The following is a 288,358-nucleotide window of genomic DNA, read 5'->3' on the forward strand; positions in this document are numbered from 1 at the left end:
TGACATCCTGGTTTTTATTCTCTCTCATGGGCTAGTGGCAAGCCATTACCTCTTACCTTGACTGCCAGTTGTAATATGGGGATAATAATAATACCAGCCCACCTTACATGGTTGTTGTAATGTCTAGTCAGGTGCAGTGAGGGGAGGAGAATGATGATGATGACAATGATGATGATCCCTCCATAAATGTTTTCTTACCCAGCATTGGTTTGTCAACTGTAAAATATCATTTGCTTTGATCAGTATCCATCTGAATTTTGTGATTTAGTTTAAATTAAGTTTGATCCCTGAGACTTTTCACAGTACTCACAAACTCATGTATTGCCCAGCTAACCAAGCACATTAAATAAGCTGTTTGATGTCACATATTCTTAAGGCGAAAACTTTTATGGTTTATAAAATATCCATACCCCAAATTATAAATGTTTTATATTATTAGCACACATATTCCCACACAGATATAAAAACTAATGGTTCTGAAAACACTCAAAGGCCAACGTAACTCACTATAAATACATCATGCCATTTAATATTTAGTGGGTGGTTACAGTAAAAGAAAATATCTTTAAGACATTTGCAGTGTAATTATTCTCTATCTGCTTCAGCTATGGAATAGAAAATAAATGAATAGCAAATAATAAAAAGGTTAATTTCATCAATACCAACTTAAGTGAAATTGGAAGAATAGCAGGTCAAGATTGCTTTTCTATGAGTAACTCCTGCAATGGCATTTCACAAATTAAAATTAAAGGTATTAGGACTCCAAACGTTTCTAAGACTTCCCTAGTGTAAAATAATTCAAACTGGTTGAGCTATATATATAAAACTACAGTATTTCTCAATGATACATTGGAAAGCTGTTCACTGTGATTACACTAAAAAGTCTGGAACCTTGGAATTGATTTTTTTCTTGAACTACAGTACGTTGTAAGGAAAAGCCCAGTTATTTAAGAAACTGCCTGTTCAACTATAAAAATAATCCCATAGGATGTCATGACATCGGCAAAAATCACCCACACCCACACCCTCAAAGCCAATTCAGACATTTAGTGCAGCATGTGCTATATAGACTTGGTGGAACTGATGAGGGAAAAGTGTCACTTCTTTGAAAGCATCTCCACAACAAATTCTCCTTTCAATGGCAAAGTTAATGCATTTTATTGTAGTTTATTATATTGCACTAATGCATCTTTTTTGTATTTTTTTGTTACGTGTGTTTAAACTGCTTTGGTATTGAAGGTCAGTCGACATCAGATAAATAAACAGAAGCCTTCTCTTGACTATGATGACTGTTCATATGCACAGAAAGTTTCCCAGGGAGAACTCTTAGGGTTCTAATCCTCAAAGTTACTATATACATTTTCCTGAAGGTTCCCTGATGCCTACCTAACTGAACCTGGATGGATCTCTCAATCTCAGCCTTGCTGGCATGGTTGTTTTTTGAGGTCAAGTTTATTTCATCCCATTTTCACATAAGCTTGCATTAAAAACTAATCTCTATGAACAGTCTTACACGTTTTTTTATGGAATGCACACAATTTTAAATATACCCATTTTGGACACTTGCAGCCATTGACTAAAGCATATTGGTGCACATTTTAAAAATGTTTCCATTTTTGTTCCATATTTTTAAAACATACACTTACTGTTCAATGCATTTCATTTCGTTTCATAGAAGACTTTGCAAGCTGAGAAATGCACAAAATTCTGATGGAAAACTTCATTCGGGTCAGCATTCAGTTCCAGAGGTACCAGAGTTTCCCCACTCCCACCACCCCACCCCTGATGGGGTGGTTCCCAGCTCCTTGCAAGTAACCGTGAGGAGCTGAAACAAACCACGACGCCCACCCAAACGTTCCGCAGTCTTGGGATCATCCTGAGACTGCAGAAAAAGTGGGCTGAAAGGATAGGGCCATATCATCCTTCCCTGCTCCCAGGATCTCCTGTGCGTCATGTAGATGCACAGGGACGATCCCAGATATTGCCCTGTCTAGCTATGGGCTCAGATTCACAATTTTTAATTTCAGAATTCACTCTATTTCCCTTCTTAGTAGCTGTTTGTCATTCTGTGTATTAAGTCTATCCAGTGCCCAGAATTTAAAATCTTCATAGGAATGCTGGTATTCTGCAAAATAGTTTACTAATGGAGCACTTGGCCTATCTATCTATCTATCTATCTATCTATCTATCTATCTATCTATCTATCTATTTCTCCTATGCGTCTTTTTAGGGGTCTGTTTTCCCTGTATAAATCTTAGGGCATTTACACAGGATAGCATAAATGACAGAAGCACTGCTGCAGGTGGTGAAATGTCTCAAAAGATGTACCTGCTGGTCAGAGGGATTTGTTACTTCTGTGAATTTGCAGATGTATTTGCAATAGCAGCAGTGGCCACGTGGGTGGTGACCCTTACAAAAAAAGGCCAAGCTGCAATTTTAATGCAAAATTGCATTTCAGTGAGGGAGAAGCAGGTCCCCGTGCTCATCCAACTCAGCATGCGTGTGTGTGCATGCGCGCGCACACACACACACACGCACACTGACATTTTATGCTCTTATACAAAAATGTATCATTCATATGACTTATTTTCCTCTTGGATTCTCTTGTTTCATTTTAAAGTATATAGCTCATTGTATAAAACTTTTCTGTGTGCAGCAACATTTTTCTGGGCATTTTGCAACGCCTTTTTAAAAACTACAACCAGAGACTGAAGTTCAAATAAGAATGTAAGTCATCTTCTACTTCACTGGAGTGATAAAAAGCCATTTCTGATTATTTTGGTTATGCTTCGGTTACAGACATTTCACCCAATATTTTTCTTTCTATCATCAACCATGCATTCCATCCTGTTGAACATATAAGAGCTAACTATAGAAATCAACGTATTTCTTTCTGTTGACTAAAATACTGATAAAATTGATAGTGCAAATGGAGTCATCCATCACCATTTCAAGACCAATCACCAGTGTTAATGGGGGTGGTTCTTGCTTCTCTGTATAACTGAGAGAAAGATTATCCTAAAAGTAGTCTACATGTGCATTTGCTTTTTATATTTTGTAATATCTATTTCCTTGATATTTCTAATTTTAGACATATACCATCTGGTTGTGTTTTAACCCTACTGATTTCTTAATAAAGAGTGTTGAGTAAAATGTCTTATGTAAATTGACATCTACATTGATTTCAACAGCTTTGTGTACTTTGCTCTTTGTGAGGCACTTTGCCAAATTTGTAAGAGTATGGTGAGGTGTTTTTCTTTTAAAGAGGAAAAATAGAGTCAAACACAAGAATCATGTGACTTTATAATGGAACTTCCATACCCAACAAATCTTTCTACAGTTAGATATTTCAACACGTATGTAGCTACGCTGTTCAGCAACTATAAGTGTCATCACACAGGGGGAATTCACATTTCCTTACTGTTGCTTCTCTGCCCTTGCTTTTTCCCCTCATTACTTCATCATTCCTCTGTGAGGGGAAAAAAGAAGTAAACAAAGACCATGTGGCCCATTCAGGGGCCATTTTTATAGTTCCACTTTTTCCTGCACACAGCACATTCCTTTTTTTAAAAAAGTCAGATTAAAAGGGGTCGGTTTTGTGACAGAAAAATGAGTGGAAGGAGTGGGAGGTATGCAGGAGGCAGACTTCATCGTCTAAAGGATGTGCACACATCCGTAAGTGGGAAGTAGCAAGCATGTGATAAAACACTCATCCGATGAACCTCTATGATAAAGAGACAAGGACGGGAAGTTCAGGAAAATTGGCTCCTCCCACTGAATCACTCCCAAGTAGGGATGGCAGATTCTGCCAACTCAGTTTAACTCAGAGTCTCTCTCTCTCTCCCCCCCCTCTCTCCCTCCTCCCCAGTGTCCCAAATTCACATCGGCTTGCAATATTTTGTTAACCTGCATGAAAACGTGTACATATTTCCCTGCATTATTTTTTTTAAAAAACCTGCATATTTTTCTGTGTGCTTTTCAAATCTTTGCCTTTTAAAAAAGTGCTTTTGTTGCCCATTTTTGGAAATATACACTTTTTTTTCGATGCACTGTTTCAAATGTTTGTAGTTTTTGGTACACAATGGATTGGATCCAGATTTAGGCTGGATCAAATGTGATGGTGGAAGTGGGCTTCCCTGCCTGCTCCTTCCCAGGGCAACCCTCCCACCACCTTGAAAAAGCTACTTAAAGACTCAAGAGATCCTGTTGAGTGGGGTGATCTGTGGTGTCTGGGGGCGGGGAGGGCCCCCAAAATTGGATGGAAAGATCTTCCATATGTGGAGCCCTTCCTCTCATGGAAGGTAGATCCTAGATCCAATTTGATGGGGTTTTTTTGTTTTTGTTTTTGGGGGGAGAGGGTGCAGAAAAAAACTGCATTGCAAAAATCCACCATTGTGTGGATATTGACATCTGTGTTCCACTTCATGTTTAGGATCAGAAAGTACAAATTTGGTAAATTCATTTTGAAATGGGAATTGAACGAATCCTCTCCTCTCCTTACTTCCAAGCAATCAGAGCAAAGCTCTCATGATCCCTTCCTCACTACAAGAACAGAAATAAAATCTTTGGAAGAATCCTTTCTTTGGTCATATCACTTTGCTCTTAAACTTCACTTTGCTCTTTTGCACATGCGACTGATCAGTAAAGATGCATAAGGGCAGAACCTTGCTTTTCACATTGGAAGAGAAGAGGTTGCATTTGGGAGAAAGTTGCTCACATGAATGATACTGTGTTTGTGGGTGGAAATATAGTTAGGATCCAGGGGTGTGGTGAAGGCTGACTAGGAAACTTGGGAAGTCCTGATTTAGCCCTTGATCATGTTCCTAAGAGTTCCTTAGAATTAAGCAACCACCATAGCTGAACAGCAGCCAGGAGGGAACAGACCTATGTCCGTAGTGGTAGGCATCACATGACGGCCGTGCAGGCAGGGCTGCCTGGCTCAATTACATTGTTGGTGATTGGTCAGCAACAACCAGTGCAGGTACAGGCCAGTGACATAATCAGCCTCCTGCTGACCATTGTCTTCTGCTGTCTAGCATACAACAGTTCCTGGTAAACGTCACTGCCTCCTCCTCCTTGTTCACCACTTAGCAACATTGACCATGAACTACCCCCAGCCCCACCTCAGTTTTGGATTCAAGCTTGAAGATCAGCGCCTTGTGAAGAGCATTTGCTCTGACTCCTTCCCTAAACCTTCTCTATAGCCTGATATAAATCACTCTGATGTCAACATCTCCTTTTTGTGCCTCTACCCTACCACCCATTATCAAGTGCATGATGAAACACTATTGTTTGGGGAAATAATCAAAGAGTTTTTTGTGCACCACACAGTAATAATAGGAAACATTTGTTTTATTGAAAATAATCTGCCCAGCATTTTCAGGCAGGTCTATTTATCTGTGTCTCGCTACACTTTTGCAGTAAAGATTTATTCAGTTGAAGGAGGTATGAATTGATTTTAGGCTTTCGAGTGCAAAATGGCCAAAATATATTGTTACTGTTGTGTGTTCTGTACTTTTCAGTGTCTGTATTTTTATTTAGCATACTTAATTAATATTCTAAATGACCCACCCACCGCCACCACTATTTGGAGAAATCTCTTTAAAAGAAGAAACTGTTTGCGGAATGTACAACTTTGCAGAGTTATTCCCCTAACTACAGCCACAAGAAAGCATGATTTGAACCAGAGACACAGAGGTCTAATTCCCTGATGGATTCTTGACTTTGAAGCTCAGGGTCAAATTATATGTTACGTTTAGTACGTAGCATGAAGCTCTGTATGGGGCTTTTCTTTACATAAAAGCAAGCTAGTTCCAGTTCTTTGATTGCAGCCGACAGACCAGATAAAAGCAATCAGAAATATGTTTGCAACACAAAATCTTACAGCATAAACAACATTAACTCAAACACAGAACTCTACAAAAGCAGATACCCTAAGGTAGCCCCCCAGAAACAATCTTCCAACATCAGATAGTTAGTTGCTTCCTTGTTCTTATTGCTACTGATAAGAATTTGGCCACAGTAAAATTACAATTAATTTAACCTATAATTGTCATTTCATATACAGTTGGGCTGATGCACCTGGATAAGTGGCCAATAATGGGATTAATATAAAGAGTGAAGCCCTCTCAGCCATGCACTCCCCAAGACACCTTTCTGATGAGCAACCCGCCGCTCCCTGCTTCTCCCTGCAAGTTGTCATTTTCTGTAAAAGCTGGGCTCCCGAAAATGCACAGTTCTGATCTTGCAGTAAACAACCATTTCCACAAGATTAGAGGTGTAAAAAAGGCCCTTTATGCCCCAAAGCTCAGTGAGCCTTGTCTGGGGATCCGGACAGGGGACGGACTGCCAGATTCCTGGGCCCAACCAGATGCCCACCACATCCCTACTTGAAGGTTCCTGACTAGGCTCCTGGATAAGATATAGATTGTACTAATTGTTACCATGGGAATTTCCTACAAGAAGAAGAGATTTCTGGCTTGCAGGAACATCTGAGTAAGTGTCACTGGCCCCAGCCTATGGCGAGCAAGGAAAAGGAGGAGGAGGAGGAGGAGGAGGAGGAGGAGGAGGAGGAGGAGGAGGAGGAGGAGGAGAAGGAGAAGGAGAAGAAGAAGAAGAAGAAGAAGAAGAAGAAGAAGAAGAAGAAGAAGAAGAAGAAGAAGAAGAGGCCCAGCATTGGGCAAAAGTCAGGATACAAATAATAATAATAATAATAATAATAATAATAATAACAACAACAACAACAACAACAACAACAACAGTAATGTTTCACATTTCACTTCTGTATCTGATGTTCTTTTGCATTGACTTTTCTTTATAAACCATATCTTAAGACTTCTTGTGTGGCATGTTTTCATGGGTTTAATAAGTTTAAAGGGGTATTCACTGTTTTCCTGCTTATGTTATAAAATCTATTTTCAACAGGCCTAGTAACTACAAGGGTAACAGAGTTGGAGGGAAATCCTCAATCTCTTTGCGATCAGAGGCACTGAGTAAGGGAACCCTGGAGATAATTTAGACTGAGCCCAACCATATAACACTATTCCCCCTTCTGAAGAGGTCTGGACCACAGACTACCAAAGACAAGCAAAGTAACAGACCATAATAACAGTTCTCATGTGGCCATTTGCTTTATGAGGTAGGTGCTCCTGTGGGCTACCAAACAGGGGGACTAACAGGCCATAAAGTTGCCCAGCTGGGTCTGCCAGAAATCCAGCCTCAACACTCCTAGAAGGTCCATTTTCTACAGCACCAGCTTTCAGATAAACTTTTTTTCTCCTGACAGCCCAATTGCTGGCTGATAAATCATTTAGCCCACCTGCTGGGCAAACATTAAGAGTAGGAAGGCAAGCTCAGGCTAATTATAGAACTGACAATGCCACGGCTATAGTTGGACCGTGAGGTAGGGATGTATGAGAAATTTGTTTCAGTTCATTTTTGACTAGAATGTACCCAATTCATACCTCCTTGACCCCAAATTCAGATGTAAATGCAATATGCATTCTAAATCTATATGCAGTCTAACTCCAATGTGATTCATAGACCCCCAAAAATGTGTTCGACAACATGCATGCATTTGAAAAATGTTCGCAAGCGTGCTTTTATTTATTTGTTTATTACATTTTTATACTGCCCATCAGCCAAAGCTCTCTGGGCAGTGCACAATTAAAAACCATAAAACAAGTATAGGTAAATTTTAAAACATTATTAAAACATTAAAACAGCTAAGTTAAAAACCAACGAAAGCCTGTGTGAAAAGGTATGTTTACAGGAGGCATTTAAAAGATGTTATGTTTTCCGCCTCCTGAACCGCACGAGGGAGGGTTTTCCAGAGGGTGGGTGCTGCTACAGAGGAGGCCCGCCACTGAGGTTCTTCATGGAGGCATTCCATTCATTTCAGAATGGCCAGCAGGGCCTTTTCTGAGGATCGTATTTGTCATCCGGGTATATATAAGGGAAGGTGGTCTGCTAGGTATGCTGGTCCCAAGCTGTTTAGGACTTTGTAGGATAACAACATAATCTTGTATGTGGCTCGGTAGCTAACACACAGTCAGTGCAGTTGTCATATCAATCAAAGTTGATAATGGGCTCCCATTTAATCAATGGGAAAAGAATGCATGCTTCAGAAATGTGCATAAGTGATGCATACATCAGAAAAATAAAGAGATATGCATACATTTTCATTCCAAAAGAAAAACAAAGTTCTCAGTCTTATTCGGCCATGCATTAGTATGAACTTCAAGATAGAACTTCGAGAATCTCAGTGGACTCCAGGTTTGCTAATTTGCACATCCCTACCTTGAGTTGACATATACCAAATCTCTTAAGGGATCCCACAGTGGGAAGTGGGGAATATCCAGGTATGTATCCTGAGAAGTGCCTCTAAATCCAGCTCAAACAGCTGTGAGAATGATAAAGAACAAGGAAACAGAAATCATTTTTTAAAAAATTGCTATGGAGAAGGCACCCCAACCCCTCCAGTTCACTAGGCCAATTGTGAATGTGAGAAAACTTATTTCACAGCTCCATCAAACATCACGTAGCGAGGAAACGTAATAAAGTGACTGACAAATACTTCCAGGAGTGACAGAGCTGCAATGAGCCGGCCATTTTGACCTTCAGTCCTATAAAAGGCCTCAGTGAGAACAATGCCGCATCATGACATAGTCTAATGCCCCCTTGGCCTGCCGAACTGCCATTTTGTTTTTCCTACAACACTTCTGGGAACAGTGGTTTGTCCTGACACAGTGTCGTTCCCATTGGGGCACTTCATATGGCTGAAAAATGGGACGGGTCACTAATTGCAGCTCTAATGTCACTTCAGGACTCTAATACTTTGTCCATAAAAAGAGGGGGCTGGAGAGGGAGGCAGTTTCAACCTCTGGCAACTTGTTTTAATGGTAAGCCTCTTGTCCCTACTGAAAATGGCTTGAATTTGGTGCTCTTCTTCCAAATACCTAATCATTTCTGGGTGGTGTTCACAGTCTTCTTATTCTCGCCATGTGCCTTCTTCTAGTTTTATATCTTCTGTCTTGTTCATGTGACAAGGGGAAGGCAATCAATTACGTTTGTCTCAGCAGTGGGTCTTCCAGACTGTATTTAAGCCTTTCCCAGCCCATTCAGGAGTTGACAGGTGACATGTCATTACATGTTCTTTAACTGATCATAGGGAGCTCAATCTATTTGACGTGAAGCATCTTTTTTCTCTTCCTGATAGGTGTCTTTGATAAGAATGCTTGTTGAAAGAGGCACAGCAAGACTTAACCATGCAGAATACTCATCGTTAATCGTTTTAAGAAGACAATAAAGTGACACGTTTTCAAAGAACTAGATATTGTCAAGATCAGATCCACATGGTGATGTGCCGAAATTATCGGCATGATACTAATTCACAGCTTTATTTCATTATATGAGTGACGATTCATATAATGGTAATGATAAAGCAGAATAATTTGGCCATTTTCTTTCTATGGAAAAATCAGAGACTCGTTTATGTTGCATTCCTTTCTAAAACATGAAAGATGTCATCTTATTAGTTCTGCTAACAAGGGCAATCACTTTATATTAGAGGCATAGGATGTGGCTCAAAGGAATGCACTGACGTCTTTACTTTCAGAACATTTCTTTTCTTAACAGAGAACTACACTGCACATTTTCCCCATGATATACCTGCTCTGTATGAATGGATGATTATGTCACACAAGAAGGATTGACTATTATAGTTGATAGCAAAGCCTAAGGGCCAATTCACACACTTGTTTGAGACATGGTAAAAGTCAACCTTCATGACTGTGCCACATGGTGATTTGGTTGTGCAGCTGCTTTAGGGCAGTTCCAAATTTAGTCAACATGACCTCAATGAAAGCTATTACTGGTGGAAACCACATGGAGGAAGGATCAACTAACTTCACCATGAGCCTGCCCTAAACTTCAGTTTATACTAAATGAAATAAGATTATATCAGCACTATAGAATTATCAAATTGCATGTATGGGTGGCAAGGAAGCTCTGTCTTATGTTGGAACTTGGGCCAGATCTACACCAAGCAGGATATAACAATTTGAAAACAGTACATGGAATGTGTCCTGGGCCTCAATAGTTGTTAATAACATAAACTGTTATAAAGCAGTAGTGTAGAGCCTGTCTTAGGGTCTTGTAGATGATGGGTTAGCCCGGTGTGAGTCCCGGGCTCATCCCTGTGCGTCCAGATGATACGCAGGGGATCCCAGGCTCAGGCAGGGGTCAAACCTCCTTGGTCCTGGGGTAACTGGCACCGCTTGTGGCCCGGTATTTCCCACAGTCTCGGGCTGAGCCCCAGACCACAGGTGTGTAGCCCATTCTGCTGTTTTTCCCGGCTACCGCATTTACTCGTGAGTAGCCAGGAAAAGTGGTGGATGGAGCGCTGCGGCCATCAGGGCAGGGTGGGGAGATGGGGGGAATTAGAGCCAGGGGGGATGGGGGGAAATGGAGCCAGGGGGGATGGGGGGAAACAGAGCCAGGGGGGATGAGGGGGAAATGGAGCTGGGGGGGATGGGGGGAATTTGGGATTGCGGTTGGGGGGTGGAATCAGAGATCGCGGGGGGGGGGGGAATTGTGGCCAGGGTGGGGAAGTCGGGGGCAGGGGGAGCAGGGAACCCTTAAAAAAAAACATGCCTGCCTTAGTCGCTGGTGCGCTCCTGTGCACCCGGCCCCTTTAAGATATTATACAAAATGGCTGACATGACAGGGCTTTCCTTTACCCCATCGTATTGGAAGTGTGGATAGGAGCGACAGCCCACACTACTTCTAGTGCGGGCTGGCCCCTCCATATGCCCGGATTTTCAGGTAGGTATAGCAAGGCCCTCAGTCTTCTTTTTTCTCACAACCCATCATGAAATTTAGTTTCTTTCATTTGACTTTATCCCCCTTAATGTCCATTCAAGTATTGGATAGTGATATGACTGCTGCTATGCAGAAATAGAATCATTTATTTCCTGGCACTGACCTGCTGTAGCAGGGTCAGTCGCAGTGTTAGGGCAAATTAAGTGACAAATCCAATGGCAAGTCAATTAGGTGGGGAAGTCAATTAGTCAAGCATAGAGGTATCCATGAATTATGGAACTAGTTTAAAGCAGGGGTAGTCAGGATACAGGCAGTGGTCAAAGCACAGTATTATCATGGAAGTAGGTGTCAAGTGCCCAAATTGGATCTCTTTTGTGATCAATCAGAGAAGTCGAAGTGCAAAACAATTGCTTTTATTATGCAAACTATAGTTAGACCAGCAGTATTTCAGGTTACAATCAGAATCCATGAACTGCTGTGAAATACAGTTTTGCATAATACAGGACCACAGTGCATTAACCAAAGAGAGTTGCTTGTAGCCTATGTTAAATAGTTGCAACAAAAACTGGTGCCAGACATCTCTTCGACAACCTGAGTGGATGGTTAAGCCCCTTCCTTAGTGTGGGTCTTTCCAGAGGGACCTTTCCTGCATGGTTAGTCTTTTGGAACACCTTGTGAGTTGACCTTGTTCCTCTCACCTAGCCTGACATCTCATCCTGGGATCTTGTATTCCTAACTCCTCCTCCTCCTCCTCCTCTGGCATTCCAGAGTGAAGAGGGCCATGGCTGGTTGCTTTCTAACTGATTAGCATGCACTTGGACAATCTCCACACTGGGACTGCCAAACCCCTTTGCCTCCTCCCCCATGGACTCTGAATAACCTATATCTATTGGGGTTGCCTCTGTAGAGGCGCTGGGCCCAATCCCTACAGTAAGTGGATACAAGGAGAGAGATCTGAGGAGTAGTATGGTCCAAACATGAAAGACCAGTCAAACAAACATAATCCAAAAAAGCAGAGTGAAGCAGGAGTCCAGAGGTCAGTAGCATGGGCATTCAATCAGAAGGCAAGGACAGGAAAACAGGATGCACACTAGGAGCTGAGGTAAGGCATTTTTCCTACAGCTTGTTGGTATCTATGGAGAGCTTGGCTGGAGCTTCCAGAGCCCTACCTAGGACTCAGCTGTATCGTGCCAGAGGGAGGTCCTACTCATGAAGAGCCCTTTTCAACAAGCAGGCACTCCTTCACCTGGCCTCTGTGCTAGCCTGAAACGTAAGGCATAGGCATTCTCAAGGCTACATGGTGGTTCAGCACCGGCCTCTGCCTCAGAAGCTGAGCTCTCTCTGAAGGCATCACTCTTGAGGGACCAGAACCATCCTGGATAATGCCAGGGTCCTCTAAGGCAAACTGTTCCCTGGAGACATCTGGCTCCAAAGGTTCAAGCCTTTCCTTTGATGAGGGAGTCATGACAGCCATGCACAAGTTGGTGCCACCAGCTCTACCTAATCCCCCAGTGTGTGTGTGTGTGTGCGGTGTCAAATGAAAGACTGATAGATTTGGAAATGGCTGAAACCCACCATATGCACATGGAAGCCCCTGAAATCCACTCTGTCCTTTCCAGTATCTTTTCCAGTAATTGCGCTGTTATTATACTGTATCTACAGGTGTTATAGAGATGCAGATGAAGTGGTGGAGCTATGCATAAAGGCTTCATGGAATGAAGTAAATGTGCTGCAATCAGGGATGTGGTTGAGATGGGGGGGGGACCTAATTGGGTTCATCAGGGCGACTGGCACAAAGCACAGAAATACACACATGGGACCTCTGAAATATAAAGTTCTTCTCTCCATATTCATCCCACCCATCTTAATGACAAACATTATACTAGTCTCAAGCCAATAAATAAAAGTCAATTTCTGGCTTCCAATTTCTGGCTTCCAACCAGAATCTAGAATGGAGCTACACAGATGGAACAGGTTCACTTTTAATCAACTCCCATTGAGTTCTATGGAACAAAGTTGCCAGAATAATAATAATAATAATAATAATAATAATAATAATAATAATAATAATTTATTCCTTACCCACCTTTCCCTCTGGATCGAGGCGGGAACAACATCAAATATAAAACTATAACATATATAAAACTGATTTAATAATGTAATTAATACATTATTAAAATAACAGCCAGACATTTTAAAATTTGACTGGCTAGGCCTGTCAGAAGAGATCAGTCTTCACAGCTTTTTAGAAAAAAATTCAGAAAGACTGTTAAGTTGGTAAATCTCTCCTGGCAGGCCATTCCACAGTCTGGAAGCAGCAGAAGAGAAGGTCCTCTGGGTAATGGTTGTCAGCCTACTTTTGGCTGACTGAAGTAAATTCTTCCCAGAGGACCTGAGTGTGCAGGGCGCATGGTATGGGAAAAGGCGATCCCACAGGTAACCTGGACCCAAACCATGTAGCGCTTTAAAGGTATAATAACCAACACTTTATACTTCACCTAGAAACTAATTGGCAGCCAGGGTAGTGATTTTAGAGTTGGTGTAATATGGTCACCTCTATGAGTACCAGTGACCAACCTGGCTGCCATATTTTGAACTAGTTGAAGTTTCTGGACTTGGCACAAAGGTAGCCCTATGTAGAGCGCATTGCAGAAGTCACGCCTCAAAGTTACAACATCAAACAGTTGATGAGGCCAAAAAACAAACGAAAGCACAACACTCCACACTGACATACTGTTCTCAGGCATCCCACTAATATAAACGGTCATCCTTCAGTCTCTGTCTTGCCCATCTTTTTGTTAGTTGGGGGGCGGGGAGGGAATTATTTATTTATTTCAATATGTATATAGATTTCAGAGTGGCGAACAACAAATAGAATAAAAGAATAAAAACGCCATATTAAAAATTACATTTTTAAAAGTGAGCTTTCCTTGTAGTTTAGAAATAGCGTAATAAAGATTTCACAAAACCGTTCCAGACATTGTACAAATTAGTTATTATGCTGCTTTCAAGCAATGCATTAAAAACACACACTATAAAAACATAAATGCTAAGGCATAGAAAAATTGTTTCTGTCTTGAAGCACCTGACTAAACTTATATTTAAAGTTATGAGAACTTTAAAGTTATGAGAACTTTAACTGTTGTAAACCGCCCAGAGAGCTTCGGCTGTGGGGCGGTATATAAATGTAATAAAATAAATAAATAAATAAATAAATAAATAAATAAATAAATAAATGAGAAGTCATCAAAAGGTTAAAAAGTCATGCAACCCAAGAATCAATCAAATACTGTAAAACTGAAGCTGTGTGTGTGTGTGTGTGTGTGTGTGTGTGTGTGTGTGTGTGTGTTACAATGACATGCAATGGCCATTCCTCCCAGCAACACCCCTGCTCTGCCCTGTCCCCAAAGCCCAGCATGTTAAAACCATCTGCATGAATATTCCATTGTTTTGAGTCCTTAGCATAGCTGCAAAATTTTCTGGTACTTCATTGAATATGATGCAACTAGTTATCCTTAAGGCACAATGACACCAATATCATGAGATGATTAAGCATTATTAAAGCTTTCTATCAGGTGGAACACATGATTACAGTATTCAGCATGCAATAATTCTGTTTTTTATTGCCTCGTACTAGCTGTCATTTAATCACCTTGCAGACACGTCAATATCATTATGGCAGATGTGTCTGCCAACATCTCTTCTGATAAGCTGGTATTAGATGATTAATATTACAGCCCTTGCATTGCTATAGTGAACTCATGGTACAAAGTCACAAGGACACAACGGCTGTTCATATTCTCTTGTGAACATGTCCGAAATCTCTTTCAAGCCAGCATAATGTTTTCTTACAGAGACTTTTAAAAACCTAGTCATGTGTTTGAAGCTGCCCTGTGTGACCGTTAAGGAGAGGATGACGGTTTCCAACAGTGAAATCTCCAGATAATTTGGAGGTAGTAAAAAGTTTTCCGTTTGCGTCTCTTCAATGGGAACTGAGTTGAAATGCAAAGCCAGAGGACACACTGATCCACATTCCACAGATCCTTAAAATGCATGTGCATTGAATAGGAAACAATTTCCAAGGACAGCTAAGTTGCTAGAGAACTTCATTTTTAACCCCCCGAAAGAGAAGACTTTTCTCTCTGTGTAGCAAGTTTTCAGTGGTTACAAATCATATCTACAGAGGAAGACTACCAAAATGGCAAGTTTCAAGATACACATCTTTAGAATATGCAGTTTGCAAAGATTACTTTGTTATTACAATCATAGAATCATAGAATCATGGAATAGTAGAGTTGGAAGGCGCCTATAAAGACATTGAGTCTAACCCCCTGCTCAAGAACATTGTGCCAGATTTTATTTTATTTATAAATAGCATTTTTAGTAGACAGACAGATAGGGTAATAAGAGCTGCAACTACGGACACCCATGAACGTTTGGGTGAGAATTTGACTTGGCAGAAAACCGCCCCATGCCCAACTGCAAGTTTGGGTGGGAAGCCAGCCGTTGCATTTGGGGAGGAGCGAAATGCAATGCTCCCCCATTGGCGATAGGGTCACGTGGGGGCTTGGGAGGGGCTGCTTGTAGATAAGCAGCCCGCTCCTCCATTTTGGCCTCTTTCGGGTCGCTGACCCCGCCCTCCCTCCCTCTTCTAGTGTGGGAATAGACAGTTGCTCTCTTTGGGGAGAGGGCTAAGTAGGAATTTTTCCCCACTGGGGTTTTTGCCTACTTCATACTGGAAGTATTAGGAGGAAGGGTGTTTAATAGGTGAATTGGTGGCAGGGATTGTTGGATCCTGGAATGGATCCTGGTTATGTTTTCCATTGCTTTGTTAATTGCTGAGGATCTGGAAGAACAGAAGACTCAGCAGAAACTTAAAGGTCAAGTCTACACCTGGACATTGAGTGTCATAATTGAATAATTGTCTAACTGATTGTCTTCAATTAAGGGTTGCAAGGAGTTGCATCATTGTACAGGTTGTCTATAAAAGTAAATGTGTTTTCATGTTCACTTTAACTTCCATGTCCCTTACCCAACTTGACGTGAGCTGTATTGACTGACCGTTTGTAAGTATTTGTATCTGTACTGCCATAACTAAATTAAATATTTATTTGCCAGTAAAAAGGTTTATTTGAACCTACTAAAATCTCTGTCTTAATTCACGTCTTTGCTGACTTGGCTGAGAACTGCTGCAATCTCTGCTAGTCTCTGGAAGGCCCATAACAAAAGGTTATGTGCCAGAAACCCAGTCTGTGCCATAACTAATCAGCTATTAAAGCCATAACTCAACAGGGATGTGCGGGAATTGGATAGTTTAGTTAAGGATGGTAAGCACACTAGCACCTGTTTTTGGGTGATTGGCATAGCCAGACGGCCTGTGCCGCGGGGGCTCTGCGGCTCAAGTGTCAGGATATGGTATTCCTTTGGAGGCCCTCCTGCTTCATCTACTTGCTGTCGTTAGGGCAGTAAGTGGGAGTGAAGTAGGGCGGTCTCCCCACACTTACAAAGTGACAGATAAGCAAGGAGCCGGGTTACCCAGCTTCTGGCTTGGAGCGTGACTTGCCCATGACAGGCAAAATTGCCTGAGTCAGGATATTCCCACACTGTCACATGAAGATCCAGGGAGGGATGTAGCTATCCAACGTTATAAATAAAGAGGCCCAAGTTTAACCCAAGCTCTGTGTCTGTGTTTTATTTACCGCTCCATTCTCTAACATGCAACTTGGTTTTACATCTAAAACTGCTTCAAAAGGAACTTCAAAGATGCCTTATATATTCAACACACACCCCTGCCCATAAATGCCTCTGCTACTTGCTCTTTATTGCCACTGCTGCTCATTTCCACTATCCTCTGTATATGCTGATAAAATGAAAATGGCAGCAACAGTCAGTAACCCTACTGTGACAGCAGAAGGGCTAGTTCTGGGATCTCCAACATTGTGGACAACTCTCTTGGTGCCCATGATGCTCCTTACTCACCCTGATTTTTATTTTATTTCTTAAGATTTTTTTAAAAGAAACAAATAAAAGGTGTTTTCTAACTGGTTGGCTGGCATGATGCAAAGTGAGGTGCTGCCCTGCAGCACCATTTTTATTTGCTTTCATTCAAGTGTGTTTTGTGCTTTGTTGCTCAGGCCCCACCTGTACCTTGTACTTAGATTCTTGGGCAAGTTACTTTTCTTTTAGTCTCACCAGTTTGCCTTCTGGGAAATGAATGTTTTGTCACCGGTCATGCCCACCATGGTGGCTATTTTATGAATGGGGGGGGGGGGAAATCACACACCCGTGGCAGCCATTTTGAGAGAGCACTTACAAAATGACACATTTTCAAAATTCCACAGTTGCCCACCAACCCAAAATGATTGGGAACCCCCTAGACTAGATCTATCAAGCAGTAAACACACCCCAAGAACCCAGACACAAGCCTGAGTTACCTGTTCCTGGGTAAACCCATAGATACACCATAATCACAATGCATTAAAAAAACAAAAACTCAGAAAGTATAAAATACCCTCTAAGTCATACTGATGTTAAATTGCCAGTGCTTCACATATGGTAATGTATAAGTGAGAATATCATTTTACAGCATTGCATACCTTTGGGGATGTATTATCTAAGAAATGAGCCTTGTTAAACCGATGGGGGAAATGCCATTTCTTCCTCCTAGAGGATTAAAGAATGGCACAAACAGAGATTTTAAAATGCCAATTAGGAATATATTTTACATTTACTAGAAAGAGAGGTTTGGTAAATCAAATGCTGGTCATGAGTCTTACATCTAAATTGCATAATGTTGCTCAGGCAATTATATTAACATTTCTTCTGCTATTAGCAGAACTGAATTGAAATTCTCAAGGGTCTAGTCAGACCGTGGTTTTTAAGTTTCATGGGTAAATGCCCCTTTCATTTGGGAGAACCTTATCCCGCCCCCATTAGCTAGACTTTGCTGGATAGAAATCAATGCAAGTTGGGAACATTTAAAATCTGTTTCAGAAAGAGAGAAGGAGCATGGATTGATATATTAGCCTAGAAACAGGGAATTTGGTTCCTTTTCTCCCTTCTGCTTGTTGTATTGGACTATGTCCTTTCAAGTGGTTTATTTAACATTTTATTGCTTTCTACCCTTCTTCTGCAGTGGAACTCATTGAAATAACCCCAATCTTCATGACACAAATGTCCAGCAGTCAGACGAGAGGAACATTGATTTACAGCAGTTTGAACTCTTGACATCTCCTGTTCAAATTGCTGGCTTCTTATATGTAAGAAAGATAATGGAGGAAGAACTGAAGCTTTCCTTCAACAACTCTTGTGTGTTAATTTTCTGGGATGGATGTAATGAGTTATGTCACTTTTGGTACAATGTGAAAACACATTGCTTATCCCTGTCTCTGTGCTTTTTAATGAGGCATCATAGGGCACACAGCTTCTCAGCAGTTGTAGCAGCTGCATGGTCCCAAAGCAGTACAGGGAGCCATAGGGTGGCCACTTATGAATTGCCCTCCTCCCAAAAGAAAGAAATGCATCACCAAAGAGGATGAAGGGGGACCACTTCTGCATAAATTTAGAAAAAATATATAATTTAAAAACAAATACAGTGCATTTCACCTTAGAGTTGTAGCCAATGTTAGTCTTACTTAGAGTAGACTCATTGAATAGAATAAGACTTAAATTAGTCATTATTCACAATGTTAGTAGAATTAACATTGGATACAACCCATAGTATGGAAGACTGTTATCTGCTGACCTGTGTGCCTTTGCTCAATCAGCTGTCCAGGTTCTGTTCAACCCCAGCTCTTCCTTTTGATGGTTCTTTATCTTTAACTGAGACTTGGACTGGACAGTCATTCAAATACAGGATGCCAAGGCCACCTTAGATTCACCCTTTGGGCATAGAAAAAACAACAACCCTGCTGCCATTGGTTCACTTAATGAGTGGATGAAGGTCTATAGAGCTCCTGCTGGGTCTCCATCCATGACTGGTGAGCTGCCTTCACCCTGAGGAATTGCAAGTTCAAGAAAGCCAAACTAATTCTGCTCAAGAACAAAGGATCATGGAATATATTACCACCCCATAGCTTCTTTATATGTGTATATTCACAACCATACACATTGGATAGTCTTAGAAAGTAGGGGTGTGCACGGTTATCTGGTAACCATCAACATCTGTGGAGCATACGATCTTCCAGAGCAGAGATTGGCCGCTTCCAAACCCATTGATTAATATCAGAGTAGAGATGCGCTCAATCAGTGCTTCTAAAGTTTCATAATTATTCAAGTGTGTGTGTGTGTGTGTGTGTGTTTGTGTGTCTGTCTGTCTGTTTGTTTGTCTGTCTGTCTGTCTGTCTGTCTGTCTGAACTGAATATTTCCATATTTGGAATACGCTGAGTGGGGTGAGGGATAACTTTGATATTGACATCTCTGGTTAACCATCTAGGAATTGACACAGCACTATCCATGACTGTGTTCTGTTCTCCAGTCGCAGTGTTACAGGGGAGGGAATTTTCTCATGATCCTTGATTGCACATGGTCATTGCTGTTCTTGGCCCTCTGGCATTTGTTAGGGTCACACACACACACACACACACACACACACACACACACACAGAGAGAGAGAGAGAGAGAGAGAGAGAGAGAGAGAGAGAGAGAGAGAGATTCTTTTATCTTTTCCCACACAATGCAGAGTAACATGGGGTCATTTGTTTGCAAGCTGAGATCTAGAGGAGAGAGAGAGAGAGAGAGAGAGAGAGAGAGAGAGAGAGAGAGAGAGAGAGAGAGAGAGAGAGGCCTTAGATAGACCTAAGGTTTATCCCGGGATTGTCCTGGGGTCATCCCTGTTCATGTAAATGACACACAGGATATCCCAGGAGCAGGCAGGGATGACCCCGGGACGATCCCGGGATAAACCTTAGGTCTAGCTAAGGCCACAGAGAGAGATCTATGAGATCTCAAGATGACTCTGTTTCCCTGAACAGTGGGTTAAATATCTATGAAATAAAATTTAGAAATTAGTATAGTGGGTCAGACCAGACATTTGAATGAACATTGGAGCTGGCCCTCTGCCTGTGTAGCCAGATGACAAGGTATTTTGAAATAGCAACTGTAACATATGCCTATGATATATATGGTGCTTCTATTGTTAAATATGTCCCAGGTAAATTAGGGTTATCAGAAAATTAGAGAGTGAGTGAAAGGTGGGAGGGGCTTGTGTGTCTGAGGATTCTATGCAAGGCTGTTCACTGCCTCAGATCGAACCCCCAAATCTGGGGTGAGGTGGACCAATTCAGCCTGCCTCAGCCTGAATATGAGGTGATATGGGGTCAGATGGAGCCACCCTAAGGTGGTACTGGGTTGGCTCAAGGCACCCCGAGGTGAAGCAGATTGGGTCTGAAGATCCTCAGGGTGCCTTGTGCTGATTCAGCAAGGTGGTGGGCAGGGCCGGTGCTACCATTAGGCCAACTAGGCAGACCTCAGAGGGGCACAGTACTGACCTTTAAGGGTCACAGTTTTATACAAATTAGCTGGTTTAAGAAAAAACATAATAAAAGGAAAATATAATATAATAGATCAGAAACTCTTCCTGAACAGCTGAATTGAAGTTGGCAAAAAAAAAATTGGGGGTGGGTGGGTTTGCAAGTAGCTTGCCTTGCGTAGGGTACAAAATAGTCTGGCCACTCCCCCCACCTGCCCATGCAGGAGAGCCGGGCACAAGGCCGATCACGAGTCCATTGGAAAGGGCCATTTCCATAGTTTGCAACCATAGACCATGTAGAGTACAAGGAGAGGGGCCTGCACACATCCCTAATTCTATGGTTTTAAAAGGAGTGAACTGACAGTTAGAACTCAGATAGAGATTATGAATTGAAGAAAATACATCTAGTGAGTGGAGTTTTAGGAAGGAGTAGAGTAGGTAGGTAGGATAGGACCAACTATAGTTTAACTAATAATAGAATGTAACTCTTCTTGTATTAATTTTTATTTGTTTATTTATTAATACAAAATCCCACACGTTGTTTTGTCTTTTTTATGCCACCACATAAAAATATATTTCCTTGTTACTTCTCCTGTACTGGGTAGAGGACACCAATTAAGCATATTGAGGGTCTCCTTTGATGCAGAGTAAAAGGGGTTGAATGTCTTGTGTGTCAGTGAGAACTGACCAAAGTGGACACAGCCTTCCAGAGGGGTACCTCAGTTTTTAACAGGTGTGTGTATAACACAGGGCAGGAACTTTCCAGCAATGTTATCTTCTCCATGCCTTTCTTTAAATGCTTCCTATTTTCCTCGTCTCTCTCAATCCCAGCAGAGCCCAAATAGCTCCCTTTCTATCTATCCCAGTGAGGACATGTAATTAGTGATGTCTCCTAATCCCACGACCTTGTAGTAGATGACTATTGTTGTCTTCCCTGTGCCTGCAGCTGAATGTACTACTTAAGCACTCTGACATTCAAGCAATTATCTACTGTCTCGCAATAGGTAAACATACACATTTATCTCCTTCTAGGCTTTTAACACACATTACGCAAGGGCACCATCAGAGTTTTCTTTGACAAGCAATATTTAGAGTGTCCAGTGGTGTTGATGCTCAAGATCTCTTTAGACTCTACTTCGGAAATGCTTTCTGTTCATAATAATGTTTCTCTTGGGATTCTATTCTTTGAGATTTCAGTTCTTGGTGACCTTTAATTTCTGTGTGCAGAAGTGCATGAGCAATGATAGTTCCAATCACCCTTTCACTCCTGGATAACTGTTATATTTTAGAGCTATCATATCTCCCAGTGCTAAGTTGGCACACATTAAATGTATGCAATTATTTAAAATGCTAGTTGCTTAGCACTGGGGCTGGCTGGAAGGGTGGGGGGAAATAAAGATCTTAACACAGTTGTTATATACCAGACATTTTTACAATGGTCAGTTGAAAGGCACATATCCTTTCATGATATATCTACATTTCTATGCTACACAATAATGGTGTAAGTGAAGCTGATGATGTCATGGACTCATGTAGCCAATCAGATCTGAGTACATGGTGATGTCACTGGGGGTGAATGGAGCTGCATTCTTTTTTGAGACCTTCTGCAGTGCCCTCATGCATGTAAACAACAGGTTTTGTTTTTTTAGCGATTTGCTGCTGCAGATAAATGCCTGCTGTTGTTTTGTTTTGTTTTTATATCTAGAAAAGCTCCCACAAACATTTTGGGCTTATGCTTTAAATGGAGGTGCATTTCAAGGAACGTGACACTGTTCATGAAACTCAAGCCCAATATGTCTTTCTAAGTGGTAGGAATACAACAGTCTTGGCAGGGCTGTGATGCATTTATTTGTGATGCATTTACTTATTTGCATTTTATATTTATTGTATATTTATTTTATAAAGTTATTTATTAGTCACCTTTCAGCTCAAAAGGAGGCCCCCAAGGGCAGCATACAAATTAAATCATATAAAACAATATCCTATAACAAATAGCATGCAGAAACCACTTAAACAGGTGAAAACCCCATCTTTAAAAACAGAATGCAGAATTTCATTTGAAATCATTCAAATGCCAGTTGGGACATAAATGGTTTAATAGCCTGCCTAAATCTAAACAGGGAAGGAGCCAATCTACCCTCCTTAGGAAGGGAGTTCCACAGTTGGGGTGCTGCCACAAAGAAGGCTCTTTCCATTTCCATTCCCACCAACCTAACACTCTTGGTGGTGGAACATATAACTATTGATGTTGTTGAATTCCATAATTAGTCCGCTCTGCAGTTGAATGTCATTCATTTTTAAGGCTCATCATTTTAATAAGTCTGGTGAGGCAGCTTACAAATTTGACATAAAGTTCAGACTTTATCGTGAGCTTCTGAGCATCCACAGTACGTACCAAAACAATGCCATTTCTGGGCATGCACTCAAAGAATTGTTTTCGTCTAACACTATAAAAAAACCGTAGCCTTCAGTACAGCACAGTCATCAGTGTTTATAGCAAGACAATCTGTTGTAAATAATGTCTACAGACATTGTCACGAGTGAGTATGTAATATTTCATCTGTTTTGTATTAATTGGATATAATGTTCAATTAATATAAAACAGATAAAATATTACATACTCGCAGGCTTACTTGCAATGTGCCATATGAACCTTTCAGGTGTAATATTGAAATTGTGTTATTGTTCACATGTTTGCACAGGACATGCTTGCAACGTCCTTTTCTAATTGAAAATTATTTTATTTCGGTGTTGTCTCAGTCATGTTTATATATGTATTGTTACAGCCCCTTTGTGGCACATAGGTCGATAAATAAGAAGCGAGACATGTACAGTTTGGATTTAAACAGGGCCACATTTATTTAAGATCTGCAAAGGACATCCTACAGGGCATCCGGTAAGGCCTGAAACAGGCCCATCTAAGTTGGGCGAGCCATTCATGGCCCTTGGGTTGGTGCTGCCACATTTGCCCTCCCCATGGGCCTACCTCTTGTGGGGTAGGGAGACCTTCTGGTGTCACCCCTGACACAGGCCGCAGGGCTCTGAGTGGGTGAGAAGAGTTAGCCTCAAAGGTAAACATCTCCCAGCTAGGACGTGGGGCTCACAGCTGAGAGCCTCAGAACTTACCAATCACCATAACAGTGCCTGAATGCTCACCAAACCTAATTTCCTCTCTGGAATGCCCTTACCCAGCCGCCTATAACAAATGTGATCAAATTGAGAATCAACTAATCAACCTATTTAATACTCCCTAGCTGTCTTACAGTGTGGAGTAGGTGAAATAGTAGTTCTGAGCAATTCAGAACATGAGTAAAAATTTCCTACTCAGCACCCTAATGTCAACCAACAAGCTCACACTGCCAACAGGGAGGGAGGGAGGGAGGGAGCTGTGCAACCAAGAGGAGGCTGGGAGGAGTAAGCCAGCTTTTTATATACAAATAGACCCCTCCCACCCTGGTGGCAACTTGCAGTGCTCCACCAATGGCTAGCGGGCATGTCTCCTCTCTTGCCCCCACCCGCAAAGCTTCCCCACGCCCAGGCTGTGCCAGGCAAGGCAGAATGCACTTCTGGCTTAACTACCATGGTTAAAGCCATGGTTTAAAGTGTCTCTGAACGGGCCTACACACACACACACACACACGGAGCCTGTTTTCAAACAGGATACTGGCTGATCCTGGAGTGCTCTGTAATATACCTTTGATGTAATGGGCACTTTTTCCTGTCTCTTCAGTTATTTCTGCCCTTCTGTGTTTTGTTTTTTCGAAGTTAAGGTGATGTCTGAGGAATCCCTCAGAGAAAGAGAGGGTAATATGGCATGTTATTTATTGTCTCTGGCAGTTGTGTGGTACATAGTGTATAACCCAAGTAGTATTGGCACAGCTTTATCTAAAGAAACCTGAAGAGGTATGGCAGGAGGTTGTGCAATACACATAACAATATTAGGGCTGCAAACTTTAATCAACGAAAGCTTTGCTTGATTAATTTGTGAGAGTCAATTTTAATCAGTGGGGCTGAGTGAAGGGCACACTCATTTATTTCTTGGGTCTATTTTGATTCTTTAACAGGATTTTTTTTTTTAAGATGGTCTTTTCTTATAATGGAGAGTGGTTTTTTAGTGTGTGTTTTTAATTGTAAGTAATCTGACCACGACACATCCAAGGTTACTTTTGGTGCCCTCGGAGGATTAAAAACATGCCCTTTCCTTGTAAATTATGGTATTTTAAAAAACAATTTTATTGTTTTCTACAAAGGAATAGAAAAAAAGACAAGCAAAGAAAGAAAACAGAACAGAACATCACACACTTAACTAACAATACAACACATCTAATAAAAACACATATGCAAAACATATAAGGCCATATTCCATTTGAGACAATCTTCATGCCGGACATATAGGCTATCAGTTACTTCACTTTAGCCAACCCAGAGTTATATATTAAGACCACAGATTATATGTAAAAACCACAAACAAATACATCATTCTTTTTCAACTCTTGTATATACTCTATCAGAGGTTTACAGTCCAATGCAAACAAGGTTGTTGATTTTTCTCTTACTAGGCCGAAAGTTTGAACAGTATAACAAAAGTTCAGTTGACCACAATTAACTTAGGCCTTAGCTTGACCTAAGGCTTATCCCAGGATAGTCCCGGGGTCATCCCTGCCTGCTCCCAGGATATCCTGTGTGTCATTTACATGAACAGGGATGACCCCGAGATGATCCCTGGATAAACCTTAGGTCTAGCTAAGGCCTCAGTGAGGCTTATCGCTGAGTAGACTTGTAGAAAGTTGCACTATACAATGTCTTTAATTGGTTTGAATTCCTAAGCATTTACTACTGTGTGATATTCAGTTTTGGAAGCCTTAGAAGTACATGCAAACCCAATGCAGCATATTATGCTTGATTGAAGGCAAGGATGGGGAACCTCTAGTCTCTGTGTGAGATGCAGCCCTCAGGCTTCCCTATCTATAAGCTTCTTTTGCTATTAGCTCTGATCAGTCATCAGAGATAAGAGGGTATTTAAAAGCAATTAACCTTTAAATACCCTGCATGAAATTGACGTGTGCATTTTGTAGGCTCGAGAGCTATTACACTGATAGTAGTTTCTGAAAATACACTTAGAACTGAGCTGGGTATGCTTGTTGGGGGAAAATGCCCAAATTGATAAGAATTAGATTTGGTTCTGCCAACTTTTCTGCCCTTGCCCTTGCCCCATACCCCTTAGCCTATAGGGTGACCATATGGAAAGGAGGACAGGACTCCTGTATCTTACAGTTGCATAGAAAAGGGAATTTATGGAAAACCTGGTGAAATTCCCTCTTCATCACAACAGTTAATGCTGCAGGAGCTATACTAGAGAGATCAGATACAGAAGAGGGCAGGGCACCTTTAGCTTTAACTGTTGTGATGAAGAGGAAATTTCACCAGGTTTTCCATATGTTCAAATGTCACCTGCTGAAATTCCTTTTTCTATGCAACTGTTAAAGATACAGGAGCCCTGTCCTCCTTTTCATATGGTCACCCTACCTTAGCTCCATCCACTGAGTCCCTTCTCAAACTGGAATTTAGTCTCTGGGCATCACAATAGTGAAAGCTGCAGGAGCCCTGCATAGCATGACCAGATACAAAAGAGGGCAGGGCTCCTGCAGCTTTAACTGTTGTGATGAAGAAGGAATTTCACCAGGCGCTGCATGCATACAAATGACACCTGCTGAAAATCCCTCTTCAATACAACTGTTAAAGATACAGGGACCCGTTCTCCTTTCCATATGGTCACCCTATGTAAACATTAATAGGATTACACCTTTAGTTTATTATCATTGTATTTTAACTGCCCAGGAAGAGCAGAGGCCCTTGAGGGATTTTCTACCTGATGTGTCAAAATAACTTGACTGGCCTTAAATATTAGACACATTGACTTGGGGTGGGGGTGTCCTTTGCTTCTCTGCCTCTGGCACAAAACATGCCTTGGCCTGGCTCAGAAGGGCCAGCTTGCTTGTATTATGAAGTGGGGTGGCATAAAACACTCTTGAATTTCTTAGAGAAATCAGTGCACGGAAATGTGGCAGAGGCCACTTTAAGAATTAAGATTTGCTTCTCTCAGCAGGCCAACATGAGGCTCACTCTTCTGTGTCACTGCTGGAATGATTATGCATTTGCTTCCACATATTTCATTCTGCGCTCCTTGATCAAGGAAACCCAGAGAGGGCAATTATGATTGCTCATTAAGAACTCCATTGCTCCAGCCCTTCTTAATTTAAAATAGGCAAATGTTAGTCTGAGGTGGGTGAGGCAAGCAATTGAGCTGCTGTTCAAGACAAAAGAGAAAGCCAGACCTTTTTTTAATGGTCAGTTGATGACCCTGGAGCATGAGGCAAATCAAGACGGAAGTTTAAAATGTTTTAACTTTCTAAAGGCATTCTCTTAAGCCTAGCAATAGAGTTCATATATGAAATTCCCAAAATGGCTTGGTGCCAGAGAAGGATAAAATTACCACAGCCCTGCCTAGGAAACGCTAACTGAAACGGAGAGCTTTGGCTATTGGGTGGTATAAAAATGTAATAAATAAATAAATAAATAAATAAATAAATAAATAAATAAATAAATAAGTTGCTTCTTAAAACAGATAGGCACTGATTGGCCCAGATCTCACTTGTCGAGTATTCTGAAGATAGGGACATTGTGGTTCTCTCCTGGATGATCCACAGAGGATACATATGTTCTGAGCTATAATAGCTTCCATAAGTAACTCTGGGGAACAGTAGTTCCCATGCAGTTCTCCACTCACAAAGGAGAAGTGCATGGGTTTCCCACACTATGGCTAGGAGCATTTCAATGCACCTGACACTATGCACATCTTCCACCTGTTCAGCTCCCACATACTCTCTTCTGCTCATGTGGCATGGGATGGATTGTGTCATTTTGCAGCATTCCCTATAACAGTACAATGCTTGTAGGTATCTAGTGGTGAATGCAGGGGTTGTGTTGAAGGTGCAGCGATAGGAGACTGTCATACTGATCCCAAGGACAGACCACCTTCTCCCAGTCTTGCATACACACACTTCGCTCAATTGTTCAGCTTCTCAGTAAGCAAACACTGTAGGGAGGCTTCTGAGATTCTCCCCATCTGAATTTCTTTATGAATTTCAGAGTTATGAATTTCTCAGTCATGTTTCAGAAGAAGAACAGAGGAAATTATTCAAGGCAGAGTAGACCAATAAAGGAATGGACAATAAAGGAATGGAATGACAGACCCCTCTCATCCTAGCCACCACCAGACAGGAGAACCCTGTGTCCTTCAATCAGTTAGTTCTCTACAAAAAAATGTTTAGGTAAAGGGAAGGGTAGTATATAATGGGGTAGGCAATGAATGACATAGGGGTGTAATTAGTTAGGGGTTCACTCATATGAAGGTTACATTAAAGAAGAAGAATATGGTTTATTGCCGAACAGAACTGTGTAGGAGCAAATTTGGAGGCTGTCTGCCCCTGACTCCACCCTTTTTCTCCAGGAATCACCTCTAAATTCCCCTTCCCTGTGTTCCCTATAAGAACGTGTCTCTAAATTAATGCAATCACTACAAGGCAGGTTGTCCTAGTCTTCCTGTTTGAGTCCTCAGGCTCAGTTGAAGCAGCCGCGGGTCCGCAGATGGATGCAGATAAGTTCCCCCTCCCCCTTGCCCCCTTACCTGGCTCTGCCGCCATCTTCTCCCTTACCTGTGTCCGTCCGTGGACCCATGGCTGCTTCAACTGAGCCTGAGGACTCAAACAGGAAGACTAGGCCACCTAGTCTTCCTGTTTGAGTCCTCTGGCTCAGTTGAAGCAGCCGCGGGACCATGAACGGATGCAGGTAAGACCTCCCCTCCCCCTTACCTGGCTCTGCCGCTGTCGCCGCATGGGTGACAGCGACAGCGGCAGGGCCAAGTAAACCCCCCTTACCTTTTTTGCGGAGCTCCAGATCGAGGTGAAGGATCCGCCTTCACCTCGATCCGCTCCACAACGCTCTGCTGCTCCCTCAATCCTCTTCGCCTCTGCCTTAAGGGGAGGTGAAGCCCCCCGATCTGCTTCTGCTTCTCTGGTCAGAGGAGAAGCGGAGCACATCCCTAGTAAACAGAGGTTCTGTATTCCCTTCACTCCTTTCTTTCCCTGCTTCTTGCCAGTTCTTCATTATAAAGCCACTTTTCATCTCTGGCTATGCTGTATCTTCAGATAAAAATAGAGGATCATCATGTCTGATTTTTCCTCAGTGGCTGAGCACTCCGATCTCTAATTGAGGTCAGTGAAAATTGCAGGCTCTAGTACCTCTGAATAACCGGCATTCAGTGTTTAGCACCACCTATTTAGCACCCTTTCAATTGTGCATCATTCACTTGGGAAATGCATCTGATATAGAGGTCAAGTGCGAGGCACTTTCTCTCTGACTGTGTGTGTCAAGGGCTCCATGATTGAACTCTATGCAGCATTTTCTTGCTGGTGGCTACAGCAATGAAGCGACCTTCATTGCTTACACTTCTGGTGTTTTTGAGCACACCGGCGCGGTTACTGTAATCATTAATTGCATCCTCTGGAGTGCACTTCACATGAAGGATATCTAAGTGAATGAAGACAGGCTGCTTTTCGGTAATGACTTTGAAGATGCATCACAAAAATAGACGTGCAAGGAGGAAAACAACTCGGCGTCTCTCTGCAGTTCGCGTTGCACAACTCCAACTCTGCTTTGTGCTCTCAGCCCTCGTTGCTTCAGAAAGACGCTGAATAGTGATGGACTTATTCAAATGGTTGATGGTGGGAAAAAACACCAAAGAGGCTGGAGAGGGGGAAGGAGCTCAATTTTATGATATCAAGTACGCGAAGAAAGTAATAGAGAGCCGATTCCTGTCTATCTTAAAGCGTCTGAGCGGTGTCATTTAAATGAATGGTAAGGAAAACGTTGAGAACTGGAATGAATCCTTGGAATGATGCCATTTTGTGGCTCTCTGCTTCTTTTGAGTGGTGGAAGTTCCAGGGCCAGCCATTACACTGCCATTTTCCTTTTGAGGAGAGAATACTGGCATTTTATGGTGTTTTTGTAATATTGGTTGAGCATATCACCAGAAGAGGCCTTGGCCTTCACTTCCAGCTTCAACTGGGGCCTCAATTGAAGCCTGCGACACCAGGTAGGCCAACCCCCCCAACCCCTTACCTGCGTCCATCGCAGGCTTCAATTGAGGCCCCGGCTTGAAGCTGGAAGAGGCCACAGCCTTCACTTTCGGCTTAACTGGGGCCTCAACTGAAGCCCGCAACGGACACAGGTAAGCCTCCCTCCTCCCTGCCCCCTTACCTGACTCCATCGCTGTTGCTGCAGGGACTGCGGCGGCGATGCCAGATGAGTTCCCCTCCCCCCACTTACCTGCATCCGGAGCTCCGGATTGAGGTGATCCTCTTTGCCTCGATCCGCAGGCCCCCCCCAACTCTCTTCACCTCTGCCTTTTCCGGAGGCAAATCAGGCCACCTCGCTCCTGCTTCTCTGAACCGAAGAGAAGCGGAGCACAGCCCTAATACAAATTATTGGTTTACCAAATCGTGACATGCACATCATGGACAGGGCATGATTAGTTCTCTGATATGCACACACTTACCCTAAAGTGGTTTGACTTGCATGCCCTTTAAATGAAGTGGATTATCTGTGAGAAGCCACTGCATGGTTTGAAGGTGTTTAAAGAACCCAGCCATGTGGGTGAAGACCAGACTGTATGACTTTTTCCTACAGTTCCACAACTTTTTCAGTTCCATGGGGGGAAGGGACCGACGTGACTGGACTCTACTCATGTGGTTGGGTCCTTTAAATCAGGGGTATGGAGCCCGGAGACTTTCAAATGTTTTGATTACAGCTCCTATAAGCCCCAGCCGATATGGCCAATTGTCAGGGATTATGGGATGTATAATCCAAAACATCTGCAGGGTACAAGGTTACCTGTCCCTGCTTTAAATATTCTGCCATCTGGACAATGCAGCTTGGATAATGTATAAAGGGCATCTCCCTTAGAAATGTGCTTCCACCGTGTCCTGGCACTGGCTGCAAGGAGGTAGTTGAAGGCGGGGGGGGGGGGGAGAGACATGCTCCCTCCCCATTGGGGGATATTTGGTGCCACTGAGCCAGGGGCTTGGTGACTGCACTTATATAAGGCAGCAGCACCAAGCTCATCATGCTCTTTGAAGCACGGCTCCCTCCCTCCCTGTGTGCAGTCTGAGTTTTACCTGGTTGCCCTTTTGGAGGCCGAGTAAGAGTTTTGGCACATAGTCTGATTGGTCCGGGCTATGTGTCTTTTTGCCTACTTCACACTGTAAGAGGGGAGAGCGTGTCTCAGGAATTATAAAATTCTGATTCTGGTTAATTTGGCCACATTTGGCTCAGGCTGGTAGGGTGGGCACACTTATTTATTTGTTTATTTATTACATTTTTATACTGCCCAATAGTCGAAGCTCTCTGGGCGGTTCACAAAAGAAAAGGATGATGATCATTCCGTGGCACTGTTGTTTGGTGACAAATGATACCGCTAAGAGTCGTGAGGCCCCAGTGGGGGAAAAGGCCACCTGTGCAGCCGACTTTCGTCACTCCATCCGGTGTCGTGCTACCCAGGGGGGTGAGTGGCTTGGGTCAGTCTATCCTCGCCAAAAGGGGTATGGCCTGGGTGTGGCGATCATCTAATGCCACTCTCCAGACATAGAATGCTTCACCCGATATAACGCCTAGCTAGTGGCTGGCATAGATTAGAGCCCATACAGTTTCCCTTTGCAGATCTTCAATAAATGTGGCCCGAATTTGATGCCATATACAGTTGTCTCGTCTCGTTATTTCTGCCTTTCACCTGCAATGTATCCCAAGTTTATTTTGTTCTTAACTCAGTCTAAAGCCACTAACTATTTCAATGTTAAAAGCTTTCAAAGCAAATCAAGTCCATTTTAATGCTAATATTAAACTGGGTTGCTTAAGAAACATTAATGCAAATGCCCGGCTCACTTATCTTTTATGAGCCTTCCTGCTGCACATGCTGAATGAGGTTGCTCTTAACACTTCAACAATAACCTGTTAAAAATTTTTTTTTGAGGGGGGGGACACTCCTCTCTTTAATTCAAAGGGTTTTTAAAAAGGAAAGATTTCTATCCTTATTTTATTTTAATTACTGAGCTCTCCCATATTTGAAAGTTATTTTTTAGGTAACTCACAAGGAATGCTTTTATTGAATTCTTTATTAGAATAGCCACAAATGGAAATTGTTCATAAGTGTGTGGCAAAACCTAGATTTGTTACTCTAACATATTCATTGTAATCATTAATATCTCTAATGACTGAGAAACTGGGTCAGGATTTGAATAGGCCAGGAAAAATCTATCATTGGATTGTGAAGATTTCAAGTGTGAAACTCAGCACTAGGCACGGGTTTGATCCCACATGCCAGGGGAATCACTGGTTTCATTTAATCCTTGGCTATTTACTCCGAAATAGTAATCTGAAGAACTCCTCATAATAAATAATGCTAGCTCGTTGAAACTATATTGGCTTCCTTTAAAATTCCTCAAAAATTCTTTCCAAGGAATGTTGTTGTGAGGATAAAATAGAATGAGGATTATGTATGCTGCCTCAGGTTTCTTGGAGGAAAAAAGGCAGGATATAAATGCAAATAATAAATAATAAATAATAAATGAATAAAGCTTATGAGCCTTAGCTCATAATTTCCCTGCTTTTTGTGCTTGGTTCAAAACTATATAGCATTACCTGTTTTCTTTCTTTCTTTCTTTCTTTCTTTCTTTCTTTCTTTCCTGTTAATAATAATAATAATAATAATAATAATAATAATAATAATAATAATTTTACTTTGACTGTTAGTAGCTCTCCAAGGTTTTAGGGATATGTTTCTATGAACCTGACCTATGGAGGTCAGATTTCTATGAACCTGACCTATGGAGTCTGCAGTCAGCTAGCTTTTCCTGAGTCACATGGATTCCTTGGACTTGTGGGCCTTTTTTTTTCTTTCTTTCCAGAATTTTACACAAATTTAGTAATAGAAAATACACACACAAACACACACACATTTTTTTTAAAAAAAACTGGCCAAAAATGTGCATTTCCCATAGGCTAAAACATTAAAATGCACATTTGGGGGAGAATTCACACATTTCTGCAAGTTCAAATTTGCACACATGTGAATTTGCACAAATTCAGGAAATTGGAAAAAAAAATCTGATTCTGCCAATGCGTAGATGGTGGAACAAAAGGTGCCTGTAAATCCATGAAAAGCAGATAGAAGAGAATTTTACAGAATCTGTACATGTCTACTTGCTACCTGGTCTTTCGTTTGTTCGCTCACTCTTTTTACTGGAGTTGCCAGGGATTGAATTTGGGAAATTCTGCATGCATGAGCTATGGTTCCTCCCTCAAAATTGTGCAGTTCTCTTGTCCAAAAATGCAGTGGGATTTCCTAATCAGTTGGTACTTCTCAAAATACTAGCATCACCATTACAGTCAGTGCCACCAGATTAAGGCTTCTTCGCATGGACTGACATTTAATTGACGGCCTTATTTAGAGCCAGACTTTCCCCAGTAACTTTGCACCCTCTTATTTTGTGCATGGATTTCTATTTCCATAACTAGGAGAAAATGGCTAGAGAGATACTGCTTGCATCATTTTGGTGTCTAGACTTGCAAGAATTAAATTGTGAGCAGTTAATTCAACCCCAGCCGCCCCCTCCCCTTTGCCCTATTCCTGCCGAGTGGTGGTGGTGGTAGTGATGATGGTTATTCCACTATGTTGGGTTACCCCACTACTGTGGCACCATGGTTCCAGTTCTCTGCGGACTCAAGGGCAGGTGGACTAGAAGAGTGAAAGGCCGACATCACTCTTGGATACTGACAATCATATCTTCCCTGTTCTCTTTAAAGCTATGCAATCCTACCCACCCACTCCTGCAACAACAAAAATCTGTGGGAAGGCTTGTTCCATGTGGTCCTAAGCAAAAGAAAATATGGGAGTGGAAAAGGAGAGTAACTGGTGCTTCATTCAGTCATTTAGGCACCAACAATTGCTGAATGCCATCAAATGGGTGTTGGAGAATTCTGCATGGGCAATGAATCAGACTGCTCTCCATCTCTGATAGTCTTCATAGGCAGCAAAGGCTATGAAGGGAAAGAGAAATCCTTTGTCTATAAACTAGTCCTTTGCTTGCACAGAAACAGGAAGTCAGGATGCAAATCTAGAGGATTATGAGGTTTGATTTTTGCCGGGCCCCCAAGAACACTAAGGGGTCCATGACCCCACGAGGAATATAATTCTCACTTTCCATTGCTCACCCAGGAAGTTTAGAAGCAGCATGATATATTATGGTTTCTGTGCATGGCTCCTTAAGGCTAAGGGTGCCACAAAAGTTGATATGCCTGAAATTTCTTCCCCAAATTATTCAAACTCACACTGTATAGCATTGTCCTACAGCAGAACCCATAGCCAGCCCTGGATTTCAAGGAGGGGCATAGGCAAAATACCTTCCACCAGGCCCTTCTACAACAGTAGGCCTCCTGGGATTTACTTAGAAGGAACAGCACTAAAAGAATGTCTAGGAGCTATCGTTTAAATTTCCCACAATGCCAAAGATTGCCTGATATAATACTACTCCTGGTATTGTGGGAAATTTAAAATGGCAGCTCATAGACCCAACTGGCAGGCATGGTGAGTAGGTGTCATTACTAGTGAGGCTTGCTTGGTAGCAGGGATGCCCAGTAATGATGCAGGGGCTGCTAGAACCTAGTGTTATCCCAATCTCCCTACCAGCAACCCAGTAATGTGTGTGTGTGTGTGTGTGTGTGTGTGTGTGTGTGTGTGTGTGTGAGAGAGAGAGAGAGAGAGAGAGAGAGAGAGAGAGAGAGAGAGAGAGAGAGAACGAACATTGGGACTATATAGTAGTGTGGTGGGTGAGAGAAGTTTGCTGACCTCAAACTAGCATGTAGTGCCTCCAGCCCACCAGAATCCTCTTGCCTGAAAGAGGGTGGAGTCGGGGGATCAATGAGAACTAGGGTTTATTTAAGAAGGAAGGTGAGAGGGGAGAAAGAAGTGAACCAAAAAGTCAAATGAATAAATAATTTGAAGTAAATCTCTAAACAATAAAATGGAGGGAAGGAAGTCCAATGGTTATACAGTTTACAATAGTAGCTTATTTCTTTTAATCTGTCTCTAGCTGTGCTGTCCAGGACATAGGAGTAACTGTAGGCTTCAGTTACTAACAGTTAGTTGTCAAGCATCTATTTACTGGTAATTGAGGGGAGGGCAGAATGCTGCTGCTCTCTTTCCTGGTCTTTCCTCAGCCTCTTCAGGACCTCTCTTTCCCATCTCTGTCTTCCCACTTCACAATCTCTGTCTCCTCACAGTCTCCTCAGAACTTGTCTCAGAACCAACCCTTCTACTGTAGCCCCACGAAAGGGCTGAGCTGCACAGGGCTGCACTCGTAGCCATTAGATCTACACAGCTGTAACACAAGAGTTCCATGAGGGTACACGGTGCCACCTTTCTCGGCCATTATCACTGAAGAATCCCCACCCACTTCCACCTTATTCAATTCTTTATCCTCAAAGGAACTCTTTGGGTTGTGGTGAATGAGGTAAAACTAATATGAGGAAATGGCTAAGAGCATACCAAAAGCAAAACCTGAATGGCTTGGTTTCTAAAAATAAGGACTTCATTTCCTGTTTGCTAGATTTATTCTATAGATGAATAAGGGAACTATAAATGTCAAGTGTGATCAGTTTCCAGTCCTTTCCCTCAGACGTGTGTTGACATGCTTTATATTTTCAGATTATCATACAATTATTAGCTCCTTCAACTGTTTCTATTATTAGCGGAGTTACATCTTCACTTCTCCGGGCTAAAAAATTGTCTTTCTGCTCTCTATGAGTATCCTCCCCGCCAAACAACTGCAGTACTGAGTATTTATCAGCTGCAGCTTTTTGCAAATCTTTAGTATGAAATATGACTTATAAACACCATGATCTATATGAACCATTTACCAAACACTTTTAACCAATATAGGATTATGATAAAAAGTTGTATCATAGAAGAAACATAAGGGGGAAATCTGTGCATTAAGCTATCTATCTACAACAAAAAGTGCAGATTCATTTTGTAGCATTGAGATAAGAGTTTATCTTGATATTACCAATTTCTAATTTGTGAATTGTGATGGCTTTCTTGCAGTTGATACCGTAAGTTTAATTAGTAATGTTTACCTATTTAGTGAGGAAAATGTTATATCTGCTTGAGCTGAGTTGAATTATTCATGGTGATATTGATATCACAGTGGTCAAAACAGGTTAATTTACACACACACACACACACACACACACACACACACACACACACACACACATATAGGGTGACCATATGAAAAGGAGGATAGGGCTCCCATATCTTTAACAGTTGCATAGAAAAGGGAATTTCAGCAGGTGTCATTTGTATATATGGAGAACCTGGTGGAATTCCCTCTTCATCCCAACAGTTAAAGCTGCAGGAGCTATTATAGAGGGACCAGATTTAAAAAAGGGCAGGGCACCTGCAGCTTTAACTGGTGTGATGAAGAGGGAATTTTACCAGGTTCCCCATATATACAAATGACATCTGCTGAAATCCCCTTTTCTATGCAACTGTTAAAGATATGGGAGCCTTGTCCTCCTTTTCATATGGTCACTATATATTTAAGGGCATGATTCATTTCAGAGCAAAGGTATGTGCATGCACAGAGCTGAGTGAGTGGTGGAGTACCCAAAGGAGTCTAATGAGCTCTTTCGTCACAGCCTAATCACCTGCCCCTCGAAATGTTTCCATTCTAAACTTTCATGAGCACATTGACAAATCAGATCTAAGTGGGTGCACAATTAATGACTCTAAGAATAGTTCTACAATTTCATAATTAGAAAAAAAACTATTTTGGAGGAATAATCTGAAATTATATATTCTAAAAGCAGTAGTATATAGTCTAGAAAAGCACTAAGGCCTTAGCTAGACATACCTTTTATCCCATGGCAGAGGAGGGAAGATCCCACGATGTGTTTATCATGAGATCCTTTCTGTGTCTACACGTGACATGTGATGACCTCAGCAGGAGAGGCGTCGTGTCCACCATTTTTTATTTTTTTATGAAGAAGGAGCACACGAATGCTCGTACGCTAAAGGTAAGGGTTTTTTTAAAAATAATTTAAATTCCCACTCCCCCCTACCCCTGATGGGTGCAGCGCTCCTGGCTCCGCATGAATCACGCGGAGCTGGGTCAACCCTTGGCAATGGGCCACATGTTCCCCGGTCTCGAGCTCAGCCCGGGACCCCAGAAAAACCGGGGCCAAAGTGTAGGGTGAGATCCTGGGGCAAGGGAGGGATGATCCCTCCCTGATCCTGGGATCCCCTATGCGTCATGTGGATGCACCGGGATGATCCCAGGGTTCGCCCCGTGATAAAGCCGGGTCTAGCTAAGCCCAAAGACAATTGGAAAAAATTCTGGGTGACTTCACCTTCAATGAAGGTAGCATTCCACCATATTCATAGTGAGGGCTCAATTTGGAGTCTGTGGAGTATTTCCAAGCACTCTTAGAGAACTTTGGGGTGGAGGACTGAGCTTTTCCCAAGAGTTTCCTTCTAGCTCATAAAGTCGATGCATGGACACTGATGGTCCCATGCACATGTGCCTTGTTGTACTGCCCCTGGGAACTCTAGTATTCAACCACCACCAACTAGAAAAATCAACACACCTGGGAACAAGTTTCACCAAGGGTCTCATTTAAAGTAAGGTCTAAGTTAATGAAATGACCTTTGTGCATGTGTAATGTTTCAGGTTTCTATGACTAGGATGAGGAGGGGGAGATGGCAATCACTCCAGAGACCAACCCAAATAAATATTTAACAGAATTTACTTTGATTAAGAAGGTTTAGAGAATAATAACATGAAGAAAACAATTAGCACAACTATGAATCAACTGTTTTTAACCTGCAGTTCTCCGTGAAGCACAGTGTTAGGTTCACTGGTCCAACAACATTTGTTTATCCCAGTTCTTTGGTTCCCTGGTTGCTTGTCTCTCCATGTGGAGCTGCACTCTTCACTAAACGCAGACTGTCTCCTTCTCCTCACAATGCTGCTGATTTCTCTTCCTTTCCCCCCTTTTATCCTTCAACTCACGCCTTCTGCCTCCTCTCTTTTCAAGTTCCTCTTTCCCTTCATTGTTGTTTAAAACTAGGCCTAATCTACACCAAGCAAGGTATTGCAGTATGAAAACGGTATGTAAAAGGCAGGAGCCACACCAAGCAGGATATAGCACTATGAAAGTGGTATGAAAGCGGTATATGGTATCTGTCAATGGGCCCAACAGTTGTTAGTGCACTTCAATACCTCTATAAAGCAGTAGTGTGGCTCCTGCCTTTCATATACCACTTTCATAGTAGAATATCCTGCTTGGTGTAGATTAGGCTTGTTGTAGATTATAAATGCTATAACATGTAAGTTATATTTTGGCCTTGATGGAGACAGCATCCCAGGAGGCAGGGACTTATCTCGGGGCCTCACCTCATAAAAGTGTTCTAGCTGGGTAGAATCAGACAGGCCATTGCTACACCAGGGTTTAGCCCAGTGTGAACCCCGGGCTCGCCCCTGTGCATCCAGATGACACACAGGGTAGGGTGACCATATGAAAAGGAGGACAGGGCTCCTGTATCTTTAAGTTGCAAAAAAAAGGGAATTTCAGCAGTTGTCATTTGTATATATGGAGAAACTAGTGAAATTCCCTCTTCATCACAGCAGTTAAAGCTGCAGGCGCTATACTAGAGTGTCCAGATACAAAAGAGGGCAGGGCACCTGCAGCTTTAACTGTGGTGCTGAAGAGGGAATTTCACCAGGTTCTCCATATATACAAATGACACCTGCAGAAATTCCCTTTTCAATACAACTGTTAAAGATACAAGAGCCCTGTCCTCCTTTTCATAAGGTCGCTGTAACACAGGGGATCCCAAGGTCAGGCAGGGGTAACCCTCCCTTGCCCCAGGGTACTTGGCTACAGTTGTAGCCCGGTATTTCCCGCGGTCTCGGGCTGAGCCCAAGACCGCGAGCGTGTAGACCGGTCTGCCGCTTTTCCCAGCTACTACAATTACTTACGACTAGCCTGGAAAAGTGGTGTTCCACAGGAACGCTGTGGCCATCAGGGCAGGGCAGGGAGATCGGAGCCAGGGGGGCAGGGAGATCAGAGCTCGGGGGGAGGTCAGGGCAGGGTGGAGTGGGGAAGAACCATTTAAAAAAAAAAAAAAAAAAAAGACTTACCTTTGCCGCTGGTGTGCTCCTGCGCACCCTGCCCTTTAACACGACAAACAAAATGCTGGACACGAGAGGGCTTTCCTGCAGCCCATTGCATCTGACATGTGGATTGGAGTGACAGCCCGCGCTACTTGGCCCACCTCACCACCGGATTATCAGGTAGGTCTAGCAATGGCCACAGTCAGATGAGTCCGCAAAGTGCATTATTTGAAATCTGCATTAGAAATATCAGCCTTACCCGGTCCCTCAGAGAGACCTCCCCCGCCAAAAAAACCTGTAGGCCCCAATAAAGACACCAACAGGATGTGGGTGGAGAAGAGGAATTTCTCTCTCAAACACAAGTCTGGCGTGTTACCTTTCAATATTCGTTTGTATTGTTTTATGCTCCCATTGCAAGTCTCTGCATTACAGCCTAATTAATGATTTATGAAGGACTTGGAAGAGCTTTAAAGGACTTTGCTTCAATAGAAGGATGTCTAAATATTACTAAAGATCCCAGTACTTATGCCTGAGACAGTATAGAAGCCACGGTATCAAACTGTTTTTACATCTCCTCGGGGTGGGTGGGTGGATAATAAAAGGATATACTGCACCAGAAGGGCTTTTAAAAAGGAAATGTGCCAAAGGGGAACATGTAAATAATATAGATATAGATATAGATATAGATATAGATATAGATATAGATATAGATATAGATATAGATATAGATACACCTATAGATACACACAAACACACACAAGACAAGGGCAGTTGAATCAAATTGGAAGACCATTCAGCAGCAGCCTTTGGGGCTAAGTGACATATATATGTGCTGGATTTTTATTTTTGCCACAGGAGTATGAGTCAATGCAGAAAGAACAGAAAAAAATAAAAGATGATCTAATATACAGAATGGAGAACCAACTTGAAATGGCGCAGGGCTCCCTACTTATTCATGATTTGTAGTAGTCTTCTGAGAACATTAGTAACAACCTTTCAGAACTACTGATTACAAAGTGAGATGCTCTGCATATTAACGGCCCGGTTTTGCCCAAGAGGCTCTGCAACCACTTTGACAGTAACAGAAAGAAAAGGAAGGGAATGAATAAGACATTGGCAAGAGGAGTAAATCAGCTGGATGAATTGAATGATAAAAATGCAATTGAAATAAAGTGAGTCGAGCAGGTGACACTGGAAAGAGAGATAAACAAGAAGGGAGCCAATTATAGCAGCTCGTGTCCTCTCCATGCCTTGCTGATGCCTTCAGGGTGGATCCCGTCTCCAGGCAGTCAACAATTGGGGGAAGGAAAAGTTCCGCACTGCAGGAGTTTTTGCCACTGTACTGTCCCTCATCATTTATGATGACACAGGAACAATGTGGGATCAAGGTTCATGGGCGAGGAGCAGGACATGCAACTTTTCTTCCATGAACTTCCTTAAGTTAATTTAGCTCAGGACATGAGCCTGATTTCTGGCACTCTCCCTTTTCCCCAACACCCACCTGCACACAGGCACACATGTTTGGGAGAGTCCCCTAGCTCCCCAGAGAGGATTTTGGAGGGGGCACAGTTGTATACAGTGAACTGGACAAGAAACTGTGGCCCTTTCTACACCTTAGGATTATCCCAGGCAAATGGAGGGATCGTCCCTGCCTGCTCCCAGGATCCCCTGTGTGTCATTTGGATGCACGGGGATGCTCCCGGGATGCTCCCAGGGGAAAAGCCTGGTGTAGATACGGCCTGTCTTTCCAAGCATTTCCTTCAGTTGACTTTTCTTAGGATCCAAACTGTTGTCTATTGCAGGGGTGGGCAGAAGGCAGACCAAGGTCTACAATAGATGAGGTGATTTGTAGTACATCAGCAAGGATTGCCCACTCCAGATGATTTAACAATACCAAAAAGAAAAGGTCCTTCCCCCCTCCTAAAGTTGGTGGCTAAAATCAAGAATAGGGGGTAGTGAGCAGGGAGCGCTTGCCCTGTGAGTGCTCCTGCTGCCCGCTGCCTTGGCCCGCCCCGCACGAGCCAGGCCCTGTGAGCTCCTGCCAAGCCCTTGGGAGGTTTGTGAGCACTTGGCAGCTCCCAGCCTGGCTTGGCCCTTCCTCCCCTCCACTGATGGAGCCCCTAAAAGGCCCTGTTAACACTTGCATTACTAGGGCTTTCAAGGCCCCCATTCGGGAGGGGGGGAAACACGTGATTTTCCCAAGGCTGGGGAATTGTGTGTTTCCCCCTTCCATGCTAGTGATGGCCGCAGATTTGCGGGTTTTTTTCTGCACAGCTATTATTGTGTATAGTCCTACGAAATATCAGTACCCTCCTAATATTTAAACATGAACTTATAAGAGAGGACCCCACACTTCTTCCTTCCATCTCTCAAACTTTTCATGAAAAGAGAGCAACAGAGTGGAGACTGAGGCCTGATCCACATGAAGCAGGATATAGCATTATAACAGTGGTATGAAAGCAGTTTATAAAAGGCAGGAGCCACACTAGTCAAGATATTGCACTATGAAAGCAGTATGAAAGCAATATATAGTATATGCAAATGACACCTGCTGAAATTCCCTTTTCAATACAACCGTTAAAGATACAGGAGCCCTGTCTTCCTTTTCATATGGTCACCCTAGTAGTACCCACCACCTTATCCAAGCCTTCCCTGAATGATTATGCTGCCCGTTTAGTTAGTTTGCTTGAGAAATATTGGCTTTTAGCTTTGGTTTCAAACTTTGAAACTTATGAGTTTTTTTGTATTTATTATGATGTATTTTAATCTCTGATTTTGTAAACAGATATCTTTATATATGTTAAGTGATTATAAGGGTTCCTTCGATGACCTGGAGTCCCTGAGCAGCTCTTTAACTCTGCCTCCATAAGAGTCCCACTTTCCCTTTCTTTTTACTTTCCCTTTCCTGGTTACATGGGGTTTATGTTGTAGAAATGGGGTGAGTAACACTCCAGGTACTTGTGGCTTAACACAGCAGTTTACTAGAAAAGTAAAACAAGCAAGTTACAGCTAAAGATACTCAACTAAAGAGCTGAGTAATATAAAGGCATTAAAAGATACTAACATCTGCAAAAATACAAGTTCTTTTACTCTGATCTTCTTCTTTCTGCTCCTTCTTTAAGGTCTTATCTTTCTCAAGCTGTGGTCTTCCTCTGGCCCTGGCCTGCCTCAATCTTTTATAGGATCTTTCCCCAAAACACAAAGTAAAGTTCCCACATGGAGGAAATGAACCTTACCTGGGCCAGATCTACAACAAGCAGGATACAACACTTTGAAAACATTTTGGAAACTATATATGTTGTGTGTCCTGGGCCCCAACCCTGTAGAAATGAAACTACTCCTCTGATGGCTACGTCCTCCCAACAGAAAACTCCAGGTCTCTAAGGCCTTAGCTAGACCTACCTTTTATCATGTGATGGAGGAGGGAAGATCTCACGTTTACATGCGATGCACGACGACCTCAGGAGGAGAGGTGTTGTGCCCGCCATTTTTTAATTTTCTTAAAGCGACGGGAGTGCATGAACACTCGTGCGCAAAAGGTAATTGTTTCTTAAAATTAAATTAATTTCCCTGCGTGCCCCACCCTACCCCTGATGGACGCAGTGCTCCTGAGGAGTGCAAGGTATCACGCAGAGAAGGGTCAACCCACGGCAATGGGCCACATGTTCCGCGGTCTCAGGCTCAGCCCAAGACCGTGGAAAAACTTGGCTCAAAGTGTAGGGCTCTATCCCGGGGCAAGGGAGGGATGATCCCTCCCTGATCCTGGGATCCCCTGTGCATCATGTGGATACACAGGGATGATCCTGGGGTTCGCCCTGGGATAAAGTCCCATCTAGCTAAGGCCTAAGGCCATGTCTACACCAGCCCTATAGTCCGGGCTGGTCACGGTCAAGTCCCTGTGCATCCAAATGACACACGGGGACTCCCAGGGGCAAGAGGGTGGACACGGGTTTTCCCAGTGATAAAGAAACCCTGGCAAAACCTGATTCTTTCAGTGGTCTTGGGACCATCCCAAGAGGTGTGGGCACCCATCCCGCCTGGTGTCATGCTTACTCGTGAGTAAGTGCAGTACTAGAAATGGGCATGGAGCCATGTGGCATTGGTTTGTGCCCATCAGGGGAGGGGGTGGCAGCAATTTTGCCACCCCTGGGATGGCAGGGAGAGGGTTTGGGGGCGGTTTTGGATGTTGTTGTTGTTTTAAAATACCCACTTTTTCGCTGGAGTGGGGCCTTGCTCTTTTGCTACTGGCCCCGTTCATGGGGGTGGGGGGCGGGGAATGGCAGCTGTGACATGCCCCTTTCCTCCTGGAATGTCACGCACCATATGTGCACCCTGGAGGAGGATCTTGTGATCAGGATATTGCGAGATCCTTCCCTCTTGGAAGGCTGGGAGGTGTAGAAAGGGCCAAAGACTGAGTTTATTACCTTGCATCTGTAAGCCTCAAACCTTCTCAGTGGTATATACATTTAGATAGATAGATAGATAGATAGATAGATAGATAGATAGATAGACGATAGATAGATAGATAGTTAGTAATTCCAGGTAAGCAGTGTATACCAAGAAGTTTAATGAGCCCCAGGTGGGCCACCATACCTCCCTCCCTCCCTCCCTCTCTCTTAATCCTGACTACTTTATTCAGTTGGGTTGACATTACTGTGCTGCACTGGGAGAAAATTGCAATACAAATAATTCTTTGTTAGGACCCACAAATGTTCAGTGTTTCCCACGGAACACAGGCTTCTGTCTCCATTGTGCATAAGGCCACCTTACACTCAGTCAGAGTTGACTTAAGTCATTAGCAACATTTGGGAAGAGGGGACAGGTGGTGACCAGGGCAGCTGCAGAAATGTTTGAATAATGGGTTCCAAGTTGTATTAATTATTCTGAAGAGCATTTAACACTGCTTAATAAGACAACCCTTTGTCCATAAATGCCATTTCCCTTTGTTCCTGTTATTCAGGAAGCCTTGCAGTTGAGTCTGCATCGTGGAGGTGTATTATTAGCTTGCATTGGCACATTTTACTCAATTGTCATTAAGGCCATAAAATGCGTCTCCGTTTTCATTTGGAATCCCAGATAGAGAACAAGATCAGTGACAGGCTTATCAGACAATTACACTGGGCTGTATTTTGTCACCCATGAATCGATGGATTTTTCATCTCAGGCTGGTTCCTGCTCTGCATATGTCAATGCCACAAAACTATCTCATTTACCAAATTGGCTGGTCCTGTTAATGAGTAAAAAAAATGCCTGCTGTTAAATTGTCACAGGGATGTGCATGTGAGCTCTGCTTCATCTTTGATGTTTGTGCGTGTAGGTTTGTAAGCACAAACTAAGTAGAGGGGGGGTGGATGCTGGAGGCTGCTGGATAAAACCTTCTGTAGAGATCCAAGGTCCTGTGCAGCTCATAACTGCTTCAGTACTTTGGGGATGTAAAACTCTTTCCAAATATGTATCCCATTCAGCACCACATCCTTGAGATGCTGGATCACTATCCCCAGATCTAGAACTGAAACAAAGAGCATGTCTACACCAGCCCTATATCCCGGGATCGTCCCGGGATTGTTCCTGTGCATCCAAATGCCACACAGGGGATCCCGGGAGCAGGCAGGGATGATCCCTCCATTTCCCTGGGATAACCCTTAGGTGTAGAAAGGGCCTAAAATGTGGACGATGTTCTGGGTTTTTTGAACCCAGGTCCTACATGTGTAGCATGAAGTTGGTGTTCACTGGACTATGCTAACTGGGGCCTTAGCTAGACCTAAGGTTTATCCTGGGATCATCCCGGGGTCATCCCTGCCTGCTCCCAGGATCCCCTGTGTGTCATTTAATCCCTGGATAAACCTTAGGTCTAGCTAAGGCCTGTATTACAGGGAACATGGCCGTGTTCCCTGTGTTATAGGCGATCAGTAAAAAGAGCATTCCACCATGTTACCCTGTAAATTGGGGGGTGGGTCATTCTAGCATTCATAAAATGGAAAATGTTTCACCAATCTTTCTGAAAATACGACCTGCCAGAAAGGAATGCTGGTTTTACATACCCTGGCAATTTCAAGAAGATTGGTGAAATATTGAGGGGGGGGGGGTAGTTGAAAGGACGAAAGTAAAAAAATCCTCTCTGACTCAAAAGTGAAACTGAAAACTAGGGTTGGCAACCTTTTTTTGCGCAGGAAAAGCTCTGAATTGGGACCCTTACCCTCCAATCTGTTGGTGGGATCATGTTCCCCAGTCTTTCTCGTTGATGGAATGGCCTTTTTTTTTAAAAAAAAATTAGCTTCCGTTGAGTTTTAATAATAAAAAAATTGCCCCATTAAAGTCAGTGGCCCTAAGTTGTTCGTCATCAGTTTTCCACAACCCCACAGTCTCCTCTGCATATCCTATTCTCCATCCTGTCCTCATGGTTTATATCTGCTTTGGGAGAATGAGAATTTCACTGGTACTTTCTGCCTCCTTAGGGAGGATGTGGCGTTATAGGCCTGTGAGCCTTAACTCTCAATTTCCCTGCTTTTTGGAGTTTGTTTGATAACTGTAGAGCCTTTAACGTTGTTTTGTAAACCGTAGGTTTTTTGTTTATTGAATGATACTTATGTATATACTAGTTTTGAAAACTGATGACTATTCTCCCTTTCTCCCATTATTAGGATATCTACATTTTCTACAGATGCCAATACAATCATCTTTGCAGACTGTCACAACCGCTCCCTTTGCGTCTCCTTTTTATTTTTCTCTATTACAGGATCCCAGCCATGGACCCAGTCAGCATACTGCTGTGTTTCACTGACGCTTCTTGGCCCCACAGCAACCAGCCCAGCACTCTGAACTCCACTCTATATGCCCTCTTACTTCACCACTGCCACTATATAGTTCAGTACCTTACCTCAGGTACTTTAAGAATCCGATCCAGTGTATGAAACAATATATATATATATATATATATATATATATATATATATATATATAATTTTACTATAAGTACGTTCATGCAGTTTATCAATCTTGTGGTTTCATTTTTTGCAATACTTGTTTGTTACAATACAGTATATCATGTATCCTTGCCTACTCTACCCACTAGTCAAATCTATGTCCTCCTGTTCCCTCTTTCCCCAAAATAATAAACGTTGATCCTACTCTGTTCTAAAACCTTCAGCAGACAAACTCAGATTCTCTCACTCTGTCAACTGTCCACACACAACTCACAACTCAACTGCTTCTAACTGCTAACTTTCACATGCTTGAATGTCACAATCAGCATCCACTTCAACCCCCTTCCAACAGAATTAATCACTTACCATCAGAAGTCAAACAGTGCTTACGTCATAGATAAATAGCAATAAACAATTGCTATTGTTTATTGCCAATGTGGTGTAGTGGCTAAGGTGTCGGACTGGTAGTTGGGAGATCCGGTTTCTAGTCCCCACTGGGCCATGGAAGCCCATGGGTGACTTTGGGCCAACCTACCTCACAGGGTTATTGTTGTGAGGATAAACTGGAGAGGAGGAGGAGGATTATGTATTTTCCTTGGAGGAAAAAAAAGTGGGATATAAATGAAATAAATAAATAAACAAAATAAACAAAACATCACATAGAGCACTGGCTAAAAGTGGAAGCCCTGACCTTTCACACCATCCCCCCGCCTCTGTGCAGGACTTTTGTGTGAAATGCATGCATACAATCCCTTGTGTCAGCATTTATGTATGAGTATGCCCTATTTATATAATCCAACTGCTGTGAAAAGGGAGGAGGAGGAGGGAAGTTGGGTGGATTGCATGGCTAGACAGACTCATGTATGTGTCAGGTATAGGGTTCAGCAAGGCCAGGGAGGCCTTGCAGATAGTAGTTAGATTTAATTAGAACTAGTTTGGAATGTCAGAATCTGTGCATACTTATCACTGTGAGAGTTCTCAGGGAAAGATATTCACCCTGCTCGCTCGGCCTTTAGACTAGGGGTGTGCATGGACCCCCCGCTCCGCTTCACTTCCAGATCTGCGATTTTTGGATTGGGCCGCTTCGCCCCGCCCCCGCTCCGCCCATTTCCGCTCCACTCCGCTCAGAGCTCCGGATCCGGATCGGAGCTCCGTTTCCCCCCCATAGGGTTGCATTGAAAGCTAAAAAAGTAAACAACTTTTTTTTGGTTCAAGTTAGAAACCTCATGTTTGGCACCATGACACCTCATGGGCGTATACACATGCACGCCAAGTTTCAAGGCAATCCCATCATCTCCTGATTTTTGGGGAATTTATGGAAATTGGGCACCCCATTCAGACCCCTTGGGATAGCTCCGTCAATTTGCACGTTAGAAACCTCAAACTCGCCACCATGACAGCTTATCCATGTGTCCACATGGATGCCCAGACTCAAGGCAATCCCATCATCCCCTGATTTTTGGCAGGGCTCTAACCTCTAACGCACCACCCATAACCCTAAGTCACACCCCTTTCGATAGCTCCGTCAATTTGCACGTTAGAAACCTCAAACTTGGCACCATGATAGCTTATCCACGTATCCACATGGACGCCAAGTTTCAAGGAAATCCCATCATCCCCTGATCTTTGGGGAATTTTTGAAAATCGGGCACCCCATTCACACCCCTTTCCATAGCTCTGTCAATTTGCACGTTAGAAACCTCAAACTTGCCACCATGAAAGCTTATCCAGGGATACATATGCATGCCGAGACTCAAGGCAGTCCCATCATCCCCTGATTTTTGGGGAATTTATGAAAATCCAACACCCATTCACACCCCTTTCCAATAGCTCCGTCAATTTGCACGTTAAAAAAACCCCTCAAACTCACCACCATGACAGCTTATCCAGGGATACATACGCCGCACGCCGAGACTCAAGGCAGTCCCATCATCCCCTGTTTTTTGGCGGGCTTAAACCTGCAGACCTCTCAATGGGGCCATTTCAAAGGAAATCCCAACATGCCATGAATTGGGGAGTAGAGATCAACCTATATGAATCTTCTTCCACACTTGAAAAATGGATTTGGAACTTCCAAAACTCCAAGTGAGCGCAGGAAGGACTTCTCCCCCCTGAGTCAAAGCCAGACACACACAACATCCCTGCAAGGCGGGCAGGGGAGGAGAGAGGGAAGGCAGGCAGGCAGGCAGGCAGCAGACATTTCTGGGGGCATAAGGAAGTGAGCCAAGGATAAGCCAGTAATGCATATAAAATGGAATAAATAAATAAACGAAGGAGGGGTGGAATTAAAAGCAGCAGTGTTGCTGAATAAACAACAAGAAGAACTTTTTAAAAAAGGTTATATCTGTCTTTTACCAGTAATAGGGGGACATGCCCGGGGGAGGGGGAAGCAGCTGCCAATTTGACTGGTCCTAGTAGTGACCAGTCTTTTAAGAAGCAAGGCTGTCACTTCAACTCATGATAGGCATCACTCCACCACTAAGAGAAGTCGACCGCTCACTTCAACTCATAATAGGCATTGCTCCACCGGGTTACTCTCTTTGGAAGGCTCTGATGGCCTTCCAAGTACAGGAGAGAGTGGGGGCACGTCCACAATGAGATGCCCTAGGGGAGCTCATCCCCTTGCACCACATCTTTTCAGTTGTTCCCCAAAGTTAGGGTGGGTAGCAGTGCTGTGTTTCTATCTCTCATTATTGGCTTAGTATATGATTTCACAGGTTGTGTTTGTGCATTTGGTGGGGCTACAGTTTTAAAAAACACTGGGAAAAGTCCGTTCAGACTAAGAAAGAGAAGTTTCCCAGAATCCCAAGTTACCCATTTTGCCTATCCCCTCCTCCAACTTTGGGATCATGTGATCATGAATGGGAGTTGACTCTGCCCCTCAGCAATCGAAAAGGTAATCTTTTTCCCGCCTTTACCCTACTTTTTAAAAAATTCTAGCGCGCGACCTGCACCACGCAGAGAGGTGGGAGTAGTCTCAAAATGACCCCCATCCACGACTGTCTAAGCACAAGAATTTTCAGAACGATAGCTTAAAAATCAACCCAGTTATCCCCGATTCTTTTCCGCAATGCAATCCTATGGGCGAAAACCGCTGTTTGACCCGCGCTGTCCCTGTTTGTTGACCCGATTTTTTAAAAAATATAGCACATGATCCACATGATGCAGAGAGCTGAGAGTAGTCTCAAAATGACCCCCATCCACAACTGTCTAAGCACAAGAATTTTCAGAATGATAGCTTCAAAAACAACCCAGTTATCTATGGGCGAAAAGTTTCAAGATGGCGATCGGAGCGGTCCGCCTGAAAGAGGAGCTCCGAAAATGGTCGCTTCTCTTCACCTTGCTTCTAGGGGTCCGCGGTCCACTTCTACTCCGCCTCTGGGCAAGGCGGAGCAGGCCAATTCGCTCCTGCTTCTGCACTTCTAATAGGAGTGGAGCACATGCCTACTTTAGACTGTAAAGTTTCCCTGGGAACTTGAGAATGTTTAGAAAGGTGGGGAGGGGGTTGTTGAAGGAGTGAGTCAGATTGTAGTGTCATCTTGGTGGGCTGAGCAGTGCTGCCCTGTTTGGACACGGGCATGGTTTATAGGCTGAGCCCCTATCTCCCAAGTCGTTTCAACAGGCCCACACCACCCTTTACAAGCTGGAGCAAAGGCGAGAAGCCTTTGCTAGGATCATCTTTCGACTCATGGCCCGAAAGCCCTCCCTGTTTGGATCCATCACCATTTGAGACTTTGAAAGCACTCTGCACATGGACTCTCATTTATTTGGACTTTGGATTACTAAGGACTATGCCATTAAAAGTACTGTGATGTTTTTCATAGACTTGAACTCACATTTGCAGTGGATTGTGTTTTGTTTTGTGATCAGCTCAGTGTAGCAGCAAGCTGGGACTGAGTATGATAGTTGGACTTTGGCCTTAGCTAGACCTAAGGATTATCCCGGGATCATCCTGAGGTCATCCCTGTTCTTGTAAATGACATACAGGGGATCCTGGGAGCAGGCAGGGACAACCCCGGGACGTCCCTGGATAAACCTTCGGTCTAGCTAAGGCCTTTATCTCTGCTGACTCAGGTGGCAGGGAATTCCCTGAGTGCTGAAGCAGAAGCATGGGTCCCCTTGTGCCTGAAGTTTTACCTTCCTTGTGATTGTGTGTGTTATTAACCACTCAGTGTAAGGGTAGACTTGGGTTGATTTTTATTGTTGGATATTTTTCTCTGCAGACTCAGGTAGTAGGAAGTTCCCAGTGCAAAAATACAAGCATGGGAGTTTTTGTGCCTGAGATTTTTACCCACCCCATGATCTTGTTTAGGCTTTGGCCATATTCCCTTAGTTACCAATGTGTGGCTGAGTTTGGACTAGCTCCCTTGGGTTGGTATGTTAAGCCTTTCCAGAATCCCCCATTGTGATTGCCTGAAGGAACATACATAACAGGAATCTTTTCCCTCTCTTGCTTGGGTTTGGGACCCATTTTTGGAACCGTGGCAATTGGAAAAGCATTTTTACTGTGCGTTGTCTTGGAGCCTAAAGCTTTCTGACAGTCAATCAGCTTTAAGTATTACTGAAGTGTGTAACCATTAATCTTTCCACCATGAGATTTCCTTCAATAAAAGAAGTCACACTGATGTGAACATCTTGTGTCAGTTTGGCAGCACGTGTGAATGCCAGAGGGAACGGGAAATACGACAGTGTGAATGCACATTTATTGATATACATTCATATAATTTCCCAGTTATTATTCATTTTATATCAGGAGTGAGCCCTTGGCCTAATTTCAAAAGCCTTCTGCAAGCAATCAGTTCGAACCCCTGGAAAGAGTCGTCTGTCTGTCCCTGTTAGGAGGGGAGGAAGAGGGGGAGAAGAAAAGACAAAGAGAAAGAGAAGGTGGAGAGAGGGAGAGGGAGAGGGAGAGGGAGAGAGAGAGAGAGAGAAGGGTACCCCACCCATTTAAGGCTCTGGCCTCATCCACCACATGCTGAACTCAGCAGATTGTGTCCGAGGGAATACAGCTCTCAAGGGGGTGGGGAGGCAGGCTCTCCACAGTGGTGGTTGGAAACTTCTATTGAAAGGTACAGAGGTGGCTGTGTGCCAGCTCAACCTATCGTTTCCTCAAGTATGCTGTATCAGGTTGTGCAGATCCAGGAAGTAATGGGCAGGTTGCCAAGTCTTATCAAATCCACTAGACATGGTCCCTTCTTGCTCATCCACATGAGAACAAATGACACTGCCAGGGCAACTGTGGATGTATTGTATCTTACTATGAGGTTCTGGGCAGGAAGGTGAAGGGACTTGAGGCTCAAGTGGTGTCCTCAAAAATTCTTCCTGCAGAAGGTAGAGGGGTACAAAAAGAGAAAAGATACACCACATGGCTACTCAAATGGCATTGATGATCAGTTTCTGGAAACACAATCTAAGCTTTATTAACATAGGACTACAGGCAAAAGATGAGCAGCACTTCACAGGGACTGAAAAAAAAATGTGTTTAGAAAAACCATGTTTATGACAATACCATAATCATACATTGCTTTAAGTGCTCTTGGGAAAGCATTGGAAGACAAGACTCAAAAATGTTAAAAGAGAGAAAACCACAGCAGACAGTATATCAACATCACCACCAACTTTCCCCAGCCTTTAGGTTGCAACATATAAACCAGAGGGTGAAATCCCAGTGCCAGAAGCATCGGTAGTAAATGCCAAGAGACTAAAAAAGCCCTTTGCAAAAGGTGTTAAGCTAAAATATAAAACCCTCCTTAAAATAATAGAAAGGAAGCCATGAATCAGATCATTTATCACAGTAAACTCTCCTATTGGCTCAGAGCAGAAAATCTATTCCTTTCCATTTTGAAAAATATTCCCTCTATATCTGTCAGATGCCTTTGCTAAAGTCTCCAACTAAAGCAGCTAAGAAATTGAATTGTCGGTTTTAGGCTCCCATTCTATGGGCCCTGACTGAATAAAGACACAAGAATTAATGTAACCAGAGAGACATTTGTTTTTCTTACCATTCCTTGTCATAGCTGAGATGTATTTACAACAATGAGATATAAGTAGAGTGGTAATAAAATGTAAAATATGTATATCAATGTGGCATTGTTGTGTGAATAATATTTACCATATTCACTGTGTGGTCTAATTTACATAGAAATATAAAACAACAGGACTGAAAACAGAGTTAGCATCAAAAACAATTCAGGTTTCAGCATATCTGTGAGCATTTATATGAGGGTGAAATATCTCCACTACCTCCATCATCACCACCACCATCCCATTCTAGTGTTCACACACATCTCCAGTGGAGGCTAGTGGCTCCGATTTCAGTGGGGCTGTGAACCCATTCTGGGTTTCTGTCAGACCAAACAGGACTCTAAAGGAACTATCCAAGGTTCTGAAGCATAACCGCCAAAATAGTTTCACCATCTTGGATAACTTCTTTAAATTTCTGGCTGGTTCTGACTGAAACCACAGCCCCAGCACAATCAGAGCCATCAGCCTTCATTGTGCTGATATCCTTACAACAACCCTGCAAGGTGTAATCCCTATATTGCAGGTATGGGTCTAATGCTAAAAGAACATGGCTCTGAACATGAATTTATGGCAGGAGCGGGGGTCAAACAGATATGCTCCATCTCTTACATCCCCATCCTATGGATTATTATTAATTATAATTATTTATTTATATAGCACCATCAATGTACATGGTGCTAATTACTCAGAACTAAATTCTACTCAATTCTAAATTCTAAATGTACAATTCTAAATTCTAAATGTACAATTCTAAATGTAGAACTAAATTCTACAATGGGCTTGAATCTGAGGTAAGTGTAGCTCACATTTAGGGTTGGGTGAGAATTTTGTTTCAGTTTGTTATTGATAAGAGGGTACTAAGTTTGCAAATTTCACGATATTTGGGTCAGAAAGAATTTGTAATTTTTTTAAAATAATAATAATAATCAAATGCCATAGAAACTGATACGGACAGATTTGCCCATCCTTGCACAGGGCTTTGAGTGCTTAGCTGTTAAACCTCTGCGCATGAATCCCTGTGTACTCGACCACTACTGCTAAACTAGGGTTGCCAGCTTTTTCTTTTTTTTCTTTTTCCTGTCAGCCACCTCATCTTTATTTTTTATTTTTTTATTTATTTATTTAAGGATTTTTATGCCGCCATTCAGCCCAAAAAGGCTCTCACGGCGGCTTACAAAAGTATTTCTTGACAGTCCCTGCCCACAGGCTTACAATCTAAAAGACATGACACAAAAGGAAAGGGGATTGGGAGGGAGGAGGAGGAGGGGGGAAAGGAAAGCAAATTCAGGCACTACAATCTTAGTTGCAAAGTTCAGCAGTTACAGTTGACAGCAGGAGGGAGGGGGCTCTCAGCTGGAGCTGGACCCAGGCACGGTGGAGAGGTGCCTGGCTGCTGCTTCCTCCCTCACTGGTGGCCTCTGCAGAGACAGTTGGTAGCAGGAGGGAGGGGGCTCTAAGCTGGAGCTGGACCCAGGCACGGTGGAGAGGTGTGAATTCTCTCACAGCACCCAGAAAAGTTCAGCTGGTCAACTATGAGAGGATGCAATGGTGGAAGACGTCACTGCTATTCATGTTCGAATGGACTTGTCATGAGACTTTATTCACCTATGTTCTGGCTGTGTCATAGAATCATAGAATAGCAGAGTTGGATGGGACCTACAAGGCCATTGAGTCCAACCCTCTGCTCAATGCAGGAATCCACCCTAAAGCATCCCTGACAGATGGTTGTCCAGCTGCCTCTTGAAGGCCTCTAGTGTGGGAGAGCCCACAACCTCCCTAGGTAACAGATTCCATTGTCGTAGTGCTCTAACAGTCAGGAAGTTTTTCCTGATGTACAGCTGGAATCTGGCTTCCTTTAACTTGAGCCCGTTATTCCGTGTCCTGCACTCTGGGAGGATCGAGAAAAGATCCTGGCCCTCCTCTGTGTGAAAACCTTTTAAGTGTCCCTGCTAGTGTCATTGTCCTGAGTTCAGAGCTGGCCCAAGTCATTTTGCTGCCTGGGCTAAACAACAAGATTAACCTGCCCATTTCAAATACAGTAGCCAACTGAATTAGAAGCTGAATCTTAGTTTACCGTTGCCCTTAGGAGCAGCACCCCAACTGGGGGTGCCGTGCAGGCGATGTTGCTGGGAGAGGAAGTTGCCTCATACTGCCTAATGGTAGGGCCAACACTACCTCAGCTCAGATATATACCACCGAGACTCACGGGCTCTGCCCAGCCTGCTGATCAGCATCATTTCGAAGCAGCCTGGGCTGCTGAGGCCATGCCCCTCCCCCATCATCACTGGAAGGCCCTCCCCACACACATCCAAAACTTGCTGGGATTTGTAGTCCAGTAGGGGGAGATGATGGTAGAAGGAGAGAGAAAGAATTCCTACTTCCAGAATTCTCTGCAATTTCCAAATTAGTTTTAACCCATAGAGATAGACAAAAGCTTTAGGGTTATGGAACCACAACAGCATCCAGGTCAGTAGTAACAGAATTTTAGAGGATAAATTGGAATCCAAACCATAAATAAATAAATAAATAAATAAAAATGGACAGTTCTAAAAATAGAGGTCAGTCTGGGACAGAAAAGCACATCTGGGCACCCTAAATATTACTCACAACTACTATGTCCCATTGGTTTCAATTATTCTTAGTTGCAACTAACTTGAGCTGAGTGGAGCTGGCTAGTTATACTTGTAGTAAGTTGATGTAGTTGTGACTGACATGCTGACAGTAGCAGTTTACATTCTTTATAGACTCATAGAACAGTAGAGTTGGCAGGGGCCTATAAGGCCATTGAGTCCAACCTCCTGCTGAATGCAGGAATCGACATTAAAGCATACCTAACAGCATACCTCTTGAGTGCCTCTAGTGTGGGAGAGCCTACAACCTCCCTATGTAATTGATTCCATTGTCATACTGCTCTAACAGTCAGGAAGTTTTTTTCCTGAAGTCCAGCTGGAATCTGGCTTTCTGTAACTTGAGCCCACTACTCCACATCCTGCACTTTGGGATGATTGAGAAGAGATCCTGGCCCTCCTCTGTGATTACAGCAGGGTTATTAAACCTCAAGCCCATGGGCCAAATCTAAGCCACCTTGGGTCCCAATCCAGCCCTCTGGAATTTCCCAGAAGGTCATGCACCATTCCCCCAGCCCACCCTATTAGAGCTGGTGGTTTTTCAGCATTTACACATTTCCCCCTCATTCAGAAATGGTGAGATGCCACCCCTGAGGCTGAATTACTGCTAGTAAGAGGTTTAAGTTAAAATATGCTGGTATTCTTGGTATTTTGCCCATGCCCCCTTTGACTTCAGCCCTGCCCACCACTGGAATGCAGCCGCTGAGAGCTCTTCTAAAATTGAATTCAACCCCTTGGACTAAAAGAAGCTTGACACCCTGCCTTACAGAGATGTGGACCTCATAGACCCATAAATGCATTCTGTCCCACACTCACACAAACACATGTGCACAATCCCATTGTAATGCCCCAAAGCAGGACTAGAAAGCATCATGCCATCTGTGCAAGGGAAGAAGAAGAAGAAGAAGAAGAAGAAGAAGAAGAAGAAGAAGAAGAAGAAGAAGAAGAAGAGGAGGAGGAGGAGGAGGAGGAGGAGGAGGAGGAGGAGGAGGAGGAGGAGGAGGAGGAGGAGGAGGAGGAGGAGGAGGAGGAGGAGGAGATTCTTAATGAAAACTCAAATGTCAATTGAACCATAAGGGGAATGATGTGAATTTGGACTCTTTTTTGTAGGAAGATATCAGGCAATGGTTTATATGTAAGAAAGGATATACTGTGCAGTGATGAGGATACAGTAATATATGTCAAGTGCCCTTTCCAAGACCTCCTGGATTGTGTCAGGCTAGCTCCACTGAGAGAGAGACATGGTTCTGCTTTTCTTCTTTTTCGGCACAAAGTGATTTATTTATAGAACTCAAGTGAAAGTGAGTGACAGTGCTCTTTTCTTTGAGACTTGGACAGCACCTTTCCGAAGTTGTTCAAGAATGACACAAGAAAAGTACCTGGTGGGAGAAATATGGACACATGCTGGGGAAAGCTGTAAGAATTCTGCAAGCATAAATATAATTGCTTTTCTGGTAACCAATAAGGAAATAATCTACTCGTGGTCTTGATGGTATTAAGGGTAAAACAGAAACAAATTTGCCATCTATAAAGCTTTTCCAGTATCCCCACCAGATTAATTTTGATTAACTTTTGACACTGGCTTTTAACATCTGACATCATTTGATAACTGCTAGTATTTGATATCATACCATGGTATTTAATCATTTGCTTTAAGCAGTTAAGTCCTTGTAGGCCTAACTATGAGGAGGCAGCTGGGAGAAGGTTCAGCTGTTTTCACAGCGGATAACAACATCCTGGCTCAGTTGCTGCACTGATCCATGCTTTTCGTAGCCCACTCACCCATAATACTAGCCCAGGGAGAATTGTCCCCTTCCTCCCAACCCTCACTGGTCAGGGTTTGGAAGGATGAAGTCTCCTCTCTTCCCAATCCCCTCGAGCCAGCTGGCAAAAAGGAGTAGTAGTAGTAGGCAATGACCTGTTACCATGAAGATGACTTCAGCTTCTTACCAGGGCATCCTGTTCAAATAAAGCCTCACCATGTCAACCTTTCCTGCCTCATGTGGTCAATAAGGACATGCCAGTCAGCCCCTACACATCTCACAGCCAAACTAAGCATTCTTCAAATCTCACACAGAGCATCATCACATGGGAGAAAATTGTGTTTCCTTACCTTCGCTACTCTGGCTACGTGTTTGTCCCTCATTACTTCCTCTTTCAAAAGAAGAAGTAAACAACATGCGCGTGGCCCATTCAGTGGGCCGTTTTGATCACACTGCTTCTCCTGCACACAGCAGGGGATAGTGGCAACTTCCATCTTTAAAAATAAGTCAGACTTACTGGGGTTGGTTTTTTGTCACGCGAAGAAGGCTAGAAGAGCAGGAGGCAGATGACATCATGGGAGGGACCCTCAAAAATCCCTGAGTGCCCAGTAACGATCGTGCAATAAAACACTCCTCTGATGGAGCTCATAGATTGGCTTACGTACTTATGTGTAAGTGCATGTGGCCCTGATTCAGATTGGAGCCATGGTGCTCTGAGAGGTGGGATTGAAGTTTGTCCCTTCCCCATTATCATCCTGAAATTCCATACACACCCCTGTGCAAGGTGGGGGGAGTTCTTAAAAAAGAAAAATGTCTGTATTGATTCCAATGGAGGTGAGGGTGTTGGTTTGTTGGTTTGCTTGCTTGCTTGCTTTAAAATTCCTCAACCCTGTGTGTGAGAAGTGGGTGGAATTTTGGAATGAATACAGGTTGGGGGAAGCCACAGGCCAATCTGAATCAGGGCTGCGTACACTTACTTGGAAGTAAATAAACAGATTAGATTAGAAGAACGTTTAGTTTAGCACTCAGAGTAGATGAAAAATGGCATTCCTGAGGCCAATTGTGGGATGTGCGTCCCAATTCCTAATCAGCCACTGAAAAGAGTGAGCTAATCCCATGCAGTGTGAAGGGGTGGAGAGGATTCCTTGCGAAGTCCAAAGTGGACAGAAGGAGGAGATTGGTGGCTTCTCCCTCTCTGGCCAATCTTCGTGGATCCTGTCCTTGTGTGGGTTCATGGCAGCTAAGCTGCAGGAGCAGGCAGAGTTTCCCAAGAAAATACTTTTTGGCCGTGGAGGCTTTGGTCTGTAGGATGCTAGCAAAAGAAGAATGTGGGCACTTTTGTACCTCCCTAGCCTCACCAGAGAGACATGAGTCCTTGCATGGCACATATAGATTATAAAGAAACAAGCCAAACGTCTTCAGCTCCCTTCGTTAAAGAAGGCGTCACTGTTGCTTGGTTTTAGAGAAAGGGCAAAAAAACACTGCTCTATTCAGGACACATTTCTTCAACATATCTCATTTAATCTTCGTTCATGGTTTGTATTTGCACAATGCAAACTAATTGTGATGCAACATCTTTGGGCCATTCTGAGACAAACATTTCCAATAATTGGAAAGCTGACTGCCTGGCATGTGTGTTTAATTTGGTTGAGTATAGAAGTGAAGTGTCAGTCTCTGGTTGTATTAACAGCACACACTCCCTGAATTTGTTATACATAAATAGCATTTTCCCTGAGAAAGATCAGAGCACCATGCATATAGCTCTAAACTGGTCTCCCATTTAGGCAATGCTTAGGGCAACATCTGCTTAGCTTTAGCAAGCGTATACCATGCACCATCACACCATTATCTGGGATTTGCCATTATTGTGTCATATACAGGTGCCCCCTGCTCGCCCCCTGCTCACCCCCTCGCTTGCCCCCTCGCTTGCCCCCTTGCTTGCCCCCTCTCACCCCCCCTGCTCGCCCCCTCACTCGCCTGTCCGCTCGCTGCCCCCGCTCACCATGTCCGATGCCCCCTCCTCCTTAAGGTCACAGTGGAAAACTCCAATGGGGTGCTTATGCCCCCTCTGATTCCCTTCCATGCTTCCAACTCCCTTCCATAAGCAGTGGGTCCTGCTGATTCCACTGTGCAAGTGGGACCCACACAATTCAGATTTAGTGCTTCCTAAAGGAATCCCTGAAATGAGCTGCAATGCTTATTTCTGGAAGGATGCAGGTTGGCAATGCTCCCTTATGCGAGCTCTCCTGACCTGCCTCCTTACAGAAGTGAGCATTTCCGCAATTTCTGGTTAACCTGGAAAGACTAAATCAACATTGTTCAAGTGGTGGTGGGTGCTTGCACAACAGAATTGGTGGGGCATGAGAGAATTGCTGAGGGTGTAAGTGTCCCATTGGATTCTGCCCAGTAACTACCTGAGATATGAGCTTTTGATGTTATCCTGGAATATGAAGAAGTGGCACTGCAGCACCTCCCATAGAAGGGTGCCTTTGTGTATAATTGGGTGGGGAGATTATAGATAAGAGAATAGGGAGGGTGAGTTATATATACATATGCCATGTATATTTTCCTGTGCCCATTGCAGTACTGCAGTTGTCCTTCATGTGTGGAGCAGGGGGAAAGATCATAACAAGGAACAGGCACTGTTGCGGGACTAGCAATTGATTTTGGGATGTGCATCTCCCTCTCTCTCTCTCTCTCTCTCACACACACACACACACACACACTCCTAGTCCTCCAAAACTGTTCTCTCTCTCTCTCTCTCTTCATTTATCTTAAAACTTCTCAGCTATTTTGTCTAAGCACGAACCTCGAAATGCACCTTTAGGTGAAGTCTGTAGGCAACTCTCATATTTGGTCAGTATCCCTTGCAGCTGCTTCATGCAACCCCTTCCATGTCATGTTGATCAAATAATAGAGTTACTTGATCATCCCTCCTAGGTTTTAGATTTCAGGCATTTTCCAAATTGTACATAATAATAATAAATAGAACCTAAGAAGTGCCATGCTGGTTCAGACCAAGGGTCCATCTAGTCCAGCACTCTATTCAAACAGTGGCCAACCAACTGTTGACCAGGGATCAACAAAGGAGGACATGGTGCATCAGCACTCTCCCACCCATGTCTTCCAGCAACTGGTGCACACAGGCTTACTGCTTCAGATACTGTAGGTATCACATAATCATCAGGGCTACTAGCCATTGGTAACCATCCAATGCAGCCGCTACAACACTAAGGTTAATATAATCTGTTATTTTTTTTTAGAGTTGGGTAAGTCACTTTGTTGAGAGCAAAGCCATAAAAACAAGGTGATTTAATTAACATCCCTTTGTTGGGTTAAAAAATATTATTAAGCAGGTTCAATGTCCACCGTGTTTTATTGTTTTGTTACAGATAAAGTGCTTGTCGGTATTACATTGTTATAATAATGGGGCCAATCAAAACATCTTTCCTTAATGTGTGCTCTCATTATACTGGGTAACTATTTCAAGGACTAAGAATGATTTGTTTTGTGTGCTGTGAGGCCTTTAACACCCTTTCCTTAATAGGGCTGATCAATTTTCCAACTATGTATTTATTTTTTAATTTCCCTCTCAGTGATAAAATGGTGCAAAGTTTCCTAATGCGTACTTGGAATAAATAGTCACATATATGATACTCGGGCATTTACTGTCCCTTTCCCTCTTCTTTTCTCCCGGTGATTGATGTGAGATTGTCAGTTGACCAAAAGAAACCTAATTCAACTCACCCTTGTACCATAGATCAGAAGAAACTAGCAAGTACAGCTTTTCATGGCATAGTACATTTTAAAGAAGTTTTAACAATGCTCTGTGTGGGGCTGCCCTTGAAGCTGCTCCGGAAGCTGGAGCTAGTGCAGAATGCTGCAGCTCGGCTGTTGTCTGGAGCTGCCCCTTTCCAGCATGTAACTCCTCTGCTGAGGGAACTGCACTGGCTGCCTATTCTCTACCAGGCCAGGTTTGAGGTTCTTCTACTTGTGTACAAAGCCCTAAACAACTTGGGACCAGGATACCTGAGAGAGCGCCTTCTCCCTTACCAACCTGCCCAGTCACTGAGGTCATCCGAGGGCCTGCTCCTGGTGGTTCCACCTAGATCCATCCTCCAATTGGAATCCACCAGGGGAAGAGCCTTCAGCGTGGTGGCGCCCCTCCTGTGGAATTCCCTGCCTCTGGAGGTCAGGCAGGCGCCAACCTTGTACTCCTTTCGGTGCCTCCTGAAAACATCTTTATTCCAAGAAGCCTTTCTTTAACATGCAGCCTTGGATTTCTGATTTTTGCTTCTTTTTAAATTTCGTTTTAACTGTTTTATTCTGTTTTTATTTTCATTTTACCTTGTACACCGCTCTGAAATTTTTCAATGGGGAGCGGTATATAAATATTCTAAATAAATAATATAAATAAATAAAATAAATATATTGTGTTTTGATTAATATTTTATGTATTTTATACTTGTTGTTCCTTGCCTCGATCAGGATGGAGAGGTGGGTTAGAAATATATTATTATTATTATTATTATTATTAGCATGCCCGAGCCTGAGATCTGTTGGAGGAGCCCTCCTCCGTTTCCCACCAACGTGTGTCATATGTTATGGTGGGACACAGGAGAGGGCTTTCTCTGTTGTGGCACCCCAGCTGTGGAATGCCCTCCCCTTGGAGGCCTGACTGGCATCAGCACCAAGCCAGCCTTACCTTTGTTAGTTTAAAGAAGAACACAAATGAAAAAGAAAGTTCCCTGATAGTGTGTGTATGTGTGTGTGAGTGTGGTGGAGGTAGGGGTTACTTTTTACCATAATAGGATTAAAAGGTCTCTCGTCTCTGCTGTGAGGATGAAGTGTCACTGGAGAAGTAACTTTTGCATTGACAGAAAGGGATTAATTTATGGGCCTCTGTCAGCTTGTTGACTAATAATGTATTGATTGTATCTTTTAAGATAAGCAGTGTGTCTGTCAGAGAGAGAGAGAGAGAGAGAGAGAGACTGTGGAAAGGAAAATTTGCTAGCATATCTGACATGATCAAAGTTAGATTAATATTAGGCAGCAGTGAGCAACCACATGCCTCAGAAGCACAGTGTTTTATGTTAGCCGTCTTGGAGCAGACATCATAACCACTCATAATATCTACCCACAGGGCTGAGGGACCTATTTGTGTAGTTTCTGAGGGATGCCCCCCTCCTTTTCTGCTTCCCATTAATGTGTTCCTGCAGACATATTGAGCTACTGCAGTTTAATCCCTGTGGAGCCTGCAGGTGGTATTGTCCGTGCATTGAAGAGTTATTAAATTCTTAAGGTCACCATGAAAAAAAGCTTCCATTAAATTGAGTTAATAAAAACATTGGGCAAAGGTTTGCAAAGAGTGCAGGTGTCAAAGCCGGGGAAATTGGAGTGTCTTATATGACATCAAGCTAAAAGAATAATTTAAAACATTTCACAATATATAAGAAGCAGGAGGGGGAAGGTGATCATCATCTGAAAACATATTCCATGTGTGGTAGAGCTCGGGAGAGTATAAAGATGCTCCTGTTTTGCTTCTATGTGGTTTTGTTTTGTTTTTAATATACCCTTTTTCTAGATAATAAAAAGCTGACAATTTCTGTTCCAAATTATATCCTCATTCCGTTGTTGTTGTTGTTGTTGTTGTTGTTGTTGTTTTGCGCATTTTTTGTCCTTATCCTGGAACTCACATCCCTATTAGTGATGTGCACCAATCCCAAAATTTGACTTGGATTCTGATTTGGCACTTTGGAAAATGTCCCAGTTCAGTTCAGATCAATTCAGAGGATACCTGTTTTGACACGGGTACCCGAGTTGAGATTAGGAAACCTGAGTCTGTGTGCCCCCCATTGGCTATCATGGGAAATAAAAACCCAGCTATAATGTTTTCCCTCTTCTTTCAGAATTGGATATTTGCAGTCATTGAATCCACTTAGGAGGGGGTTACGGATGCAAAATGTCAGGAAAATGGGTGCAAGGGTTTATGTGTGACACACCGTTATATTTGGATATTCTTTTTTTTTTATTATTTATTTATTTATCATACTTATACCCCGCTCCTCAGCCAAAAAAGGCTCTCAGAGTGGCTTACACTTAGGAAAAAAGACAGTCCCTGCCCTCAGGCTTACAATCTAATAAAGACATGACACACAAGGAAAAGGAGTCAAGGAGGGAGGGAGGGAGGAGAGAGAAAGAGAGAGAGAGAGAGAGAGAGAGAGAGAGAGAGAGAGAGAGAGAGAGTCCAGCAGGAGCAGGCCCCGATGTTACTTCTGCCTGCTCCTGTCCCCTCGGTCCTTCTTCTTCCCCACAGGGCCAAGATGGCAGTTTGCCCTGTGGGGGGGGGGGAAAGAGTCCAGCAGGAGCAGGCCCCGATGTTACTTCTGCCTGCTCCTGTCCCCTCGGTTCTTCTTCTTTCCCACAGGGCCAAGATGGCAGTTTGCCCTGTGGGGGGGGGGAGAGTCCAGCAGGAGCAGGCCCCGATGTTACTTCTGCCTGCTCCTGTCCCCTCGGTCCTTCTTCTTCCCCACAGGGCCAAGATGGCAGTTTGCCCTGTGGGGGGGGGGAAGAGTCCAGCAGGAGCAGGCCCCGATGTTACTTCTGCCTGCTCCTGTCCCCTCGGTCCTTCTTCTTCCCCACAGGGCCAAGATGGCAGTTTGCCCTGTGGGGGGGGGGAAGAGTCCAGCAGGAGCAGGCCCCGATGTTACTTCTGCCTGCTCCTGTCCCCTCGGTCCTTCTTCTTCCCCACAGGGCCAAGATGGCAGTTTGCCCTGTGGGGGGGGGAAGAGTCCAGCAGGAGCAGATCCCGATGTCACTTCTGCCTGCTCCTGTCCCCTCGGTCCTTCTTCTTCCCCACAGGGCCAAGATGGCAGTTTGCCCTGTGTGTGGGGGGAAGAGTCCAGCAGGAGCAGGCCCCGATGTTACTTCTGCCTGTTACTTCTATTATTATTATTATTATTATTATTATTATTATTATTATTATTATTATTATATTTTTTAACATTATATAATGAACATCAAATTAAACTAACACATAAACACAAAATAATGATAACAATACATAATATTGGTGATAAAGTAATAATAAGTAATAATAAGTGCACCCCACCCCCGGGACCATTATTCTACTTTCCAATATATTTGGATATTCTAAAGGGAACGTCTGATAACATTTTTATTTCTTGGCAGAATTAGATGACAATTGCAGGGATAGTTGCCCCATCTGAGGGGATAAAGAGAGCCAGTGTGGTGTAGTGGCTAAAGTGTTGGACTTTGAGTCAGGAGATCCAGGTTCTAGTCCCCACTCAGCCATGGAAACCCACTGCGTGACTTTGGGCCAGTCACAGACTCTCAGCCCAACCCACCTCACAGGGTTGTTGTTGTGAGGATAACATGGAGAGGAGGAGGATTATTTATGCCGCCTTGGGTTCCTTGGAGGAAAAAGGTGGGATATAAATGCAATAAATAAATAAATAAATAAATGGCAAATTTCAGAATGAAACCTGCAGGGAATTTTGGGCAAAAGTAGCCTTGATTTTTGAGGGTTTCCAAAACAGGATGCTCTTATCCCCCAATGTTCCTTGTAGACCATTCTTCTGAAAATGACAGGCAAAATTAGAAAGGAATGGATTTCATGATAAAAGCTGGATGGTGATGATAATAATAATAATAATAATAATAATAATAATGTGTAATAATCTACAATATAATAATTATAAATATTTATTTTATATAATAATGAAAAACTACAGAATAAACTGAGGAACAGGAGAATGGAACCAAAATGGATTTTTAATTAAAGATTTATTTCTCAAAATTCTTAACAGGGAAAGACATGTTGGATTGAACTGTCTGGCTCAAATAACTAGGTGAGCAAGACACACAGAAGAGAAATCAAGGAGGAAGGAAAATCTTTTCAGGGGAAAATCTGGGAAATACAATGAATAACAATAAATAATAATATAGATATACTGATTTAAGAAATCTTGCCAACTGTGAGGATGAAAGGAGGACCAAAGGGGAAATGGAATCAAAATGGAATAATAATAATAATAATAATAATAATAATAATAATAATAATAATAATCCGATTATACAAGGGGAAAGAAGAACTAAAGTCTGTTCAATTAAAAGCTGCCTCACCTCATGAAAGCCAATCAAGACACAGAAAAATAGGGGATACATAATATTTGTATGCACACATGAAAAAAACTGCAGGAAACAGGAACCCAATTCAAATTATTTAATTATTTAAATTTATTTTCCTAACTAGGGGAGGGGGAAATGGATTCACTGGCTAATTCTATACAAAAATGCAGAGAAACAACAACAGAATGACTGAGAGAGTTCAAAAGAAAAGATAAGGGTTAGGGCATCTCAGAGAAAGATTTTTCACTTCTGGAAAAAGGCAGAGAGAAGGTTGAGTAAAAGGAGAAAGGAATCAATGAACAAACAGAATTCAAGGCCAACTGATCACACCCAAACCAACACAGAAGCTCTCACTTCCTACTTGCTTTACTACAGATTGAACAAACTGCTGAGAAAAACAGAAGAGAAACATAATGTTTCTTTAGGACTCAATCCTCCTCAAGAGCACAGTGAGTGGAGCCGCTGACGGAGGGTGCCCTAGGAGGAGGCGGACTTGTCAGTCACTCAACCAAACTTCCCCTTCCCCCATTCATAGGGTTTAGAGTAAAGGTGTCCCAGGCCCTTTCTACACCTGTGTCCCCCCCCCCCCCAGGATCATCCTTGGATCGTCCCTGTGCATCCAAATGATGCACAGGAGATCCCAGGAGCAGGAAGGGACCATCACTCCATTTTCCTGGGATTTCTGGGACTGTTAACATCCTGGTTTTACCCATACTCCCGGACCACAGGTGGTGTGGGCACCTTTTCCAGTGTCTTCCCTTCTCCCTGTGAGTAGCGGGGGTTAGCAAAGAGAAGGAGCTGGGCCAGGGGGAGTCGAGGGACATCGGGGGTGGGGTGGGGAGGAGGAGTAGGACTTTTTTGTTTGTTTGTTTCTGTTTTTTACTTACTTTTGCACTGGAGTGCAAGTGTGCTCCAGCTCCTGTTCTTTTTTTAAGAAAAAATGGTGACTGTGATGAGTGTGATGTCCCTCTTTCCTTCTGGGACATCGTGCAACCATCTGGAGACAGGGTGATGACCCCAGAAGCCGGAAATCCTGAGATTGTCTCCCCTGCATCCATTTGCATCCAGATAGCCTTGGGCTGAAAGAGATTTGACACCCCCCATTTAGAGATACAAAGCCAAAAGGCACTTTTTAGAGAGGAAACAGAATATTTGCATCTCTGATGGCTGTGTCAGTAACTCAGTCTTGTCTGGGTCTGGGTATCTTCACTTTGGAGGGAAGCCTGCATTGCTGTGGAAAGCATCAGAAATTGTTGAAGACCATTTCACACAGGCTTTGCCGAAATCCAATGTAGTTTCTTAATATCTATTCCATTGATCCATGGAGAAAGAATTTGAACTAGATTTGTACTAAGATATAGATTTACTAGAGCTTTTGGTGATCTGGGTTGTTAAGCCTGGCTTTTTTCTACTTAACATGAACAACTGAGATGGAATTTCTTTGCAGATGGCAGTATATAGTATACTGATATGTATGTTGAAATGGTGAACCTGACATCAGTTCCATAAAGAGATTTCCAGTCCCAAACTCATGAAATATAATGGACAGAATAAAGCTGAAGTTGTAACTAATGATGATTTGCACACTTAGGGCAAAGCAAGCCATACAACGGCCATGATGTTAGACACATGGCTGCACCTTGTCTGTTTGGGTTTTGTTTGCTAAAGAACATCCATATGTGTATGAGGCAAAACTACTCCCCTTTTTGAATATATGGAAGTTTGAGAGTTCATCTTTCATGGGAACAACTTAACAGAGCTTTTTAAAGCTGGAGGCTGCCATTTTAGATAACCAGAACGCCCCTCCTGAAGGGGATTCTGAGGGGAAGGTGAAATAGTAGCTGCCAGTATTTCTGGTGGCCACTATCCCCTGCCCTCCTGCCCCCACACAGCCTCTTGGAACAGGGCATTCTGAGAAATAAAAATGGTTATTGCCACCACTGAGCAGGATCTATGAACATGAAAAGAGCTATGCTGGATCAGACCAAGGATCCATCTAGTCCAACATTCTGTTCACACAGTAGCCAACCAGCTGACCAAGGGAAATCCAGAATCAGGACATGAGTGCTTTAGCACCCTTCTGCTTTTGTTCTCAAGCAACTGGTGTACATAAGCATACTGTCTCTGATGCTGGAAGTAAAGTATAGCCATGAGAATTAGTAGCCATTGGTGGCCTTATGCACCATGAATTTGTTTAATTCATTTTTAAAGCCATCCAAATTCACATCACTACATCTTGTTTTAGTTAATTCCATAGTTTTACTATTTTATTGCTCCTGAATCTCCCACCAATCAGCTTCATCTGATGACATATCTCCTAATATTATGAGAGTGGGAGAAAAATGTCTCTCTATCCACTTTCTCCACACCGTGCATAATTTTGTACAACCCTATCATGTTTCTTGTTATGCTGCTTTATTCTAAGCTGAATGGTGCCAGTTGTTACAACCTTTCCTCATAGGGGAGATGGTCCAGCCCCTTGATCATTTAGGCCTTAGCTAGATGGGGCGAAATCCCAGGGCGATCCCCAAGATTGTCCCTGTGCATCCACATGATGCACCCGGGATCCCAGGATCAGGGAGCGATGATCCCTCCCTTGCCCCGGGATGTCGCCCTACACTTTAGGCTAGCTTTTTCTGTGGTCTCAGGCTGAGCATCGTGGTTTGTCCTGGTTCCTTGCAAGGAGCCGGGACACGTGCACAGGGCGCAGAGCTCCTCAGAAGCACTGCACCCATCAGGGTGGGTGGGGAGAGCGGGATTTTTTTTAAAAAAAAAATCCTTACCTTTTGCGCACGAGGACTTCTGCACATCTTCTTTAAGATAAACAAAACAAAATGGGTGTGACGTGTCTCCCTCTGAGGTCGTCACGCGCTGCGTGTGAACAGAGGTGGAGATTTCACAATAAAGATATCGTGAGATCTTCACTAGGGGTGTGCATGGACCCCCCACTCCGCTTCACTTTCAGATCCGCCATTTTCAGATCGGGCCGCTCCGCCCCGCCCCCACTCCGCCTGTGCCCACTCCGCTCCGCTCGGAGCTCCGGATCTGGATCGGAGCTCCGTTCCCCCACCCATGCGGCGACGGCGGCAGAGCCCGGTAAGGGACCAAGGGAGAGGGGGACCAGACTTCCTGGTGGAACTGCGGGCTCAATTGAAGACGCTGACGGACCGCGGACGGAGGCAGGTAAGGGAGAGGAGGGCGGGGGGGTTACCGGGCCCTGCCGCTGTTACCGCATGGGCGACAGCGACAGCAGCAGGGCCCGATAAACCCCACTTACCTTTCCGGCAGAGCTCCAGATCGAGGCAAAGGATCTGCCTTCACCTCGATCCTCTCCACCATGCTCTGCCGGCCCCCCAATCCTCTTCGCCTCCGCCTTAAGGGCAGGCGAAGCCCCCCGCTCCACTCCTGCTTCTCCAGTCCGATTAGAAGCGGAGCACATCCCTAATCTTCACTCCTCCATCCTGCTATACTGGTAGGTCTAGCTAAGGCCTTCGTTGCCCTTTCCTGCACTTTTTCCAACTCTACAATATTCACTTTTAGGTGTAGTAACTGTGAAGGACATGGGGTTTTGTCAAGTTACTGTTAAGTTTTAATTGTGTTCATTTTCATGTTAGTAGTTGAGTTATGGTTGGGGTTGATTGATAAGTATCTGTTTGATATGTGTTTATGGCTTGGCTGGCGCCAAGACCCGGCTTTGGTATGTGGGGTGAAGGTGGGAGTTAGGACTCCGGATGCCAGAACTTCCAGAGGCCCCAAGGTCAGCTGGAGGCCTCACACCTGCATGTTATCTCCGTAGTCAAGCTAATTGGGCCTGGTGTGAGAACAGTGTCAAGCTTCTCCCAGAAGGGAGGGGCATTAACAGCCGGGTGGAAAAGAGGATAAAAAGAGTAACTTGACAAGGAAACGGGGTCTTCGGTCCGGGGGTGATGGAAGAACACTGGAAGTGACCCAGTCGGGGTGCTTGAGGAAAGAGAGTTTTGTTATGTTTTAGAGGTCTGGTTTTCTGAGACAAGGCTAGCCGCTTTGTGGCCAGGGGGAACAGTGGTGTGGCTGCAAGCTTTTAAATGGAACTTTGGCTGGTAGTGCCTTCTCCGTTTGTACCTCATCCTATTACCTTTTTCCCTTCCCCTTTCCCTCCCTTTCCCTGTAACCCTTTTAGCTGCTATTACCGACCGAGGCCTTACCTGTTAGTATTAGCACCTATGTATTAAACTTTCTTTGTTCCCTACAGCGTGTCTGTGTGTTTTTATTCCAGAAACCTCCGGTCCTACCTCAGTGAGAGGGGCTAAAGAGTGGGGTATTGGGAACTATTAGAGCGTGTTGCTCTTAAGCCTACCTTGCAGGGAGTTCTGATTGACTCAGACCTTCGTTACAGTAACCAGAACTGTGCACAGTATTCCACATGTGGTCACACCATAGATTTGTATAATGGCAGCATGATACTGGCAGTTTTATTCTCAGTTCCTTTTCTAATTATTCCTAGGATGACCATATGGAAAGGAGGACAGGGCTCCTGTATCTTTAAGAGTTGCACAGAAAAGGGAATTCCAGCAGGTGTCATTTGTATGCATGCAGCACCTGGTGGAATTAAATCACAACAGTTAAAGCTGCAGGATCTATACTAGAGTGACCAGATACAAAAGAAGGCAGGGCTCCTTCATCTGTAGTGATGAAGAGGGAATTTCACCAGGTGCTGCATGCGTACAAATATCACCTGCTGAAATTCCCTTTTCTTTACAACTGTTAAAGATACAGGAGCCCTGTCCTCCTTTCCATATGGTCACCCTAATTATGCCTAACATGGAGTTTGCCATTTTAACAGCAGCCACACACTGAGCTGACATTTTTATTGAGCTGTTCACCACAATCCCAACGTATTGTTCTTAGTCAGTCACCACTAGCTCACATACATGAAGCTGGGTTTTTTTTTTTTTTTGCCCCAAATTACACTTTACACATTGAACTGCATTTTCCATTTTGATGGCCATTCTCCCAGTTTGGAGATCTGTTTTGGGGAAATCATTTCTGTAGTTAGTAACACTCTTGAGCTGTTTTGTAAATCCCTGAAATGCACTATCAAAGTTGCCTCAAGGCCAATGTTTGCCCTTGAGGCCAAAAGCCCAAATGTTCAGTTTCTTTGCCCAAGTACTTTCTCCTCAATTGAGCTCTTCTACTTGAAGTGGCCATGACTGGGCAATACATACTTGAGAAGACCTTCACGAAAGTAAGTTCAGCACCTCCCAGATGTACATCCCTTTTACTGTAACCCAGATCCCCGACTCCACTTTTGGCAACATTTTGAACTTCCACCATGAGGACTGGGTTGGCCTTCAAACATCAAGAGCAATGTGGAGAATTAGATTGATTAGTCTGCTCATGTTTTGGTTCCCCCTTCTTTTAAGGACTTGGCTAATAGAGTAAAAATGAATTGTTCTATCTTAATAACATCCATTTAGGACTAATCTCCCTGGGGAGGTAGTTTTTAGTGACAAAATAGGTGATAAATTGCATATTTAATTACATAAAAGCCAAGTCAGTTTTATGCAGCAGCTTAGAAAGTAACCAAGAATTACTCTGACACATTCCCATTATTTTCACTGATCATTATGTTGACTTGATGTATTTTAAGCTTCCCTAATTTTTGCAATAAACTTCATCCTGAAAAAGCCCTTTTCTACACCATCTCCATATACTTATGCTAAACAATATTGTAACTTACCCATGCATGTAATCATTATCTTAAACAATAGAAGCCTGCCTGTGCTAAGTCCAAAGGTACATTTTAATTATATAATCTAAACTGAGTGAAATACCTGCTTTGAATATTTATTGTGGTTCCATCACAAGAGACATATGAGATTAGATTATAATTAGTCCCACTTTATAGATGGGTGCCCTTAAGTATAAAGACATATTGCTTTTCTCAAGGGCACACATTGAATCCATGACAATGGTAACCCTTGAACCCAAGACTTGCTCTTCATCTGCTGAACCGAACTGGCTCTCTCTGCATAGAATCGATCATAGCATGACCTTTGCTGCTGGATATTCTGATAGCCATGGCTACATACAGTGTTAAAAGGAATAAACAGTGTAGTTCAAAATCCTACTAAGAAATATTGCTAGTCAATTTAGATAAATGTGAAACCTGGTGGCAGCCTTAGAATATGCAATATCCCAATCCTAAAAACTTTCATTTGACTTACAGCTTCTCTACATTTAGCAACACACACACCCCACACACACATCTTTACTAGGACTTCTTCTTCCAGAGCCTTTCCAAGTTTACGATGGGCTCCTTCAAATGGCAAACGTGTCATAAGAAATTGAAAACTTCTATATGCTCTATAGGTTCAATGAAACTGCACCATTTAGTGGCTGAATTATAGTGCATTACACACTGCCAATAGCACCCTAGCTATTATTACAGCTCATCTCCAATCTATTGGAAAGTGGCATAAAGGGGAGAAAGCACGAAAAATGTACTGGAAGTTGACAACATCATGTAAAGGACCCAAAAACTTCTGAGAGAGACCAATCAGGAGCATGCAATAAATTGCTCATGTGGAGAAGGTCTTACTGAAAGAACAATCCTACCATTCTTACTGAGGAGCTCTGACATTTGAGGCTCTGATAAATCCAAAGGCTTGAGAGAATCACACTGGGAAAGCAGAAGGGAAGGAAAAGCAGTAGTTTTCTTTTGTTTTTGCCCCTCCTCCCTCCCTCCCTCCCTCCCTCCCTCCCTCTTTCTTTCTTTCTTTCTTTCTTTCTTTCTTTCTTCAGTTTCCCCCTCCCACTTTGCAGGAACGTTATTTATTGATTTTATTACATTTATATCCCTCCCTTCTTCCAAAGAGGCCAAAGCAGTTTATATGATCCTCCTCCTCTCAATTTTATGCTCACAACAACCCTGTAAGGGGTTGAGAGTCAGTGATTGGCTCAAAGTCTCCCAGTGAGCTTCATGGCAGAGTGGGGATTAGAACCTACGTCTCCTGAGTTGTAGTCCAATTTTCACACCACTACACCACACTGGTTCTCTTTATATATTTTTTCTAGAAGGCATGATCACACTTAGTATGTTTCTAGCACTTTAGAGTGTTCAAATACCTTCTTCTCAGTAATATCATCCTGTAAGGAAGGTTAGTATTGTTATCCCCACATTACAAGGCAGGAAGGCAGAGCCTGAGGGAAAGTGAACATGGATGGGAATGGGATGGGGATGAACCAATCCTGCACCAGGGCTGGTGTGGTTTTACCCACCCCTGTTATTCTGGTGGAAGTGAAGAAGAAGCAGTATTTTCCTGCCTCTCCTCTCCTCTTTTCTTTTTCTTTGTTGTTGTTGTTGTTCTTTGTTCAACTGTGTTTGAACATAACTGGCAATGAGAGGAATGAACAAAGCCAGAACAAGAAGTGGTATAGTCCACCTCCCATTCTAGGACTATGTTGGGGGCCCAGGAGATCCACAGCTTCTCCCATCACACCCAGTGAATGTCCCTGGAATGCTTTTTGTTTGTTTCTTTTCTTCATTGTCAGAGTAGCACCGGCAGCGCATCTTTCTACAGCATCACTAAGGAGGCTTATTCTCTTGATTTATTCTCTATTTGATTTATACAGCACACTTTTCCACCCCAAAAAGGTGCTCGAGGTGGAGAAAATTGAGACAAAAACAAAAAATGTAATCAAAACATAGCATAAAAGCAAATAAAACACAACTAAAAATGAAATAAAAAGGGCCCGACCCAATAACAACCCTTTCAGCAGCCAACCAGTGAAATGATCCCCGTTTTGAAATGCAATTGACTTGGGCCTTTGCTAAACCTACCTTAAAATCCGGGCCGGACGAGGGGAGAGCCCGCGATGCAACTATCATGGGATCTCACCTTCGTTTACATGCAAGGCACGACGAGCTCATGAAGAGAGCCATCATGCCTGCCATTTTTTTCTTTTCTTAAAGGGGCCGGATGTGCACGAATGCTCGCGTGCTTAGGTAAGGGTGTTTTTTTTAAAAAAAGTTCTCCCCGCTTCCCTCACCCTGCCCTTAATGAGCGCAGCTTCTCCAGGCTACACGCGAGTAATTCCACGGAGCTGGGGAAAGCAGCGGAACGGGCTACATGCTCGCGGTCTCAGGCTCAGCCCGAGACCACAGGAAAAATCGGGCTAGAAAAGAGATAGGCCTATATCCTGGGGCCAGGGAGGGTTGATCCTTCCCTGAGCCCGGGATCCTCTGTGCGTCATCTGGATGCACAGGGGCGATCCCGGGTATCAGCCTGGGATATAACGTGGTCTAGCAATGACCTTGGTTTGCAAAATTAGATCTCCCTTTCTGAGGACAGAACTCTCTGTCACGTAGAACCAAGGGACCATAGAATTATGCTCTGAAACCTCTTTTTTAAAATAATAATAATAATAATAATAATAATAATAATAATAATAATAATGAAATTCTGATATTTCACCTGATCAGGAATATTGACTATGGATAAGATCTCATATCAATTAAAGACTACAGCTGATCCCAAAATGTAATGATGATTTTGCGAAAGAAATGGTCTCCCATTCCAAATTTAATTGATTGTATATACATTGCATCGTTCCTGATTATTCTGATTTCTTCCTTTGATGTCTGTTCCATGTTGCCTCCCACTTAAGAAGGACTATGTTCTTTAGTGTAAAATGCAATGGGGGGAAAAATCAAAAGAATTAGTATTAAACAATATAATGTAAATGCTTGACAAAGTTGAATAATAGATGTGGGAAATACAAATAAAAATTCAGCATAAAAATGGCTATGATTTTTAGGGGTGAGATATGTGTTTGACACATACGAAAGCTTTGCCTTTACCTAGAGCTTTGCTACTTGAGGTATTTATTGTGCGCTCATAATTCCCTATTAATGGTTGTTTATGGGTTCTTAGATGATGACGTGACCCCCCCCAATTTTGCTTCAGTTTTTAAAGAGCACTTTTAATGAGTAATTTTAGAGAATGGAAAATGCAGTATTATTAGTGAAAGTGAAAGAAAAACACTTTTCTGCTTGTATAATTGTGCTATCCCACTATACCATACTGCCACCTAAAGGTTATATAGTGGAAAAGCAGGAAAGGAAACACTCATTGTGTAATGTTTAGATCTCAATTCTGTGATGAAACCGAAAGTAGATACAGTGAATTAACAGCCTTGAGTAAAAAGAAGCTGCTAGGAAATTGTGTGTAAATTGAGCATGTCTGAACATCAAGACTGCTGAAATGAGGCCTGTAAACAGTATAACACATTTGCTTTCTAATATTTACAGCCCTGGTTTACTTTAAGATGTTAGTTATACATATCTTTATCTACTCTGACTGAAGGTCTCTCTGCAGGATCACATGAGGTCTTTCCCTTAACCCACTACCCTACAATTGTTTCCAAATTGATTTTTTTTTACAAGATTTCAATATATGTTCAGTATGTTTTACATAGGAAGGACTCAAACCTTTTCTGATCTGAGAATTCTAATAGCACTAATTTTGAATATTCATACAATTCCATGTGTATTATATTTTTAAAGCAAAACAACAACAGAGCTATCTGTATTTTCTGGAACAGTGACTGATTTTAAGGCATAATTGTATTCTTACCTCAAACTTAATTAGAATAAAATAAAATTGACAATCCTTTCACATTTTTTTAGCCACAGGTACATGTCTTAAAAGTCTTCACAAATTAATAGATTCCCTTCCTTCATTTAGAAGGCAAAAATGTCATTTTTAAAGGAACCATATGGCAGGTGCCTTAATGCTCTAGGGTGACACTAAAGCATATGACTCTAGCTCATTATGAGTATTTCCTGGGATCTTCTTAATTGCTTCTGCAATTAAAATTCTCTCTTGCACACATACCCTTCCCTCCTTCCTCAAAAAGGCCAAACAAATAATAAGGAATTAATATATATACTTTGGAATTTCACATAAAATTAAATTGTAAGGTAGTGTTTGAAAAATCTTTGGGACACTCTTTTTATAGCCATCTGTTCAAAAATGAGTCTAAAATGTCTCCCATTTTCATGTTGCTGCTACCTAGTGTATCACACTGTCCCTGCCAGGTATAATTTCTCTAGATAGGTAATATAAGGCCGCTGCATCATGCTCCCTCTTACATTCTCTCTCTCTCTCTCTCTCTCTCTCTCTCTCTCTCTCTCTCTCTCTCTCTCTCTCTCATGGTTTGGCACCGCATTCCTTTGGCTGGATGCTCTGAACTTCATTAGATATGAAAGGAAGATTTCCTGAAGAATCCAGTGGAAGTCTTCATACAAGCTAGGATGCCTGATCTAAATATGTGTGTGGCAAGTTCAAGGCCCATTTTCTCTTCACATAGTGGCTGAGGGGGCTCTTCTCAATTGTGCAATGCCACACCACTCCAAGAACTTGGTTGTTGTTTATTCGTTCAGTCGCTTCCGACTCTTCGTGACTTCATGGACCAGCCCATGCCAGAGCTTTCTGTCGGCCATCGCCACCCCTAGCAACCCCAAGGTCGAGTCCGACACCTCCAGAATATCATCCATCCATCTTGCCCTTGGTTGGCCCCTCTTCCTTTTGCCTTGGACAGGGCCCATATTGAGTGGACAGAGCCCATATTGAGTGTTCTTGCTATGTGCACAGTACCTTTCCTGGCAAGATATCATTTGCATGGGAATTCTCTGCCTTTGGAGGTCAGTTGGACACCAACTATTGCAGCAAGTCTATCACAGAAGGGCAGGAACACTTTGTAGCCCTCGTGGACCAAACGGTACTACGACACACAAAGTATGGTACCTTTATTATTTATGGATTCATTACAGTTCTAATCTGCCCAATAACTGATGTTCACTCATAAATTACAAGAAGGAAGCCCTTTGGAAAACTCAAAGGAAAATTCAGAGGAAGCCCTTTGGAAAACTGAGACCTGTCAAGTCAGCTTCAATTAATTTTCATCATCTAAGTCAGGGCTAGGGAAACCTTTAGAGCCCAAAGGCCATGTTCCCTTGTGGATAAGTTCTTGGGAGGCGTATTGCTGTGGTGGCAAGGCCAGAGGCAAAAGTTTGCTCAAGGACAAACTTTCTCTCTCTCTCTCTCTCTCTCTCTCTCTCTCTCTCTCTCTCTCTCTCTCTCTCTCTCTCACACACACACACACACACACACACACACACACATTCATACACACACATTGAGGAAGCCAAAGGTGTGTGTGTGTGTGTGTGTGTGTGTATGGAATAATCGTATCAGAGACAGTCAACCAATATACAACAGTTCCTGGGGAACGTGGGTGGTAGGGTGCTATTGCACTCAAAACCTGCTTGTGCGCAGCTGGTTGGCAACTGTGTGAACAGAGTGCTGGACTAGATGGACCCTTGGTCTGATCCAGAATGGCTCGTCCTAAGGTTTTATGTTCAGTGGAACTAAGGGGTTGCAAATTGTGCCCTCACCCAATGTAAAAAAATAAAATAGCACTGTATGAAGATAAGTGCCAGTCTTATAGTCCAATCCTAAGCATTTTTGCTATGAGATAAACTCCACTGAGTTCAATATGATGTAATTCCAAATACCCATAGATATTTTTCACCTAATGTTATATGTGAAGTGATCCTGAAAATTCCAATTGGTTCAAACCTAGCTGGCCAGCTTTTAAACTGGGGCTTGCTGAAGTGATCATGTTTCATCAATGTGGAATACCCACTTCAAAATGCTGATCCCTATTTATAAGTAGGAATGCTGCAAAATTCCGCCCAGGTCTGTGAAAGCAGTAGACGCCTTTGCATCCAGGCCTTGCAGACCCAGGTGGACACACACAGAACTGCACCCAAATGCCCGTGAGCCCCCAAGAGCACCAATGTGTGGGTCTGCCTGGGCTTCTAGATCACACCTTTCCCCCGTGCTGCGTTAATGGTGGCTGCCATTAGCTTGGAGGGGAAAATACCCAATTTCTTCAGTCTTGGGGAAATTTGCACATTTCTTCCCCCCCCCCCCTTCAGCCATTGGGAGCCTTAAAGACTGACCAGGGTTGGGGGAGAAATGTGCAAATTTCACCAAGGCTGGGGAAATTGTGGATTTCTCTCACTGTAGTAATGGTGGCTACCATGTAACATGAGAGTCAGAAGAGGAATGATAAAAACGAACGATTTTGAAGTAATATGGAAACAGTTTTTAGATTTTGTATTATTAAAGGGGAGAGGGAAAACACCTCCAGAGGAATTAATGAGATTTTGGAAATCAGAATAAGATCCCGGGGTTGGGGGAGCACGTTAATGTTAATCAATGATTATATTAAATGGAATTAAGTTAAAATATATGTTTATTAATTTGTTTAGTATATATATTATATATTATGTATTATGGGGCAATGTTTTATACTGTATAGTTTGTATAGTTTGGAAGTTTAGAAAATATATATATATATATATATATATATATATATATATATATATAAAAGAAGTAATGGTGGCTACCATTAACACAGTGAGGGAAAGGGCCAAAGCCAGGTGGTTCACTGCTGAGCATTCACGAACCTTGCGAGTGCTTGGCAGGGGTTCACTGAGTCCAGCTCTTGGGGGGCAGATAAGGGCAGTGGGTGGGGTGAGTGCTCATGTGGCAAGTGCTCCCTGGCTTGCTAACCCCTGAAAAGGGAGAGGGCCTTTTCAGTGGTGGCTCCTCAATTATGGAATGATCTCCCCAACGAGGCTCGCCTGGTGCCAACATTGTTATCTTTTCGGTGCCAGGTCAAGACTTTTCTCTTCTCCCAGGCATTTAACAGCATTTAACAGCATATGCTGAGTTTTTTTAATTCACCCCAGAATAGTTGTTTTTAAATGGATATTGTTAGTTTTTGTTTGTATTTTATGCTTCTTATGGTTTTAAATTTTGTATATTTCTTTTTACTGTTCACTGTTTTTAACTTTTGTAACCCGCCCAGAGAGCTTTGGCTATGGGGCGGTATATAAATAATAATAATAATAATAATAATAATAATAATAATAATAATAATAATAATATCTACAAACTGCTAAGCAGTCTGGGGCCCAGGGGGCTGCCTTTACAGTGTTGAGTTGGTGCCATCTGCCACCAATCCCCACAATATCACTGCTGCGGGGTGGTGGTGAGCAATCTTGAGGGAGGAAGGCAGTAAGTCCCTGACTCTTTCTGGGCTCACTCCCTTGCCCTTGCCTGGCTTCCAGTGACCAATCCAATATTTCCTTCTGCCCGGGGACTCACCTGGTGCAGCCCCAGAGTGGGGTCAGATGGCAGAAGGGCCACGTTCACCTCTCTCCCGCAGAAGAAGTTGGGGTAAGTCCCTGACTCTTTTCTTGCACATATTTCTCATGTTGCTCCACAGTGGCTCCAAATCGGTTGCTGCCTCATATCATTTTAAGCACTATTTTTCTCCCACAACAAGTGCCTGCCAGATATCATCTTCTGATGTTATTCCCCAAATACTCTCACCATCAGAGCTAAAGTGGGTTGGTATCTCAGGCCTTAGCTAGACCTAAAGCTTATCCCAGGCAAATGGAGGGGTTGTCTCTGCCTGCTGCTGGGATCCCCTGTGTGTCATTTAGATGCACAGGGATGACCCCGGGACAATCCCAGGTTATAGGTCTGGTCTAGCCATGGCCTCAGAGAGTTAACTGGCTTTTAAGCACCAGGCTAAATTTCTCATATTTCCCCAAGGTTTTAACTAACATCTGGCCTTTTATTTTTTAAGTATAATTCTCAAAATCATGCACTATTTTGTAATCCTATACTGCTCTTTTATTCATTATATTAAAAAAAAGTATTAGTTTTAGGTTGTATTGATTTAAATAAGTGTTGTTGTTTTTCTTCTTCTATTTATAACATTCTTATTCACAATATACATGAAAAACAATGAAAATGACCAAGGGAAAACTCAAACACACACACACACACAGAAAGAGACAAAACAAAAAAAGAAATAAAAAAGAAAAGGAAAAGGGGGAGAGAGAGACAATAAAGAAAACAATATTCCGAACAATATTTATTTATTTATTTATTTCATTTCTATACCACCCAATAGCCGAAGCTCTCTGGGCAAATATCTCCAACATATGGAGATTTAGTACAGAACATGGTCATGAAAAATAAAATAAAAATCTTAGGGGGATATTACAAATGCAAATATAAACATGGCTGTTGTATTTAAAGGAATGGTTATATCTTCAGTAAACCAAATATTCCTGAAGGCTTTTGGGACTAAATGTGTATTACTATCTTTATTCATATGTGTAATAAAAGTCCCCCATTCAGTGGCAAACATATCTGTTCAGGTTTTTGTTTGTTTTCGTCCTTTGCGATATACAACTTGTATTATAAGCCATCTTGAGGGAAATTTATAACTGAAAAGGCGGGAAACATTTTCTCCACAATAAAACCATATATAAATATCTGTAAAGGCAGTGGGTAATGCTGATTTAAGGTAGTTTCAACCAGTGAAGGCTAGTGGTTCTGATGTCAGTGTGGCAGTGAATCTGCTCCAGTTTTCAGTCAGAACCAGTCCAGCAAGACATTAAAGGAGCTGCCACCCCTTGGAGAGCTCCTTTAGAGTTCTGACTAAAACCAGGACTGGGTTCACCATCCCACTGATATCAGAGCCACCAGGCACCCCTGGTTTCAATAGCTTTAAATGGTGGACGAGACTGTAGTCTTGAGACTGGTAGTACTTACACATGTGTTTAATGTGATGTTTCTGATCTCTTATAATTGGAGATTGTGATCATTCTGACTTTGACACTGAGTTCCATTTTGCCAGTTTTTCACTCTGGAATATGGATGACTCTATACATTTTGATTCCTATTTTTTTCTTCAAAACCTCCAGCCCTTCTCCCCTTATAGGGTATTTTCTGGCTTCAATGAGTTTGTGCCAGGATTTTGCCCAGTACATTGAGCTGGGAATGTCTGCCTAAGGATCTCTGGTAGTCTAATTGTTTGGAGCTGCTATTCTTCATTTGTTTATTTATTGCTGACTTCATCAATGGACTGACCATGTAGATTTCTATAGATTATTTGTAATTTCTTTCTGTTGTTGCTGATATTGTGTCCATAGAATGGCTGTTGCTGTACATCAAACAGTAATGGGAATTATCTCATTCTATTCTACACCCAGTACTATTTGGTGTTTCTTGATTTTTGTTTTCTATGTAGTAAATGGTAGTTCAAATGATCCCTTCTACTATGGAGGAAACAAAAATCCAGAAAATAGGAAAGGAAAATGGGAAAGGGAAGAGGGGGGAATCCAGAAACAAAATTCTAGAAAACAAAAATCCAAAAATGGAGCATAGCAGTCTGTCTGTCTGTCTATCTGTCTGTCTAGATACCCATCCATCCATCCTCTTACGCAAGGCAGGGCATAGTGACCAGTATTCAAGTCCAACAACACTGAACCTCTTCATGTAACACAATAGGTGAACTGCTCTTATAATATATATTCAAAGGGAAACTCACTTTGGGAAGTTGTCATTGTAGAGGGAAACAGGAACCATTGTTAGAATCTCATAAACGCACTGGCCCAGTACTTCCAGAGACATGGGCACCTACCTCAAAGCAAGCCACTTTTCCAGCTTTAACTTTGTCCATCTTACAGCCAATGCTTAATATTTCATTTCCAGTGTACCATTCTCCTCAGTAATTTGATTAATATTTTATTGGCGGGCCGTCTGCCACCCAGCACAGTGGTTTCTTAACTTGTTGGCCGTATTAGATTCTCAACTTGTAAATGGAATTATATATGTACAAATCACTTTGTCAGACTAGGTCTGCAAATGTAATTGGTTAAATGTCAAAAATACATCAAAACCTCTAACTGTGGCTTCGTGGTTTCTAAAGTCAAAGACCTTCAGACAATTCAGAGGGTCCCCTGAGAGGCCATTGTAGCCTCGCAGAGGACAGCAATTGCCAATGGTGTCATCAGCAGTCAGTGAGTGTCGCACACATTTTACTCATGTCTCAACCTGCATAATGTTGAAGCTGACATTTTCCTCCACAGTTCTGGATGTCTAGACTTTTCTCTGTGTGCTTCTGCTTGCTAGCTGCATATATTACACGTGCAGTGTGTGAATATGGCCATCTTTTAATAACTGACACAGCTCTTTTATGCTTGCCAAGGCCCTTTAAGGCATGATTGGTGGCAGCACACAACCTTTTCTGTGGTAGCAGCCACTATCTGGTCCTTCCTGCTGCCCCAGGAACTTAAATTCTCCTCTTCTTTATTAGTATTTCTCTGGCACTGATGGGGTGCTGCAACCTTCCTTTTTTTTGTTGTTCCTCCATGCTTTTTAACATCTTTATAAAACTGCTGGGGAAATCATCTGGAGATTCGGCTTACAGTGTCATCAGAATGCAGATGCCATGGAGCACAACCTCTTCTAATCCCAGAGAATCAGTGGAACACTTGAACATGGATGACGGTGAAGAAACTGAACTTTAATCCAGATGGAGGTAATGTGGGTAAGACGACTTTTTGCTCCCTATAGAGGGGATCAGTTGACTTGGGATAGGGTTGCACTCCTTTTGAAAGGCCAAACTTGCAGCTTAGGGGTCTTCCTGGATTCAACTCGTTCACCAAACCATGACTAGGAGCACTTCTAATCAGCTCAGACTGGTTCACCAGCTGCAACCATATTGGGAAGTGGCAGATCTTGGCTCAATCCCTCATGCACCGGTTCCATCCAGACTACACTGTTGCAATGTGTGATGGCCTCTGAAGACAGTTTGGAAGTTTCAGCTGGTGCAGAATGCTGTGGCCCAGACAGTGACAGGGTCTAAATATTTTGACCAGATGGCACTGCTTAACTTCATCAGCTCTGCTAGTTCTCCGCTACTGGACCCAATTTAGAGTGCAAGCATTCACTTTTAAAGTGCATAATGGTTCGAGGCAAAGTTAGTGCCTCTGGTCACTCTAGTATAGCTCCTGCAGCTTTACCTGTTATGATGAAGAGGGAATTTCACCAGGTGCTGCATGCATACAAATGACACCTGCTGAAATTCTCTTTTCTATACAACTGTTCAAGATACAGGAGCCCTGTCCTCCTTTCCATATGGTCACCCTAGTTGAATGCCACTTTTTTTGATACAAAACAGTTGAGTGGTTTTAGAGCCTTTTAATTAACATGGAGGGTTTTAACACTTCTATTATTTGTGAATGCCACAATTCCATTGTCTTTAGAGAAGTGACATCAGAAATTCTAGGAGCTCACTTCTTTCCATTGCTTTTCCAAAAAGGTTACCCCATCTGGCAAAACTTTGCTAAATCTCCTTTTCATTCCCATTGAATGTAGTCTTCTTCCACCCAAGTAGGGACAGGGATCCTCTGAAGGGGCTATCAGCCTTTGAGGTTTGACATCTGCTGGTTATTGAATAAAAAGAGGATTTTGCAAGCAATGATAGCTTGTTGTACAAGCTATTATTAGAGAAGCATGATCAGCTACCAGAAGAATCCAAAGATTAAATACACTGTTAGTGAGAATATATTCCCCACCTCATGCAAGAATGTGTTACTTTATTTATGAACAGATTTTTACTCCCTGTTTACACAATGCCCAAGTGACCTACTGCACCATAAACTCATTTAACATCAATAACACTCTGCTCAAGCATAGAGGCACTGTGCAGTCTCTCTTTGGCTGTGTGGAATATCATTTGCAGCTGGAGATAATAGGGTTCGTATCTACGTAAGTTCCATTACCCCTCCACCCCATCTCCAAATGCAAGAAAAACTGGGCCTAGCCCTGGAAAGGCCCTGAGGGAGCTACTCAGCTGGAGTTCAAGGGTGGCCACTTATGAACTGTCAAAAAAGAGGACAAATGAGGGCATTGATTTGCATATAATTTGCATATTCTAACTTATATGTATCACTGTACATTTAGAAATTATTATTAGAATTGAAAAGGCGATACAGTACACCTTGCCAGAGAGTGTACCTGATGACCTGAACAGTATACCAGAGTGTGACCGGATGACCTGTGTACTTTCCTGTTCCGTTTGCGGCTCAGGTGCTAACTGTTGATGGACAACAGTTTTTATGGTTCTTTATCTTTAAACTGGGCTTGGACTAGACACCTCTTCAAACAGAGTCGTCTGTAAAAGATGGCACCAGGGGGGGATCTACACTACAGGTTTAAAACACTTTAAAGCGCTTTATACCAGTTTTGACAACTGTTGGAGCCCAGGACACACTGCATATACAGTTTTCAAAATGTTTTCAAAGTGCTTTAAAGCGCTTTAAAAGCAATAGTGTAGATCCTAGGGATGTGCTCCGTTTCTAATCGGACCGGCGAATTAGAAGCGGAGCGGGGGGCTTCGCCTGCCCTTAAGGTGGAGGCGAAGAGGATTGGGGGGGCGGCGGAGCGTGGCGAAGAGGATCGAGGTGAAGGCGGATCCTTCGCCACGATCCGGAGCTCCGCCGGAAAGGTAAGTGGGGTTTACCGGGCCCTGCTGCTGTCGCTGTCGCCCATGCGGCAACGGCGGCAGGGCCCGGTAAACCCCCCCTCCTCTCCCTTACCTGCCTCCGTCCGCTTGCGGCCCAGACTTCCTGGTTGAACCACGGGCTCAATTGAAGAAGCCGACGGACCACGGACGGACGCAGGTAAGTCCCTTGGTCCCTTACCGGGCTCTGCCACCGTCGCCGTCGGCTTGTACCTTGGCGTGCAGCTTTTAAAGCTCAACTAAAAACTTTTCTTTTTCCTAAAGCTTTTAAAACTTGATGTTGTGCAGACTTCTACTGTTACTTTCTACTGTTAGTTTTACCCTACCCTGTGCCTGCTTACCCTACCCTGTACCTGTTTGCATTCTCTTCCCCTCCTTATTGTTTTACTATGATTTTATTAGATTGTAAGCCTTTGCGGCAGGGTCTTGCTATTTACTGTTTTACTCTGTACAGCACCATGTACATTGATGGTGCTATATAAATAAATAAATAAATAAATAAATAAAAATAATAATAATAATAATAATAATAATAATAATAATAATAATAAGTATCCCTGGATAAGCTATCATGGTGGCGAGTTTGAGGTTTCTAAAGTGCAAATTGACCTAGCTATCAAAAGGGGTGTGAATGGGGTGCCCTATATTCATAAATTCCCCAAAAATCAGGGGATGATGGGACTGCCTTGAGTCTTGGCGTGCATGTGTATCCCTGGATAAGCTATCATAGTGGCGAGTTTGAGGGTTTTAACGTGCAAATTGACGGAGCTATCAAAAGGGGTGTGAATGGGGTGCCTGATTTTCATAAATTCCCAAAAAATCAGGGGATGATGGGATTGCCTTAAGTCTGGGCGTGCGTGTGTATACATCCATGAGGTGTCATGGTGCCAAACTTGAGGTTTCTAACTTTCACAGAAAAAAAGTTGTATACTTTTTTAGCTTAATGCAAGCCTATGGGGGGGGGGAAACGGAGCTCCGATCCAGATCCGGAGCTCCGCAGCGGAGCGGAGCGGACATAGGCGGAGCGGGGGCGGGGCGGAGTGGCCCGATCCGCAAATCACGGATCTGTTAGTGAAGCGGAGCGGGGGTCCGTGCACACCCCTAGTGCACACCCCCTAGTCCGTGCACACCCCATGGTCTCCTTGGGTGGGTCACACACTTGCAGCTGGAGATCTTGGGGCTTGAATACAAACCACACTATTCCTTAGCTGCAAATTTCACTTCTCTTAACAACAGGGTCTCTGTGAGGCCTCTCCTTGACTGAATGAAGTGCTCGTTGCACTGGAGATTGAGAGATGCATATTCCCCAGCTGCAAACGATGCTCTCAGCTGAAGAGATCCCCTGAACTCTGGCTGTAACTATCAGATCTGGGGTTTAAGTCCAAATTTGAGTTAGCACTAGGGTGGCCACTTATGCATTGCCCCCCCAAAAGGAAATGCATCACCCCAAAAAAGATGACACTGATTTGCAACTTTAGAAACTGCAACTTTAGAAATAATTGTTCTCATTTAAATAGAAATGCATTACATCTCTCCTGCTCTAACTGGCTCCAGCTCTTTGCTAGGCAAATGCAGGGACAAATACAATAGAGAAGTCAATTTAGCAGTCAAATGGTCAAGCACAGTTTTACGAGGTAAGGGGGTTGCGGGGTGTCCAAAGAGAAGCCAGAGACACAGCCAACATTAAAATCCAGGAGATTAGTCAAGCAGAAACACAGTCAAAAAGCATAGTCAATCAGGTGTCCAAGAGTGTGCAGGAAAAGAGGTCCAAACTCAAGTCAAGATCAGGGTAACAGGAGACTGGAGATGAAAAAAGACATTGTTTCCAGCAGTGGCTAGATCAATAATGAAGGCATATTGTCTGAGCTTCCTGAGCCCCACAAAGGGTTCCCCTGCAGTTCATTACATGCCTTGCTCATGAGGAGTCCCTTCCTCTTGAGCAGTCCTCCTTTGCACTCTTAAAAAAAGACCCACTGAGCTGCCTCTCAAGGACTAGGTGGTCACTCAGGCCACAGCTACACCTAAGGTTTATCCTGGGATCATCCAGGGTTCGCCCCTGCCTGAGCACTGGATCCCCTGTGTGTCACCTAGATGAACAGGTTTGACCCCTGGACGATCAAGGGATAAACCTTAGGTCTAGCTATGGCCTCAGTCTCTGCCTCGGAAGCCAGAGCCCCCTCCTCTTGTGGGGAGAGACCACGGTTATCTCTCCTGAGGGCCTACACACACCCAGGTCTCCTGAGATGGGTGGCTCCTTGGCATTGTTCATTTCTGGGAACTCTATGTCCCTGAAGGTGGAGGATTCCTCCAGCGGGGCCATGACACACACAATAATGAGGAGTTTGGCCAGGTGACTTGTGTCCAAGTTCAATCCTTGGCGCTAACTCTTGATGGAAAACGAAAAACAAAGGAGCAGAGCATCCAAGCCAGCTCAGAAAAAAAGAGAAACGGGTTCTCAGGATGCAAATAATTTATTTTCATGAAGACTCACACATTTCAGCCTGTATTTTATTGAAAGGCCTTCCTCAGGGGTTTGTTAGAAGACAGGGTCTGCAGAATTTCCTCTAGCAAGATCATTGTCTCCTGTGATAATCCATAGCGTCAGGCTTTGTGAAAATAAATTATTTGCGTCCTGAAGCCCATTTCTCTTTTTTTCTAACTCTTGATGGACAACCTTGAGGCCTCTGTTCTCCCTTCTTGTAGTTCTTTGACTTCCCTTTGTGTAGTTCTTTGAACCTGACTTGGACCAGACAGCCCAACAAAAAGAGAACTATCCTCCCACAGCTCTTCATAGGAGGGACTGTCCTCTTTAATTTATTTATTTATTTATTTATTTATTTATTTATTTATTTATTTATTACATTTCTATACCACCCAATAGCCAGAGCTCAATAGTAGGAGATCTGGCTACTGTAGCTGTGGCTGCCTTGATGGCAGCTTTGTCCAACTCAAACTAAAGCCACCTATTTAAGATAGGAGTTCACAATTTGAGCTTCTCTAGCTTGAATACTTGCCCAAACCATCACAATGAGCACCTAGAATGGGTGAGTGCATTAGGGTACTATGATTTCCTAAGAAACATGATTAATTAATGTAGCTTTTGATTCCAGCTTTAATTTTTTGAAAAAAGAAATATCCGCCACCATATTATTATTATTATTATTATTATTATTATTATTATTTATTTATTTATATAGCACCATCAATGTACATGGTGCTGTACAGAGTAAAACAGTAAATAGCAAGACCCTGCCGCATAGGCTTACAATCTAATAAAATCATAGTAAAACAATAAGGAGGGGAAGAGAATGCAAACAGGTACAGGGTAGGGTAAGCAGGCACAGGGTAGGGAAAAACTAACAGTAGAAAGTAACAGTAGAAGTCTGCACAACACCACCAATGTAACATCCCAGAAGTCCTTTACTAAAACTGGAATGAGACAAAGTTGGCAGGTGTTATTAAGAGTACATGTCCCCTGCTTTTGCAAAATGCCAGACATTGATTGCAGACCAACTGGGGAAGACCTATGAGATTCTTCCAGTGTATGCAAAAGGAATGAGCCTATAATTAAATTACAGTTAAACACAGATGGTTATTTTGCAGCAGGTGCTCAACTTTGAAAGTCTATCTCTGGACTATTTTTTTTTGTTCCAACATGATGGCCATTCCCTATTGGTTTTCCTGCAGAAATGTATGGTTTAATCAAACTTTTATTTTATATAAATTGAAGTCCTGTTTTCCAGAATAGAAAACCACTGAGATCTGTAATATTTCTAAAGGGAACATTGCAAGCAGTGCTAACTCATAGCATTCAAATGTATAGGTTGTAAAACAGTGATGTGTACAATATTTATTTAAGATAAAGTGGATGCTAATAAATAATAATAATAATAATAATAATAATAATAATGTCTTACCCGCCTCTCCCTCTGGATCGGGGCGGGGAACACCATTGAATACAAAAATATAAAAAGACATAAAACTGATTAGAAACATAAGACCAATACATTATTAAAATCCTAAAATCTTTTAAGATGATGATGATTGACAAATACACTGAAAGAAGTATATGAATGGGGGACGGGATGGGACGAAACCTAATTAAAGTCATAGGATTATGTTATTTTTTGTATTTTACACGCTATGCCCAATCTTGTAAATCTTAATTTATAAATCTGGTCCAAAAGTCTGACCACCCACTTGTGTTCAATATCTCAGGCCCTGCTCTGTGTTCTGCTTCCATTGGAGATGAAAATAGGTTCTCTACATTAGAAAAAAATAATCCTGCATCCTTGCCAGGTATTGGATCTTTTCACGTTCAAAACGGACTCCTTCAGACAGTGACCAGCAGCAACCACTTGATTTTGAATTGAAAAGGGAATGCCATTGAAAAGGATAGGCTGAAATGAAACACCGCCATCTAGTGGCAGAATAAATCCCATCATAGATAGATGCTGGATTATCTCTGTGTTATAAAAACACAGGATTTCGTGTGGGGGCGGGGAACCAGGGGAGACATCCTGGCTGTTGATGACATCATGAAATTGACCCACAAACTTCTGTGAGTGGCCAGTCATGAGCGTGCTATAAATCACTCATTTAGAGAAGCCCAAATTCACCCTACAGATGACTTGTTTTTTACTCTAAAGTAAGTACAGGGGACAGTATGGTAGGGTGACCATATAAGAAGGCGGACAGGGCTCCTGTATCTTTAGTAGTTGTATCGAAAAGGGATTTTCAGCAGGTGTCATTTGTATGCATGCAGCACCTGGTGGAATTCCTTCTTCATCACAACAGTTAAAGCTGATGGGTAATTATAATTGCCCCAATGGATCACCTTGGGGCAATTATAATTACAGGCATGGTGGACTGAAATGTGGTGTAGTGGCTAAAGTGTTGGACTGGGAGTTGGGAGATCTGGGTTCTAGTCCCCACTCAGCCATGGAAACCCACTGGATGACTTTGTGCCAGTCACAGACTCTCAGTCCAACCAACCTCACAGGATTGTTGTTGTGAGGATAAAATAGAGAGGAGAGGAGGAGGATTATCTACACCACGTTGTGTTCCTTGGAGAAGAAAAGGTGGAATATAAATGCAATAACAAAATGAATAAATGTCTGAGCAAAGAATTAAAGGCCTCTACCACCCAAAAGACAAACTTGCCTACTCCATCTCTTTCAGAGCAAGCCTATACAGATGTGAGCCCCATGGAGTTCAATATAAGTGGGTATAGGATTGCTGTTTTTGTTGGTTACTTCTCTGCATTTTAACCATTTAATTAGCTAAGCGGTTACATGAAAACAAGGCTGCTTATGACCCATACATCAACATGTTTTTTAGGCCAGATCTACACCAAGCAGGATACAGCAGTATCAAAGTGGTATGAAAACAGTAGATTCAGGCAAGATCTAGACGACTCCTCCTGAATTTGATATTCCCTTCATTATCTCTAAGGCAAGTTCTACACTACTGCTTTGTACTGGTATTGAAGTGCACTGACAACTGTGAGGGCCCATCGACACATTCTATATACTGCTTTCATAGTGTTATATCGTGCTTGGTGTAGATGTATCATGGGCCCCCACAGTTGTCGGTGCACTTCAATACTGGTATAGTAGTGTAGATCCTGTCAGAGATAATGAAGGAAATATCAAATTCAGGAGGAGCCCAAACATAGGCCATAGCTAGACATAAGGTTTATTCCAAGGATCATCCCGGGTTTGTCCCTGCCTGAGCGCTGGATGCCCTGTGTGGCATTTAGATGAACAAGTTTGACCCCAGGACAATCCTGGGATAAACCTTAGGTCTAGCTACGGCCATAGGGTCAACTAGAAAATTATTTAGACTTCTGAAGTTCAAGGGACACTTTCTACACTTGTGGATTTATCCCCCTTTCCAATGCATACTGTAAAGTAAGAGGACAATTCTGATAAATGGTTTGGATCCAGAGATCCTGCAAATGCAAAACAAAAAACAAAAACCCCTCAAAGTAAAGAACAGAAGAACAGAAGAAAAGAGCCATCCTGGATCAGACCAAGGGTCCATCTAGTCCAGCACTCTGTTCGCACAATGGCCAACCAGCCATCGGCCAGGGATGAACAAGCAGGACATGGTGCAACAGCACCCTCCCACCCATGTTCCCCAGGAACTGGTGCACCCAGGCTTACTGTCTTGTATCCTGGAGATAGCACACAACCATCAGGGTTAGTAGCCATTGATAGCCTTCACCTCCAGGAATTTATCCAACCCCCTGTTAAAGCCATCCAAATAGGTGGCCATCACTACATCTTGTGGTAGTGGGTTCCATAATTTGACTATGCGCTTTGTGAAGAAGTACTTCCTTTTATTTGTCCTGGATCTCCCACCAATAAGCTTCATGGGATGACCCCGGGTTCTAGTATTTTGAGAGAGGGGGAAAAGTGTCTCCCTATCCACCTTCTCCACACCATACATAATTTTGTACACGTCTATCATGTCTCCCCTTAGCCTCCTTTTTCCAAGCCAAAGCTTGGCTGCAGCATCTCTTACAGCATAAGCCTATATGTACCAACTCAGAAGTACTTCCCATTGAGAGTCAAACTAAACCTTTAATTGTGGTACACATACTGTAATATATTGCTCTTTATACCTAAATGCCCCAGAATAACCTGTTCTTGCTTAGATCAGGGACAGAATTACAGAGAGGTGAGGGCAGGTACTACACTAGCCTTCTCCAACCTGACACACACACCCCAAAATGGTGTTGAACTACAACTCATATCATTCTCAGCTGGCTGTAGTTGTAGTCCAAAATATCTGGAGGGCACCAGGTTATGGACGGGTGTACTATACATTCTAAATGTTAAGTCCCCCTTCCCCATTTGGGCATCAGGAAGTGTGCCCCAGCAATCAGACTTATGGGAAATGTTGGCTTAACTCTATCCAAACATCAATATTTTCCCTGCTAACTTCAGCTCCAGCTGAGGATCCATATTTCTGAACCAAGCTGGAAAGATATGAAGTGAACATGACATTCCTTTTGTAAGTCCTGGCATTTGAGGATAGCGATACAACCACTCATAAGCATTCCAACAGTGGTTACAGCTCAATGACTGAAGGAGGCTGAATTTATGATCCATAGCCTGTGATTTATACAACCTCCCACATGGAAGAAAGCTGAGGCTTTCTTGCGGGGGAAGATAATGCCAGTTTTTTTATTGTTCTTTTGCACGTTGGTGAGTTTTCAGGTTTCTGGGAAAGGGAGCAGACAGAACCTCTGGAGTAGGCTATGTCAGTATGACAATCCTGGAGCAGCATAACACGGGAGAATAAATGATGAAATGGTAGAATAATCTTGTGCATATTTTAAAATCTCTGGTTACCCACTTCCTTGGGCTCACAATAGCAAGCATGTGATTGAAAAAAATTAGATCTAAGAATACTTTGGTCCTTGCTTTGTAAAAGCCATTCAGCTCATATGGGAATAGAAATACAATGAGCACAGTGACTTTTATGGAATCAAATGCCTCCAATAACGAATTCTTGGGCAATACGCTTCTAATGGATAGTTTGTCTCTTCTGACAAGTTTGAAGGAAGGGAAAGGAATCATTTGAAATGGTTAGTCATCAGCCTCATTATAAAGCCACCTGCTGCAGGGCTTTGACTGAGCCTGAAGTATTACCTCCATAATGTAGGTTTTTAGCAGGGATAAACCCATTACGAACACTTTACAAGGGGAAAAAATGTTGCTGCAATGCTCCATATAGACTAATCACACACCACTGCAAATCTTATATGACAAAGAGGAGTTTGTTGGCATCACCCTGTCAATTGCGAAGGCTTTTTGCAACAGTGTCACAGAGCACCCCAGTCGGGTGGCTTTTCCAAAGGACATGTCAGATCCGTAAACATGACCATGCTGGCAAACTGACTCATTACTTCATGGCTCAGTTAGTAAATAACCTGCACTGTGTGTTCGTGTGCTAGCTGAGACTGAGGGTTGCTCATATTTGCCCAATTAAATTGCCTGTGGAAGAATGGAATCCAAGGGTTCACCCATCTTGGGCCATTGCTCTTTGACTGCACAAAATACGCTCAAGACTTCTATTCTGTATGCATTTTCCTTCTGTATGTGTGTGGGTGGAGAGAGAGAGAGTAATCGTTTGGATTACTGCAATGCGTTATATGTGGGGCTGCCTTTGAAAACAGTACGGAAACTTCAGCTGGTATAAAAAAGGGCAGCCCGCCTATTAACAGGGACTGGCTGGTGAGACTCTCAGGCCCACATTCCAGCAGTGGCTGGGGACAAAGACAAAAGGGACATGTTGAAACTACCAGAATATTTTAGTTTAGAGTCCTTTCTGCCAGGAATTAAGCCCTAAGGGGTGAATGTGGAGAAGGGGAATTTTGCAAAGGGGGAAACCACCAAATGATCAACTTTTATGGGAAAGAAAGTGGGGGGCCAGAAGAAGGTTTATGGTCTTCTGGAAAGCCCTGGAGAGCCATATTGGGGCCCTAGATGGGCTGGATTTGGCCCATGACACCCTTGGGTTAAATAACCCCTTTCTCCCAGTACCAGGGTCCCAATCCAGATCGTCTCCAGCTGCTATTTGCCAACCTTTAAAGAGAAGAGAGCTCCAATTATGGATCTTTACCATCTTGTCTAGTATCTAAGGTTTCAAGTAGGGGTGTGCACGGACCCCCCGCTCCGCTTCACTTCCAGATCTGCGATATGCGGATCGGGCCGCTCCGCCCCGCCCCTGCTCCGCCTATGTCCACTCCGCTCTGCTCGGAGCTCCGGATCCGGATCGGAGCTCCATTCCCCCCCCCCCCATAGGCTTGCATTAAGCTAAAAAAGTATACAACTTTTTTCTGTTAAAGTTAGAAACCTCAAGTTTGGCACCATGACACCTCATGGAGGTATACACACACACGCCAAGTTTCAAGGCACTCCCATCATCCCCTGATTTTTGGGGAATTTATGAAAATCAGGCACCCCGTTCACACCCCTTTCGATAGCTCCGTCAATTTGCACGTTAAAAATCTCAAACTCACCACCATGAAAGCTTATCCAGGGATACATATGCACGCCGAGACTCAAGGCAGTCCCATCATCCCCTGATTTTTGGGGAATTTATGAAAATTGGGCACCACATTCACACCCCTTTCCATAGCTCCGTCAATTTGCACGTTAAAAATCTCAAACTCACCACCATGAAAGCTTATCCAGGGATGCACACGCACGCCAAGACTAAGGGCAGTCCCATCATCCCCTGATTTTTGGGGAATTTATGAAAACCGGGCACCCCATTCACACCCCTTTCCATAGCTCCGTCAATTTGCACGTTAAAAATCTCAAACTCACCACCATGAAAGCTTATCCAGGGATGCACACGCACGCCAAGACTAAGGGCAGTCCCATCATCCCCTGATTTTTGGGGAATTTATGAAAACCGGGCACCCCATTCACACCCCTTTCCATAGCTCCGTCAATTTGCACTTTAGAAACCTCAAACTCGCCACCATGATAGCTTGTCCAGGGATACATACGCACGCCAAGACTCAAGGCAGTCCCAGCGGCAGAGCCCAGTAAAGGACCAAGGGAGAGGGGGACCTTACCTGCCTCCATCCGTGGTCCGTCGCTGTCTTCAATTGAGCCCACGGTTCCACCAGGAAGTCTGGGCCGCAAGCGGCCCAGGCTTCCTGGTGGAACCACGGGCTCAATTGAAGATGCCGATGGACCGCGGACGGAGGCAGGTAAGGGAGAGGAGGGCGGGGAGGGGGGTTACCGGGCCCTGCCGCTGTCGCCGTATGGGCGACAGCGACAGCGGCAGGGCCCGGTAAACCCCAATTACCTTTCCGGCGGAGCTCTGGATCGAGGCGAAGGATCCGCCTTCATCTCGATCCTCTTCGCCACGCTCCGCCGGCCCCCCAATCCTCTTCGCCTCCGCCTTAAGGGCAGGCGAAGCCCCCCGCTCCGCTCCTGCTTCTCTGGTCCGATTAGAAGCGGAGCACATCCCTAGTTTCAAGTGATTGTTGGGATCTATCTAAAAATCTGTGACAAAGTTCTACTGTCATGAAAGAGTGTTGTCCAATGCTGACTTGTTGGACACTGTTTCTTTCTTGAGATGAGAATTTCATGATTTCTAACTAACAATGATCTCATTTTTTTAAGAGGGCTCATTTCTATCCTAGTAGCAACATAACAAAGTGAAACATGCCTAAGTTACAGCCCGTTGTAATGTGATCTACATGGGATTACCTTTGAAAAGTGTTTAGAAACTGCAGCAGGTGCACAAAGCTGCAGCCAGACTGTTGACCAGGGCTGAATGCAGGGAGTGCTTGACTCCCCTGTTACAACAGCTTTGGAGACTAGCAGACTATTGCCAGCCACAATTTGAAGTTTATAAGGCATGGGACCAGGCTTCCTAAATGACCATGTTCTCCCATATGGGCCTGCGTGGGTTTAACGAAGAAAGAAACTGCTACTTCCATTGCTAATGGTGATCCAGATCCCCCCACACAAACTCTATCTCTATCTATCTATCTATCTATCTATCTATCTATCTATCTATCTGAAACCCTTTGTGCACAGGACTCTGTGCAACTCAGAAAACAGAGAGCTCTGAATTGGTAAATGCCTATCCTATCTTGGCTTAAGCAATCTTTATTCCATCCTTCCCCAACACTTCACTTTCCTTTGTTGCCTTTAATTACATTGCCAGGTGATCATCTCTATGTAACCAAGCCCCAGAAGTGAATTATTGGCAGACAAACTCGTACTGACAATATTGTCAGAAGACTGATGTGGAGCTATTACATTCATGTTAATAATAATAGGGGGAAATCCCCAATGCTCATTTTCAATGTGTGTGTCATTTCCAATCAAACTGTAATATCACTACTCCCTGCAGGTAAAGACTTGGAGTCAGGAGGGGAAACTTTGATACCATTTCCCCCCTCCTTATTAATGTGTTTCAGAGAATCCATAGCTTTGCTGATGCTGGACAGCCCTGCTATATGAACAACTAAATTGAATTGAATTGCTGCTGGACTAGAAATGCAACTTAGCGATGAGCAGTGTCAATGCTGCCAATTTAAGTTGGTCTAATTGTGTTTTATTAACTAAAAGTTCCTGTCTAGGGTTGCCAACTGACCAGGGCTAGATCTACACTACTGCTTTGAAGTGCACTGATAACTGTTGGGGCACCATCCACATTCCATATACCACTTTCATCATGTTATTTCCTGCTTTTCATTCCACATTCATAATGATTTGACACATGATGTAGATCTGGCCCTGGAAAAAAGTGGTCCAGGGAGGAGGATGAAGGTGATGATCCTGATCATGATAGTTTTTACTTCTGGCTGTGCTGCCATAATGCTTGGGCAGAAGATGCCAGAATTCATTCATGATTGTCATAATTTGTAATATCAGAACTTTTTTGAGTAATGGTCAGCATCACCATTTCACATTCACGTGCATGTTCGGACCCTGCTGCCCATGCACACATACAAAAGGTGAGTTCAGTCCCAGCTGAACTCCTGTATTGGTGAGGAAGTATGAACTGAACATGCTCAAGGTGGAACTGTCCACACATTTTGTTGAATGAAAGGAGGCAGGCTGGGTGGTGCCGGAGCAATCTGGCCATTTGGCATCATCAGCTAAGGAGAAGGTTGCACGACATTTGACTCTGTCCTTTCAGCTAGGCAGCAGTTCCTTGATTTGTACACTGCCTCTCTATCAAAAAATGGCAAGGCAGCTTAAGACACAATTAAAATGGATTAATACAATTAAATAATACATTATAATATAATACAAAAATAACAAGTATGCATTTAAAAACAACAACAACAACCCAACAGACTCATTTATAGGCCAAAGGCCTTTTTGAATAATATGGTATTTTCCTGCTGCTAGAAGGGCAGAAGACAAAGACGAAATCTAGCCTTCTTTGGGAGGAAGTCCAACAGCCTGAAATCTTCCTTCCTTCTTCCTTCTTTCCTTCCTTCCTTCCTTCCTTCCTTCCTTCTTTCTTTCTATGGCTGGAACACCATTTTTCCTGCTCTGCTGCTCAGTAAATAGAATTTAAAGGGATGATGGAGCAGAGCTGGGGGACCTGGATGATTGTAAAGAAGCCAGATATTTCCCTTCAACTGGGATTTTAATCTGAGCCAGAGAGAAATTTGGGGAGTTGACAAATTTGCCTCTCCTTTGAGATGGGATTTTACAAGCCCCTATAGCTTTTCTCAGAATCCAAGCTCAGAAAACATTGTCAAAATCCCTACATCTAACTGTTTGCTTAACAGCTTCACGTATAACAGAGCTGCAAGGCAAGATTAGTGATGTGAGTTTTCCAGAAAATTTAGAATTGGAAAATTTCCTGGAAAAAAGATCCCTATGCAAATTAGGTTAATTTGCATAGGAAGAACTTGACATGTCAGAATAGCTGATGCAAATTACCCTATGCAAATTTCATTAGTTTGCATAGGGTAATCTGTATGAGATAATTTTCAGTTTGTATTGGAAAATGTTCTGAATCCCTAGAGAGAGATCTAATTTAGCATGCTTATTTTATTTGTATTTAGTAAACAACAAAACTTTAAAAAGTATCCCATGTTATTTTTTCAGTCTCAAAGCATCACAAGTGTTTGACCTGAGATTTTGGAGGGGGGTGGGTGGGGGAATTAAAGCACACTTAATTTGATTTAAATGTTATGTTATATCTATTTTTTATTGGGATACTTGTAAATAAAATAAATAAAGACAGTGGTAAATTTTTTCCTTGCATTGTATTGTATAAATTTAAGAAAATAAAACAAAAGGTACTGTAAACTGTTGGCATACTAATAAATGTTAGCAGCCCGAAGAATTGTGCGTGATATGCTGACACCAGACATCTACAACTCTAGAACTGCCAAGCTTGACTAATATTGTATTGGCAATCGGCATCTATTCTTTGTTGCATATGAACTTATGAAATGGGGGGGGGGAAATGGTGGGAAAATAGAACACTGGGAAATATTTGGGAAAATTTCCAGTTATACCTCACATCACTGGGTAAGATAAAGAGTGTTTGCCAGAGAAGAGACAATACTTAATGATTTACAAGTGAAAAAAAGGAGGCATGTGATTCTTTCCACACCAGAAACATCTGAAGCATTACTTTTTATTTGCCAGAGTAGTGATAAGAGGAGAAGTAAGGAGGGAGATTGAATCACTTCCTCCCCTTCCTCTCAGGTGCCTGTTAGTATGCCAGGGGGAAAGGCATTAATGGTCTGTGAAAGCTGTAGTTTTTCCAGTACCTACAGCTCCAAAGGGCCACTGGGATCTTCCCTTGTTGAGGAGGCTTTGGAGATGTCTACACCAGTCTTATGTCCTGGCATAGTCCCTGGATCATCCTTGTGTGGCCACATGATGCACAGGGGATCCTGGGGGCAACCTGGTACCGTATTTCTTCGATTCTAAGACACACTTTTTCCCCTAAAGTAACAGCTCTAAAAATTGGGTGCAACTTAGATTCGATGGCGACTTAGAATCAAAGAAATACGGTAAAATTGCTTTGCTGGCTGATTGGAGCCTACAGGGCGCCCCATGCAGCTCCAGCCCTCGTCAGCCACGCCGGGACGACACAAGAGGCTCCAAGAGTCAGGAGGCTCACCCCCCCCCCCAAGCACCGGGTCCCCCCTCCAGCCGCCGCGCTGGGAAGCGCGCGTCCCGCCTGGAACCCCTCACGCCCGCAGAAAAACCTGTTCTGCTCCACCGAAGCTGCTCTCACGCGGCAGCTCCAGCTCCATTGTCTCTCTCCTCCACGTGCTGGCAGCCAGCCAAAAGAGGAAGTTCCTGCAGCAGCCGCGAGCCGTGACGAGGAGCTGGGAGGGTAAGCACCTGTTTTTTGCTAACCCCTAAGCCCCTCTCAGCCCAGTGGCGCCAAAATCCAGCTGCCCAATAAGAATTGGGCAGTCTCTCCCGTTGCTCTACCTGCAATCACTTCCTCACACCCAGGCTATGCCGTAGTCCTTAAAGTGGAGCTTGCTCAGTGACAACTAGGGTTTTCTGTTGGTGGTACTGAAATTAGTGTGCATCTTTTTTCCCCAAATAAACAGGTCTAAAAATGGGGTGCACCTTAGATTCGATGGCGCCTTAGAATCGAAGAAATACGGTATGAGCAAGCACTTTTCCCAGGATATAGGGAACTTCCACGGTCCTGGGACCATCCCACCCCCATGTGGCCACTGCTCCCGGGTCCTCCCGTCATCCCCATGTGTAGTGGGGACTGGAAATGGGTACAGAGCTGCACAGGGGCAGTCCATGGGGGGTGGGGGGTGCGGAATGGAGTCAGGGGGTTTAAATTTATTTTCACCTGTTTTTGCAAAGGAACACAATTGCACTTCTCCCTCAGCGGGGAAAAATGGTGGCCGCAATGTCCTTCCAGGACATCATGCAGCCGTCTAGAAGTTGGAGGATTGCGGAAGCTGGTAAGTCTGCAATCCTCCCCACTCCCTCTCTCTACACCCTAAGATGTAGACATGCCCTTTGTGGATGGGAAACTAGCAGGGAGAAGGCTTAGGAGGTTGTGTGTAGTATGGAGAGAAGCCGTGGGCATCTTCTTAAATAGGCTTGTCTTGAAAACCAAACCCAGGTATTTCTGACTTCTTGAGAAATACTTTTTATTTTATTTTATTTTTTATTTTATTTATTACATTTCTATACCGCCCAATAGCCGGAGCTCTCTGGGCGGTTCACAAAAAAACGTTTGTTTTATTCCAAGCCAAGCTGATTGAATGGGAGGCGCTGGATGCACTCATTAACTGTTTGATGAAAGATTAAAAGAAAAGCTTATCTCAGACAGTGCAAAAAAAAAAAAAAGCATAAAAACAAGGTAACAAACGTTGTTGTAAAGAGGTGCGGGGATAGTATGATTAAAAGCCACTTTAAAAGAGAAAAAAAGAATTTTAAAATGCTATCTATAAATATGCTGAAAGTATTATATTCTTTCCTAAAAGCAGTTTATCAAAAGGTTTGTTTTTTTAAACAACAACAACAACAACACTGTTTCATTATTGTTATTCACTGATAGGTTATGTGTCATTCTCTGAGGAGCAAGGGGGAATGTGTGGGCTAGGATTAACTATTAAAAAGTGAAATGAAGCATTGCTTCTGATTGTCCGAGTGTTTATGTGTTGTGCTGTAAGTATGGCTTCCATTCTACTTACTTTCAGGCTTCACTGAAAAGAAAACTTAAATAAATACTTCATTGTTCAAAAGCTGCTGCATGTCTTCTTTTCTGAAAGATGTTCCATGCTTTTTACAATTCAGCATTTGAGTGTGTTTGTCAAGGGGAGGGCGGCACAGTTGTTCAAGGCCACAATGTTTTGAAATTCCAAATCGTTAACCATTGGATGCAAACCTCAGTTGCATGAGACTCAGGCCACAGCTAGACCTAAGGTTTATCCTGGAATCATCCAAGGTTCGCCCTTGCCTGAGCACTGGATGCCCTGTGTGTCACCTAGATGAACAGGTTTGACCCCTGGACGATCCAGGGATAAACCTTAGGTCTAGCTTTGGCCCCAGAGCTTCATCACACCAGAGTTATACTGTGAAATCACTTTGAATTGCTTGCAAACGACTCCGAAGTTTTCCAGTTTATAATCTGCTTTGACTATGGCCACAGCTAGACCTAAGGTTTATCCTGGGATCATCCAGGGTTCGCCCCTACCTGAGCACTGGATCCCCTGTGTGTCACCTAGATGAACAGGTTTGAAACCTAGATGATCCAGGGATAAACCTTAGGTCTAGCTATGGCCTGTGAAGTACTCCCATGCATCCTGTTTTAATTGTGCTATAAAGCCAAAAGACCCAACCTATTTTGATACCCCTTTAAGAGCAAATCATTTGTTGTTTTCCGAGTGGCGCAGGAGGAGGATTTGATAGGTTTAAACTAGGGGTGTGCACGGACCCCCCGCTCCGCTTCACTTGCAGATCCGCCATTTTTCGGATCGGGCCGCTCCGCCCCGCCCCCGCTCCAACCACTTCCGCTCCGCTCCGCCCGGAGCTCCGGATCCGGATCCGGAGCTCCGTTTTCCCCCCCCATAGGCTTGCATTGAAAGCTAAAAAATTATACAACTTTTTTTCTGTTCAAGTTAGAAACCTCATGTTTGGCACCATGACACCTCATGGGGATATACAAATGCACGCCAAGTTTCAAAGCAATCCCATCATCCCCTGATTTTTGGCGAATTTTTGAAAATCGGGCACCCCACACACAACATCCCTGCGAGGTGTGTTAAAAAACACGGGGAAAAGCCCGTTCAGATGAAGAAAGAGAAGTTTCCCAGAATCCCAAGTTACCTGTTTTGCCTATGCCCTCCTCCAACTTTGGGATCATCATGACCGGGAGCTGACTCTGCCCCTCAGCCCTTTGAAAAAGGTATTTTTCCCGCCGATTTTTTAAAAACTTCTAGCCCGCGACCCGTACGATGCAGAAAGTTGAGAGTGGTCTCAAAATGACCCCCATTTTGACCCCGACTCTCTGTGCACAAGAATTTTCAGAATGATAGCTTAAACCCCCCCCATTTATCCCCGATTCTTTCCCTCAATGCAATCCTATGGGCGAAAAGCCGGAAACGCAGTTTGAGCCGCGCGGTTGACCCGATTTTCAAAAAAATATAGCCCGCGACCCGTACGATGCAGAGAGGTGAGAGTGGTCTCAAAATGACCCCCATCCACGACTCTCTGTGCACAAGAATTTTCAGAATGATAGCTTAAACCCCCCCCCCCCAGTTATCCCCGATTCTTTCCCTCAATGCAATCCTATGGGCGAAAAGCCGAAAACGCAGTTTGAGCCGCGCGGTTGACCCGATTTTCACAAAAATATAGCCCGCGACCCGTACGATGCAGAGAGGTGAGAGTGGTCTCAAAATGACCCCCATCCACGACTCTCTGTGCACAAGAATTTTCAGAATGATAGCTTCAAAAACAACGTAGTTATGCGCGATTATTTGCCGCAATGCAATCCTATGGTGAAATGTTTTCAAGATGGCGACCGGAGCGCTCCGCCTGAACTCGGAGCTCCGAAAAATGGCCGCTTCTCTTCGCCTTGCTTCTAGGGGGTCCGCGGTCCGCTCCTACTCCGCCTCTGGGTAAGGCGGAGCAGGCCAATCCGCTACTGCTTCTACGCTCCTAATCGGAGCGGAGCACATCCCTAGTTTAAACTACCAATTAAACAAATGCTTATATCTGCATAAGTTTTAAAAATAAAGACATCAAAATTGGCACAGTAATAGATATTAAAGGGAGCATTAAGCATACCAAATTTGAATTGGATTTGGTCATCTGTTGACTTTTTAATGATTTTTTACATTTTTTACACCCGGAAGCGGCTTCCAAGCATGCCGTTCAGCACCCTCCTTTGCTTGGCGCTCTAGGCAGCTGCCTGAGCTGCCTCTATGGCAGCACTGGCCCTGACAGTATGTGTCTGAGAGGGGGGATGTATTACAAGTAGTTAAGTGATGCTTGGGCACCAAGTTGGGTATGGGGAAAGAAATTACATTATCCAACTCAACTGTACATTCTCTCTCATCATTGCTAGCCAGAACTACATCTTTAATGAGATTGGGAAGGAGGCCAGTGTGATTCAGTGGTACATTTGGATGTGAGAGGCATGGGGTTAGAATCCTTCCTTCCCCTAATGACAGTGGCCTTGAGCAAATCATAGGCCTAGATCAGAATTTGTCAGACTAGTCCTTGGCCATTGCTAGACAAGGGTTTAGCCCGGGCTGATACCCGGGATCCCAGGGTCAGCCTGGGCTAAACCCTCCCTTGGCCCGGGATAACTGGCACCGGTTGTGGCCCAGTACTTCTGCAGCTCCGGGCTGAGCCCAGGGCTGCGGAAGGTCTTGCCCATTCTGTGGCTTTTCCCGGCTATGTGGCTTACTTGTGAGAAGCTGGGAGAAGCTGCGCACTGGGCACAGCGCTCCACAGGAGTGCTGTGCCCATTGGGTGGGGTGGGGGAAATCATGGGGGGGAGATGGGGGCCAGGGGGGGAAGAGCGGACCCGGCGAGAGAGATGGAGGGAAGAGCGGAGCCAGGGTGGGGAAATCGTGGCCGGGGGGGGAGAGATCGGAGATTGCGTCAGGGGGGTGGAGGGGTCATCGGACATGGCAGGCGGGCGGGTGGGCAATCGGACATGGCGGGTGGGCAGGCAGGGGATGGGGGTCATTGGACTTCAGTGGGGAGAAATCGGGGGCATGGGGAGCAGGGAACCTTTTTTAAAAAACAAAAACAAAACACCTACCTTTGTCTTTGGTGCACTCCTGCACACATGGCCCTTTTAACCTAAAAAAAAATGGCCGATGGGGTGTGGCTTTCCTTTACCCCATCGCATGTCATGTGTAGACTGGGGCAACAGCCCATGCTAGCTGCAGCGCGGGCTTGCCCCTACTCCCGACTGGATTAACAGGTAGGTCTAGCAAGGCCCTTTGTGTGATAGAGATTTATGTAGTTCATACCCCTTTCCTCACACCACAATACCATGCATGATATGAGTGTTATGCAGACAATTGATGGTATACATACCTGTTTTGCATCATATTTCCATGAGGGTGGGGATGTCCATAGCTTAAATAGCACAATGACAAGAAGTCAATAGGTAAATTCATATGTCTCCAAGAATCAGCAGGGATGTGTGATCCACCACCCAAAAATTTTCTAACAGAGGGGGACCTTATAGGGCTGATGGGTTCACCTGTTCAATGCAGGCAATGATATTTTCTTGCAGGATCTGCATGTGGGCCTGCGGGATTTCCCCTGGGCTGGTGGGGGGTAGGGCACTGAGGCTGAGGCTTGGCACCCTCCTGTGGTGTGGTGTGCAGGAATTTGCACACTATTACAATGGGAACAGTGAGCACTCTGGCATATTTTGGTGACTGGAAAATCCAGAAGACCTGCTGTGCAGCTCTCATTTCAGGATATGGTTTGCCTTTGGGGACCTTCCTGTCTCTCTTAAACGGAGCTGTGCAGCATCGGGTGGGGATGACACAAGGTGATCTCCCCACACTTACAAAGTATGACATAAGAGAGGGGCGGGGTTTACCCGACTCCTGGCTTTGAAGAGTGGTTCGCCCTTAATGGCAGGCTAGGTGACTGAAGAAAGGATCTAATAGATTCCCAACTTTCACATGCAGATCCATGGAGGGGTAAAGTTCCCTTATTTAAATAAAGAGGCTCTAGTTTTTCCCAAGCTCTGGTGTCCATGTCTTTATTCCATTATTCCATGTCAACCATAAAGTTGACAGGAAACGTGAATCAAGCATTTACATGCCAGGGCATCCATGTAGTGCAGGTCAGTCTATCATGATTTCATCTACATTGCAAAATATCTCACAAAATACGCTTTCCTAAAGGTATTTTATCCTGAAATAACATTTTAAATACACATTTTGGTTTATTATTATTTTATTTTTTGTGCCAAGAACTGCATCACAAAATCTGGAGCAGTGTAAAGTCCCTGCTGGTCACCCAGATTGGCCTTGAGCCTCAGGTAGACTTAAAACTGAACAATTCAAGCCTTTATCGAATGTGGATTGCTCATTAGATGCTGGGGTGAGGTGGGAGGCACAGTGGGGACAATAGAGAACCAGGGATGCGCAATACCACATGAAAGCAATGTATCATTTTGCTAGCCTGGTCTCCCCTAATTTTGGGTTTTGACTACATACGTTTATGTGTACGACACACTTTCTTCATTCACCTTCCTTCTTTTAAAACTGGAATTCAATCCTGAATATCACTAGAATGTAAAACATGAAGGACAATGCCAAATGAAATATTAAAGTAATGCTCTCCATGATGCATGTACAAGCATAACAGCCTTTCAACTAGAGACGCTGCATCTTTTTCACTAGTTTTAGCATCTACAAAGATACGTTTACAATCTGGGACTCTGCTCTCCTATCTCAGTGACTGAAATAAATTCATTTCAGCAACCATTATGGGAGCCTGCTAAAGGACTCATGTGACATGAATCACAGGCCTAATTATAGCAATGTCAGCATTCTGTTAAACTTGTAGAAACATATTTTTTTTGCGTCTCGTTACATATCTGTAATAATTATTATTACAGAGTTGCCAATGCTTCTTATGTAAGCTTTTACCATAAATTATACTTAGCCCGTGTATTTTTGAAGACTGGAAGCAAGGTAGCTGACAGGTTTAATTTACAGGCCCTGCTGTCATTAGTGTGCGCAAAGTAGGAGGTAAGGTGAGAAGCAGGTCAAGGCTAAATCCTTCATAAGTTGAGAATCTGCCCACAACTGTAACAGATGATTACCCATCCTACACAATCACTTTGACAGTCTCTTACCATGAGTGACATCTACTGGCAATTGGAAGCAAGCAATAACTGTAAAGCTCTACTGCCTTTTATCACGGTATCGAGCCCTTGGCATATAACTGGAGTAAATGAGCAAAGGTCTTACTAACTCCTAATATTATGTAGTTGCATTAAATAGTATTAACAGAACATTTGCTTTATAATAAGTCACTTTGAACATAAAAACTAAAATGGTATTATTATTATTATTATTATTATTATTATTATTATTATTATTGCTATCTAATTATGACAATCTAAAATTAAAGACCACTCACATTAATGAGGAAAGGAAAATAGATTTTCATGACTACTCAATATAATTTCCTGTCTTTGGATGCCCAATAGATTACCCAGCCATTGACTGCTGCTCACTTCCTTCATAATTTCTTGATGATGTGCTGGTGTGACCCACCTGCTGTACTTGATTTTACACTCATCAAATGATCTGATGCTCAGGTTTTGGTCCCCCCCGCCCCGCACCCACCATATCTGTTGCTGTCCCCACTGAAAACTGTAACAGCAACTCTGCTGCATGAAGACAACCAGCTGCTTTTTCTAAGAGCGTCTCAAATTTCCGTATCATCATGAAGAGATCCTGACAGGGTGTTAGCATTCATATTCATCCAAATTTTTTATCACCAGGCAATCATCAGAGGCACAGCACAAGACAGGGGGGAAAGATGTTTTCTTCTTCCCCTTCTTCTCTTTCTTTTAAATGAATGTGCTGCTTGTCTCATTCAGGGCAATTATAGCAGTAAGCACTTCTCATTTCTAAGGCTGCACATGGCAAATGAATAACCCTGGCAGGAGCCAAACATCTTGCATCTCCTTAACTTTGCTGTGGGAAAGGCTCACATACACCCACTGTGAAGAGAAATGGCAAAATACGTTTTGCCTATTAGAGGAGGCATGGGATGGGATGAGGGGGAAAGAGAATAAATCGGTGATTAATGGGAACAGAGGGCATCATCAGATGAGTGTTTCATCCCACACTCACTACTGCCTACTTACAGATGTTCATGTGTCTTCCCATGAGCCTCCCGTTCATTTTTCTGTCATAAAATAGATCCCTTTTAATCCAACTTTTTTCTAAAATAGAATGTGTTTGCGATCTCCTGCTGTGTGCAGGAAAAATTACATGATAAAAACAGCCCCTGAATGGGCCATGTGGTCTTTGTTTACTTCCTCTTAAAGAGGATGGAATGAAGGGCAGAAGCGGAGGCTGAAAAGCGATGGTAAGGAAACATGATTTTCCCTGTGTGATGATGCTCACAGTCTTCCCATTGCCATATTTGAAGCAAATATGGTTGTGGTGGGAGGAGGTTTAATCCTCCGACCATGATGTGTGGTGATCCCAATCCAGATCAGGGCTATGCACACCTACTGTAAAGTAAAAAAGGAAAAAGGAAGATAAGGCTCAGCTACACAATTTTTGCAGTATGACCCTAAATCAGTGATTGGTGTGAACAGGAACTTACGACTGACACATTCCCCATTGTGGTATGACTACAAAACAACCCCTCACATTATCTCATTTTGTTTTTATATTTATTTATTTATTTATTTATTTATTTCCTTTTAGATGCTAAAAGCAACTTAAGTGACTCTTCCAGTTGGTTTCCCACTAAAAAGGTAGACCTGATGCTGCATTTGCTAATAGCAGTTCATATGGCCATTTGGTATAATTGGGCTGATTTTGAGATATAACTTAAATGATTGAGGCTGAAAACCTGCACCCTCTTAGCTGGGCATAATCACCACTGAACTCATTGAGACTTACTTCTGAGTAATCATGTACAGGACTGGACTGTAAGTTAACCAATATGACAAATGTTCAAGAAGGGAGTCAGTCAGTTAACAAGTCTATAGGGGGCGAAATGGAATCTTTCTTTTTCATGGCTATTTAACAAAGCTTTAATGGTTGAATTCACTAGGCACATTGTTTTAACTGTTTTAATAGTTTTACTGCTTTTAAATTATATATCGTTTTAACTTGGTTTATGGTTTAATTTGTTTTTAGCTGTGTATATTTACTGTTTTATACTGTATGCTTTTATCTGAGATCTTATTGATATAGGGCGGGATATAAATGTTTTAAATAAATAAATAAATAAATTTTGTAACAATGGAGTTCAGGCTGCTGTAAACTGGTTATGCATTTTGGGGCACAATTTATTTTTTCTATTCATATTTTAATCCAGAAAACAGCTGAGGGGGAAAATACTGGAAGACATAAAGATGTATTAGTTGTTTAGTAATCTACTCCCCTTTTCTTTCATTGTTCTTTCACAGAATCATAGAATAGCAGAGTTGGAAGGGTCCTACAAGGCCATTGAGTCCAACCCTCTTTGTTGTTACTTTATAAATTGTCCAACTTAATACTGTCAAGATATTGTTTCTCAATATGTAAATAGTGAAATCTAGTATGGTCTTTGCAAATAATTAATAGAGTGCCTGGGCCAATACCTACTTTTCTTTAACAACATAAGAGTGTTATTGGGAGGGGGGGGTTACAGCTAGCTTCAGCCATCATGGCAAGTGGTCAGGAATGCTGGGAATTGCTGTCCAAAACCTCTGTAGGGCGTCAGGCTAGGTTGTCACAGATTGAAACACAATAAATAAATAAATAAATAAATAAATACAATTGAAAGCCTATGTTTACAATGCAATTCAAGACATAAACTCTATTTGCGTGGGTCCTATGGGTCTTAGGCCTAATCTACACCAAGCAGGATATTGCACTATGAAAGTGGTATGAAAGTGGTGTGTGGCATGTGCCAATGGGCCCCAACAGTTGTCAGTGCACTTCAATACCGCTATAAAGCAGTAATGTGGCTCCTGCCTTTTAAATACCGCTTTCATACAGCTTTCATAGTGCAATATCCTGCTTGGTTTAGATTAGGCCTTAATTAAAAGAACACTTGCAAAGATATAACCGAACAAACATGTCTTCAGTAGAGAATTAAAATTATGCAAAACATGCAGCAATTTCCAAATACAAATAAAGTAACAATTAGTCCTTCTGAGTCCAAACAAAATTACAGAGTTCTTGCTTGCAACATTGCAGTAGGCTAGTCCTGAAATCCTAGAACTATTTGTTTGTTTTTAGATGGAACAATGCAGTGGCCTAAATGTTGGCACTCTTTTTGTGGACAGGGTTGTGGGTACTCTCATGATGACCTGGTTTTCACATAACAAGAACCCAGCAAAGGTAAATTTCCCCACAAGGTTTCTCAATGCACCATTTGGAATATTTGGGGCATGGCAGGGAGGGCAGTGTAGCTTCTCAGTTTGTATAAATGCAGTGAGGGTTGGTAGTTGGGGTGGCTGACAAGTCACCCACAACCGATCGGCCTTTTAAGGGTCGTGAGTAGCTTATCAACCACCCTAAAACCCACCCTCCCCAGGTTCACACATAAAGAGAAGTTACAGCATGCCCCCACTACATTCTAAATATTCAAAATGGCAGCTTCCATTGCAGAGAAGCCCCACAGAACAATTCACCCACAGTAGGTTGTTGTTACGTGCGAACTGGGCTTGCACTTCAAAATGTACCACCACAGCACTGCCCATTCAGTAGCCCTTTCTCCCAGACATATGGGAGACTGCAGCCCAAAGGTTATGACTGTCTTGAGATTCAACCTACTTCAGCAAGAGTGCTGTTGGTTAACCTAGGTTTGGAGTATACTTCTTTGCTAATCTAGTCCAATTTGCCATGGATTGATTTATAGACTTCTTCCACATCCTTCATGTCATCTCTGTTGTCATAGAAAAAGCAATCTGTTCTTTTAATTTGAGGATAAGCAATCATGTAGGCAATCTATGCCAACACACACACACACACACACACACACACACACACACACACACACACCAGTTGTTTTTATAGTCCACTTCATTTGATTATTGGATAGTTCTCCCACCCACCCCAAGGCCATCTGGACATTCCTTGTTGACCTTGGGCAAATTATTTGCATTGTTGGAGATGGGATAAGAATTGTACTTGAATGTGGTAAAAAAAAAAAAAGGAGAAAGGAATACACATTCCTTTAAGATTATGAGGACGGGCTTGAAATTATTTAAAACAAAACAAATCATAATGCAAAAGAGTACCAAAATTTGAAGAATCAGAAGGTCTTAGAAATATATAGCTTCTCCCTTCTCATACAAGCATTCAATGATTCGATCCCCTGTATTCCATAGAACACACACACACACACACACATTACACATGTGACATAAGGGTGGATTGCTGCTCCTTATATGACTTGAAAGTGGCTGAAAGATCTCCGCTCATGGCATGTGGCTTCTTTGTATCTTGAGAAGTCACAGGAATGCTTCACCTTCAAAGGATTTCTTCAAACCACAGCTTTAAATTGCAACACTGAATATTGACTGCTTCTCTTTCTTCATGTTAAAAGAAAATGGCCAGCGAAGAGAGGCAATGAAGTAGCAGCAGCTGTTCAAGAGGCCTGCTGGGTTTTTTTCTCAGGACTTTCATGGGCAGTTTTCTGAGGCACACTCTAGAATATTGCCTTTTTAAAAGCATTGATTTCAGCCCCCTGCCACCCACCCTCATGGTTTTGTCTTTTTCTTACTAATTTTATCTTACATTAGGGTGAAATTCACATCCCACGGAAGTTGATAGCCACATTATCATTATTTTGAGTGGTCCTTGACGGTCACACACAAAAATGAACAAATATATACTTGGGTCTTGTTAAAGGTGATGTCCTAATGCAAAATCCTGGTGCAATTACTAAAATTAAGTTGTGCCCATCCAGCAAATTTCCCTGGAGATTTCATTTGGCCTCTTGATTTGTGTCATGCAGCATGGCTTGACTCCCTTCAATCATATGTACCTGCCCGGACCTTAAGATCATCTACAGGGGCCCTTCTCTGTGAGCCCCTGCCAAAGGAAGTGAGGCAGGTGGCTACTAGAAGGAGGGCTTTCTCCGCTGTGGCACCCCGGTTGTGGAATGAGCTCCCCAGAGAGGTCCGCCTGGCGTGTACACTGTACTGCTTTCATCGCCAGCTGAAGACCTTTTTATTCTCTCAGTATTTTAACACTTAATTTTAACTTAAATTTAAATTTTACTGTTCTAACTCTGTATTTTAATCTTATATCAGTTTTGTTGCGTGGTTTTATCCTGGTTGTGCTTTTTTATACTGTATTTTGTAATTGTGCTTTTAACATGTTGGTTGCTTTATTATGGTTTTAACTTTTGTGAACCGCCCAGAGAGCTTCGGCTATTGGGCGGTAGAAAAATGTAATAAATAAATAAATAAATAAAAATACTGAAACTCTGTACAAGGACCTCTTTCAGTCCAAAGGGCAGAATTTGGTTTTAGAGAAATTTTGCAATGGTGGTGACCATATGAAAAGGAGGACAGGGCTCCTGTATCTTTAACTGTTGCATAGAAAAGGGAATTTCAGCAGGTGTCATTTGAATATATGGAGAACCTGGTGAAATTCCCTCTTCATCACACCAGTTAAAGCTATAGGAGCTATACTAGACTGACCATTTTAAAAGAGAGCAGGGCAGCTTTAACTGTTGTGATGAAGAGGGAATTTCACCAGGTTCTCCATATATACAAATGACACCTGCAGAAATTCCCTTTTCAATACAACTGTTATACAGGAGCCCTGTCCTCCTTTTCATATGGTCTCCCTAATATCCATCCATCATATTTTAGCTTGAAACTCTTGCTGCTAGTAACTAAGGCAGGATCTACGCTACTGCTTTATAATGGTTTATAATGGTTTTGACAACTGTTTGGGCCCAGGACACATTCCATATACTGTTTTCAAAACATTTTCAATGTGTTATATCCTGCTTGATGTAGATCTGGCCTAAGCCTCAGAAGAGACACTTAAACCTTTTCGAATGGGGGGGGGGGGGGCTTGCATAAAAACTGAGAAAACACTAAATGAATGGTGGCCAGGGAAAAGGGGATAGGGTCCTTTGGTGAACACCAGAGGGCCTTATTTGGCCCACGGGCCTCAGGATGAACACCCCTGATATAGAGCTATTTCTTTTCAGGCATTCCTTGGTGGTTCACTGTTGGTGGTATATTGATGTAACAGCAATGCTATGGTTGCTGTCTCTCTCCATGGCACCATTCTTCACTGTTCTGGTAATGTTTGAACCCCAGAATTCATATAGGAAAGGCTGGTACTGTGCAGGTGATTCTAATGGGGAAAGTAATCACCAGCATGAGCCCCCGCCCCTTCCAGTTCAGTTTATCTCTTTTGTCCATTGACCATGAGGTACCCATATACATATCCACTTTAATGTGCATGAATGTGGCGACAAAGGGAGGGGGGGAAGCTGCCATCATCATAGAAATCTTGACAGATGTGGACCTTGGCCCCATGTGGAATTGCCAGTCCACACACAATTGACAACTGCATGCATCCGTCACAAGGTTGAAAGCACTCTTATGGAGCCGTCCATCTTCTGAACTGGTCCATAATCATCATGTCTTTATGTTTTTCTTGTGTAACTTGGTTGAATGGAAGAACCACGCACGGTTGGACCAGACATAACGTATCACAGAGATATCCATATAGCCTACCATATAGCCTACTGCAAATATCCATATATCCTGTTAGTTTTATGCTATGAAGAAGCAAAAAAGAAAGCATGAGAAAATGGTGTTTTAAGTGCTAAAAGAGAACCAACACATAAGCTTAGTAAATGAACTGCCAGGTTTTTCATTACTGTAAAGTAGAAGAAACGTTTTAGCAGAGTCAGCTGATTTTTGAAACTTTCGCTTGAATGCTGAAAGAATCACTGCTGTTAATCCTCACCATTTAGTCCCACTGCCTCCACTTTTCCTCTTGCGTTCCAATGTAAGAAGAGGGTGGGGAGAATAAATTCTGGTATTTTATTTTATTTAAAGGAGATGATCCTGGTAAAATCAGACTATTTAGATTTCAACAGTAATTGAATCATAGAATCATAGAATAGCATAGTTGGAAGGGACCTACAAGGCCATCGAGTCCAACCCCCTGCTTGATGCAGGAATCTACCCTAAAGCATCCCCGACAGATGCTTGTCCAGCTGCCTCTTGAAGGCCTCTAGTGTGGGAGAGCCCACAACCTCCCTAGGTAACTGATTCCATAGGTAATAATGCCCCAAACCCCACTTCACAAGAATGAAGATACCAGATAGGTATGTTGGGTAAAAAGCCACAACTATATTAACCAGAAGAAGAATTGTCAATAGGGCAAATGATTATACCCGGAGAAGTGTGGGCACCATCTAACCCCTGACTCCCTTTGGATGATACCACCATACACAGTGCCAGATAACAAGTCACCAATTCAGTTTTTTTTTTCATTGCCTGTCCTCTATGAAGGAAGACCAAAGGCCTAAGGCTGTTTCAGATCCCTGCTGAGCACCCTTCAATGTGCTGAATCCTGTGCAGTCCAAGAGCTGCTCCCTTCCTCCTACCCTTAAGGTAGCCAGAAGGGAGAGGTAGGTTGGGTTACTGACTCTTCATTCTCCAGATGTTAGGATGGCCAGGTGTCCTACTTTACAGTCCTCTATTTGAAGGTCTCTGAGTGGACAGTGCTGTAATTTTAAAGGGCTGTCTAGTCCATGTCAGGTTTTAAAATAAAGGACCATAAGAAACCATAAGAAGAGAGAGAAGGGGCCTTGACGTTAGCTGTCAATAGTTAGGGTGAGAAGGACAGGGCTCATTTGTATGCATGCAGCACCTGGTGAAATTCCCTCTTCATCACAACAGTTAAAGCTGCAGGAGTCCTGCCCTCTTTTGTATCTGGTCCCTCTAGCTGAAGAGGACAGGGCTCCTGCAGCTTTAACTGTTGTGATGAAGAGGGAATTTCACTAGGTGCTGCACACACACAAATGACACCTGCTGAAATTCCCTTTTCTATACAACTGTTAAAGATACAGAAGCCCTGTCCTCCTTTCCATTTGATCACCCTAAGCACATGGCCAGTGGAATGAGCAGGCACAAGGGTCACCTGGTCATTGTTTTCCCCACTATGGTGAACTATGTTGAATTTCATTGTAAATTATAGTGATTACATCTACATTATTTCTAAAGATAAATTAGCATATGCAGTTTTTGAGCAACCCGGTGTCCTCTTTTTTCTTTCTTTTTCTTTTTTGGCAATGTGCATCTGGCCACCTTGCTCAGGTTGCTCACCAGGGTGGCCTCTCTTACTTCCCTTGGTGCCTGCACTATCTACGTTTGGCTTACCTCCCCCACCAATCAATTATTAAGTCATGGAAGCCTTGCTGCAGACTAGCTCGGGTTTCTACCAAAGCTCACACTCCTTATGGTCCAGAGTATTCCTTTGCAGGTGGGACTTCCAGGTCCTGCAGCTGAGTGGAGACACATCTGAGAAGTTTAGATTCATCCACCTTCCAAGTGGGCCTAACAGTCCTCTGAAGTTCATGGAGATAAACCTCACCACGGGCATGGGCATGCCTTTTCCAGGGCCTCATTTCATATCTGATGAAGCTTCAGTGGGGGCAGGCACATCTGGGAACAGCACACAGACCTTCCTCTTTCCTACATAGCACCATGTTAAACTACTCCACCTTGACCAAAAAGTGAGGATGGGTATGATCCTCAAAATTAGGGTAGCTGAAATACACCCCTAAACCATCCTCCAATTGAATTGCTTATCATCCGATTCTAATTTTGCTTCCCTATTAATGTGTTGTTTTTAAATGCTACTCAGACTGTTAACCCACATCCTCAGGTGGGATGGCTCCCTGGCTATGCTGCTAGGCTCCACCCCAAAAGCCTCCCCTTTGCCTGTGCTCCTGTTTCATGAAAATGGAAACAAAGGACAAACTATTGGTTAAAGGGAGGCAGAGCTTCTAAAGAGAATTTAATTTTTTTTGTCTTCGGCGTGTAAGGGGAATGACATCTCTAGTAAAAGGTTCTTAAAAAGCAGGCCTCAGAAAGACACACTGGGCCTGGTCAGACAACACACTAAGCCACGGTTAGGCTGCTAACCCTTTTTCAGCAAATGGTTAGTGAGTGGTTATGGTTCACATGACATGCTACAGCATAATATTTAGCTCAAAATGCTTAGCGTGTTGTCTAAACAGGGTCACTGTGAGTATAATGGGGCAGGGGAGGTTGTACTGCTTGCAGCCCAAGGGCCAAATTCCATTTCAGAAAAGCTCCCAGGGTCACATTCCAGTAGTGCACATGGCTGTAGGTGAAATGGATGGGGATAAAAATACCAAAACCAAAAGCGGGGAAACCATCAAACAAAGAGGGTGGGCCACGGAAAGAGTCAGATTTAGCACCTTCTCCCCTATCAACCTACCTGGTCACTGAGATCATGCTCCTGGTGGTTTCACACATCTATGTTCTGATTGGAGTCCACCAGGAGAAGAGCCTTCAGCGTGGTGGGGCCCCTCCTATGAAATTCCCTACCTCTGGAGGTCAGGGAAGTGTCAACGTCATCTTCCTTCTGGCACCTCCTGAAAATTTTGCTGTTCCAGGGTGCTTTTCTTGAATGACTGGCCACTGTTTTATTTGCACTTCGTTTCTTTTTAAAATGTAATTTTTAATAGGGATGTGCTCCGCTTCTCCTCGGACCAGAGAAGCAGAAGCGGATCGGGGGGCTTCGCCTCCCCTTAAGGTGGAGGCGAAGAGGATCGGGGGAGCAGCGGAGCATTGCAGAGCGGATCGAGGTGAAGGCAGATCCTTCGCCTCAATCTGGAGTTCTGAAAAAAAGGTAAGGGCGGTTTACTTGGCCCTGCCGCTGTCGCTGCTGCCCATGTGGCGATGGCAGCAGAGCCAGGTAAGGGGGAGGGGGGGTCTTACCTGCATCCGTCTGCAGTCCCACGGCTGCTTCAACTGAGCCTGAGGACTCAAACAGGAAGACTAGGCCTGGTCTTCCTGTTTGAGTCCTCGGACTCAGTTGAAGCAGCCACTGGTCAGCAGACTGATGCAGGTAAGGTGGAGGAGGGGGTTACCTGGCCCTGCCACCGCCACTGCCCATGCGGCGATGGTGGCAGAGCCAGGTAAGGGGGAGGGGGGGGTCTTACCTGCGTCCGTCGCGGCCTGTCACCACCTTCACTAGAGCCCGCGGCTCAACCAGGAGTTCCTGGTTGAGCTGCAGGCTCTAGTGAAGCTGGGATGGGCCGGGATGGACACAGGTTAGGGGGAGGAGGGAGGGGGGCCTTACCTGGTGCCACTCCCTGCCGCTGCGGAGCTCCGCAGCAGAGCGGAGCGGACCCTAGGTGGATCGAGGTGGGGCAGAGCGGGCCCGATCCGCAATTTGCGGATCGGGCATGAAGAGGATCGGGGGGTCCGTGCACATCCCTAATTTTTAATGTGTTTTCAGTCTGTTTTTATTCTTTTATTCTATTTGTTCACCACTCCAAAATCCTTGGAAAAAGAAATAATAAATAAGTAAACAAATAATAAATAAATACTAAATAAATTTAGCCCCTGGGCCTGACGTTCTGCACCCCTGCAGTAGACAATACTGGGCCAGATTGACTGGTGGTCTGAGTCTCCATACTGCAGCTCCAAACATTAAATGTGTTCATTTTCAGGTAGAGGCCATAACCTCACTAGATGTTCTACATGCAGAAGGCCCTTCTGTCTCTGATATTTCTAGCTTAAAGAACCTCAGATAACAGTCATGGAAAGACCCCAAGCCAAAGGACTGCAGCCAGTCTGAGCAAAGCAATGGTGTGACTTAATGAGGCAGCATCATGTGTTCAAAGGTGACAGTGTTTCCAATCAATGGCATCACTCCAATTCATATGCATTGTTCTGGTCTTTGGGGGATGAAGACAGAAAAACATCATTGGACATGTCATCTCAAAATGCATTTAGCCCACTCTTCCCAGTGCTATTTTAATCTCTCTCTCTCTCTCTCTCTCTCTCTCTCTCTCTCTCTCTCTCTCTCACACACACACACACACACACACACACACACACACACACACCTGTCCTTTTTATAGCCTTTTGTTCCAGTTCTGGTATTTTTAGTTGGCATAAAGGCAGGTAATATGCATTTGCAGATAAGATACATGTAAGGGAAAGCTTTCTTGGATAACAATGCTTGTTACATTGCATTTACCTGGAACAGCATCTGTTATGAGTACCCCCATTTGCTGAAAGGTTTCCAATGTTGGCAGAAGTTAATCTTGGGGGACAAAGTCTAAGTATCAACAAAATGTGTTTCTGGTTAGATAATCAACCCTTGGTGGAATTGATCAGTTGGCAGCCTCCCAGATCAAACCCCATCTTGCATCTGCTCCGTCTGTTTGTTCAGTGCAGTCTCCGTTTTGAACATACTTTAATATTTAAGGAGAGCAGTCAGATTCTACTAATCAAATTGCTAACATTTCCCTTCATTTAGTGTGAGAAATTCCAGATGCTGATGCCCAGTTGGCACTGAGAAGGCAAGAAGCTTCTTTGGTGCATCAAACTCGAATTAGGAAAGTGCCTACACTTGCAATAGAATATTCACTCTCTGTCTGAAACTTGCAGGCGTTTGTGCCATTATAGTTCAAATTGCCTTATATGGGCAAATATTAAAAGCCAGCAGGACACGACAAACAAAAATAAATATGTCTGTTAACTGAAAAGTTCAAGGTGTTTTTTAAAAAATGTATTTAATATGGTATACAACAACAGCAAATTTACAAAAGAACAAAACAATACAATATATTTCACACACAAAAGGTTCTTGACTATTATTACAAACGCTGTCTTGTTGTGTTCACTTCTCAGCCAGTACCATTTGCCAAATCCTTGCAAACCACCCAATAATAAAATAATAATGCTATGGAGGGTCTGGAAAGATGACTTGTTTTATCTCAGAAACTACCTATAGATGGATACCTATAGATGGTCGAGGCGGCCTAATTCGCCTCCAGAAAAGGCAGAGGCGAAGAGAGTCAGGGGGGCTGCGGATCGAGGCGAAGAGGATTGCCTCAATCCAGAGCTTCGCCTGCAGGTAAGTGGGGGGAGGGGGACTCATCTGGTGCTGCCGGCACCACCATCCATGCGGCGGTGGCGCCGGCAGCACCAGGTAAGGGAGCAAGGAGGAGGGACGCTTACCTGCCTCCATCGTGGGCTTCAATTGAGGCCCTGGTTGAAGGCGGAAGTGAAGGCCGAGGCCTCTTCCGGCTTCAATCGGGGCCTCAATTGAAGCCCATGACAGATGCAGGTAAGGGGGCAGGGGCAGGGCGGGGGGCTGGCCTACCTGACACCGCCGGCGCCACCATCCATGCAGTGGTGGTGGCGGCGGCGCCAGGTAAGGGAGCAGGGAGGAGGGACGCTTACCTGCCTCCATCATGGGCTTCTATTGAGGCCCCGGTTGAAGGTGGAAGTGAAGGCCGAGGCCTCTTCCGGCTTCAACCAGGGCCTCAATTGAAGCCCATGATGGATGCAGGTAAGGGGTCGGGGTCGGGGTCTGGTCTACCAGGCATCACCGGCACCGCCATCCATGCAGCGGTGGCGGCGGTGGCGGCAGGTAAGGGAGCAGGGAGGTGGGACGCTTACCTGCCTCCATTGCGGGCTTCAATTGAGACCCTGGTTGAAGGCGGAAGTGGAGGCTGAGGCCTCTTCCGGCTTCAACCGGAGCTTCAATTGAAGCCTGTGATGGATTCAGGTAAGTGGGTGGAGGTGGGGGGCTGGCCTACCTGGCGCTGCCATCCATGCGGCGGTGGCGGCGCCAGGTAAGGGAGCAGGGAGGAGGGACGCTTACCTGCCTCTGTCGTGGGCTTCAATTGAGGCCCCGGTTGAAGGCGGAAGTGGAGGCTGAGGCCTCTTCCGGCTTCAACCGGAGCTTCAATTGAAGCCCGTGATGGATTCAGGTAAGGGGGCAGGGGCGGAGGTGGTGGGCTGGCCTACCTGGCGCTGCCATCCATGCGGCGGTGGCGGCGCCAGGTAAGGGAGCAGGGAGGAGGGACGCTTACCTGCCTCCGTCGCGGGCTTCAATTGAAGCCCGTGACAGATACAGGTAAGGGGGTGGGGGAGTGGCTTATGCTGCACCGCCACCACTGCCGCCGTCCATGTAGCAACGGCGGTGAAGCCGGATCTCGCTCCGTGGAACGGAGCAGGAGACGGGTGGAGCAGCGCGAAGAGGATCAGGCCCAATCCAGATTGGCTCAATTGAAGACGCCGACGGACCGCGGACGGAGGCAGGTAAGGCCCCCTCTCCCTTGGTCCCTTACCGGGCTCTGCCGCCGTTGCCGCATGGGCAGCGATGGCGGCAGGGCCCGGTAACCCCCCTGCCCTCCTCTCCCTTACCTGCCTCCGTCCGCGGTCCGTCGGCGGCTTCAATTGAGCCCGCGGTTCGGAGCCGGAGCTCCGCGGTGAAGAGGAGCGGAGTGGCGCGGAGTGGAGCGGGCCGACCCGAAATTTTTGGATCGGCCCGCGGGGCAGAGCGGGGGGTCCGTGCACACCCCTAATGCATACACATACACTAATACATGTTCACATACAACATACAACTTACGTTCAACCACAACAACCCCACACCACTCGCTCACTCACTCACTCAGATTTAACTAATTCCCAGGAGCAGTTGATATGCTGGGCCCCTGCTTTGATCAGAGAAACACTCCACCCAGAAACCTCATCTCTCAAACCACCCAGACATCCAGGAATCTTGGTTCCTTGCCCTTCTCCTAATCCACATCCTTACTAAAGGATCTTGACATCCCACATTTTGTACCAGTAACTTTTTCAGGAAAAACATCCAGGAGGTAGAGGAAATAACTCTCTTGGAATGGGTGCTGTGGTTCCTGCCTTAGAAGCCCCCTTTCTAGAGCATCTTAGGAAGCAAGTAGGGGCCTTCAAGCCCTACTTCCCAGAATGTTCCAGCATTTCCCCCTTTTTTCTGTCTCCCCCCCCCCCCCCAGTAGCTGGGAGGCCACCAGACAGGGCATAAGGGGGCACCTGTGGCCCGTGGGCTGTTCTTTTTGCATCCCTTGGCTTGTTCATACATGCATATTGATTATTTGATGATTGCAACATCAGATGATGCCTTCTATGTAAGAATACTCCATCGATCAGTGTCTGAGAGACCATAGTTCAATGGAATGGCACTGGCACATGCTTTAGATGCTGAAGGTTCTAAATGTAATGCCTGGCACCTTCCAAATTCCAAATAGCAGCACTGCAGTGACTCAGGCCTTAGGTAGAACAGTCGAAATCCCGGGGTGATACCCGGGATCGTCCCTGTGAATCCACACGATGCACAGGTGATCCCAGAATTAGGGAGGGATGATCCCTCCCTTGCCCCAGGATCTCGCCCTCCCCTTTGGCCCTGTTTTTTCCACGTTCCCGGGCTGAGCCCAAGACCGCAGAATGTGTGGCTGGGTGCCATGGGTTAACCTGGATCAGTGCGATTCCTCATGAGTAGACGGGAGCCGTGCAATGGGAGCAGCACCTCATGAGTGCTGCTCCCATTGGGGGTAGGGTGGGGAAACTAATTTAAATTTAAATTTTAAAAAAAGCACTTACCTTTAGCACGCGAGCGCTCGTGCGCTGCTTCCCCTTTGATAAATTAAAAATGGCGGGCACAATGCCTCTCCTTCTGAGGTCGTCGCGCCTTCTCGTGTAAACAAAGGAGGGATCTTGTATTAAACACAACTCGAGATCTTCCCTCCTCCATCGCAGGCTATCAGGTAGGTCTAGCTAAGTCCTCAGTTTAAGACACTCTATATTATTATTATTATTATTATTATTATTTATTTATATAGCACCATCAATGTACATAAGATGACAGGATGCTTTTTCATGTTTGCTAGGACAGATTAACCAGTTTCCCTTCTGTCATATTCAGCTATGTGATTAAGCCAAGCATTACTACCCTTCTATCCCCCTGGATGTTGAGCAGCTGCAAGGGATCCAAGGCTTAATTTCATAGTCTGAAAACACAGGCTTTTGGGAAGCTACTGTATAACACTCAGTTGTCTGAATTCACCCAAAGGCTATTTATTTATTTAGATTTACCTGTCACCCTGTCCCAAGAACATTATGGGGATAGGTTCCTATCTATCCCCATATCCACTTATTATATGTACTCAAACCAGCTGTGTGAATTTACTCGGATAGAAAAAGTGAAAACATTTTGAGGGATCTTGGTTGTTTACGGGAAATCCCTTCCTTCCTTTCGTGTGTGTGTTTTTTTAAAAAAACAAAAACAAAACATTGCTCCTACTATCATTTTAATTGTTTAGCTGCTTGTAAAGCTGTGACATGTTTTGACCCAGCAATTCAGCAGTGTCCCAAATTACTACCCTTGGTGTCGGTGTAGCAGAGGAGGATTGGGTGATGCCTTCCTATACAATGCCATTTGAACTGCAACTGACTGCTGGCTGACAGGTGAGGAAGTAGTTGTCAACAGGATTTAAAGTTACTGTCATGTTTACACAGCTACATGGGAAAAGGTTGAGAGAGGACTGTGATTTTGTTGGAAATTAAGTACCGGCAAGCACTGAACCATGGCATTGTACATTGGTTATCATTAATGCCTGACATTTGCATCTTTTCCACCAAATGCAAAAGTCAGTTTTCTCGTGAGAAACAAAGAATCTGCCAGTATGTTCCTCATCAGTTTTATTGCAAGCTTACAAGCATTAGTTCTCTCACAGCTGTCCGGCTTGTTATCATCCCGTTGGCATTCGGCACTTTCAGAAAGGCAACAAGCTCAAACGTTCTGGATAAATCGTTCTGAGAAAGAGAAAGATGTTGCTTTTGTAATTATGGATTTGAATAACGTTCTGGATACCACTTAACTAGAGCTGAGGCGAAAATATTAACAGGGTATTTTTAAGAAATGTTTTCTGAAAAATGCTTCCCCCGCCAGTGATTTTTCAGCACACATTGCATTGTGATGTCATCCTTCCACGGTTTGGGTGAGATCACTCATGTGACTAATCCAGAAGTAAGAAGGAGAAGCAGGAGTTATGGGATAAAACAGTGCTGAAAAGCAGTAATACATGAAACAATACGTGACAAAACTCTACCACAAACTGAGGAGACTTTTAAGCTGCAAGAGCAAGTTAACAAATTATTTACAAGTTTGAGCTGCTGGGATTAGGGTGACCATATGAAAAGGAGGACAGGGCTCCTGTATCTTTAACAGTTGTATTGAAAAGGGAATTTCAGCAGGTGTCAATTGTATATATGGGGAACCTGGTGAAATTTCCTCTTCATCACAACAGTTAAAGCTGCAGGAGCCCTGTCCTCTTTTAAATCTGGTCACTGTAGTGGAGCTCCTGCAGCTTTAACTGTTGTGATGAAGAGGGAATTTCACCAGGTTCCCCATATTTACAAATGACACTTGCTGAAATTCCCTTTTCTATGCAACTGTTGAAGATATAGGAGCCCTGTCCTCCTTTTCATATGGTCACCCTAGCTGGGATGAACTGCTCAGCCCAACATTTTCAGCAATTTGGAGTGGGGTGAAAATGCTCTCTGAAGACTGATGCAATGTTTTGGGGTGAGGGGAGGATATGAAGTGCTAATACCTTTTGCAGGATGGTCTACCTTTTAAACAGATGCTGAGGTTTTATCTCTTCCACATGCACACACCTCAGTGCGGGGAGAAAACTGACAACTTGTAAGACTTCCCCACCCTTAGTAAAAGGTATTAGAATTTTGTTTCTCTCCCGAATATTATCCTAAATGTACACTCTTTTGCAGGGGACAAATAGGGGTGTAAGTCTCTATGAGTATTGGAGGGATATTCAACTCAGCTTTAGAAATATTTCATTTCTAAACAATTATCAACTGAAACACCCTTCTCTCTCCCTCCCTCCCTCCCTCTCCCTTTCCTCTCTTCTCCAAAGATGTTTAAATTTTGTGATAAATGTCGGGAAACAAGTTGTAAGGTCTGGTCTTAGATATTTCTTTTCCAAGGCACTGTCCTGGCCACCGCAATTCCTCTATGTATGCTGGTGTGTTTAAAAGCATGTTGAGTAATTCAGGCTAAATTCCTGTGCATGTTTAGCCAGAAATAAATCCTACATCCCCCCCCCCCGCCTCCTTGCAGTCATTGTACATTTCCCCCATAGACACTGCTTGGTGAATTTATTTCACTGGTTCCCAATACCAAAGTCACACTGGATTATTCACTTTAACATATTCCCAAGCACTAAAGCCAGTGAGGAGCAGAGCGGCAGCATATTTGACCCCTCTTGCCACACAACTCTGTAGGAGACCAAAATAACCCATGGTAACCACCTTATCACATGATATCCAATGCTAGGCATGTGCTCCGCTCCAATTAGAAGCGCAGAAGCAGGAGCAAATTGGCCTGCTGCGCCTTGCCCAGAGGCGGAGTAGAAGCGGACCGCGGACCCCTAGAAGCAAGGCGAAGAGAAGTGCCCATTTTCGGAGCGCTCCGGTTTCCGCGTTCCGCTTCTATCGCCATCTTGAAACATTTCGCCCATAGGATTGCACTGCGGAAAAGAAAGGGGGATAACTGTGTTGTTTTTGAAGCTATCTTTCTAAAAATTCTTGTGCTTGGAGAGTCGTGGATGGGGGTCATTTTGAGACTACTCTCAGCTCTCTGCATGGTGCGGGTTGAGCGCTAGAATTTTTTTAAAAAACCAGCGGGAAAAATACCTTTTCCGAAGGGCTGAGGGGCAGAGTCAACTCCCGGTCATGATCACATGATCCCAAAGTTGGAGGAGGGGATAGGCAAAACGGGTAACTTGGGATTCTGGGAACTTCTCTTTCTTAGTCTGAACGGACTTAAAAAAACCCAGTGTTTTTTTAAAACAGTAGCCCCACCAAATGCACAAACACAACCTGTGAAATCATATACTAAGCCAATAATAAGAGATAGAAACACAGCACTGCTACCCACCCTAACTTTGGGGAACAACTGAAAAGATGTGGTGCAAGGGGATGAGCTCCCCTAGGGCATCCCATGTGGACGTGCCCCCACTCTCTCCTGTACTTGGAAGGCCATCAGAACCTTCCAAAGAGAGTAACCCGGTGGAGCAATGCCTATCATGAGTTGAAGTGAGATTTCTACTTCTTAGTGGTGGAGCAATGTCATGAGTTGAACTGGCAGCTGCTTCCCCCTCCCTTGGGCACGTCCCCCTATTGCTGGTAAAAGACAGATATAGCCTTTTTAAAAAAGTTCTTCTTGTTGTTTATTCAGCAACACTCCTGCTTTTAATTCCACCCCTCCTTTGTTTATTTATTTATTTATTCCATTTTATATGCATTACTGGCTTATCCTTGGCTCACTTCCTTATGCCCCCAGAAATGTCTGCTGCCTGCCTGCCTTCCCTCCCTGCTCCCCTGCCCGCCTCGCAGGGATGTTGTGTGTGTCTGGCTTTGACTCAGGGGAGAAGTCCTTCCTGCGCTCACTTGGAGTTTTGGAAGTTCCAAATCCATTTTTCAAGTGTGGAAGAAGATTCATACTCCCCAATTCATGGCATGTTGGGATTTCCTTTGAAATGGCCCCATTGAGATGTCTGCAGGTTTAAGCCACGCCAAAAAACAGGGGATGATGGAACTGCCTTGAGTCTGGGCGTGCATCTGTATCCCTGGATAAGCTTTCATGGTGGCGAATTTGAGGTTTCTAACGTGCAAATTGACGGAGCTATGGAAAGGGGTGTGAATGGGGTGCCCGATTTTCATAAATTCCCCAAAAATCAGAGGATGATGAGATTGCCTTGAGTCTTGCCATGCATGTGTATCCCTGGATAAGCTGTCATGGTGGCAAGTTTGAGGTTTCTAACGTGCAAATTGACGGAGCTATGGAAAGGGGTGTGAATGGGGTGCCTGATTTTCATAAATTCCCCAAAAATCAGGGGATGATGAGATTGCCTTGAGACTTGGCGTGCGTGTGCATGTCTCCATGAGGTGTCATGGTGCCAAACTTGAGGTTTCTAACTTTTACAGAAAAAAAGTTGTATACTTTTTTAGCTTAATGCAAGCCTATGGGGGGGGGGGGAAACAGAGCTCGGATCCGGAGCTCCGAGCGGAGTGGAGTGGACATGGGCGGAGCGGGGGCGGAGCGAAGCAGCCTGATCCGCAAATCGTGGATCTGGAAGTGAAGCGGAGTGGGGGGTCCGTGCACACCCCTATCCAATGCTGAGTTAAATAAACCCTACTGCAGACCATGGGCTATCAGAGTGGGTTAGTCTAGCCAGATAAGCCGTTGTGGGTTTAAAAAAAATCCTGACAGATGACACGATAACGCACAATGGGTTAAATAAGCCATGATGGCTTGTTTAACCCCTCGTTGGTTATCGTTGTGTCCAAACCCGGTCATTACCTAAAAGCAGAATGTATGCATGGACAAGAACAGAGATGTAGCACCACTTCCACTCTGACATCAGGCACACTGTCTGTGCATTTGCTTTGCATATCTGCAAATAAATGCATGAGTAGGCATGGCACTTGATTGGGACTCCTATGTAATTGGGGTCCCAATCACCTGGAGTGGATATAAGATATTCATCTGTTCACACATAGACCCTGTTCAGATGACATGTTAATCCATGGTGGTTAAGTATTTTGAGCTAAACATTATGACTTAGCATGTCATGTGAACCTTGATTTAGCATGTCACGTGAACCATTCCTAACTATGGTGGCTACGTAACTATGGTTTAAACATGCTCACTAACCATTTGCTATAAAAGGGTTAGTGGCCTAACCATGGCTTAGCATGTTGTCTGGACAGGCTCCTAGGGTTAAATCCACTGCTGTAAAACACCTTCCCCATGGAGGTGCAAGTCACACAATCATTCTATTTTTGGCACCAGGTCAAAACCTATTTGTTTGCCCAGGCATGTTAAACTACTTTATTAAACTTCTTGGTGTGGGCTGCCTTTTTTATGCATTTCCTGCTTTTTATTGCTGTGGGTAGTGTTGTTTTATTGTATATTATATTCAGATTACTTTACATTTTGTATACCACCCAGGTATCACAAGATGAAAGAGAATATATATAAAAATGTAATAAATAAATAAATAAACCAAATAAATGTTGCAAAGATCAGAACGGTAAAAATCTGGTTGTCTTTGTTCCTATCTCCCTTTCCTCACATCCATTTTAAATGTATCTGTTTCTATTGTGGGCTTTTGAAAAGATATCTGAAACTGTTGTTAGGCCTGCAAGAGAGGGTGAACTATAAAGTGCCCTAAATAAATACATAAGTAAGTACATAAATAAATGTAAGGACTGTGCAATTGTTTCAAAGGAAAAACATGTTTCTGTTCCCTTATCATACTGGAGTATACAGAATTAACCATCTTTTTCACACAGAGACTAAATTGTTTAAGCATCCTTCCTGTATGCATTAACTACGGCTAGGGGTGTGCACGGACCCCCCGCTCTGCTTCACTTCCAGATCCGCGATTTGCGGATCGGGCCGCTTCGCCCCACCCCCACTCCGCCTATGTCCGCTCCGCTCCGCTCGGCGCTCCGGATCCAGATCGGAGCTCCGTTTTTCCCCCCATAGGGTTGCATTGAAAGCTAGAAAAGTAAACAACTTTTTTTCTGTGAAAGTTAGAAACCTCATGTTTGGTACCATGACACCTCATGGACGTATACACACGCACACCAAGTTTCAAGCCAATCCCATCATCCCCTGATTTTTGGGGAATTTATGAAAATCGGGCACCCCATTCACACCCCTTTCCATAGCTCCGTCAATTTGCATGTTAGAAACCTCAAACTCGGCACCATGAAAGCTAATCCATGTGTCCACATGGACGCCCAGACTCAAGGCAATCCCATCATCCCCTGATTTTTGGCGTGGCTTAACTCACCCCAAATTGTCCCATTCTACAACTACGTCAATTTGCACATCAGAAACCTATCCTTTGGTCCCATGACAGTTTACCCATGTGTCCTCATGGACGCCAAGTTTCAAGCCAATCCCATCATCCCCTGATGTTAGGGGAAGTTTTGAAAATCAGACACTCCAGTATGTCAGGGATTTAAAGTTGCAATGCAGACAGCTCAATGGGGCCAGTTCCAAGGAAATCCCAACATGCCACGAGATAACCCTAAATCTTCTTGCACACTTGAAAAATGGATTTTTGATCTTGATAAAGTCTAAGTGAGCACAGGAAGGACTTCTCCCCTGAGTCAAAGCAAGACACATACACCATCCCTGCAAGGCGGGAAGGGGAGAAGGGAGGGAAGGCAGGCAGGCAGGCAGGCAGCATGCATTGTAGTGCCGCAAGGATGGCTTGAGCACTAATGCATAGCAAACCAACCCATAAGCGGGCACAAGGAGCAAGTGAGGCAAAGATGGCTGGTTGTTTCTTTCTAAGCTAGCAGTTATGCATTGAGGGGCACAGAGGAGGATGACTGGGAGCAAGCGTGCCGGAGGGCGCTGGGCACGAACCGCAAAGCCCATCTCCCAGGCACCAGGTGGGCAGAGAGGCAGGCAGAGCAGGCGAGGAGTCAGTCCTGGCAGATGCCCCACCACAGCAGCACCCCGGGGGGGGGGGCGGGCAGGCAGGCAGGCAGGCTGCGGGCATTTCTGGGGGCACAACGAAGTGAGGCAAGGATGGCTGGTTTCTAAGCCAGCACTGCAGTTAGTCACGCATTGCAAACGCAAACCATCCCAGCGAGTCGGTCACCGAGGAGGACAGGCTAGCAGAGGGGCAGGCAGAGTGACATGTCATAGATCTAGTATTGGGGAGGAGTCAGTCCCGGCAGATGCCCCACCACAGTAGCACCCTGGGTGGGCGTTGGAAAACGCCATCTTGTGGGTCAATACTTCCCCCACCCCATGTCCCGCAGGGTTGCCTGCCTAACCCTTGTGGGGATGGGAGATGGAGAGCTTAGAGTGGCAGTGGCAGTGCCAGCAGCAGTAGCAGCCTTCGGCTTTCCCCTGGAACCAGTCGCCTCGCCCGCCTCTTTCCCCAGCAAGATCGCCTGGTGCTGCCTCTGAAGATGCATCTTCATGCTGCTGGTTCCATAATGCCCTGTAGCTGAACCCCTGCTTAGGCTGAGTTTGCAGTGGCGACAGACAGCAAAGCGGGGATCCGCTCCCAACTCAAAGTGGTCCCACACTATACTTGTCTTTTACTTCCGTGGTGACACCACCAATTGCCCGCCTGAGCTCTCTGGTGTTGCCACAGAAACAGGGGTTGCAGCGGAAGAGGTGTGGGATGAAACTGGGGAGAGAGCCTCGGCCTGCTGCTGCTCCTCCTCAGCCCCCACATCCTGGAGGACCACCGCCTCTTCCTGCTCATCTAGGAGGTCTGGAGACAGGTCCAGCAGCGGGCTCATGGGCTCAAACGATAATGAAGGAGTTGGGGATACTCCTCCTCCGCCGCCTACTGTAATGGCACTGCAGCCACGTGCCTCTTGCAAAGGGGCACTTTTCCCATTCCCACACTCAAAAAGAGAATGCCGGGCACAAGTAGCAGAAGAGACTGCCTCTGCCTGCTGCTTGTCCTGCTTCTGTTGCAGAGTAGCCAGCCAAGGACTTGCCCGTTTGATTTTCACAGCAGGAGAGGCAGCCTGCTTACTGGTGCCAGCCTGAGCCTTGCCTTGAACACTGCTTTCACCAGACATGTGCCTGCTCCCTCTTCTCATTTTGATTATACTAATACTAATAATATGTATAAGAATATACTAATAGTAATAATAATATGTATAAGAATATAATATTAATATTAATAATAATATGTATAAGAATATACTATATGTAGGGAAATGGGACAAGAAGTGTGTGTATGCTTTGCCCAAACAGGATTTGATTAAATGCTCTATCTGTGGCTGTTGCACAGCAGACTCACAGTCCAAGTAACACAGAGCAATAGAGAAAAATACTTTTTTTGGGTTTTTTTTTTTTGTATATAGATAGAAGGAACAAGGAAGATCAAACACAATCAGGCTTTAAGAGAGGGGAGGGGGGAGAGAACCAACCAACCAAACAAACACACACTCCAAAATTTAAAAATAAAGTTTATATTAAATCAAAGTAAGGGAAAAACACAGAGCAAACTAAGCAAAAAGTCAGAAATAAGCAAACAAACACACACACACGCCAAGCTAAATCCTAAATCTCCAGAATACTATATGTAGGGAAATGGGACAAGAAGTGTGTGTATGCTTTGCCCAAACAGGATTTGATTTAAATGCTCTATCTGTGGCTGTTGCACAGCAGACTCACAGTCCAAGTAACACAGAGCAATAGAGAAAAATATTTTGGGGGGTATTTTTTGGGGTTTTTTTGTATATAGATAGAAGGAACAAGGAAGATCAAACACAATCAGGCTTTAAGAGAGGGGAGGGGGAGAACCAACCAAACAAACAAACAAACACACACTCCAAAATTTAAAAATAAAGTTTATATTAAATCAAAGTAAGGGAAAAACACAGAGCAAACTAAGCAAAAAGTCAGAAATAAACAAACACACGCCAAGCTAAATCCTATCTCCAAAGTCCAAACACAGCAGCAGCTAAAACTACCTCCTATCCCCACGAACGCCAAAACCCACAAGACGCTGACAGCTCTGACTGTGAGGGTGACTCTGGCTTAGTCCCCCCCTCAAACGCTGGGATTGGAGGATGCTTCATGAGGTGATCAATTCTCATCAGGATTGGGAGTTGAATGTGCCTGTCATCGCTTCAAATAAACCCCGCTGCGCCGCAGCCAGTTTACCCTACCATTTGTATTGTAAATGTACCCGATTTTTTTAAAAAATATTGCACGTGAACCACAGGACGCAGAAAGTTGAGAGTAGTCTCAAAATGACCCCCATCCACGACTCTCTGAGCACAAGAATTTTCAGAACGATAGCTTCAAAAACAACCCAGTTATCCGCGATTCTTTTCTGCAATGCAATCCTATGGGCGAAATGTTTTCAAGATGGCGATCGGAGCGGTCCGCCTGAAAGAGGAGCTCCGAAAAATGGGCTCTTCTCTTCGCCTTGCTTCTAGTGGTCCACGGTCCGCTTCTACTCCGCCTCTGGGCAAGGCGAAGCAGGCCAATCCGCTCCTGCTTCTGCGCTTCTAATCGGAGCGGAGCACATGCCTAATTACGGCTATTACAGACTAGTCACCTTTTCACCTTATAACGCCATTGGGAGACTTCGGAAGAACTTTAGAGGCACATCATGTTAAATAAAGTAAATCAGATAGATGACCCTCAACAGCTTCTTGTGGTTGGTATAAATAGTCAACTTGATATATAGCAAAGGTATACAACCTATGAGCCAGTGTCAGCACCAGAAGACGGAGAGCAGACTCATGGCTCACTGCTTTTAAGCCAACTTTTACTAGGCTGCCTGGAGACTTTTTAAAGGTCATGAGAAAAGTGAGCCCACTGCTTAAAGAAATACATCTGAGGCTGATTATATGTTGGCTCACAATGGTGTAACCCTGGATAAAAATGGTTTCAGGATAATTGTTAGGATACTTGCAAAGCTTCTCATAAGTAAGTGGCATATAATCAGAAAGAAAGCACATTCTTATTTATTTATTTATTACATTTTTATACTGCTCATTAGCTAAGCTCTCTGGGCAGTGCACAATTAAAACCATAAAGTACAATAAATGTCACATAATCTTAAAATGTTAAAAAGTTTTTTTAAAAAAAAAATGCAATATAAAACTAGCTTAGTTAAAATCCAGGGAAAGCTTATGTAAAAAGGTATGTTTTCAGGAGGTGTTTAAAAGATGTCACGTTTTCCTCCTCCCAAACCACACGTGGGTATTTAAAACCCTTTGCTCATACTGTGCTGAGTGAATTGATAACCCAGGGCATGTCTACACTAGCCATTTATCCTGGGATCATCCTTGGATCATCCCTGGGCATCCAAATGACACACAGGGGATTCAGGGAGCAGGCAGGAATGATCCCTCCATTTTCCTGGGATAATCCTTAGGTATAGAAAGGGCCCCATACTGAAGTTTGTGGGACAGAGGGGCAGACCACAACCCATCAATCCATTACAGCACATATGGGCGACCTTTTTGCCCCTGTGAGCTGCATGTTAACAGTAGACATGGTCAGAGATGGTTTGGGGTGGGCTCTAGGCTCCTCCTCCTCCTTTTCCCCATGCACACACAAACAAACATACAAACACTTACACTTTCTGCCACTAACTTTTCTATATCACACAGAAACAAACAACAAAAACTTGCCACCACTACCACCACACACAAACATCACAGTGGGATCTTCCTCAGGATTTTGGGTGGAATTAAGGGTTAAATTTCCCCTCCCCTGCAACTCCCCGTCCTTAGGCAATTGTACAGAAGAGAAAATCTCTTATATTTATCAGCTGCCAATCAAATATAAGAGCTTTTCTCTGCCAGGAGAGGGGGCAGGGCATGGGAAGAATCTAGTATGCCAGATCGAGAACCTGCAGGCCGCATCCTGCCCATGGGTTGAAGGTTCCCCAAACCTGCCATAAAGTTTCATCCATGGGGATGGACAACCTAGTCAATTCAGGGAGGCATTAAGCCGTGCATTTCCATGGGCTTCTTTGTGTGTTCATGACCTGTGATTACTGAATGCTTGAACAGGGCTGATACCTTTTAACCTTCTGCTTTGATAGATATGCTCTTCCACTTTAGCTACTCAGCTTTCAGCGAACCTTTGTACTCTTACCTTTACCCATATCATAATCATTTACATGTTTAATCATCTGTAGTGGCATCCCTGTCAAGGAACAATACCGCCAGTCTAAGGTTATATCAAAGATAGTTGACCTTGCAGCAAGAGGGATGCTCTAGAGATTTATTTCAGCCGTGACAGAATAACTCTTTGTGTTTCAGTAATTTTTTATTGCCTTTGCCCTTTGCATGAATATTGATCTCCATTTTGCTCTACTGGATGTGTGTAACTTTGATGTTCAAAGACAAAACATAGCTTGAGTATAGGTCATAAAAGGCTTTTCTCCAAGTGATTAGAGGTAATGGATTACTCCTGATATTTGTTTTCATTGTCCTGTAATCATAACCCTTTTATTTTATTGTCAATGAAAACCAGGCAGCTTAGGTAATGAAATATTAGCCAGGATGAGTTTTTAGATTTTCATTTAGATATAAGGTAGGTTTGTATGCCTCAATCGCTTTGTGAGATGTGATCAGTGGCCATGATGTTTGCATAAGAATCTTTTGTATAGAACTCCCCAGAACCAAATCGATAACAAGCTTTGGCTTCTTTGCTGCTGTTGCCTGCAACCCCCCCTTTTTTTTTTCTATAAAGCATACAAAGTGCTGGATGACACCCAGGCAAGTAATAAAGCGAAACCTGATAAAATAGTTATGAGCTTGTAAGTTGTCCTGAGAGCAAGATGTCTCTGTGTTAATATTAAATGCTTCATTCTTCTTGCCCTCCAGTCTATGATGCTTCTGATTTCTTCTTTATTGATTTTAGGTAAAGAAAAAGGGGGGAAAATAACATGAATGGATATGACCCGTTAGGCTGATATAACTACACATGTTATTCTTGCACTCGCCAGCAAACATTTTAGATGTGAAGAACAATGGCTGGTAGACCAATAAATAAGTAAAAAATGAACACAATTGGTTGCATTTTAAAAACTTTTCTTGAGGATCAGAAAGGAGATGATAAAAACAATAGCTCTTCTCTCCAGGTCTCTATGTGTCTTGTTTTGTAATGTATTTGTTCATAATGCCATAACAGTGTGGATAATGGTGGGTAATATTCAGCTAATGTGCCCCATCAATGGAAAGCATCTGTCAATGGAATGGGAAAGGGGGATTTTGGGAGGAGCATGTTCTCTATTTGAAGGGTTGTCCAGTCCAAGTCCAGTCTAAGGCCATAGCTAGACCTAAGGTTTATCCCAGGATTGTCCTGGGGTCAAACCTGTTCATCTAAGTGCCACACAGGGCATCCAGTGCTCAGGCAGGGATGAACCCGGGATGATCCTTGGAATAAACCTTAGGTCTAGCTGTGGCCTGAAGGTAAAGAACTATTGAAGGGAAGAGCTGAGCCTTGAAGCTGCCCATCAACCAGCACCTGGACAGCAGACTGAACAAGACACACAGATCACCTGGTGGCATTCTTCCCCACTATGGTGAGATATGCTGTTTTTCTATTTACATTATGGTTATTACTTTTATATTTGCATCCGCACATATAAATTAGCATATGCAAATATTAGGCACATTATGCACTTTTATTTCTTTTTTCTTTTCTTTTTTTGTTAATGCATTTCATCTATCTTGGCAATGCACACATGGGATCTAGGGGCATTCTTGGAAATAAAGATGGTGCTGGAAGCTGGCGCTTTGCTTTGCAACATGCTAGACTCCCAGTTAAAAAAACCCCAAAAAACCTTTATTTAAAAGACAGAAAGAAAAAGAATCAGGAAGGGCAAGGAGCCTGTAGGGTGCCAACGGAGGTTTCCACAAGCATCATGGTGCCCATGGGAACTATGGTGGGGACCACAGCGGAATAGTGTCACATACAGGTATACCATTAAAGGCCTTTGCTAGACCTAACTGAAAATCCAGGGGAGAGGAGGGGAGACCTTGCATTATGAATAATGTGAGATCTTGCCTTTGTTTACATGTAAGGTGCGATGGCCTCAAGAAGAGGCAGGAGCAGTCCACCGATCTTGCGCAAAGGTGAGTGGTTTTTTTTTTATTTTACCAACTTTCCCCGATTCCCCCACCCTAGCCCCAATGGGCGCAGCTCCCGGCTCCATGTGAGTAATCGCGCGGAGCCGGGAAAAGCCGCGGAAACGGGCCATACACTTGTGGTCTTGGCTCAGCCCAAGACTGCAGGAAAAACCAGGCCCAAAGTGTAGGGCTGCATCCCAGGGCCAGGGAGGGATAATCCCTCCCTGATCCCAGGATCCCCTGTGCATCATCTGGACACACAGGGGCGATCCCGGGTATCAGCCCGGGATAACCGCTGGTCTAGCTAAGGCCAAAGTCCTCTTCAAATAGGTTTTAATGTCAGGTTTGAGTGACTGTTCCAGAGGAATCCAGTTTGAATCCGCTTTGGGCCTACCTAAATCTGTTATCAAGTCCAGCTAGGCAGTAGTATAAAACAAGTCCAGTAGTATAAAACACTACTGCTTTATAATAATTTATAACGGTTTTGACAACTGTTCAGACCCAGGACACGTTCCATATACCATTTTCAATCTGTTTTCAAAGTGTTATATCCTGCTTGGTGTGGATCAGGTTTATGATTATCTCTAAGACATGTTAGATTTCCTTATGCAGATTAGGATTGTACAAATTTATTACACAAGCAAGAAGGGGTGTTAAAAGATCATTGGTGAAGAATAAAATGTTCAGTGTCTTTTGCCTAGGCTTGCCACCTGCCTGTCTTTGGGAATGACAGCATGGGAATTGAAGATCCATGTTGATGTTTGGAACAACTTTTCTTTTTTACCCAGACACTCAAAATACTGGGGAAAGGAACAGTGTTTTTCCTTCTTTGATGCCACTTGTCTTATTTCTGGCAGTGCTCATAGTTGTGTTGTTAAGCTGTATTCGGGAAGGAGACAGAGGCAGAGATAAATGGCTGGCAAAGAAGGGCATACAGTGCTTAGGGCAGCAAGTTTCATTCTCCTCTGTCATGCGTCACTTAGAATTTGTGCCCATGCTGATCTGCTTGGCAGCCTAGATCTGGTCAGAGAGATAAGATGAGAAAACAAAGCAGTCCGAGTGCTATGTGAGCAGAATGGAGAAGATATACTGTCAAAGATCAAACCACTCCTTTCCAAGCTATTTCCATCTCTCCTCTGGGGCCGGCTACAGGTTGACAACATAAGAAAAGCCCTGTTCGATTTCAATGGTGGCCAGCTTGATGTGTCTGGGATCATTGGGGAGTCTACAAGAAAAGCGGTGAAGTGCATTAGTTCTCCTGCTTTGCCAAACCAGGAAATGTCTGTATCATCTATCAGGGGCTTTTTGGTACAACAAGCCAAGCAGGTCAATGCACTACAGGTAAGAAGAAAGACAGGAGGGCAACAGTAGGGTGACCATATGAAAAGGAGGACAGGGCTCCTGTATCTTTAACAGTTGTACTGAAAAGGGAATTTCAGCAGGTGTCATTTGTATATATGGGGAACCTGGTGAAATTCCCTCTTCATCTCAACAGTTAAAGCTGCAGGTGCCCTGCCCTCTTTAAAATCTGGTCACTCTAGTAGAGCTCCTGCAGTTTTAACTGTTGAGATGAAGAGGGAATTTCACCAGGTGCTGCATGCATACAAATGACACCTGCTGAAATTCCCTTTTCTATGCCACGGTTAAAGATACAGGAGCCCTGTCCTCCTTTTCATATGGTCACCCTACCCTAGGCAACAGCTCATCCCTACATTCTGGTGCACCATATTGAGAGATCTACTGCCTCTTGGACATGGAGCTATCGTTACTAGCATTACATTATTTAGCTATCGTTACTAATGGCCACAGTTGGGAACAATCTGTGAATTGGCATAATCTTTTTAAAAAGATATCTCAGATGCAAATTCATTGAATCATTCCTGATGCTATCCTGTTTTAGAGAAAAACAACTTCTTCTTTTTAATATTTTTTTTATTTTCAATCGTGAATATCAACAAAACAGAATAGAAAAAACATTGTGAAAATGAAAGAAAACACCCATACATTACATATATAAGATTATCGTCGTTTCCCATCATGTATACCATTCATTAAAAAAATGGGGAGAGAGAAACACAACTGCAAAATATGGTTATTTTCAGTAAAGAAATGAAGATTGGGAGGGGATACTTAACCCCTTCCCCCATCTCCCCCCCCCCGCAACTCCTTCCCCTCAAGTTACTTTCCCCCCTGCTTGATTTTATTTTATATTTTAGGGTGACATCTGAGAAAGCCTGGATCTAAAAATAGCAAACCTAGTTTCAGAAGAGTCTTGAGCAGAAGCTTTATGATGCAATGTATCACACGTCGGTCATGCTAATTCGCAGAGCAGTTATTTCTGCTTCTCCAGCCTCAGGCTGTGACCATAATTTAAGAAAGCACACAATTACCCATCCATTTATAAAATAATTATTGACATTACCATCCTGTGTGATCATGACTCAGGAAAAAAAAGCTTGCATTCTTAGGTCATCATGAGGCCTTGTTTGGCCAATAAATTATGTCAAGATGCACCGAATTGTGCAGTGCATCCAAGGAGATGTCTGGCACATCATATACTGTAACAGCAGGGATTGATGACTTAATCAATCCACCTAACACAATGGACCTCTGCTTTTTCAGGCTCTCCTTCGGTTTAGAGCCTGGAATGGCCCTGAAAAGAATTCTAAATATCCAGTTCGTCTAAAAAAAAACCCCAACATGTATCCTGGTGCTTTCCCCCAATTCCAGGCACGTCCAAGCCCTCACACTCTGGAAAGTAATTAATCAGATTTAATCAGTGTTATGCATGTTTACTTGGCAAAACCTAGGGCAGGATCTACACTACTGCTTTAAAATGTTTTATAACAGTGGTGACAACTGTTGGGGCCCAGGACACACTCTGGGCCTTGCCAGACCTACCTTTAAATCCCGGCGCATGGAGGGGCCAGCCCGCGCTAGAAGTAGCGTGGGCTGTCACTCCTGTCCACATGTGACATGCGACAGGGTAAAGGAAAGCCACATTGCGTTGGCCATTTTTAAAAATCTTAAAGGGGCCATGTGTGCAGAAGCGAACCAAAGACAAGGTAAGTCTTTCTAAAAAGAAAAGGAAAAAAGGTTCCCCACTCTCCCTGCCCCCGATTCTCCCCCACAATGTCCGATGCCCCCCTGCCTGCCTGCCCACTCGTTCGCCCTGTCCGATGCCCTCCCACCCACCCGTCTTGTCCAATGCCCCCCCATTGCCCGCCAGCCAGCCATGTCCGATTCCCCCCCATCACCCCTGGGCCGCGATCCCCCCCCCCATGTCCCCTAACTCTACTCTTCCTCTCCATCTCTCCCACTGGGTCCACTCTTCCCCCCCCCCGGCCCCCATCTCTCCCCCCCCCCACGATTCCCCCTCCCGTCCCGATGGGCACAACGCTCCTGTGGAGTGCTGTGCCAGTGCACGGCTTCTCCCAGCTACTCACGAGTAAGCCACGTAGCCAGGAAAAGCCGCAGAAGGGGCTAGACCTGGCTCAGCCCGGGGCTGCGAAAATACTGGGCCACAACCGGTGCCAGTTATCCTGGGCCAAGGGAGGGTTTAGCCTGGGCTGACCCAGGGATCCCCTGTGCGTCATCTGCACGCACAAGGGTGAACCCGGGTATCAGCCCGTGCTAAAACCTTGTCTAGCAATGGCCTCCATATACAGTTTCAAAACGTTTTCAAAGTTTCATATCCTGCTTGGTGTAGATCTGGCCTAGGTTACTCAGGGGTGTACTTCCAGTTTGTGTACATAGGATTGTGGGCTTTAGCATTTAACTGTGTCTGTCCACAAAAGAACCAAGATGTACCGACACAAGAGTATTGCTATTATCTGTTACATTGAAGCATTTGAATTGTTCGAACCCATTTTTATTCGCTTCCTCCTTTCCTCCTCTTAAAAAGCAGGTTTTTTTAAAAATAAAATAAAATGGTGGGTGTGTGCCATTGGCACTTAGCAATGGGTGGAAATGTCTATTTATGGATGAAATCACTAACACATGTTTTAGAGTATAATTCAGCCCAAAGTTCAACACAGTCTGTGTTGAAATTTGCTAGAGTTAAGGGTGGTAGCCTTGTGTTGCCAGCTCTAAGAGTTTTTGCTGCCAAGGTTATCCCTCAGATGATTTATGGGGCAGAAATTTGGGGTATTCCAGAGCCAACACAGCTGGAGTCAGTACAGAACACCTTTCTACCCATCTTATTGGGACTGCCACCAGGAACACCTATAGTCTATCTGTGAGCAGAAGTGGGTGTAATGCCAATTCCATATTTTTAGGGCCTTTTTTATTATTATTTTCTAAAACTGACATTTTCTGTAAATGAATTGGTTAAATTGTGTATAGCAGAGCAGGCACATTCACCATCTCAAAAAAACTGGATAGCTAAAAGTAATTTTTTACTACAGAAATATGGGCTTGATCCAGATGCCCTTCTTGTTGCTGGAACTCATTCTAGCAGACACAAAATCAAAGTGCATCTCCAAGAGCTATTTGCAAAAAAGGATATGGAGGCTGTCTATCTAGATTTTCTAATGCCTACCCTTTTTTAAAAATGGCACCACAGGATAGAGAAATAGTTGTCTGATGTAAATCCACCTCTTCGTAGGGCATTCACCGCCCTGCACTGCCAGACAATGAAATCAAACTTTTTAGAAGGCAGGTTTAAGAAAATCCCCAGAGATCAGCGCCTATGCATCTGTGGCAGCCAATGGGTGCAGGACGCCATACACAATATGCTACACTGTAAACTGTATGAAACACCCAGGGAAAAATATTTAGAGAAGCTCTTAAGAGTGATTCCTACCCTCAGTGATATGTACAAGGTCAAATATCTACTATCCAGTACAGACAGGTTTGTAATGTTTAACACAGCCAAAGGTTTTAGTTGTATGCACATATATATTTTAATATTTTAACAAGTAAGGTTTTAGTTCTATGTGCATGTATTTTTTTTTACATTTTGTCACATTTTATCCATTCTTTTGTATATGACATACTTTTATACTCTGTGTATAACTTTCGTGTATGCAATTGGCTAAAACCTGAATTTGGTTGCCTTAAATAAATTGATTGAAGTAAGACTATAATTCTATTCTGGTTCAGCATTAATCTAATCCTCCGCAAAAATATTTTGTCTCAAAGTACATATTTGAATGCATATTATACATTTCTACTGCTGAAAACTGTGCCATAACATTTGGAGAAAGGCATGATCTGGTGGATAGCCACGTTCCCTTCTGCACAGTAGTCAGCCTTATCCAACTTGGTGCCCTCCTGATGTGTTGAATTACAGCTCCCATCATCCCTAGTTCTAAGTGGCTAGGATCTGATTATTTCATATAGGATTGTAGGCAGATCAAAGACCTCAAGCATTCCCAAACCAACTTTGAGTAAGAGAACAACCTACCATTGAAGTCTTTAAGATATTTATTTATTTATTACATTTTTATACTGCCCAATAGCCGAAGCTCTCTGGGAGGTTCAAAAAATACAGGCAATTTAGGGTATATCCTGCAACATACTCAGCCCAGCTCAGGGGAAAGAGACACTCAAGCTCTCTGTCAGATCATCCCTTATCATGGTTCATAAAGAGTCTAGCAAACCATTTTAAACGTACAAGATGTGTCTGATTTGTCTCATCCGTTCTCCTATATTTTTCGTTGACATATATTTCCAACTCAGATATGACTGTCACTCTGAGTACTGTCAGCATTGTACAGGAGAGATTATACATGTGTTCCTTTAATAAATGATACTAGTAATGCATCTTCCCTGTTCAGATAATTCCTTTTCCTTTTCTTCTTTCTCCTCTCCACCCCCCCCCCACCCTTTGAATCTGATGCAGGCATTTTCAATTCTACCTTTGAAGTTTTGGAAATATTATTCATTACATTGTAGGTGCCACTGCAGATCAAAGAAACACCTGAAATGAAAAGTCTTTGACTTGGTGGCGAATAAATGATTGGCATTTGGCATTGGGGCTTTTGTTGAAGCATCTTCTTTTTTTCTTCCCTAATTTAATCAAAAGCATTTTCACATGGGAGATGGGGGGGGGGATCTTTAGTCTCCAAAGGTACAAACGTCTTCCTTGTTAATGGGTTCAACTTGTGCAGTCTATAGGCTGCCATGATCAAAACGTTAGCATCCTGATCCAATGTAATGTATGTGGCAGAGCCAGGCCTGTGTGCAGACACCCCCTCCCCCCATTTAAAAAAATAAATTGCCACTGGCAACTATTGGGTAGGGAAACAGGGGCAGACCCATCCCTCTTTTCACCCTCTCAAACATCTGATCTCCTAGTTGGAAAAGGCTGGTTCTCTATCTCTGATATGCTTTAGGATATACCCCCCCCACCCAATGAGATGTTGTGGATGAGGTGGTCAGTCTGCCCCGTTGCATACCCCTACCCTCTCAGACACCATTTAGGATTCCTCTGCATGTCAAGACCAAAGACCTGATGGAAAGACAGCCTTAACTGCATGGGAAAATCTTGTGGTGTGGACAGACTTCATAAAATCTGGGAAAGCGGGTTCCTGGATGCCACTGCAGAAAAGGCCCTGCCCTATGTCATTTTCAATTATACTCCTGATGGTGGCAGGATGCAAAGCAAAGATTCCACTGAAGATCTTCACAAAGCAGGCAGGTCCATATGGGGAGAATACCCTAGTCCCGAAGCATATAGGACCTAAAGAGAGATAAGCAGTACTTTGAAATTGGTCTTGGAAACAAATAGGTTGCAGCAGCATTTTATACCAGCAGCCCTGCATAGAACACGTTATGATAATTCCGCATGGATGTGACCAAGGCAGGAGTGGCAAAGGCCAGATTGGCCTTCTCCAGGGAAGGACACAGGTGGCACACTAGCCAAAGTTTTGCAGAGGGGCTCCTAGCCACCACCATGGTCCAAATTCCCCAGTAGCATGGCCAGTTCAAGGAGCTCCTCCAAAATAAGGCAGTTGTTCTGTCTCTCAGGCCAGCGTATTCCTCTGTAGGGATGTCTAAAACATGGCAATAGATCTGCTCACATCTCTTTCAAAATGGCGACTGAAACAGACTCTTCCGGGTTTAAGCAGATCTGCATTAATAATAAATGTAATAAAAGCTTTAATAAGATGAAATAATTTGATATCTTTGGAAGATGGGGGTCTTTGGTCCCACAATAAGCACTGAATTCACTATTAAACTGATGCTGAGGAGGATTTAACCTCAAACAGAAGTCTTCTAGGCCATAGCTAGACCTAACGTTTATCCCTGGATCGTCCAGGGGTCAAACCTGTTCATCTAGGTGACACACAGGGGATCCAGTGCTCGGGCAGGGGCGAACCCTGGATGATCCCAAGATAAACCTTAGGTCTAGCTGTGGCCCTACTCTACCTTACCCTTATATTGAGAGGGCCCCAAAATACAATGCTTCAGTAGAACACTTAATAGTCTTACTTACCCTTCAGCAGGGAGTGTGAATTCCTCCACTTTCATTCAAGCTTATCATAAAGGTGTAATACTTTTTCACCAGTTAGTGATACTTTGCAAACTTCCTCAGTAAATTAGATGTTATAGCCATAGTTAGAGGACGCTTTTAAAAATACCCCATACATAAGAAAACCACCACTACCCCAGAAGGAAAAAGCAAAACAAAAACACAGACAGACGATAAACAAACTTTTTATTGGAAAAGTTTTTTGAGGAATGGAATTAAAAGTCAGCACTTTCATCTTACATGACTTCAGGAAATTATTTAAAAACCAGGCAAATTTATATCCTGCTGCTGCCTTTGCTATTGATTATTGTTTTTATTTAGTATTTAAGTGGCACACTTGCCATTTATAAGGTTTATCTGGCCATTAATGTGTTTCTCTTGACATCTGCAGGACATTTTAATGAAAAGCTTCATTGACACAGCTGTTTCCTCAAGGTGTGAAATCTGGAGCAAAGGGGGGGAAAGATTAGTCACAGTGACAGGCGGAACATTTGGGAATTACTTTTCTGTGCATATCATTAAAAAAAGATCGATACCATGAATATATAGAGGCCAATACTATTTACTGTAGGAGAACAAGGGAAAACAGAGGAGCCATGCTTTGCATTACTTAAGCTGTATTACCAAGGATGTAGGGCTCTCTTGAAATGAAACTTTTAGTGACGTTGTAAAGAAAGTCACCTTTAGCTGAGCTTATTTCTGAGAACCAGATAGAATCCATGTTCAGCAAAGAATAAAAATCAGGACTGGTGGTCCTTTGTTTCATGCACAGATTATATTGGGGGGAAGGGGGAGGATAACTTCCCACAACGAAAAAGGATCTTTCTTTTCTAAGTGCTATTAATCATCAAAAGTTTTAGGACCATAAATGCCATTGAACTTATAAATACTCTCCTTTGGGTTTGGTGTTGACACACACTTGGGTTTAATCTTTGCGCTTGCCTTTTTATATACAAGTTTTAATGAATATCAGATTAGTAATGCTATAAAACGTGACTTGCTCCTTGTCCAAAGTGATGAGAGAGACTCAAAGGCACATTAATCACCTGCTTGAAATTGTGCCTGATTGCTCTACGGATATCATTTTCCTGCTCGGGTTTGATGTATGGAGCAGCATACTGAGAAATCATGAAAAATAATAAACCATTAACCACAGTCTTGCACTGTATAAAGAAGCAAATGGTTCATAACAGGGCAGAGAAGATGCAAACAAAGCTGCACTAAGAGTTGCTTGTCAGTTTCTTCTTCATTCCTTATGGATATGGTTAAACTATGGCTGAAAAAAATGAACCACATTTTGAGGCCGGCCTTACCATTAGGTAGACTGAGTAAGCCTCTGCATTTTGTATACAAAATAGTATTCAGATTGTCTGTTCTTTATTGTTATAACTCTGCTGCTAGGAAGGGCCTCATTTGCCTTTTTTTTTCCCTGTCAGGCACAAAAACATTGTGGACTCTCATCAACCATACAAGCTTCATGTGAGGCTACGTATATTAAAAATTGCCCAACAAATGAACCAGGGTTCCAAACAGCAGCCAGGAAAATGAGATGCTTTTTTAGTCCCTTGTCCTTTCACAGACTATTTGAAGGACGGATTTTAGGATTTTAGCTTACCTGTTTGAAGGGTAGCAGGAGAAGCAAACTACAAACCTCCAACTGGTCTGAATTCCATAGAAATTGTGGCTAAGAATATTAACCTAGGGCCTTGCTAGACCATGCCGGATAAGCCGGCAGGGAAGCGGGGCGACGGCGCACTAACTTTAGCGTGCGCCGCCCCACCTCCTACACGCACGACGCGCAGGGACTCCGGAAGCCCTGCAGCGTCGGCCATTTTTTAAATTTTTAAATTTTTTTTGTTAAAGGGGCCACGTGTGCCCCGAAGACTCCGGACAAGGTAAGTGGGTTTTTTTAAAAAAATTATCCTTCCCTTGCCCCCATCCCGTCCCTGGCTTTCCTTCTCTCGCCCCCATCCCGTCCCCGTCTGTCGTTCCCTTGCCCCCATCCCGTCCCCGGCTGTCCTTCTCTCGCCCCCATCCCGTCCCCAGCTGTCCATCCCTCGCCCCCCCTCCGTGCCATCCCCGATGTTCGGCTTCCCCCCCCCTCTCCTGGCGGGTCCGGCCTTCCCCCTGCCCCTCTCTTCCCCCCCGGGATCCCTCCCGGGCCGATGGGCACAGCGCTCGCATGAGCGCTGTGCCCAGTCCGTGGCTTTTCCTGGCTACTCGCGAGTAAGCGAGCAGCCGCAAAAAGCCACGGACCCTGCTAGACGTTCCGCAGCCCCGGAAAAGGCGCGCCATAAGCGAATTCGCTTATGGCGCGTTAAGGGAGGTCTCAGCGCAGCCTGACCACAGATTCCCCTGTGCGTCATCTGGACGCACAGCAGGGAAACCGGGCCTCACAGCGCGCTAAGACCTCATCTAGCAAGGCCCCTAGTTTACCTGCTATGCTTTCACTGCTACAATTCCAAGTTGCACGGTCACTTCTCTGAGCACTTATCTGCTGTATAATTAGTAGGGATGGGTTTTGAGAAGAAGAAAACACAAGAACCAACATTTGCAAAATACTCCATATTTAAGACAGAAGGAACTTTATATATATATAAATAAAATGAATGTGGGAGAAACTGAAGCTATCAGAGACATCCATCCAGGCCCAGGGTTTTGAGTGCTTAGGTCTTAGAAGCTGGGTTTGAATTTCTGGCCTAATCTACACCAAGCAGGATATTGCGTTATGAAAACAATATGAAAGTGGTATATAAAAGGCAGGAGCCACACCAAATATGATATACTGCTATGAAAGTTGCATATGGTATGTGTCAATGGGCCCCAAAAGTTGTCAGTGCACTTCAACACCGCTATAAAGAAACAGTGTGGCTCTTGCCTTTTATATAGTGCTTTCATAGTGCAATGTCCTGCTTGGTGTAGATGAGGCCTCTGAATATATTCAACCATGTTAGTGATTTGTTACGGTTGCCACCTCTCTTTTTTAACAGGTTCCTCATCCTAACAACAATATGGCATGCAGGTATATCATAGTTCTCCTATATGGTGTAAGGGTGACAAACAGTGGCTGAAAGATGTGTTTAATAAGTTCTGAAATGTGAGTACGGTTCACAAAAGGAAGGTTCACATGACATCCCCTTAACACATTGAAACAATACATGAGAGCATCACGAAGTCATGAGAGCTAATCTGCACCCTGCTGTCATTGCAATTGATGGCCACTCTCCCGATGTGCCAATGTGACCACCTGCTAAGGATATGTGGATTTTGTTAAATCTGTTCAGTTTTGGTTTCACGGATTGTCAGATGTCTTTTATCCCATCATCCACTCATTGACGGATTTGGATTTTTCCCCACCTTCAGAAGCGTATGCAAAAACATCCACTGCAATTTACATAACTTTCACTGGTATGCAATTGTTGTCATATTTTTCTGAGTGCTACACTGTGAAGGCTGAAGAGACATCAGAGATCTATAAAATGTTGTAGGTTCTTGTATGTGTATTTGTTGTTTAAACACACACACACAACCACAAACACACATATATGCGTACAAACTAACATTCATACTTTTGAATGACTAAATTTGCATACTGTCCCAGAAAGTTTTTTTAAAAAATGGTCTACAGGTCCGTGGAATCCACATGATGCAGAAGATGCTGGTTTGCTGCAGAACTGTGGGTTGAATTCAAAGAAACCCGAAGTCATTTGAATCTGGTTTGGATTTTTCTGACATCCCTGCTGGTCACAGCACCCCCCACTCTCTGAGTATTTGGAATGCACATTTCTTTACATCAGAGTGTGTGTGGTTGGGTTGGGTTACGGTTCCTCCATAGGGTTCCTCCATTGGGACACACGCACAGCCCCTTCTAACAGCTCACAGGCACATGGGTAGTGTTATGATGGTCATGTAAGTGGTGGGTGGGGTGGGTGGGACTAGCCCATAGTATTATCCCCACAACTCTGTTGCACCCCCTTTCAGCATGGTTATGTGAGCCCCAGCTGCCTCAAAATTCAAAATAGCTTTGCTTCTTCCTGCTTTATCAGTTATTGTCTTTACACCATACTTGGTCATTCAAGGCAACTTATTTCTTTTTATTTATAATCCTCCTTCCATTCCTTCTCTAATAGTTTCAGGGGCCCTGGAGACAGTGTTTTGGTAAGAGTGACTTCTGGCAACATCCAACAGTTCATAGCTCCCCTGGAAATTTGAGTTCTATCTTGATTAATTGAGCTAAGGCTCAAACTGTGATGTCAAGGGGAAAATAGATTTTGCTTCCATTTCCCCACCAGTGTTGTGAGAAGCAATGAGACTCTTTCATTGGTCAAGTGAAATTTCACCAATGCATCTCAGACTACACAGTACAGATAATGCCAGCCAATACATAACTGCCAAACCAAAACAAACTCCCATCATGCCCCATTAAAAAAGGTTGAAAAACGTATCACAGTGCTCATAGCTCGCATTATATAAATAAAGTCATGCATACGTACCCCTCCCCCCACACACACGCCACACACACTTGGAGAAAAAAGGGGACATTTTCCAGTTCCTTAAAATTGCAGCAAATGTTTTATGGCGACTGATATGCAGTACCAACCAAATTCAGAGTCCTTTCTAGAAGAAATGTGAAACTTTCGGTGAATGGCTTTCTTTTCAGCTACTAATGAGAAGAACTCGTCTCATTAAAAATTAACACCTTTTTATTATACCTAATTTACTTATAAATCTTATTGCCTCTCATTATGAGCTTTCACGGACATCTCAATCAACCCTATGATTAAATCTATTTTATTCAGGCTATTCTTTCCCTACCGATTTTAATTTCATCTTAATGACTTTCCTTCTTCCCTTCCCGCCTGCCCTTTGAGTGTTCACTCAGGTCATTACTTTCCCACTGTTTAATCTGCCATCCTTATGTATGTTTTTAAATCTTTGCTGCCTCAGCTACGAGCTGCAGCTACTTAGCTGTTTTCTCTCCCCACTCTCCTCACTGTCTTCGCTCCCAAAGAAAGGAAGACTTCAGCTACTTCCTTAAATCTTTTCAGCATTAAGGGCACTGATTAAATGTTGGCTTTGGAGATCTTAATAAGAGTCTTGACATAACTAACAACTATGAGATTGTGCCCACCTTGTTATTATGTTCTATTCTTAGCCAGGGACAAAAAATGAAGAAAAGAATAAAAATCAGACTTTAGAAGCTTGGCTTTCATTTTTGTATGCACTTTTTATTAGAGAAATCCACCATAAAATTTGGAGAAGTGTGAATTTTGAAAGTTAACTAAGGCCTTAACTAGACGGGGCTTTTTCCCGGGGCGAACCCTGGAATCGTCCATGTACGTCCACATGACACACAGGGGATCCCGGGATCAGGGAAGGATCATCCCTCCCTTGCCCTGGGATATAGCCCTCCCCTTTGGCCCCAGTTTTTCCACGGTCCCAGTCTGAGCCCAAGACCATGGAACATGTGGCCAGGTGCTGTGGGTTGACCTGTCTCCACACGATTCCTCACGAGAAGCCGGGAGCCACACACAGGGTGCAGCGCTCCTCAGGGTAGGGAGGGGGGAGTGTAGAAAATAATTTAAATTTTAAAAAGGACTTACCTTTAGTGCACGAGCATTCATGCACTGCTGGTCCTTTAAAAAAATGGTGGACACAATGCCTCTCCTGCTGAGGTCGCTGCAGGTAGGTCTAGCAGGTAGGTCTAGCTAAGGCCTAAGTTTCAGTTAGTGATGTTGCAGGAGTATGAGAGGGTGATGGATCTGAGAGACTCCCCACCCCCTGCCCAGTTTCCCAGACTCCTGTCTGCAGACCACCGCCATTTACCCACCATGTTCAGCTCCTGCTGGGCAGTCTGTGACACCCTGATGTGTGGGCACAGATGCCCAACTCCTCAGTGAGCTGCCATTTTGTATAGAAATGGCAGCTCAGATTCTAGGTAAAAGATATCTTACACAAATGGTTGTGAATAGATGTCAGGTACCCATGGACTACTTGGCACTCGCCCAGGGAACCAGAGAGGGACATGTAAGTGGTGCCAGTTCATCCATCTGTAGTTTCAGTTCATCATGTATTAGTTTGGGGGGACTTGATTGTCTCCCTGGACTCATTGGGAAGGCCAGATGATACTCCTCAGTCCTGTTTTCTCCCATTTTATTTTTCTCCATGCATAGGGGCACAGAGAGAGGCACTCAGCCAGTGCCTTGAAGAATAGTTTCTCCAGGCATTGGCTGAGTCCAGTACCAGTGTCGCCCACTGCTTGCCATCTTAATTGGACCATGAAGAAGCAGGTGAAAAGAACTGATGGCAGGAGCCACTACTCCTGGGGCTGGCCAAGAGCACAAGTGCTCTGCCTGCTATACAGTATTCCAGTGTATCATAACAAAATATGCTATGGTCCTGTCACCCTAACCACTCGACCCACTATCTTTTGCCTTGTAAGTTTCGGAAACAGTTTACTGCCTCACTATTCCAAAATATATTATTTTGCCCCCTGGGTTCGAGTATTCAAAATGTCTGTGAGGTGATTAAGTCTGTGCCAGTTATTATATGAAAGAAAATACTCCTTTGAATATCTGCAGATGAAAATAAAGTAAACCCAAATGCTTTCAAGCTGATAAACACATCTCCCTTTAAAAACACTTCTCCCTTTCTGATCTCCCAGGGGTCACAGCTATTTGTCTGAAGGAAGAACTAGATATTCCAAAGGCATCATGGCTGCCTCCACCATTTAAACATTAGCCCTTAGAAGTAGCTTTATTTCACTCATCTGTAAACAAAAGAGATTTTTATACTGCAAGGAGGGAGTGATGTTTCCTAGTTTTTGCTCTTCCCTAGTTCCGACTGACCCACTTCTATTGTTGTTCCATCTATTGTTGTTGCTATTGTTTTTACCTTTTTATTAGCGTGTTATTGATGGTTTCCCCCTCTAGAACAAGCTTGTTTATGTGAAAAGAAGCAGCATCGGATGCCTTTGAATAACTAGATATGTCTGTGAATGATCAGGTGGTTGGAAAATGTGGTTGGAAAATAGAAGAACTAATGACTTTTCTCTTCTCCCAGGCATTTAACAGCATATGCTGTTTTTTTTTTTTCCTTAACTGATCCCAGAATAGTTGTTTTTAAATGTCTGTTTTTATACTTTTTATGGTTTTAAATTTTGTATATTTGTTTTTAATGTTCACTGTTTTTAATCTTTGTAAACGGCCCAGAGAGCTTCAGTTCTGGGGCAGTATATAAATGTAATAAATAAATAAATAAATGTAAAGACTGAGCACAGTTCTCCATGACCTGTTAACACTGGATTTAGCACAGACTCAAGACAAGACAAAGAGGACTCACCAGTTGTAAAGCAGAAATGTTTATTAAGACTAAGGGTAGGGTAAATACATGGGAAGACTAAAGCCTTAGCTAGACCTAAGGTTCATCCCGGGATCATCCCGGGGTCATCCTTTTTCATGTAAATGACACACAGGATATCCTGGGAGCAGGCAGGGACAACCCCGGGATAAACCTTAGGTCTTGCTAAGGCCTAAGTAAGAATAACTTGAAAACATGTATAGCATAAAAACCCAGTAACATATAAAACAATAAAACCTTAACTGTTGCTATCTGCTCGCAGGTAGGGCCTTGTGCCCTTCGTCGTGGTTCTCTCTGCATCCTTTCACCAAAAGATCAGAACTGGAGGGTTGGGGGCAGGTTCTCAGTTATAAACCTGTTTTCCTGCCTTTCCTTTCGCCCTTCCCTTTCCTCCTTGCAGCCAAGGTTTGCAGGGTTTTTTTTTAAAAAAAAAAAAAATCCCCACTGTCTGCCCCTCCTTCCCCCTCCAGGTGTTTCAGCCAGGGCCTTTTGTCATGCAGACTTGGTGCATACCAGTGTGAAATAGAACTATTCTTCTGCCCAGCACAGGTTATCTGTTCTTCTTTACAATAGTAACTGTCTCTTGAGAGGATAGATAGATAGATAGATAGAGATAGAGAGATAGATCCATTTCTGTAAAGATGGGTGAAGCAAAGCCTGGCACCAGACTCTAATAGGTTGTCAGCATAACGCTGCTGATCAGCCCCTCCTTGTCCCTTGCTACTAAAGCCCCCTGTTCACCTGCTCACCCAACAAAGCTCTCTGCCCCCTAGATGAAGCACTCCACCCATCTGTCTACCAACTGAAGTTGCCCAACCACAGACTCCTGTCTAAATGCACACCTACCCACACACCAGCCAAAGCCCCCTGCCTGCCTACCCATCCACCCTGATAAGTTTGATTAGGCAGCAGCAACTTGTGCTCCTCCTCCTCCTCCTTCCTCACTGGTCTAGCCGGCAGCACGGGCAAAGCTCCACAGCACCTGAGCACAGGTTCCACCCATGCAATTTTAAAAGTTTTGCACTTACACTTTGAGCAGCAGTGATCTGAACCAAACAGATGCTGCCCCTGGTAGAGCGGGGCGACTTGGCCAATGGGGGCATGGGAGCGATTGAAAGACCACCCTTTTCCCTGATTGGCTTTGTCACCCACCCTGCAAAGACAGGTTCAGACCACTTACACTGCTAATGTAAATAAAAAAAAGAAATCTATTCAAATTCAGTGCCATGGGGCCTGCAGGCTCGGTGATTCCAGTATGGGCCGTCTGAAAGGTAAGGAGGAGGAGGGCAGCAACTGCAACATGCTCAGGAGCAGATGCTGCCTGCTCGTGCTGACCACTGATGCTGGGCCTGAGGAAATCTATCTGTTAATATTCTGTTTAACTTCCAGATGTTTTTACCCCTAATTCCATTCTGTTCCATTTCCATATTCATCTGCTTTTTTTAAAAAAGAGTCTATCAAAATAAATATTTAAATACTTATTTTTTGATACCTTCAAAGTGCAGAGAACTACATCACCACACTCAGAGAAGCTTGATGGGAGAATAGATGCATCCTCCTTGCCTCCCTCACATGAGATGAATGTTCCATGTGGATGTCCAAGCGCACAAACATCTCAACATTTGGAGAAGTACAGGATATAGTGGATAGCAAACTGCCAACCCCAAAATTTCTCCAAGAGGTCTGAATGATGTCATTTCATATAGGAATTGCATAGGGGGAATACTCCAACCACCCCTAAATCTCAGCAAATAACCAGCATTGCTTAGGAACACAAATCCTAACACCAGTACTGGGGACGCAGTCCAACAACATGGAATCATAGAATCATAGAATAGCAGAGTTGGAAGGGTCCTACAAGGCCATCGAGTCTAACCTCCTGCTCAATGCAGAAATCCACCCTAAAGCATCCCTGACAGATGGCTGTCCAGCTGCCTCTTGAATGCCTCTAGTGTGGGAGAGCCCACAACCTCCCTAGGTAACTGATTCCATTGTCGTACTGCTCTAAAAGTCAGGAAGTTTTTCCTGATGTCCAGCTGGAATCTGGCTTCCTTTAACTTGAGCCCATTATTCCGTGTCCTGCACGCTGGGAAGATCGAGAAGAGATCCTGGCCCTCCTCTGTGTGACAACCTTTTAAGTATTTGAAGACTGCTATCATGTCTCCCCTCAATCTTCTCTTCTCCAGGCTAAACATGCCCAGTTCTTTCAGGAGGAGGGCCATAAGTTATAACATAGCTCATTTTGTGTTATGGAGGAGCTTCCCATTACAAACAAATGCAACATGTGAGGCAGGCATTTCATGACTAGGAGAATACATATGGTGGCCCAATTCATATGTAAATTCCTCTAAAGAGAGAGAGAGAGAGAGAGAGAGAGAGAGAGAGAGAGAGAGAAGGCTGCATGAACATGGCTCCCATGCAAATAGGCTTCCACATAGAGCACCTACCTCATGTGGAGGAGGTAAGTGGTGTGTACTCCTACACTAGCACTTGGACCGCCAATCCCTGAACCTTGACACAGTGATTCAAACACTAAAATAGAAAATGAACAATTCCCAGACATTTGCATGGGAAGACTGCCCTTAGGCTGAATGCATACATGCAAATCCCTCAACTGAAGATGTGAAGAAAGAGTCACTGTGATTCAGATACCATCCACAGAGCTTCCGCATTTTTTTTATGCAGCCTCATACTCCATAAAGCAGTTCACAGTTTTCAGCTGTGAGATAATCAGGTGATGTTGAACATGCATGTGTGAATTAGCCCTCAGAAAGCTTATATAGAAACTGAGGTTAACAGGATGTTCTGATCTGATAATGGAATTCAACAGTGGAAATATCTAACATGATACAGGGGCACATTGAACAGTAATAAGTTGGGAGTGTCAGACATGCTCAACAACATTGAAATGGGTGATATTTTTTACTGGAGTAACAGGCTGCCTGATCCTGGTCTTGTACATATCCCACTGAAAGGAATATAGGCGAAGTCATTACCTCTAACTGTGACAAAAGGTGGTGCTTTATCAGTAATACTTTACAGAATTGTCCCCTCCAGTCACATGAATAATGAAGTTTCATGTTGTGGGGTTATCTTGGCTGAGACAAAGGTAGTAGAGGTTGGTGACTCTTATTTCAGTGAAGCAGCAAATCCACTCTTGGGGCTTTGCTAGACCTACCGGGTGTTCCGTCGTTGAGGAGCGGTGAAAGCGGCTTTTCCTGTTCAGCCGTGACGCCTCATCATCCACACCTGCCTTCGATTTGTGGCGGAAGTTTGCGCTGGTTGTGCTGCTGCCGCCGCGAGCACAGTTGCGCAGCCACACCGGCCTGATTATCGCGGCTTTTTTTTTCACTCGGCGCACGGTTTGCACAAGTCCGAAAGACCGCAAACTTGTGCAGCCGTCAGCGATGCCGCCGCCGGCCCCGGCGGCAGCGGAGCCGGAGCCGCCGCCGGCGGCAGCAGTGCCAGTGCCAGCTGAAGTGCTGCTGGTGCTGTTGAGGGTCAACATTGATGCGCTCACTTCCTGATGGGGGTCGTGGCGGGTGTAATATGACCTGAGGTCAATCGTCTGCATGGGCACTTTGTGCCTACATCTCTCATCATGCCTCTGAGGTGTCAGCGCTGATGACCGCCTCTGTGCCCTCTGCCCCATCCCAAGGCGCCAACCCACATCTGGCCGTAGCCATGGCAGCAGCCCACAAACAGCTCTGCCCTCTGCCAGCCTGGTACGCCCACCGCGAGGAGTCACCAACTCCCCATGAAGGCGGACTGTGGGATGCCCGGCTTTCCGAAAACTGACCCACGCAGAGGTTGCAGTAGAAAAAACAGGCGCACATGCCCCAGCAGCGCACCAGCCACTTTTCCGGTCCTCCGGTCCTGTGCAAATTGTCACTATGGAAATTAAAAAAAAAGCCGCTCCGCCGCGCTGCCCCAGCTGGCGGGCTGGGTGCAAATGGCGGAGGCGGCTTGACCGAAGCCGCTAGCCACTCCCCTTAGCACGCCTTTTCCTGACCAGTACGGACCGCAGTGACCTCACATCCTCCCACACGTACTCCAAATTAGCGCGGGCCGCCAGGAAAAGGCGCACTAGAACTCACTTTTTTAAAGTCGGGAGAAAGAGGCTTCACCGCAGGATAACGACGGATCCTGGTGAACGTCATCTGGAAGCCTCGACACGACTGCGGAAGGTAACGCGCGCTACAGCCTCGTCTAGTAACGCCCTTGGTTTCAGTCAGGAATAAAAAGAACTCTAAAAGAGTTATCCAGGGTGCTGAACCCATTTTGGGGGAAGTGTACAGCACTTTGGATAGCTCCTTCAGAATTCTACTAGTCAATGGCATCTAAGGGCCAAGCTGGGCCATTAGCAATATATTCGCTATGAAAGCAGTATATGGTATATGTCAGTGGGCCCCAATAGTTGTCAGTGCACTTCAATACTGCTATAAAGCAGTAGTGTGGCTCCTGCCTTTTATATACTTCTTTCATACTACTTTCATAGTGAAAATACTGCTTGGTGTAGATCTGGCCTTCATGTCACTTTGGGAGAGGGGGTATTTCACCCTTTGCCCCAACTTCATTATGGTTTGAGACACATCATGATGTCCTCCTCGCCACCTTACATGTAATTAAGAAGTGATACTTTGTTTTAACCAACCACATTGGGCAATGAAAATTACAGTTACAGACCCCTCCCCCAAATTTGGATTGGTACCACCATGGGGTCAAAGGGCTACAACCCCTCCCCACTCCCTAGGCTCCCAATCCAGATTGCATGTCCTGCACTTGCTTCAACTTCAGAGTAAAAACAAAGAAAGCTGTAGCTGCTAGCTACATTTGCAAAGTAACATGTGGTTTGGTCAAACTATAATAAACATGAGTGCTATGAATTATTGTTGTTGTTGTTGTTATTATTATTATTATTATTATTATTATTATTATTAACCTTGTAATGGCTTCATAAAATATTTAGGAAGGACATGTGTTTTCTTTTGTCTTCAGCCTATTCTAACAAACTGGCAGTGTATTTGTATATGAATAAGGAAAAAGTAATTGTCTAAACTGACAGTGGTTTTAAAAAATCAACAACCCCATATGTGTCAGAACAAACTTCCTGCAGCCCCTAAAATAATGCAACTCTCTGTCCAATATTTAGGAATACGGGGGCATGCTGGTTTTGATACATCATTAAAAATCATTCATCTACCAGTTGAGAAAAAAGTATGGACAAATTATATATTAGCCTAGTAAAGCCACCATAGAAACGGAATGAACACAAAGTTATATATATTTGAGACAAGCAATGGAATTGACCCTTTTACTTGCTCACAGTTGGAACTGTGGTGAAGGCTGAATCATTAGAATATTAATAACTATCATTTTCTCTGTGTATGGCATATGAACAAAGTCGTCACACACAGAAAGGGGAGTGCCAAAGACACAATCCAACTGTTTCTTGTGGCACTCACTTCCTTTTTAACGTCAAATACTTCTAAAGCCAGGATTGAAATAACTAACATGGAAATATTTGGAATGGCAAGAACGGGCCTTAAAGAAAATGGAGTGTGGCATAGTGAATGATACAGAAGATAGCTGGCAAAGATGCCATTGAACTGATTCATTCAGATATTGATGAAAAGGAGTGACTTCCCTTTAAGGCTTGTTCACTTTTCCGTCCAAACATATTGGGGCCAATCAAGACAGCCTTACATACCTTAACAAAAGGATCTCCCCTGATGAATGGACAAGCAAGTACTTTCAGATTTAATGGTGGTGTTCACCAAATTTATTTATTTATTTGTTTGTTTATTGGGATTTGCAGTCTCACAGCTTTTCTGCAGTGCATCTGAATTGTTACCCCTGCATGGCTAGTGTACCTATGGCTGTGATGCTCATGGCTTGGTATAGGCTATGTGTGAGAGATATGCATGTGCAACTTTCAAACTATGTACCTCCTCAGACACTTAAATCACTGTGACTGTGGGTGGCAGTTGTTTATTCCACACACACACACACCCCGGTGCGTTTTCAAAATTCATCTCTGATTTTGATTCATGGCTAACCTTTTTCCTCTCTGATAATTCTCCTACCCTTATCTTGGGTGATTTTAATATCCATGTGGATGACCCTCAAGTCTCTGCAGCTTTACGTTTTCTCTCATTATCATCCTCTTTTGATCTTAAGCTTTGGTCTGATTCATCCACTCATTCCCTCAGACACTGCCTGGATCTTGTCTTCACTAGGAATTGTTCTTTCTGCCACTTCCTTGGCCAAACAGCAGTATTACTCATTGCTAATCCAGGCCATAGCTAGACCTAAGGTTTATCCCTGGATCATCCAGGGGTCAAACCTGTTCACCTAGGTGACACACAGGGGATCCAGTGCTCAGGCAGGGGTGAACCCTGGATGATCCCAGGATAAACCTTAGGTCTAGCTGTGGCCCCAGTCAAATGCGAAGCATCCTCAGTGGCTCTTCACATCTTTCAATTCTCTTCTGAAGCCTAGTCTGCCATCTCCCCCTCCCCCTCTGTCTGCTAACGACTTGGCCTCTTTTTTCAGTACCAAAAATTCAAACTATTCAGCCTGATCAGCCCATCTCTGCCCCTCTTCTAGTTCCTGTCCCTCAATGTACTTCCTCTCTCTAACTACCTTCCTGTTTCCTAGTTGCTGTTTGTTTCAAAGGTCCTGTAGCAGGTGGTTTACTCTCGTTGCCTTGATTTTCTTTCTAGGAACTCTGGTCTGGATCCTTTTCAATCTGGCTTTCATCTTTTGCATTCCTCTGAGACAGCTCTTGCGAAGATCACCAACGACCTTTTTCTTGCCAATTCTAAAGGCCTTTATTCTGCTCTTATTCTCCTGGATCTTACTGCAGCCTTTGACACAGTTGATCATGATCTTCTGTTGGATTCCCTTTGTGACCTTGGATTTCATGACTTTGTCTATGACTGGATTCCTTCTTACCTATTGGGTCATTCATTCAATGTGCTAGCTAATGGCCACTCGTCTTCTTCCTTTCCCCTTTTAGTTGGGGGTTCCACTGCCCCTTATGCCTGGAATTCTCTTCCAGAGCATTTGTGGATCATGAGTTCAATTACTGTTTTTAAAGCGCAATTGAAAACTTTTCTTTTTTCTCTACAGCTTTTAGAACTTGATTTTGATCTTACTTTTATACTGTTAGTCTTATTGTCCCCTGTGCCTGTTTGGTGCTTTGCCTTTGCCTTTCTTATTGTTTTATTGTGATTCTATCAGAACGTAAGCTGGCAGGGTGTTGCTGTTTTATTGTTTTACTACGTACAGCACAACAACAACAACAATTTTCAGAAGCTCTCCTCTGGGTGCCCCTGCTGAAGGCAGTAAAATGGGTTGTTGCAAGAGAGAGGCCTCCTCAGTTGTGGCACCGCATTTATGGAATGTCCTCTGCTAGGAGGTTCCCTTGATGCCTACCCTGTTATCTTTTCAGCATCAGGGAAAGATCGTTTCTCCAATGCATTTTAGATGTTATGGCTGTTTTTATATATTTTGCCTTCTGTTTCCTGTGCTGTTTGTGACTTTTTGTATTGTATTTTAGTTTTATGTAAACCACCCAGGGAACTTTTATTATTGGGCAGATTACAACAATAATAAATAAAATGAGTTGGATCCAGATACGTGCTCACAGAAGTGTTGTAGTGGTGGTGCAGTTTCCCCAAAATGTTGCACAATTGGCACTGCTACATGCAGAGACTGGCATCTGGACATGATAGCAATGATGCACAAAAGTCTAGTGCTTGTGGAACCCAGTATGTTGGATCAAGACCCTAGTTCAGTGGGAGAAAAGATCATTGCACTTGTGTAACATGCCGTCCACTCAACTAGGATGGAATCTGAATCCAATCCAATCTACGAGCCATGGCGCGGTAATAGCAACGGAGTGTGCATGAGCTTGATGGTTTGGATAATGAAGTGCTTGCAAGTGATATCAGCATTAAACATCCTATTGTGGTTGCAAAGTTGGCATCCATACCAAGAACTGTAGGATTGAGTATGGTGGTTTACCAAGAACTTTCTACCAGCCCCCACTTAACTTCCTGGGTTTAGGCCTTGAGGTGTATATCCGTAGGGATGGATGGACTCACCCATGCCTGGTTTCGCTGGGTGCTCATCAAGCCACTGTGGGCCACCATGTTGCATGAGTGCTGAACAGCCTGGTGAGCATCCAGGAAACGCAGTGGGGCCATCCACCCTCTTAGCGAGTATTCACACCTGTAGTGTTCTGTAATTGGCCCCTTTATGGGCACCATTTACTTGCTTTATTTATTTATATAGCAGAGGCTCTCTGAGTGGTTCAGAATTAAAACTGTAAAATACAGCAAATCCAAACATAATATAAAGTTTTAAACATTTAAAAATACCATGTAAAACCAAAATAAGCCCAGCAGTAGTTACAGCCCAGGGAAAGTCCTTATGAAAAGATACATATTTTAGGAGGCATTTAAAGGATGTTACATTTTCCACCTCCCAAACCGCATGAGGAAGGGTTTTGAAGGGTGCCAACATTTATGTAACGTTACCTCCCCAGAAAAGCCCAGGTTGCCATTTTTGTACAAAATGTGGCTCATTAAGAGGGCAGTCAGGGTCCATGTGGGTCTGTGAGTGCCCCATGGCTTGGTGAGCAGGGTCCAGGACTTCGTACACCCCCATGGACTCTTGCAATATCCCTATATATCGACACCCTTATTTGAGAATGGCATTGTCATGGAGCCCTGTGCCTTGAGCCCAAAAGTTGTGTATACCTTTACTGTTGTAGAAGGTGCTCATAAACCATGTGCACACTTCACTGGTTCCAATTCAGCCATTCCTTACAAGCATAGAAACTGTAATGTACACACAAAACTGACCCACCTGGAACAGCTGCCCTGTTCATTTCAAGAAAGCCAGCATATAAGCTGATACCTATTCTAAATGTGGCTCTATATGTAATTTGGAACCCCTTTACTATGTATGAGCACTTTTTGCCTCTGTGTTTTGCTCATTCTCAAACTCAAAAGTGGGGTAGTGGGGGGAAATGCCTCAGCAAGGGTGCTGGATTTTCTCTGAGTCAACTTTGTGATGAATCGATATATGCTGTATGCAGTCAGTACGCATATAAAAAAGTTGATCTTTTAAAATTTAAGCTGTTATTTTCTAACAATTTGACAACCAACATAAATTCCAAACAGCTTTTATGGTGCGTTTCCATTATTTTTTGTTGCTTGCTAATTACTTTTCTTGCCCAATTTCATTTGCAGTTTGAATAAATAAACTGTTTGGTTCTGCCTTCAGGATATTGTAGGAATAGTCAATATGCAGCTATAATAAAATCATAAATTTCTTTGAACAGGCAATTTCCAACGTATCTTTCCATGGCGCTTTAAAATGCCTTTTGTTATAGTAACTTACTTGCAAACTGAAAAGTTCTAGCGCTAATTTCTGAACTTTGGAATAATTGAGAATGGAAATAAATTGTTTCCGATTGCTCTACGGATTGTTGCAGGGTAATTTAAATATTTATGTCAGGTGACAATTCCTACAAAGTACACAAAAGGGCAGAATGCTGAATGACCTTTTAAATTTGAACTTATAGGAACTCAAAGACTTTTCTTTTAACAATACCGGAGTGAATTAAATATACATTGGGCACAATCCAGCAAAAATTAGTCATGAAGTTAGTCAGTTGAAACTAATCTAAGTTAGTCTCAACTAAGCTTAAAGCTATCACAGTCAATGGCTTACAACACATCCTTGAGAGTACTGGTACCCTTAGTCTCTATACTCACTTGCCTGGGAATAAACCCCACTGAACACTGAACAACTGAATTGAAGTGCCCCTTCAATTTTGCCTATTCTCTGGTCACAAATTTCTGTGGTCAGGATACACTGTTTAAATGTTCAGTCCCTGGAGTAGAACTATGACTTAGCTTTTCATGTGAACCATTCCTAACAACGATGGCTACATATCCATGGTTTAAATACACTCAGTATTTGCTGCAAAAGGGTTAGCTAGGGTGACCATATGAAAAGGAGGACAGGGCTCCTGTGTCTTTAACAGTTGTACTGAAAAGGGAATTTCAGCAGGTGTCATTTGTATATATGGAGAACCTGGTGAAATTTCCTTTTCATCACACCAGTTAAAGCTGCAGGTGCCCTGCCCTCTTTTAAATCTGGTCACTCTGGTATAGCTCCTGCAGCTTTAGCTGTGGTAATGAAGAGGGAAGTTCACCAGGTTCTCCATGTATCCAATTGACACCTGCTGACATTCCTTTTTCTATGCAACTGTTAAAGATAGAGGAGCCCTGTCCTCCTTTTCATATGGTCACCCTAGGTTAGCGGCCTAACCATGGCTTAGAGTTTTGTCTGAACAGGCCCAATATGTTCTTTCTGTAACAAATTCGTCTACTGTCACAACATTCAAGAGGCATTGCTAGTATAATAATAATAATAATAATAATAATAATAATAATAATAATAATAATAATAGTGAAGGCCAGTGGGTACTACTATAATCTTTTATGGGGTGGCATCATTTCTTTTTAACATAATACCTCTGAAATGGCCTGATGCAGTGTCATTTATGAGCCACAGGGAGGGGCATGGTGGTATAACCTCTACTTATGTGGGTGCCATGAGACTGAATTAAAATAAAATAAAATAAAACTTCCTGACTGTTAGAGCAGTAGAACAATGGAACCAGTTACCTAGGGAGGTTGTGGGCACTCCCACACTAGAAGCATTCAAGAGGCAGCTGGATAGCCATCTGTCAGGGATGGTTTAGGGTGGATTCCTGCATTGAGCAGGTGGTCTTTTAGACCTTTTAGGCCCTTTCCAACTCTACTATTCTATGATTCTATGAAAACTGGTAACAATATAACTGAAAACACATATTTTTAGTAAGAATTAAAATTACAAAACATGCAACAATTTCCAAATTTACATAAATGCAACAATTCATCCTTCTGAGCCTAAAATATGGAGTTCTTGCTTGCAACTTTGCAGTAGACCAATCCCAAAGCGTCTTTGATTATTTCAAGATGCTGGCTACTTCAGTAGTCCTTTTGTAGATTTCTTAACCTTAGACCACAGGACAGTCCACAATTAGTAACTTATACGTTGTACTTTAGGGAATTAGCATAATAATAATAATAATAGAACAAATATCAAAAATACATAAATGGTTTCCCATCCCCTTCAAATTCTGCTATACACAAATATATGTTCCATTTACCTTATACAAGGTGATAAGAGCCCATAGTCATAAATCCATCTAGCATTCAGCTTCCCAGCCAAACAAACTGTCTTTTTCTCTTATTTGTTTTCCGCTAGCCCTCCCTCTGAGTGAGGACTCTGCCCCAAGGGACTAAACCGTCTGGTCTACAGGGGTTACAGTGGCACACACTCTCCATACAGAGTAATGCCAACTTGGAGCTGTGTCACTGCAAACAGAAGTGGACCAGTTGTTACAGGGAAAAAAGCACACATGAGCTATTATTATTATTATTATTATTATTATTATTATTATTATTATTATTATTATTATTATTTATAGCACCATCAAACAGGGTGTTGTTGTTTTATTCTTTTACTGTGTACATGGTGCTGTACATAGTAAAAGAATAAAAGAGCAACACCCTGCCACATAAGCTTACACTCTAATAAAATCATAATAAAACAATAAGAGAGGTAAGAGAATGAACCAAATAGTAGGGGTGTGATCCGCTCCGATTAGGAGCGTAGAAGCAGTAGCGGATTGGCCTGCTCCGCCTTACCCAGAGGCGGAGTAGGAGCGGACCGCGGACCCCTAGAAGCAAGGCGAAGAGAAGCGACCATTTTTTGGAGCTCCTAGTTCAGGCGGAGCGCTCCGGTCGCCATCTTGAAAACATTTCGCCATAGGATTGCATTGCGGCAAATAATCACGCATAACTAGGTTGTTTTTGAAGCTATCGTTCTGGAAATTCTTGTGCTCAGAGAGTCGTGGATGGGGGTCATTTTGAGACCACTCTCACCTCTCTGCGTCGTGTGGGTCGTGTGCTATATTTTTTTGAAAATCGGGTCAACCGCGCGGCTCAAACGGCGTTTTCGGCTTTTCGCCCATAGGATTGCATTGAGGGAAAGAATCGGGGATAACTGGGGGGGGTTAAGCTATCGTTCTGAAAATTCTTGTGCACAGAGAGTCACAGATGGGGGTCATTTTGAGACTACTCTCAACTTTCTGCGTCGTACGGGTCGCACGCTAGAAGTTTTTAAAAAATCGGCGGGAAAAATACCTTTTTCAAAGGGCTGAGGGGCAGAGTCAGCTCCCGGTCATGATGATCCCAAAGTTAGAGGAGGGCATAGGCAAAACAGGTAACTTGGGATTCTGGGAAACTTCTCTTTCTTCATCTGAACGGGCTTTTCCCCGTGTTTTTTAACACAGTAGCCCCACCAAATGCACAAACACAACCTGAAATCATATACTAAGCCAAGAATAAGAGATAGAAACACAGCACTGCTCCCCACCCTAACTTTGGGGAACAACTGAAAAGATGTGGTGCAAGGGGATGAGCTCCCCTAGGGCATCTCATTGTGGACGTGCCCCCACTCTCTCCTGCACTGGAAGGCCATTAGAGCCTTCCAAAGAGAGTAAAACGGTGGAGCAATGCCTATCATGAGTTGAAGTGAATGTTCACTTTTTAGTGGTGGAGCGATGCCTGTTATGAGTTGAAGTGAGCGTTTACTTCTTAATCTCAGAGCTCTTGGTGGCTGTCTTGAGTTGAACTGGCAGCTGCTTCCCCCTCCCCCGGGCACGTCCCCCTATTGCTGGTAAAAGACAGATATAGCCTTTTTTTAAAAAATCTTCTTGCTGTTTATTGAGCAACACTGCTGCTTTTAATTCCACCCCTCCTTTGTTTATTTATTGATTTATTCCATTTTATATGCATTACTGGCTTATCCTTGGCTCACTTCCTTATGCCCCCAGAAATGCCAGCTGCATGCCTGCCTGCCTTCCCTCCCTCCTCCCCTGCCCACCTCGCAAGGATGTTGTGTGTGTGTGGCTTTGACTCAGGGGAGAAGTCCTTCCTGCGCTCACTTGGAGTTTTGGAAGTTCCAAATTTTGCAGGTTTAAGCCCCGGCAAAAAACAGGGGATGATGGGACTGCCTTGAGTCTCGGCGTGTGGCGTATGTATCCCTGGATAAGCTGTCATGGTGGTGAGTTTGAGGAGTTTTTTTAACGTGCAAAATTGACGGAGCTATGGAAAGGGGTGTTGGATTTTCATAAATTCCCCCAAAATCAGGGGATGATGGGACTGCCTTGAGTCTCGGCGTGCGTATGTATCCCTGGATAAGCTTTCATGGTGGCGAGTTTGAGGTTTCTAACGTGCAAATTGACGGAGCTATGGAAAGGGGTGTGAATGGGGTGCCCGATTTTCAAAAATTCCCCAAAAATCAGGGGATGATGGGATTGCTTTGAAACTTGGCGTGCGTGTGTATACCCCCATGAGGTGTCATGGTGCCAAACATGAGGTTTCTAACTTGAACAGAAAAAAAGTTGTATAATTTTTTAGCTTTCAATGCAACCCTATGGGGGGGAAACGGAGCTCCGGATCCGGATCCGGAGCTCCGAGCGGAGCGGAGCGGAAGTGGGCAGAGCGGGGGCGGGGTGGAGCAGCCCGATCCGGAAAATGGCGGATCTGCAAGTGAAGCGGAGCGGGGGGTCCGTGCACACCCCTACCAAATAGGCTCAGGGGACAATAAAACCAACAGTGTGAAAGTAAGAACAAAGTCAAGTTCTAAAAGCTGTAGAAAAAAGAAAAGTTTTCAACTGAACTTTAAAAACAGTAATTGAACTCGTGATCCACAAATGCTCTGAAAGAGAATTCCAGGCATAATGGGCAGTGAGAGAAAAAGGATGAAGTCGAGCAAGAGAAGTAGAGACCATTGGGCGGGTAAGAAACATGGCATTCAATGAGTGAAGAGCACGAGCGGTACAATAATGTGAGATGAGAGAAGAAAGATAGGAAGGAGCTAGATTGTGACAAGCTTTGAAAGTCAACAGGAGAAGCTTATATTGGATTCTGAGGTGAATTGGAAGCCAATGAAAATATTTCAGAAGTGGAGTAACATGATCAGAGCAATGAGCCAAGAAGATGATCTTAGCAGCAGAGTGGTGAATAGAAACCAATGAACTGACGTGAGAAGAAGGAAGGCCAGTCAGGAGAAGGTTTATTTATTTATTTATTTATTTATTACATTTTTATACCGCCCAATAGCCGAAGCTCTCTGGGCGGTTCACAAAAATTAAAACCATAATAAAAGAACCAACAGTTTAAAAACACAAATACAAAATACAGTATAAAAAGCACAACCAGGATAAAACCATGCAGCAAAAATTGATATAAGGTTAAAATACAGAGTTAGAACAGTAAAATTTAAATTTAAGTTAAAATGAGACTCAATCCAGACAAGACGGAGGTACTGTTAGCAGGTGGTTCATCTGTCCGGCGAGGTGATGTTTGCCCTGTCCTGGACGGGGTTGCACTCTCCCTAAAGGATCGGGTCCGTAGTTTGGGGGTGCTCTTGGATCCAGAACTGTCACTTGAGGCACAGGTGAACTCAGTGGCAAAGAGCACCTTTTATCAGCTTAGGTTAATATACCAACTACGCCCTTATCTGGACAGAGATAGCCTAGCTACAGTTATCCATGCTCTGATAACCTCTCGCTTGGATTACTGCAATGCGTTATACGTTGGGCTGCCTTTGAAAATGGTCCGGAAGCTTCAGCTGGTACAAAACAGGGCAGCCCGTTTACTAACAGGGACTGGCCGGCAAGAACACATTACGCCAGTCCTTTTCCAGCTTCATTGGCTGCCAATCCAGGTCCGGGCCCAATTCAAAGTGCTGGTATTGACATTTAAAGCCCTAAATGGTTTGGGGCCAGGTTATCTGAAGGAACGCCTCCTCCCATATGTACCTACCCAGACCTTAAGATCATCTACAGGGGCCCTTCTCCGTGAGCCCCTGCCAAAGGAAGTGAGGCAGGTGGCTACTAGGAGGAGGGCTTTCTCCGCTGTGGCACCCCGGTTGTGGAACGAGCTCCCCAGAGAGGTCCGCCTGGCGCCTACACTGTACTGCTTTCATCGCCAGCTGAAGACCTTTTTATTCACTCAGTATTTTAACACTTAATTTTAACTTAAATTTAAATTATACTGTTTTAACTCTGTATTTTAATCTTATAATCAACTTTGCTGTGTGGTTTTATCCTGGTTGCGCTTTTTATACTGTATTTCGTAATTGTGTTTTTAACCTGTTGGATGTTTTTTGTGGTTTTAATTTTTGTGAACCGCCCAGAGAGCTTCGGCTATTGGGCGGTATAAAAATGTAATAAATAAATAAAATAAATAAATAAATAAAATTAAGTGTTAAAATACTGAGAGAATAAAAAGGTCTTCAGCTGGCGATGAAAGCAGTACAGTGTAGGCGCCAGGCGGACCTCTCTGGGAAGCTCATTCCATAACCAAGGTGCCACAGCAGAGAAAGCCCTCCTCCTAGTAGCCACCTGCCTAATTTCTTTTGGCAGGGGCTCATGGAGAAGGGCCCCTGTAGATGATCTTAAGGTCTGGGCAGGTACATATGGGAGGAGGCATTCCTTCAAATAACCTGGCCCCAAGCTGTTTAGGGCTTTGAATGTTAGTACCAGCACTTTGAATTGGGCCCGGACCTGGACTGGCAGCCAATGAAGTTGTAAAAGGACTGGCGTAATGTGAACTTGCCAGCCAGTCCCTGTTAGTAAACGTTCTGCCCTGTTTTGTACCAGTTGAAGTTTCTGGACCGTTTTCAAAGGCAGCCCCATGTATAACACATTGCAGTAATTCAAACAAGAGTTTCTCAGAGCATGGATAAATGTAGCTAGGCTATCTCTGTCCAGATAAGGGTGTAGTTGGTATATCAACGTAAGTTGATAAAAGGTGCTCTTTGCCACTGAGTTCACCTGTGCCTCAAGTGACATTTCTGGATCCAAGAGCACCCCCAAACTATGGACCCGATCCTTTAGGGAGAGTGCAACCCCATCCAGGACAGGGCAAACATCACCTCGCCGGACAGATGAACCACCCACTAACAGTACCTCCGTCTTGTCTGGATTGAGTCTCAGTTTATTAGCCCTCATCCAGTCCATTACTGTGCCCAGGCACTTGTTCAGAACAGCCACTGCCTCACCTGGGTTTGATGTAAAGGAAAGGTAGAGCTGGGTATCAACCACATATTGATGACACCTCAGTCCACTTCTCTGGATAACCTCCCCCAGCCACTTCATGTACATGTTAAACAGCATAGGGGATAAAATAGAGCCCTGTGGAACCCCATGGCTTAGGTGCCATGGCACAGAGCAATAATCCCCCAGCACCACCTTCTGGAGTCGGCCATCCAAGTAGGAGCGGAACCACTGCAACGCAGTACTTCCAACTCCCAGCTCAGACAACCTATCCAGAAGGATACCATGGTCGATGGTATCGAAAGCCGCTGAGAGGTCCAGGAGAACCAACAGGGTCACACTCTCCTGGCAGAGGTCATCCAACAGGGTGACCAAGGAAATTTCTGTTCCAAAACCAGGCCTGAAACCCGATTGAAAAGGATCTAGATAATCCATTTCATTCAAGAGTGCCTGGAGTTGTCCTGCAACTATCTGCTCAAGCACCTTGCCCAGGAAGGGATGTTCGCCACTGGCCTATAGTTTTTAACATCTTCCCGGTCCAGGTTTGGCTTTTACAATAGTCCAGCCGAGAAATAACTAATGCATGAACAAGAGTCTTGGCAGAAGAGTCAGACAAAAACGATAATATTCTGGCAATATTGCATAAGAAAAAACCAACAGGACCTAGCTACTGCCTCAATATGAGGAGTAAAGGAGAGTGAGGAGTAAAATATAAAACCAAGACTACGAGCTTCCTCAAGTGGAGTAAGTGTAACATTATTGATGGTAAAAGAGAATGAAAGATAGGGAGAAGGTTTGGGAGGAAAAACAAGCAATTCTGTCTTTTCCATTTTAAGTTTGAAACGACGATGAAGCAGCCAAGCTGAGATATCTGAAAAACATGCCAAGATACGATCCTGAACATCAGGAGAAAGTTCTGGAGATGAAAGATATAATTGTGTATCATCAGCAAACAGCAGTGGACCAGTTGTTACAGAAAGAAATCACACATGAGCAACTTTGCTACATATTAAGTGAAGCCCCCTTCAGGGGCCTAACATTTCAAAGCTTTCCATTAACCCATGAAAAAAATCTTTTTCTGCTCCATTTCTCTACATTTTGTTTCACTTCTAAACATCTGAAACAAAATGAGTAAAAAAAAAATTGTTCTGTACTACTTCTGAATAAACGCACACAGGGTTATGCTTTCAGAAAAGGTGGAATGATAATAAATGGTTATTGTCTTATCATGAACTCATGCTCTGTGTGTGGAACCTTATGTACCCAAAGTGGCAGTATCCATGCACAAGAGGGAGATCTCAAAAGTCTTGGGGGAGCCCCAAGGTTTGCAGAAGTACAAACAATTTTTTGTACAAAAAACAGTTTCATGTTTACTGGTCACGGAATACAAACCAACTGTTGAGGGGCAATATGGAAAACCAGGTAGGAGGGGGTGGGAATGGACTATTCTCAAAAAGGCATTGATGTCTGTCCAGAATCCTGAACAGTAGAACTTCACACTTGTTTTCCTTCTTGTTTATGTTTATATTCCAACTTTCATCCAAGGAGCTCAAGGCAGTGTATATGGCTTCCTCTTCCCAGTTTTTCCACATAACAAGGGGTAGTGTCTAGCTCAATGTCACCCCGGAAAGCTTCATGGCTAAGTGGTGATTTGAATATGTCTATCCCTAGTCCTAATCCAACACTCTGCTACACCACACTGGCTGTCCCTCACCACCCTCTTTTTCAACTCTGAACCCCAAAGGTGTCCAGCCACAGGAAATTGCTCATTTTGCCTTGACATGAGTCATGCTTTGGGCAGAGCTCATTCCAATCACTCTCCACTGTTGGATTTAGCAATCTATCCAAGTTTGCAACCAAACACCGGCATAAAAACTGTGGATTGTTATTCCTAGAGAGGCCTACTTGTCCACCTCACTGCAAATGTTTCAACAGGCCACAAATATATGGTTGTTTAAAAAGGCATATGATGTAGAATAATTGCTGGTTTTACTAATGTTGGTTTATAGCTGGCAGTACTTTGTTAATTATGGGGTATTTTTTTATTTATTAAAATTGGCTTTGTAATTTACTGTTGTTAGCTGTCTTGACAGCCCTCTGATGGAAAAGTGGAATATCAGAGTTGTATCTAATATTAGTCCCACTTAGAGTAGACCCATTGAAATGAATGAGGTTTGTCAAACTAAGATTGGATACAACACTAAATGCCTTTTAAATTAATTAATATTTGAAATTATAAAAGCAGAACATTCTGCAATAAAGTGAGGTGTCAGTTAGTCTTGTTAATTAGCACTGAGAACATTGTTCCAAGATCGTTACATTGTCTGAGGTTCCTAGATATGCAGCACTATGAATGTTGTATAAATTTCCAAGGAAAGATATATTGCAAATTTCTTGTTCAAAGAAACGGATGATTTTATCACATCTTGTCAACAGTGTCCATCAGTTAACATTGTCCAGGCAGGATCCTGCTTAAGAAAGAGGATGAATGTTTGAAATCTCACATAAAGATCAGGGGGAAACCACGGATCTATCAATGAACACTTTCACCTCTCTGACCATTCCATCAAGGACCTCAAAGTAGGGATTACAGGTTTTGTAAAACCCATTCCGTCTGTGTTTTGCAGATTGTCAGGTGCTTTTCATTCCATCATTGATGGATTTTGACCCCCCCTCCAATTTCTTCAGTTTCTGCAAATTCACACTTGTGCAAATTTGCGGCCCCTCACAAAATCTGCAAATCCTCCAAATTCACATTTTCCTGTTTTAGCCTATGGAGAAAATTCACATTTTCAGCTTATACATATAAATTTGCATAAAGTTCTGGAAAGTAACAACTAGGCATGTGCTCCGCTCCTATTAGAAGCGCAGAAGCAGGAGCGAATTGGCCTGCTCCACCTTGCCCAGAGGCGGAGTAGAAGCGGACCACGGACCCCTAGAAGCAAGGCGAAGAGAAGCGACCATTTTCGGAGTGCTTCTCTTTCTGTGGAGCACTCCGATCGCCATCTTGAAACATTTCGCCCATAGATAACTGGGTTGTTTTTGAAGCTATCGTTCTGAAAATTCTTGTGCTTAGACAGTCGTGGATGGGGGTCATTTTGAGACTACTCTCACCTCTCTGCGTCGTGCGGGTCGCGTGCTATATTTTTTTAAAAATCGGGTCAACAAACAGGGACAGCGCGGGTCAAACGGTGGTTTTCGCCCATAGGATTACATTGCGGAAAAGAATCGGGGATAACTGGGTTGATTTTTAAGCTATCGTTCTGAAAATTCTTGTGCTTAGACAGTCGTGGATGGGGGTCATTTTGAGACTACTCTCACCTCTCTGCGTGGTGCGGGTCGCGCGCTAGGATTTTTAAAAAAGTAGGGTAAAGGCAGGAAAAAGATTACCTTTTCGATTGCTGAGGGGCAGAGTCAACTCCCGGTCATGATCACATGATCCCAAAGTTGGAGGAGGGGATAGGCAAAATGGATAACTTGGGATTCTGGGAACTTCTCTTTCTTAGTCTGAACGGACTTTTCCCAGTGTTTTTTTAAAACAGTAGCCCCACCAAATGCACAAACACAACCTGTGAAATCATATACTAAGCCAATAATAAGAGATAGAAACACAGCACTGCTACCCACCCTAACTTTGGGGAACAACTGAAAAGATGTGGTGCAAGGAGATGAGCTCCCCTAGGGCATCCCATGTGGACGTGCCCCCACTCTCTCCTGTACTTGGAAGGCCATCAGAACCTTCCAAAGAGAGTAACCCGGTGGAGCAATGCCTATCATGAGTTGAAGTGAGAGTTCTACTTCTTAGTGGTGGAGCAATGTCATGAGTTGAACTGGCAGCTGCTTCCCCCTCCCCTGGGCACGTCCCCCTATTGCTGGTAAAAGACAGATATAGCCTTTTTTTTAAAGTTCTTCTTGTTGTTTATTCAGCAACACTCCTGCTTTTAACTCCACCCCTCCTAGATGCCCTTGGGGAGCTCATCCCCTTGCACCACATCTGTCTAAGCACAAGAATTTTCAGAACGATAGCTTCAAAAACAACCCAGTTATCTATGGGCGAAATGTTTCAAGATGGTGATCGGAGCGCTCCACAGAAAGAGAAGCGCTCCGAAAATGGTCGCTTCTATTCGCCTTGCTTCTAGGGGTCCGTGGTCCGCTTCTACTCCACCTCTGGGCAAGGCGGAGCAGGCCAATTCGCTCCTGCTTCTGCGCTTCTAATAGGAGCGGAGCACATGCCTACCGAAAAGCATCACAAACTCAGACATGTACTAATTTCTGACAACAAATTGCAATGAGGGCAGCATTATGTTTTGGGAGACATGCAGTGGGTAAATCTCCCCTAAAAAGTGAAACGAACTAATTTCTCACCCGTCCCTAGATCTAAGTAAGGGCAAACAGCTATTGATAAAATTGCACAATAATGTGGACTGTGAGGCAAAATAGATTCCTAGTTTCGTGGTCGATGTGTTTCTCAAGAACAGTAATTAAGAATGAAGTCCTCTGATTATTATTCAAGCCAATTAGCCATGCCAAACTGTGGGCAGATGTGCCCAGAGGAAATTCTTTGATCCTTTCTCTGGTAATATCAAATATCAGAATGCTGCTTCCTTCAAGCTGGTCTCACAACACATTATGGGGGATGCTTTCTTCCTATTTTTGAGGGGGAAGATTTATTAGCAGGAGCACTTCCGTGCTGGTCCTTTAAATACAGCTGGTCAAACACTTATTTCACCTTGGAGCTCACTTTGACCCACTTTCTTATGTAACTCTTTCCCCCTTGAGATCAGTGAAGGCCTCACAATGAGATCACAGAAAAAGAAATGACAGCTTAGCCTTCGAGTGGCTTTGCATGCATTAACCTGAAGTTAATAAGACCTTAATTTTACTCTGCCTACAGTAATATGTATGTCAACACCACTGCATTTTAATTTTTCTTAACAGAAAGCGTAGGGTATCGACTGCTCGTCATTTCACAGATAGCAACATCAAGAGTGATTTTTCATAGTGTAAAAAATGTAAATATATGTTGTATATGGGCATATGGGTCCATTTTAGAGCTATCCTGTCTTTTGCCCCATACTGGGCCTCAGTATATAGGTAAAACAGCAGCTTTTTATTACTGCAGGGTCACTGTCCTAAATAATATTATATGGACTGCATAAAGAGAAGTGTGAATGACTAGAAAGTGTGAAAGACCTGATCATATAGAATTGCTAACAGGCTGCCACAGACAGAAGTCTCTGGAACAGTAATACACATCAGGTCAATGTTCTCCTTATGTAATGTGACCATGATCACCACATTCAAGAAAGGGATCATGTGTTAAAGAAATTAATTCAGCTCATCCAGCCTCTATTACGTTAAAGCTGTCAGGTTATAGCCAACTTCCCAGACTAAATTTTCTTGCTGCTGCTTTCTTTCTTGCCTTGCTCTCCATGAAGGAAGGTTGGCATGGTCTTTAGCTAATAATCTTGAGGAGATTTATAAACATTGTTCCCTACCGCCTGCATAATGTATCAGCTTGGGGAATATTCTAGCTATGTGTTTTTATATCTGCCAAATGTGTCTGTGGCAAACAGTGAAATAATGGCTATTTAGTTTGTGTGAGAGACACATTTTTTAAAAGAATTATTTTTAGTTCACTGATGCAAACAGCTTTACATACCAGCACTTTACTTTCTTGCTGAGATGATAGAATTCAAGCCCCAAAGTAGAGCCTGGATTCAGAGCATACACCTGGATTCGCAACTGTCCAAACCCTGTATTTTAGAAGTCTCCACATAGATTAGGGAACGTTCTTAGCCCAAGAGCTATATTCCAATCTGAGAAAGGTCTTGGGGCCACATTCCACCTGTGGTTGGATCAAACTGAACATGACCAAAGGCAGAGTGTCCAGGGACAAGATGTGATGATTACCAGTTTTAAGCCAACTCAGAAGTAAGCATGACAAGGGTTCTGCATAAGCAAACTGGACCGAATCACTCAGCAGCATTTTCAAATAGCATCCTAAGTACCAAGCTTCTGCATTCCTACTCACAAGTAAGTAGGTCAAGACTCTGCATGTCTCCAAGCCTCAGAAGTAAGCAGGACTGAGTCATTTAACCGTTTCCTCCACAGGCCGTGCTCCCTCACCCTTGTGGTGAGAAGCTGCTATCTCTGATAAGCAACTGCAGATGAGCGTTTTATTGTACGCTTATTACTGGGCACTCACAGATTTCTCAGAGGTCCCTCACATGATGTCATCTGCCTCTCGTGCACCTTCCACCCCTTCTGACCTTCCTTACACCACAAGAAAAAACAGAAAAAGTCCGGTTGCTGCTCTCTCCTGCTGCGTGTGGGAGAAGCAGCGTGATTACAATGCCGGACTGAATGGGCCTCGTACTCCTTGTTTACTTCCTGTTTTCAAACAGGAAGTAACTGAGCAACGAAACCAGGAGCGGAGAAGCCATAGTAGCCAGCATTTTTCCCCCAGGTGTGATGGAGCTTTAAGTCAGGCTGCATATGTGGCCGATTGCTCATAATGATGTACTCTGAGGCCCTCTTTGATTGTTTGCAACAGGGAACCTGTAATCTGCTGCTCTGGGTGAATTATGTGAAGCCTGGTCAAAGCAGGTGCATTCTGTTTTCTTTCAAAACCAATTTAAAAATGTTAGGAACACCACTCCTAATCACAGAGGTGAGAGATCTTTCACACACTAAACGTGTCCTTTATTCTTCACCATTTCAATATACTTCACAGACATTTGTACATGCTTAAAGTTCACTGGCATCCTTCCAGTAAGACCTTTATAAAATTAGTAGACTATCTAATGTCCATACAATCTGTTAAATATGCAGATCATAGCCCCATGCTGCAATAAAAAGCAGGAGCAGTTTTCACCACAATTTTACTAGACAATTCCATCTGAAGAAGTTAGTAATCATTGCCCAGAAGGTATGCATGCCTATTCTTCCTGTGCACAGACAAGTTGATGTGGGGGTTGTCTACATGCAGGGAAAGCCCCATGGTGGCTGTGGATCTGTGCCCCATTATGAAAAAGTCAGAAAACTACCCCAACTTTTCCAAATGGAGTGATGTCAACATGGCGCTTCTGCTGTGTAACATCACTCCACAGCCAATCTGGGGCCAACCTGGGGGCAGGGCCTGGTGGAAGGGGACTAGCAATTGGTCCCCTTCCACCAGGAAGAGGGCAGGGTTGGTTCCAGAAACCCCATGCTCTCTCCTCAGTGTTGGGATTACCCAACACCGCCACAGGAGAGGGAAAGTGTAGGGTTGAGGAGGGAGGTGGCATCAACTCGGTGCTTCGAAGACAGCCTGAGGTGTTGTTGTATTTCAGAAGTTGCCTTCCACCATCTCCACCACCATACACATACAGAACTTCCAAACTGTAATTCGAAATGTCCAGGGGAAAGTTGGGGATTTAGCACATGATCAAAGCCTTAAAGAAAAACCTAAGGACATTCTACGCAGGAAGAATAAAATGCCCTGTTGCATGATTTCAAACCCAAACACTCAATGGATTCCTTGCTGCTAAGGATAGCTAGCAAACAACTGGACATCACATCTGATGAACAACTGGGATAAGGAAGGGCAGGATTGTTCTCAAAAATATATGGGGCAGCATCAGATGATGTCATAGCACTAGCGCTAATGATGTTGCATTAGCATGAGTCAACGACAGTGTAACATCAGTATTGCATGCTTGGCAAAGTGGGGGGATAGTGCTTTGCCATTGGATTTTGGCAGCAAACCACTGCTTTTTTCCCCCTTTGCCTAGCATTTGGTACTGACTAGCAGATCACTAGCAGTATCCAATACTGTCACACTAGCTGCATGTTAGTATTGGATACTGCCCTTGGAACTGAGGGAACAATATTTGATAAAGAGTGAAGGAGTTGTAGGAATTTGTGACCTGTGATCTGGTCCAGTACTTAGTTTGGTGTGTGTACGCTGATGGATCCTCCAACTTGGATATGGTGTTGATCACTGACACACCAGTAGCCAGAAAGACAGAAAAAAATACCCTCTTCCAGGATTTGATTCTGGAGGAGGCTGCCAAACTAGCATGAATTATCAAGACCTTGCTTGATGAGACATCAGGACACTGCCAACTCCTGGTTTTTGAGGGCCAATGGTCAAGACACCCTCAATGGGCCTATCTCCTCACTGCCACTGTCCCCAGTTGCTATTGCTCCTCCTCTTCTTTGTCACTGTTGCTACCACTTGCTTGTTTGACAGGCAGAGAGCCAGTGAGCAGGTAGGCAGTGGCATCTCCTCCTTCTCACCACCACAGTTGTCGGGTTGTAATGGTAAAGAGGAGGAGCAACTCCAGGAAGCTCTTGTCAGTGGGGCCCTGCAGGGGTGTGGGCTCTCAGCAGGTGTCTGACCATGCCTACTCTTGATACCGATCCTACATCAGGATGAATATTGGACCTGCTAGATATTCCAACCAGTGTCAGTCAGCAGAAAAATTCGGGAGATCCCAGGGATCTGTAAAATTATCTCATTCCTTAGGTATCCATTACAGAAAAACAAGAGCTGGGCTAGAAGAAAATGGCTGGTGAGCCAGCCTGCATCCTCTTTCTACATGCCATGGTCATTAGCCAGATTAAGCACATCTATGAAGATGTTCTCCTCTCTCAAAATGCCCACTGCCCTTAGGCTTGCCACGATCATTTGAGCATGATCCTCCTGAGTATATGCAGTGATTTTTAATTATTATTTTTGTTTAATTGATAAAAGGGTGCACAGCAGACATGAGCTCATTTCTAAGTGTTTGGAGAACCAGCGCCTTGGTTCCATTTGCATTTAGACTCGTATCCATTCTTCAGAGCATTCAGTTAACCTTTCGTTTCAACCTTCGGTAGCTCCTTTGGAAATGAAAGCCACCTTTAGGGATGGAAATGAAAAGGGTAATGTTGACTCCCAAAGCTTTCAGAAGAAGTTTAAATCAAGATTTAGTAGTAGGAGACAGACAGGGCCAGACAGATCCTTGTCCCAGTAAAAAGCTTACTAGCAACTTGCATTTTATCTCCCTGATTGCATTCTGTCAGCTGATGTGCTTTCAGCCTCGGAAGCCTCCCTTCTGCATTGGCCATCCGTTATGATGAACAGAAAGGAAAGGCCTGCAGGTTTCTAATCAAATAAATTTGAATAGTGCAGCCATGGGTACTGTTCTGACTTTGTGACGCAGTAACACTTTATAACCCTGCCAAGAGAGTCTTACAGAAATGCCTGAAATGTAAATGAACTGCACCTCCGACAACCTTCAAACACAGCAAAAGTCTAACAGAAGTGGCAAACTTTCTGGCAAACTTTGATTGTGGCTTAAGGGTGGACAGAATGGGATGTGGCAGTTCGGCCGATTGATCACAGGAAGGTTGATCTGGAAGCATTATGCACTCTCATGATTGGTCTGAAGATTCAATGCTGTGTGTTTGTGTCCCTCTGTGTAGCGGTGGTGGGGGTTGGGGGGATATTACTGCCCTCTATTCACACCCATTTAATGGCATTTAGTAGCATATGATGGGCATTTATGACAGTCATCTAAACAGGTCTAGTATTTTATTGAAACTGTTTTAATGATCTAAGTTGTTTCAAAATTTTGTATATGTAATTTTTATGCTGTATTTTGTTATTTTATGAATTGTAAACAGTGTGGTATGGAAATTGAAATAAATTATTATTATTATTATTATTATTAATAGTAATAATAATAATAATAATAATAATAATAATAATAATAATAATAGGCTTGTTCATTATGACAATATGTCATTGACAATACTAAAATGGATTCAGCCTATGGACAATCCCCAAGACCAAGAGAAGATTATTATTTATTTGTCACATTTATATCCCACACTTTTTTCCTCCAACGAACCCAAGGCAGCGTACATAATCCTCCTCCGCTCCATTTTTATCCTCACAACAACAACTCTGTGAGGTAGGTTGGGCTGAGAGTCTGTGACTGGCCCAAAGTAACCCAGTGGGTTTCCATGGCCAAGTGAGGCTAGAACCCGGATCTCCCAACTCCCAATCCAACACTTTAGCCACTACACCACACTGGCTCTCAGTTTCCCATCGCTTGCCATGGAACCTGGAAATTATTTTGTAATTTAACACTCTCAGGTGTCACTACTAGATAAAGAATCCTGTTCAGAACTCCACAGCATGTCCCATGCTGGTGTGAAAATCCAAGCCTGATGTAATTCTAAAAGTCCAAATGCACAACTCTGATTCCAAATTATATCCACTTCGCTAGGAGGTGAACTCATAAGTTAAGATTTTAAAAAGTCATCTCCCTTGGAGGCATGTACTTTCCCTCTTCCCACCCCTTAACAGGAAGAAAGAGTCCAGGGAGTGAAAGTAAAAGTAATTTAACCTTCTAAAAGCAGGTAAAATAGATTTGCTCCAGAGAAGATGCATGTCTGAGAGTGTTCAAATTTGGGACACTGTTTGAATAAGGAACATTTCTTGCTTTCTAGTAGATTCCAAGAATTACAGCAAGTAACACTAGGCAAGGCATGTCCCACTAGGAAACTCTTATATGGGATGTCCTTTGAAAGAAAGAACGGAAGTGGGTAAAAACTTTGGGTTTGCCATATGTTCTTGAGCACAAACATTTCAAACCTACAGATATGCATGCTGGTATATCTGGCATGAAAGGGTCTATGAAGTCTTAATTGCAGGGAGGTTAGTGTGTAGTTGGACATAAAATGTGCAGTTAGGGGGAAATGTGTAGTTGGAAATCTGATAATGTGCAGTTGAAAAAAGGGGTGAAAATAATAAGACCGGTGTTAAGTGTTATGTGTTTATTAAGAACTTAACAATAGACAAAGTCAGGGATGGCTTATAACACAAATTATATAAGGATGCAGGTGAGAGAGCCCTTGATGGTGTGACTGATGTTGTTGGGTCCTGTCACAGTGTTGTCTGAATAAATGTGGGGCAGCATTGGTGCTTGGGTCTGTTGCATGGTCTGGTCCCTCTGTCTGTGTTTCTGTCCTGTGTCCTGTTGCTGGTTAGCATCTGCTTCAGGTTGGGAGGTTGTCTGTAGGCCAGGACTGGTCTGCCTCCCAAGGCAAGTGTCTGTGCTGATGATGGGTTGGAGTTCATTGTTGATCTGTTGCAGTGGTTTCAATTGGGGGCTGAAGATGACAACCAGTGGTGTACTTATCTTGGTCTGTCGTCCTTCCTGGGTATCTGTATGGCCCTGTCAATCAGTCTTTAAGTTTTAGGTGCTTCTAGTGTTGGTGATAATCTATCCAGTCGTGAAAGAGAAATAATGTGTTTGGCTTGGGGGGCAGGCAGTGTAGGGTGTGTGTGTTAACAGGGCATTTGTGCCATTGGAAAATTTGCTTAACCCCCCCTTGCTTAATTAGTAATTAGTTTGGCTTTACTCTGGCAATTATATGTGGATTTGTTGCAAGTTATGACTAGTTTGCTGTGAAGAGATGTGTTAAATCCTTGAGAAACTTTGCTAACCTTACTGTTGTAGTGTAGGATCCTGACATGGACTTGGGAGGCTCTTGTTTTGAAGAGGAGAAACCTGAGGTGGCCACAGAGGTGTAACCTGAGGCCCAAGACATAGTTGTAGGGCCAGCCACTTGCATCCTCCTCTCATTGCTGTCAATAGATAACATCACAAATTTAAGTATAAAGAATAGACATAATAAAAGTATTATGTAGTTCAGTATTGTAGTGGGTGTTGGGGCCTAGACTTCCTCCTCCATGCTGCTCAGGTCTGTCATTTGTCATAATTTACAATCCTCAGTCATGGGATCACTCCAGCTCCCACAGGGAATTCTGGTTATAGGCTTCCTATTTGACTTGATAAGCTACTTCCCTGAAGCTCAATGGCGAAAGGTTGAATGGGTTTTACCTTGTCTGTCCACTAACATTAGGCAATATGAAACAACAAGTTGGAGACAGTCAGCCTTGAATGTATCCAGGGTAGTTTGACCTCTTCGTCTTCCTCTCAACACCACTGGAAGAAGCTGCAAGGTCCAGGGATCATGAAGACCTCATATTTTGTCCATCCCAAAGCAAAGCCCCCAAAGGGTCCATCCCACCAGGGCTAGTTCCATTCCCTTCACCTGGTGATATTGATATGAACACAGAAAGGATGCTACCTCAGTTTTAGTACTAGTTTCTTTATTTTATTTCTTTAACATTAGAAGCAGTGATAAACTCAGATCTTCTTCCCTGTCTAATCACTGCATAAAGCCCTCTATCCTGATCACAAGCTTTTATTGACATGTAGAAGTGTCTGTGCTTTTAATGCTCTGTAGCAGATGATGATTTTGTTTGAAATTATTGAGATATTGGCCTGTATAGAGAGCATTCTAGTATAAGTAGTAATGATAATACACAACATTTTATAGTGCTTTCAGGCATCCAACGTGTTTCCCTGGCATTCTGTAGTTGTAACTCTTATAATTGTATAAGGCATGATCTGGCAAGGTTTAGAGAGAAATCCTATGCATGTCTACCCAAAAGTAAAATCTATTGTGAAACACTGTACTCTGTCCCATTAATTTCAATGGGAGAGTTTGATGCTTCTATTGAAATCAAGAAGGCTTGAGAAGTGCTTAATTCTGAATGGGTTTTCTTAAGAAAAAAAAAAGGGAGAGAGAGAGCAGATTACACATTTTACAGTGAATAAATAAATAAATAAGATATTATTTCTTTTTCCCTGTGAAATGCTGATTGTCCTACGTTCACTGGGTAGGCTTTTAATAAACCCCTCAGGTCAAATGAGAGGAGCAAAACCTCATAACATTTTATGACATCCCTTTGAAAAAAACTGCTGTTAACATAAACATAATTGAACATGCAATTTGCATTACAATTAAACATTAGCACCAAAGGGAAATTATTTCTATGAGAAGTATAAGCATATTGTTGTGTGGGTTTTTCCCCACATATATAAGATTTTTTTTTCCCCTTGAGCAAAACAACTGTTTTCTAATTAAAACTTAGAACAGTGGTGTCACAGTACTGGATCAGCCCTTTGGTGGTAGAGTGGGGGCAGAATGTCTGAAAGGGACCCAAAGTGTTGGGGGAAGAGGAACCTAGAGCTGGCAGGGCCAGAGAGAGACACCTACCATCATCTGAGATTTAGCATTGCAGTCAGCCAAACTTTTTTTGCTAACCATAGGATCTGCAGAAAGGCCAGGAACTCTAGTTCTAAACTCAGTATTGTACTGTGTGATATAGATTACAGCACCGAGGCAGGTTCTAATTGGACCTGCCGTTTACCGCCTTTGATAGTTTCCTGGTTCACGCAACACAAGCCAAGGTATGGGTTGAGTGTGAGTTAAGTATCAGTTGTCATTGAACCATGGGTTGTCGAACTGTGGGCTGCTGTATTATGTGAACCTAGCTGAGCAAAGAAAACATGGTTTGTTAACCACAAACCCACAGTTCACAACCCAACAACAAACTGTGTGTTCTCTTCATGTTTTGTTCATGGTTAATGTGGTTGGGGTCACACAACACAACAACCCATGACTCAACAACAACCCATACTCAACCTACACTCAGGTTTGTTGCGTTGTGTGAACCCAGCTGTAGTGTCAAACACTGTTTTCCAGAACATTTTAGGATGGGGACACTTCCACCACTTTTGGGTGGCCCTCACCAGATGGTGGTGGTGGTGCACCATTTGGACATAGCTTTAGGCTACAAAATGGTTTAGGCTGGCACTGGATTAGTGTCCCAGTCTGCATATCTTTATGCACACAGCAGCAGACACTCATGTCCAAGGATTCTGTGTATATTTGCTCATTGAAAAGATGGCTGTTATGGAATTTCAGCAGAGTATGTTTGGAAGGAAAGCACATGTAAGAAGCCAAAAATACTGGTTTAGAGGATAATGTTGATGAAGATATAATTCACTGCCAAACCCAAGAACTTGTGGTGATGGGGATCCACATAAATAGTCCCAGAGAGAGAGAGAGAGCTGCCCTCCTGGACCTTCTGAAAAAATATTGCAGTCTGCCCTATGCACGTTCACCCACAGAATAACTAGCTCATGTCCCCTGTGTTTTCAGTTTTAAAAGAAAATAAGTCTCAGGCCTCATTACTGACTTGCCTTTCAACATGGCTAATTTGGAGCAATTAGTGATTTTCGCTCACATCCTCTTATGTTCTTATCTCTGGGACTTAATTCTTTTTTGCTTTGTATATTCCCATGGTTTTCTTGTTGTTGTTTACTGTCCAAATACTGCTACGTTTCCACTTAATTGGACAGTGCCAGCATCTGTGTCTGTGTGTGTGCTTGCGGGGGTTCAGGATTGTCCAAAACAAAACTCAGGTGAGGTGATTGTTTTAAAGGTGTGTGTGTGTGTGTGTGTGTGTGTGAGAGAGAGAGAGAGAGAGAGAGTATTTCTATAGAAAATCCTACAGAAGGTCATGCTGCGGTGTCTCAGCTACATGTTGTTTGCATTGTTCATTTTTTAATAAACCCCACCATTTTGTATGCTTCCCCCCTCTAAATGTATGCATTCCATGTGTCCAGTTTTTGAGCATTTGTACAATCTTTTTGCCAACCCCATCAAAAACTTCAAAATGTATAGACTTCATCACTATTTAGGTTCAGAAAGTACAAATTCGGTAGGTTAGCATCAAAATGTGAATTGAACAAATTTCTCACTCCTAGCTCTCTGCCTGACCATGCCTATGAAGACAAATCTAGTGAGCAAATGCTGAAGGATGAAACATGAAGAAAAGACAAAGCCGTGGGGTTGATACAATTTATCCAAGGTGCTGAATCCTGTATCCCCCAAATAGGTTCAATACCTTGAATAGCTCCTTTAGAGTTCTAGCTGGTCCTGACTGAACACCGGAATGGATTCACAGCTCCACTGAAATCGGAGACACCAGCCTTCACTGCCTGGAAGGACAGCCAAGGTCACAACTCACAGGATGTGGGGAAAACCATGAGCTATTAGCAGGAATAAAAACAATGGCTTGGAGTCAAATTTGGTTCTTTCCACCTTGGATCAGCATTAGGCACAGCCAGAGTCTGCAACATGGAGAGACTCCGGACATTGCTAGACCACGGGTTAGCCCGGGCTGACACCGGGGCTCGCCCCTGTGCATCCAGATGACTCACAGGGGATCCCGGGGTCAGGCAGGGGTCAACCCTCCCTTGCCTCAGGGTAACAGACTCCGCTTGTAGTCTGGTATTTCCACAGTCCCAGGCTGAGCCTGGGACCGCGGAAGGTCTAGCCTGTTCTGTGGCTTTTCCCGGCTACACAGCTTACTTGTGTGTAGCCGGGAGAAGCTGTGCATGGGGCACAGTGCTCCACAGGAGCGCTGGGCCCATAGGAGCCAGGGTGGGGAGATCAGGGGGGACAGATCACAGTCAATGTGGGGAGATTGGGTGGGGAGATCACAGCCGGGGTGGGGAGATTGGAGCCGGGGTGGAGAGATTGAGGGGGAGAGATCGGAGCCGAGGTGGGGAGATCGGGGGGGGAGAGATCACAGCCGGGGTGGGGAGATCAGGGGGGAGATCGCAGCCAGGGAGAGAGATGGGGGAAGAGATCGGAGCTGGGGAGAGATGGGGGGAGCGGGGGCAGGGGGACCGGGGAACCCTTTGTTAAAAAACACCACTTACCTTGGTCGCTGGTGTGCTCCTGCACACCTGGTCCTTTAAGACAAAAAAAAATGGCGGTCACGATGGGGCTTTCCTGCAGCCCGTCACATCTGATGTGTATACTGTGGCAACAGCCCATGCTAGCTGCAGCGCGGACTTGCCCCTCCTCCCGACCAGACTTTCAGGTAGGTCTAGCAAAGGCCTCCATCTTACCAGAAGCTGCTACATATCACTTATCAGATTCAAATTTTATGCAAATCAATATCCTCTTTTGTCTTGTTTTTGATGATGCAGTGCTGGTATTTTGGAGATTCACAAGTGGCCACCCTGTTAGCAGTCCCTTGTCCCAGGTTACAGTATCTTCCTGGAGAGACAAAAGCTTTTTATGTTCAGTGATATCCTCTTGGACCTGCAGTAGGAGAATGAAAAAAGGCATTCATTTGGATTGCAGAAACATGCTCGCTCACTCCTCTCCTCCAGAAATGCAGTTGAGATGACAAAACACAATGTGACAGTAATTTGCAATATGTAATTCTAATATCAATGTAAAACATGAAGGAATAAAAAAAAAAATCAAATTCTCTACAGAGTTGATCTGAAAAAAAAATATGAAACGGCGACTTTATTGACTTATTTATTTTAATCTTCCAACCTGTCAGGAAAGCGTGATGGCCTTTGGAAGATGTGGCTCTTGAATAAGAGTCAATATAAACGAAAACCGTGTGGGATTATATATCTTTAGCTAAACGGAAGCAATATGATACAGATCATTAACTCTAAACACCTTCTCCATTCGTCTTTAGCAATACACATATTGAGGTTGCTGAACTGAGAAATGTTACTGAGGGTACAGGCCATCCATTTTAAGCAGTGATAGGGAAAATAAAAAATGATGGTGGGCAAGGATTCCTCCTCTGAATTATTATGGGCTTGCTTAAATAATATTTGCTGTAGCTGGACCTCCCCATAAAATATCGAGTGTAGAACATCAGAAGATGTAGTTGACTAAGTGTATATGGTGAATTGCTGGATTGGTTGGTCATGATTTAATTCCTGTACATGCTTCGATGCCCTTTTTATCTTCACAGACAAGGAGCTTGTGTATGAAGTAGTTTCTCTAACATGTTATCCTAAATGTGCCTAATCATGATAAGTTATGGTATACTATTGGTGTTAACCCTCACGTCACATTAAAATATATCTCACTAGCCTCTAAAAACAAGAGAAGAACATATTTATGACCTGCAGTGGCCACATTTCCATTCTGCAGATAAAAAATTATTTAGCAACCTCAAAATATAAATAAATCCCGGTATATATTTGCAACTGTGGTAAAATGTTAAAATTTAGTACATATCTTTTTGCTGTAAGTACTTCACAGCTATATTTTATAACAGAGGGCACAACAATCTATTCTTGCAGATTACCCTGTGGACCTGTTACATCCACATTATCATATTTTTTTTTTTTTTTTGCCAGCATTCATGTTTGAGTTGCAGAGCATGTGTTTCCTCTTAGAGGAGGTTAAATAAATGCAACTTTAAAAATAGAAAGTAGGCGCAAAAGGGGAAAGGACAAAGGGCTGGTATTATTTAGAATTAACATATTAAGCTTGAGAAGATGAAGTTTTTTTTAAAAAAAAAAAAAGCAGAAAGGTTGGGAAATTCTGCATTTCTGAGGGAACAAATAAATGCTAGAACCACAAAACATAACCAGTGGAGAAAATATTGTTGTATATGAGGTACAACATTTATCATAATTAGAATTGTAGATGTGATAGGGTAAAACCTCTTTGTTGCCTGTCACCTCTGTGTGTTATGCACACAGCACACATACAAGCACTGCTTGAACTGTGATAGCATGGAATATTTACAGACATTCTAACATTAAGAAGGCAGGGCCACTCCCAAAACATTATTAGCAAATACTGTAACTACAGTGGTGGGTGCATGTGTTTTTTTAAGTTACATCTTGGCTGAGAGGGGGTGGGACTTATATTGGATCTAGGGATTAGATGGGTTGAGTGCAGCTGGCAGAGAGGTTTTGGGAGTTGAAAAGGCAAGAAAATTAAGGACTGATCTACACGAAGCAGGATATTGCACTATGAAAGCGGTATATAAAAGGCAGGAGCCACACTACTGCTTTATAGTGGTATCGAAGTGCACTGCTAACTGTCAGGGCCCATTGACACATACCATATACCACTTCCATACCGCTTTCATAGTGCAATATCTTGCTTGGTGTAGATTAGGCCTTTGTGGGAAGAGGGCTTTGAAAACAGGGTTCTGTTAGGGGGGTGACCATGACATAGGGCTCATCTACACCAAGCAGGATATTCTACTATGAAAGCAGTATGAATGCAGTATATAAAAGGCAGGAGCCACACTACTGCTTTATAGCGGTATTGAAGTGCACTGACAACTGTTGGGGCCCATTGACATATTCCATAAACTAGGGATGTGCTCTGCTCTGTTTCAGATCGTAGAAGTGGGAGCAGAGCAACACAGAGCGGTTCTCTCATTTGCAGAGCGCTCCGCAACTTTTCGGAGCTCCGTCCACCATTTTGGGCCTCTTTTTCAATAGGGTTGCATTGCGTGAAAATAAACACCTATAACTTCTTTGTTTTTAAAGCTAGATCCCTGAAACTTACTGTGGTTAGAGATTGATCATTTGGGGACATTTGTTTAAATTTTCAGAATTTTTCGTCATGCAGTTTGCTTGCAATTAATTTTTTATTGAATGGTTAAAAGCGGGAGGGGAAACCATTTCCCCCCAGCATTGATAGACAGGTTCATGTCTCAATCGTGATTAGTGATCAGCCCATGTGAAGCATCCTCCAATCCCAATGTTAAAGGGGGGGGGGAACTAAGCCAGAGGCATACAGAGACACTTTTCTTCCTGCGTTCATTTTTGAAGTGTTCAACCTGAGAGGAAGAGTCTTCAAAATGGGCATGAATATCTATGTTGAAGCTCTCATGGTGCCCATTTTGATGTTTCTAACTTAAAAACTAAAAAAGTTATAGGCATTTTACATTTTCAATGCAAGTCTATGGGGGAGGAAGTGGAGCTCTGAATCTGGATCCGGATCCGCTGTGGAGCGGAATGGAGGTGGATCATCCAAAGAAGAGCAGACCTGATCCAAAAGTTGTGGATTGGGAACTGGAGCAGATCGGGGGGTCCGTGCACAGCCCTACCATAAACTGCTTTCATACCATTTTCACAGTGCTATATCCTGCTTGGGGTAGATGTGCCATGGGGCCCAACATTTGTCAGTGCACTTCAATATCACTATAATACTGTAGTGTAGATCCTGCCTTTTATATACTGCTTTCATACCACTTTCATAGTGGAATAGCCTACTTGGCGTAGATCAGCCATAGTATGGCTGAAGGACAGTAGGCTGTGAAGCAGGGATGTCAAAAAAAGGTATTTGTTAGAGGCAAAAGACTGGGGATCTGGAATAGAAGAGGCAGGGAGTTGAGGGGAAGGGATGCTAAGACATTGGTATTGCAAGGAAACTAGCATAGGGCCTAAAGGCAGGTAGAACATTAAAAAAGCAAAGGATGGGATTGGTGTGGCAAAGAAGTGTAGCTGAGGGCCGAGAAACAGACTGAGGCCTTAGCTAGACCTAAGGTTTATCTCGGGATCATCCCGGGGTTATCCCTGTTCATGTAAATAACACACAGGATATCCCAGGAGCAGGCAGGGATGACCCCAGGATGATCCCGGGATAAACTTTAGGTCTAGCTAAGGCCTGAGAAGAGGTAGGGCAGCAGAGCCAAGAGAAAGATTGAAGGAAGCAGAGTGATGATGTGTCCTATTTTAAAGAAAACAGTCCTCTATTTAAAGGTATCCTCTGTTTGAAGGGCTGTCCAGTCCAAGTCTAAAGAAACAGAACATAAGGAGCGAGATCAGCAGGGGCCTAGAAGTTCCCACCCACAGTTAGCACATAGGCAGCAGATAGAGCAGGCACACAGCTTACCTGGTTATAATTAGGGGTGTGCTCCGCTCCGATTAGAATCAGAGAATCAGAAGCAAATTGGCCTGCTCCACCTTGCCCAGAGGCGGAGTAGAAGCGGACCGCAGCCCCTTGGAAGCATGGCAAAGAGAAGCAGCCATAGGAGAAGCGCTTTTCTTTTCGCGGAGCGCTCTGCCCGCCATTTTGGATCATTTTGCCCATAGGATTGCATTGCGGAAAAGAATAGGGGATAACTGTGTTGTTTTTAAAGCTATCTTTCTGAAACTTCTTGTGCTTAGAGAGTCGTGGCTGGGAGTCATTTTGAGCCTACTCTCAGCTCTCTGTATGGTGCAGTTCACTTGCTATATATTTTTTAAAAAATCGGGTAAAAAAAGTGGGAGAGAGTAAGCGGCAGGTTTTTTTTTTAGCGATGACGGGCACATTCAACTCCCAATCCTGATGAGAATTGATGACCTCATGAAGCATCCTCCAATACCAGCGTTGGAGGGGGGACTAAGGCAGAGCCACCCTGAGAGCTTTCTCCTTTCAGTCTCTTTGTGAGTTGGCGTTCGTGGAGAGAGGAGTTAGTTTATAGGTGCTGCTGCTGTGTTTGGAGTTGGAGGAGATTAGATTAGGATTTAGCTTGGGTTGTGTGTGTGTTTGTTTGCTTGTTTCTGACTGTTTGCTTAGTTTGCTCTGTGTTTTTCCCTTACTTTGATTTTATATAAACTTTATTTTTAATTTTGGGAGTGTTTGTTTGTTTGGTTGGTTCCCCCCGCCTTCCCCCTCTTAAAGCCTGACTGTGTTTCATCTTCCTTCTTTCTTCTATATAAAAAAAATACAAAAAAATACAAAAAAAATATTCTCTATTTCTTCTCTCTCTCTCTCTCTCTCTCTCTCTCTGTGTGTGTGTGTGTGTGTGTGTTACTTGGACTGTGTGTGTGACTGTGTGTTATTGTGTGAGTGTGCTGTGTGCACTGCTTGTGAAGTGCAAAAAAGCCAATACAGTTTGAGCATTTCAAATCCAGTTTGGGCAAAGCATACACACTTGTCCCATTTCACTAAATACATATTATTAGTAGTATTAGTATTAGTATTATATTATTATTATCATCATGAGAAGAGGGAGCAGGCGCACGTCTGTGGCTGGGCGTGCTGAAAGCAGTGGTGGTCAAGGGAAGGCTCAGGCTGGTACCAGTAAGCAGGCTGCCTCTCCTGCTGTGAAAATCAAATGGGCAAGTTCGTGGTAGAACATCTTCCGGGACTGACTCCCCCATACTAGATCTATGGCGTATCTCTGCCTGGCTCTCTGCCCGCCTGTCCTCCTCCTCCTCTGTGACCGCCTCGCAGGGATGGTTTGCACTTTGCAATGTGTTACTGCTGGCTTAGAAAGAAACAAGCCATCATTGCATCACTTCCTGTGCCCCCAGAAATGTCTGCTGCCTGCCTGCCTGCGTGCCTTCCCCCTGGGGTGCTGCTGTGGTGGGGCATCTGCCGGGACTGACTCCCCCATACTAGATCTGCCCACCTGTCCTCCTCCTCTGTGACCACCTCGCAGGGATGGTTTGCACTTTCCAATGCATGATTTACTGCTGGCTTTGAAACAAGTCATCCTTACATCACTTCCTTGTGCCCCAGAAATGTCAGCTGCCTGCCTGCCTGCGTGCCTTCCCCCTGGGGTGCTGCTGTGGTGGGGCATCTGCTGGGACTGACTCCCCCATACTAGATCTGCCCACCTGTCCTCCTCCTCTGTGACCGCCTCGCAGGGATGGTTTGCACTCTGCAATGCATCTATGGCATATCTCTGCCTGGCTCTCTGCCCGCCTGTCCTCCTCCTCCTCTGTGACTGCCTCGCAGGGATGGTTTGCACTTTGCAATGTGTTACTGCTGGCTTAGAAAGAAACAAGCCATCCTTGCATCACTTCCTTGTGACCCCAGAAATGTCTGCTGCCTGCCTGCCTTCCCTCCCTCCTCCCCTGCCCGCCTCGCAGGGATGGTTTGTGTGTGTCTTGCTTTGACTCAGAGGATAAGTCCTTCCTGCGCTCACTTAGACTTTTTGAAGTTCCAAATCAATTTTTCAAGTGTGGAAGAAGATTCATATAGGTTTATCTACTCCCCAATTCATGGCATGTTGGGACTTCCTTTGAAATGGCCCCATTGAGCTGTCTGCAGCTTTAAATCCCTGAGAAATTGGAGTGTCTGATTTTCAAAAATTCCCCCAAGATCAGGGGAGGCTTGGATTGGCTTGAGTCTTGGCATGTGTGTGTATACATCCATGAGGTGTCATGATGCCGAACTTGAGGTTTCTAACATGAAAATTGACAAGTTCTAGCATGGGACTTGATTTGGGGTGAGTTAAAAGGTTAAAGCCCTGCCAAAAATCAGGGGATGATGGAATTTGCTTGAAACTTGCCATGATTGTGGATCTAGATGGCATCTGTGAGGGTGCCCACTTCAAAAAAAAATATCTTTCAAAATGTCAGAGCAAATTCCATGTTTATAAAATGGGGTGTCCGATTTTCAAAAATTCCCCAAAAATCAGGGGAGGCTTGGATTGGCTTGAGTCTTGGCATGCATGTGTATACATGGATAAGCTATTATGGTTCTGCATTTGAGGTTTCTAACATGAAAATTGACAGAGATATCGAAAGGGGTGTGAATTGGGGTTACGGGTGATGCGTTAGAGGTTAAAGCCCCGCCAAAAATCAGAGGATGATGGGATTTGCTTGAAACTTGCCGTAAATGTGGATCTAGATGGCAGCTGTGAGGGTGCCTGCTTCCAAGTTTTTATCTATCAAAATGTCAGAGTAAATCCCATGTCTGAAAATGGGGTGTCCGATTTTCAAAAATTCCCCGAAAATCAAGGGATGCTTGGATTTGCTTGAGTCTTGGCATGCATGTGTATACATCCATGAGGTGTCATAGTGCCAAACTTGAGGTTTCTAGGGTTTTTTGGATTTCAGTGCAAGCCTATGGGGGGGGGGAAGTGGAGCTCCGATCCGGATCTGGAGCTTCACAGCAAACCAGAGCGGACTATAGGTGGAGCGGAGTGGACCCAATCCGGAAGTTGCAGATCTGGAAGAGAAGCAGATCGGGGAGGTCCGTGCACACCCCTAGTTATAATCTCCTCCCCCCATGGAGAGATGTATTCTATTTCTATTTAAATTATCGTAATTTTAAATTTGTATCTATACAGATAAATTATCCCTCAATCTGACATTTCGAATGCTGTCAGAGAGCTTCGTTGCATAGATCTAGTACACACCCAGGTCTCAAAGGATCTAAGAGTGTTCATCTGACCTCCCCTGAATAAATGTGATTTGCTTCCTTGGTAGTGGGCTCAGGATTGTAGCTTTCCAGGTGGCATGTCCCATTCAGGGCCTACAGGATATAGTTTAGAAACTGTGTGTGTCCAAGAATAATTTAATGTTAGCTGTATTTCAGAGGTTTCTTTTAACATTCCTCTTCATGTTTCATGTGGGTCACTTCATATTAACATTTGCCCAAGTGTTCCATTAGTAGTGCACAAATCCCAGACATGAAGTCTAATCTTAAATCCACCACATTTTGAAAATGCAAGTCTTAAGTCAAAGACATCTTTCAGTCCATCAGGTTTATTAAAATATATGCTTTTCTTTTCTTGTTGTTCAGCTTTTATTGTATTAGATACTTTGCTCCCACTTCCTGTTGACCCAAATCAAATTTGCAAAGTTAAATCCCTCTTTAGCAGAACCTCTCCCTACTTTTAGAAAAGAGGCCACAGTTCCCCCATGAGTGGATTTAATAGAACATTGTGTTGAGGCTTACAGAATGTCTTTAAAAGTATCATACCCAAACTACAGATATCAAGGAGAACACACAGTGGGCCTAGTTATAGAGACCAGGAAACTATCTTCAGAAATGTCTCACTCCATTCTACTCTCACTAATTTTAAATTCTTTTGAAAGGTCTTTCTTCCTCTATTCTCTCTCTCTCTTTTAATAACTTGCAGCTCCTGTACTTTCCTGTGAATTTTAAGACACATCGTAAGCAGCACAGTACTTGTTATTCCACAGACATATATAATCCCCCTCATAAAAATTGGCTGATTTTTCAAATAGCGCTGAGCCCCTTAGACATATTTAATGCTTCTGCAAGGGAGCGTCCCAATTTTTAACTGAATCAAATAACCCAGAATAAAACAGCACGTAGAGCCAAACTGGACATGTGGGGAGCAGATTTAAACCTGGATGTGCCACTAACATATAGAACGTTGGAGTTGGGGGTCTGCTTTAAGGAACTAGAAGTGTGGAATGTCTCCCCGCAAACCTCCTGCTTGTTTCCATCCTCAGACACTTTTTACCCTACTGGGGCTCCCATACTGGAGGGTGGGCCTGACTGAGGGTTCTATCACACCAGCGTTTTATCGCACTTTCATCCTGCCTTGTTTACAAGTTTTGCCCTGCGAAATGTCATCTCTGTCCTGCAGCCATCTTGCTTCTTCCCCTCCATTTTCTGTGTTTTTCTGGGGTGGGGAAAGTATGGTATTTTTTTCTCCACATGGGATAAAATTGCCCTTTCATCCCAGTTTATTGCCATCCTTGCACTATGTCACAGAACATCTCTTCTTGGGGTGGGGGGGGAATGGGGTTGAAGGCCGGTCTTGCTGACAAAAGAGGAGGGCAGGGGTGGTTCTCCAGTCCATAGAACCACTCAACCAGGAATGGGGGAGGGAGGGGGGAGGGCATATGAAGCGCCGTGCAGAAGGGAGCATCATCTCACCTCTAAAGGAAGAAATGGCCAATGAAATGCTAAGTCCAATGAAATGCTAAACAAAACCAGAAGGGAGGTAAGGTAAGGTGCTCATGTCCATCACAATGTCCATCCACCACAGGAACCTATGAACTGGAGGGGGAAGGAGAAGGGGCCAAGGTGGGGCATATGCAATAGTAAAAGAGCGAACAAGTGAAAAGAGATTTCACTGATACAATGGTGATACCAGGGAGGCACATGAAAGATACGAGCATTTATTTATTTATTTATTTATTTATTTATTTATTTATTACATTTATATACCGCTCCATAGCTGAAGCTCTCTGGGCAGTTTACAAGAGTTAAAAACAGTAAACATTAAAAGTATACAAAATTTAAAAAACATAAAAACAACAGTATAAAAACAACAGTATCCATTTTAAAACAACAGTTCTGGGGGTCCATTAAAAAACAAACTTAGCATTGTTAAATGGTGTTAAATGCCAGGGAGAAGAGAAAAGTCTTAACCTGGCACCTAAAAGATAACAACGTTGGCGCCAGGCGAGCCTCATCAGGGAGATCATTCCACAGTCAGGGGCCCACCACCGAAAAGGCCCTCTCCCTTGTTGCCATCCTCCAAACTTCCCTCAGAGTAGGCACTCGGAGGAGGACCTTAAGATGTTGAGTGCAGTGTACGGTAGGTTCATGTCGGGAGATGGGTTCGATCAGGTATTGTGGTCCCAAGCCATGTAGAGCTTCATAGGTTAAAACCAGAACCTTGAATTGGGCTCAGAAATGTATAGGCAGCAACGTAAGCAGGCCAGAATTGGTGTTATATGTTTGAACCTCCTTGTTCCAGTTATCAATCTGGCCACTGCATTTTGCACAAGCTGCAGTAATGAAACAGAGCTGGAAACCGTGGATCATACTTGGACCAAAAAGTAGAGAGTGTTTGGGGAGAGGGCTGCCAAAGAATCTTCATCACCCATTTCTTGGTATGCTAATTTCCATGGTTAAAACACGCTCGAAGCAGCTCACAACATCAGAAGTTTACACCATAAAATACAGAAACATTTCTCAATAATTAACAATTGCAAATCATGGCAAAGTATGAATAATCATACACATAAAAACATCGCACGTTACTAAATACATGTCAGGATTAAATATTCCTATGATAATTATACTCAAGTGAAACAAAAAAGAAAACAGCAAAAATAGCCACAGGAGCAGCAATGTCTATTGCAGGAGTCAGTCAGTCAGTCAGGGCCCCACCAAAGCAGACTAGGTGAAATGAGCCATAGAAGGACGGACCAGGAGCAGATTTTGCAGGACTCACAGCTAGATGGTCTTTAAAAGGTCATAATTACAGCACAACAGAAATCATGAGACCCAATGCCAGAATAAGGAGGGCCCTCTGGCAACCGGTTCTCCTGATGGTAGCAGTTGGGTCCGGGAAACTGCCCAATGGTTGAATTTCCCACAAGGTCCCAGAGTGATGCTACATCAGGTGTGGGAAATGCAAAATGGTGGCAGCTTCCTTGATAAGCCTGCTGCCAGTAAAAAGACCACAGCACAAAGAGGAAGTGTGAGAGAGGGCTAAAGCAACCCTCAGCACCAGTGGGCCCAAGGCAGGCATCAGTACCTGCGGGCCCTGCTGTGGTTTCAGAACCCCGAAGCTACTCAAGGCTGCTGGGTACTTATTGTACCCATGGAATGTAATTACATTATTAGAATGTAAGCCTATGTGGCAGGGTTTTGCTATTTTATTGTTTTACTCTGTACAGCACCATGTACACTGATGGTGCTATAATAATAATAATAATAATAATAATAATAATAATAATAATAATAGAAGAGGAGGAGGAAACTCCCCCATCTGGGACCTTCCAGATGTTTTGGACTACAACTTCCATCACCCCTAACCATTGACCATGTTGGTTTGGGCTAATGGAAGCTGTAGTCCAAAACATCTGGTGGGTACCAGGTTGGGCAAGGCGGCTGCTGCTGCTGCTGATGATGATGATGATGATGATGATGATGAAAGAATTAGAATTTGTTTTATTTATAAAATTTGTGGTTCACGCATGAATATTTAGGCCACAATTTAAGTATACTCAAGTAGTACAAATAGTATGGAAGAGGGATGGGGAGAGGGAATGAATCCAGTTCCCTTCCCACAACAGGATGATTGGAAAATGGGCAGGGTGTTACCTGCTGGATGGAGCCACAACCATGGATTGCATCCAGAATACCTTTTAGTGGAGTTCTACTTGCGCTGGAGGAAGGGATTGGGGAGGCAATTTTAGCTATTCCTCCTTTCTCCTGTAGCCCTTGTGTCTCTTGAATAGCTGGTCTGCAGAGAGCTGGCAGATCCCCTGAAGAAGAAGGAAAGGCAACTTGTTCAGGCGTGTGCAGGGAGGAGGGACATACCTGCTTCTTCCAGCAGGGAACATCCAGTGGTTCCCATGCCTTCTGTAAACAGAATGAGCTCTTCTGTATGTGGACTGGCTGATGTGGATCCAACCCCATGTACACAGCATTCAATTGTGTTCCCTTGTCCTACTAGAGATAACACATGGAAACCTTCTTCTGCATAACTGTATCTCTACTTGGACTTCTGCATAACTGTATCTCTACTATTAATGAAGAAACAGCAGTGACACTGAGGCCTTAGCTAGACCTAAGGTTTATCCCGGGGTCATCCCTGTTCATGTAAATGACACACAGGATATCCCAGGAGCAGGCAGGGATGACCCCAAGACAATCCCGGGATAAACCTTAGGTCTAGCTAAGGCCTGAATCTCTAAGGAGATTGGCAAAGGAACCAATAAACTACCATCGAATTTCCATAAAGGAAAAAAAAGCGCCTTTAAACCAGGAATGGGAAACTTTGGGCCCAGGGGTCAAATCCAGCTCATCTGTGGTCCCAGTCTGGAGCTCTTGGATTCCCCAGAAGACTATGTGCCCTTTCCCTGGCCCCACCGCCTTTCTCCCAACCACCAATGATTTGATAGTTTTCTGTCTTTTATGCAGTTTTCCCACAGTCTAAAAAGTTGAAATGCTTCTTCTAAGGCTTAGTTGCTGGCAGTAATAGCTCTAAGCTAAAATATCCAATTTTATTATTATTATTATTATTATTATTATTATTATTATTATTATTATTATTACTTGGGGGGGGCTTTTGATTTTGACCCCACCCACCACAGGAATGTTGTTCCTGAGAGCTTCTCCAAAACTGAACTCAGCCCTTGGGCCGAAAGAGGTTCTCCGATCCTGCTTTAAGCAAGCAGATTCCTTTTAGAGGAGAGGAAATTAGACTTACGGTCCATCAGATTCCAATTAACAAAGCAATTTGTTGATATTAATTTTCAAGTAAAGAACAATGTGGTTCTAGTCAGTGCCAGAAACAATGTTGCTGAGCCAGTCTTCCTCCTCCCTTGCTGAAGGAGTGAGGGTACGAAGAAACCCTCTCTACCATGAACAATTGATTCATTGATTGATTGACTGATAAAATCAATTGCCCCTTTTTCATTATAAAATAATAATCATGAAGGGGATACAAGCTCTATAGCCCAATAAAACCATACAATACCAACCAAAAAAGCAGTACATGGGGGAGAATAGTAGCATGGATAAATATATCAGATAAGGCAGCAAAACAAATTCAGTGGAAATCCTGGGTGAACCAATAGGTCTTAAGCTGGTGCCTATGTCATGCTGACTGTATATGAAGGTGGAGGGAGCTCCACATTTGGGAAATACGTGTTGCGAGTGGAGAAGGAAGGGCCTCTTTATTTAACAACAAAAGAGATTCAACCCCTCCCTGGAACTGCATGCAAAAAGTGCGGGAATCAATATGTACTAATCTCAGGCTACTGGTTTAGCTGTGAGACACTCTCTTAAGCCAGGAGTTGGGTAACCCAGCCCCTTTCTTATATGACACTTCAAGAGTGTGTGTGTGGGGAGACCGCCCCACATCATCCCCTTGCAGATCCATGAAACCCTGAGTAGATGAGACAGGAAGATCTCCAGACACGTGAGACATGAAACTCATGAGGAGCAGGAGCTCTGGCTATGCCAATCACCTAAAAGATGCCAGAGTGGTCACCGTCCCTAATCTGGGACAGCAAATTCCCGCACATCCTGCTGACAAATTGAACTAGTTATCCGCCCTCCTTAAAACCTCAAGTATGGCGTAGGCAAAACCTTATAAAGGAAAAATTCCTACTCAGCCGTCCCCCAAAAGGGAGCTACTGGCTAAGTCCCATGCTAGAAGAGGGAGGGAGGGTGGGAGCTGAAAAAACATAGAGGCTGAGAAAGAGGCGGGACCAGCTTATGTGTGCAACACATGAGGCCTTTATTCCCCTCCTCCCCACTGCAACTACTGTTTCTCCCCCTCACGCCGTGCCAGCCAAGGGGGATAAAAGACATCTGGGAGCTCTGTGAATGGAGCCCCATGTGGAAATTCAGTTCCTTTATGATGAAGATCACATGAATTAAGTATGTACTCTTCCTTACCCCCATGTTATATTACAAATGTGACTGCAGTGGACACCCACTCCTTCGATACGGGCAAAAGATCATCATTTGGATCTGTATGTGAACTGGTCATGAAAGTTCTTTTGCATTGTTCTAATAAGATAAAGAGGACTCATATTTCCATGCTTGGAGGACTTTTGATACAGCCGGAGAAATGTAAAATAATATTACCATTTAAAAAGAGAGAGGGAGAGGCAGAATACGTTTCTGTAAAACGTAGGCTGGGCAGAGAAAAACAATAGCCTACTATTCCATGTGGAAAAATCTTTCAGTTGAAGTGATTAGAAGACTAATATATGGAGGCATTCATGCATTCCAAAGCAAAAGTGCATTAGCATCTATAAGGGAAGGAGACTGGGAAAGAAGCCGGCAATATCCCAGCGGATTATGAAAATCGGAGAGTGCTTTTTGAAAATCAACTTTTATTTTCAAGGAACTCAACAACCAAGAAATCAAATTAGGTTGACCTAAACTTATTTTGAAAAGGGCAATGCTGGTTGAATAGAACATTGATCTATCACGAATGTTATCCTCAGTGATTTGCTGGAGGGGGGCGATGTATGTGACAAACACCCTGCTGGAACATTTCTACAATTAGTGGTTGAACATGCCAGTATTAAATTTACAGGTTGTTCATGCATTCAGCTTTCCCCTAACCTTGCTAATAATACGTTTTGAGCAAACCTGATTAGTTAAGCAACTTTGTTACCTATTTAAATTTCCATAATGCTTGTATTTCACAATAGCATAAGACTCTGGGCAACAATAAAATCTGAATAATGACCTTTTTTCATTTCAGCATTGTGAGCAAGAGGAAGAAACATCCAGTGTTTACGAGAAAATGGTGATTGGTGGAATGAATAAATAGTAATCAGTCTGCATTAAGCAAACAAAGGGAAATATAGATATATTAATATACACTTCGGTTTATTGCAGCTTAGCCAGCTATTCTAATCAGCCATGACAGGAACTGAATATATTGGCTGCACCCAAAGGTGCTGTTTATTAATTTATCTTAGCACTTAATGATGGCATGTCAAAGTAAATTATGTTGCTTCATCTGTTGCATTTCTTTGTGTTTAAGGAATGCCATTATTGGGGGAGGATTTTTCCCCCATCAGCTTTCTCTTTCCTTTGCTTGCATTGAAAAGGTCTGTGTGTACAATGTGGATGGGTTGCCATGGTTTATGCATGTTATGTCATTTAAAGCTGCTACTTCCACTTACACTGGTCTATTTAGCAAAGTCATTCCTATTTCTCACCAAGCCCAATTCACGGTGCTGGTTTTGATATAGAAATTCCTAAATTGTTTAGGATCTGGCTACCAACAGGAACACCTCTCCCTGTATTAACCTGCATGTAAATTTGAGATCTGCTGGAGAGACCCTTTTGATTACACCATCAGCTAACGGAGTCTGGACATCCCAACCTCAAAATAGAGGCTTCTTGGTGGTGGTACTCTTTTGTGGATTTACTTCTCCCTGGAGGTTAAACTGGGACAAACATCGGTCAACTTTCAGCACCAGGTGTAAAAAATATGTGTTCTCTTATGACGCAAGTATCCTCTTATGATGCAAGTGGCCACTTCAATTAAAAAAAACTGCTTCAAGGATGGAAAAGGAAAGGCTCAGATGGTACTGGGGAGCAGAGATTCCTTGGGACAGCTTTGAAGGAAGGAACAGTTGGTGAAGACGTGTAGAGGAGTGAAGCTGGAAATTTTTCTCTGGCTTATTTATTTTATTTTATTTATTTAAGTATTTTTATGCCGCCATTCAGCCAAAAAAGGCTCTCATGGCGGCTTACAAAAGTATTTCTTGACAGTCCCTGCCCACAGGCTTACAATCTAAAAGACATGACACAAAAGGAAAGGGGATTGGGAGGGAGGAGGAGGAGGGGGAAAAGGAAAGCAAATTCAGGCACTACAATCTTAGATGGAAAGTTCAGCAGTTACAGGAGACAGCAGGAGGGAGGGGGCTCTCAGCTGGAGCTGGACTCAGGCACGGTGGAGAGGTGCCTGGCTGCTGCTTCCTCCCTCTCTGGTGGCCTCTGCAGTTACAGTTGGTAGCAGGAGGGAGGGGGCTCTCAGCTGGAGCTGGACCCAGGCACGGTGGAGAGATGCCTGGCTGCTGCTTCCTCCCTCACTGGTGGCCTCTGCAGTGACAGTTGGTAGCAGGAGGGAGGGGGGGGGCTCTCAGCTGGAGCTGGACTCAGGCACGGTGGAGAGGTGCCTGGCTGCTGCTTCCTCCCTCTCTGGTGGCCTCTGCAGTTACAGTTGGTAGCAGGAGGGAGGGGGCTCTCAGCTGGAGCTGGACCCAGGCACGGTGGAGAGATGCCTGGCTGCTGCTTCCTCCCTCACTGGTGGCCTCTGCAGTGACAGTTGGTAGCAGGAGGGAGGGGGGGGCTCTCAGCTGGAGCTGGACCCAGGCACGGTGGAGAGATGCCTGGCTGCTGCTTCCTCCCTCACTGGTGGCCTCTGCAGTGACAGTTGGTAGCAGGAGGGAGGGGGGGGGCTCTCAGCTGGAGCTGGACCCAGGCACGGTGAAGAGATGCCTGGCTGCTGCTTCCTCCCTCACTGGAATTGGCTTGAATTTTAATCCAACGCAGACAAGAAATTCAAGTCTTTAAAATCTCACCCCTCATTTGAAGTGAGGCTTTCCAAGACCCTAAAGTGTGTTTCAAACACTGGCCTCAAAGCACTTGGCTATCATGGTTATGTTTCTTCATACGGTTGCAGTCATCATGAAGAGAGTTTAAGGCTTGGTACGACTGCACAAATGGCTCTCAGTTTATGTTCCATTGGATACTAACAAGCTTGCTGTTGCCTGTGTTATTTTGTTCTGCAATGTTTTACTGCTTCACTTATTGTATTGTTTTATAAGTTGATTCATAAAATTCAATGAAATTATCTATATTCAATATAGATATGTGAAACATAGAAAACAAACATTTAATGCAAATGGCTTTAATCTGGCGGACCATACATTAGCATTAACTAAAGAACTGGGCATGTTTAGCCTGGAGAAGAGAAGATTGAGGGGAGACATGATAGCACTCTTCAAATACTTAAAAGGTTGTCACACAGAGGAGGGCCAGGATCTCTTCTCGATCCTCCCAGAGTGCAGGACACAGAATAACGGGCCCAAGTTAAAGGAAGACAGATTCCAGCTGGACATCAGGAAAAACTTCCTGACTGTTAGAGCAGTGCGACAATGGAATCAGTTACCTAGGGAGGTTGTGGGCTCTCCCACACTAGAGGCCTTCAAGAGGCAGCTGGACAAGCATCTGTCAGGGATGCTTTAGGGTGGATTCCTGCATTGAGCAGGGGGTTGGACTCGATGGCCTTGTAGGCCCCTTCCAACTCTGCTATTCTGTGATTCTATGATTCTATGATATACTAGTCATACCTCTGTTCTGTCTCCTAAGGAATTTTCATTTCCAGGCATTCCAAACTGCCACTCCTGGTATTCTAACAGCACAGCTATGGATGAGGGCGGTGGCCTAAATGTTTAGCTCAAAATATATGTTGTTTGTTTTAATAATTCTGGTTACATAGGACAAGTAATACAACACACACACACACACACACACACACACACACACACTCACACGAGTCAATACAAATATAAATACATGTTCCCGCCTGGGTTTAAGGTTGTTTAACGTTAATTTAATTTAATTTAATTTAGGGCACCCCGGAACTTAGTCTCTTTACCCATCCACCTATACTTTCCATAGCTCTATATACGCTGATGAAGGTGTTCTCCCATCCTCTTCTTTGTACACATAGTCAATAAATTTCCTCCATACTCCCTCCAAAATACTCTGTTGTTAGTCTTTCTATTGTTCTTATATATTTTATATTTGGACTAACTGTATCCACGGTGGATCCAGAGCTTCCTTGTTGCTTTGCTGTTGCACAGCTTACATCTACCCAGCGTAAGCTGGTAGCTCTGATTTCGATGGAGCTGTACATCTGGATTTCAGTCGGAGCCAACCAGAACTCCAAAAGAGCTATCCAAGGTGTTGAAGCCTATCCCAAAAATACACAAGAGGGAGATATCAACAGGCTGAGAAAACCCCAACGCTTGTAAAAGTACAAAGAAAGTTAGGGGGGGGGAAATCCTAAACAGCCCAAATAGCACTGAATATGTTCAGTGGTTATGGAATGCTTATGAGTTTCTGCAGCTGAAACTCTCCCCACGGCCTGAGTTCGATCCCAGCGGAAGCTGGTTTCAGGCAGCCAGCTCGGGTCAACTCAGCCTTCCATCCTCCCGAGGTCAGTAAAATGAGTACCCAATTAGCTGGGGGAAAGGTAATAATGGCCGGGGAAGGCAACGGCAAACCACCCCGCTATAAGGCCTGCCAAGAAAAACATCAGCGAAAGCTGGCGTCCCTCCAAGAGTCAGTAATGACTCAGTGCTTGCATGAGAGGTTCCTTTCCTTTCCTATGGAATGCTTACTGGCTACTGTGGGGGCAGTTATAGAAGGGGAAATGGAGTGGCTCAAATTCTGAACAGAAGCACTCCAGAGTTCAACATTTTGTTGTTGTACGTCCCTCTTGTAGTAAGAAAGAAAAAGGTGGGGGAGGGACTTAGATCTGCTAGGAAGCTATTTGCTGATTTGCCATCATCCATATTCTGCTAAAGCAGTAAACTTTATTTTTAGAAGTGCAATGCATTTTGTTTTAATTACAAGAAGATTATTTGTAGTTGCAAATGTCTAAATCTTCACCCACCAATTATTGCATGAGAAGAGAATTAACCAGAATAGAGACAATTCAAGAAGTACACATTCAATTCTTCGGAGTCAAGGCAAAGGTTATTACATTAGGCCATCGTAATGCAGCACAATTGTATTATAAACAGGGTTTGCATTTCTAATTTTAATTGCACTTTGACTATTTAAATTCCATAGACATGTGTCAGAGCTTAATAACCATCAAATACATGTTCAGATTGAATGACCAAGTCAATTATTTCTCTGCAGTTCCTTATTAGAACAGCATTGAAGGCATATGAGGAGTAATAGAAACATGTTTCCAAAATTAATTTGTATCCATTTTTGGATGATACATTTCAGTGCAATAATTATTCCTTCTCTTGGACCATATTTAGAAAGTGCTCAACCCGAAGTGGCTGCTCAGGGCCAATCAACAAGCCGGTCTGTCTACAGCAGTGGTATTGTCGGAAGTTCTCAGGCAGTGCAAAATTAGCCAATACAATGCCAGATAAACTCCCTTGGGCACATCTGAACTTTTCAGAAAGTATCTGTTGTCAGCGCTCTTGTAGGATGACCATTGTAACACCATACGAACTCAGACTGAAATCCTATACAAAAGTTTAATTTGAATTACTCTATTTAAAAGAAGGTATCACTACACTTTCAAGACCATTGATTTTATGGGAAGCCAAACAATATGCTTGTTTTGTAATAGGTGGTCTTAGTGAATCCGTATTCACATACGATGTGACCTAGAACCATGATAGTCAACTCATTAAAGGACACCTAGGCTAAACAAGTGCTGAATTAGACCCTGGAAGATGCCTGGAAGGCACTATTCTTGGCTACAGATCTGCCAACTCTATATCTTGGAGTCACAGACCACTACTTTACAGATTGATGTCTCTCCAAACTATTAAACAGAAAAACAAAACTCGAGTGATCCACTGAGGTTCCCTGGTTTGTTTCACATAAAAAGAGGCCAAAACATTTGTTTCTTCATTAGGTTTTCCAAGTAACATTTCTTGTAATTTTGGAGCACCTTGCAAGAGTTGATTTTGCTGCATCCGAGCCAAAGGCTTCAGCTTCTCTGCAAGCCGATGATGATGATGATGATTCATCCCTTCATTACTCCAAGGAGCTCAAGGCAGCATACATGGTTCTCACAAGCCAACCTATTATCCACACAGAAATCCTGTGAAGTAGGTTAGACTGAGAGACACTGATTAGCAGGGTTGGCCCAAGACCTTTGACTGCCTGAGGCAAAGGACGAGAAGGCGCCTCCTCCCATTCCATCTACAAAAGCAGGCTGGACTGACACAGATGATTCTGATTTAACACTGATGATAAGACAGCACTGTCCACTGTACCTGAGGACAGCAGGCTAATTTAGGAGGCACAGAGCAGATCACAACGCACACAGCTCTGTCCTCCCAACACCTTCTTGGCATCTCCCACCATCTGTCACCATCAGGTGACTGTTTCATTCTGCTTCATGGTAGGGTCAGCCCTGCTGACTGGCTCCAGATTATCCAGTGAGAATGAATGTAATCCAGATTTCCTGATACTAAATCCAACAATTTACATTCCATTCCACATCATGCAAGTAGACCTCCACTCACATAATGAGATGTCCCCTTCTTTTTCATCCCTCTGCACCCACGCAGATCAGTTCCAGAAGAGAGCTTCACCTATTGGGAAATATAAAAGTGAAACCAATAATAATAATAATAATAATAATAATAATAATAATAATAATATCCCCTGACCTCCTAGAACAAGATTTGAGGGCATGCGAAGGGCTGCAGAGGAGAGGGGGAATCCATTCCATTAATGGTGTCCATTCCATTGGCAAATGGTCACAGTTTGATCTCACCTTTTATGTGCTACATCACATTGACTTTAAGCATGTGGTTTCTCCTTCCCCCAGAGCATGGGCTTATGTAAGAATTGAAATGAGAAGTATTCACACTTCAAGAAAGAATCACGTCCCTAATCCAACAAGGTCAGTCTTTGCACAAAGTCTGGTCTTTGTAAAAATTTAGCACCTAAACAACCTGTGGTATCAGTTCTCATCAGCAAACCTCTCAGCAGGAACAATAAGCAGTAAAATCAAGCTATTGCTTAAGGCAATTACATAGTAGCTGCCATCAATCACAGTAAAGATCAAAAAGGAGGTAAAAAAGAGCTGACCCAACATTTCTTAGAATATCTATATCTATATCTATATCTATATGAGAGAGAGAGAGAGAATGAATGAATGAATGAATGAATGAATGAATTTTGGTTTTTCTCTTTCTCACTGTACCTGGAGAAATAAGGCCACTTTTCAAAATTTTCTCTGAATATTCTTCACCATTTTGTTTGTATAAATTTCCCACCAGAATAATGCATTGTGTCTGGCATATCTGAGGTGTAGTGGATGATGCAAAATGGTAGCCATGCTGCCAACATTTCTGCTGTCACTAATAGCAACACTTGAGGAGGAGGGTGGGTGGGAGGAAGGAAGGAAGGAAGGAAGGAAGACAAGTGTGTGTGTGTGTGTGTGTGTGTGTGTGTAGGAACTTTTTCAGTGTCACTGCTAATAGTGGACACCACTTCCTAGAATCTGCTGGAGAATTTTTCCTACCTCCGGAGAAATTTGGTGAAATGCTCCCTGTACTTTTGCTGCCTACATAGAGGAAGTGGAGCATTTTTGTGAGTCCCTTTGCTCACAGCTCTAGAAACTCTTTTTAAAAAATGACAATAGCAATGAAATACCACAAGCATTCCTGGTGATGCAAAGTATCAAATGGTGAGCATAGGGAAGTAACGAACGGTCTTACCAATTTATAGAGACAGAATGGAGAATGGAAATGTGAGCCCCCCGTGCTTTTGAGATTGCCTGTGGAGTCTGGCAGTAGAAAGGGTGGTGAGCTGCAGAAGCTGCAAGAGCTCAGATCAAGCGATGTGTTTCAGTAGTGGAAATAAATCATTTGGTTGTGGACTTCTGGAGAAAAATCTTGTGATGGAGAGGCAAAGAATAAGATGTAAACTGGAGTGGACAGGGAAGGATAGGCCACAAATTGAAGCAAAGTGAAAAAGGCAGGGCTGAAATTAGCTGACTTGAAAAACAGACAGGTAACTCTGAAAGTGTAAAAGAAAGAGACAACTTGTAGACTGGAGTCAAAATGAAATGTAGCTATTCTGGCCACTGGCTTGTGGTGGAAGATCTATAGATTGTCTTGGCAATGATGCCTCCCCAGTCCCTTGTTCCCATTGGGTTTCCAATGTCCACCCACTTTCTATCGGGATTTCTGAGCATTGGTTATGCTGGCAGGGGCTTCTAGGAGTTAGAAGTCCAAAACATCTGGAAATCTATCTGCCCACCCCTGGTATAGACCAAGGGTGGGCAGGTTTCAGGATTGTGGATTTTGCTTTGTTTTTTACTAGAACCCCACGGCTCACCACCTGAAGTCTAGTACAAGAGACGTACACTTCTGAGCCTAGGAATATGTTGAATACCAGAACGGAATGGAGCTCATTGTCCTTCAGCACCAAAATCCACTCCTAGTTATCCCCAACTGTTCTTCTGTTCGACAGAATAATTTAGGAAAGGCTGAGGGAAAATCATTCTGTTGCTGCTATTGTTAAACTAATGGATCTACTTGCTGATCTACTGCAAATCACGCAGAGATCTACCAGTGATTCTGAAAGTGTACTTTTAGACACCCCCCCAAGCAGTGAAAAAATAAGGGTGAATCAAGTCAAGTAAGATTGTCAGTGAACCAGAAAAAAAAACACCTTGCTGGATTCAACCACAGCCCCATCTTTTGAGCCAGTGACCAGGATTCTTTACATGTAAAATCCATGCATTTGGCTCGGCTGCCATTTTTAAGGTGTTTTTAAGTAAAATTCAATTGCCTTATTTTCACATAGCATGCATGCTTAAAGTGTGACTCTGTGCATGTACACTAGGATTCCAGTTTATCAAGAGCACAGACCAGCACACCATTTCATTTACTGCTGCATGTAGGATTGCAGAGTGCTTGTGTGTGTGTGTGTGTGTGTGTGACTTTTCACCTCCATCCTCCACAAACTCTGTTGAGCTGTTGGGGATGAAGGCCATGGCGACAATCTCACAATTTTATGATCACGAGATCATCGCCCTCATCTACACACCGTGTGCAACATTGCAGCTGCCATTTTGATTTTATTTTTCTTAAAGGAACAGGACAGTGCGAGCACGCCACCAAAATCATAAGTGTTTTTTTTAAAACAACAACACCTCGTGTGTTCCCCCCATCCCACCCCTGATGTGCACAGAGCTCATGAGGAGCTCTGTGCCCCATGCCCAGGTCCTGGGTCCTTGTGGTTACTCACAAGGAGCTGGGACAACCTGTAATGCCCAGCCACACTTTCTGCCATCTCAGGATCATCCTGACACCATGGGAAAAAAGGGGGGAAAGGGCCTGCCAATATCCCTGGGCAATCCCTGGGATCATCCCTCCCTGCTCCCGGGATGCCCTGTGCATCATGTGGACACAAAGGGATGATCCCAGGGTGATCCCCAGGATATCAGCTGGTCTAGCTATGCCCAAAGTGGAGGACAGGGATGCTGGAGGAATCTGCAATGGATTCAGATGGCATCAGATTTTTCTGAACGTGACCTGTGGATTACACAGCAGAGCGGCTTCTTGAGATTTTTATTTGTTTGCAAACAAACTAAATTCTACAAAAAAACCAACAATAATCCAATCCTTTCAGTGAGCAGACAGCAGAATGATAGATGCCTGACTACAGTTGGAATGGATGAAACAAAACCTGTACATCTCTATTGATGAATGGACCTATCTGTCAGTTCCCCCCCAATTCATTAAAAACAACAACTACTCCTCAGTTCTTTCCAATAATAATAATAATAATAATAATAATAATAATAATAATAATAATAATAATAAAATTATTACCTGCTTCACCCTCTGGATCAAGGCGGGGAACAACATGGAATTCAAAATATTATAAAATACATAAAACTGATTAAAACATATAAAAACTAATACATTATTAAAATAACAGCCAGCCAGACGTCTTAAAATTAGACTGGGTAGGCCTGCTGGAAGAGATCAGTCTTTATTGCTTTTTTATATTCAGAAAGACTGTTGAGTTGGCGGATCTCTCCCAGTGCATTCCATTGATACATTTGTACATTTTGATAAATTACCCAAACCAAACCCAATGTTTACCCACCCTAGCAGAGAGTGGTAGAGTAACATGACAGTATGGCAGCAATCAATGTGAGGATTGCTCTCATACTCACTTTCTTCTGTGGCAGTCTTTGCCCCTGCACCTCTTCGGTACCAGAATTTTCTGAATGGAAATGTTGGCAATCCCACATTCAACTAATTGCATGGTTGGTTAACTGCACATCCAAACTCTGCTTGCTTTTCCTCCTCCCACCTGCAGGCCACTTTTAGGATGGTGTATTTTGGACCTAAGTGGACTGGAAATCTCCTGTATAGATCCATGCTCTGCAGGAGAGGCCACATTCTGAGTTATGCATAGATATTTCTCAGAGCTTGGCAACTTGCAAAACTGAGCCTCAGGCTACTATTTTTCAGACATCAAAAAAGGACTCATTTCATAGGTTAATTGAATGAGTTGAATGTAAATTTGTTATCCAAGATTCTCATCTCAAGGATAAATTGGGTGGAGACAAGGTGGAAATGCCATTTTATTAATCATCGGTGCTTTCTCTGATAGATTTTCTATAGCATCTTCCATTATTCGAGCTAATTTTCTTTCTTCTTCTTCTTTTTTAAATAATACTTCATACTTAGTCCTAAGTAAATGCCAAGTGGCTGGCTGGGGAATGCTGGGAGTTATAAGACATTTTTCGGTCTAAAAATTCATAAAATGGCATCCTTTAAGGAATCAAAAGTGAGTCAGTGCACAGCTAGAATCTAAAGGAAGGCATTCTGCTTCCTGACTTGGAGCTGAACAGAAGCAGGGAAGAGCAGCTGGCCCAGCTGAAGTAGAAGCTAGAAAAGTAAGCCAGCTCCCGGAGAGCAAGCGAACAGAGAGCGAGCTAACAGGAAGAGCAAACAGGAATTTGACAGGGGGAGTGTAGGGGAAGAGGAGACCAAGGCAAGGGGGAGAAGAGAAGCCTCAAGGAAATCCAGGAGGCTGCCAATTCAAAGAGGCTGTGTGCTTGCCATGTGCCCCTGAGTGTTGAGTGAAGAAGGAAAGGGGGTGTATGGAGAGTTGATGCAGGACCTGAAGGGTGTGTGGCCTGATTGCTGATTGTTCTCAGCAATCAGTGGCCTGATTGCTGTTGATTGTTGTTGGCCTCCCAGCGACCTCATTTTGCTTCCTGACTTGGAGCTGAGCAGAAGCAGGGAAGAGCAGTTGGCCCAGCTGAAGTAGAAGCTAGAAAAGTAAGCCAGCTCCCAGAGAGCGAGCAAACAGGAAGCGCAAACAGAAGTTTGACAGGGGGAGTGTAGGGGAAAAGGAGATCAAGGCAAGGGGGAGAAGAGAAGCGTCAAGGAAATCCAGGAGGCTGCCAATTCAAAGAGGCTGTGTGCTTGCCATGTGTTCCTGAGTGCTGAGTGAAGAAGGAAAGGGTGTGTGTGGAGAGTTGCTGCAGGGCCTGAAGGGAGTGTGGCCTGATTGCTGATTGTTCTCAGCAATCAGTGGCCTGATTGCTGTTGATTGTTGTTGGCCCCCCAGCGACCTCATTCTGCTTCCTGACATGGAGCTGAGCAGAAGCAGAGAAGAGCAGCTGGTCCAGCTGAAGTAGAAGCTAGAAAAGTAAGCCAGCTTCCAGAGAGCAAGCAAACAGAGAGCGATCTAATAGGAGTTTGACAGGGGGAGTTTGAGCAGGGGAGGTCAAGGGGGAGGCCTCTAAGGAAAAAAAAAACAGAAAAAACCCAAAGAAAAATATAAGAAGAAAAAAAGAAAAAAAGCCAACAAAAAAAATCTTTTCTCTTAAGACCTGCTCATATAGTTGTGCACCTTCAGAGAGGACAGGACAAAGCAAAGGCAATTCCACTATAATCAGAAAGGAAAAAACAAAGCAGAAATAGACAATATGGATGGAAAGGAGTCCCTAGAGGTGGTGACCTGCAAAGGGTGTGCAATGTTCGTGTTTCTGCCTGAGCTCAACATGGCGTACAGCTTCAACAAGTGCAAGCTGGTGGCACTTTTGGAAGAAAAAGTGAGAGGACTTGAGCGGCAAGTGTCCACCCTCCGAGGAATAAGAGAAGACTAGGAGTTCTTCGACTGAACGGTGGAACTGCAACAGCAACAAGAAGCACATGAGACTGAAGAGCAACAGGGGACGTACTAAACCGAAGGACACCGAATGGCCATTGAAGTGCATTGTGTCATTCCGAATGGCCATAGGAAATCATAGAATCATAGAATCATAGAATAGCAGAGTTGGAAGGGGCCTACAAGGCCATCGAGTCCAACCCCTTGCTCAATGCAGGAATCCACCCTAAAGCATCCCTGACAAATCATTGAAGGAGTTTAGGGAACAGCTACAAATTAAAATACCTAAAGGAGTTAAACATTTAGTTTTCATAGAAAACCACACAGAATCAAAATACAAACCAACAAAGTGGTTTTGGGGAACAATTCCTATGACCCCCAACACAGTGGTTTCTAGGGATCATCTCCAAACGTAAAAAGAAAACAGAATACAATAAAGAGAAGGTGACTGCCGTTTCATACAATGCTTCATAGGCACCAGTTTTAAAAAACCAAAATAAGTGGAGGGGGGTTGCCAAAAACTGTCACAGATTATTTCCATGTTTACAAATTCCCCCCCCCCCCCGCACCCTCTCCTCACAACTGGCTTACATTTCAAAGTGGGCATAGGAATACATGGGAATGATACCACAAGCCCCTTAAGAATCAGATGAAGCTGAAAATGCTTTCGGAGGTTGAAATTAGAAACCCAAGCATCCTAAGACTCTGTGCTTGATACATGTTGCATTGGACATGTAGAAGTGGAGAAGTGGAGTATGATGAGGAGAGGAAAGCCAATGAAGAGGAAACTCCCTGGAAAAGAGTGACAGTTAGGAGCAAAAGAACTAGAAGACATTCTGCACCGGTGGAACCATTAGAGTTAAGCAACCGCTTTCAGCTACTGGAGGATTATTATTATTATTATTAATAATAATAATAATAATAATAATAATAATAATTTATATAGCACCATCAATGTACATGGTGCTGTACAGAGTAAAACAGTAAATAGCAAGACCCTGCCGCATAGGCTTACATTCTAATAAAATCATAATAAAACAATAAGGAGGGGAACAGAATGCAAACAGGCACAGGGTAGGGTAAACAGGCACTGGGTAGGGTAAAACTAACAGTATAAAGTCAGAACAAAATCAAGTTTTAAAAGCTTTAGGAAAAAGAAAAGTTTTTAGCTGAGCTTTAAAAGCTGCGGTTGAACTTGTAGTTCTCAAATGTTCTGGAAGAGCGTTCCAGGCATAAGGGGCAGCAGAAGAAAATGGACGAAGCCGAGCAAGGGAAGTAGAGACCCTTGGGCAGGCGAGAAACATGGCATCAGAGGAGTGAAGAGCACAAGCGGGGCGATAGTGTGAGATGAGAGAGGAGAGATAGGAAGGAGCTAGACAGTGAAAAGCTTTGTAGGTCAACAGGAGAAGTTTATATTGGATTCTGAAGTGAATTGGAAGCCAGTGAAGAGATTTCAGAAGTGGAGTTACATGGTCAGAGCGGCGAGCCAAGAAGATGATCTTAGCAGCAGAGTGGTGAACAGAAACCAACGGACTGATGTGAGAAGAAGGAAGGCCGGTGAGAAGAAGGTTGCAGTATTCTAACCGAGAAATAACCAATGCATGAACAAGAGTCTTGGCAGAAGAGACAGACAAAAATGATCGAATCCTGGCAATATTATACAGGAAAAAATGACAGGATTTAGCTACTGCCTCAATATGAGGAATAAAGGAGAGCGAGGAATCAAATATAAAGCCAAGACTACGAGCTTCCTTGACTGGAGTAAGTGTAACATTATTGACAGTAAGAGAGAATGAGAGATGAGGAGAAGGTTTAGGAGGAAAAACAAGCAATTCAGTCTTTGCCATGTTAAGTTTCAAGCGACGATGAAGCAACCAAGCTGAGATATCTGAAAGACATGCCGAGATACGATCGTGAACATCAGGAGAAAGATCCGGAGATGAAAGATATAATTGTGTATCATCAGCATACAGATGATATTGGAGGCCATGAGATTGAATAAGATTGCCCAAGGGCAACATGTATAAAGAAAACAACAACGGACCAAGCACCGAGTCTTGAGGAACCCCTACTGAAAGGGGAAAAGAAGAAGACGAGCTGCCATTAGCCAACACGCTGAAAGAGAGACCTGCTAGATAGGAGGACAGTTTGCAGAGGAAGAAGTACAGGAGACACTGTGCAACAGTGAACAAGAGGCAGAAGGTAGGTCAACCAAGAAGAATAGAAGAGTAGTCATTGTGGGAGACTCCCTGCTGTGTGGGATTGAAACCCAAGTATGTCGTGAAGACCCATGGACTTGCCAGGTGTGCTGTCTTCCTGGAGCAAAGATTAGAGATGTGACTGAAGGGTTACTGAAGCTCATAAAGCCCACGGACACATACCCCTTTCTTCTCATCCATGTGGGAACAAATGATGTCACCAAGCAGAGCTATGAAGAAATCATTTCAGACTTTAAAGCTCTGGGAAGGAAACTGAAGAACTTTGGGGCCCAGGTAGTTTTCTCACACATCCTCCCAGTTCTTGGAAGAGGATTAGAAAGGGAAAGAAAAATACTCCGGATGAAGGTGGTGCCCACATGAGAGTTTTGGATTCTGGGACCATGGGCTATGCTACTTGGAAGATGGACTGCTGGCAAGGGATGGGTTGCACCTCACAAGGGCTGGAAAGAATGTGTTCTGCCACAGCATGAAGAACTTGATCAGGAGGGCTTTAAACTGAATCTTACGGGGGCGGGAGACGTAAACTTTGAGGCAACAATGGATGAAGGCCCATGCACCACAGTACAGAGAACAGCTCCAATAGTGCCCCAAAATAGTTTCCACAACAATGTAGGAACAAAGCCAGACTATAAAATACATGGTCTTCGATGTCTATATACTAATGCCCAGAGCATGGGAAACAAACAGAACGAACTTGAACTTTTATTACATGAAGGCAAATATGACCTTATAGGTATAACTGAAACTTGGTGGGATGACTCCCATGACTGGAATATAGCAATTGAAGGATACAACTTGTTCAAAAAGAACAGAAGAAATAGAAAGGGAGGCGGAGTTGCACTATATGTTAAAAATACCTATCCCTGCACAGAAATATAGTCAGATCAGAATGGGAGCCCCATCGAGAGCATCTGGATTAAAATAAATCGGGCAAGGAATAAAAAGAAAATGATAATTGGAGTCTACTACCGACCACCCAATCAAGGAGAAGATGAGGACAAAACTTTTGAGAAACAAATCGCCAGTGTTTCAAGGAAGTGTGATGTAGTAGTGATGGGGGACTTCAATTACCCTGATATCTGTTGGGAGACAAATACTGCCAAAAGCAGCCCTTCCAAGAAATTCCTGACATGTGTGGGTGATAACTTTCTCCTACAGAAAGTGGAGGAAGGAACTAGAGGATCGGCAATCCTTGACTTGATCTTGACCAACAGGGATGACTTAGTGGATAAAGTGGCAGTTACGGGAACTCTGGGGGAAAGTGACCACGTCATACTTGAATTCTTGATTATGAAGGAGACAAAAGTTGAGTGTAGCCATACACGTACTCTGGATTTTAGGAAAGCTGATTTTAATAAACTCAGAACTATGATAAGTAAGGTCCCGTGGCAAGGGAGCCTAATGAGAAAAAGAGTGCAGGATGGGTGGGAGTATTTTAAAAAGGAAATTTTAAGGGCACAGTTACAAACAATTCCAACAAGGAGAAAAGATAGAAGACAACAGAGGAAACCAATGTGGCTCCACAAAAAGCTAAGAGATGACCTGAAAACAAAAAAAAAGGATACATATAGGAAGTGGAAGGAAGGCCAGGCTACAAAAGAAGAGTACAGTCAGGTGGCACAGAAGTGCTGAAATGGCGTCAGGAAGGCTGAAGCTGAGAATGAGCTGAGATTAGCGAGGGATGCTAAAAACAATAAAAAGTCTTTCTTTTTATACATGAGTAGTAAAAGACAGAGGAAAGAAATGGTGGTTCAGCTGCTTAATGAGGATGGCAAATTGATAACAAATGACAAAGAAAAGGCTGAAGTGCTCAATTCCTACTTTGCCTCAGTCTTCTCCCAAAAGCGGGTCTATGACCCCCCTCGAAAAAGTGAAGCAGAAGTTGAGGGGGCAGGATTACAGTTTGAGATTGATAAACAAATGGTCAAAGAACACCTAATTTCCTTGAATGAGTTCAAATCTCCAGGGCCCAATGAACTGCATCCTAGAGTAATGAAGGAGCTAGCGGAAGAACTCTCAGAACCTTTGTCTATTATCTTTGCAAAATCATGGAAGACGGGTGAGGTGCTGGATGACTGGAGGAGGGCTAACGTTGTCCCTGTCTTCAAAAAGGGCAAAGAGGAGGAACCTGGGAACTACAGACCAGTCAGTCTGACATCCATCCCTGGGAAATTTCTGGAGCAGATTATAAAGAAGTCAATCTGTAAACACCTTGAAATCAATGCAGTGATTACTAGAAGCCAACATGGATTTGTCAGGAACAAATCCTGTCAGACTAATTTGATCTCAATTTTTGATAGGGTAACCTCCCTTGTGGACTGTGGGAATGCTGTGGACGTCATATATCTTGACTTCAGCAAAGCTTTTGACAAAGTACCACATGGTGTTCTGATTAACAAACTAGTTAAAAGTGGGCTAGATGGAACAACTATTAGGTGGATTCACAGTTGGCTACAGAATTGGACTCAAAGAGTACTTATCAACAGAACCTTTTCAAACTGGGGAGAGGCAACGAGTGGGGTACCACAGGGCTCAGTCCTGGGCCCAGTGCTCTTCAACATTTTTATTAATGATTTGGACGAGGAGGTGCAGGGAACACTTATCAAATATGCAGATGACACAAAATTGGGTGGGATAACTAAGGCCATAGCTAGACCTAAGGTTTATCCCAGGATTGTCCTGGGGTCAAACCTGTTCATCTAAGTGCCACACAGGGCATCCAGTGCTCAAGCAGGGATGAACCCGGGATGATCCTGGGATAAACCTTAGGTCTAGCTATGGCCTAATACCCTGGAAGACAGAAACAAACTTCAAAGTGATCTTGATAGGCTTTAGTGCTGGGCAGAAAACAACAGATTTAAATTTAATAGGATAAATGCCAAGTTCTACATTTAGGGAATAGAAACCAAATGCACAATTACAAGATGAGGGATACTTGGCTCAGCAATAGTACAAACGAGAAGGATCTTGGAATTGTTGTAGATTGCAAGCTGAATATGAGCCAACAGTGTGATATGGCTATAAGAAAGGCAAATGCTATTTTGGGCTGCATTAATACAAGTATAGCTTCCAAATCACGTGAGGTACTGGTTCCTCTCTACTCAGCCCTGGTTAGGCCTCATCTAGAGTATTGCATACAGTTCTGAGCTCCACAATTCAAGAAGGAAACAGACAAGCTGGAGTGTGTTCAGAGGAGGGCAACCAGGATGATCAGGGGTCTGGAAACAAAGCCCTATGAAGAGAGACTGAAAGAACTGGGCATGTTTAGCCTGGAGAAGAGAAGATTGAGGGGAGACATGATAGCACTCTTCAAATACTTAAAAGTTTGTCACACAGAGGAGGGTAAAGTATAGCCAAAGGCAAGGGCACAACCAAGTAAACTTTTACAATAATATTATTAGTACAAGTTTGATTAAAGTGCCAGGTGCCTACGCATTTCGCTATACTAGACCTATACTAGAGTGACCAGATTTAAAAGAGGGCAGGGCACCTGCAACTTTAACTGTTGTGATGAAGAGGAAATTTCAGGAAGTTCCCCATATATACAAATGACAACTGCTGAAATTTGCTTTTCAATACAACTGTTAAAGATACAGGAGCCCTGTCCTCCTTTTCATATGGTCACCCTACATGATAGTACTCTTTAAATACTCTTCAAATGGAGGGACAGGATCTCTTCTCGATCCTCCCAGAGTGGAAGCCAGATTCCAGCTGGACATCAGGAAAAACTTCCTGACTGTTAGAGCAGTATACAAAAGGAACCCAAAAGGCGACCACCACCACTGCCTCCGTTACTAATGTTAGAGCAGTACGACAATGGAATCAGTTACCTAGGGAGGTTGTGGGCTCTCCCACTCTAGAGGCATTCAAGAGGCAGCTGGACAACCATCTGTCAGGGATACTTTAGGGTGGATTCCTGCATTGAGCAGGGGGTTGGACTCGATGGCCTTGTAGGCCCCTTCCAACTCTGCTATTCTATGATTCTATGGATTCCTATTCATAAACCCCACATTCTCTCTAAGCAAAACTGCAAAATTTTGATACAGGTCAATGATGTCAGTCCTTGGATTACAGTGGAGTACCCTGGGAAATTATTAAACATTTGGGGAAATAATCCACTGTGTCTGGTGTTCACCATCCTTAATGGTGGACACCCTAATTTTGCATCATTTCTAGGTCAGATTACATTGTGTTGGCATCCCAACGTGATGTTACCCACTTTCAGATTGGGGCCATCATAGATGAAAACGTCTCAGCCAAAATTAAATCTTAAATTGTATTAACAATGATAACATTAAATGGGAGGGATGAAAAATGCAACTAACAGATCTGTCGAAGCACTCAGAGAGCCCTCGTTGAAAAATTGGTTCATTATTATTTAGAAGTTCCACATTTCCAAGGTTATGAAGTTGTCAAGGCAAAAGGTTCCATATTGCTTTTCTAACCAAAGCTGAGTGATTAAGGGTGCTGGAAGGAATATGTTTTCCTTCTAGAATCTTAATTAGTTTGACTTTAACTCGAGACAGGAGATCCTGCCAGCTGTCAGCTACTGCTTGGATCTCTTACTAATTAAAACTCTGAGGAAGCCTATTAAAGGTGTTCAAAAAGCCAAAGCTTCCTTTTCAGCATCTCCAGCATTGCAACAAGGAATGCATGACAGCCATATTGTGGGTTGGATATCTTGCCTTTTGACTTACTCATTGAAAATGAGCCAAGTATCCTTTAACTTCTGTGTTTATCCTATGTCTATCTTTGATTGGGTTGAGATGCATCCATCAGGTGTGTGTGTGTGTGTGTGTGTGTGTGTGTGTGTGTGTGTGTGTGTAATTCCACTTTAGCTTACTCCTCTGTCATGCAGCATTTCTAAAACCAGGAATATTGTTGATTCTTCTGCCTCTACAATGTGAGGCAGATGAAGCTAATTCTGTTTTCTTACTGGTGTTACAAAGACTTGTGAGAAATGAATGCAAAGGTAGCTTGTGTCAAGGGCAGCTTTTTTATTGTAATGGGATTTAATTGGCCTAAAGGTCGACTGATTCACAAATGCATCTTCATCACTTGATGACTGCACTGTCAAGTGATGGCACGTAGATACGAAGGAGACCCCACACATAAAACATCATTGATATAGGACTTTTATTTTGCTTCCCTATCATCTCAGGCAATGCTTTTTAATTTCGTCAGTTCAATCATCCAATACATACAGACATGTACCATATGGGGTACATGACTGTATGTATGAATCAGGTCAGATTACAGCCCAAGTGTGTTTTTGGAACAATGCTGCAGTAATTTATACGTTAGAGAAATTTGGCTCATTGCACATGAATTCCTGTTTTGGTTATCATGACAGATTTTTCATCTGCTCCCTGATTTTGGGCAGCCAGTTCTCACAGGTGGAGAACTGCAATTCAATCAATATCATCTGCAAGAAAATCTCCTCTCTTTCTGAAGTAGCTAAGGGCTACTGTAACACTTACTGAGAGTATCTTGAGAACTGTGTGCCTGTGGTCTCTTCCCATGCATCTATTGTATCATGTACGTCAAGGCACAATGTTGGCTGAGCTGATAAGATGGCTCTCTTCATGCATACATTATCGGAGGAGGAAACCACAGGAAGTGGATTCTAGGATGCTGTTGGAGTGGTACGAGTGAACTTGTCCAAAGTGACAAACCAAGGTGTCTCTCAGTCATAAAGAGGCAGATTTACAATCATCAGTATGATCTTAATTACGTTGGAGGTTTTGACAGGTTTCACCTACTCTGCCCTGTGACCTAGGAGAATATTTTGTTGGTGGTGGTTAGACAAACTAATGAATGAAATAGCGTGGGGTGGGAAGGGGGCTGTTAGGGCACTGGCTGGTCACAATAGCAGGGCTGAGCAGGAAAAGTGACATCGGAGGCAAGAACATAAGTGAGCACTTAGAGGCACCTTTAAGGTAGGGCTATGCACACACACACCAACTTGACTCAGAGGCCATTTTGGAGCCTCTGAAATGGCCCCAATTTGACTTGGGGCACTTCGGGGATGCCCACCAAAGCGAGATTCACACACACCCCAAAGCAGGTTGGCATTGTGGGTTCCTGGGTGCCGCCCACATCACCAACACCCAGGAAAGCTGGCTGCAAGGCTGACTGGGAATCTATTCGCATCCCAACTCACCTCAGCACCCTCAGCCCCTTTCGCCCAACCCAGAGTCACCATGACTTACCTTTAAATCGCACTCTCCTCCTGAGACCCAAGCCACGATTTAAAGTTATCACGGGGGCTCTCTGTTTTTAATATATCTATGGCAACAAACTATGGTGCCTGTAAAGGGGAAATGGCCCTTTATGGCCACTGTAGTTTGCAGTCATAGATACAGTATGTTGAAAACAGAGATCTGCCATAGTAACTTTAAATTGCAGCTCAACTCACAGGGAAGACACAATTTAAAGGTAAGTCCCCACAGCAGCAGGAGATGATCCAGGGAGGGCAAGGAGGGTTGGAATGGACTCACCTGGACTCATGACAAGCCTTGTGCCAGCTTACCTGGGCAGGCGGGTCAGTGGGGAGCAGCCCAACACCACCCCAAATTGGATCGAGGTGCTCTGAGGCTTCAGTGTCAATCAGCTGGCATTGACCCAGTAACACCTCAGGTTTGGGCCCTACTTTAAGGTGATAGAGGATTCATGAGACTTACCATTCAGGGTGGTGGGAACTGGGATGGAGTAAGGACACCCTTTGGAGCCAACCTGGCTCATCTACCCAGAGTCCTGAGACCTGAGCCAGAGCAACTCAGGCAGATCTATCTAAACACCTGAACAGGTGTGCCCAATGTTGGGTGGTGGTGGGAGGAAGCAGGTTTGCCTTGATGGGAAGCATGTACAGATGCCAGGTGACTACTGCAGTTGCCCATAGAGGGTTAGATTATTGCAGAACTCATTTGTAATTGAATTATTATTTTAATAAAATTGTGGCCTAGTTCACCCAATGTTTTACAACTTTTCTCTTTATTCCTGAGTGGGGTTGGGTGCAATTGCAGAAATGTGGTGAGCACATGTAAGATCTTGAGGGTGCCTTAAAGGGACCCTCTGTTTGAAGTGTGGATAGATGGGGATAAGTGAGAGAATGGTCAAGGATGAGGTCACCATACTTCTCGACTCCGGGTATTATGTGTTCATGCGATACATAGATGTCCTTCCTCAAAATGTCTATTCAAACAGTCTCATTGACTTGAATGGACGTTTTACTAATAAGAACATATTTGGAGTGGCCAGATGCAGAAGACAAAAGGGCACTTGCCAAGGACGGCTACTTATACATCACCAAAGGAAAGGAAATGCATTGCCAAAGAGAAGACAAAAGAGGACACCAGCTACCATAACATTTGCATTTGCTACTCTATACATATATGTGCAAATTTAGAAATAATTACTATAGTTTAAATAGAAATACAGTGTATCTCACTATAGTGAGGAAGACTGACCAGGTGGCCGGTGTGCCTGCTCAGGTGCTAACAGCAGATAAGCAGCTTTCAGGCCCCTGCCCACCCTTCTTGTGGTTCTTCAACTTTAAACTAGACTTGGAAAAGGCAGGCCATCGAATAGAGGACACCTTCAAATAGAGGACTGTCCTTCATAAAGTAGGGCACCCAGCCACCCTTTGCCTTGAATGGTTGTGCAGAAGAAAGAATTTGGGCAGGTGCAACATCATCATAGAGTGAGAAAAGCTGTACCTATACAAATTCCTCCTTGAACCCAACGTTTAAGTGGAGCCCTGCCTCTTTCGCTTTGCAAATGTTTAAAAATACATGGATGACAATTTCTTGCAAATATGTTTAAAGAATCAAAAGTGTAAATTAAAGCTGCTGAACAGCACGTGTGTGTGTGTGTGTGTGTGTGTGTGTGTGTGTGTGTGTGTGTTAGAGAAGCACATGGAGGAACACCTTTGGATTTTGTTATAACTATCAGTCCTTGAGGTGACATAATTCCCATCAATGGCTTTTTAGCAGCTCCTGATAAGGACAACATTTTTTCTTCCTATGCGGAAGCCCAGACCGGTGTGTCCCTTGGTTAAACGCTATTAGATTCCTCCACTCCACCCTTTGAAAGAGCACTCTCCAAAGATTTAGTATTTGACAATTCTGCATTTCATGAGATGTTTGCGTGTCTTTTAAAATTATTTCTGGAAACCACATAGACTCAATGAGGTGTTAACCTTTGATATTACAACTTGGCTGTGCCAAGAATACATGCATTCAATTTGCATGTCTTCCATTTAATGCAACAATTCTCCAATTTATCATTATTTATTGCATATGCTCATAGGTTTCTCAATCATTTAGTAGGAGCAGCATTTTCTGGGGAATGTCATGTTTTTACCCTTGTACAATAAGGTGTTAAGTGTTTCCATTCACAACCCTAGAGACATCCCTGTTGCTCAATCTCTCTTTCCTTTCAACAGCATCTCACTGGCATGGATAGAATAAAGACTGGTTTATTATGCAAAAGTGTTCTTCTAGTGTTGCTTCTACCTTTTGAGTGACCACCAGAGCATACAAGGTGTTATAAAAAATAGCTTTTGTGAAATTCAACAGTTTGCCTCAACAAGACCAAGACTGCTGATTTCAGAAATGTGATAGCATGACAAGGAAAAAAATAATCCAAACAGGTTAGTAAACATGTCAAATATTGCTCCACATATTTCATCCATTTGGGAAGTCATATTATGTACGTCAGGGATGCAGCCCAGGATGTCAGGGGGAAATGCACATGAAATGCATATATTAGTAAACATTTGAAAATGCATTATATTCGGGAAATTGCTTACAAAAATGTATGCATTAGGAGAAGTGCATGCAAAAAATCCATACAAATTGTAATGTGGAACTTTTAATAATAATAATAATAATAATAATAATAATAATAATAATTTGGAATGATGGAAACTGGAAATTGGAAAAATGAGAAAATGAAAAGAAATCCAAATTAACAGGTCCTTCCATCCCTATCTCTAGCAAACCTGAATTTGTGCATCGTTAAATTATGGATTTTGATTGCGCAAGATGGTGTCATGGCCAATTTGGATAGCTTTAAAAGGAGATTCGACAAATTCATGGAGGAGAAGGCTGTCAATGGTTACTAGTCCCGATGCCTCTATGCTACCTCCAATATCAGAGGCAGTATGCTTACGTATACACCAGTCGCTGGGGAACTTGGTCGGGAGGGTCCTGTTCAACTCATGTCATGTGTTGTTCATTGGTTTCCCGTGGGCTGCTGGTTGGCCACTGTGTGAACAGAATGCTGGACTAGATGGACCTTCGGTTTGATCAAGCAAGGCTCTTCTTATGTTCATATGCTGTTGACGGGTAATATAGGAAAGAACCCTGAAGGCATAGCACCTACTATTCTGGAAATGGTGGCATGTATCAATCTTGAATGTGCTACGATTCAAGTAATGAATGCTTCTACAGTAAACCCATACATTTCCCAGCATTTATAACACCGTGTAGGGAAAAGCAGCTGCGGGGAGCTATTTGTAGCTGGAAAATGGCAGGCAGAGAAAGTATTAAGCATCCCCTTTCCCTCCACTCCCACTTGCCCCATTGGGAAGTGGTTTGTTGTCATCGTCCCCCCCCCTCCATTTAAAGAATCTGTCAGGCTACTTTTACACACATTTGTGTATAATACATTGTTTGCATCTAAAATGGAGCTAGAATCCTATGATGGAACATTTCTTCTCACTGCCGGCCATTTCTCCATTTTCTTAATTTCTATCACAGTCAGATCCCCATTGATTTTCTTTCCCCCTCTCCCTTGGAGCCCAGACTAAATACGGAATAAAATTCTAAACACCTGCAATCAATGCACTGGGCATGCTTTTAAAATGCTTTATTCTAAATAAGAAAAACATTAAAAAAAATATTCACATGAGAATAACAAGATAAATAAGAAAGCCATGTGATTTCCTTTCCTTCATTTTCCTTAATGAAAGTAGTGGATCGATAATTCAATATGGGGAAAAAAATTCATTACAGCTTTTCTTAACCCAAATTAGTTTTCCATTGGATTAATGACATCTATATTTAGGTTAAAGGGATGTCATGAAAACACTGAAGGTTAATTAGGAATGCCCCTTCAAAACATTTCTTTTACTTCTATTGGCATATGTGTCCCTTTACCCTAGGAAAACTGCTGTTTATATTTGTCTAAAATGATCTCAGCATACATGGGCTGTCTTGATGTTTAAAATATATGTAGCTGTACAATTAAGCATTGCATGATGCCTTGAGTTGATGTACTTACAGCAGCATCCTATGAATTCTGTGTTAGTTGTGTTCCCAGTCTAATATCCCAGTCTAATTGGGTGCACACGCTTGCACTAATTTGGCAGTCACTGTAATGCCATCCGGATGGTGCATAGGTAAATCATGCCCAATCTTGTGAAAAGGACAAGGTTTTCATTCAAAGGAAAAGAGGCGTTTTACAAATAGAAGCAAGAAGACAGCAAATTGGAGAAGCCAAGTTCCCACCCTTAAGAGTGAGCGATGAATTGTGGGGGGTGAGCAGGCCGGCAGCGAAGCGAGAAAAGCTGGTGAAGAGTAGTGGCACAGCCACTGCAGCAGCACAGGCCCAGGAGGGGCTGCTGAGCCAATCAGCATGATGATGGGTTGGGGCCGAAGAGGCGGACCCAGCAGAGTTAGATCTCTCCTTTGTTCTGCCTCCAGTTCATCTTGAGGCTCCCAAAGGCAAACCTCCCAGTTGCTGACTTCCCCACCCACCCGCTCCTGGTAGTAAGATGTCTTGCAGTGGCAGAAGTAGTCACCAGTTTATGGGGCTGGGAAGGAATTTTATCTGGACACCCAATTAGCAAAGGCTGTGCGTTGGTTTTTGCCTTCTCCGTTGCAAGATTAATTCCATTGTAAATAGGTTGATCTAGACTATCAGTCAATTCTTTGAGGATGCTTCATTTGATAGCATTTGTCACAACTTATATAGGTGTGATAGGCGTTGGGCTGGATCCATTGGTGAGGGGGAGCGGGATTGCGCTGCCTGCTCCCCCATGGTGAGGATTCCCATAAGGGATCTCGGGGCCATGGTGCCAAGACCAGACCAGCATGGGGCTGCAAGCTGGCCATGTCCATGGTGGTGGCAAGATATTTTGTCTCAAACTGTAATTACTTATCATGAGCCTTGTATTTATGTAATTGGTGTCGTACCTTAATGTACGTTGATTATTCCCATTAGAGTTTATTACTAACACACTCCAGTAATTGGTGTTACACCTCAATGTACTTTGACTATTCTCAGTAGAGTTTACTTATAACATATTGCACAACGTGAATGAATTCTGGCATATGTTTATGTATTTCAGTATATATAAATATGCCTGACAATACAGATTCAACTTGCACATGCTCATATTTATTACCCTTTCTGGGTCCTCTTGTTCATTCCAATTTATTAACCTAGCTATGCCTGTGTCTATTTGTTCTTGTCCCTTCGCCAGCCGGACCCAGTTAAGCACTGCCCACATAAGCACTCAACACTTGAAACACTTTGAGAGAGTAAATTTGGAGGTGTCAATGTACAGGTCTCAGTTCTCTGACCATTATTTTGTACTACCAGGTATTACCTGAACTGTTATCTAGTGTATTTTAGATGTAGCTATAAATCCTTGCTGTGGGGGGAATTATGGAACCTGGGTTCAAAACTATGGTAGGAGGCATGAGAAGAGAGAATGCCACAATAGTATCCAGTGCCATCAGCCCCCTAAAAATGCTGACAAGTGAGCTCAGGGAGGAGAAAGAGATTAAGCCTGTGATCCAAGGTGTACTTACTTGTGAGTAAGTCCCATTGAACTCAGCAAGATTTATTTCCAAGTAAACAGTCATGGCATCAGGTTACATAAATGCAACTTCACCCACAGCAAGCCTTTAACAGTGTAATCCTATACTTGTCTATTTGTTATATTTTTAGTAAAGAAGAAGGAAGACAAAGAACATGAAGGAAAGTTTCCACTTAAACATAAGGGCTTTGGAAACCAATGTTCACGTATCAAAAGCTTTTCTAGAACTGACCCAAACTATCCATCCAATTCTAGATGTCTTTTATTGCTGGAAATAATGTGTTCCTGTTTTGTTACATTTTTAGTAGCCCACTTGAAAATAGCCCACATCTATAGAGGAGCAGTGCAGGAAGCCCCCAAGTGTTGTTGTTGAGATTTCTGAGATCTCTACAGTCTCGGAGCCAGCTCATATTGGCCAACTTTTGGAGAAGGTCCTCAAAAAGCTCAGGTGGTATCTTTTTAGATACCATATGCAAGGATTCCCCCAACTCTTGTGACTGTGGACTGGGCTAGAGGCATGTGGACATGCCTGTTATCAGTAAGCTAGGTTGGCGCCACCCAGACTCAGGCCTTAGCTAGACTTACCTGAAAGTCCGGGGGGAGGAGGGGAGACCTCACGTTGTGATTAACACGAGATCTCGCCCCCATTTACATGTAAGGCTCGACAACCTCAGGAAGAGAAGCGTCGCGCCCGCCATTTTTAAATTTTCTTAAAGGGAAAATTTTCTTAAACGGTTGTGCGCAAAGGTAAGTGTTTTTTAAAATTTCATTTCATTTCTCCGCTCCCCCCCCCCCACTAACCCCTATAGGCGCAGCACTCCTGAGGAGCGCTGCGCCCTGCGCCTCCGTGCAAGTAATCACATGGAGCTAGGAAAACTCACAGAAACGGGCCACACGCTCTACGGTCTCAGGCTCAGCCTGAGACTGTGGAAAAAGCAGGCCCAAAGGGGATGGCTGTATCCCGGGGCAAGGGAGGGATGATCCCTGTCTGATCCAGGGGTCCCGTGTGCATCATGTGGATGCACAGGGACAATCCCGGGGTTCACCCCGGCATAAAGCCTGGTCTAAGGCCTCTCTCTTGCTATCTACCGTAAGATTAGAAATGGGCAAATATTATTGTGATTAGTCCAATCTTTCTTCTTCTGCAGTCTTCTTCAGAATTCAATTCTGCTTTTGTGTCAAGGTAACACTCAGTTATCTCCTATAATTTTAAACACATATTAAACACATGAGCAGAATAAATATAAATATTGACGTAAGCCCCATTCAAACATTCGGTGCCCACGGGTTTTGATCATGTGACGAGGCCAGGGGGCATGTCACCTTGAAGATGACACCTTGGTTGACAAAAGTTCCTGCCCTCATATTGGGGGGACATGCACAAGCAGTTTCTTCAGACTGATGATGATCACATGTTGGTCGGACGTGCAGCTGGCATATGCAATGGCATCTAGGGGCTGGGCCCCTCACACAATCTGATCTGAACACCTGAATTGGGCTACAGATGCACACACACCACTTAGGATGCAGGTGGATGCTTCTTATTCAGATGATCTCATTCAGATGAGCTCAGTAGAAGCCTGATGAGAGATTTCCACAACGTCAGTTAAAGGGCAGCTTTTGTTTTGAAATGACAACAGGAGGAAATGACACAGCAGTAAATAATGTGAGCATTAAAAATATTTTGCACAAAAGAGAACAACACAATGTATGGTTCTTTAAATGTGAGGAGAAAAGAAACATAGCTTCGTATTTAGAAACTGATACACTAAGACATTAGCTTATATAAAATGAGTTTTGGATTGTATTAGGTTTGCTCCCTGGGAAATCAAAATCATATCATATTAGTATGAAATACAAACAACTCTTTATTTTTTGTAGCTGGTTAAACTATCCCCCGCCCCACCCAGCACTGTGATAGTAGTCATGTACAGTTCCAGGAGTTTCTGGTGATTATGTAGCATTATGTTCTAATAGGATACATTGCTGTCTTGTTCTTAGGGAGCACTAGAGAAAATTTGCCTTCTGCTAACATTCTTTACACTAAAATGAGAAAACAGCCCTCTGACCAAACAACTATTCCCAAAAAGTGATGAAATCTGAAATGAAGGTCAAATAATTTACTGATCTGTTAATGAGTGGTTTTCATGAAGGTGGATAAAGACCATGCCAAATACTCATTGAGTTTGATGGATTATTATAAGGAAGATGGATTCAGTTAAGTAATTATCCAGGAAACCATACATTACTTTAAATTCCAATCAGCAAGTAGAATGAGTTACTTGCTTTTACTGCTAAGTCTCCTTCCATCTGTAAGTTAAAAAGTAAGAGCCAGTTCTTTAAACTCTCAGGCCCTTTCTACACCTAAGGATTATCCCAGGAAAATGGAGGGATCGTCTCTGCCTGCTCTCGGGATCCCCTGTGTGTCATTTGGATGCACAGGGGTGATCCGGGGGGGGGGGGGGAAGGCAGGTGTAGAAATGGACACATTTGAGAAGAACTCAACTAAGAAACCCAATAAATGTCCTGAAACAACATGTGTTAATTTGTAGCCAAAAGCCCTTCCTATATTTCCTGTTTGTCAGAGCTTCAGGGGTCTGTTGACTTGCCGGGTGAATCAACATTGCTACAGGTCAGAGGGCTTCCTGGTACGGATTGATCAATTTATCAATCTCAGTTTCACTCAGTTTCCCATTTTTCTATTCTGATGTTCAATTTGTCTCATTTCCGCAGGTTTGCTTTTAAAAAAAATTGCATGGAAATTTGTACCTTCACTACTCCTATTATACACACACTTTTGTACACAATTCCCCCTAATATATTTTTGCAACCCATTTCCCCTAATATATATGTGCTCTTGTACATTATTGTCATCAACATATGCATCTCTGTTGCCACTTTACCCTAATCCATGCATATTTGTACGCCGTGTTTGATTGGAGAACTGCATCAACAAATTCAATTTCAGAGAAACTCTCCAGGGCCACTTTCCAATTGCAGGCAGAGTGAGTGGGGCCAAAGGGAATAGGTGTGGGCCCCAAAAATATAGATGTGGGGCAGAAAAATATGGAAATAATTCCGTTAGAAATTTCACAACAATTTAAATAATTTATGTTAGTATATAACATTTAGCATATTCCATTCACTTTTCCCCACATCTATTTTCAGGCATGTCTGAGCAGAAATGTTCATATTTTTCTGTGAATGAATTTGTGTAAATTTTGGAAACAGACAAAGCAAAACAAAAACAGAGGTCTGTGGACTCTGGGAGGCATGGGAAGGCCACTCTGCAATGGATTCTGCAAGTCAGATTCTTAGAAATCCAAACTCATTTTACTCCATCTCAAATTTCTCCACCATCCCTATAAGTCACACTACATGCAGAGGTGGGATATGCACAAAGAATCCCAAAGAACTGTGTGTGGCCCCAATGAATGCAGAACATAACAGTGCCATCACTGAAATGCACCCCACTCCACTCATGGTTTTCCAGCCTGCAGCCTAGACGTATAAGGTGTATGCCGAATGACAGCATGTGTGTGTACCCACAAAAGGTGTTAATCACAGCATACTGTTCACTCTTCTTAGCTCATTCTCAGCTGCCAGAAATGAAGGAAGATTGAAATAAATTATTTCTATTTAATGTGCATTGTTCAACCACATGCCGCTCAAGCTTTTCTCTCCCACCCACTCTGCTTTTCGACTTTTTAATTTTCTCCTCCCTGGTTAATGTGAAATGCTAATGATGACTTGAAAATTGCAGGCTGCAATTAAAACCTTTCGAATGTCTCCTGTAAATTGCAGATAAAGAAACAGCAAAAACTCATACAGTCAGGTATTCCTGTTAAAACATGCTCCTTTGGATAGCTTTTAGATGGATTTTTTTTTAATATACAAAAACAGAAATTTAATACAGAACCATATGCACCTAATTTCCCTCTGCTGGTATTCTCTATTTCTGTTCACTTTCTACTTTGACTTTTTAGCAGGAGTGGATTCAGATGTTCAACAGCATTAATAATACAGCTCAACTACTCCACAGTAAATAGCTTGTAGTCATTGTCAGACATAAGAATCTTCTTCTGCTATAAAAAATAAATAAAGAGAACATAAGTTATTGGGAAGATTAAAATAAAACAAAAGAAACATAATGAAAGAATATAATATAAAATAGACTGATTTACTTATATAACATTGTGGAAAATTATATAGAATTCATTTAGTACCTGAAAAGCTAAGAGAGCCATCCTGTGGTCCCTGGGTGAGCATCCCAGAGACCACAGGATGGCTTATATTCCTCCCTCTGTGGTCAGCAATAGTGCTCTACCCTCTGAAGGGCGAGTCAGAGATCTGATCCTCACCCCATTGCAGCTAGTGAGGAAAGAACTGCACTGGCTACCTCTCCGAGATCAGGAAATCAAACTCAAAAAGTAGGGAAAGGCCAGGGAGGGGAGGAGACTGGAAAAGCCCTGATACAACTGACCCTGAGCCCCCTGCCAGCCTCCTTCTTTCCCTCTCCTTCCCCCTTCCAAAGCACCCCTATTAGATGGTCTGAAAAGCCTGTCTCACACACACACACACACACACACACACACACACACACACACACACACAAATTAAGATCAGAGCACAGGAAGGTAAAGACCACCACCACCACTCCTCCCAGCTTGTCGGCTTCGGCCCAGCAGGGCATAGGGTTCTCAGACGCCTGCAAGTTTAAGGGCTTCCAAGTAGCGAGGGTGCAAGCCGTAGGATGGCACCCTAAGGTATTTATTATGGTATCCTCTTTGGGGGACTAGGGCCCACTTCAGCAGATGTATGATGTAACACTGTCCTTAAATGGCAGATATTCAGGGGTACAGAATCAGCCTGCAAGACTGCTAACTGAGACTGGCCATTACAGACATATTATGCCAATGCTGTCTTCTTCACCAGGCCCCAGTCTATTTCCAGGACTCATTCAAAGTGTTGACCTTTAAGGATTTTCACAGCTTAGGACCTCAGCACTGGAAGGATAGCCTCTTCCCCATGTACTTATCTGGGCCTGAGATCTCCATCTGAGGCTCATGGCTATGAGAGGAAGAGCCATTTCCATTGTGGGATTCCAGTTACGGAATACCCTCTAGGTTGGCTTGGTGTCTACTCAAATGTCTTTTCAGAGCCAGGGAAAGCACATTTTATTTATTAGGTTTTTAAACTTCATTTTTATATCATTTATTCAGTATAATGAATATGGGCTAAATAGAGCCTGAAAAAAGGTAAAGAAAACTATTAACCAGAACCCAAATTCAGTAAGGATGCCTAAAGTACAGAATTGCAAAACCATCAAAGTTGAAAATATTTTCTCTTAGTAAGTTACCGTACTTCTTCGATAGTAAGATGCCATCGATTGTAAGACGCACACTAATTTCAGTACCACCAACAGAAAAAAAGCTTTGATTCTAAGAATAATAATCACACACGCGATTCTAAGACGCACCTCGTTTTTAGAGATGTTTATATGGGGAAAAAGTGTGTCTTAGAATCGAAGAAATACGGTAGAAAAAATGTTGTGATTATCTGGAGGGACTTGGGTCTGAGATATATAACCAACATACCACAAAAATAGGTACCATGTCACATAAAATACTTCATGTCATTTCCAAAGCTTTTTCATTCATGCTGTAGTAGTTCGTAACAATGACTTAGCACTGATGATTTTTTATTGTCTGCTCTTCGTTTTCTTTGTTCTGTTCTGATCCTTATCACATTGTTGTTTTGATGCTGTGCTTAATGCTTTTGTTTATTTGTTTGTTTGCTTTCCTGTGAGCCAGCCAGAAAATATTTTGCTAGAAGATAGTATATTGTGTATGTATGCATATGTGTCTGTTATATAGTTTGCAACCAGTGAGGCAAAAGGACCATGAAATACAAAGAGGAGTAGTAGGACTGTGAGAATTCTATGCAAAGCCAAGTATATCTACATTTCTGAACTGTGATATTTGAAATGTTTCAGATCTATGAGTAGCCTTTGTATAGTGCTCTTACCCCAGTATTTGCAGTTCTATTTTTATTTGCTGCCAAACATATTTATGTGGGATTATATATACTTCTAAAACACACATAAAAGCAGGCCCCTGCAACAAAATATTATAGTGTGGAGTGCTTTCGTCAGAGTTCCAGCCACTCCATTCCATTTTACCTCCCACTCCACCCCCACAGTTTCCTTAACCCCACAACAATCGGTCAGCATTCTATGCCAACTGAGCATGTTCAGTCTTCATTGGCCTAATTTGGTTATTTCCTCTCCCTCTCTGGATTCATCTACATCTATGGGCTTTCTGGAATGTGGGGGGAGGATCTAGGGCTTCCTCACTTCCAGGATCCTCCACCAGCATCCAAACACCAGTGCGACATCACAGAAGGAAAGAGGGACGTCCAGCGCAGCATTTGGGAGGGGGAGACCTTTGCTCAAGTGCAAGGGCATGATCCAGCACCAAAGTAAGATTGAAAAACAAAACAAAAGTCAGCACCATAAAATGCCAACAGCCATCATAGGGATGGCAAAAAATCTCACCCCCCATGGGCAAGGAGCCCCCCCTGCAGAACTCCATGCCCATTTGCTGTACCATGCTACTCACAGGGAGGAGGGAGGACCCAGGAGCATGCACCACACCATCCAAGGTCCTTGGGGTTGCCTCAGGACCACAGGAAAAATTGAGATAATAATAGTCCCAGTTATCCCAGGACAACTGAGAGAACCTGCCTAGTTGACTCCGGGATCCCCTGTGCATCATTTGGATGCACAGGGAAGACCTCAAGCTGACCCTGGGATAAACGGCTGGCATAGACATGCCTTCTTTCTCTCTCTCTCTCTCTCTCTCTCTCTCTCTGGGTTGGATTTTTTCTCCTCCAGTTTAGAGTATTTGGCCCATACTTGTGCCCATGCCCAGCTAAATTAAAATCCTTGATTTATCCATTGATGTCTCTCAGCAGCGTTCACTTTCATATTTTAAAAGAGCCTCTTAGTATATACTTTTCATGTGTGTGTGTGCGTGTGTTTCTTCTTCCCTTCCCAACCACTTAATCCCATTCTCCCTCCCACTTGGTTGTCTTTTCTTTCCCACTCAGTTGGTTAACAGTGACTTAGGCCACAGCTAGACCTAAGGTTTATCCTGGGATCATCCAGGGTTCGCCCCTGCCTGAGCACTGGATCCCCTGTGTGTCACCTAGATGAACAGGTTTGACCCCTGGATCCAGGGATAAACCTTAGGTCTAGCTATGGCCTCAGTCAGTTACCTCTCTCTCTCTCTGCCCAAGGTTTTGGGTTTTTTGGATAAAGATTTATTGTGCATCTCCAAAACTTGGGATTAACCACATCTACTGAGACCTCCCTCTCTTGTGCATAGATAGTATATTTTGGCTACATTTCTATGAGCACAGAACTCAGAAATTGAGGGAATGGTGATGATATGGACTAGAGTTTACTTCATCAAATTCAAGAAGAATTATTCTCAGACTTAGCTACACCAGTGGTTATCCTGAGCTGATACCTGGTATCGCCCTTGTGAATCCAGATGATGAACAGGGGATCCCAGGATCAGGGAGGGATCATCCTTCCCTGGCCCCGGGATGCAGCCCTACACTTTGGGCTCAGGTTTTCTGCGAGCGTGTGGCCCATTTCTGCAGCTTTTCCCGGCTCCACGCGATTACTCACACGGAGCTGCGCCCATCGGGGCTAGGGTAAGGGGAGCAGAGAAATCAATTTTTAAAAAACAAAAAACAAAACAAAACACCTACCTTTACTTGCTCCAGCGCTCGTGCACAACTGGCCCTTTAAAAAATAAAAAATGGCGGACACGATGCCTCTCTTCTTGAGGCTGTTGTGCCTTACATGTAAAAGAGGGTGAGATCTCGCGTTATTCACAACGCGAGGTCTCCCCTCCTCTCCCCTGGATTTACAGTTAGGTCTAGCAAAGGCTCCAGTTGATAATATATCAGTCAACTGATAAATACTTACCATGAATAAAATAGTTTTCAGGCCATGGAAGCTTATGCCATAACAAATTGTTAGCCTTTAAAGTGCCACAACATTCTTTCATGGCTACAGCCCTTTCAAATTTCTTGCATGATGTGCTATTATGGCTTTTTTAAGAGTGCTGTCTTCTGAGTGACTCTAATTATAGCATATATAAATGGCTTTTGTGGACTTCTGCATACTCTAGTTCAGTATTTTTTTTCTTTCACTACTATAAGCACAGTATGTTTAGCCAGCCTGTAAGTCCTGATCAGCTGCTGCCTCGCAACATAGCACTTTAGGACAGTGAAAAATGCATGCAAAATGTGAAGATTGTTTGTTATGTTCCTTTGTCTTAGCATAGGTGCCTGCAAAAGTTTAGGAAAATAAACAATGAAGTCTGATTTGCATTGATTATGGCTGAAAGTTGTAGGGATGTTTTGAATAGTGCTGTGCCAAAAATTTATCTTACAAAAATTTTGACCATTCTCATTCAATCTGATAGAAAAGAAAATGCTTTCAAAAAGAAATTCAAAGGAAAAGAAATTCAAAGGAAAAGAAATTTTCATGGATTTGGTTCGGAGTTCATGGGGAAAGAAAACTTTCAGGAAATTGAGGTTTTTCTTTTCTTACCTCTTAGAAATAAAAGGACGCTTTTCAAAATCTTCTGCACATTTACGTCACCATTATTTGTTGTGGTGGCTGTATTCCTTTTCATCAATGCCCTGGAGTGATGCTAAGTATGTGGGGCATTGTTTGGAATGCAAAATGGGGGCCAGGCTGCCATGTGAGTGAGAGACTAAAAGCTCTGGTGCTTGCAAAATCAATTGTTTATTGTGATCCAAAGATGAAAAATCAATCTTCTTAGTTTATAACTTGCCACAAAGTTTATAAAGTGCTCAATGTTTCGGGTTCACAAACCCTTCATCAGGAGCTATAAAACATTAAAATGATATGTACATGAAGTTTTATCACACTAAAATACATTGAAACAATTCAAAATATAAAGTTCAGAGGAGCAACACTCATAATTCAGTATTTCCTTGTTTTTCTCAATGGCCAGGCTACCAATGCAATTGATGTTGTTGCAACGCCCCCCCCCCTCCCAACAAAAACGTAGGGAAAAACGGAAAGAAATAAAGCTGTTCTACAACCAATGCTAATGGTGATGCCACCAGTGAGAAATAGTTGGAGAATTTCTCCTTCCCTTGGAGAAATTCAGTGGAATTGTTTCCCCAATTTCTCTTCCCACAAATAGGGTGGAGAATTATGTGAGGCCACATGCACACAGCTCTAGTTTTGGATACTTGATTTTCCTCTTCCAATGTTCAACCATGCATTTGCTGTTGCAAATACAGATCCCAGCCAGATAGAATATTTATGAATATTATCCCCCGACCCCCAGAAAATGCAGGGACTAGATGTTCAAGCCAGAATGCACAATTAAACCAGCTGTGGAAGTTACAGTAACATGTGAGAAATGCACAACAATAAAAAAATACAAAAATATCTATTATTCAGATCTGTATTATCCCACAGGTTGTCTATGTACCTTTCATTGAACTTTCAATGCAATGACCATGTGCTCATTTTTTGTAGATGTGTAGCCTGGACACGGGATTCCAGCATGTTGGAACAAGGAAAATAGCCATGGAAATAAAGGGAAACTTTTTACACATCCAGATTTTTACACATCCAAGAAAGGACATGTTCCAAACACTTTTAAGTTTCCCTGATTTTCTTTGGAGAGTCACTGACATGTCCTATACTCAAAATTAAATCCCATTGAATACAATGGGGCTTACCCCCAGGAAAGGTATTATAGAATTGCAGCATTAGGTATTTTGATTGTTTCCAATTGAAATCAATGAGACGTAAAAATGCTTCACTTTGACAAGATCAAGTTCTAGAACTTGTAAATTTGTATGGCTTGTGGTATATCTACAAAGTTCTGCTTCCCTGTATTGTGGAAAACATCTGATATTCTTCCTGCTTTTCAACACACATACAATATAGACTCAGGCCATTTTCAGTCTGTCTCCCATTTAAGATGAAGAAAGAATGTGCTGAAACGTGAAAGTAAATAAAAAACAAAATTATGCAGCCAAACTTGCTAAAACTGGTATAAATCCATATTCTTCTGCACACACGCACTTGCAAGCATTAACAGCGAACAGCACCAAAGCACCACATGCAAATTTGAAATGAAAAATGTGATGTATATTTTCATGGTTTATAAATGCACTGGAAGCATGATGGATGTATCTGTGTTTAATAAAAGAAAGATTTTATAACTGGGTCAGAAGAGGTTCTCCTGAGGCAGCACTTCCCTGGATATATGATATAAAATATGAACAAGTTGGACTAGAAAGTGAATGTTGATAGCAATGTGGGGGAAAGGGAGAGAAATCCACAGCATGATTTTAGGGGTATACCACAGCAGCCTGCCCATAAGTGATGGCTCTTGGGGCATCAGCTCTCATAGGGCATCACTGTTGTCCAGACAGCGTAGAAAAGAGAATCTCCAAGAGTTGTTTAGTGTATAGCTGAATAAATAATGATTGCAGCAATGGTGTGAATTAAAGCAGATACTGATAAGAAGGATAAGGTCTGTGGAAAAAGTCAGAGTCATTTAATTTATTTATTTATTTATTTATTACACTTATATACTGCTCCCATAGCCAGGGCTCTCTGGGCGTTTTACAGAAATTCTAAAATTAAGATAAAAACAAGTATACAAAATTTAAAATTCTAAAACACAGAACATACACACATAAAGCATTAAAAACCATTAAAAAAACTAAACATGTGGGTGATTAAGATGTGCTGCCATATGCCTGGGCAAAGAGAAAAGTCTTAACCTGGCGCCGGAAAGATAGCAGCGTTGACACCAGGCGAGCCTCGTCAGGGAGATCGTTCCACAGTCTGGGGGCCACCACCGGTGAGGATAGTGGACAGGACGGAGCTCCATAATATTATGGCTTTATACATCTGATGAACTGCAAGCTCATGAACAATCAGTGTGTGGATCTTTATGGGGGCCCAAATCTCCAGGATTTTGTACAGTGTGGGGAGAGTGAACAGAAAGGTGCCATTTCCTCTCTAAAATATTACAATGGCTATTCTGCCACACCCAGCTTGGCCTGGGCGTGGGGAAGCATTTGTGGGTGGGGGGATGAACGAGATGTGCCTTCCAGCCATTGGTAGGGCACATCCGGACCTCGAGGAGGAGAGGGGGTGCAGAGGCTTTAAAAGAAGGATCACCCCCTCCCATCTCCTCTTTTGCTACATGGCTCCCTCCCTGTAGACAGTGTGGACTTGCTGGTTACCTTTTACAGGGCCGAGTAGGAATTTTTTACTCATATACTGAATTGTACATGAGTTTTTTTTCCCCGCCTACTTCACACTGTAAGACAGTTTGGGAGTATTAATAGGTTAATCTGCTTTAATTTGGTCACATTTATTTGGCGCTAGGTACAGGCATCCAGAGGGATTCCGAACTGGTGAGCATTCACGGGCGCTGTTCAAGGTGACTGGTAAGTCCGAGGCTCCCAGCTTTGAGACCAGCGGCCCAGCTAGGGAGATAAGACTTACCTTTGGGGCCAACCCTACTCACCCACTCTGAACTGGCTGGTCTGAGTTGGGGGTGACACAACAAGGGGAGGCCCGTGGGAAGATGATTGGTGCAGCGCCTGCCCATGGGCCATGAATGTCTCGCCTGACCTGAGGAGCCTGTAAGCAGGCCATACTGGATGCCTGATAGGTTTTCAACTCCCTTTGCAGATCGCTAAATAAATACATGGCCCTGTTTAAACCCAGCTATTGTTATCTGTCTCATTATTTATCCACCTACACTCCCCAATAGCTGTCTTCTTCACACAGCACAGAGTTAAATTATGGAACTCACTACCACAAGATGTAGTAATGGCCACCAATCTGGATGGCTTCAAAAGGGGATTGGATAAATTCCTGGAGGCGAAGGCCATCAATGGCTATTAGCCCTGATGGTTGTGTGCTATTTCCAGGATATGAGGCAGTAAGCCTGTGTGCACAAGTTCCTGGGGAACATGGGATTGGAGGGTGCTGTTGCACCATGTCCTGCTTGTTCATCCCTGGCTGATGGCTGGTTGGCCACTGTGTGAACAGAGTGCTGGACTAGATGGACCCTTGGCCTGATCCAGCATCAGGGCACTTCTTATGTTCTTATGTCATGAAATTGGCATGAAGCATCTTCAGTCCAAATTAGAACAAGTTATGTCATGTGCCCCACTAGTTACTTACTGGATCTGTTTTCACGTGAAGGCAACTACATTTGTTGTGTGGCTTCTAAAAGAGCCTGGAGGTTCAAAACTATCAGTACAGTGTCTATTAGCCCTGGCATTTTGGAATGGGCTGTTCTTTGTTGCGTTGGGTGTGAAATTAATTCGCTTTTCATTTGAATGTCAACTTGCCTAGTTTAACACTTTCAAACCACCATGCAAACCAAAACTCAGTTATCCTTTGAAATTCACACTTTTCCAAGTTTTGAAATGTTCTCCAATCAAAATGATTCAAATGCACAGATAAAATATGCATTATATCAAGAAAACTGGTTGCAAAACCTGTGTATATCAGGCAAAAATGCATAGAGATATGGATGCATTAGAAGAAATGTGCCCATAAACGCTTATGGATTTTCATGTAAACTTTTTTTTTTTTTTAACTGACATTTTGGGATGAGCCAACGTTAAGATTGGAAAAATGAGAAAGTGACAGAAACCAAAATTGACAGATTCCACCATCCTTAGTAGCAGATGCTGGGGACACACATCTGGGGACAGCTGTCTCCCTCAAGCTCTGATGTTGAGGATCTCCAAGACTGTTGATTGGGCAGAGTGTGTTGGACTTTGGGGCTTGGCTTCCTCTGATATAAGTACTATTTCTCCCCCCAAGAAATCAGAGTCTCTGAATGGAAAATCATATTGCAAGTCAGAGACTTTATGAGCTAACCCTTGAGAAACAAAGAAAACTAATACTGCAATCCTATACACTCATATTAAATACAATTGTAATTGTACTTACTTCAGAGTAGACATGCATAGGATTGTGCTCTCAATCTCTTTGTGCCTTTGCATACTTACTGTGTGTAGATAAGTGCCCTGCCCATGCCCAGAGAAAGAATGGGGGTGGTTTAACAATGGGGTGCAGAACCTGCCCATTAGGCCCTGGGCCTGACTTCATGTAGACCTCAGCATCATTGACTCTGAGCAATATGGGCCCATTCATGCTCTGCAGATGGCTCTTTTGGGAAGCAGTTCCTTTTTGTGTGTGAGATGTGGGGGAGGAAGAAAAGAGGTTGGAACAGAGAAAGTAAGAACTATGCAACATTACAAAACTCCACTGACATGCGCTGGCTCCATCCATTTTTTACTGTTTCCCAACCCTCCTTTGGCTCTGGTTTCATCCACTCTCAGCTCTGTCTCTGCCCACCATTAGCTGTGCTTCCCCCCCCCCCCCTTGTGTCTGGCATTAAGAGCTTTTTTATACAAGGCATTTACTGTGCACTCATCATTCCCTACTCACAGTTGTTTACAGGTACCTTAGATGATCTTGTGACCCTCCAGTTTTGCTCCTATTTTGAAAGAATGCTGTCCCGTTGTTGTTGTTGTTGTTGTTGTTTAAAGCAGGGAAACTTCAGTATTATTTGTGAAAGCAAAATAAAACACCTTTTCCACTTATGTAATTTTGCTATTCTGCTATACTACAGTGACACTTAGAGGTTATGTAGAAAAGGAAATGCTCCTCATGTAGTACTGAGATGTCAGTTCTGCAATGAAACTGAAAGTAGATATAGTGGATTAACAGCCTTGTGTAGAAAAGTTCTGAGTGTGATAAATCTACATAGCTAGAAAGGATGCATCCTTATATTCTACGGACTACTAAGATCTTACATGGCTTCCGTTAATTCCAGTTGGGCTGATGCAAGAGAATTTCCCATTAGATTGTACCATAAATCTTGATTATTCATTAGAGGAGAAGTAAACCACTATTTGATCATTATTTTTACATGTTATCACTGAGGGAAGCAATGCAAATTAACTGATTAACATTTTTAAGATGGTGCAGCATTGTCCAACAGAGACCCATTTTAATGAGGTCCATGTTACCAAAGCAGCAATGGTATATCTGCTGATCAACGCAAGACTAATTTTCAGTGAGGTAAACCTGTATGTGGGTTCTACCACTTCAGGCTGGAGATGCCTCACATTTTTGAATGTTCTTCCAAACAACAAAATCCCCAGACATAGAAAAAATGCTAGACAGAAACCGAGCATAGGCATGCACTTTTCTATGTGGAGAAGGCATTTTCCACCTATGGGGGAGTGTTACTTACGTGAGCCCTCACCTACAGTATCAAATAGTAAAAGACGCTTATCACCTCAGTGATACCAAGCCTTAATTCCACTCTTTTCTTTTAAAGGCATTTGCTAATATCCTGTGCAGAGCTATAATTTGTTTTAATCATCTCACAGGACTGAAAGGAAGATCTATACAACCAGGAACACCCAGTTTGGCCTAAAAGCTACAAGAACTCATTAATCCTTCAGGTTATTTTTAAAGCAAGCATCAGAAGGAATTGCAATCAATACCAAAGGTCAGTTCACATTAAAAGTATTCCAATGAGCTTTAAAATTCAGGCATTTATCTATTATGTAGTTATTACTGATGAAATGTTGGCCACAAAACTGATATGTCTCTGCGTGATCGCTGCACATCTCTGATATTGATAGAATTTGTGTTCCTTAAATGTGCTAAATTAAATTCTTGTAAAATAATGGGGAGATTGCTGGATTTGTTAATGCACATTAATTAGAAGTGTATACATATGTAGGTTGGATCCAGATTTGGTTATGCTTAGAGTAGTCCCACCAACATTTATTGGACAAGTCATCACTAAATTAACTCCCATTGATCTCAATGGCATGACTAAATCTGGATTCAATCTATGTGCATTTATGACATATGGGTGTACCAGATTTTTTTTTAAAAAAATGCCATTCAACATGGGAATCCCTGTTAAAGGAGACAATAGCAAGATTTTTGGTTACTATCAAAATGCCCAATGGGCTGAATAACTTACCCAATGAGAAAAGGTTGCAATATTTGGGGCTTTTTACTTTATATATAAAAAAGTGAGTAAGAAAGGACATGATTGAGATTTATACAATTTTGTGTGGCATGGAGAATAAGGCTAGGGAGAGGTTTTTTCCATCTCTCATAGAATTCTGGATCATCCAATGAGGCAGATTGACAAGAGATCCAAGAGAAACAAAAGGAAGTACTCCATATTCAGAAGAAGCATATTGAGGTGCTGAAGAACAGCTGTGGGAGAGACCTTCTCCCCTCATGCTCTGCTTGTGGACTTCCCACAGGCACCTGGTTGGCCATTGTGTGTAGGGTGGGGCAGATGCTGGATTAGATAAGACTGTGTCCTTATGTTCATCCTTCAACATCTATATAAGCCAGCCTTCCCCCACCTGGTGCCTTCCAGATGTTCCAAATTTCAACTCCCATCAGCCCCAGCCAGCATGGCCAATGCCCAGGAATTCTGGGACTTGCAGTCCAAACCACCTGGGGGCACCAAACTGGGGAAGCTGATGTAGCTGCTTACAGTGTTGTGATTCTGTTACAAACAGAAGGGCATTTTTTTAAAGTGTTAAAATCGTTAAGCTACAGTGCTGCTTCCTCGCCCACACATGTAGCACTCCCCATATAATTGAACAGCACTTAGCCAGGATGACTGCTTTACCAGGACATCTCCCAAGAAACCAATTTAACCTAATGATAGTGAATGGCAATGACTGCTCCTTAATTGTGACATGATTAGGCAAAACCCAGCTTATGTGGCACATAGATTCAGTGACTGCAAGGAGGTTAAGTAATGCTTAACAAGGTGTTAAATCAGGGTAAATTTCTAAGCCCTTGTCTTGTAATATAGAAATCTCCAAATAAAGATTTAGTTTTTTAAAAAAAATAAGGGGTAGGTGGAAGGTTTGGTTTTGGTTTTTTTACTAATACTTTTTCAACCCACATTGATTTATCTTCGAAGATATTTTTCTTTCTGTTGCAAGAACTGTAAGGCAGGGGAAGGAAATGTAATAGTATAACTACTTCACACTTTACAGGACACAATACTTCTAAAACTTGTAAATAAATTTAAAGGGAAACCCAGCAAAACATTCCTTCTCTGTTCAGCAATTATATATCTTACATCAGTATTTACGTTTTGCAAAATACTATGTCTCCTACGCCTAGGGTTGGATCCAGATTTGGTCATACTTAGGCTTAACCCACTGAAATCAATGGGATTAATCAACTCTAAGCATGATTAAATTAACTCAAGTATGATTTCAACTTTAAATTTGACTAAATCTGGATTAAAACCATATTATTTAAAGATCACTTTTTAAGTATCACATTGTATCTAGAATTGCAATAAAGTTTCACCTAAAGGGATAACATTCTTTCTCAGAGGATATAGCTGAAGAGTTGTTGCAAAAGTGTTTGTGCGTTTGTGTGCATGGGTTCAAAAGTGTCTCTCTTTTTTGTTTCTTTTATATGGTGGAATTTTATTTTTGAAATTAGGTTAAGATACAGGAAACAAAAAGAATGAAAATGCATAACAATTCAACAATATCACTAATTAAGGGGAAAAGAAACTCACAGATTACAGTCTTTAGTATACCATGGGTAAGCTTGTGAGAAAATTATGGTAAAGCAAACTATACATAGGGTCACTACATGCTCAGAAAGCTTGAATATGTAAGGCTACAACTTGAAACACATTTACCTAGCAGTAAGTCCTCTTGGACCACAACACTAACATCTGAGTAAGTCTTGCACTGTAGATTCTGTAAGCAAAATATATGTGGATCTGTTTTTGAATAGAACGTAATCAGAGGCTTAAAGGGCTTCCAAGCAAGAGAGCAATGGAAACCTGGGCGCCATGGCATTTTGCTTAAATTAAAGGTTCCTCGTTTGTTGCACTTCATGAGTAAGGGCCAAACTATACATTGCACTTGCTATCTATCGTGTAGTGATGTCTTTGTTTTGATTTTTAATTAATAAAAGGCATTCTTCTCCCTAGCTGTGTTCTTCTGATGGAAAATTTCTCCCTGCATTTACCCTGGGAAGGTTCCTATTCATGCCTATGTGGTCTGTATAACAAAAGATCCAAGCTGCACATGAAATGGGGTGGGGTTTTTCAGTTGAACATGAATGGAGTGGAGTGAGGGGACAAGCCTCCCCTCAACAAACACTGTGAACAAAGAATCCCTTTTTTGCACATCTGCATTTACCAAAGAAACCAAGCACTTATCTTCACGGCACCTGGCTGACACCACATTCTCCCCAAACCCCGTGCTCACACACCTGCGGGGTTGCACCCCATTCTCCCCATGCAAAGGAGCAAGCATGAGGTTTATATTAGGGGTGTGATCCGCTCCGATTAGGAGCGTAGAAGCAGTAGCGGATTGGCCTGCTCCGCCTTACCCAGAGGCGGAGTAGGAGCGGACCGCGGACCCCCTAGAAGCAAGGCGAAGAGAAGCGCCCATTTTTCGGAGCTCCTAGTTCAGGCGGAGCGCTCCGGTCGCCATCTTGAAAACATTTCGCCATAGGATTGCATTGCGGCAAATAATCGCGCATAACTAGGTTGTTCTTGAAGCTATCGTTCTAGAAATTCTTATGCTCAGAGAGTCGTGGATGGGGGTCATTTTGAGCCCACTCTCACCTCTCTGCGTTGTCTGGGTCGCGTGCTATATTTTTGTGAAAATCGGGTCAACCGCGCGGCTCAAACGGCGTTTTCGGCTTTTCGCCCATAGGATTGCATTGAGGGAAAGAATCGGGGATAACTGGGGGGGGTTAAGCTATCATTCTGAAAATTCTTGTGCACAGAGAGTCGTGGATGGGGGTCATTTTGAGACCACTCTCACCTCTCTGCATTGTCTGGGTCGCGTGCTATATTTTTGTGAAAATCGGGTCAACCGCGCGGCTCAAACGGCGTTTTCGGCTTTTCGCCCATAGGATTGCATTGAGGGAAAGAATCGGGGATAACTGGGGGGGGTTAAGCTATCATTCTGAAAATTCTTGTGCACAGAGAGTCGTGGATGGGGGTCATTTTGAGACTACTCTCAACTTTCTGCATCGTACGGGTCACGCGCTAGAAGTTTTTAAAAAATCGGCGGGAAAAATACCTTTTTCAAAGGGCTGAGGGGCAGAGTCAGCTCCCGGTCATGATGATCCCAAAGTTGGAGGAGGGCATAGGCAAAACAGGTAACTTGGGATTCTGGGAAACTTCTCTTTCTTCATCTGAACGGGCTTTTCCCCGTGTTTTTTAACACAGTAGCCCCACCAAATGCACAAACACAACCTGAAATCATATACTAAGCCAAGAATAAGAGATAGAAACACAGCACTGCTCCCCACCCTAACCTTGGTGAACAACTGAATAGATGTGGTGCAAGGGGATGAGCTCCCCTAGGGCATCTCATCATGGACGTGCCCCCACTCTCTCCTGCACTGGAAGGCCATTAGATCCTTCCAAAGAGAGTAAAACGGTGGAGCAATGCCTATCATGAGTTGAAGTGAATGGTCACTTTTCAGTGGTGGAGCAATGCCTGTTATGAGTTGAAGTGAGCGTTTTACTTCTTCTCAGAGCTGTTGGTGGCTGTCTTGAACTGGCAGCTACTTCCCCCTCCCCCGGGCACGTCCCCCTATTGCTGGTAAAAGACAGATATAGCCTTTTTAAAAAAATTCTTCTTGCTGTTTATTGAGCAACACTGCTGCTTTTAATTCCACCCCTCCTTTGTTTATTGATTGATTTATTCCATTTTATATGCATTACTGGCTTATCCTTGGCTCACTTCCTTATGCCCCCAGAAATGCCAGCTGCATGCCTGCCTGCCTTCCCTCCCTCCTCCCCTGCCCACCTCGCAGGGATGTTGTGTGTGGGGTGCCCGATTTTCAAAAATTCGCCAAAAATCAGGGGATGATGGGATTGCTTTGAAACTTGGCGTGCGTGTGTATATCCCCATGAGGTGTCATGGTGCCAAACATGAGGTTTCTAACTTGAACAGAAAAAAAGTTGTATAATTTTTTAGCTTTCAATGCAAGCCTATGGGGGGGGGGGAACGGAGCTCCGGATCCGGATCTGGAGCTCCGAGCGTAGCGGAGTGGAAGTGGGCGGAGCGGGGGCGGGGCGGAGCGGCCCGATCCGGAAAATGGCGGATCTGCAAGTGAAGCGGAGCGGGGGGTCCGTGCACACCCCTAGTTTATATGGATGATGGGGTGGGGCGAGCTGCCACCGCTGCTGCTGTCCCTCCCTGGCTTTTTCCTGGTGAATGAAGCCAGGGGAAGGGAAAACCTTCCCCCCAGCAAAAGGGAGACTCTTCTCCCCATGGAGGCCATGCAGGGGTATTCTGGTAGCCATTCAGCTTGCTGGCTTGCCCCCTTCCCACTGCCTAGGTGGACACTGACCAATCAAGGGTCTCAACCCATGCCTCTGACATGACCCCAGTGCAGCGATGCGCCGTTCTCGCTGCACTCCAGACAAAAAAGTGGGGGTGGTTCCCCAACTTATTTGCTTCGAAGCCTTGGGGGAAAGCCCTGGGATGCCTGCACAATGGCTTCTGCATCATACAATTGCCCCTGAACCACCGCCACCCACCCCGGGGCTTTCATCACATATAGACAGCCACAAGGCATAGCTATGGGTGGTATCCAATGTGTCATTCCAATGTTGCGCTACCAGAATCTAGGTTCTGGACTATACGCAGGAGAAGAATTCCACTAAAGTCACATTTGTACAAGCAAGAGGCAGTGTATTATGCTTGTGCAACCCATTGCCCATACCTCCTTGCAACTGGTTGCCCAAGAATTATACACAACAGGTTGCACAAAGTGCATCACCACAGGCTGCACTAGCATAATGCACAACTGCTTGTGCAACTGTGTTTGCGCAAACATTTATTTATTTGTTACACTTATATCCTGCTTTTCTTCCTCCAAGGAACACAAGGTGGCATACTTAATTCTCCTCCTCTCCATTTTATCCTCACAACAACAACCCTGTGGGTTGGGCTGAAAATCTGTGACTGGCCCAAAGTTAGCCAGGGAGCTTCCATGGCCAAGTGGGAACTAAAATCAGGATCTCCCAAGCCCCAGTCCAACACTCTAACCACTACCCCGCACTGGCTCCACATCATGTTAGTTCTTGCACAACTGATTGTGCCAGCATAATGTGCAACAGGAGGATTCAGTGGAGCTCCGCTAGAACTATTTGAGTTTCTGGAATGACACCATTGGATCCTACCCTTTGCATTAAGCATAACATGTAGTCTGACCCATATTTTGTACATAATCAAGGCCTCCCAAATTTTATCAATCCACTATTCTTGAAAACCTCCCCAAAGTAGCCCAACGAGGACTGGGCATGTTCAGTGGCTATGGAATGCTGACCGGAGTGGAATAAAAAACTAGGTGCAAGGCTGAATAGTGAATAGACACACTGAAACATTTTGTTGCAGGTGTCACTTGTCAATAAATATCTGTTAGCCTTGATAGCTAAAAGGAAGCTATATTCTCAGGGGTGTGGCATATCTTTAACCATCAGATGTCGGGGATAAATGGTGAGGGCTGAACACTTTTGTGCTCTCCTTGTGAGTTCCCCATAACCAGTTAGCTGGCCTCCATTGGAAACAGTATGTTGGAGGAGATGAAGTCTTGCTCTAATTTGGCTGGGCTCTTACATTCTTAAGCAGCCATTCCCAACCTTCAGATGACAATGGGCTATACTGTCTGGGGCTGATGGGGCTTGTAATCAAAAACATCTGGATGGTCCCAAGTTGGGGGAAGCTGTTCTTATGTATAACCCTGAATCTAACCTGTTTGTTTGTTTGTTTAGATGCCTGTGCTTTTACAGTAAATATCTATCTGTAACATCTGGTCACATAAGTAAAATAGTTGATTGGATCTTATTGATTTTGATACAGTGTGCACTCCTTGAACAGCAGTGCCTAGAACAAAATTGCCAAGACTGGCCATGAAAAGACCTTTCAGTACATCCACACAGAGATGTGAATCCTGGATCCTGAACTGCAGTGATAAGCGCTGTAAACGGTGGGCCTGATTCAGATAAGGAGCTCAGTGGCTTATTACTTAAATGGATTTGAGGGGGGCGGGGTAGGCGTGAAAAGATCAGCATTTCCGATATCCATTTAAAACATAGATCAATTTTTGACATTGTCCTCAAATTAAATACCCATCATTCTCTCACACACACACAAGCAATAAGTCAAAGAACCAGTGTGGCATATTTTTTATTATTATTATTATTATTATTATTATTATTATTATTATTATTATTATTATTATCCTACCTTTTGCCCAATGCTGGGCCTCAAGGCGGCCTTACAAAGTTTAAAATATACATGGGGGGGGGGGGGAGGGAAACAAAACCATAAACAATTAAAAAATACACAACAAAATTATAAGACGTTAACAGAGATGGAGGGCTGGATTATTCTCCAAAGGCCTGCTTGAACAAAAAAGTTTTAGCCTGCTTCTGAAAGCCCATCAAGGAGGGACCCAGCCTAGCTTCCCCGGGAAGAGAGTTCCAGAGCACCGGAGCAGCCACCAAGAAGGCCCTCTCCCATCTTCCCACCAAGCGTGCCTGTGAAGAAGGTGGGACTGAAAGAAGGGCTTTCAATATTTTGCTTCATTCACTACCCGGGATCCAAATCCTGCTTGGCTATTAAGCTCCTGCTCCAGTCACTAGGGCTCAATGTAAGCAACCTCACAGGGTCAGCATGAGAATAAAATGGGAGAACTGCATGTCCATTGCCCTGAGCTACTACGAAGGAAGTCAGAGCCCATAAATGATCTGCAATAAGTAATATATAAATGATAGATAAGTAATGTTACAGTGTATCTGTCATTTGCTAAGCCAGAAGGCAGAGGCCTGATCCTGGAGCTCTAAGGAGCGTATAATCCCAATAAATCATCTGGGCTAACCTGAAATAAATGAAGAAAGGGGAGGAATCCTGAAGAGGCAAAGAAGAAGGGCATCAGGGGCTCTAAGGCTATAATTCTGAGTTAAAATAAGGAACACACACCAAAAAAAAATCTGCAGTAAAAATGTCGTGCAATTTGATGTACTCCTAAACAGTCTGATTTGCTTCCTTTTCCTAGATGAAGAAGTTGAGCACTGCGGACTTGCTGTGCTGCATATATCATGCAGCTAATTCTGGCAGAAGGCTAAGTATTCTCTTTTATGAAGTCAAATATAATGAAAAGCCCAGGGCAACTAACAAACGTGATGTCATTTTGGCAAATGTGCAGGGGATTCCCCCTCCCCTTCCTCTCCTAATAAAATAAATGTGGCTTCTCCAGTTGGGGACATGGACAGCCTTTATTTACAACACAATTAACAGAATGCCATTGAGCTGTAAGAGGTATGTATATAAACAAGAAACTTTTCAAGGGAAAGAACTCTGCGCAGTATATATATAACACACACTGGTTACAAACGTAGGGTGACCAACTGTCAGGATTTCCCCGGATTTGTCCTGGTTTTTGTTCTTTCCATAGTGTCAGGGGGGATTTTCTATAATTTTCAATAATGTCCTGGAATGACACACGTTCCCCTTTAAGGCTGCCATTAGCATGGCAGGAGGGAATGACATGCTTTCTTGAGGCACATCATTCCCCCACCCCGAGCTCCAATTGAGGTCTTAAAGGGGAAAGTGGGTCATTCATGGAAATTATAGAAAAGGACCCAATTGGAGTGGATGGTGGTGGTGCAGAATGAAACCCTTTCCCCTCCTCCACTCCAATCGGGTTCTTTAAGGTGGCGGGGGAATAACGTACTTTCTGCAGGACTCAGAAAGCTGCTTCCCCCCCCCACACACTAGGTGTCCTCTTTTTTGGTTTCCCAAATATGGTCACCCTATACAAACGTCATGCCTGCCTTCCGGCCATTCAAAGTAATTATGTGGCTCCTCTTTATCCATGTTTAAAACCTCCATTCTGCCCACTTGCCATAAACTTCCATGGAGAGGGATTTTTCACTTCTCCAGCTCACTAACTTTATGCTCCAAATAGTTATCAGAGAGCAGGGAATGGCCTTCTCACAGCTCGGAACTACCTTCTGTAAGGACGTAATCCTATGTCTATTTAGACTGCAAAAAGGCCTTCAACTCCCAGCTGGCCCAACCAAGAAACACCTTTGTTCCATCCTGCATGTGTTTGGACACAAAGTGGGCATAAGAGAGTTCATCAGAATCTTACAAAAGAAGGATGTGATTGGAATGGAACCCATACAGGAAGGAAATGACTGGTTCAGTGCCTCTTTCATTTTGCCTAAGAGCTTCTCTATGGAAAGAGTTCTTATATTACTTCCTTATGTGATTCTCATGTTTATCCAGATTTTGTGTGTGTGTGTGCGGTTTTTTGTAGCCTAGAGAATAAAGGACATTGTGAGATGGAGGCCAGTAAATAAAGAGATGACACACAGAACATTGGGTTTAAACAAGGCCACATTTTATTAAAGATCTGCAAAGGGGGAACCTAAAGGGGCATCCAGTCTGGCCTGGTTTTCAGATCTTTCTGAGTAGGGCAAACTATTCATGTCCCGTAGGTTGTCGCTGTACAATTCGCCCTCCCACAGGCCGCCCCTTTTGGGGTAGGGAGACCTTCTAGTGTCACCTCAACCCAGACCACAAGGCTCAAGGTGGGTGAGAAAGGTTGTCCTCAGATATAACCCTTATCTCCCAGCCCGGCCACGGGGCTCAACACTGGGAGCCCTCAGGAATTACCAGTCACCGCAAAAGTGCCTACGAATGCTCACCATTACAAAATCCCTCTGGATGCCCGTTCCTTCCTGCCTATCATCAAATGTGACCAAATTAATAAGAAAAGCCAAAACAACCTATTTATACTCCCAGGCTGTCTTACAGTGTGGAGTAGGCCAAAAAAACTCATGAACAATTTAGAACGTGAGCAAAAAGTTGCTACTCAGCCCTGAATGGTGACCAGAGAACTCACACTGCATACAGGGAGGGAGAGAGGGAGGGAGGCACGTGAACAAGAAGGAAACTGGGAGGGGTAAGTGCCTCTTTATAGGCCAGCATTATACCCTCCCCACTTGGTGGCACCACCTGCACAGAGCCAATAGCAGAAGGGTTCGTCTGTATTCTTCCCCCGCTCACAAATGCTTCCCCATGCCCAGGCTGTGCCGGGCATGGCAGAGTTGCCCATGTCTTTATAGCTCATGAGCTCATTGTGTCAATGCACAGTTAAGTAGCACTCTTTGACAACAATTAGGGAGGGATCCAATAACCAATAATCCCTTTTATGATGTCTTCTACGATAGCCCTGGATCTTTTTTTTTTAATCTTTTTTTTAATACAATACTTAAACATACACCATTACAATTAAAAAAAAAACATACTACATAATTGTTGATTAACATTAATATCTTATCTATATAACATAATCAACTTATAAGTGCACCCCCCACCTCGGGATCTCATTCCTGATTCCAAAATCTCATACTTTCTTCTGCTGGTGGTTTCCCACTTCCCTTAGAAAACACAAATATTAGGAACTGTTTCCAGATTCCTTCAAAATCATTTGTTTTAGCTATACCTCTTCTCACTTTAATATTACAAGTCAATTTGTCATTAATAGCTATATCCCATACTTCTTTGTACCATTCTTCAATACAATAATCTCCTTGAATCTTCCAGTTCCTAGCTACAATCAATCTTGCTGCAGTTAGCAAATTCGTTATCAATTCCTTAATTTCTTTTTTACATTTTAAATCTTCAAATAGTGACAGTAATGCAACTTTTGGTGTTCGTTCTATCTTCATTCCCACAATTTCTTCAATCTCTAAAAACACCATCTTCCAAAATTTTTGTACATATTTGCATTCCCACCACATATGTAAATACGTTCCTTTCCCCCACATCCTCTCCAACAATTTGCTGAATGCTGATTATTTATCTTATTTAATCTAACCGGGGTTAGGTACCACCTCCATATAATTTTAAAGTAATTCTCTTTTATTCTCACTGACATATTTCTCAACGCTCTTTGTTTCCATAGTCCCTCCCAGCTCTGTTGTCCTATTTGTACATTCAAATCTGTCTCCCAAACCATTTTCCCTGAACTATCTTTCGACCCTTTCTCCAACAAAATTCTATATATTTCACTCATTAACCCTTTTGACTCTATTCTTTTCCCTTTATCATTTTCTTTTTAAACTATTAATTCCTCAAATTTCGTCAACTCTCTACAATCTCCATTTTCTCCTACCCACTTTTTGGTCCACTGTTCTAATTGCCAATAATTTAACCAAGTTAATTTTTTATCTTTTAAAACCTCTTCCAAATCCTCTCTTGTATTCACTTCTCTTAACCAATCCCTTAATTTCATTTTATTTTTTTCTATTAAAACTTTACTTAATCTACTCTTTAATTCCTTCGGGAAATTCTTTAACATTATTACCGGTGATAAAGGGGAGCTGCTCGAAAGCAACTCCCCTTTATATTTACTCCAAATCTCCCAGTGAAACCTCAAGAGCGGATTACCTATACTTTCAGCCCATTTTTTTCCTGGATCTTTGACAGCTCCACCAGAAGCAGAAAATGCCACATTTGGAAAGGGGTGCTTGCTGAATCCCAATAACTCTCCATACTGGTTTCCCCCCAAGGTTACCCTTCCAACCCATCTGGCAGCTAGGTTGCCCAAGCAGATCGTTAATGAGGATTTTATAGAGAGAAATTAACTAGGGGTGTGCACGACCCCCATGGGCCGATCCAAAAATTTCGGATCGGCCCACTCCGCGCCGCTCCGCCCATACTCCGCTCCTCTTTGCCATGGAGCTCCTGCTCCGAATCGGAGCTCCGCAGTGGAGGGGAGTGGTGCCAGGTAAGGCCAGGAGAGGAGGGCGGGGGGGTTACCGGGCCCTGCCACCTTTGCCGCCCGTGCGGCGACGGCGGCAGAGCTTGGTAAGGGACCAAGGGGGAGGGGGGCCTTACCTGCCTCCGTCCGCGGTCCGTCAGCTTCTTCAATTGAGCCCGCGGTTCAGCCAGGAAGTCTGGGCCGCAAGTGCGGCCTAGACTTCCTGGTTGAACCACGGGCTCAATTGAAGAAGCCGAGGGACCGCGGACGGAAGCAGGTAAGGGAGAGGAGGGGGGTTTACTGGGCCCTGCCGCTGTCGCCGCATGGGCGACAGCGACAGCGGCAGGGCCCGGTAAACCCCACTTACCTTTCTGGCGGAGCTCCGGATCAAGGCGAAGGATTCGCCTTCACCTCGATCCTCTTCACCACGCTCCACCGGCCCCCCAATCCTCTTCGCCTCCGCCTTAAGGGGAGGTGAAGCACCCCGCTCAGCTTCTAATTTGCCGGTCCGATTAGAAGCGGAGCACATCCCTAAAATTAACTCCTGAGATTCAAGACCTTGTCAATTCCCAAGACCATAATTTCTCAAATGGTTTTAGGCTCAGAAGTATTTCTGCAATTAATGGTATAATGAGTTTGTAAATATTTGCATCATTCAGCCTTGATGACAGGCACTTTATTTTTGTAAATCCTGTTCATTCACCATTGAAATTCCAAAGTCACATCTACCCTCGCACAGTTTCCACCATATTTCTGGGGTTAGGGTCTCACATGCATAAAGGCCAGGATCTCTCAGTTGCCAACTCCTGTTATATTGCATATACAATACATATATAATACAATACTTTTTTCTTAAATATCCTAATTGTGTATGTGCTTGCATTTTTAAAAAATGATTAGAGATTTTATTCTCATTAATTGACCTTAATTTTCTTTTATTCCTCCCTATTTTCTAATTTTGTATTGTGATTAAATAAAAAAAATACATCATTTTCAAGGAATATGTAACCCCACCCCTCATTCAGCTCATTATTGTACCATTCAGTTCATCATTGCTTAAAGGTAATTTGATCCAATGAGTTGTTATGAAAACAGACAAAATGGGGGGAATGGGAATAGTTGGAGAGGTCAATATTTAGGTTAAAGGGCCAGTCATTGAAAAAAAATCCTTATATTTAAGAAAAGTTGGATTAAATTGATGAGGTTGGCATGTGTTCTGTCTTTGTACAAGTAGTTGGATAGAATCACCCTTTAAACAAGCCTCTAAGATAGGGATAAATATTTCCCTGCAAAATTGAGGTAGGTGGACTGCAAGGTTGTCACTTTGTAGCTTGGACTTTTCATGATGTCCATTAAACCAGAAGAAAAGATGTCTGCCATCTCACGTAGCTCCTCCTGCCCACTCTCTATGGCCCAGTTGCCCATCAAAGCTTCAGCTGCTGTGGTGAGCAGGTCTCCAGCACAGCAGGTGACTGAAGGAAGTGGACAATGAGGCCATTGAAGAAAGGGGTATGCAGAACTGCAGCGGCTGCATTTTCACCCAATTCAACTGAAGAATTATATGAGCGATGTTCAGTGTAAAAGATGGCAGCCCTAGGTCAAATGGGGCATTGTTTTCCCGTTTTTATTTCTTTTCTAATTTTGAGTCTAGCCTTATTCCGACCGATTAAAACAGATTTTGATGTAAAGGGTATGTTGAGGTTGGCATGTGTTGCGTCATCAGCCTCACCACCATTTAATATCTTTCTTAGCTACTTTTCAAGTCTTGTCTGGGCCTGTGGTATGAAGCCTTACCAGTAGGTTGGAACCTTACTGTGGTTTGAGGGGACAAGCTATTTCTAAGTCGGTCACTGATTTCTGAGGTCAAGGGTGTGGGGAAGTGACGGACGGCTTTGACAATTTGCTAGGATCATCTCCTTGGCATCCCTTTTAGCCTTATAACTCTATGATTACTCTGAGAAAGAGGCATTGATCAATGCTACTGCAGGAGAGCTGGTATGTGGTAATTCCAGTGCACTTTTTGTTGGTGTTATTCATTTTTGAACAATAGGTATTGTTGGAGAGAGGAGGTATGAAGTTTTGATGATTGCCTTTTGTGCACACCACTTGCTTTCCGGATCCTTCATGATGAAGGCTTTGCATCAGCAATGTTGCTTCTAAAATACATTTTCTTTCTGTCACTATGACAAATGCATCGTAACAGTCCCTGATTTCCCATTTTGATTTGCCTATCTTTCTCCTCTTATTAGAGGGTGGGGACCCTCACTCGAAATACTAATGTCTTTTGGAGCGAGGTGTTCCCATTCATTATGGTTCAGTAATTGGCCTCCTTTCTATTATTACAGGCAGTTTGGCCAACTGCAGTGTTTTACAATTGCAAATTATTTTATATGGCTTCCCTCCACGTGGTGTATCATGAAACATTTTACAATCATTTACACAGAGAAAGAATATGATTCCAAGGGAAAAGGGGTCAAAGTATATGCAAACCAATTTCACATCTTTCTTCAGCACAGAGCACCAGAACACTGCAATAGCTGAATGAACAATGTTGTGAGGGAATTTGCTTTTATACTGAATTTCAAGGCATTTTTACTTCAGTCACACTTTAGGGGATTAAAAACTGAGAATCGTTTTACAGGTTTAAGTGGGAATGCAACAGAATGCAAAAAGCAAAAACCTAGGCATGATCAAAGAGATGCAATATTTGGTGAATATGCACACATTCCAAACTTACCAATTTTGGATGGCAAATACATCATGGAAATAGCAAGATATTTATGAAAGTTCCCTTAAATGTTCAGTGTACGGAGGACACATTTTCAAAACCTATGTGGCAGAGTCTTGCTATTTACTGTTTTACTCTGTACAGCACCATGTACATTGATGGTGCTATATAAATAAATAAATAAATAAATAATAATAATAATAATAATAATAAGAATAAAACACTATTGAGCATTTCCATAGATTGGGCTGGGAACAGAGAAAGCTATTTTATACAGAGTAGCTCAGTATTGTCTACATCAACCAGCAGCGTCTCTTGAAGGTTTCGCAAAGGTTTGCCCACCACCACCACCAAGCCCTACCTGGCGATGTGAGGGATTGAACCTAGGATCTTATATATGCAAAATTAATACAGATTTAAATCTGTATTAATCTCTGCATTGCGGCTTGGTTTTATCCTGCTTGTGCTTTTATATTGTACTTTTTATACTGTGTTTTTATACTGTTGTTTGTTTAATACTTTGAATTGTGTTTATGGTTTTAATTCATTGTGAACCATCCAGAGAGCTTTGGCTATTGGGCAGTATAGAAATGCAATAAATAAATAAATAAATAAATAAATAAATATGCATTACAACTGAGCTATAACCCTTCCCTAACCCTTTGGGGCTGCATCTGTCTAGCCCAGTACTGGTTACTCTGAATGGCAGTGAAACAATACAACACCAATGGAAACCTACCAAGTCATGTATGTTGCCTTCCAGAGGCTTGACAACATTTTCATTCTTGTAGTACAAGAATGGTCCTGGTTGAACCATCATATATGGCTGCCATTGGCTTGTATTAAGCTTGGTGGGTCAGCAAGAGATTTATGATGCCTGCAAATATATTTTGTGGTGCCAGTGTGGTGTAGTGGCTAACATGTTGGACTGGGAATCGGGAGATCTGGGTTCTAGTCCCCACTTAGCCATGGAAACCCACTGGGTGACTTCGGGCAAGTCACAGACTCTCAGCCCAACTTACCTCACAGGGTTGTTGTGAGTTTAAAATGGAGAGGAGGAGGATTATGTACACCGCCTTGGGTTCCTTGGAGAAAAAAAGTTGGGATATAAATGCAATAATGAATAAATAAATAAATTTTCAGGACTGGTTGTATGCCCTACTTTGTTCTGCCACGAGATCCCAAACAGAGTGTTAAATCTAGAAGTTGCAATATATAACTGGAGATAACTTTCCTAATTTAAGAGACCATGATGAGGAAGCTATTCTGAGAGAGAGAGAGAGAGAGATTTTATGTATGTTTATAGCAAGTTGTTTTAATGACAACAGAATTTACATTAGCATAAACCTAAGCTCTTAGGCTGTATTGATATTACTGCTTATGCTGTTTCCATTAGCCCTCATTCAAAACAGTTTTAACATCTTTCCTCACTCAAAAGATTGCAGCCCAAATTTGAAGACATCAAGTTTTTGTTTCAGGCTTAATTGATTGTTAAAGGGATATTACAGATGCATCATGCTCTAGGATGTACTGTGCTAGAATAATCCTCTCCCCACCCCACTCCACCCCAAAAATCCTACTGCTTGATACAGGTTGCCAAAGCAGGAAATGAAGTCTCTTAATTAAGCAGATTTTAAAAGCCAGGAAAAGAGCTCATCTTTTATAGCTTTATTTTTTAGGATTACAATAGAGTGTGAAACTATAAGGATTGGGGGAAAGCACCAGCAGACACCCAAATATTATTTTAAAAGCAGTGTTCAGAATATATAGTAGCTTCTAAATTGATTTTGAATAAAGCAATCAACAGAGCTCAACAACAACTTCATAGCCCGAATCACGCTTGGGGTGATACACTCATAGAAGCAGGCTTGCACAAGCAAAACGAGTATTAAGTACATAGAATCCCTCCCCAATCCAAAGTAGAAGTGGCACATGTGTTCAGGAGAGAAAATATGCTCAAATAGCTGATTGGCAAGATTTAGCTTTTTAAGAAGAGACCCACACACACATGCAGTCTGAGAGCTTTATCACACCAGCGTTATACTGTGCAATCACTGTGAATTGCATGCAAAGGACTCAGACGTTTTCCACCTTATAATCTGCTTTGATTGTGAAGTACTCCCATGCATCCTGCCTTAAATGTGCAATAAAGTCAAAAGATTCACTGCATTTAGCCCCTACTTGTTGAGCGTATCTTCCGAGCCGCCACTGGGGCGCAGGAGCAGGATTTTAAAGAAATGCTTACATCTGCGTAAGCTTTAAAGATAACGACACCAAAATTGGCACAGTAATAGATATTAGGGAGCACTTTAAGCATACCAAATTTGAACTAGATTGGGTCATCTATTTTTTTTTAATGATTTTTTTTTTACATTTCCCCCCTTAAACTCACTTCCTGGTATGCAAAGGATCACTGTATTCCAGTAGCAAAAACAACAACAACTGCGAAAGCTTAGCACTACTAATAATCTGAGGGAAGCAGGTACATGGGATGAAGCTTAGAGTATTTTCAAGCGTATGCTATGTTGAGCTGTGGTTTGAATGGTGGTCCAACACATCTGCAGAGTGCCATGTTGGAGAAGGCTGGACTATGGAGCTGAGAAAATTTAGGGCCATGTATCAGCTGATGGACAGAGATTAGAACTAACCAAGGTTGAAGTAATTTGTGGAAGGTCAGGGGTGTAAAATGTGCAGTATGTGTGAGCCGCAGGCAATCTCCCAAGCCTTGTCTGACGGACCCCCCAGCATCTGTCATCACTGAAAAAAGGCAGTGGGGAAAAGCCACACCTTCCGTGGTCTTGGGACAATCCCAAGACCGTGGGAAGAATCAGATTTTCCCAGGGATTATTTATCCCTGGGAAAACCCGTGCTTATCCCCCCTGCCCCCGGCAGTCCCCGTGCACCATATGGGCACACAGGGACTTGGCCATGACCAGCCCGCATTTTCAGGCTGGTGTAGAAATGGCAAGAGAAAGCCATGTGCTTCCAGGCAGAGAGAGGAGGTGGGGGAAAGGAAGGGGAGGAGCAGGAAACTCTAGGCTATAGACTTCCTAAGGCTAAGTATGCCCAACATTCCCATGCAAGAACAAGCTAACTACAACACTGCCCCCTAGTAGTAACTTGCAGACAAGGTTACGTTCCCAACAGAGACAAGGGAAAACTCACAAGGACCAAGCTCTATGGTTCCTGCCATAGACTTCCCATTCCTAGGAAGCAGTGTTTAAAGATTCCTTTCAGCTACCTAGGATGTCTTGGGGCTGCTCTAGGAACAAGGCTTGTATAGCAGGAATGATAGAGCCTGTTCCTAGATCATTTCCCCTCCTTTTTCCTTTGGTGATTGGGTTGGTGAGTCTGGGAGAGGAGGGGGCTTCAACACCCTGATGCTGTGACATGGAAGAGATGAAGTTGCTGCAGGACCAAGATCTATTGCTGTGGTGTATATGTGTGTGTGTGAGAGAGGTGGTAGTGATGTATGTATGTGAATGAATTGAGAATTTGTGCATTGTGTGTGTGTGAGAGAGTGAGTGAGGGGGGAGGTGTTACTGGTGTGTGTACTCCCCTATGTGATGTGAGTGCCCCCCACTGCTCTGGCAGACATCTGATGCAGCCCTCAGGGCCGTAATGGTTGTGCACTAGGGGTGTGCACGGACCCCCCGCTCCGCTTCACTTGCAGATCCGCCATTTTCCGGATCGGGCCGCTCCGCCCCGCCCCCGCTCCGCCCACTTCCGCTCCGCTCCGCCTGGAGCTCCGGATCCGGATCCGGAGCTCCGTTTCCCCCCCCCCATAGGCTTGCATTGAAAGCTAAAAAATTATACAACTTTTTTTCTGTTCAAGTTAGAAACCTCATGTTTGGCACCATGACACCTCATGGGGATATACACATGCACGCCAAGTTTCAAAGCAATCCCATCATCCCCTGATTTTTGGCGAATTTTTGAAAATCGGGCACCCCACACACAACATCCCTGCGAGGTGGGCAGGGGAGGAGGGAGGGAAGGCAGGCAGGCATGCAGCTGGCATTTCTGGGGGCATAAGGAAGTGAGCCAAGGATAAGCCAGTAATGCATATAAAATGGAATAAATCAATCAATAAACAAAGGAGGGGTGGAATTAAAAGCAGCAGTGTTGCTCAATAAACAGCAAGAAGAATTTTTTTAAAAAGGCTATATCTGTCTTTTACCAGCAATAGGGGGACGTGCCCGGGGGAGGGGGAAGTAGCTGCCAGTTCAAGACAGCCACCAACAGCTCTGAGAAGAAGTAAAACACTCACTTCAACTCATAACAGGCATTGCTCCACCACTGAGAAGTAAATGCTCACTTCAACTCATAATAGGCATCGCTCCACCACTGAGAAGTAAACGCTCACTTCGACTCATGATAGGCATTGCTCCACCGTTTTACTCTCTTTGGAAGGCTCTAATGGCCTTCCAGTGCAGGAGAGAGTGGGGGCACGTCCACGATGAGATTCCCTTAGGGGAGCTCATCCCCTTGCACCACATCTATTCAGTTGTTCACCAAGGTTAGGGTGGGGAGCAGTGCTGTGTTTCTATCTCTTATTCTTGGCTTAGTATATGATTTCAGGTTGTGTTTGTGCATTTGGTAGGGCTACTGTTTTAAAAAACACTGGGAAAAGCCCGTTCAGATGAAGAAAGAGAAGTTTCCCAGAATCCCAAGTTACCCGTTTTGCCTATGCCCTCCTCTAACTTTGGGATCATGTGATCATGACCGGGAGCTGACTCTGCCCCTCAGCCCTTTGAAAAAGGTATTTTTCCCGCCGATTTTTAAAAAACTTCTAGCGCGCGACCCGGACAACGCAGAAAGTTGAGAGTAGTCTCAAAATGACCCCCATCCACGACTCTCTGTGCACAAGAATTTTCAGAACGATAGCTTAAAAACCAACCCAGTTATGCCCGAGTCTTTCCCTCAATGCAATCCTATGGGCGAAAAGCCGAAAACGCCGTTTGAGCCGCGCGGTTGACCCGATTTTCACAAAAATATAGCACGCGACCCAGACAACGCAGAGAGGTGAGAGTGGTCTCAAAATGACCCCCATCCACGACTCTCTGAGCACAAGAATTTCTAGAACGATAGCTTCAAAAAGAACGTAGTTATGCGCGATTATTTGCCACAATGCAATCCTATTGTGAAATGTTTTCAAGATGGCGACCGGAGCGCTCCGCCTGAACTAGGAGCTCCGAAAAATGGCCGCTTCTCTTCGCCTTGCTTCTAGGGGGTCCGCGGTCCGCTCCTACTCCGCCTCTGGGTAAGGCGGAGCAGGCCAATCCGCTACTGCTTCTACGCTCCTAATCGGAGCGGATCACACCCCTATTGTGCACCCATGTTAAAAAAAATGATGTGTCATGCCATCAGAGACATGGGTACAGTGCCTGCTGAGAATTATATGTATTTTGGCTGCATTCTGTCCACATTTGCTTTGGTAATAGAAGCAAAGCCTTTTTCACGTGCCAGACTGTAGAGTGGTTCCAGGCAAGATGACAATAACTAGCATTTAAGAGATTAACGCAGCTGATCAGAGATGGCCCTGTCTTGGATCCTTCCTGCCAGGAAAGCAGCTGACTCTAAAGTGTGGTGCATCTGGAAAAGGACGGAGTAGAGTTCTGTTGTAGGAGCAAACGGCTGAACGTGTAAGCAGAATCTTGTCAGAAACAGAGACAGAAAAAGAGATATTGGCCGTGGTTTTTTCAAATAGAGTGTTTCCACAACTGTACTTAATGCTCCCATTAATTGTCATTTCCATTCTGTTTCCAAATTATTCTGCGTTTCTTTTTCTTTCTTTCTTTCTTTTTTAAAAAGTTATCATTTTTATTAAAATATGCATTGCAATATGTATTCTGAGGGAAACTATTTATTTAAATGCATATTTGTTCTCTCAAAATGCATATTTCAAAGTGCATTTTCGCCCAAAATACATATTTACATGCATATTTTCTTACATTTAAACTGCCCACTGCACAACATTCAGAGAAGTGTTAAATTCGGTGGAAAGTGACGTTTCAATCCATCCTTTGGTCCAAGAAGTGCAGGAGTCAGTCATTTTGTATCAGAATTCTTGAAGGTCAGATTCTTCCAGCATCCCTACTTATTAGGGGTATACAAAGTGGGTCTTCTCTGCCTTGAAATTTGATCTGGAGCTCCACAGAGGTGATTCTCTCCCTCAATTTTGGAGCAGCTCCCCTCTCTCTGCCATTGAATTACCCATTGAAGAACCGCTCAGTATTTGGGTAACTGGTATTAACAGAAATGCTTACAGATCCCTCATTTTATAAGATAATCAGAAGAAACTGGGCACAGTGATAGCTCTTAAGGAAGGCTTTAGCCCTGCCAAGACTGAACTAGATCACTTTATGCTTTGATTTTTTAGGAATTTTTAAATAGAAATTACAAAATTCATTACATCTGCAAAAATTTTAAAGATAAAGAGTTGAAACTTGACAACTTGATAGTGCATCAGAAGGGCTTTAGCCATGCCAATTCTGAGTTAGATCCATTCATGCCTTGATTTTTAGATTGTTGTTTTTTAAAAAAAATCCCACTCCAGCCTTCACCAACCTGGTACCCTCCAGATCTGTTGGATGCAGCACACACATCCCTCTGCACTGGAAGCCCAGCCACTGAAATAAAGAACCCGCCTCTGTGCCTGACTCAGGTGTCGAAGCTTTATCACTCACCATGCCAGCAAGCCAGCCCAGCAGCACTTTCACACTGTGGAAATGTGGTTGATTGACTTCTTTGAGTTCGAGTAGAAATGTGCAACCTCTCTCCCTCCCACCCTCAACAGCCAGAATCAGCAGCCAGCTAGTGTTTCCCACTCCCCCAAACACTGTGATTGGAGGAGAACACGGTCAGGGACAGTGCTGTGGCTATTCCTAATTGGTTAGTCACAGATGTCAATATCAAAGCTACCCCTCACCCCACTCAGCATCTTCAAAATATGGAGATATTCACTCTAGACACATACAGACACACACAGCAGGATAATTCCAGAGACTTTAGAAACTCCGATTGGGCACATCTCCACTCTGAGATTAATCGATGGGTTTGGAAGTGACCAATCTCTGCTCTGGAAGATTGAATGCTCCACGGATGTTTGCTGTTACCAGATCATTTAAGGGTGGAGCGCACACCCCTACTACTTATATATCATGAACATCTAATTCCAGCCTCTTTCCACAAGACTGTCATGAAAAATATACATGTCTCACATATGAGAGTTGTTAGGCCTCTGCAAAAGGCTTGTGTGTATTTGTACTGGTACATGTGTTGACCACAGCATAGACACTACATCTTGTGGAAGGAAATTCAGTGGTCCATTTCACACAATGCAATAGCTATGTGTTACTGTGAATATGACAGTGTTCTGGTGTACACTGCCCAGTTGCTGCTGCTGAAAGCAGGAGTGGTTAACAACCCATTGACTCTCTGTTTATGTCTTGTTTAGTGTTACATGTGATTCAGGAACTCTGGCTTGTTTCTCCCCCACCAAGCCAGAGAAAAGCCCCAACAACAAACCATGGGTTATTTCTCTGGCTTATGGAGGGGTGGGGACAAGCATCAGCACACTGCTACAATACCCAGAATTGAATTGTGAACCAGGCCAATAAGTTAGTACAATAAGTTAAAATTGAATTTACCATCCTAAGTTCCTGGGGTATAAGAAAATCAAAATCAAAAGTAATCAACAGCTGGCTAAGCAGAAAACTCAGCTTACCCCTAACTTTCCATTCACATTCAAAAGTTACCTCCAGTAAGGAATACTGTATTCTCACTATATGAAAATATCAACAAATGATAATAGATGATTGATGACATCTATGATCTAATATCAACTCCAAACCTGCATCTATGATATAAATGAAAACCCATGTCATATGTGCAGACTGCCATGTGGACTGTGCATTTCACTTGTTTTAGTTGTGTGATAGAGGGAAGGGGTAAAACACTCGGTTCTCTTCCACATGAGAAGTCTCTGAACCAGGCCGTAATCATATAAATTGACCCCATGTAATGTGTACACATCCCTACACTAATAAGTACAAGACATCTGTCCCAAGCACAGAAAATATGTCCACATCATCTTTAGAACTGAAATTAAACTCCAAAAACACATGTTCAAACTTTCTCCCTTTTCTTGCTGCTCTTATGTAAGTTCTAATGATTTAGCACTGAACATATACATTCATTAAAAGGAGAGGGAGAAAATCCAGTCCTAAAAAAAGAGGTTAACACTTTCCGAAGCTAACAAGGTCGATATGCTAATAATTTCCTTCTGTTATTTCCATTTATAAAGGGATAAATTGTCTCATTGCTATTGCTATGTAACTGCTTCCTCCAGGGTCATTTTCAGGAATACATTCAGACTCAGCTCGCAGGTAGAACCTACTGAAGTGCATATGAGTTTGGCCTACTGTCTGAGAAGGTGGCATGTTAGGATGAGCTGAATCTCGTAGGAGCCAGCTGATCTCCAATGCCCTTTTTTATTTTAAAAAACTGAACCAAATAGAGCAGGCCAAATTTCTTGTATTGGTCTTTTCCAGATCAAGAAGCTTAGAGTGATGGAGAAAGAAACACACACACACACACACACACACACACACACACACACACAGCACCCTCAGCCACCTCACAATGATAAGCTCAAAAACACCACCAAATGGAATGCTGAAAAAACTCTGAAGTGGCAACAACAGAGAGGACCTTTTCTGTGGTGGCCCCCCAACTGTAGAACAAACTACCTGACAAGGCCCACCTGGCACCGACATTGCCATCTTTTCGGCTCCAGGTCAAGACTTTTCTCCCAGGCATTTAGCAATATGGGTTTTTTTTTTTTGGCCCATCATTTGTAAAATTGTTGTAGTGGTTTTAAATACATGTGCATTTTGCATGTTTTTGTGGTTTTTCATTTTTGTATATTGTTTTTAAGTGTTTTTATCTTATGTGAACCGCCCAGAGAGCTTTGGCTATGGGGTGGTATACAAATGATACAGTAACAGTTGCCACAGAGAAAGAAAACTTTGGGGCATTTGGAAGGTAGATGTCAGTGCAGCACCAGCATCAAGTGGTAGGATCCAATGAGGTTCCTATGCACCCATCAATTCTTTTCAACCCAGTGGTTCTACAGGGTCACACCAGTTCCATTACACAAACAAGACCCACCACTTAAGCAAGGGAGGTTTAGTGTTTCCCAAAGGAAGCCCCCAAATGAGTGGAAACAAGCTCCACTGGCCTGCCTCCTTTCAGAAATGAGCACGTTTTGAGTTGCCCCAGAAGCACTAAATCACTGTTGCACATGCAATGGTGGGGGGGGGGGGACGGGACACTTGTGCAATACAATTGGCAGGGCACAAAAAAATTGGTGGAGGTATAAGCGTCCCCTTGGAGTCTTCCAAAGGGGACTTTAAAGGCAGGGTGTCATGGATCCATGGGTGGGCAACATGTGGCTTGCAAATGTTTTGGCCTACAACCCCTATCAGCCCTAGCCAGCATAATGAGGGATGATGGGATCTGTAGGCCAAAACATCTGGAGAGCTACAAGTTGCCCACCTCTGGTCTAGGAACTCAAGGCTCTTGAATCAGTCTGTCCCACCACTTGTAAGCTTGACCCTTGCCCACCTTGGCAAGAGATTAGGCTAGCAGAGGTGAATTGATTGGGTGGGTCCATGGGGTGGTAAATGCCTCATTCTGTCAGGGGGTGGTGCTTCCTGCCTCAAAAAAGGCTGTAGTGCACCCTCCCCTGAAGAGGACCTCCCTGGACCCAAAGGTATGTGAGAACTACCGCCCCATCGCCAATATCCCCTTTTGGGGCAAGGTGCTTGAGCGTGTGGTGGCTGGGAAGCTTCAGATGTTCTTGGAAGAAACGGATTATCTGGACCCATTTCAGTCTGGTTCCAGGCCAGGTCACAGCACTGAAACAGCCTTAGTTGCTCTGATTGATGACCCACTCCAAGACAGGGGGAGTGCTACCCTGTTGATCTTCCTGGATCTCTCAGCGGCTTTTGATACCATTGATCATGGTATCTTACTGGATCAGTTCTGCGAGATGGGAGTAGGAGGCCCTGTGTTAGAGTGGTTCTGCTCCTACTTGCAGGGCTGATTCCAGAGAGTGTTATTGGGGATTCCTGTTCCACTCCATGGCTATTGAGCTGTGGAGTGCCACAGGGCTCTATTCTATCCCCCTTGATTTTCAACAGCTATATGAAGCTGCTGGGAGAGGTTATATAAGGGGTTTGGGGGTTGGGTGCCATTAGTATGCTGATGGTACTTATCTCTATTTCTCCTTGTCATCGGAGTTAGCTGGGGTGGTGAAAGTGCTAGACCAGTGCCTGGAGGCTGTAATGCGCTGGATGGGGGCTAATAAACTGAAGCTGAATCCTGATAAGATGGAAGTTCTGTTGGTTGGTGGTTCCTTGAGTCCAGGAATTGGGTAAGCAACCTGTTCTGGATGGGGTTGCACTTCCTCTGAAGGAGGATGTGTGTAGCTTGGGAGTACTCCTAGATCCAGCCTTGTCACTGGAGGCCCATGTGGACTCCGTGGCCCAGAGTACTTGGGATCAGCTTTAGCTGATCCACCAGCTATGGCCTTTCCTGGACAGGGATAACCTAGCCACAGTAATACATGCACTGGTAACTTCCTGATTAGACTACTGCAATGCACTCTTCATGGGGCTGCCCTTGAAGATGACTCAGAAATTGCAGCTAGTGTAAAATGCAGCAGCTAGATTGCTGACTGGGACATCTCATAGAGACCACATAACACCAGTCTTAAAGGAATTGTACTAGCTGCCAATATGTTTCCAGTCGGAATTCAAGGTGTTGGTGATGACTTTTAAAGCCCTAAATGGTTTGGGACCTCGATACTTGAGGGAGTGCCTCTCCCTATATCTGCCTGTCTTAGACATGAGATCTGTCAGACGAGCCCTTCTCCATGCTCCATCAACATGAGATATATACTATGGTGGAATGTGGGCGAGGGCTTTCTCTGTTGTGGCACCCCGGCTCTGGAATGCCCTCCCCCTGGAGCCCCAACGAGCCAGCACTGGCTTCATTTTGGCACAAGGTTAAGACATGGCTTTCTAACAAAGCCTTTGATGGCTAAATCCAACAGCCCATACACTGTCTTGTTTTAATGGATTTTACTGTTTTAAAATGTCATATTGTTTTTTTTTAATATATTAATGGTTTAATTTGTTTTAGAATTGTATATTTCTTGTTCTATTTTATATGTATGATTTTATCTGTATGCTGCCCTGAGATCCTTGTGATATAGGGTAGGATATAAATGTTTTAATAAATAAATCAGAGATATGGCGAGCTAAATTGCATATTGATTTGAACTAAATAAACAGCTCTTTCACTGCAGGGATCTAGTGCACACTGTGGCCATAGCTAGACCTAAGGTTTAACCCAGGATCTTCCCAGGTTCGTCCCTGCCTAAGCGCTGGATGCCCTGTGTGGCACTTAGATGAACAGGTTTGACTCCAGGACAATCCTGGGATAAACATTAGGTCTAGCTACAGCCTATATTGTGAGGTGAAATGGTTGGGTGAAAGTCAGAGTGTTTTTCTTTTCTTCACAGGTATGCAGAAAGAACCTGTGGATTCATAATATTTTAAAATGTAGCATTTTATATCTGCTAAATTTAGATATTTCACTATGTTTCTCAACAGACTAGTTTATTATGTACACCAGTTTTGTTTTTGTTAAGAGAGAGTATGTTCCTCCTTCTACCCATCACACACATAGTTGCAGCCTGAAGTGGTACAGTCCAAGAAACACTTGACCACTTAATTCTGCTGACCGTATAAAATGGCCTCCAGTCCTTCCATTCATCATGCTCTAGCTGGACTCCAAGGTCTGTTGTACATTGCTCAGTGTAGCCTATCCTGTCAAAATAACAGTTTCCCGGGTGATGGAATGGTCCTTCAGAAATTTCCATTTTATAGAACTGGTGACTGCTGTGCTGACTGTTCAGTATTGCTGAGCATTGGCGATAACCTTTGTTGCGGGAAAAGGCTCACTCAGAGCCACCTATATTTGTAAACCCTCTGCAATAGGTACCTCTGAAATTCTTTCCATTTAATAGAACTTCAGCCCATTTCTAGGGGCAGTGGAAATAAATTGCTTTAATAAAAATGGATGGCACATCACATTAAATGGGGCGATGTGGCTTTATTCCACGACACATAACATAATGCAGAAACAAGATGCAAGGTACAGAATGCCTGCAGACTTTTCTTTCCCTTAGTGTTGCAGATAAGATTTATACAGAAGCCACGGCCCTGACCTTTTCGGCAGACATCAGGATCAGCTTTCTTCTCGGAGGGCTGGCTTCTTCTAATGCTTTTGCTAACCCTGGCAGGGCAGTGCACAGAGAGCCACGCAAATGAATTCTTTGCATCCTGTCCCAGCCTCAGCACACAAAGAAGCAGCTTTTATTCACTAAACCCAGGTGGATGTGAGGATCTAAAGGATTTGGCACTGCAGTTGATGGTGAAGCTCACTCAAATTGTATGGTCACTGTGCCCTCTGAACCAAACAGAGACCTAGATATATAGGCCCAGGTAAGCCTGGGAAGACTTCAGGAGTGGTGATGCTGCCACAACTGCATTTTGCTTTTGTACTTTGTAAAAGAGAAGTGAATGCCCCTCGTTCTAACGGGTGGGACATTGTATGGATATCGTATGGATCCTAGGAGTTGCAATGCATCTCTCAATGGAAACAAAATACTTTATCAGATCTCTTTTAGCAACAGCTTGGGCCTTAGCTAGACCTAAGGATTATCTGAGGCAAATGGAGGGGGTGTCTCTGCCTGCTCCTGGGATCCCCTGTGTGTCATTTGGATCCCAGGACAATCCCAGGATATAGGCCTGGTCTAGCCATGGCCTTGGACACCCAAAGGCAGGAACGGAGGGTAGGTCTTGCCTTCAGCGCATGGGTGTCACTTGTGAGAGAACAGAGGGAGAAGAGAGCAGAGGCAGGGGCCATCCCACCATCCCTGCTAAAAGGCTACTTCATTTCTCCTTTTTCCTTCCTATCGCATAAGCTACTCCGGGAGTCTTTTTGGCTGAGGAGTAGGAAGTATGTATATGTATATATGAATAAATAAAAAGAGGGGGGATGGAAACTCCACATTTATCACATGACATGTAAATCCATCCTGAATCACATATATCACACTGGTGGTGGTGGTGGTGCAGAAGCTAAAGTGTCAGAGCTTGGTTTCGGGGAGTCTGATACAGTTGGATACTAGGGGTGTGCACGGACCCCCCGCTTTGCCCCGCGGGCCGATCCAAAAATTTCGGATCGGCCCGCTCTGCTCCGCGCCACTCCGCCCATACGCCGCTCCTCTTCGCCACGGAGCTCCAGCTCCGAATCGGAGCTCCGCAGTGGAGGGGAGTGGTGCCAGGTAAGGCCGGGAGAGGAGGGTGGGGGGTTTACCGGGCCCTGCTGCCATCGTCGCCCGTGCGGCGATGGTGGCAGAGCCCGGTAAGGGACCAAGGGGGAGGGGGGCCTTACCTGTCTCCGTCCGCGGTCCATCGGCTTCTTCAATTGAGCCTGCGGTTCAACCAGGAAGTCTGGGCCGCAAGTGCGGGCTAGACTTCCTGGTTGAATCGCGGGCTCAATTGAAGAAGCCGAGGGACCGTGGACGGACGCAGGTAAGGGAGAGGAGGGCGGGGAGGGGGGTTACCGGGCCCTGCCGCCGTCGCCGCATGGGCGACAGCAACAGCGGCAGGGCCCGGTAAACCCCACTTACCTTTCCGGCGGAGCTCCGGATCGAGGCGAAGGATCTGCCTTCACCTCGATCCTCTTCGCCACGCTCCGCCGGCCCCCCAATCCTTTTCGCCTCCGCCTTAAGGGCAGCCGAAGCACCCCGCTCCGCTTCTAATTCGCCGGTCCGATTAGAAGCGGAGCACATCCCTATTGGATACTGCCCTATGTTGGTCATATGGAGTAATATCCAGTGGTGTCCTAGCACTTGTGCTGATAACACTGCACTAGCATAAACCAATGATTGTGCAACGTAGCTAGCACAAGAGAGAAATGCAGCAATGTGCCACCACACTCATGATATTGTGAAAGTGTTGTGCAACATCATTCGTGCTGGTGCTGGGGTACCATTGGGCACTACCCAAAATATGTCATCCTTCCCTGAATTGCAGGTTGGATATGTTCCCTGAAAGCAGAAGAGTTTGATCTCTGATTCTATTCAACTTCAGAACACATTCCTGGGAAGCAGCCTGTCATTAAGAAATACAATTATATACAAATAAAATTGAAATGATTCACAATGTTGAGCTAATAAGCGATAGAAGAATATAAATGGATGTGGTATGCAGGGCTGCAGCATCAAACCCATTTCTCTACAGGTTCGGAATTGGTTTTGAATTTGCATCATGGTTATTATGCATGAGACTGTAAATTCTGTGTAAACTGGCAACCAATGAAAATGATCATAAACCTCCAAAAGCCAAGTAAATACTGTGAAAACGTGAATGTTTGTTTAAAAAGAAGAACCAGGTGCATGTTATTTACACTTCATTATAGCTCAGTTTTTAAAAGTTTCTGTCAGAAAGAGGAAATATTCCATCACTGAGTAGTAGCAAAAGCTTCGCATGAATTAGAAAGCAAGGGGGAAATAATTGGAAAAACCAAAGCTTGAACATTGTTTCTATAAACTAGGATTTGACATCCATTCAATTATAAATGTGGGGGGGGGGAGTTGAGTTGTAGCTGTCCTGCATATTCTAAAAAGGCTAAATTCATAACGGGAAAATTGGCAAGCTATATACCAAGATTTTGTTCAGTTTGTCTAAACTAGGGGTACAGAACTTCAGGCTTGGGGGGACAAAACTGGATCTCTGGAGTTTCTGGGAAGGCCCTACTCCCTTTTCCCCACTCTCCAATTGCTTGGTAGTTTCCTTGCTTTCATGCAGGTTTCTTCTAGGGCTGTGCTCCACTCAAATTTGGACCGTGAATCCAGAGCGGAGTGACCCAATCTGCCTCCACCAAAGGCAGATCCGGATTGGGTTAGGGAAGCTGCGGTTTGCCTCCATCCAGAGCTCCAAATGCAGGTGAGGGGTGCTCACCTGGTGCTGCTGCCACCGGGGTCCATGCAGTGATGGCGACAGGGCCAGGTAAGGGGTCAGGGGGGCTTACCTGTGTCCGTCGTGGTCAGGTGCAGGCTTCAATTGAGGCCCAGGCCTCAAAGCAGAAGCAGGCCTGCTTCCGCTTTGAGGCCTGAGCCTCAGTTGAAGCTTGCACCGGACTGCGCCGGAGGCAGGTAAGTGGGGGGGAGGCTTACCTGGCTCTGCCACCGTCACCGCAGTCCATGCGGTGACAGTGGCGGAGCCAAGTAAGGGGGAGGGGGCTTACCTGCCTCCGTCGCTGTGGAGGAACCCGAAAGGGCAGGTTCCCTTGGTTCTCTGAGTGGCGGTCAAAGACTCTCAAGACAGAATTTCTCTCATCTTGGAAAAGGTTTATTACGAGCAGCCTGCTGTGCTGCAAGGTGGCAAACCCTAGAGGATCTGAAGGACTGCCCACTAGTTGCAGGCAAAGCTAAGATACTTATAGGGTAACATCCTCAGAAGCAACAACAGAACTTCCTCATATAATAAACCAATCATAATACAGTTTTGCAATACAGTAACCAATGATAGACAAGGCATTTATGCATGTGCAGAGTGCAGATAATTCTAAGACTAGAAAAACAATACGTAGATGGGTATTGCAATCCTGGAACATCTGTTCCTTTGTGGTTACTACTCTTCCTGTCCTCTCTGGGAGGCTCACACTCTGACTAATATGTCAACACTTCTTGTTGGTTGAGCAAGTGTTGCTCAATATATTTTCCATTACAGTTTGGGTCAAATTGCTATAGAACTTAATTTCTAATAGAAAGGGCTTACATCAAAACAGGGTGGGCACAGACAAAACAGCCCATTCACACATTTCCTTGACAGTCGCAGTCCGGCACAGGCTTCAACTGAGGGCCAGGCCTCAAGCTGGAAGAGTAGGCCGCGGCCTGCTCTTCCAGTTTGAGATCTGGCCCTCAGTTGAAGCCAGTGCCGGACCGCGATGGAGGCAGATAAGTGGGGGGGGGAGGGGAGCATAACTGGCTCCGCTGCCACCACAGACCATGTGGCGACAGTGGCGGAGACAGGTAAGGGGGCAGGTGGGAGAGGGGCTTATTTGTCCCAAAGGCACTCCTTGCCCATGGTGCTATTTATTGTAGGGCTGGCCCTGGCTATAGTGAACTTGTGAGGAGAAGGAGAACTCCAGTCCCAACCCTCTCCTTCATTATATATGTGAAGGGTGACTGAATACGAGAGCCTCCTATATCCAGGGAGGCTCTCCACACAAGCCAGGGCATAAATATTCCAGCATTCTGGCTTCTCCACAGCTACAGGAAGCTCTTCTCTTCAGACTGTCACCCTCCCAAGAGTACAGGGTGATAAGTACAATGACCAGGGGGTGGGGATAGAGCACTCCCTCCCATCACATGTTTGTAGCTCCTGGTAAGGGAACACCTGAATAAGGCTTGATTCTCAAAGCATTCAATCCCCGGCTTTCAAAAGACAACAACGTAGTCTGCACTACTTCATTCTCAGACCCAGAAGCATCTCTATCAAAAAGTTTCAATAGCTGAAGGATGTATCTGTGTGCAGCACGACAGTCATCACTTGGATTAGTAAATCAAGTATCCTGTTCTTGTTTGAATATTGAAGTTATGATGGAACACAATTTGTTGGCCCCAACACAACTGAAATACTTCTAGTCCATCTAGAGAAGGCAAGATTCAGCTCAAACTCCCCTTCAGCAATTCAGAAAGGGATCCGATTCACCTCTGACCAATTCAGAGGCCACGTACTTCAACCTAGGGCTGAATCAGAACTTTTCGTTGTGAAATTGAAAGTTTCCCATTGTCTATCATTGATAAATCAATGAAGGGCTAGAACACTCTTGTTTTGGGGCAGAATTGGATAAAATTTGTAGGTACTAGTAGCCTTTTCTTTGAGGGGATGAAGCTGGAAGTAGCTTTTAATTTTCACTTCTATTTGTCCAGATAAGCAAAACGTTTGTATCTTATGACATAATTATTTGGACATGAGCTCTTGGGCTATGCTTTATTGCCTTCTGGGGTTCATTTTAAGGCAGGGCTGGACAGCTTGTGACCCTCCAGACATTGTTGGGACCAACTCCCATCAGCCCTAGCATGCATAGCCAATGGTGAGGGTTGATGGGAGTTGCAGCCCAACAACATCTGGAGAGCCACAAGTTGCCCACCCCTGTCTTAAGGTGATGTTTCAAAAAGGAACATGGGCTAACAGGCTCACAGTGAAGCCTATAAGGACTGAATTAGATTCTGCCTGCTATACTTAAGATACTGCCTCCATTCTGTTCAGGACTTTACAGGTCTCCTTATGAGTTCTTAATCCATGGTTGCTGTTTTCCCTCAAACTTTCACCTTGAAATGAATCCAGAAGGCACTAAGGAGCCAGTGCAGATGCTGGAACACTGGCACTGGCCTCCCAATGGCCAAAGCTGGATAGGATGGCAGAATGTTCATACAGGGATCTGGACTGACGCACTAGAATCTGAGAAGTCCCATTGACTAGAGAATAACTGTTGAGGATGATCTGAGAACATACTAAGATCACTGTTTTGCTGCAAAATGAATGTTGTGTTTTGAGCTCTCGCTCCATTTAATGTTAAACCTGTAATTACCATAGTAACTGTTCCTCAGTAAAATTGTTATGCACACATGCATCAACAAAGGGGAAGTGTGTGTGTATGTTTTCACTTCACTGCATTTGAGACTGAGATTATCAGTAAAGCCTGATTGGAATAATGTTCCTCATTAAGAGAGACAACATTAAACTCCATATGACCAAAAATCCTCATAATCAGATGATTGAAGGAAATAATGTATAAATATGGGGCTAAAAGACTCCATTATGTAAGGTCAAAACATTTGTAAGAAGTGACCACTCATAATCGTTTTGAGGCCAATGTAGCCTTGACCTGCACTATTTGAGATAAATCTTTAGTATAAAGATAAACCAATCTGAGTTTCCTGACTTAATGCACTATCCATCATTTTGATTGTATCAGTGTTTGACATATACCACCATTAATTAACTGTGCGGGCAGTTCTGCCTCATTTACCAGGCCATTAATCTAGTAGGAAGCAATGCAGTAGTCTGTGGGAAATGTGTGGGTGCCCCAAGAATGATACTATCTTCAGAAAACATGGAATAATGCCATCATTGAGTATAAGGAGGGAGAGGGAGAGGGAGAGGGAGAGGGAGAGAGAGAGAGAGAGAGAGAGAGATGTACCAATCTGTTGAAATTCCCATTCCAATTCACTTTCCTTTCCCATCTGTCTTATGCTGGCCATCAATGCAATAGGTAGTCGAGTTGGATGAATATACAAGTTCTGATGTCCTTAATGCTTCAGCTAATGCTTAGGCTGTGCGCACATGCTTTTGCTCCTCCGACTCCACTTCATTCCTCCCATATCCTGTGCCTAGCCTAATAAAACATTTCGGCTGGGGAACACTGGGAGATGCAGGAGGGTTTTTCTTCTTCTTCTGTCTAAACATGCCTAGGATTGCACCCTTATCAAACCACAGTTTGCCACAAAAACCAAACTGACTATGATTCGAGTGAACCTACCAATTCAGGGTTGCACAATAGGATTTTGATCTTAGTTTACCATCCAGTTTTGGAGAGCTCACTCGACCCACAGTTTCTCAGTTTGGACATCATGGTAACCCATAGTTTGAGAAGCCAGGGGGTGTTCTATTAAGCAGAGTGCATGAGGGGAAGGAAGAGCAAGTGTCCCACTGGTTCATGATATATTCAAGCACTCCAGTTTGAGAACGTCTGTTGTAAATAAACCAGGATGGACCAAAATCACCCCTGATTTTACTGCCACATTTGTGACTTGCTAAATGGTGACTATTTGGGGCTGATTTGGGACCATGGCGGGTGAAACTAAACTTAGGCCTTAGCTAGACCTACCTTCTATCCCATGATGAAGGAGGGCAGATCTCGTGTTATGATTAACACGAGATCCCGCCTCCGTTTACACATAAGGTGCAATGACCTCAGGAGGAGAGGCATCGCACCTGCCATTTTTTATATTATTTTTTAAAGGAGATGGAGTGCATGAACGGTTGTGCACAAAGGTAAGGTTTTTTTAAAAAAAAATTAACTTAATTTCCATGCTCCCCCCCACCCCCAATGAGCACAGCGCTCCTGGCTCCACACGAGGAATCGCGTGGAGCTGGGTCAAGCTGCAGCAATGGGCCACACGTTCTGCAGTCTCGGGCTCAGCCCAGGACCGTGGAAAAAGTGGGCCCAAAGTAGAGGGCGAGATCCCGGGGCAAGGGAGGGATCATCCCTCCCTGATCCCAGGATCCCCGGTGCGTCATGTGGACCCACAAGGACAATCCTGGGGTTCGCCCCGGGATTTCGCCTGGTCTAGCTAAGGCCACACTGTCATCCATGGAGCTTCTCGATAATCTTCTAGCATTGCTCCTGAAGGCTTTTGGGAGGAAAAAAAATTGATGACTGCTGGCTGCCACCCATTTTGTTTTAGTATTTTTAAAAAAGAATGTTGCCCTCTTCACCCCCTTAAATTTGCCAGGAAGTTGTCATCACCATCATCACTCTGGTGCACAAAATTCAAGCCAAAGGTTATCCCTAGCGAATTTTCAGCTCATGATTAAAAAAACAACAGCAACAGAATATGAAACAGTATAATTCACCTTGATTTCAATAGGAATCAGTTGTCGCTATTGTGGGGTGTTTATCTCTCTCTTCAATGGATGGAAAATAAGATTTCTAGCTGTTCTGCAACTTCCTCCAGATCATTTCTCCTTGCATTATTGGCCCATAACACAGTCATACCCTTACTCAGGGTAGCTTCCTGTTGCTTCTGTGTTTTCTTTTCAAGAAATGGTTAGAAAAGGAATCTATTTTAACTGATGGGATGGTAAAGTTGGAGCTCTGAGGAGAAAACTATTATTTATTGCAGGGGTGTTGAACCTCTTGCAGCCCGAGGGTCAAATTCAATTTTGGAGAAGCTCTTGGGGGCAGAATTCCAGTAGTGGGCAGGACCAAAGGCAAAAGTGGTGGAGGTCAAAGGCAAAAGAGGTGGAACCAAAATAACCAAAACAGAAACACCTGCATATTACAGCTTAAAGGTCTTACTGCTAGTAACGAAGCCTTACAGGAGCCATTTCAAACATTTACAATGGGAGAAAATGTTGAAAAGTCAGGAATCTACAAAACAATTGGTGGTTGGGGAAAGGGGAGGGGCGAAGAAGGAGGTGGGGCTGTGTGGAGAAGCTTTCAGGACCAAACTGGGACCGCAGGAGGGCCAGATTTCTCCCCCAGGCCTAAGGTCCCCCACCCCTGATTTATTGAACCTCAGTTACTGACTGATGCTCCATACAAGGGATGGTAACATAACAAATTGATTAAATGGGATGATATTCAGCTCCCCAAGTAGGCACTTAAGGCAAGCCTGCAGCAGGGTATCTCCTGGTCCAAGGGGAGGAAGGAATGCTGAGGTCTGGAGTCTCGGTTGTGTGCATCATTTTTTCACTGCCCTGAATACAGCACTTGAACTACATTTAGCATTCTCCCCTTCACTTATATCATGTCACCTGCAAACCCTAGCTCTGTAGGTCTCCATCCTCAGGGTCAGCGGAGGAAGCTTCTTTTTCTCCCCCCCCCAAACATATTATTTATGATGTGTCATGCTGCCTCAGCAAAGGATTGTCAAACAATCTTCCGACATTTTTTTTAAAAAGCCATTTCAGCCAAGCTTCCCTTGCCGTTTCACCAGCCCAAATTACTGAAGGGCACAGATCTATCTGCTTCCTCCTGTACACAGGGAAAAAAGCCTCCCAGGCAGAGGTTTCAGTTCAGCACATTCATTACCTTTTAATTGCTTCTAAATTGCATTGTGACCTGTCGCATCGATAGCAAATCTATCTAACAGAAACTAGCACAATTTGAGCATATGTGGTGTTAAAAGCTTTACTGGCAGTTGTTGTTTTGTTACTCAATTGCATAAAGGACATTCCATGAAGGACAATGTCATTTTGAGAATTCCACCCACCCTGCACCCCCAGTACTGTAATATTAACTTTCTTTGTAAGTGTCTTTGTATGCCAGCTCTGTTAGATGAGAAACAAGTGTGTGTTTCTTTTCGGCTCTGAGCAGCACATCTAAATAAGGATCAGGGTTTTTCTCTCTCTCTCTCTCTCTCTCTCGTCTTTTTCTTCCTCTTTCAGTATGATTTTTTTTTCCAAGTGAATCTCTCCCAGACAAAATATGTTTTCAAAAGTTTTCAATGTCAGATGTAGCACAGCCAAAGAGAAATACACCTGCATGCAAAGTCACAACTGAATCAAGCATTTCAGTTGACTCTTAAGTCATGGCATAAAAATCATCCCCGGAGAAAAGATAAGCCTGACTACCTTTTAGGCTGAGCCACAGCAGGCGCAATACCATAGAAGGGAAGCTATCATACCAACCACTGAGAAAGCAGAGGTATAAAAATCATTGCTCCCCTGGAAGACTTATTCAAAGCTATTTTGCAGTCACGTAACGAATGTCTCTGGCACCATCCTACCTTTTAATGATTACAGTTGGCTGGCATTTTGTTGTTGTCACTTTTTACTGACTTTATGCCTTTCACCTTGAATAAATTAGCAGAGCTTTAAACCATCTGTTGGTTACACATTATCATTATCATCATCATCATCATCATCATCATCATCATCATCATCTCTTTCTCACTCATGGCGGTTTTTCTAGACGGACATGATGGTCTTTGCCAAGTCATGCTGTCTTTTACAGATCCAGGAATTTCCAGACAATTGAGCATGTTTTAAGTATGACTGCTTTCTGAATATTGGTGTGGATGTATTTTGGTAGGCCCAGTTTCTGAAGGTTTTCTGTATAGTTTTTTGATGTGATGCGGGTGACTGATGTGACTAAAGGAATAATTGTGACCTTTTCCTATTGCTCTTCTTCTTCTTCTTCTTCTTCTTCATATTCTTCTTCTTCTTCTTCTTCTTCCTCCTCCTCCTCCTTCTTAACTGGGAGGGTGTGCAGCATAGTGGCACCAGTGGTGCAGCCTATTTGCAGAAGCCTGGGAGTCAATCAGGACTCTGGTTGGCCTGGTGGGAGATAGGATTTCATGGGTGGCACAAATGAAATACTATCTCCCTCTGGTCCACCTGTGGCTTGTAAATACAGGCCACCCACAAGGCTTCAGCACTGCCACTGGTAATTTCCCCATCCACCCCAAAGTAACATATTTCTTGCTGTGGATTGACGTCGGTCACTGATTAATGGAGCTGGGAAGGAATTTTACCTGCATGTGAACTGCTGCAGGGTTTTCGCCTTCCCCATTAAAATAATATTAAACCAGTCTAAAATTACAGGAGGCCCACCTGATGATAATACTGTCACCTTTTCAGCACCTGGTAAAAACTGCCCTCTTCTCCCAGGCGTTTGGGACCATAAAATGAGTTTTAATTACGAGTGTGTTCAGGCAGGCGTTTTTTCGTATGATCATCATGGTTTGGTCACTGGTTTTCCCACACGCTTTCCATGACACCATGCCCATGCAGTTGTCGTCTCACGTCTTCCCACCCTTTTTGTGTGTTATTTTGCTATGGGGAAAATGCAGTAATTTCACGCCTGTTAGACTACATATTTCAGGAATGTCTAAGCAGATGGACAACGGTGAGGGGGATGGTGGTTGCAATGGACGTGAGCACAGGCCACCCGTTTCATTTAATCCCCTCTCCCAGTGTATACTCAACAAATCCATGTAGGATGACACTCTCAGTGGGTGCTAGTCATTAGAGCTATATATTACATCCAGCATCAGAGTCTGAATGCCTCTGTACACAAGTTGCTGGGGAACACTAACAGGAGGGTGCTGTTAGTGCTCATGTCCTGCCTGTGCGCTTCTCACAGGCAGCTGGTTGGCCACTCGTTGGCAGCTGGTTGGCCACTCGTTGGCAGCTGGTTGGCCACTAAATAGGCCTTTGGATTAATCTAACATGGCTCTGTTTATGTTGTTACATTCTAACCCAGTTAGCTACCATTCAGGGCTAGTCAGCTGCCTTTACCTTGGCGAGGCACAATTATTGTGCACAATTATTTCTCATTTGGTCCCAGTGCCTGAAGAAGGCTTTTTCATTATTGAAAAGGGTAAATATAGAGATATGAAATATAGGAACACACCATCCTCACTGCATTGGGGCATTCAACTCTATCAAGATGGCCTTTATTTTGGGGAAATAGATTCCAGAGTCTCACATAGCAGTTTTAATATTATATTGGACCAAATGCTTGAAATATTAGATTGGACCAAAGGCTTCCATATTCTCTTTTTTCAGTGGGTGGGAGGGGAGAAGATACGCTTTACATACAAATGCTTTGGTTGATAGCCTAACAGAAAGATAATCTTGAACTCAGTTTTGCATACAAAAATTAATGGAATATCCATTTAAAAAGAAAAAGAAAAAGAATATGTGCTGAATAAACCTTCCTCTTCTCTGAAATGACCTGGTTTATAACTGCAGCTGTGAAAGCAATTTAATGAAGACATCCCACAGAGCAAGGACTACGTTGTGTAAGTGTCAGTGGTGTTTAGTGTGGGAAGGAGGAGAAATGATTGCATGTATTAAATAAACACCCCCCAAAATGATGTCAAGAATAATGTTACACAGCAAGGCATCTCTGAATTATAGCCACCGCTGAACATGTATCTCTGCTCTCTCATGTTCATCCCTTACAACACATAATAAATATTGCACATTCTTCTGAGGCTGCTTGAGTGGAGCATCATAAAACCACCTCCGCTAGAGATTTCAGCCCTGCTGTGCTTTGCTTGGCAAGAAGCCAGAAGAACTAGCTAGAGAGGAGTTGTTATCCATGTATGCTATCTTCTGGTCACAGGGATTTAGCTAATAAAGTTAGGGCAGCCCCTTATGTATCACCCCAAAAGAGGAAATGCTTCACCAAAAAAAGAGGCCTAAAGAGGTCACCAATTTGCATAATATTTACATAGGCTGATTTATATGTATAACTGCAAATGTAGAAATAATTACTATAATCTAAATAGAAATAAAGTACATCTCACCATCATGAGGATGAGTGACCACATGACCATTTGAAACCAGACTTGGGTCTCATCTACACCAAGCAGGATATTCCACTATGAAAGCGGTATATAAAAGCAGGAGCCACACTACTGCTTTATAGCAGTATTGAAGTGCACTGCAGGAACTACACTACTGCTTTATGGTGGTACTGAAGTGCACTGACAACTGTTGGGGCCCATGACAAATCTACACCAAACAGGATATAACACTATGAAAGCGGTATGAAAGCAATATATGGTATGTGTCAATGGGCCCCAACAGTTCTCAGTGCACTTCAATACCGCTGTAAAGCAGTAGTGTGGCTCCTGCCTTGGTCTGGGCAAATAAAGGACTGAGCTCTGTAAAGTAGGAGACCTGGTCAACTAGGATAGTCACAGAACTGTTGTACTGTATTTTACAGGAGTGAAGGACAAGTCCCAACCCAGCTAGAAGTCTAAAAGAGCACTCCAAAGTGCTGGATCCTATTCCCAAAATAAGTTCAGCATCTTAGATAGCTCCTTTGGAATTCTGGCTGGTTCTGCCTGAAACTCAGAATGGATTCACAGCTCCATTGAAACGGGAGCCTCCATTATGTCGGAACATTTGGAACTTGAGAAACTGTCCTAGGTGCAACCATAAAAAGGTTGCCATGGAAGGCCAGGGCTAGCCACAAACGGCAAGTAAGCTGCCCAGAGGCATTCATGGGAAATTAAGAGCGCAACCGCTAGAGGCTCCTGATTTACTTTGAAGCAATCCCAGCTGCCAGTAAGAAAATATCAACGTATTTTTAAATGAAAATTGGGAGGAGTATAGTAGGCAACAAGGAAGGTATCTAAGCATACATTGTCTAGCCTTCTGCTAGGGATAGAACCTGGGATGTCTGTATGCAAAGCATATGCCCTACCGCTAAGCTATGGCTTCTTCTGAAGCTAGAAGAGACATTCCAGCCAAAAGCAGCAGCACCACACCTCCAATTCTCAGACCATACCATCTTGTAACTTCTGATGTGATGTCATTACACATTGATTTTCTTCACCCTTCAAAATGGCAGCCAATGAAGTGGAGTGAGGGAAGAGATGGCATCACAGATTCTTTCAAGTTTAAGTAAACATTACTAAATGGGAGGGGGGAGGGAGAAGTAGAAGGCAATATAGGAGTGCTCCTTTTGGTGTCATCCTGAGAGTCCAGTGATGGCTAATTATTTAGAGAGTAGTATACCTTTTTCTTTATCTTCCTCCTTTGGTATACAATTTCCAACCAGTGGGAAAGAGTCAATTGAAAGCATGCACACACAAACGAATATGTTCATCTGTGGAGCAGAGTTGCAGCATTACAGAAGCCGGCACTAGGCTGGCAGTACTGGGCATGAGTAGTGGTGTAGCCTAGTGTCATGAAAGAGAAATCTCACAATGGCTGCTAGCCATTGGGCAATTTCAATGCTGAAATCTCAAGAGATGCAGGACTTGCATTTCACAAGGACTGGATTTGGGCCAGCTTGTATAAGGCCCTGAGCCATGTGGCCCAGCATCATTGTGGCTGGATTGGCACCACAACCTGCCCACTCTCCTGCCCACTCTCCTGGGTTGTTCCAGGTATCTGCTGGTCATCCTATTGGGGGCCAGCAAGAGGGTGTGTGTGTGTTTTTCACACTAAAAAGATTGGCAGAGAATTGGCATGCTTTTCACCTTCCCATGAAATTTACATATAATAATCACATCCTTTTTTTTTTTTTTTTTGGCCTTCAATCATCACAACTTTGGCTGGTAATTAAAACAGGGCGAGGGGAGTTGAGGCCCTTATTTAACAAACTCAGATGCCATGACTGGTAGCATTGGGGACATCTGGGGACCACCTAGAAACTTCTAGGGAATGAGAACCATGCTGAAACCAACTGAGGCCCATTTAAGGACACCCCAGAATATAAGGCTCATGAGCCAAATGTCCATGCGCTGAACAGCCAGCCAGACCAGCTTCCTAGATGAGCTAGAGCAAGAGGTATGATGATCTCCAGCTTTCCCCCTCTCTGCGCCCAACATTTTTGTCATGCCTATAATTAAATAAAAGTTGTGGGCAAGTTTAAAGCCAATGCCAGATTCTGCCTCTTTCTTATGGAACACAAGGTACTTTCTCCTTAGCTACTTTGTATTTTCTATCCATATGAAACATGTATTTATTTATCCACTTGTTCAGATCCCAATGAGGAAGGCTGAAATGAAGCTGTGACCCTGCCGGGGGGGGGGGGAGGTTAGGTGGGGTTTTTTGTTTTTTTTAACCTCTCGGGTCACTCCATTTCTTCCAGTCTCCCTTGCTAAATTGATGAGGATCATAAATTCCTCTCCTCCAAAATTGTGCTGATTATAATCACTGAACTTGAAATTCCTTACTGTTAATTTAATGATGAGACTCATAAATTTTAAGCCATGAACTGGGCTGGAACCCAAATCAGAATTCATATTAGCCAATGGAACCATTCCATTTCTTTTGCCAGCCTTATACTGTCTCACAAAATGAAATAATGCCCCAGTGTCTGTAGAAACGACAGACAGAAAGTATATATTAGTCAGCTCCCATGTTGTTTTATTAATATTGTACTTATTAATTTTTTATACAGACTAGACAGTGCTTTACAACCTAGGTGGTTGGAGCCCCCCCCCCCCGCATATTATATATATATATATATATATATATATATATATATATATATAGGTGGGGAATTTTTATTGTATAATAAAACTTGGCTAGTTTTTGGACTTATGAAGAAGCTGGGATCATATAGGAAAAAGGTCATCAAAACACAAGCAATTCATACCTATCATCTTGTGCTTATAACTACATTGTGTTCTCAAAAAGGAAACTCATTATTGATTACCTCTAAGGTTCCTAAGATCAAGTATGCCTCTGTATCATTAATTGGAACTCCGCCTCCCCCCCCAAAAAAAAACTCCACCTTCCTTCAGCTTCATTTTCACAGTAGCAAGCTCAATTTCCATTTGTGGAAGTATTGCATTGTTATAAGATTTGCAGATGGGTCTATTAGACAACCATTAATTAAATGACCACTGGAAACATGGAGCTGCCCAGCTGGCAAACAGTATTTTGTAATGAATAATGTTTATGTATTCTAGCATTAGTGACATCTCAGCATTCCCTGATACATTTCAAGAGAAACAAATCAAAGAACAATTTAAGTAAAAATAGATTCAGCTGAACACATACTTTTCGCTAGAGATAGATGAAAGTTTTCTAGTCTGGACTTGTTTCCTGTTCCTGCTGGAATTAACAACAGGAGTACTAGGCCCAAAACAAACTTTGAAATGAGCTGGAGTTGTGAATCAGGAGCTCCATATCTCAGGGAGAGTATCGTGGGTGCTTTCACAAAGTGGCTGCCATGGGGCTGCCTTGCCCCTTTGGCTGCCATGGTGGGCATGGCCAGTCATAGAACAGTCATTTCCCAGATGCCAAATTGGTGAGACTAAAAGAAACATAATTTGCCTAAGAACCTGAGTTGAAGGCAGTGGTAGAGTTTGAGCTCCAAAGCACAAAACCACTCTTTTGAACCAAAATAAAGATGACCCTGACTTCCGTTTGCAGCGAGCCATCCTCCCAGGTGTGTGTGTGTGTGTGTGTGTGTGTGTGTTTGTATGACATAAAATAAAAATTAGGAGGAAGGGGGTTTGGCAGGTGCAATAGAGGCACCTGTGGGTACATTAGCACAAAACAGCACCACGTTAGAGACCCCATAGCTAGAAAGCTAAATGGAACATGTAATTTGGGGCTTTTTGAAGGACAAGAGCACCAGAAGAACAAAACATGTCCACATGCACACACACACACACACACACACACACACACACACTTATCAACCAAACGGGCACACACCCCACATGATTCTTCTATAGACCTCAGTTATTCCAAATAGGTCAGGTCTGTAACCATCCAACTAAGCAAAGTTAAATGAAAGAGCCAGGGCAGATTGACAAAAGAGCTTCCCTTTTGTCTCAAGGGTAGACTGAATGGGTTCAAACACTGTTCCTCTAAGAAATCCTTCCCACTCCAAAAACTGTGAAACTTATTTTGTGACTTCTGTCCAATACATTTCAAGAGCTCCATGTTTTTCCATGATAGGGAGGGATGTCTGTCGCTGGGTAATCTGGTTCTTTTTGTTTGTTTGTTTGTTTTGTCTCAATGGGGTTTGACTAGATTTGGGTCTGTGAACTGAGCTGCTGGATGTTGCTTGAACTCTAGGAACTTTTTTGTGCATTCTTTTTGGAAGGTTTTGCACTTTACACAGTTTACTGGGCAATTTGCTCAAATTATGGCTGAATTTGTGCAAATTGCAGGCGAATGCACCAAATTCCCATAAAATCTGCAAATTAGCCCTACTCAAGGTAGACCGAGCCTCGCGTTGCAGCAGGAACCATAACAAACTCAGGGGAGATGAATGTCCCTGCAAATGGAGTTCTCCAACATCCCTTATTATAGGTCATGCTTGCATTTCTCAGACTATCAAATGGAGGTTACCCCATTGTCTATTTTGGTGTACATCTTCTCAACCCCATACTTATATTTCTGGCTGGAAATATTTTAGTTCTATATTTAACTTAGTAACAGGATTTCACAACTGTGCAAGCATATATCAAATTCTGAAATAATTTAGGTACCCAACAAGTCTGCACAGTAAACTAGTATATTGTGGTCTTGTGATCCTCTCCTGCATCCTTTTCACAACTTAATCAAAACTGAAGCAGCAGTCCTTGGTGTGCCCTAGTGTTGTTTTGTTTTTCCCTTCAAGATCTCTAGGTACCTACTTCCAGGGCAGGGCTTTCACTGCTGAGAACCCTGCATGATGCCATCCTTTGTGATGTCACTCTCAGGGGATCCTTCCTCCTCTGAAACCATTCCCCCCCCCTCACTGAATTCCAGTCACCACAGAAATCATTGATCAGAATCCAGTGCCTTGAACATCTTTTCTCTTCCGGCAGGTCTACCCAGATGAATTTTAACCCTAAGAATTTTAAGATGCTGTGATTGTTATTTTAATATTGCATTGTTTTATATGCTCTTTTAACTAATTTTATGTATTATATTTTATTTAGTGTTGTTCCCTGCCTCGATCCAGAGGGAGAGGTGGGTAATAAATACAATTATTATTATTATGTGGGTCTATGGCTGTGTTTTGTACCTTTGTATTAAGTTAGGGTGCAGAACCTCAGGCCCAGGGGCAAAATCTGGCCTTCCTGGGGTCCCACTCTGGCCCTTTGGGGTTCCCTAGATATCCAAACCTTTTCCCTCTGCCCCAACCTTGTTTCATTTGGGCATCAATCATTTAGTTGTTTCTCACCTTTTGTGCAGTATTCCCCCCCCCCCATTCTAAAAGATTGAAATGTCTCTCTGAAGGCTTAGATACTGGCAGTAAGAGCTTTAAGTTGCAGTATGCTGGTATTGTGGTCCCTCCCCTTTTGCCTTCAGCCCTGCCCACCACTGGAACACCCCCCCCCCCCGCCCAAATCTTGCCTGAAATGGAATTTGACCCTCAGGCTCAAAGAGGTGCAACAGGTTGCGATGATAATAGTTTCAGAGGGGATCAAAATGTGCTATGCTTTAGTTCTAATTGAGGTTGAACTGAGATGATATTACTCACCCTGAGCATTGGAAAAATATGACAGCAGGCAGCTTTTTATTCATTGGAGATAATATGAAGATAAAAACAAAGCAAGACAAATGCTAGCCTGTCATTCGCACTGCCCTTGATCTGGGGAAAACCTGTCATATACTTTATTATTGTTGTTTTTATTGTTGCACCGGTAGCAAAGAGCAGTTGTCTTTTTAAAGAGACCTCATTATACCGTGGCACAGAACAAATGTATAACACAGGGAGGCCTTGTCCTCAAGAGTTTACAATCCAATTATTACTTTTCCTGTTTAATTACAATATGACTCTGACCAAGGCTCACTAAGGGGCCAGGCTTCTCAAAGATGAAACAATGAGCCTTATCCATTACAGTTGTCATGTGTGTGCGTTTGTACATTTGACGGGGATTCTGTGGAACAAAGCTATCTGTTGTGAGCCACGCTGGCTGAATAACCAAGTCCAGAAAGTCGAAGGCTTCGCAACCCAAATTTGACTGAGTTGAAAAAGGCATACACAGCCAGATCCACACAGGAAAGTCTGTACGAGAAGCAGCCCTGGTTAAAAGTAAGGCTATGCTCCACTTCAGGTCTGAATCCAGATTGGGCCAAAGTGGTGAAGGGGTCCAAAGCGCTTCAGATCACTTTGGCCCACTCTAGGACAATGCCAAGCTGCCACCGGCATGACTTACCTGACCCATCCACTCACATCTGGCAGCTGCCATTTTGAAGGAAGATGGGGGCTCTGTTTTTTCCTAGACCTAATATTGCAAACTACAGTAGTCATAAAGGGCCGGGCCCGAATCAGGTCGAGGTGGGTCAGGGCCAATTTTGAAGCTCCAAACCAGGGGTGGGGGTCCCTGCCCAGCCCTAGTTAAAAGTAACAAAATGTCTTTGGCTCTGCTTTGTCACCAGGTTGTGTTCTCTGCATGTTCAGAGATCTTGAAACTCAGTCATGCTTAGTGCCAGTGATTTTGTTTTCCGAAACTGCATCTTGGCACATTTATAGGTGCACTATGAGGGGGAAACCTCCCTGCCATTTCAAGGAGGAGGAGCCAACTCACCTTGTTCGAGGTGCCCTAGTACAGCTGATCAAAGGATAGACTGATAGTTTTTGAACTGGTTAGCCACAAGTTGCCTTGATTTCCCTTCATCTAGGGGCTGCAAAATTCTTAAGTCTCCATGTAAAGTTTGAAGGTGGGGGTGGTTACTTTTCTCTTTTTACCAGTCAACACAATGGGTTGTCTTTACTTTTTAACTCAACCCCCCCCCCCCCCCCACACACACACTTTTTTCAGCAAAGTACTGGAAACTGGGTGAAACTGGTAGGAAGAGGAAAATTAAATGAAACCTTGTTAGTTTCCACGGAAACAAATGACTTGCTGTTGACACTTTTTCTAAGCTTTTACTGGCTCAAGCCTAGAAGTTTCTTTGTGTACCTATAGAGCTATAACTACCAAGTTTAATATGTGATTATCTTACCCCCTTGCCATACACATTCTTACAAAATAACAAATGAGTAGGAAATCATCTATATACATCTTAAATTTTATCTTCTGATTTCACTTTTCCCCAAATTAGATAAAATTAAAAATTCCTGATGAAAGAAATCAAATCCACCAAGTTCCTTGTTACTGTTCCATTGTTCCAAAACCAAAGTTACTTGTGATGAAGCCCCACAGGATACAATGGGTTTTCTTTTTCAGTAAAGAAGCATGGCTCTAACCACTGTATTCTATTCCCTTCAGTAGAACTCAAGGAGTCTGCTCAGCTCCTGTCAACACAAGGAGATGTTCACCTGGCTCTTCATAAACTTCTCATACAGAGATGGGACTACCATCTCTCACAGTTGAATTTCTGCCTACATTTCCTGTAAGCAATTGAAGTGGTCCATTTCCCCCTTTTTTCATTCCACAAGAGTCAGGGCTGACAGAGCCTTGTTGTTCTAACCACTGTACTTTAATCCCTTCAGTAGAACTCCTCCCAGCTCTTATCAAGTTCTGTTTGGTGGGCTGTTCAGCAGGTTGAATTTGCTGGGTATGAGGAGAGTCCTCCTCATGTGTCTGTTTCCCAGCAGAATCAATGAGGCGTTTCCCAGAAGATACAGCACACCATTTTGGCCTGTTCTTCTTCAAAGTGGGTGATGTACTGATGCATCAGCCATAAAACACTGGTTCTTTGCAGTCCTTATTGAGCTTCCTCTCCATCATATACATGATACAAGTGGAACCTGCAATAAAATGTTGCAGTGTGGCATGCCCAACATTTGCCAGGCTGTCTGCAGTGTGTTGCAGCCCACTCGCCATGCCCTTTCCGAGAAAAAACACAATTCTATTCCCACTCCCCTCTCAAAATATCAATCCAAACAGGATTGTGATTGGCATAAAATCTGCACATGCTAATTTATATTTATAGATGCAAATTCAGAAATAATGATTATAATTTAAATAGAAATAAAGTCCATCTCACAATAGAGCAGAAGTCTGTAGCCAGGAGACCTGTGTGCGTGCCTGTTCAGTCAGGTGCTAACTGTTAAAGCAGAACTAGAAAGAACAGCACTTCAAATAGAGATCTTCCTATAAAAGAAGACATGTAGTCTCCCTATGAATTCTCTTAAGTTTCAACTAATGCAACTTTAAATTTTAAGCTTTCCATCCTGAATTAGTGTATAGACAGGATTTCTAAGCAAGTAAATCTTTGTCAGTCTCTGACAAAGTCTCAGCTACAAAAGGGGGCACTTGCACCAGAGCTTCTGAGGTGAATTTTAAAGGATGGGATGATGAGGTTAATATGTGGAGAGGCACACACTACGTAAGGCTAGACCCTACCTTATATATACTATTTGTGTACAGTTATGAGTGGAATCAAATGATAAGTGCAGCAGATACAAGGCTGGGCCCAAGAGGCTACTAGAGACACCTTGGCCAGGAGAGGGTTGGGTTTGCATTGGAGGAGCCCTGTGGGTGTTTGCTGTTGCCCTCCCTTCCAAGCAGCTGCAAGCAACCTGTGCTCTTTTCCCAGTTACTAAAGCCTTCAACATCCTGTAGGCGCGAGCCTGCAGCGCGAGCTGAAGGGTGAGAGCAAAAGGGCTCTCGGCCTGAGGCTCTTGGCAGTGGGCAAGAAGCCGCTACCTAGAGGTCTATGGACAGTTTATTTATTTATTTATTACATTTCTATACCGCCCAATAGCCAAAGCTCTCTAGGTGGTTCACAGTTTAAGGTCAACAAAAACTAAAATGCCTGGGAGAATAAGAAGCTCTTCCTCTGATGCCAAAAAGACATAGGAATTCCAATTTTATAGCACATACAAATTGTGAGCTTAGTGCAGAAGATTCTCTCAGCATATTATTAAGCCTGAACAAGGTGGGCTGAGGTTTGGAGATCTTAATGAAGACTCAGCCTTTGGTCTAGAAGGACTTACACGGGCAGCACGTCAAGTGAAGTCTTCTACTGGAATAGGCTAGGCCCAAATTGTGGTAGAAGAACTATAGGGGTACTTTAGCTTAATGTCAAGGGTCATGGTTGACATTTCCTTAGTTGTTGCTAATCCTTAGAATATGGCCTCAGGGAAGATCTGTGAAGAAACAAGAGGTTGGCAGTTTGGGATAGAGAGTGAGACAGAGCCCTGCTTTGTACTTAACTAGAAGCCACTGTGGGTGAATTTCCTCATGGGGGTTCTGACAGCCATTTTGAATATTCATTACCTTGTGAAGCCAGAGAAGGTGGGTTGCTGGGGTGGCTGACAAGCTACCCACAACTCTAAAACAGCCCATGGGTTATTTATTTATTTATTTATTTAGAACGTTTATAGTAACAATCAGTTGAAGTAACAATCCACAATACACAGACACCTGGAGAAGGCTGGGCCCAAGGCATTTTGCTGCCTGAGGTAGTGCAGCAAATGGACTCTCCCCCAACTCTTCAAGTTAAGGTGCATAGTACCAGGTCAACTTATTTTTGGCATCTGAGCCAGAAGATGTCACAAATGCCTCTCCCCCTTTCCTGGCAGTAAGAACACTATCATAATAAATTAAGCCACTAAGAATTTTCTGCCATTTCATAACACTTAAAGTGTGCTGCCTGAGGCCCCAGCCTCACTCTGCCCAGAGGTTGGGCCAGCCCTGGGCAGATGTGTTTTATGAAGAGAATAGAAAACAGAGGAAAGAGGAAAATTCAGCCCTTTGGTATGGTAATTAATATCTCTCTGTTTGTGGCACAAGCACTAAATATTGGATATCTGTGTTGATTACTTAGTTGAAATATTTGTGATATGGAACACTAATTTCTGTAAAATGAAATGAAATTTCAGGAAGCTCTAATGAAAATCTAATTGAATTATGTCCATATTAAGGCAGCGTATTCATTTTAGTGCGCTCCTGTTAATGAATCTCCCACTGCTCATTTAGTCATTACCATCTTTCACTCTCAGAGTTCAGTATTGTCTTGCTATTAATTTGCCGCTGAGCTTTCCTTTATGTAAACCTGGCTGCGCTTATAATCCACACTGGGGGGGGGGGGTATACATTTAAAGAAAGAAAAGAAAAGCCAGAGGTCTACCTGTGTCGCACCTTGTATGAAGCCACAAAATAATTTAGGTGAAGACTCAAGTCTTATGTTGGCATTCAGCCTGCCCACACAAAGGCTACAAGTTTGGTGGGGGAGGAACACATGCAAACCCCACTTCAATGTCCCCATATGTCCAGCTCCTCTAAAGACCATTGCACATTTAGCACTAATGACTGGAGTGTGTTACAGGAAAAATCAATATTGAAAAACAATTGCATAGGAGCTCTGGAGACTGTAAGATGTATTGGTGACATGACCTGCACTAGCCAATAGACACATTTCAGGACAGAAAAATCTACTTCTGTCTGGAGGACAGACTTCCAAAGTTACATCTGCCTTCACCCTCAAATGTCAGAACTTGAGTTACCGATTGCTTAATTTGTTGTGGTTGTGAAAAAGCTGTGAATTGCATCGGAGACAAGAGCTCTCTGCTATTTTGAGAGGACAGAGAAAAGTTAACACACACACACACACACACACACACGTATATTAAAAGGTGAATAGTTGCCTAAGTGGTCTATAAAGCAGCCAGCTAAACCTAACAACTTGCAAGATTTAATAGCAGAGCAAACCTTGTCTTTTGATCTTCTTTGCCTGCCTGCCTGCCGACTAGAGACACCAAAAGGGTCTAGAGATTATTATATTGTCTCACAGATTAGATGACGTACACCTAGAGCTGATGAAATGGGCAAGTGATAGCATAGCACACGCGGCATGTGTTGTGCCAGAGTACTGTCTTGTGACAGCAGCTGTCCTCTATTCATGCAGAGGGCAAACAGGGAAAGGAAAGGGATAGCAAAGGAGCAGGCTTAAGTTTTCCTCAAGATCATGAGAACAAACATCAGGAGTGAGCACTGCACGCCATTTTTATCCTTGCTGGAAGCACCCCGCAGCCTGCGTGAGTTTCCTTTTGCATCCACAATCTAACAAAGCTCTTTGTCCTTGGACACTACCAAAGTCATGATTCACTACTGCAGGTTTTGCTTACATGACATGCATATTTCACAGGCACTGGATACAGCTGTATTTTCCTAAGTGAACAGAACTGTATCTCGACACCCAAAAAGTGTTTAGAATACAATACCATTTTGAGTAATGAATATATGAAATGATCATATTTATTTTGGATGGCTAGCCCACCCCCTACCCCTGCCCCCAAGTTACTTCTCTATATATGACTGCATAACCCTCAGCCACTAACAAACAGACCTGCCACTAACGAACAGCCAAGCTAGTCCTTACTCAGGCTCATACTTGGGTGAACCTCCAGGGAAGAAGGGAGAATCTCCATAGCTGGAGGAGAGACCCCCTTTTTGCTTTTTTTTTTTTTTTGGTATGATAATTTCAGAAATTGCAAATATTACACATTAAACTATATATTTACATCAGCATTGGTTCTACTAACAATATGGAAAGAACTAAACACAAAAGTGACATCTAAGGAATTATTTGTGTTCATGCTAATGGCAGCTCACATGGTAATAGCAGAAGTTGGAAAACTGCTGGACTTCTAACACAGAAGTCTTGTTACATGGAACAATGGCAAATAGCCATGGGAGAAAAATTGTCTTACCAACTGAGATGAGCTAAAGACAAAGGCAAAATACCTATTTTAAAACAAAATATGGCATGATGTCATTGTATATACAAATTAGAGACATACGCAGAAATATTATGGAAAAGGGTCTAAATAGAATTTATTTTAAAGAACCCTAATGTAAACCTCCAAGCAACCAATAGATTTGACCTATATTTTTGTCTGCAAAGTAAACAGGAAAACCATCAAATGTACTACTCTCTATCAACATCTAGACATTTGTTCATTTGTTTGTGATTGTATATACACATACAGGCAAACCTTCCCCAGTGTAGTATCCAAGGTAAAATGCCAAAACAATCAAATATACAATGAACTAAAACAGCAGCAGAAAGCAATTAAAATTACACATACAAACTCGCATTGATTAAAAATAATGGGGGAAACAGATTTATTTAAAAGCAGATTGGAACATCAAGGTCTGGAAGACCTGTTTAAAAATAGTTGTGGGGGGATGGGACCCACATGGAAATCCCTTGTTGGGGCACTCCAAAAGGATGGGGCCATCGCAGAAAAGGTGTGTGATGTTCTAACTTGGCACATGCATGAGTTCATTGAGGAAATAATTTTGGTTGATCACAAAGAACTTCATGAAAAAGAAAGTAAGGTCTTAGCTAGACCTACCTGCTATCCCGCGACAGAGGAGGGAAGATCTCACGTTGTGTTTAATGTGAGATCCCTCCTCTGTCTACACATGACACGCAATGACCTCAGCAGGAGAGGTGTTGCGTCCACCATATTTTTAAAAAAATTAAAGGACCAGCGGTGCATGAAAGCTCGTGCACTAAAGGTAAGTCCTTTTTAAAATTTAAATTATTTTCTCCACTCCCCCCACCCTACCCCCAATGGGCACAGCACTCCTGAGGAGTGTTGTACCCCATGTGCGGCTCCCAGCTCCTCGCAAGGAATTGCGTGGAGCCGGGTCAACTCGTGGCACTTGGCCACACATTCCACGGTCTCGGGCTTAGCCCGGGACCATGGAAAAACCGGGGCCAAAGGGGAGGGTGAGATCCCGGGGCAAGGGAGGGATGATCCCTCCCTGATCCTGCGATCCCCTGTGCATCATGTGGACACAAAGGACAATCCCGGGGTTTGCCCCAGGATGAAGCCCTGTCTAGCTAAGGCTTAAGAGTCATCTTGAAGTCATATGGGCAGAATCCTAATTGGATATGAAATCACACGTCCGTGAGTGCTGTATGCCCTATTCCTCAGACCAATCCAACAGCTAATCAGCTGTTTAGGAGAAAGGAGTGGGACTTAATGCCCTTCCGTTTAATCATATTTTCCTCTCCCCATCACCAGCGCAAGTCTGCACACTGATTAGAACACTGCAAAAACAAAAATAGGAAAAGCAGATTTGATGTGATTGTTCATATGGCTCATATGGTCATCACATGGATCTTTGGGGCAATATTTTTCCAATATGCATGAATGCATGTGTGCCTGATACAGCCATTCATCATTATGATGATGTCAAAATTACCTCTGGGACAATTTCTAATCAATGAACATGTCTGCATCGGTAATGTAAAAGGGGAAAATGAAGAGAAGGATCTGAAATCTACAGCAAAAGTCCCAACAGTGGAATTAATTTTAGAAGTACTCCCTGTTAAAAAGTGGAATTGAGAGGAATGGAAGGGCTCTAAATCAGTGCTGGTGGACGTTGCTGTTGTTCTTCTGTTGAAGGCCACATTCTCTCAGGGTTAATCTGTTGGAGACTGCAAGCTAGCTGTAAGTCGGGCCTTTTCTCTTCTCTCTTCCTGCCACTATCTCTCTTCCTCCTGTCAGCTGTTTGAGGAAGGGTTGATCACTCTTTCCAGAGGTTTGAACTGATCTTTCCAGAGGGGTTTTGAAATTAGGCCGAGGATCACAGGTTACCCACTCTCCTCTAAAAGTTGGCTGCATAGAGCAGTGCTAAGACATCAGCAGCTAAGGCTACATATTAGCCGATAGGAAGAAAGCAGGCTGACACTTGCTTCCTTTAACATCAGTCCTAAAGTGAGGCCCTAAACGGTGAGAATTCAACTCAGAGGGGTGGTTGGGGTGGTGAATCACTGTTTCCAGCAACCACGTTTCCTGAAGTTGTTGTCCTAAAAGCTAAGCCCATACCCCTTCACAACTTGTTATTGCAGGTTCCTACTTGACAATTTTCCTGTTACCAAAACCTCAAGTCCATATCTCAACATGAAATATTGGGAGAAATATGAGCAGAACTACCATTATAAAATCTTACAATAACACTAACAAGCACTGAAACTAATTGTTGAAATTGACAAGTAATATTTTCTCTGTTTCCCATTTCAACATACAAGAATTAAAAAACCCCATCTCCAAAAGAAATATTTGCCCTTATCTCTCAGCTCCAAGGATAAACATATATCCCTACCAATGAAAATTACACTTGAGCCATTAATCAATGAATGCTTTAGTTGATTAAGCTACCAGTTATACCAATTAAAACATTCAGTCCTGGTTTTAATGTGCTGGTTTCCATGATTTTGCATTTTATGGATTGTGTTAGGTGGCTAGAGTCTCCTTTCAGAGCAAGGAGTGGAATAAAATGTAAGAAAATACATCAAATAAATAAAAGCTGCGCTGTAAATTCAGGGTTTTTTTCCCCTTTAAGAAAAAAAAGCTGTCGGAGTTATAGGAACTATAATAGTATTTCTTTCAGAATAAGTGCCTTAAAAAAGAGGAAAATCACTGATTTCTCCTTTATAACAGTGTATCTTATTTGTAAACTGTGCAATGTAATGACACTAAAGTACCATAATGGTTTGAACAGCGGTGTTGCTTATTGCTGTGATGAAAAGTGGACGGAGCGGAATCTGAGACACTGAAATATGAATGCACCTATTTTTGACTGCAGGAAACAAGACTTTTTATGGCAAAATGGATATTGTATTTAACTGGGATGCTGCACTGAGGGGAGGGGGGGACACAACATATTCCTGGATGCATTCTCAAATATTTTATCCCTGCTGTATGTCAATTTCTTTGCATATTTAAATAGCATTTGTAATAAGCCGGCTGACTGACAAGATGGAATATAAATGCAATGATAAAACATTGCTAAAACCATGTTGTGCTGATCAGCCTGAAGTGCACTGCACCAACAATTCATGGAGTAATAACAATGAACATTTTTACTCTAAGCTTACTAAGTATGTAAAGCGAGAGACAGAGAGAGAGACTGGCATTTCAAACAATGCTGCAGTTACTACATTTGCCAGATTTTAAATTCCAGTCAAACAAGGTTATCAATGTAAGGTAGGAAGGAAGGGCATAATCCTATGCATGTTTAGACAGGAAAAGTCCTACAACTCCAAGCATTCCCTAGCCAATATAGCTGAGTGGAGCATGCTGGGAGTCGTTGGACTTTTTTCTGTCTAAAATTGTTTAGGATTTATTTATTACACTTATATACCGCCCCCATAGCCAGAGCTCTCTGGGCTCTAAAATTTTTAGAAATTCTAAAATTGAGATAAAAAAGAGTATACAAAATTTAAAATTCTAAAACACAGAACATACAGACATAAAGCATTAAAAACCATTTTAAAAAACACCTAAACATGTGGGTGATTAAGATGTGCTACCATATGCCTGGGTAAAGAGGAAAGTCTTAACGTGGCACCGGAAAGATAGCAGCGTTGGTGCCAGGCGAGCCTCGCAGGGAGATTGTTCCATAGGCCAAAAAGGCCCTGTCCTTCTCTTGGAGTAGGCACCCGGAGGAAGACCTTAGATGTTGAACGTAGTGACTGGGTATATTCACGTCAGGAGAGGCATTCCATCAGGTACTGTGGTCCCAAGCTGTGTAAGGTTTTATAGGTCAAAACCAGCACCTTAAATTGGGCTCAGAAACATACAGGCAGCCAGTGCAAGCGGACCAGAGCAGGTGTTATATGGTCGAATCTTCTGGTTCCCAAAATCAATCTGACCACTGCATTTTGCATGAGCTGCAGCTTCCAAACCGTCTTCAAAGGCAGCCCTACATATAGTGCATTGCAGTAATCTAACTTGGAGGTTACCAGAGCATGGACAATTGAAGCCAGGTTATCCCTGTCAAGATATGGGCATAGCTGGGCCACCAACCTGAGTTTGTAAAAAGGCATTCTGTGTCCTTAGGATTGTGTCCTTAGGGCCTTTAGAAGTTCCAAATTTGGCCTATAGCTATATCTTACCACAGAGCTTCATTTCCCTTCCATTTCATGATTCTCTCATCTTGACTCAAAAGTTTCCATTTTGCCTAGAAAAGTTGGCTAGAAAGATGGCACAATCCTGTCACACCATCCTTCCTGTCCTTATCTGAGCTCTATCTACAGCTTTGGTTGGGGAGGGGGAAATCTGCCATATCTTAGGATGCCCTCCTAGAAGCCATAGGATTGCTCTGTAACTGTCTAAATAACCCTGAGAGTCTTCTGCATGTCCTCCACAGCTTTGCTGGTAGATACTTTGGACCACATGGCTTGGGGCCTGTCCTTGTACCTCCGAAGGCCTGAACTCCAGGCAATTCTGGAAAAAGTTTGATACCCCTGGAGTAAGACTACCCTGGCAATTTGGTCAGGCTTACCTTCCATGAGGAGAAAGTCTTTCTTTTATACTAATTTTTATCTGTCAAACCTTACTCACAAATATAGTCCTGGTTTCTGCATCCCAATAATATAATTAATCCTTGAATGCAATATGCAACCCACACAAAAATGTCTAATGAGAAGTGCAGAAGCTTGTAAATATTAAGCTAGGAAGCCCTTAATCAAAGGAACCCCAATACACCAGGCTGTTCCTTCCACCTCCTGCAGCTGGCACATTAGCTTAAATAACCTCAATCATCTACCACATCACCTCAGCACCTGCCAGCAATCATTCCCCTACATTATGGGGTAGAGAAGAAGACCTTTCAAACTGATAATGCGCAAACATTGTTTTTTGCGGGTGACTTTTTCTTCTTTTTACTTAGCTAAATATATGAAATAAATCATATATATTCCCCTATAAACAAAACGTGGGATGAGTTAAAGGATGAAAGGATTTATAAAGGATGCTACCCAAGTTCTTTCAGGATGCTCACTGTTGCATAAATGGTTAGGTTAATTCAAAACAAATCATTAAATCTGTACTAGCTTTTCATCAGATAGTTATTTTTATTCTCTTCCTTCCTTTTTTGCCATCTGTCTACATGTTTATTGATTTCCCCCATTGTTCCTTCCTTCCTCCCTTCCTCTTTTTGTTGTTGAGATATTATGTCAGCTTATCTTTTATTATAATTTTTAAATCATAATTATAGCTGTATCAACACGTATATCTATACACACTTAACCTCAAATTACACATATAAATTAAGGATGGAATGCAGCTCCACATTCACTGGAACCAAAGCATTTTGGAAGCATTTTCAAAGTGGTCCCAGTAGCCACTGCTTTCTGGCAGATCCCAGACCCCCTCCTGAAATAAATGAAGATGCCCAGTGCAGGATGAGGGAGTTGTTGTTTTCATTCCTCCTACACCCTTAGAGTAGGACAGAAAGTAGATCTCCAAATATTTTAGACTTCAACTCCCAGCATTCCATTGGCCATGCTGGCAGGAGTTTCTGGCAGTTGGTCCAAAACATCTTGAGATCTTCCTTCTGCCAACCCCTGCTTTAGAGGCCTTGGGGATGCAAGGTCTGTAGCATGGCCTGCTCTCACATTCTAATAGCCCCCAACACAGCAAGGGACATTGTTTTTACCTTCAGTCCCATGATGTCGAAGAAAGCTGCTGAGATATGGACTCTTACCTCCTGCTGTATCTCAAGATGCAGGGACTTCTACATAATGAAGTGACACTGTTCTTCTGACCAACCCATCACTACACTGCAGGTCTTCTCTCCTGAGAATGCACAGCAGCAGCATCCCTATATCCCAAGGTGGAAAATCTGCAATGCACCAATACCACCCCTTCCATTCCTTTGCAATACCAGAGGGGTGTGAGATGATATAGGGCCTAGCATCTTTAGGATCCACTTGTACATTGAGAGGATGGTGTAATTATTGTCCCATCACTGCATCACATTCTTCCATTTTGGGAATGTGGATGGTGCTTCATAGACTTGGACAGAAGATCTGTGAGGCAGCAAGGGGTCAGTAAACACACCACCCACTAGAGCGCCACCTGTAGGGATGGTTGAATCTGCCAAGATCAATCTTGTTCAAGTTCCTTGTTTTCCACTGCTAGTCTCATTCCATCCTGGTTCCTGTGATGTCCTGCCTACCGGTGTCGTCTTAGCATCACCTGAGACACCCACAAGCTACCTGACAGGACTATCCACGCTGCTAGCACTCAGGACCACTCAATCACCCCTGTGCTGATGACATGTGTGAGGGTTTTGGCCTACTGCTGCTGCTCCTGTCTCACATTTATTCTTTAGGCTCCACAGCCCAGCAACCTAGCCCTCAGTTTCCCATTCCACTGCCACCAATAATTGTTCTCTCCTCAGTCACTCCTCCACCGACCACACCAGTTGTTTAAAAGTAATTAGTATTTTTTTAACTTAAGTACATGTGTGTACATAAGCTTACTGGTTTCCTCAGTTCAAATGCATATGGTTACAAGGATCTAAACATATTGGTTTCTGTCAGTTCTTTCTTACAAGGTTCCACTATATGATACTACTGTCTATATAAACTATCTTTAGTTCTATAAAATCATCCACTTCTCTTATATATCACTGTTCTCACAGAATCATATACACATTCCTTAATCACTCCTTTACTGTCTCCACCCCACCTCTACACTTTACTTCACAGAATCCTAACCTCTCCCCCCCCACACACAAACACACTTATATTATACCCCTTACTTAACTGTCTTGCTGTCACCTCAGACTCTCTATATAAAGCAACATTTCTCCAGCTCCTCCCACTCTCACACAGCCAATCCAAGCACTCCCCACCACTATCCAATCAGCAGTCAAACATTCAAACCCCCCTCTTCTACTTTCATACTCAACCTGTACATAGAAATTGTAAGTACATTGAGGCCTACTTACTTTCTGGAACTTTATGCATAATATAAACCATTAACTTTATGCATAATATAGACCATTAACTTTGCATATATTTACTTTTAATGCATATTAAGGCAGCCCAAGTGGGCTTTTTTCTTTTACTTTCCGGCACAGAGATTCTTATGTATTTTTGTGTGCATTTTTCAAATGTATATACTTCTGAAGGCACATACTCATTTACTAAACCACGTTGGTGAGATTTTAGAAATGTAGCCATTTCCCTTTGGGCATTGTTCAAACAAGAGGCTTGTAGATCCCTGTGGCAGGTATGTGCAGGCATCTTGACCGGGTTAGGGTTGGTGAGCATTCTGGGGCACCATTGCAGTGATCAGTAATGCCT

This window comes from Elgaria multicarinata, chromosome 1 (genome assembly GCF_023053635.1).
Source record: "Elgaria multicarinata webbii isolate HBS135686 ecotype San Diego chromosome 1, rElgMul1.1.pri, whole genome shotgun sequence".
Taxonomy (NCBI): Eukaryota; Metazoa; Chordata; class Lepidosauria; order Squamata; family Anguidae; genus Elgaria; species Elgaria multicarinata.